The sequence below is a fragment of the Mytilus galloprovincialis genome, chromosome 6 (assembly GCF_965363235.1).
Source record: "Mytilus galloprovincialis chromosome 6, xbMytGall1.hap1.1, whole genome shotgun sequence".
Taxonomy (NCBI): Eukaryota; Metazoa; Mollusca; class Bivalvia; order Mytilida; family Mytilidae; genus Mytilus; species Mytilus galloprovincialis.
Genome location: NC_134843.1, coordinates 93,449,636 through 93,737,993, shown reverse-complemented (window position 1 = coordinate 93,737,993; position 288,358 = coordinate 93,449,636). Strand labels below are relative to the sequence as shown.

General features: G+C 32.6%; 4 protein-coding genes and 4 long non-coding RNA genes across 21 annotated transcripts; 6 read left to right on the top strand and 2 right to left on the bottom strand.

Annotated features, from left to right (window-relative positions):
* Positions 1 to 28,046: 28,046 nt before the first annotated feature.
* Positions 28,047 to 32,142, top strand: LOC143081075 (uncharacterized). Its single transcript, XM_076257309.1, has 2 exons — positions 28,047 to 28,260; positions 31,339 to 32,142. The coding sequence occupies exons 1-2, from the start codon at positions 28,047 to 28,049 to the stop codon at positions 31,776 to 31,778; spliced, it is 654 nt and encodes a 217-aa protein (XP_076113424.1). The 3' UTR covers positions 31,779 to 32,142.
* A 1,911-nt stretch (positions 32,143 to 34,053) lies between these two features.
* On the top strand, positions 34,054 to 41,993 carry LOC143080757 (uncharacterized). The gene is made up of 2 exons (XR_012979792.1): positions 34,054 to 34,385; positions 41,543 to 41,993. It is a non-coding gene; the product is annotated as an uncharacterized LOC143080757 (long non-coding RNA).
* A 1,240-nt stretch (positions 41,994 to 43,233) lies between these two features.
* LOC143080756 (uncharacterized) lies at positions 43,234 to 49,171 on the bottom strand. The gene is made up of 2 exons (XR_012979791.1): positions 47,774 to 49,171; positions 43,234 to 46,471 (listed from the first exon to the last, which is right to left on the bottom strand). It is a non-coding gene; the product is annotated as an uncharacterized LOC143080756 (long non-coding RNA).
* An 8,374-nt stretch (positions 49,172 to 57,545) lies between these two features.
* LOC143080755 (protein O-linked-mannose beta-1,4-N-acetylglucosaminyltransferase 2-like) lies at positions 57,546 to 67,041 on the top strand. Of its 5 annotated transcripts, none has more exons than XM_076256770.1 (3): positions 57,546 to 57,619; positions 61,508 to 61,622; positions 65,140 to 67,041. In XM_076256770.1, exon 3 carries the CDS (start codon positions 65,150 to 65,152, stop codon positions 66,914 to 66,916), a length of 1,767 nt encoding a protein of 588 aa, XP_076112885.1. In that variant the 5' UTR covers positions 57,546 to 57,619; positions 61,508 to 61,622; positions 65,140 to 65,149; the 3' UTR covers positions 66,917 to 67,041. The 5 variants fall into 5 exon arrangements, with proteins under 5 accessions (XP_076112885.1, XP_076112887.1, XP_076112890.1 ...); XM_076256772.1 differs by having other exon boundaries at positions 57,548 to 57,598; XM_076256773.1 differs by having other exon boundaries at positions 57,606 to 57,728.
* A 3,852-nt stretch (positions 67,042 to 70,893) lies between these two features.
* On the top strand, positions 70,894 to 84,622 carry LOC143080754 (uncharacterized). Of its 2 annotated transcripts, XR_012979790.1 has the most exons (4): positions 70,894 to 70,953; positions 74,254 to 74,295; positions 81,082 to 81,239; positions 82,818 to 84,622. It is a non-coding gene; the product is annotated as an uncharacterized LOC143080754 (long non-coding RNA). The 2 variants fall into 2 exon arrangements; XR_012979789.1 differs by lacking the exon at positions 74,254 to 74,295 and having other exon boundaries at positions 70,906 to 70,953.
* Positions 84,623 to 92,455: 7,833 nt separating this feature from the next.
* LOC143080753 (uncharacterized) lies at positions 92,456 to 115,276 on the bottom strand. The gene is made up of 3 exons (XR_012979788.1): positions 114,656 to 115,276; positions 111,388 to 111,586; positions 92,456 to 92,581 (listed from the first exon to the last, which is right to left on the bottom strand). It is a non-coding gene; the product is annotated as an uncharacterized LOC143080753 (long non-coding RNA).
* LOC143080752 (dynein axonemal heavy chain 5-like) lies at positions 92,463 to 251,012 on the top strand. Of its 9 annotated transcripts, none has more exons than XM_076256760.1 (65): positions 92,463 to 92,596; positions 144,030 to 144,164; positions 145,301 to 145,391; positions 149,210 to 149,251; positions 150,529 to 150,689; positions 151,407 to 151,614; positions 151,865 to 152,205; positions 152,524 to 152,637; positions 152,990 to 153,097; positions 153,705 to 154,014; positions 154,226 to 154,362; positions 155,956 to 156,184; positions 156,505 to 156,683; positions 157,078 to 157,284; positions 158,806 to 159,123; positions 160,005 to 160,152; positions 160,487 to 160,747; positions 161,146 to 161,555; positions 162,029 to 162,230; positions 162,581 to 162,816; positions 163,380 to 163,598; positions 164,762 to 165,063; positions 165,472 to 165,712; positions 166,044 to 166,243; positions 167,268 to 167,421; positions 167,982 to 168,145; positions 168,399 to 168,606; positions 169,415 to 169,576; positions 170,064 to 170,288; positions 170,661 to 170,833; positions 212,550 to 212,728; positions 213,977 to 214,164; positions 214,701 to 214,895; positions 215,412 to 215,955; positions 216,295 to 216,536; positions 216,972 to 217,112; positions 221,214 to 221,460; positions 221,639 to 221,916; positions 222,355 to 222,570; positions 222,854 to 223,084; positions 223,253 to 223,416; positions 227,463 to 227,591; positions 228,566 to 228,635; positions 229,103 to 229,356; positions 229,881 to 230,034; positions 230,898 to 231,062; positions 233,050 to 233,276; positions 234,121 to 234,688; positions 235,397 to 235,612; positions 236,185 to 236,322; positions 237,011 to 237,138; positions 239,270 to 239,438; positions 240,228 to 240,383; positions 240,733 to 241,071; positions 241,367 to 241,471; positions 241,892 to 242,145; positions 242,677 to 242,867; positions 243,291 to 243,412; positions 244,059 to 244,380; positions 244,940 to 245,166; positions 245,791 to 246,063; positions 247,050 to 247,312; positions 247,650 to 248,019; positions 249,179 to 249,331; positions 249,596 to 251,012. In XM_076256760.1, exons 1-65 carry the CDS (start codon positions 92,474 to 92,476, stop codon positions 249,980 to 249,982), a joined length of 14,013 nt encoding a protein of 4,670 aa, XP_076112875.1. In that variant the 5' UTR covers positions 92,463 to 92,473; the 3' UTR covers positions 249,983 to 251,012. The 9 variants fall into 9 exon arrangements, with proteins under 9 accessions (XP_076112875.1, XP_076112876.1, XP_076112877.1 ...); XM_076256761.1 differs by lacking the exon at positions 227,463 to 227,591 and adding an exon at positions 226,895 to 227,017; XM_076256764.1 differs by lacking the exon at positions 92,463 to 92,596 and adding an exon at positions 115,297 to 116,088.
* Positions 251,013 to 262,653: 11,641 nt separating this feature from the next.
* On the top strand, positions 262,654 to 282,475 carry LOC143080751 (uncharacterized). Its single transcript, XM_076256759.1, has 2 exons — positions 262,654 to 262,744; positions 279,077 to 282,475. The coding sequence occupies exon 2, from the start codon at positions 279,099 to 279,101 to the stop codon at positions 282,348 to 282,350; it is 3,252 nt and encodes a 1,083-aa protein (XP_076112874.1). The 5' UTR covers positions 262,654 to 262,744; positions 279,077 to 279,098; the 3' UTR covers positions 282,351 to 282,475.
* Positions 282,476 to 288,358: the final 5,883 nt, after the last annotated feature.

Below are 288,358 nucleotides of genomic sequence, written 5' to 3'. Positions count from 1 at the left end.
TTCGTTTTATGTGTTTTTTTAGCTTTTGCTTTTGCTATTTGATAAGGGATTTTTCGATTTTAATTTACCTTAGAGGTCGTTATTTTTGTTTGAGTGTTTTAACTGAAAACAAAAACTCAATTATACTATAGTATAAAACAAACTCATCAACGATACCAGATACAATTTGGCATCTCGTCCACACAATACTGATAAGTGACTTCAACCAAAAAGTTTACAAGGGCTTAATCGAATCGGAAGTTGAAGCGTATAAAAACCGAAAAAATAATGATTATTAAGGCTATGCCAATCTAAACATAGGAATAGGAAAAAAACTTGGTGTTTAAGATAATTCAACATTTTATAAATGTAAATTTGCAGAAAAAAATAACATATCAATGACATTTTATGTCAAAACAAGAGCTGTCTACTGGGTTAGATTGCAGCATATCGATTTCTTTATGTAAACATCATTTTTGTTTCGTGATAACTTTGGCGGCACATCTTTCCTTTTATATGGATCTGTGAGCAGTTATCAGTTAATAATTACATAAGATGTATGTTTCATTATAATACGTTATTCTGATTGGCTAACTGCATATCACGTGTTATTCCTTAAGCAATTGCATCACACAATAAAACTTCTCATTCAATAAAGTGCACAGGTGAATTATATATAAAAAAAGATAAAATTCGTATTTTCATGATCCTAGCTAAAAAATGTAATTATAAGTATTGAATGCTTCTTTTTGTAACTTCATAGGGTTGTAAAAGCGTTGACCGTGCGCACAATTTTGAAATGAAACGCTTTGTTCCGCGCTTCATACAAAATGTACTTCGGTCAACTCTTTTACACCCCAATAAAGTTTCAAAAAGAATCATTCAATTCTTAATTAATATACTATGGATCTGTAAATATAAATTCGTTATAAATATACTATGGTCCTGTTGAAATATCAGTTCTGAATATACACTGATGAAAAGTGAAAACAATATATATACTTTACTAATATAAACTAATGTAATCGCTTTATCCATAAACCAAATGCCATTATTGTAAGTTTAGAAATAACGAAACGAACGGATGAAATAAGTTTAATTCAAACATTCATTGTGTATTTGGTTGAATTTATCTTAAAGCTTTTTGCAAAAATGGTTCTTAATTGACATTAAACAAAAAAATACAATGGGCGTTAACCAACTTTTTCAATCAACCTTGGTTAATGTTACTAGTTTTCATTTTCATTAAGATTAAAGAGTGTCATCGATTCCAAATCGATGAATAATTCCAACATTTAAAGCATGGATAATTGCAGAATTTCAAACCAAATTGTATACAGTAAGGCCGTATATATATATATATATATATATATTGCACATTATGACGTAAGACGTTAAGAATATCATTTCTCTGGGACTAATTTATTTTTCATATTGACTTTTAACTTAGTTTTTAAGTATACGTTACAGATAAAATGAATATTTAACCTCTTTATTGTTCAAGTTTGCAAATAAAATGAGGATAAGTGAACCTGTGAAGTGTTTATTTAAGCAATTATAAGGATAACCATTGGACATGAAGGTAAGCTCAAATATATATCTCGTCAGCGTATATGAATATATGAATTAATTTAGTACACTCGGCGTACTCGTTTGGTTTTAGTTTTTTCTTAATCGATTTATGACTTTTGAACACCGGTATACTTCTGTTGCCTTTATTAATTTTCATCAGATCGTTCAAATCTAATTATTTAAAAGCCAAGGATGTTTAAAACCTAAGCTGTGTAAGAACGACAATGCTGTAAAAGACAGGATCGAATAAGGGAGCATTTTATATTGTTTAAGGAAATACCTATAGGAATCTGTGTTCTCTTCTTCGAAAAATAAATGTGGATGATAAAAAGATGAACTATTCATTATGTACATATTTCTTTCCATGCATTAATCAGAACACGGTAAGGCTATTTGGTTTTTATTATTTCCATTAAAACAACTATGAATTGCTTAAACAAAATAGTCTCCACCAAAATGCAAAAACTACTGTAAACCGGGAAATGTTCGCGCCGTCTTTATTTTGCGATTTCTTAACCTAATCTAATTTTGCGCCTTTTGAAATTCGTGATATCTCCGTGCACTAAATAAATATTTCCATAAATGCTTTCCTTCTTACTAATTTATATGCTTACTGAAAACTACCAGTATACCGATTGACCTCGGATAAAACCAGGTGTCGGTATAATTGAAATCTATTGGTTATAGCCGTAAAATTAATAAAAGGGTATCATTTCAAGAAAATAAGGAAGATTCATGTAGCAAGTCTACTTTAATTTATCGTAAATCAAGTGATGAAATCACTCAGAAATCTTTTGATTTCGGTTCATTGATATTAAAGGAGATTAAAAGTTGTTCCATGTCTGCTAGTTAAACCACATACACAATAATCATTAAAGAAGACCTAGTCAAGAGTGAATGAAATGCTGTCAGGATTAATGCTAATTAAGTGATCTTTAATCTGATTAATCTGTGTAGCAGATACAAAGAGGTATTAATTCTAAATCTGATTAACAGGTGTCATTTATATATTTATATATTTGTGACAATTGTTGTTTACAAAACAGGATCCGTATTGTCAGCTTGCCTGAGATGTTTTCCATGTTTTGAAAGATTAATTTGAGTAGAAACCAGGATTTCCATCATTGCTTTTCATATATAGAAATATAGTTATGATTTCATGAATTGATCTGTCGTATTTAAACTCGGTGTTATACATTGGTCCTATACATATCCGATTCATATACGTACAATGTACATTAATGGTCTTCATCTTATGAACCGAGTTTTCTTTAAATGTTTGCGATCGTTTTATTTTCGCGTTTCAATTGTTATAGCGAAAATGGGGAAAATAAAACTGCTGAGGAAATTTACCAGTTTAAAGTAATCAAGGTTTCTTTAAATAAAGTCTTATCTAACTTGGTTTTTGTACCCAATGTTGACACTAATGGACGAGAATCTAAGACAAACGCGATGATGTCAACTTAATAGTTCTCAACTTCCCATTTCCTATCATTAATTTACAATCTGCTCGTTTGCCGTTCGTACATCTCAGTTAATATGTACACTCGTGCATGTTCTCCCTAAACATACTTCGGTAGCAGATGCCATCTCATTACACAAAAAAATGCTCCAACAGATTTGATTTGATTTTTGCTGTTTTAAAGCCCCTTTTCAGCACCGCATTTAGTATATTTCGTGAGGGTCAGTTTTAATTGATGGAGGAAGCCGGAGAGACCGGAGAAAACCACCGACCAATCCTAGTCAATTAAGATTGGGAGTCGAGTGTACCCGCACGAGCGGGGTTCGAACTCACATCCTTAGTGTTGACTGGCTAGTGATTACAGTAGTAACTACTTAGACCACCACTCGGCCACCGAGGCCCCTGCTCCAACAGAAGAAAAGCGAATACAATCGTCTAATAAGTTTTACGGTCACTATCAATAATAGGTTGAACGATACCTTGATAAAAGACGGAAGAACTAAAACTCATCAAATGGAACACTTTTGAATTATTGAATAATGCCACATCAATCTTATGGCTTATACAAAAAATTAGTTTAACATTCATTGAAGTAATTTTTTTTCTCTGAAAGAAATATTCGTCGAAAAATCTTTCCATTTTCTTGATATGGTATTTATGAATAAGCGAGGAAGGCGATGAAATGAAACTTGTAAACTGTTAATATTAACATTGAGATGCAGCGAGATGGAGATTGTATAAAACATCAAATATTTGCTAAAAGCCCTTAGTACAGGTTATGTACAGAATAACAAATCAAATGTCTTAGTCATGTTTAATCGAATAACGCTAGCACAAAATCTTGATATACAGTAGAGACGGCTTTCCATTGATTAGACCGGGTGTGTTATCTAGTTTCGTGCTTTCGTTGCAACTAAAATTTACCGATTAAGATTTCCATCATTGTGGACTGACGTTTGACTGATTCATAATTTGACTCATTATCTTATCAACTTTAAAATCAAGTCTGCAGGTAGGTATGATTATTTTGTGCAGCCAACTCGAACAAGATAGGTTAAGCCGACGCTTACATAAAAATAGAATAACTAAAAAAATACGAAATCACAGGATAGTGGGGAGACAATAGATACCTGACAATAACAACTTTCAAATATATCAACCAACAACAAGAATGGAAAACAACTATAATAATTCCGACTTAGAACAGGCATCTCCTGAGGAAGATTGGATGTCTTACCAAGTTGTATAGCTAGCTATATATTCCACGTTTACGTGTACGATAGTTGTATATAGGTCCGTTATATTGACAAACTTTTGTGAACAACCCAAACGACAAACTGTTGTTTAACGTGACATTAATTAATAATCGTAAAATCACAAAAATACTGAACTGAGGAAAATTAAAGTCCTTAATCAAAGACAAAAATCAAAACCTTAAACACATCAAACGAATGGTCTACAACTTTCATATTCCTGACTTGGTACAGGCATTTACTTATCTATGTAGAAAGTTGTGTATTAAACCTGGAATACAGAAGTCAATATAGTGTGAACGGACACAACAAAAGTAAATGAACAACATCAATATATATGTACTTTAATTAAAATTATCTAGCTTCTTTACTCATTTAACTTTTTATAAGTATCTGAAACACCTCCTATTCGTATAAAAACAAGGAAAGGGCGGTATCATCACAATATTATTGCAGCTATTTAGATTTTGAAGGAACAGTATTTTCTGTCATTAAAACATGTTGAACGAATCAGGTTCGCTCAATACGTGACTTAAAACTCAATGAATACAATTTTGAGCGTTCTAAAAAGCTATTGACTGCTTCGCTGTACCCTAATTTAAGGTTAAATGTGTGCATGTGGTTGTAAATTTAGAATTGGAAATGTGGTATTTTTAGATATTGATTTAAATAAAATGGATTTACTTTAAGAGTGTGCATTATATACGCCTGCTTTTAAAATTTTGATTACCTTTTGAAAATTAAAACATTAAAACATAGTCACGATTCTGGAGGTGTGCCTCTCGGGTGGTGTGTCTAGATTGTCAGAAGTTATAAAATTCAGAAAATGCATTTTTGTAAACATTGTATAGGAAAATTGTTAAGCAAATCAAATCGTGCATACTGCAGATTGACAAAGCAAAAAAACACGTTTTGATAATAATGGGTTCACAACTTTCAAATTCTAATATACATTTTTTCATATTTTCCGTGAAATAACTAGGAAATAGCATATTTCAATAAATAGATAATTATTTTAAAAAATTTGTCAAACTATTTTCTTAATTTTTAATTACTTTCATGTCATGTTTTGTATAATGTATAATAAATTGATATTTCAATATTGAATTTCAAAGTGCAATATATGCATAATAAAAAAAACGAACATGAATTAATGACAGTTGCTTAGAACTGTAATGCACATAATTAATTTTCCTGCATTTGAAATCTTATCCTTAGACGAAAAAATTATGTTATTCTTTATCTCATAGTAAATAGCTGTAGCTTTTTTCATAAAGCAACCAATCAGAATATATACGTGATAGGTTATCATTTCAAGATGGCGACTGAAACTAATAGCTCCGCACCGTGATGCTAAGCAAAAAGACACAGGTTGAATAGTAAAATAATCAAACAATCAAAGTAGCAATTATTAACATAATATATTAAAAGATTACCAGGCATATAATTCAAACGATATATCGTATGTATGATGCACAGAACATTGATTGAATATAATTTGCATTACAATAATAGGTGAATACGCTTTGTATGTTCAAAATTACCACAAAAATTGAACGCAGTGATTTTACATAGTTATAATTAACCAACAGTATAAGGCTTGAAGGTTATTTTGTAATAAATTTTTCCAAAAAGGTGGATTTGAAATGCCTTTCCATTTCGTGAAGATGGATTACGAAAAACACTTTAAAGAAATTTAAATTACATGAATGATCTTCCAAATATTGTTAAATATTGTGTGTGAGTGTTTTTTGTTTGAAAACGAAAAAATTGATAAAACATTTTAATTTAAAAACAAATCTCACTAAAGAGACCTGATCAACAAATCTAGCATTAATAACAGCAAAATGCAAAATAATACGCAAAATAAGATTAAAGCAATATATTCCCGTAGAAAACCATAGTGCTTTTAATAATTAGAAATTTTATCAAAAGCAAATTTACAGAAAAATAACAGATCACTGATGCTTTATGTTAACAAAAACTATTGACGTCACCGTAGATATCTTTAAATTTACATAACCATTTCGTGATGATATACAGCGGCAATTTTCTCTGAGGGACTTAAAGAATATAAACTAATGTTATTGCATTCTCTATATACAAAATATCATTATTGTAAATTTAGAAATAAATGAAAACAACGGATGCCGCTATGTTAATTCAAACATTCATTGTGTATTTGATTGAATTTATTTTAATGCTTTTTTGCAGAAACAATTTTAATTGAGCTAACACAAACAGTACAATACAACGTTAACTTTATATTGTCGGTCAAACTTCGTTGATGCAACAAATTTTCCGTTTTCATTAGTGTTAAAAGGGTGTCATCGATTACAGACTGATGAATAATTTCAACCTTAAAAGCATTTTTAATTGCAGATTTTCTAAACCTATTGTATACAATAAGTTTTTATATATAGGTATATGGTTATCAAAAAATAGAATGTCGTCAAGGAAACCGTTACGTATAAAGGTGTTATACCACCAAATCATGGTAAGTCACATCCGGTTATATTCGAAAATTGGTCGAAAAAAAATAATCCCTTGAATTTGACAGCTGCAGGTAATTAATCCTTCATGTTATTGCAGTAAAAAATTTCTGTGTCATGAACATATGTCTTGGGTATTTCAAAGCACTATTATTTTTTTTAAATAGGGTTTCTATAGAATAATTCGGAAATTTGAGGTTACATGGTTACTGAAGCTTGTACACACGTTAAATATGTTTAGAAATTTGATTGGGTAACTTCCAGTGATGGTTATTTTCTTATATACAATGAAATCTTATGTGAAATGTTTTCTATAGTACTGAACAGGATAACACTTTACTCATGCCAAGTATTTCTTTATTTGAAACAAAGGTAACGTCTGCATAATTATTTTTTGTGAAAATTTAACAAAGACTAATAGGGGAAAATCAATGGTGGTATTACACTTTTAACAACAATTATCACCATTCCTCTCCGAATTGATTTGCCATATTGAATTTTAAATGTATTCTATACATAAAAAAAAAAATGTTTAACGAACTTTTTGTTTTAGTTTGCAAATAATTTTGTAATAAAAAAATGAGGATATGAGTACACGGGAAGTGTTTATGCTAGCTGTTTTGGGGATATATATCAGCAATGAAGAAGGTAAGCTATTTATCTATCTGTCACCAGTTAAAATACTTCAAAAAGCTACGTAAATTATCAACAAATTATTATGAATGGAGAGATACATGGCTTATCATAAAATACATGTATTTTACAATGCCTTAAGAAAATAAAACATTAATTATTAGTGTATTATTATCAGGTATATTTTAGTTCATATATCTCCAATGGGAACAAACTGTGCACCTCTCCATGCCGACCTCTTTTTATTTTCATTTGTGTCGGAGCTCCTTCATACACAAGTCAAAAACAAGAAGATCAAAGAAACCAGGTTATTCACTTCACATTCAGATACATTGATGATGTTCTTTCCATTAACAATCCAAACTTTTCTGATCGGGTTTCATTAATATATCCTCCAGAACTACAAGTTAAAGAAACACTTGACACTATTTCCTCCGCCTCATTTTTAGACTTGTACCTCGAATTTGACATATACAGTAATCTAAGTACAAGAATCCTGGACAAAAGAGACGATTCTAATTTTGAATTATCAATTCCCCAACCAAAGAAGCAATATACCAACTTCACCTGTATGAGGGATAACAATTTCCCAACTTATTCGGTCTTCAAGACCTTGCAGCCATTACTCAGACTTTTTTAAACGTAACCAGTGTCTGAGCAGAGATGAACTAGAGTTATGCCAATAGCATCTGGTCCTGTTTCTTTAAAAAATTCATCGGACCAAGCCAAGACCTTGTCTTGAAGTAATCAATCTGAAGGTGTTTATCATCTAAATGACATGTTATAGTTTTCTTTTATATGTCTTTGTGAATATTACTTTTACTGTTGAGTGTATTTTTGTGATATTCATTTGACGTGGCTCGGTTCTTGTTCATCCCTTTATTGGGCTATTATGCCATGGTAAACTGTTGTATTTTTGTCTTTCATTTTTGCTAATGTGCTTTGTCTATATGTCCTTTTGTGTTTCTTTGTTACATATGTTTGTTTTTATAGTGATTAAGATAAGTGTTCAGTAATGTTTGGATTTTACTTTTCACTAGCGGGTCATAAAAATATGATATCAAACAAGGAAATACTCCGTGATGCAATATCATTTGTTTTCAGTGATAAGTTTTGTGAACGTGTATTTGCATTTGTACTCATATACGAAGCCGAATTCTTACAAAACCGTCTTGAAGACAAATGTTTTTTGGAAAATTTCAGACATATTGATGATATTGTGTCACTCAATGTACCACATGTCAGTGAGTTTTCCAATATATATCCGAGGAAACATGTAAGGATACTATCGAACCTATGAAAAAAATGAAAGCCTATTTCATACTTTCATTTTTTTTTTTTTCAATAGTGACGAAAATTGACGACTACATACTAGCATCTAGATAGAATACTAGAACAAACGTAATTTTTCAACTTCCAAATTGTTAATTTTCCATTTGATATCAATTACATAATATAACCCTCTGCTGATCTTATGGCTTTTGAAAGAGGGACGAAAGATACCAAAGGGACAGTCAAACTCATAAATCTAAAACAAACTGACAACGCCATGGCTAAAAATAAAAAAGACAAACAGAAAAACAATAGTACACACGACACAACATAGAAAACTAAAGAATAAACAAAACGAACCCCACCAAAAACTAGGGGTGATCTCAGGTGCTCCGGAAGGGTAAGCAGATCCTGCTCCACATGTGGCACCCGTCGTGTTGCTTAAGTGATTACAAATCCGGTAAATAGTCTAATTCGGTAGGTCATATTCATGAAAGGGAAGGGGATTGTAGTTACGACGTAAGGAACATATCCGATATCATTTGTGAAACGGTTATTCCATAACGGTCAACCAACTCGTGATGGCGTCCGTAAAATTTACGAAGGGATGATTTCAACTTCACCATTTGGAACTCTTGGTTTAATAGCTTCCTTGTGAGCAGCAAACCTCTATCAAGAAAATCATGATAGGAAATGCAAGCACGGGAATATCGTATCAATTGGGAGATATATACCCCGTATGCAGGTGCTGCTGGAATGTTGCTACTTAGAAATGGAAAGTTCACAATTGGAAAGCTGAAATCATCTCTTTTGTCGTAAAGTTTTGTTTTCAACCGACCCTCATTGTCAATTTCTAGATGTAAGTCAAGATATGAAGCCGACTTAACTGTATCTGTAGTATCCTTTATCTCTAGTTCGATTGGATAGATGCGTTCCACATAGTCACCAAATTTTGAATTGTTTAGTGAAAGAACATCATCTATATAGCGGAAAGTAGAGTTAAAGGATATTGCTAACTTCTTATCTTTCTTCCTAAGAAGTTCCTGCATGAAGTCAGCCTCATAATAATAAAGAAACAAGTCGGCGAGTAGAGGGGCACAGTTTGTTCCCATTGGAATGCCGACAGTCTGTTGAAAAACACGTCCTCCGAACGTAACAAATATGTTGTCAATCAAGAAATCAAGCATCTTGATAATATCAGTTTCAGAGAATTTTTTGTTTGAATCAGAGTGATTCTTTACAAAGTAGGATTTATCCCTTCCTAAGACAAGATACTTGTATCTACGTTGGCCATTCTTTTTTATGAAGCAAAGTAATATCAACTCTTTCAATTTGTCTTTTAGTTTGGAATGTGGAATACTTGTGTACAGGGTAGAAAAGTCAAATGTTTTAATACTGTTACAAGATGAAAGAGAGTTAGATTGTATGTACTCTAAAAGATCTTTTGAATTTTCAAGTATCCACATCTGATTCACGCCACCTCTAGAATAGGCAGTTTCACAATAACTTTGAAGCCCGTCTTTGATTGCTGATAAAATAGATGTTAATAATTTAGAAAGAGGTTTCGTGGAGCACTTGGAAGACCCAGCAATATACCGTTGTTTGTAAGGACACTTATGTAGTTTAGGTATCCAATACAGTGATGGAAGATCCAGTTCTTCATCTTTGGTTGAAATTCCAAAGGAACATAGAACAGACCTATGATTATCCAGGATTTCCTCTTTGGTAAGTGTCGTGAGGGTATATGTTGAGTTACCAAGTGAATTGTCAATACCTAATTCGTTTATCAAGCAGTTGATGTAGTGACTTTTACACACAAAAACGATGTTATTTGGGGCTTTATCTGCAGGGACAACAACATATTTGTCATGGAGGTCGGATAGGTGTTTTGCAACATTTGGGTCTTTAAAGATTGACGTAGCATGGGCATTGATGGACCCATTCAGTTTCTTAATTCTGATTTGTATCAACGACCTCACTGCCTTAATCCATTCGGAAAGAGTGTCTACGTCTTCCTTCTCGCGCTTAGCCCATTGCCTGGCATAATCCTCGACTGAATCCATCAAAATTTTAAAGTTGTATTTCCAATTGATGGATTTAGGCTCACGATATTTGGGACCTTTCGATAACACATTTCGTAGAGAAGTGTTATTAACAATGTTAAGGTCACCGGTAATAACGTGGCCAGCAGGATTATATGTGAATTTGGAACTAGCACAAGTGCAATCAGGAGGTTTAGACTTGAAGTCGTCAATATCGAGATCCTGCAAAACGCGTTTGTAATTGAAAATTTTAGTTGCAATAGGTTTGGTATAGGTATAAGAAATTATTGGTACAGACTGGTCTTTGAAATAAGGAGGTATTTTCGATTGCACTAATTTATGATGAAGGATATTGCCTAGGTTGACACCATCGAGACCTTTGTTGGCAAATGAAAGATTAAGAAAAGATCTTTTCTCTTTTTCATCTTTTCCAATGCGAACTGGCTTGAAAAGTCTGTGACTTGCAATATCCGAAATTATAGCTTCAAGTTTGTATTGGTTTGAATGAGGGTTTGTAACAGTGGATTCCAAACATAAATTGAACAGAGAATGAAGTTTCGAAAGGGGTAATGAATAAAGTTTCGTGCGAATGTGATGAATACCTAACGGCTTTTGTATGAATGGCAGCAAGTCATTAATAGAGACATCATGCAGAGAAGGTGATGTATAATGACGATGACCATGACTGCGTCTACGTCGAGGAGTCGAGTTGAAAATATTCATCACATTCACCGAGTTACACGAAGGACTAGATCCTGCTGCATTTGTTTGCAGTTTTCCTAAGTCAGGAACATGTTTTTCGGTGTTTGCATTTTTGATGTGGTTCATGAGTGGTTCTCAAAACAAAAAAATAAAGTAGACTCTTTATAGATTGCTGTTCGGTGTAAGCCAATGCTCGGTGTTGAAGGCCGTACTTTAACCTATGATAGTTTACCTTTTACAAAATGTGATTCATACCATATATTCTTATGTCTCTATGTACTGTTAAGTAATTACTAAAGAAGCACTATATGATTAACATCAACTTAGTTTGGAACAAGGTATTAAAAAGAGTTTGTATTGTCTTCTTTCTGTGAGTAAGGAATAAGTGTTAAAAGTTCTGCTAATTTTTCCCGGTTCCATATGGTATATTTTACAGTATATCAGTTGTTTGATGATCATTGCTCATTAAGTATTATATTAAAGACTAATGTAACCTCAAAGCTGTTGAGTGTAACTGCTGCGGATATTTTTAATGAGAATTTTGAATAAAAAGAATACGTTTTATTTTACTAATTCACTGAATTAAATCAAGGAATCTTTAAAAAAAATCTTTAATTATTTCAATGATTTTGTAAACTCTCTAGTCAAAATCAGGGATTTCATAAAATCACTTATCAGTGCAATGAGTATACAAAAAAATCAAACAATTTCAGGGATTTTACAAAATCAATGATTTTTACAAATTTACTGTAACATATATTGATCTCAACATGGCATTTTTCATATCTGTCTCCTTATCAGCCCGTGAGCCAACAGTCTCGACGGATAATTTTGGTAATTGGCTGTTAAGGGGTCTGATATAAAAACTACATGTTATTTTTCTTTTTATTATATACTTCAACAGAAGACATATGAACAAGAACTTTTTTTAAACTTTGAAATATTTCTTGTATTATTTGTTTTCCTGTTTCGTATTTTTTTTTTTATTGTATCCTACCCATTTTAGTATTACACTACAATTGTACGTTACAGAAATGCATGCGATAATAACCAGAAGCTATTGCTTGAAACGTAAAGCAGTTAATAACGAAACTTATATCACATAGCTAAGACAATTCCTCAAATTTAATGGAAAAACATTTGAACAAATTAGTTCTATCAAGGGGTGCAAATATACCATTATTTTCTATAATTTTATGATACGGGTAAGTAACTTACTAGATATTTACAATAATATTTCTCTCCATTAATAACTTTTTTAATTAGTTATACCTAAAAAAACCATTATTGACAGTTTTTTCAATGTTTCACTTACTTTATTAACGTGCTATATGTTAATTTTCTTTCAGAGATAACAGCGTGTCCAAACTTGTTCACTAAACATACTTATTACTTCAATAAATGCTACCATGTGTCAACAACCAAAATAAAAGGAGATGAGTACGCATCATATTGCTCATTAAAGAACAGTCGGAGAGCCTCTTTGCATAATAGGGCAATGCAAGACTTTCTTAGTGACATGGCAAAGTAAGTATCAACAGGCAGCTGATTACATTTTCAATACACATATTATTTACTTCTTGGAACTTTTTAGATCAGGTAACACAATAGAGGCTTCTTGTCAGTTGTTGCATACCAGTAATGGCAAAAAGTGGATTAGTAAGATAAACAAATAAATATTTGTCCCCATGTCGTTTCTTGGTCCAATTATTGTGATAATTTCAAAAATTACAATAATTTTCAAAATAAAATAAAGAGAACAACTAATTGCTGCTGAAGCTATATCGATCTATGAAAGAGAATTTTGCGAACAATGTTCCTCTGTATAAGTGATAAAGAACTATTCTACTTGTAACACACCATTAAAATTAAAAACAAAAACAAAAAAACAATGCAAATTCATCCTCAAAATTAAATGAGTATGATTAAATTATTATATATAAAGTTCATCAAATTACCACAAAAATGTATGTAAAAGAGCGACGAAAGATACCAAAGGGACAGTCAAAGGTTACGTTATTGACTTATCCTGTCAGACAAACTTATCATAAGTACCAGGCTATATTTTGTTTTCGCCAGTCGCGTTTTTTGTCTGCTTGAGAATCACCAGTGGCACTCGTACCGTACCTTTCCTTTAAAAAAGCTTAAAAAAGCTTAAATTCCTTATAATTGGACCAAAGACGGCTAAGAAATCTACACCTGGTGTAGGAAAACCATAGTTTTTCAAATACTTCAATTAGTTTGATATATTATGGAAATAATTGTATAAATCATGATACAAGCATAACGTTTGGTAATAATGTTTTTATATATCAGCACAGTAAAAAAAAAAACAGAAAATGAGCATATCAAAGATATTTCGTTTCAACACAAAAGTGTTGACTACTGGGCTGGTAATACCCTAGGTGTTTCACATAATAATTCAACAATTTGATTCCAGTTAATTTGCAAAAGATAACCATATTTTCAGTTTTTTACAAAACTTGTACCATTCCCTGTGATCATTTTGCCACTCGATATTAGAAAGAATCACATCTAGATTGTAGCAGTTTGTAATTCAGTTTGCACTCAACATTTCATTTCATTAGTGGTACATCCTATTTAGTGTCCTAGTAATTGACTATTAGTTTCAAATCAATGAACATTGGTCAAAAGTATCAAATATATATGTTTATGTCGACCAATCAATGACACAAAACAACGTATAAACAACACATAAAAGATAATAGCAAATCAAATCGTGGGATGTATAAATAAAGGCAACAGTAGTATACCGCTGTTCGAAACTCATAAATCGATTGAGAAAAAAACAAATCCGGGTAACAAACTAAAACTGAAGGAAACGTGTAAAATATAAGAGGAGAACAACGACACAACAGAAACACAATATTAAAATGTAACACACACAGAAACTAAGTATGATATAACAATGGTAATTTTTCTGACTTGGTACAGGACATTATAAGAAAAAAAATGGTGGGTTGAACCTGGTTTTGTGGCAAACCTCCCGCTTTTATGGCAATGTTTATTTGTTCGGAACCAACACAATCATATTACACACTTGTTTACATTTTTTTTTCGGGGGAAGGGGCATTGCATAAAAGGGACAACCTGATACAACATATGTTGTGCATTGCATAAAAGGGACAACCCGATACAACATATGTTGTATTACTTGTTTTTAGTTATTAACAGCGTTGTTGTGTAACCCGGATTTGTTTTTTTTTCTCTCAATCGATTTATGAATTTCGAACAGCGGTATGTTGTATGTGTCACAAATCTTATGCATGCTTATATGACAACAACATTTTCTTTTATGATTTCGACCGGGTTCATTTCATACATCAATGCCTTTACTGTCTATAGAAATATAGAACATTATCATCTCCATAAGTTTTGTCATACTGATCACAGGCACAAATTTATTCCATTTGAAGACTCGGTCTATTTGTATAGGGAACCCAACTTCACACACTATGTGTAAATTATATTCCTTAAGAAAAAAATAACCTGTCTATCCTGACCTTTTCATTAACTGTCGTTTCTTCAAGTGATTCGGATGATGATAAAAAAAAACTTATCTAATCAGCTGTTGACCATGATCTCTTGAAATTGGATGACATTGTCTAGAAAATAGCATATATTCTTCAATCCTGATAAAAATGAGAAATCGTAATTTTCGCAAATATTGGAATAAATATCAAAGAAATACTACTTTAATAACATAAACACTTTACTTATGGTTATATTCAGATGTAACGCCATGTGGAATGTCCATTACTAAATTGTAACATAATACATTTAATTGTGGTTAAAAATGGTCATTTTTATAAATTTCCTGTGTACAAAACTTTGAATTTTTCGACAAAAATAAGGATTTTCTTATCCCAGGAGTAATTTTTCGGTCGACGAAACGTGCGTCTGGCGTATTGAATTATAACCCTGGTACCTTTGATAACTATTTAAACATCTTAATGTGACCTTGAAACTTAAATCTCGATTTATTCGACCAATTTTTAAAAGTTATATTTAGAATAAGGAGGATATTTTTTTGAATTTGCAAAGTACATTTGTAAGTAAGGAACATAAATTCATAGTAGAGGTTGCACACGTTGTCGTGCTTAAAATGGCCCCTCTCCAAGATATCTTTTGAACTTTTTGGAATTGTCTTTTTGGTATTGTATCTGATTGAGGCTATCAAATCCATTGAATAGTTCTATTGCTCTCAATTGCCTTCCAGAACGCTTGAATAGGGGAAAATTTATACTTTCCAAGATGAAACCTACTAGTTTTAAACATAATCAGGAACTTAAAAAGATTCCAAAAGATACTTAATGGTGTGACATAAACAAAGATAAGCAAGACTCGTTATAATAATCTTTGTCCTTTTTTAAGGTAGATGCGGTGTCTAAATTATAATCCATAAAGAAAAAGAAAAAGAAAAAATAAGGTCACCGGACCCGTTTTCTCGCTAGATTATAAAATAGGTAAATTCCTAACACATTCTATTGTAAAAATACCTTAATCTGAATTATCTGCCCTTGCATTTGAGTTGCCTCCCTTTATGTGGCAAAGTTGAAAAGAATCTACCCTATCTACCTTAATTTTCCCCACATTGAAATTCTGGGAAGTAATTTTCATTTTTCAAATATCATATAATGTAATGTTCATGTAGATGCTTTATTGTAATATGTATTGTAATGAGATGTAATGACTTCATATGAATGTTTAACTTGTGACCTTTCCATCGACTAAAGCAAATAAACAGAAGTTTAAACTATATACAATTGAAGCTTTTTATAGTCGTCAAGAAAATTGATGAAAAATTGTATTGGCGAATTATGTGACATAACAATCATAACTTATTGTTATTGGTACTATCAATGACAAAGGAGTTGATTAAATCAGTTTTATATCCGTTACCTGAAATTTCAAATTTCACTTTATAGTGCAGAACGTCTGAGCAACTAAAGATTGCGTATGATAATTTTGTTAAGAACGTATGAATAAATGACAATAAACCCGGAAGTTTTCTTAGAAAGAACAGGTATAATCAATAGTTGATTATATTATGCATATTAATCATGCAACCACAAATATTTAACACCATGGATCTTTTTCAATTGTAAATCTTAAAAAATATTGACCCATTTGATCAGTATATACTACAAACTGCTCAGAGTCTGAATTGACCAGTTTTTGTGCTCAACCAGTAAAATCGAGCATACATTTTACTCGACTGTACTTAACTGTACTTAAGTGTACTCGACTTGGTCTCGACTTAACATAATTAGTCTGATTCAGTACTTGATGATCTTTGTGTAGTCTGAAATGGTCTTGACCAAGGTTCGACCTGTCTCGACTAGTCTCGACTTAGTCTCGACCTGTCTTGACCTTCAATTTTAGTTCTAACTAAATTAAATATTAATCTTACAAAATTCAAGTTTATTAGGTGTTTGATTTATTGCTGTGAAATAAAAGAATTTAATTTTCAAATAGGTAAAAATAAAAAATATTTTATAAATTCAGATAGGCATCTTTAATTTTTTTTATAACTTTTTCAAATCAATTTGGATTTTCATCAAACTACGCTGCTATCTTAGATGTGTATTAAGCTTACTGAATCCCATGTCATTCAGTTTTTTGTTGGATTGCTGTAAAAATTAAGAATTAAAGTAATCTTTGTAAAGAAAAAAGCTATGATTTGCAATTCGGACAAAATAGAGATAGTACACTTTGATTTTTTTTAATAACTTTTTCAAATCAACTTGGATTTTCGTCAAACTATATAGCTACCTTGGTGATGTATTAATCTTACTGAATCCCAGGTTGTTATGAAGTTTGGTGTATTGCTGTCACATTCAAGAATCAAATTATTCTTGGTAAAAAAAAGCTAGAATTTGCAGTTCGAACAAAATAGAGATAGTACACTTTCATGACTTTAATTTTTTTCTTAACTTTTTCAAATCAACTTGGATTTTCATCAAACTATGCAGCTTTCTTAGATATATATTAAGCTTACTGAGTCCTATGTTAATTAGATATTTGTTGTATTGCTGTAAGATTTAAAAATTAAAGAAATCTTGGTAAAAAAAGGCTAGGATTTGCAATTTGGACAAAATAGAGATAGTACACTTTAAATTTTTTAAGAACTTTTTCAAATCAACTTGGAATTTCATCATACTATGCAGCTATCTTAGATATATATTAAGCTTACTGAATCCAGGATTATTTTGTTTTTTGTTGTATTTCTGTCAAATTTAAGAATTAAATTAATCTAGGGAAAAAAACTAGAATTTGCAGTTCGAACAAAATAGAGATAGTACACTTTAATGTTTTTTAATAACTTTTTCAAATCAATTTGGATTTTCTTCAAACTATATAGCTACCTTGATGATGTATTAATCTTACTGAATCCCAGGTTGTTATGACGTTTGGTGTATTGCTGTCAATTTAAGAATTAATTTTATCTAGGTAAAAAAAGCTAGGATTTACAGTTTTGACAAAATAGAGAAAGTACACTAATTTTTTTATAACTTTTTTAAATCATCTTAGATTTTTCATCAAACTCTACAACTATCTTTGCAATATATTTATCTTACTGAATCATAGGTTGCTATATAGTAAGGTGTATTTCTGTCAAATTCAAGAATTTAATCAATCTAGGTCAAAAAGCTACGATATTAGAAATATATCTTTCCTCATAATTTGGGAAAAAGTATATATAAAATAGTTATATAATTCCTTTAATGTTTTTTTCCTTTTGATATATATTATATAAATATATCAAAAAGGGATTTAAATAAATTCTTAAATTTGACAGAAATACATCAAACTAAATAACAACCTATAATTCAGTAAGATCGATATATTGCAAAGATAGTTGTAGAGTTTGATGAAATTCTAAGTTAATTTGAAAAAGTTGTGTAAAAAATTAAAGTGTGATATCTCTATTTTGCCTATTAAAGATGCCTATCTGAATTTATATAATAATTCTTATTTTTACCTATTCATTTCACAGCAATAAATGAAACTACCTAATAAGCTTGAATTTTGTAAGATCAATATTTGATTTAGTTAGATGGACTGATTTACCCCAGTCAAAACTAAATTTGAAGGTCAGGACTACTCGAGAATGTCAAGACTAGTCAAGACAGGTCGAGCCATGGTCAATACCATTTCAGACTACACAAAGATCACCAAGTACTGAATCAGACTAATTAGGTAAAGTCGAGACCAAGTCGAGTACACTTAAGTACAGTCGAGGCAATGTCGAGACTTGTCGAGTAAAATGTGTGCTGATCTTACTGGTCGAGCACAAAAACTGGTCAATTCAGACTCTGAACAGTTTGTAGTGATATACGAACGGAACTTAAGTTCGAATTATCCTACTGTAAGATTTTGTTCTTTTGTATTGAACGTTATCTATTGACTTAAAACATGGATGGAACAATGCCATTGACAAAAAGTCTGGTAGATGCAAAAAAATCTAAAAAAAAAGTTGCATGGTATGAAAATGTTTAGAATACATATAATACTGTTTTGTTCCCTATAGGTTAAATGATTATACAATTTAATGCTTATAATTCCTTGGCAACAGTAGTTGAAAGATGCTTAAATTTCATAAATCCATGTGGATGAAATTTCGTGGACTTCATAAGGAGTCAAATAGAAAAAATACCCAACTGCAAGTAAAATCCAAATCGGAAATTCCCTAACGCAATTGCCAAATAAAGGCCCAAACACATAAAACGAATAGATAACAAACCCGGTGTATCAACAGGGTAAACGCCGCATCATTTTCTATATTAATAAATCGTCTACTTTTGTTCAATTTTTTTCTAGATTCGATATGTATATCAAAAGTCGATTAAATCGGCAACAGCAATTTTAATGAAATACTTTGACCATTTACTAGTGACTGGAAAGGTAAATGTATAATCATCATATTTAAAATTAAGTCGTTTTGCTACCAAAGCTGTCATTTTTGCAACATCAAAATGCATATGCTATTCTCATTCACTCAAACAATAGTGTCTATAAACGATTTATAATGGATGCAGTAATAACATGAAAAGGCATTTATTTGAACTCTTCTATGAGTGATTAATTATATTCGAAACAAAAGATTTTTTTCAATCGAATTTATATTTAAAAAAAAAATGTGTTTCACTGTAAAATGAACTCACCAGATCCATATCGACAATTTAATGTGTTTTAATAACCATGTTTGTCATATCTAAATAGAAATCGTTTTCTAGGACACCTACATGAATTGATGAATTGATCTGATTCGGAACTTTTTCGAAAGTGGATTGAAGTGTCAATGATAGCTTCCAAGATAATTTCTTTTTGAAAATAAACTTCAAGATGATATACGAAATTCCAATATTACGTACCGAATTGAATATCTATGATAAATTGGTTGTCATATTCCTTTTCTGGAAATATTTCTTAGTTTTAATCAATAGTCTTAAACTGGAAGAGTGCATGTTGTTTTTTATTTCATTAGTATAGAAAAAATAACAATGTTTTTTTAACAGAATCAAGGTCAATGAACAATATCATGTCAATATAAAAAAAAGTATGAGGCTTAGTAACTTCAAAATACCGTGGGAAAATAAATTCAAAACGTTACAATATATAATGGACTTTTAATTATTCATAATTCGAAGTAAAACACAACCACAATGGTCTACATCAAAACGAGGTACAGAAACTCAAACTGATCTTAAATGCGGAGAGACATTTTTAAATCAACTGATATTTTAAATTCTGAAGTCCTTTGTTAGTTAAGGAAGATTTTTTCTATGTTTGCTTCTATGTTTCGTTTTCTCTATTGGTATTGTTAACCGTTCTGGTTAGTAAATAATTGTTATTATGCGACATGACAGCTGTAATTTGTATCAGAAACTTGACTTTACCATTTTTAAAACGGGTACATTTTTAAGAGGCAATAAAACTTTGTGAGGATTTTAATTTTACCTAACTTCTTATGAGTAAAGGGAAGCTTGTCATTTAAAGAATCATCACGAAGAGAAACTGATATATAGTGACGATAATCATGACAACGTATTCGAACGAGAGTTGAGAATAATCGACGGACTGTAAAGGGGGGACAAAAAGATGAAGCACCATCTTGGTTAGTAGAGCCGTTGAGTGTTGAAGTTTCAATTTTATAAATAAAGTACTACGTCTTATTATTTCATTGCAGAACGATAAAGCATCATAAAGGCAAAAACAATGGTCGGTGTGCTGTTTTACTTAAAAGTCATCTGAGCTTTTCGTGTTTTACCTGATGAAGTCTAAAACTAAAAAGGATATACAAATTTAACCGCTTCAGACTTGCAAGGGTCTGTTAAATTAGCATACACTTATAACTACTTTGATACTCAAAATGTATGACTATTATTTATTATCTCTTATAGGGAAGATTTTACGATAGGTGTTCTATGGATAGGCGATCCGCCAGATTTCAGTTGGGCAGACGGTAAAACTTTTGATCACTGGGAAAACTTTCAGTCAGGCGTTTCTCCTAGTAAATCTGATGATAATGTTTATGTTGATTACACTACTGGAAAATGGAATTTCGATATGGGATCTCATGGGCATATTGCAGCGTGTGATTATACGATTGGTGAACAGACTGACAGACACTATGCTCTAGTTGGTGGGAATATAATGTGTGGACGGTTAGAAGTGTTCCATGATGGATTCTGGGGAACAATATATGACCCAACCCCAGATATAAAACTTGGATATTTCCTATGTAATCATTTAGGATACGAGTAAGTATTGAAAACAAAATAGGGCGAGATAATTATAATGTATTTTACTTAGATTTACACGTTTTTGAGAAAAGGACAACAAAGAACACAAATGTTATGGATTCATACAATGATAACCTCGGATAAACGTTGGTTTAATTTTGTATGTAACTGTTGGTAATGACCGCATAACGTATTGAAGAAATTTTACATCCTTTATCTTAAAATTTTTGCTTTAGATCGTAACATCATGAACGTTAATCAAGCAAATCGCATACGTAGCATTAAGCTGCTAATTTGTTATTTTCTTTGTCTGTGTAAGATTGATGACGGTTGCCATTTGTGAAGCAGGATCTGCTTACCCTTCCGTAGTACCTGAGATCACCCCCAGTTTTTGATGGGGTTCGTGATGCTAAATGTTTAGTTTTCTGTTGTGTCTTGTGTACTTTTATTTGTCTGTTTATCTTTTTCTTATTACCCATAAGGTTGTCAGTTTTTTTCTATTTATGAGTTTGCCTTTCTTTTATGGTATTACACATACTTTTATAAGTGAATCAAAACCAAAACATATAAGTAAACGTATTAAAGATAATGGTATATATGGAAACAATGTTTATGCATTATGATTATGTCCCTGTGGTTACATCGTAAGCTGCTTTTATACATATCACTACATTCTATTAGAAATAGATTATAGTTGTACATACGTTTTTAGATTATAATTGTACATACGTTTTTAATATTATGGTATGATATAAACTTGAGTTCATTTTTAAGCGATGAGAAACAAAATACCATATTCTATTTACTAATTTTAAACAATTGCTTCGGAACTATGGTTATAGTAATAAAAGTGAAATCATGAAAATACCGAACTCCAAGCAAAATTTATACGTCCCTTACCAAATATCAAAATGAAAGAATCAAACAAATGGTAAACAACTGCCATATACTTGACTTGGTGCAGGTATTTTCTCATGAAGAAAATGGTAGATAACACTTGTTTTACAGCTTGCCATATATGGACGTTTTTCAATAAAAGCGTAACTTTCAGACCTAAAAAAAATGGAAAATCAACTTGTCTAAAATTTAATTTCAAGAGTTATTTTGAATACCTCTATTATAGACCTGTTTGTAAACAAAAAGTGCAATCTTAAATATTCTTTAAAATGATATTATTTTAATAATTTGTGTACTGTTTCGTAGGGGACTTTTGTCCCCTACGAAACTTCTTCTAAACACACATATTTTTTGCAATTTTAAATGATTCCTATAGACATTCCAGTTTGTTTACTTTAAATACTAGAAAAATCTCATTTTTTTTTAATTGGAAAACCATTTTTATCGTTAAAGATTAGACAGTACTTCACATATGAAGGTACAACTCATGTTACGTAGTGGAAATTTTGATGCGTTACGTAGTGGACAAAACCGTTTCGTAGTGGACAAACAGTTTTGTAGTTGACATCAACCCTATTATATGTTAATAAAAACTTAATAAAAATTACATGAAACTAACCCTTGTTATTTGTTTTGCACGAATATAATTGAAAAAAGATTTAAAAAAGACTGCATGGTAGTGGTAGTGTCCACTACGAAACGTTTTTCTCCCATACTTGTTTCGTAGGGGACCGTTTCGTAGGGGACATATTCGCATGTTTTATTTTTTCTCCCACAATCCCTATATTGCAATAATAACAAGACTGATTGTATTCATCAAAGCATTTATTAAGCTGTACACTGATATTTTTTTCATAATTTTAAAACCATATACTGAAGGAGATTTAACCCGTTTCGTAGTGGACATTAACAAAAATACGGTATCACTCTGGTCCATTTGATGTGCTCAATTTTTCTCACCAACAATTTAATTGCCGTTTTAAAAGCATCACTTCTTTTGTAAGACCCTAATGTTTATATTTCTTGCAAACAAAAATTACATTGATTTTATAAAACTGTTTATTGGCAAATTTTAATGACTTCGTTTCGTAGTGGACATTTTGTGAGGGACACACCTTCTGAAATAAAAAATCCTATATTGAAAGCTGTTTATTAAAATATATTGGCTCTGAACATACTTTTGAATTATTAAAGAACTTATGTAAAGTAAAAATAACATTTATTTCTTCATTTTTCTACGATATTTTAGAGTATGAATGTTGAACAGGCGGTCTAGGGACATGCCATTTTGGTTGTTGTGGACCATTCAGGGGTCAATATCTTATCAATCCCTCTAAAAACAAACTGTTTCTTTGCTTAAAAATATTAAATCTAATTCAATGTACTGACTGCACAAAAAATTACTTGCAAGGATCAAACATTTTTTTAAAAGTGGCTGGGACAAGAAAATACGTTTTTATTGAAAAACGCCCATATCTAAATTGTATGACAGACACATACAAATCTATTATAATAGTTATCAAAAGTACCCGGATTATAATTTTATACGCCAGACGCGCGTTTCGTCTACATAAGACTCATCAGTGACGCTCAGATAAAAATAGTTAAAAAGCCAAACAAATACAAAGTTGAAGAGCATTGAAGACCCAAAATTCCAAAAATTTGTGCCAAATACGGCTAAGGTAATCTACTCCTGGGGTAAGAAAATCCTTAGTTTTTCGAAAAATTCACATTTTTGTAAACAGAAAATTTATAAAAATGACCATATAATTGATATTCATGTCAACACCGAAGTGCTGACTACTGGGCTGGTGATACCCTCGGGGACGAAACGTCCACCAGCAGTGGCATCGACCAAGTGGTGTAAATAGTTATCAAAAGTACCAGGATTATAATTTTATACGCCAGACGCACGTTTCGTCTACATAAGACTCATCAGTGACGCTCAGATAAAAATTGAGAATGGAAATAAGGAATGTGTCAAAGAGTCAACAACCCGACCATAGAGCAAACAACAGGACAGGCCACCAATGAGTCTTCAATGCGGCGAGAAACTTCCGCACCCGGAGGCGTCCTTCAGATGGCCCCTAAACAATATGTATACTAGTTCAGTGATAATGAATGTCATACTAAACTCCGAATTATACACAATAAACTAAAACTAAAAATCATACAAGACTAACAAAGGCCAGAGGCTTTTGACTTGGGACAGGCGCAAAAACAAACCTAGCAGACATAAAAGGTACAAATATGAAAAAGTGGTACTCCAGACAACATTGTGTAGAAGAAGCCGTGTCAGTTGGCTCTTTAATTTCTAGTTCTATATATTAATGAAACCCACTAAGAAAAGATTAAATTGTTAATGGAAAGAACATTATATAGATATAGATAAAATTGAGAATGGAAATGGGGAATGTGCCAAAGAGACAACAACCCGACCATAGAAAAAAAACAACAGCAGAAGGTCACCAACAGGTCTTCAGTGTAGCGAGAAAAATTCCCGCACCCGGAGGCGTCCTTCAGCTGGCCCCTAAACAAATATATACTAGTTCAGTGATAATGAACGCCATACTAATTTCCAAATTGTACACAAGAAACTAAAATTAAAATAATACAAGACTAACAAAGGCCAGAGGCTCCTGACTTGGGACAGGCGTAAAAATGCGGCGGGGTTAAACATGTTTGTGAGATCTCAACCCTCCCCCTATACCTCTAGCCAATGTAGAAAAGTAAACGCATAACAATACACACATTAAAATTCAGTCCAAGAGAAGTCCGAGTCTGATGTCAGAAGATGTAACCAAAGAAAATAAACAAAATGACAATAATACATAAATAACAACAGACTACTAGCAGTTAACTGACATGCCAGCTCCAGACTTCAATTAAACTGACTGAAAGATTATGATTTCATCATATGAACATCAGGCACAATCCTTCCCGTTAGGGGTTTAGTATCATACCATCATAACATATATGAGAAGAACATAACGCGTGTCTTGCCAACAACTGGTTTTTGAATAAATGTGTTTAGTTCCGATGCAAAGACCCTATAAGTGAATCAATATTAACGCCAAAATATGCAATCTTTAATGACCTGACAACAGTATCGTAACTATATCCCTTCTTAATAAGTCTATTCAAAGGTTTTGTTAGTTTTTGAGGTGAATACTGACAACTTTGTGCCTTATAAAGAATATTTCCATAAAAAATTGGATGTGAAATACCTGAACGTATAAGAAGTCTGCATGTTGAGCTATATTTACGAATGATGTCCTTATACCGATGATAAAATTTAGGAAATGTTTTGACTAGTTTGTGATATCGAAAACCCTGGTGTAATAATTTTTCAGTAATACATAAATTTCTCTCGTTAAAATCTAAAACATTGTTACATACACGAGCGAATCGTACAAGTTGAGATATATAAACACCGTAAGATGGTGACAAGGGAACGTCACCATCTAAAAATGGATAATTAACGATAGGAAATGAAAAATCATCTCTTTTATCATAAATTTTAGTATTCAGCTTTCCGTTAGTGATATAGATATCAAGATCGAGGAAAGGACAGTGGTCATTGTTAGTATTAGCTTTATTTAAAGTAAGTTCAGCAGGATAAATTTCTTTAATATACATACCGAAGTCGTCATTATTGAGATCCAAAATATCATCGAAATATCTAAAAGTATTATTAAATTTGTTTATCAGATGTTGTTTCGATGGGTCTTTGCTTATTTTTGTCATAAATTGTAACTCATAGCAATACAAAAACAGGTCCGCAATAAGTGGTGCACAGTTAGTCCCCATTGGAATTCCGATAATCTGACTATATACGGAATTCCAAAAGCGAACAAAAATGTTATCTAGTAAAAATTCAAGGGCAAATATATATAAAAGTCTGAATAATAGTTAACGATCTGTCCAACGAGGGCACTGGATCGTTGCGAGTAACGATACATCTACACAATAAATGAATTATATAAACGGCTTAAAAGAGTACAAAACAACACCAATAACAAAAATAAGGAAACCATAAACGTAATTATTTATAAATATTTCGGATAACAGATATCCTTCCTCAGTAAGATTCTGGTGTAAAATGAATTATGTCAACATGATTTGATTAAATTATTACACTCTTGAATTCATACAATAAAACAATTAGAAAAAAAACATCATAGTTTAGACGCTTGTATATTTCTGAAAAATGTATAAACATGACATAGGTTATATAACTATTTACAACAGAGAGTACAAAGATATGCTTCAAATAAAAATGGTAATGTGCGATATGAACTGGCACAATTGTAAAATTTAAAAGGTGACAACAGTTAAGATAATACAAGAACGATTGCGTCAATATACATGTGTATCTGAATGTGAAATTAAATTAACTTGCTTCTCTGTGCTTCTTGTTTTTGACTTATATGTAAAAAAAAAAAGAGATCGATAAGGAAAGGTGCACAGTTCGTTCCACTATGATTATCGATAATTTGTCTACTTCTAATTAAACAATTATATTGTTAATAAGAAAATCCGGCATACTGAACACTTGTTTCCCTGTGCAGCATGTTTTACCTTTTTGATTCACTATTGATAAAAAGTAATAAATTTATAGCGTATGATACCATTTCTGAATCGAAAATTAAAAAGCATCGTGAATTATTTCTTCTAAACTATTTTTTCTAATTTGTTTTTAATTCACAAACGGTTGAAAATCAAAAGTTTTGATAGAATTAGATTGATTTTAGACAAAGATCAAGATTCAAAATATCCAGTGTGCACCTCATAGAAAGCCTGTTCCTGTAATGAAAAAGTTAGATATGCTAGATTCACATACTGGAACTAGGGTGTAATAATTAAAGCAGATATTTTTCTCCTTGACAATATCGATGTGGATTTCGGTAATATTTTTTCGGCATGTTAAAGGTATTCATATGGACACCAATTGTGCCCTTTTGAAAGCAAACGTGTTCCTGTTTTGTTATGAATCAATCTTTCTGGCTAAACTTAGCTCAGTCATTGTAAATCCACCGTTTTCTACATAAGAAAATGCCTGTACCAAGTCAGGAATATGACTGCTCATATGCATTCGTTTGATGTGTATGAACTTTAAACTTTGCCATTTGATAACAGACTTTCTGTTTTAAATTTTCTCGAATGTCAGTATTTTTTGTTACTCTACTTTTCAAATTGGAATATTTTATAACCTACCTTTACCTTCTGTCTGTTTCGCGTTAAATAACCAAGCAGACCCTTTTTATAATGATTAATACATCAAGGATCTATCTTTTCTATGATAGAAATATAATAATTCATAATTATTGTTTATTTCCAGATTTGGATGTTTCGAAGAATATTCTCAAGTTAAACTCTTTAAAAAAAGACTACAAAAGCGACATGTTTTCTTTGTATCTATGCTCTTTCTTTTAACTTGGCACTTAATGAGCGTTGCCTCCCAATGTACGTAATTGACATCTAGTAGTGTCTTGAATCAAAAAGTCCGTTGCGGAACCCAATTAGTGCGGAAACGTGAAATCATACTACATGTATAATAAAAGCTGCAATACATATGGAGCCATTTCAAGAATATAGACACTCTTGTAAACACAGGATATGTTTTGTTTTACTACACAATCTTTGGAACCAATGTTCACAATAAGACAATAGGCTTTCTTATAAATGCAGCAGGAACAGTCTAGTATAGAATAAATCAAATACATAATAAAATGTGGCTGGAACATGCACTTTGCTTAAACCACATGCTAACTAAAACCTGGATGAAGTAATAAGGGGAGGCAAATCTAGTACAAAGCGTTTTAGATTTTGCACAATGAGAGTTGCCTCCCATTGTACTCGTAGATTTCATACGATAGAGCGATGGCTATGTTACTAATTTCAAAAACGGAATTTAACATTTGGAAAGTTTAAATCATTATGTTTGGCAATCAGGAAAGTGCAAGTTTATTATGAGTCGTCTCATTTATTTTATTTTGTGTTTGATTTTAAGGTTTGTTGCTTTCGACTCATCATGTGTATCCAAGGTGGGCACCGGTTTAATATGGTCAATTGATGCTGTGTGTGATTCTAATGCTACAACAATTGATGACTGTTTTCCAGGTCAAACAACATGGGATACTTCAGTAACAGACCACACACATGATGTGTATGTCAGGTGTAAAGGTAAAAGGACTAACTGATAAATATTTATCAACTAATAATTTTTAAGTTTCCGAGGCGCTTTTCTCGATTCAACTTTATCAGAATCTATTTAACCCTGAATTATGAAAGCATTTCTGCATAAGTATCTAAAACGTGGAGTAATATATGATCACATAGACCTAAAATAGCTTAATTCACCTAAGGTTAACTCTTTCGAACCTAAGATTCCTTTTGATATTTGAATGTTTAAAAAGAAAATTAAAGAAAAGGATAGTATAAATTATGTTAGTACTATTTGATTGAGGACGCCATCGGGATATCATAAAGAGAGGCAGAAGTTTCCAAAGGATATTCGAACTCAAAAGTCAAACTGACAATCCCACGGTTTACTTAAAACTTGTATTTCACATAATTATTAATTCGAAGGTTGAAGCATAATAATGATGAATTTTAAGTTTATAATTCCACACTTTGCAAAACAAATGTTAAGTTGACTAAAACGGTATTCTTCTGTAATAAGGCAACCAAACTCATGATCGGCATAATAAAAATCTTGTTATATTTTCTATTTCTAGTATGTAGTTTTTCAAACTTATTAAACATTGTACTTGAAAGTACAACATTAATTTCTTCAGATGTAAGATAAGATAAGATAAACGAACACTACTTCTTTTAGATTTTATACTTTCAAATTGTAACATATATCTTATATCTTGACAACCTTTCAGTACTTATTAGTATAAAATAGTTAGCAGCGATCGAATGTTTTATGACTTTTAAAACTTGAGTTTCAATTCAGTATCTAACAATCACGGCTTCAATTTGGTTATTTTTGGAGTAATTGAAATTTTCTAAAGTTATTGATGTACAGAGAACCTGAAAACAAGACATTCATTTGACACATTGATTTTCACCAGCATCGTTTTTAATTCATCCTATTTAATTTTCCTGCAATATTGTTGGTTTAATATTTTCCATTGCTTATTTTTACAATAGAATTGCTAATATTGTAAATATTAAAATATTTCTAAAGTGGTGAAGAGCAGACACATTATAAAGCTATTAGTAGTTGTCTGTTTAAAAATTTCACAAAGAAATTGAATAAAAGAATAAATGCAAATAACACATTATATATAACGAAATCCTCAAACATAAATATTTAAAAACCAAAGATGGATAAGTAACTGAATACGTAGTTAAAAAAAAATTACAAAAATACTGAACTCCAAGGAAAACTCAAAACGGAAAGTCCCTAATCAAATAGCAAAATCAAAAGCTCAAACACATCAAACGAAAGGATAACAACTGCCACACTCCCGACCCCGCACAGGCATTCTACATGCAGAAAATGGTGGACCAGCGGTATGACCAAATAGAACATAAAAGAATAACCAACTTCAACTACGATAAGTTTTGTCTTCTCAGTTTAAATATTGCATGATTTCATTCTAGTCATTTCATTTATACTATTTTTAATGTTGAAAAGAATTTCTTGTATTTCGGGAATTTTTATTAAAATGATAACATATACGTTAGATAACATACAGCAGCACAGTGGCGGATATGTTTCTTATTGTAAGTTTCATTTAGGATAGCATAGTCTTCAAGTTTTTAAAAATAACATTAATGTCAATTAATTTTTTATTTTGAATGTTTTTAAATAGATTGTAATCGTATATTAGGTTTAGTTAATATAGTAAATGTGCTTCAAGGCAGTAACTCATTTTTAAAATTCATGAACTGAAAGTGAGCATTACTATAATCCTTTTTACGAAGAGTATGTTTTACATTCGTCTTAAGAATTCCTACATTTCCTACATTTCCATTGATCGAATACAATTTACTTTATTATATCTTAATTTATCAACAGAGAATTTTTAAAAGTATGTTAAAAATCATGAAAGTACCGAAGCACAGACCACTGGGCCAATGATTTTTACCAGGACGATCATTCACGGTATCGACTCAGTGCTAGGAAAATAAAAAGAACACGGGAGAAAGTTGGTTTTCTTGACTCACATCATCACACATACTCAAACCCAAAACTGCAAAAGCCAATGATGTAAAACTCGGATAAATGAATAATTGTGATGCGATATTTTTAAATTAACTATAATTTAAAGCACAAATGTATAATGTAATCAGTATGCGTAAAAGTATTTTTAAATGACCTTTATTCGATACCTTGGACACTCAAAGTTTCGAATTACAAATATAACACGTTGGAGAGATTAAAGAGGAACTAAACATAACAGACACTATTACAGGAGGGCTCGGTGGCCAAGTGGTCTAAGTAGTTCTACTACTGTAATCACTAGCCAGTTAACACTGAGGTTGTGATTTTGAACCCGCTCCTGTTTGTGCACTCGAATCCAATCTTAATTAATAAGGATTGTCAGTTTTCCTATCGAAGGTCGATGGTTTTCTCCGACTTCTTCCACCAATAAAAACGGGCAAACACGCAAAATCCACTGCTTAAAAGTGGCGTTAAAACGCTAACAATCAATAATCAACCACTATGTTAAATTCAAACTGTCTTCCCAGATATTCCAACCTTACCTCAACAAAATAACAAATTGACGGGTTCTCAGATTTTTATTAAAATAATATCATGGGAGGAAGAAACGACAATTGATGATTGCTGTAAGAATCATAGTTTTAATTCGTAATTATAAATTGACGACTTGACAGATTTTGGCAAAAATTGTTAAAGGAATTGTCCAAAAAATGAATGAAAGGAACAAAGGTTTACAAATAAGTCTGAGATTGGGTAATTGTCATTCTGATATATATAGTTCTAATGTTTGTACAGATAATGTCCTTCGTTAAACAAATTTACGAAAAAGATAATAGAAAAGAAAACAACAAAAAACATTGTAGCATGTAAAAACATAAAGCACTGGCGAAAAGTTTATTTCATGGAAATAATTTTAATAGATTGGTGAACACTATTATAGTTCAATGTTATGACTCTTTGATATTCTGATAGATTAACATTTATTTATTGAACCTTACGAGTAAAACTTTTTTAATTACCAGAAAAATGTAAATAATTAAATTACAGTTAAATATATTTTAACAAATTTGTGTTTCTTACAGAAAAAGTAATAACAACAAGAAAACCAACTACAACCGTCACAACAAAAGCAACAACAAGTGGTTCCACAACCGAAACAACAAAAGCAACAACAAGTGGTTCAACAACCGAAGAAACAACAAGTGGCTCCACAACAGAAGAATCAACAAGTGGATCCACAACAGAAGAATCAACAAGTGGCTCCACAACAGAAGAAACAACAAGTGGTTCCACAACAGAAGAATCAACAAGTGGCTCCACAACAGAAGAATCAACAAGTGTCTCCACAACAGAAGAAAGGAAAACATCTACAGAATCTATGTTATATCCTTCAACAACAGAGTACTGCTTGACGAATTGTAATGTTATACACACTGTTACAGAAACAGTAACCATGACACAAAACATTACTGTAACGGCGACTGCAACGGTCAACATTACTATAACTACATCAGGCAAGTAATAACAAAAGACTGCAATGTTTTATAAAATTTCAAATTAACACTTGTGTGCCTACATTATTTCAATAGTTGTACACATGGTCATGTAATTCTTAAACTTTTTCTGACATCTTTACACAAAATGTTTTGAATCTGTACTGATTTATATGTGTTTTGATTTAATTTCAACACCGTATTAAGGGCGATGAATAATAATGTTTTATCGATCGATACTACCATTATATTTATTTCTAATAATTATAGATTATCGTTGATCTTCTCAACGAGATTGATTTTCTCGCTTAAACCGGTACGGCGAAAGAGAGAAAAGCAATCGAGTTGCAATGACCAATGATAATCTGTTTATCGCTATTTTACATATGACGACGTTGTCAATTTCATTAGCAACGCCACGTGCACCCTTAGTGTCTAGCAATAATTTTCATATCACTCGACTCGCTGACAAAGGAAGATCACAGTCAGCAAGATCAAAGGAAAATTTTGTAAAAAAGCGATAAAGTAAATCATATCGTACTATTCAGTTATGAAAAAAATATATGGTCTCACATTTACATTCATTCGGTACTATGTGCCTTTATGTTTGCACAAAGTCATGCTTTTCTTGGTCTACATAATTCCTTTTTAACATTTAATCCGTTGGATATGCAAGTATTCATACTTTGTTATGCATAAACATAATATATGATTAGTTGAAATAGCTACGAGTACCTTTAAATTGGTTTTGTAAATCTTGTTTTTTCTGTTGTTTTCTTGTGTTATGGTTAAGATAATAAATCATCCAGTTTATTTATTCAATTTAAGTTTGGATCAACGAAATTTACACGATATTTGGTTTATAGTGTGATTCAGAAGAAACACCGACATAGCTATATAATACAATTAATTATCTAATTACTACTACAATTTGACATTAATTAGTATTGTAATTTTCACTGTTATTAATAAATGTTAGATAAGTCATACAAATCTAATCTTGAATTTCATCCAAGTTCTTTCTGAATTTTTGGAACTCGTTTTAAAATTCAAATGTGACGTCACTTTGTACTTTGTGCGTGCGTTGTACTGGCTTTGGTTAACACGGCTGTGTATTTTTGTAATGTATCCGTTTTTATTCTGCAGCTAGTCACCACATCAGTTTAATCATGTATATATATTATATAGTCATTTAAAATTTACTGTTTGCAAAAGTATTAATTATTCTAAATGATAAGGATTTTCTTGTCCTAGGCGGATAAACCTGGCCGTATTGGTCACAACGTTTTGGAACTTTTGGTCCTCAGTAACCTTCAACTTTGTACTTGTTTGGCTCTCAAACTTTTTTTCATCTAAGCGTCGCTGGTTAGTCTTGTGTGGACGTGGCGCGCGTCTGGCGTTATAAGTTTTAACCTGGTACCTTTTGTTGGCTATTATCGTTTGTTTCTCTTTCTTATATTTTATCCCATTTATTTGTATTGTAGTATTGTCATGTAATGTTGTCATTTTAATGTTATAATTAACATTGCCATTAAAGTGGGAGGTTTGGAATGCCACAAAATCAGGTTCAACCCACAATTTTTTTCTTAAAATGCCCTGTACCAAGTCAGGAAAAATGGCCATTGTTATATTATAGTTCGTTTATGTGTGTGCTACATTTGAATGTTGTGTTTCTGTTGTGTCGTAGTTTTCTTATATTTGAAACGTTTCCCTCAGTTTTAGTTTGTAGCCCGAATTTGTTTTTTTCTCTATCGATTTATGAATTTCGAACAGCGGTATACTACTGTTGCCTTTATTAATACGTCTTTTGGTTTTAAGTAAGTTGCTTCTGTGCTTTTTTCCAATGAATGAATTAATCCTTTTTTTTTAAATTTGTTCTTGTGTTGTGCTGTTACACCGCTGTCTAATGTCTTATTTAAGACGTGCAACCATGTTTAGATTTTGTCAGCGCGTATACCATTTATTTTACAATACATAAACACAATCATAGGGTCCGACGCATTCTTAAAGGCAGGCGTACAAATTAGGAAAACATAGAACGTATAGCTTTACTTGGTACAGACACACATGTTTCTCTTTTCTCCGTTTCTACGCGCATACAAAAATATATAATATATTAATATTATTTGTTCGTACGTAAAATATTCTGTTTTTTGTCATCCAGAGATGAGTAATGTCTATATCTCGTATGATGAATTAAGTATTAATTCCGATTAATCTCATCACTCAACAATTGTGTTAGCAGAAATTAATTTAAAGAAGATGATAAACATAGGTTCAATGTACATACGGGGCTTTGGCCTTGATGTACTGTGTTGATATATGTTCGTAACACCGGTACACTGTACACACACGACCTTCACATGTTCACGTTTGTATATATTTAAAAACATTAAGTTCGTCGCACTTATGGTTAGCGATAGAAGACAGGATGTTAAACTATTTGTGGAGTTTCTTAAATTTCGGATTTTAAGATTGAATATAATAATTTTCATTCAACTTTCCACCTTTGTTTTTTGGAACTATGTTTCGTGGTTTTTTTGGGGGGAATTGGAAAGACTTATGTTATTTCGCTGATTAGCGACTATTTTGTGTATTTCAAACATCAGCGTGACATAATGATTTAGATTTTTATGGTAAGAATTAAAATAACTATAATATCGAACTAAAAAGAAAATTTGAATCGAAAATTCCCTAATCCAAAGGCAACAGTTATCGTTCAAATACATCAAGCGAATGGAAAAACAAATGTTCTATTACGCTAATGGCAATCATGGTAAAAATATATGTATATTTGTAAAATATAATATGACAGTGGCAATCTTGACACTGGCCAAATTGTTCCTCTTTAAAAATTCGAACTATGAAATTGTTGGAAATCATAATTCTTAATTGTGAACAATGTATGTAATTGTAAGAAACAGGAGTTTATTTGTGTTAAAAAATATGTTAACAGTAGAGACATGTTTTTTATGTCGTTTGAATTTTTTTTTAATAAAAATTGAGTTAGAACTGCCCTGGAGCACTGTTGTCACCTTGACAGTATTTCTAATAGACTGAATAACTGTAAAGATAAAAAGGATAATTTATAACATAATGTTACATGTCATATATTCATGCTCGTTGTAAGGTGATTATACAAACTTTACGTTTTATCTTACTATAGTGAAATCTAAGGGAGCTACCATTTAATTTTTATAGGGCTAGGATGACATTCTGTCCTGCCTTTTATTTATTATTAAAATCACAAAAATACTGAAATCCGAGGAAAATTCAAAACGGAAAGTACCTAATCAAATTGCAAAGTCAAATGATAAAACGCATCAAACGAATGGACACCAACTGCCATATTCCTGACTTGTTACAGGCATTTTCAAATGTAGAAAATTGTGGATTGAACCTGGTTTTATAGCGCTAAACCATTCATTTGTACGTCAGCCGCATCATATTCCATAATATATATTACTTATATATGTATTTTAAATCAAAACATAAATGATTGAAATATTTGAAGTCCTGTGTCTGAATGGCAAGGTTCATAACAACTCTTGTGAAGAGTCGCATGTTTGGCGTCAGAATGTAAACGTCACACAGGAAGAGATATAAAATAATTTTGTCGTTTAAAATATTTTCAAAATTATAATAGAACAATAACATAATGGCATTATAATAGAACAATAACATAATTTAATTGCATTGTAATAGAAAAATAACATTAAGGCGGGATGTTAAAAATTACAAAGCCATTTCATATGTACTTAAAAACACAAAACGTCACACGTACAAAACACAACAGCAAAAAGATGATAAAACAACACATTGACCGAGCCACGTCAAATGGATATCACAGAAAACAGATCAAACGCTAAAACGTAATATTAATAGTAGAACAAAGACAAATGTTCTAAGTCAGGGATAGACCATTGTCTATTCCATATACTTATATATGACACATATATTAGTATGTTGCGTTCGGAATAACATTGTACTCAATTCGGAGTTGAAACCAATCAGAAAGTTTGAGAGCTACTGCACTTAACAATTCTATGTTTGTGAGATAATGAAGAAAGTGATTTTGTTGTTTTCGCATTATTCAGGAACATTATTTGGTTACAAAACCATTGCACCTAAAATATTTAACTATAAACAAGCATTGCAGGACCTTGACTTTGAACAATACATAAAAAAAACCCTCCAACATGTGACTATTCCCATTCGCCTTATAATTACAGCCCCTCTGGTCATGTTATAACTGGGGATCTAAACATAATTCAACATGAAAATCTCCGAAAGGTGATTTCTCATGGTCCTAAGTTTAGAGAACTCCACCACATCAATTGGAACCATAAATTCAAAATAATTATGGATTCCATTGAGGACTACGCCAGAGCATGGGCTAAGCGAGAAGAAGTTGAACTGGACAGTTGATCAGAATGGGTTAAAACTATCAGGTCTCTGATAATACGTCGCATTCACAAGTCTGTTTTCAGAGACAAAGAGGCCATGAAATGTCTATCATCTCTTCATGATAAGTATGTTGTTGTTCCTGCGGATCAAGTTTCAAATAATATTGTCTTTGTATGTAAATCGTATTACTACGAATGTCTAGTAAAAAGATTTGGTATAAAGGAGCAATCAGGTAATCCCACATACAAAGACATATCATTTGACAAGGATGAGATTTTAGCAAATCATACGTCCTTCATGGCTTCAATACACATTACATTGAACACCAAATCGGAGGACTTACCTTGTTTGTATTGGATACCAAAGCTTCATAAAATTCCGTACAAACAACGGTATATTGCTGGCTCATCTCCATGTTCCACTAAAGAATTGTCCATTAGATTGACTAAAAATCTGTCCGCAGTGAAAGAGGGTCTTCAGAAATACTGTGAAACTGTTTACTCGCGTAATGGTATTAACCATATGTGGATTATTAAAAAATCTAACGAACTTCTAGACAATTTTAAATCTCGGTCTTTTTCTGAAATTAGTTCTATCAAAACTTTTGATTTTTCAACCCTTTACACCAACATTCCCCATGTGAAATTGAAAAATCGCCTTAAAGAAATACTCCACAATGCCTTTCAACATAAAAATGGTAGCATACGCTATAAATTTATTACTTTAAGATTTCATAAGGCATATTTCATTAATAGTGACAAACAAAAAGGTAAAACATGATACACAGAAGAACAAGTGGTCAGTATAGACTTATATCTCGAATTTGACTTACACAGTCATCTCAGTACCAGAATCTATGACAAACGAGACGATTTTAATTTAGAAATTATAAATTTCCCCTACCTTAGTAGCAATATACCAACTTCACCTGCATATGGGATATATATTTCCCAACTTGTTCGATATTCAAGAGCTTGCATCTCCTACTAAGACTTTGTAAAACGTCATCAGTGTCTGAGTAGAAAGTTGATGAACCAGGGGTATGTCAAAGTACGGCTCATCCTTTTTCTAAAAAAGTTCATCGGAAGGTACCAAGACCTTGTTGATAAATATTCCGTATCAACTTCACAAATAATACACGATGGTCTTGATGTATAGATTCTGCGTACTGATGTTGTTTATCATCTTAACAATGTGTTTTATAGTTCTTTCATTTGTCTTTGTTCTATTATTAATATTACTTTTACTGTTGAATGGTTTTATGTGATATCCGTTTGACGTGGCTCGGTACTTATACATCTCGTCAATGTGTTTGTATTGTCTTTCATTTTTTTGGTGGCGTGTTTTGTATATGCGACGTTTTGTATTTTTTTGGTTCTTATAACGTTACTCTGTACTTTAAAAGATCCCGTCAGTATGATATTGTTCTATTTTATGTCATTATGATATATTTCTAATTATGAATTACAAAATACGTTGAACCATAAACGCCAAAATCAGTCAATCGCGTAGTGGAATTAACTGTTTGTGAATTCTTATAAATTCTATATAAAACTTTTGGACTATTTTCAATCTCGGTCTATTTCTGAAATTTATTCTTACATACTTTTGATTTTTTAACCCTATATGGTAACATTGTCTATGTAAATTTTAAAATTGTTTGTATGCACATTGAACGACAAATCTATGTGACGTATAAAATTTTCTGAAGTCAGATACACAAATCAATGAATGTGTTTGTAGATAGATGTTTTTGTGTTCTGTTAAATTGTTCCTTTTAAAATTGTTATACGATGATGACTGATGTACCCATATTTTGACTATTTTATTTATTGTGTCTGTTTAGTTAACGCATCAATGTAAATATAACGGAATTTGATGAGACTGTTATCAAAGTGAGAGGGTTAACTCTATAAAACCAGGTTTAATCCACCATTTCTACATTTGAAAATGCCTGTACCAAGCCAGGAATATGACAGTTCTTGTCCATTCGTTTTTGATGCGTTTTGTTATTTGATTTTGCCATGTGATTATGGACTTTCCGAATTGATTTTCCTCTAAGTTCAGTACTTTTAGGATTCAACATTAACGCTACCATTTTTACTGCACCAAATGCGCATTTCGACAATTAATGTCTACTCAGATATGCTTGAGGTCAAAACATATATGCAATCCGCAATTGATTCAAAGTTGAAGAGTAGGTTTAACCCAAAATAAAATATAGAGTATAGCAAAAGATGGGCAAGGAGTCGGCACTTCTCATGAAGCAGATATATGCCTTGATTTAGAATAATTTCAATAATTTTGTAACAAAGGCTACTTAAGTAAACAATACTGTAATTTTGAAAACATATTACGCAAGTACCACAATGAGTAGGTAATGGTTCTTAAAATTTCCAATCGTCCTTCAGACCAGTTTATCTTTTCACAATATGAATGTATTTCTTCATCAAAATGCTATTTAAAAACATGTCGATTGAAAACATTATTTAATAAAAAAAAAATTTAAAAAACAAATACAAATTCTAATACGATCGCAAACACGTTATCAAATTAATCATAATATAATTGACAGAAAGTTTAATCTAGTCCATCAAAGCAATTACACGTTAACATCCGGCACGATTACGTAATTATAAAAAATGTAATAACATTTTAGTACAATAATAGCATTTGAATTTTCCAAATGATTTTCATTTCCCGGAACAGATTATCTTGTAAGTGTATAGTTTGGTGTACAAAATTTAAACCTGGTATCTATGATAGATGATTTAGGTCGAAATTATGAGCAAATTACATAAGAGTCATTTCCTTATAGTCATATAAACCGCAAATTAAAAAAAAGGATGGAGATGTTTTCTTTAACTAAATGAATAGTTTTTTTTATTATAAAACTTATGTACATATACTTTTTTAAAGGAAATTCTTTAATTTGTTCCCATTTAGAAGAAGGTTAGACATTTTTAATTGCTTGCTTCAAGGAAGCCATTCGCCAAAATATTTTCCGAAAGCAAGTGACCTAAGAGTGACCCTGCTCGTAAAATTCCGGTGATCGCAATACGCATGGATATGTCATTGAAATAAACTATTATCTGATTGTACATATTAAACACGTGATCGATATCCATGCTTCTATGTTGGTTGTTTACCTTAAGGTGACAATCGGTAAACTACGGCTTCAAAATATGGCAATTAATTAGCTGCCATATTTGTTAAATCATAATAGACGGAGACATAAAAAAAAATGCGTCAGAAATGATAAAATCGTGCAAAGAAAGTTTATGATATATACATGCATTGGTTTAAGAGGTGGATAAATATTATTTTTCATCAGTTACTCGTTTCATATGACTTTAACTGTAGATAGTTTTATATCTAATAGGATTAAAAGTGGTAAATAGCTTATTAGAAAGAAAATATTCAATTCGTAAACCATTTTGTAAACCATACGTTAATTTGTAAACTATTCTTAAATCATAGCAGCGTTAGGATAACTACTAATAATAGATAACTACTAATAATTGATAACTACTAATAATAGATAACTACTAATAATGGATAACTACTAATAATAATTGTCAAACATTGCTTGTAAATATTTAAAAGTGAAAACAACTCATTGAAAAATTTCATGCCCCGAAGCCCTTTTCTAGATAGGCCTTACTCAGGAACTCTCGAAGCCAAATATTTGAAAGCTAAGGATGTGTTAGAACCAAAACAATTGTAAAGCTATATGGACAAAAAGGACCCAAAAATAAAATGGCCAATTCCATTTAGGGTCCACTTTGTCCAATGAAATTTAAAATTAAGTTTGTTTATCATTTCAAAACTTAAAAACGGACAATTTCAGCAAGGTTTGTTATAAATAATGTCAGTACCAAAATATTTCTTTACTTATAGTACCCTCGGATAATTATATTCCACCAGCAAGGGTACCTATACATCAAAATAATAGATGATAACCAATCACTTATCAATCAATCACATACTAATTTGATATAAGTTTTAACACATTGAGAGAGTAAAAAGAAAAATTACAAAAAATACTGAAATTCCATGGAAATTCAAAACGGAAAGTCCCTAATCAAATGGCCAAATCAAATGCTCAAACACATCAAACGAATGGATAACAACTGGCATGTTCCTGACTTGGTATATGCATGTTCATATGAACAAAATCGTGAATTGAACCTGGTTTTATAGCTAGCAATCCCCTCACTTGTATGACAGTCGCGTCAAAATCCATTATATTTAAAACGATGCATGAACAAAACAAACAGACATAATAGGTACAAATGTCAAATACACAGCAGTCAACATTGTGTTAAAATCTTAATCACTACAAATACAAACAAATATGTTACATAGAAGCACAACATTGCATATAGACCAGCAAATCAGCAAAAATTAATGACAAGAATACACAAATTTGCTATAGTACAATAACACAATGACGGGATATATAAGTACATAGCCAAGCCATATAGGTAACAAAGAAACTTAAAAAAGCCTATAGACAAAGCACAAAGCAAAAATGAAAGACAAAGAACAATAGTTTTACAATAGCACAATAACGGGATGTATAAGCACAAAGCCATACCACATGCATCGAAGTAACACTAAAAGGCATACAGACAAAGCATCTCAGCAAAAACGAAAGACAAGAATACGAGAATATCACAAACAATAATGATAGGACGTACAAGTACCACAAGCATCTTAACCACGACAAAAATAAACAAATATTTAACAAAGAAGCACAAGAAGCCATAGATCAAACCTAACAACCTCACCCATTGCTTTCGCATTTTTGAATTTTATTGATGTATGTAAATATACTTTGAGAAAAATCTTAATCTAAACATTCTATATCATTTAATTTTATTCTGAAGGCTTTAACAGATCTCAATAATAGTTCAATCCTCTTTGTTTCAGGGACTATTGTACATACCAATAATAGTTCAGTCCTCTTTGTTGCAGAGAATATTTTACATACCAATAATAGTTCAGTCCTCTTTGTTTCAGGGACTTTTGTACATACCAGTAATAGTTCAGTCCTCTTTGTTTCAGGGACTATTGTACATACCAATGATAGTTAAGTCTTCTTTGTTTTAGGGACTATTGTACATACAAATAATAGTTCAGTCCTCTTTGTTTCAGGGACTATTGTACATACCAATAATAGTTCAGTCCTCTTTGTTTCAGGGACTATTGTACATACCAATAATAGTTCAGTCCTCTTTGTTTCAGGGACTATTGTACATACCAATAATAGTTCAGTCCTCTTCGTTTCATGGACTATTGTACATACCAATAATAGTTCAGTCCTCTTCGTTTCAGGGACTATTGTACATACCTAATAATAGTTCAGTCCTCTTTGTTTCAGGGACTATGGTACATACCCCTTCATCATATAACAGTACTCCTCTTGCATCTATTAAATACAACAAAAGAACTAGTGCGATGTATTCCACAACGACAGTATTCGACATGAGACCATCAGCCGTGGCAATCGGCAGCGCTGGTGTTTTTATACTATTAGCTATTCTTGGCTTTGTTATTGGAACTGACTGCGTTCATGTGGTCAAGTTTATAATGAACATACGATTAAACATGACACATTTACTTCGTAGAAAAAGTGGCAAATTCAAAACAATGAGGTCAAAAGAAACCACTGAAATGTCTGTTTATACAGTCTACGCTGAGGATTTAGTGAAGAGTAATACTACTACAACAACTTCAATAGTTAAATCTAAAGGTTCGACTGCTGATTTTTTATCAGTATCTGATTAGCAATACTATGTAGATATATTGTAATAAAAATCGTCTATATTTTCTTTCTCTAGTATGTAGTATAATGAATTGCATCAAGTATGTGTATACGTTGGTGGATAATTTTGTTAAAGTTTATGGACTTTCCTTTTTTTTTAATTTACCTTGGAGTTTGGTATTTCTGTTTTCAAAAAAAAGTCAAATCACAAAAAATACTGAACTCAGAGGAAAATCAATTCGGAAAGTCCATAATCGCATGGCAATATCAAATAACAAAACGAATCAATGTTCTTTTAATGATGATTACTAGTCCTTGTATATTTCAGGAAGATTGGCTAGTGATATCGTTCCCTTCGTGAATTGCCAAGTGATATTATTTTATCACCTGAACCAATTTACTCGTGCTATCTTCTGAAACAAGGCTAGCAGGAATTTGTAAAAATGAGATATTTCTTGAAAAAATATTACATAAAAGTGGAATGCTTAATTTAGACAACACCATTGAATATTTATTGTGGTGATTTCAAAATGGTTCCTATACAATTTTTACTTAAATTCAAATTGCTTTCAGTAAAGGGCCGGTTATCTGCTTTAAAATTTATTAGCTTTTAAAAACTGTTATCATTATCTAGCATTGCTTCAATTCGGGTCCAGGTAATCTGTCAGTCCATGAAGGTATCGTCAGCGCTTATAACTCAGTCCCTCAGTTATGACAGGGTTTTAAACATACCATTTCTTAATTTATGTGTTGATTTATTTAGAATGTTTAGATGGATATCAATAAAAAAAAATTCAGATGGATATCAATAAAAAAAAAAGACTATGCAGATGGCTCTCATATAAAACTGAATTACTGACAACTAAGGGGATGATATCACCAGGAACTAAACAATTTTGACTGAGGTGATTGGAACATTAATCATTCTTCATTTAGCAACATTTATCACTGTAAGGCTTTCTGTTCAGCTTCAGACAGTGTTGCACAGTTCAAACACGAAGAATTAAGTTTCGTTTTTAACATATCCCAGATAGCATTACTGGCATCTCTCTGAACATGGATTGTACCGTCGGACAAATGTCCATATTACCATATATGTTCATTAAATTCAACCTTTGAGATAATCTATTAATTTTCTTTTTATAGGGTACAACTTGGTGAAAATTGAGTTTGAATATATATGTAAATCAAGCTGAATAAGGCTAACTAGTACGGTACATATGTGTTTACTGAAGACTTAATTTTACAAAGCCGTTAACTTTAGAACAGTTTGTGTATAATTGATATTGAAAAAAAAAATAAACAAATGTTAGCATATTAATTTAATAAAAGCTTTATCATACAAACGTATCTGAAATCTGTAATGTATTACATGGTAGCATGTATATGTAGTTCATTAGCGAGATTGGTAAAAAAAGATTTCAACTCATACATCGTTTTACATAATCGTTAAAAAAGTGCATCTAATAATTGAGATTGCTGTCGTATGGAAAACTATTCCAGGGTAGATATCTTTGTAATATATCTGTATAAGCTGAATATGCATTTTTTTCTTAATCAAACTGTTCACTTACTTCAAGTTGTGGAAGTTTGCGACACAACGGTGAACCTTTTGAAGAACAGAACTTTGAGACGTTAATTTCATTTATAAAATAAGTAAAAATTGAAAATAGAAATTGGAACTGTGTCAAAGAGACAACACAACGGTCAAACAGCTGAAAACAGCCCATTCATATATATTATATATATGTACATTCCTTTCTTAAACAATTGTATATATTTTGAAAGCACACGAATAATATGTATTCCTTTATGTCGTTATCATATTATCAAAGATTGCAAGCTGCAAGAAAATTCAAATTGTAAAAAAATCGCTGCGTATCGGGACAAATGGTTCCATTTACTACAATATAACTTTTTTGTAACTCCAGATGTCTTTGTCAACGAGTTTTAGTTAGTCTAAATAAAACCATGACTGAGTATTTTCTGACACGCCAATTTCATGTCTGAAGTAAGTCTTTACAATGTTTACATTTGGCAAGCTTTTGTGTAGCAAGTAACTGTTTAAGAGTTAACAACTTACACAAGAGTGTTAGGTACATATTTATGTGGGTGTTAGCAATATGTTGCATATACGTAATATTATAGATATGATGTTTGTTTGTCGTCAAACATCAGATCATTTACCTTACAATAAAGTCACTGCTGTTATTGGTATAGTTGTGATTTGACTATATAGAAAACTGAACCGAATGGTCACTTGTGATGATATCGCATTCGCCAGTTTGTATATATTTCGACTTTTTCTACCGTTTGGACAAACTGGTGCATATTTCATTGTTTGTCATCTCAGTTAATCTCGCATTTAAGTTAGGAGATTTGCCTCTTCCGACAGTACTTCGGTTCGGTTCGATCTCTTATATCGTCAGATAAACTGTTTTGTGAATCTCATGTAGTAGGTTTATTACCATTCTCTAATTCTTCTAATTTTAAATTTGCAATATCTGTTTTGGAATGCGATTTTTTCGACCAGTCAGATAACGCGTAAACTAGTTTGTCCCAAAACCATCTATCATCTGTTTTGACGTATGTCAATGTCTGCATACACCTTTTAAGTTCGGGCTCTATGTCATTAGCCGGAATGTCCTCCAGCAAAACAATGATCAAATGCCGTTTCTTTTCAAGCAGACTTTGGTGTAAAGCTGTTCTGAATTCCATACGACACCATTCACTTTTAAGAAAATGTTTGGAAACAATGATGACTGTATGTCGACTATTTTCGACACTATAAATTATGTTGTCAGATATCGCTGCTCCAACCATAAAATCTCTATGATGCAAACAGAGACTAAATCGCTGTGGATTGTCAGGGTTTTCTAGACGCTTTGATAGAGTATGAACAACCCAGGTAGTATCTGCCTCGCTGTATGCAATAAAGGCATCGTACTGTTTGTCGATGTCGACTCCCTTCTGACGGCATGGTAACAAAATGTTGAACCTTGTATATGTCAGAATGACAATTTCTTTTCTGTACCGAATTCCTAGAATTGTAGCTACGGTGAAAACAATGATGAAAACACTAAGAACTATAACAGGACCTTCTAAAAAAGATGTTTTTCTTATTTCGCAGCCAATTTGTTCCAACGATAAATCTATAATCTTTTCTCCGCGTACAGCTTTTGGTGTTTCACATGTAAGGTTTGAAAGATAGTGGTATTTTGGTGGAACTAGGTAAAATTTTAATTTCATGAATTCCACGAACTCTTTCATTTCACAAATACAGTCAAATGGATTATCTCTTATGTCAACAGTTAACAAATCGTATTGCATCAATGGACCAATGTCTTTTACAGATACTGTTTTTATTTGGTTGTGTCGCAAGTCTATAGTTCCATTACTTGAATCCTCCGATTGACTTGCATGATTCGCTATATCTCCAATGTCTGTTATTTTGTTATGGGTTAAATCGACGTATTTAAGATGTTGATAAGGTACACGCCATTCCCTGAAATTTGATGGAATATCAACGAGACCTCCAAATGAGAAGTTAAAAACTTGAATACTTTCATAAGCTGAGGATTGAAATATTTTGAGTAACGTCCATCTCGCCATATCTGGTGCATAACTTTTTTCATAATACAAAAGATTTTTATAAATACATGATATAGAATTTTTCATATGATGTATCCGATGGCTTATCGCCGACTTACTGATAACTCCTTCTGGTGGGTGCTCTGTTATGTTTTCTATTTTTAGAAATACGTTAGTTACATTTCTTAGTATTATCTCAGTTGCATTTGTTGGTCCACATCGGTGTGTCTTTGATTCTTCTATATTTCTTAAGCTGTCAATAAAGTCCTGCTGTTCAAAAATAACTAGGCAGTTAATTAAGGCATACTTTTCCGTGTGATCTGGAATAAGATCGATCGAGTGATCTGTTGCCTCGGAGAAATAATCTAATAGCTTGCATCCAAATACGGTCAGGGAACGTAACAGTCTTGCTCTGGCAAATTGTGGTAGTGAAATTTCTCCACCATCTTCACAAGTTATTAAAAGGGTAAAACGCACATTTTCGTTAAATTTTATAGTATTATTACTAAAGTTACGAAATGTTTTAAATCTCAAAGTATCATTTTTGCCGACAAAGCACGATATAGACACATTAAATGAACTGGTCTGTTCCAATTCAGACGAACAAATATGGCGCCAGGTAAATGGAACAAAATGTAAAATAGCTGTATCATTTGCATTAGTGATATTCAATGTGATCGAACTAGATGCAGTTCCATTTCTTGGAAAGTTTTTAAAGTCTGGATTTTTGACATTCGGAAAAGTTTGTGATAATGCAGTTGTCATTGTTTCATTTGACTCCATATCAAATGTCATTTCATTGATCGATTTTGAAAAATTTCCAAATGTGTTTTTATTGTCACCTGTTGCTTGCCCAAAACACTGATGTCCATTGAAGAAAACTAAAATCAGGATTTGATACATCAGTTCTTTGGATTCTTTTCCTTCAAGAAGTCTTCAAATTATTACTTTTAGCTACAACGAAAGACGAAATATGAAATTTAAAGTAAACAGTGTAATTAATGATTCATTAAAACAAAACACATAAATTTGTACAACTGTTTACATTATAACTTCCTCATATCATTATTCAAGCACGTTAAATTATAAATTGTAAATATTAGGAGCGTATAGGCATGGAAGGTCATGAATATTCCCCAACCTAAAAAATGTTAATTCTCGACAAAACTTTTCAGACTAGTGGCAGACTTTTCATCATTGAAAAAACCAAAAAGACCAAATAGTTCTTATTGTTATACTGTGCTTTAATTTTCTTGTATTCACATTCAATCATAAGGTCACGTTCATTATAAATGTTGCTTCGTTCTTGAAAAAAGGTGAAATAAGCCAAACACATTTTATACACTGTGTTCTGGGATAACACCAGTTTATACACTGTGTTCTGGGATAACACCAGTTTATACACTGTGTTCTGGGATAACAGCAGTTTATACACTGTGTTCTGGGATAACAGCAGTTTATACACTGTGTTCTGGGATAACACCAGTTTCGTGTTAACCTTATGTCTTTGCTCGTGAACTGTAACTTGAAGTGTCCGAGAGTATCATTCACCAGGTATATTCCGTCTATATGACTAGTGGCAGACTTTAGTTTACTAGGTTTTCTATATCCAGTATGAAAATGTTGTTTTTTTCTGTTGTTTAGGGGAGAGAACTGTTCTTCAAAAAGATTTTGAAAACAATTAAAGAAAGTGCAATACGTTTCCCCAACTAAATAGACACACGAAAATGTGGTATGAGTGCCAATGAGACAACTCTACATCCAAGTCACAATTGTAAAAGAAAACCGTTATATGTCAAAGTGCGGTCGTCAACACAGAGCCTTGGCTTACATCGAACTGAGAATACTTTTTTAATTTATTCAGTGTTCTGGAACCATGATTGGTCATCACAAAACAAGAGTTTTATTGGGTCTTTGAGTCTAGTGTTTAAGCTTCTTGATTGTGTATTTAGGAATACATTAGTATTGTTCTGTCTGTCCCATCGGTTGATATATTTAGTGTTTGTCTCGCTCATTTTAGATTTCTTTATTTTGGTAGTGATTTTGAACTTTTGACCTCCAAACACATTGGCGTCCTCATGACTGTGTCTTTGGAGTTGTGTTCATCGCTATTGGAAGTTTATGTTTTTACAAACAGGAGTACAATATAGAAAAATAACAAATCCTGAATGATTTGATTGTTTTTTTAATACCTGTACAATATTTTAACAAACGTATGACGAACATTTCATACAAAATGAAAATAAGAAAACTTACCTCTAGTAGTTAAATACACCTGCTAAAACACACCTTGATTGTATCATAACAATTCTATCTAATACGGATGTTGAATACCTAACCTTAACCAGAAGGACAACGAAGTTGACTTCATTAATTTTCTTCCATATTTGCAATGAACTCATTAGTTTTAAAACTACGTTGTGTACTTACAATCGTCACGGATACCTACATCATTTTTCATTTATATTTAAACAAGAAACATAAATTCCCCTTCATAATCCCTGGATTGTTTGTTGTTACAAATTATGTAAATAAAATAAGCATCATATTACATAAATTGCACAATAAGTGCAGTAGTGAAAAGATGTTTGTTTGATACGGATTACTCTGTATTAAAGCGAAGCGAACAAGAGCATTACAATGGACGCATTTCTTCTGAACACATAAATAATACTTAGGCACGGAAGGCATGTAGTTTTTTATTGAGACAAACAATCTGTTGTTTTCATTTTAATTTTCCATTTCATTCAGGAACAATTTTCTACACCCGAATAGATTACCTTAGCTGTATATGGCAAAATTTTTCGTAATTTTGGGAACTCAATGCTCTACAACTTCGAACTTATTTGGCTTTAAACAATTTTTATTCGCGCGTCAGTGATGACTCTTTTGTATACGAAAAGTGCGTTTTGCGTAGAAAATATAAGGCCTGAAATCTATCATAAGTTTTTGTTGTTGTGGGGTTCCCAGGTGACGAAGAACAAACAAACAAAATGTTCATACCCAGATTAAAAAGAGATTCTGTATCTAAGATTTACTTACAAATGTCTGCTAACACCTGTTACTTTCCGTTCTGGTAAATATTACATCAGACAATGACATTTCAACCTTCAAATTTAAAAAATGGTCACGTTCCCATCCCATTTTACGTGGAGAGAAGGTATACCAAGGTAAACGTATGCATTTTCTCATTTAACAATGATTTATTGTACCCAAACTCAGTTTTATGTGTTTATGATAGACAGGAATCAAAAACTGTCGTTTCATGATGTTGGCAAAGCTCAAGTCCGCATTTCAGCTCGCAAACGTGGTTGTATAGTTAAATTTACTCAGAAACTCGTAACAAACAAAACAGAAGTCGAAAAAAACGATTACCCATGTTTAACTTTGAACTCCAGTGACTGGCAAACTGATGTGGCTTAAGGACAATTGCATTACTTCTTAAGAAAATGTTATATCTGTGTACTCTTTAAACATTTAAATTAAATATCAGAACAATATCATCAAAAATGCTGAAAAATTAGCTGACAAAATGTTTATTACTTAAAATTGAGTAAGTTCGGTGACCGGTTTTATGTCAATATAGGTGAAAAAAAAAAGAACGAAAGAAAAATTAAACTTCTCAAAATAAAACAATATAAAAAATTTACTTAATAAATCAAACGGGTAGTGGCCAAGGGAGGAAATAGTAAATTGAAAAGCAATATGTAAAGTTTTAGCTCAAGTTTACTAAATGTTCACAGAATACAGCGCTAAAAATTTTATTTGCATATTTTTTTCACTGCCATCTTATTGTGTAAATTTAAAACTAGAAATGAAAAAAAAAGTAAAATAAAAAAGTACTGAACTTCGAGGAAAATTCAAAACTGAAAGTCCCTCATCAAATGGCATATTCCTGACTTGGTACAGACATTTTCAAATGTAGAAAATGGTGGATTTAACCTGGTTTTACAGCGCTAAACCTCTTACTTTTATGACAGTCGCATCAAATTCCGTTATTTTTAAAACGATGCGTGAACAAAACAGACATAATCGGTAAAATAGTCAAAATATGGTTACAGCAGTCATCACTGTGATACAATCTCAAGACAAACAAACATTTACAAAATACACAAAAAGCATCTATCAAATTTGGGATTATTATACTCACTAGTATAATAGACCCATCTCAAATTAAACTAGAGGCTCTAAAGAGCCTGTGTCGCTCACCTTGGTCTATGTGCATATGAAACAAAGGACACAGATGGATTCACGACAAAATTGTGTTTTGGTGAACATTCTTGCTGCTTAAAATTATCTCTATCTATAATGATCTTGGCCCAATAGTTACAGAGGAAAATAATTTGTAAATTTTGTTTTTAAATTTACAAAATTCATGAAAATTGTTAAAAATTGACTTTAAAGGGCAATAACTCCTCAAGATGTCAATTGACCATTTTGGTCATTTGAATTATTTGTAGGTCTTACTTTGCAGTACATTATTGCTGTTTACAGATTTTCTTTATCTATAATAATATTGAAGATTATAACCAAAAGCTGCAAAATTTTCTAAAAATTACCAATTCAGGGGTAGCAACTCAACAACGGGTTGTCAGTTTTGTCTGATAATTTCAGGGCAGATAGATCTTAACTAAAGGGACCATTTTATCCTGTCAAATTTGCTCTAAATTCTTTGGTTTTAGAGATATAAAACAAAAACGGCAATTTACCCCTATATATTATTTTTAGGTATGTCGGCCATCTTGGTTCATAAGAGGGGTCATCGGACACATTTTTTAAATGAGATACCCTGAAAATGATTGTGGACAAGTTTGGTTAAATTTGTCTCACTAGTTTCAGAGGAGAAGATTTTTGTAAAAGATTACCAAAATTTACGAAAAATTGTTAAAAATTGACTATAAAGGGTAATAACTCCTTGAGGAGTCAATTGACCATTTTGGTCATGTTGACTTATGTGTAGACCTTACTTTACTGAACATTATTTATGTTAACAGTTAATCTCTATCTATAATAATATTCAAGAAAATAACACAAAACTGCAAAATATCCTTTAAATTACCGATTCAGGGAAAGCAACCCAACTATGGGTTGTCCGATCTGTCTGAAAATTTAAGGGTAGATAGATCTTAACCTAATGCTTTAGTTTTAGAGATATAAGCCAAAAACTGCATTTTATCCCTATTTTCTATTTTTAGCCATGTCGGCCATGTTGGTTGGCTGGCCGGATCATCGGACACATTTTTAAAACTACAATGATGATTGTGGCCATGTTTGATTAAATTTGGCCTATTAGTTTCAGAGGAGAAGATTTTTGAAAAAGTTAACGACGGACGCCAAGTGATTAGAAAAGCTCACTTGGCCCTTTTGGGCCAGGTGAGCAAAAAACACATTCCTTGTTTCGCGTGTTGGGTGTCAGAAGATGCAAACGTCACAAAAAAGAAATTTTGTCGTCCAATGTCAATTTAAAACAATTATAATTTCACATGAAGAATGGTGGTATGCAGTGGTATAAAATCAAAAGTAATGTTAGAATTAATTACAGAAACAGACCGAGATTAAAAATTATCCAGCAGTTCTTTAGCATTTTTAAGAATCCATATGGTTAATGCTACTACGCGAATGAAATAGATTTGTCGTTTGTCGTTCAAAGTATTGTCAAATTTATAATAAAACAATAACATAATGACATATAATAGATCAATAACATAATGCCGGGATCTTTTAAAAGTACAGAGTCACGTTAAAAGAAACAAGGAAACACAAAAAGTCGCATATACAAAACACCAGCAAAAATGAAAGATATTACAAACACATTGACGGGATGTATAAGTACCGAGCCACGTCAAATGAATATCACATAAAACAGACCAAACAGTAAAAGTAATATTAATAATTGAACAAAGATAAATAAAAGAACAATATAACACGCAGTAAATATTATAAACAACGTCAATACGCAGAATATATACATAAAGACCATCATGTATTATTTGTGAAGTCGATATGGAATATTTGTCAACAAGGTCTTGGTACCTTCCAATGAACTTTTTTAGAAAAAGAACGAGACGTTCTTTGTCATACCCCTTGTTCATAAACTTTCAGCTCAGACATTGATGACGTTTTACAAAGTCTGAGTAGGAGCTTCAAGCTCTTGAATATCGAATATGTTGGGAAATGTATATCCCATATGCCGGTGAAGTTGGTATATTGTTACTATTGTACATCACATAATGAAGTGAAGGATTTCAGAGAAGAACAGACTTATAATATTAAGTGTAAAACAAACGGAGATTAATGCAAAACTCAGATTTCAGCAAAGGAGACCTATAAAAATTAAAAACACTTGCATCTATTTGAATACCGCCTTCTACCGTTTCATTAACACTTTATACACACGATTTAAAAGAGTAAACAAATGGAGAATAATCTGAATTCAATCAAAGGATTTTTGCAAGGGTTATAAAGCTATAAAACATTAGAAAAGTATATTTAAACATAACATTTTTTATATAACCACTGTCATACAAGTGGGAAGTTTTGCTAGCTAAAACACACCAGGTTTTATCCACCATTTTCGACATAAGGAAATGTATGTATCAATTAAGGATAAATAAATTTCAAAGATCTTTTAGTACACTTTATACAAGTATTCCACATTCCAAACTAAAAGATAAATTGAAAGAGTTGGTATTGCTTTGTTTCATAAAAAAGAATGGCTAACGAAGATACAAGTATCTTGTCTTGGGAAGGGATAAATCCTACTTTGTGAAGGACCACTCTGATTCAAACAAAAAATTCTCTGAAACTGACATTATGAAGATGCTTAATTTCTTGATTTACAACATATTTGTTACGTTCGGAGGACGTGTTTTTCAATAGATGATCGGAATTCCGATGGGAACGAATTGTGCCCCTCTTCTTGTCGACTTGTTTCTTTATTATTATGAGGCTGACTTCATACAAGAACTTCTTAGGAAGAAAGATAAGAAGTTAGCAATATCCTTTAACTCTACTTTCCGCTATATATATGATGTTCTTTCGTTAAATAATTCAAAATTTAGTAACTATGTCGAACGCATCTATCCCATTGAACTAGAGATAAAGGATACAACAGATACAGTTAAGTCGGTCTCATATCTTCACTTACATCTAGAAATTGACAATGAGGGTCGATTGAAAACAAAACTTTACGACAAAAGAGATGATTTCAGCTTTCTAATTGTGAACTTTCCATTTCTAAGTAGCAACATTCCAGCAGCACCTGCATACGGTGTATATATCTCCCAATTCATACCCGTGCTTGCATTTCCTATCATGATTTTCTTAAAGGTTGTTACTCACAAGGAGGCTATTAAATCAAGAATTTCATGTCGTGGCGCTGCAAAGATGTGTCATGGGTTCGTTGTGACCAGGGCTTAAAAGACTTGAAAATATTAAAAATCATCACAACTTTTATATTTTCAAGCCAATTTAATTGTTTTATTTAATATATTTTTAGCTCACCTGGCCCAAAGGACCAAGTGAGCTTTTCTCATCACTTGGCGTCCGGCGTCGTCCGTCGTCGTTACCTTTTACAAAAATCTTCTCCTCTGAAACTAATGGGCCAAATTTAACCAAACTTAGCCACAATCATCATTGGTGTATCTAGTTTAAAAAATGTGTCCGGTGAGCCGGCCAACCAACCAAGATGGCCGCCATGGTTAAAAAAAGAATATAGGGGTAAAATGTAGATTTTGGCTTATGTCTCTGAAACCAAAGCATTTAGAGAAAAATTGTTTATCAGGTGTAGATCTATGTGCCCTGAAATTTTCAGATGAATCGGACAACCCATTGTTAGGTTGCTGCCCCTGAATTGGTAATTTTAAGTGCCGGTTTTGGTTATTATCTTGAATATTATTGGATTTCGAAGTGCATTTTGTTTCGTCCCTGCAGAATAGGATAATTATTCAATCGCTCTTTAGGAATATTCATGTAAAATATTTTGACAACTTATCGATGGAAATTTCAAATAAAAAGAAAGATAAGAAAACTTACCTAACCTATTCTTAAACACATGTTAATACACACCTTGCTTGTATAATAATAATACACCTGTTTAAACACACCTTGATTGTATAATAACAATTAGATGTTATAGTATTACATAACTTTAATAACTATGTCACTGTGAAGGAATGTTCATTACTCGAGATGGCTTGTAAAACTAAGATTTGTTGGCAGTACTGGTCACAGCTTTTTTTTTATTCTCATTAGTTTTAATATTTACACACAGATAGATTCAAAGATATATATCTATCTGTGTGTAAATATTTATTCAAAGATATATATTGTTCAACTAGATAGGTTCAAAGATCAATTCAAAGATATATATTGTTCAACAAGATAGGTTCAAAGATAAATTCAAAGATATATATTGTTCAACAAGATAGGTTCAAAGATAAGTTCAACAAGATAGGTTCAAAGATAAATTCAAAGATATATATTGTTCAACAAGATAGGTTCGAATATAAATTCAAAGATATATATTGTTCAAAAAGATAGGTTCAAAGATAAATTCAAAGATATATATTGTTTAACTAGATAGGTTCAAAGATAAATTCAAAGATATATATTGTTCAACTAGATAGGTTCAAAGATAAATTCAAAGATATATATTGTTTAACTAGATAGGTTCAAAGATAAATTCAAAGATATATATTGTTCAACTAGATAGGTTCAAAGATAAATTCAAAGATATATATTGTTCAACTAGATAGGTTCAAAGATAAATTCAAAGATATATATTGTTTAACTAGATAGGTTCAAAGATATATATTGTTTAACTAGATAGGTTCAAAGATATATATTGTTCAACTAGATAGGTTCAAAGATAAATTCAAGGATATATATTGTTCAACTAGATAGGTTCAAAGATATATATTGTTCAACAAGATAGGTTCAAAGATAAATTCAAAGATATATATTGTTCAACAAGATAGGTTCAAAGATAAATTCAAAGATATATATTGTTCAACAAGATAGGTTCAAAGATAAATTCAAAGATATATATTGTTCAACAAGATAGGTTCAAAGATAAATTCAAAGATATATATTGTTCAACAAGATAGGTTCAAAGATAAGTTCAACAAGATAGGTTCAAAGATAAATTCAAAGATATATATTGTTCAACAAGATAGGTTCAAAGATAAGTTCAACAAGATAGGTTCAAAGATAAATTCAAAGATATATATTGTTCAACAAGATAGGTTCAAAGATAAATTCAAAGATATATATTGTTTAACAAGATAGGTTCAAATATAAATTTATATATTGTTCAAGAAGATAGGTTCAAAGATAAATTCAAAGATATATATTGTTCAACAAGATAGGTTCAAAGATAAATTCAAAGATATATATTGTTTAACTAGATAGGTTCAAAGATAAATTCAAAGATATATATTGTTCAACTAGATAAGTTCAAAGATAAATTAAAAGATATATATTGTTTAACTAGATAGGTTCAAAGATATATATTGTTTAACTAGATAGGTTCAAAGATATATATTGTTCAACTAGATAGGTTCAAAGATAAATTCAAAGATATATATTGTTCAACTAGATAGGTTCAAAGATAAATTCAAAGATATATATTGTTTAACTAGATAGGTTCAAGGATATATATTGTTTAACTAGATAGGTTCAAAGATATATATTGTTCAACTAGATAGGTTCAAAGATGAATTCAAAGATATATATTGTTCAACTAGATAGGTTCAAAGATAAATTCAAAGATATATATTGTTCAACTAGATAGGTTCAAAGATAAATTCAAAGATATATATTGTTTAACTATAGATAGATTCATAGATAACTCCTTGTTTGAATAGATCATTTTTGTGGCTACCTGTGGCTACCTGTGGCTACCTGTGGCAACCTATATGGGCGTTTTTACCAATAAAAACGTGATTTCTTGTCACAGCCACTTTAAAAAAAAATGTGTTTGATCTTTACAAGTAATTTTTTGTGCAGTCAGTACATTGAATTAGATTTAACATTTTTAAGCAAAGAAACAGTCTATTTTTAGAGGGATTGATAAGATATTGATTCCTGAATGCCGGGTCCAAAACAACCAAAATGGCATGTCCCTAGACCGCCTGTTCAACATTCAGACTCTAAAATATCGTAAAAAATGTAGAAATAAATGTTATTTTTACTTAATATAAGTTCTTTAATAATTCAAAAGTATGTTTATAGCCAACATATTTTAATAAACAGCTTTCAACATAGGATTTTTAGTTTCAGAAGGTGTGTCCCTGACAAAATGTCCACTACGAAACGAAGTTTTTAAAATTTGCTGATAAACAGTTTGATAAAATCCATGTAATTATGTTTGCAACAGATATAAACAGTAGAGTCTTACAAAAGAAGTGACGCTTTTGTAACGGCAGTTAAACTGTTGGTAAGAAAAATTGAGCACATCAAGTGGACCAGAGTGATACCGTATGTTTTTATACACTACAAAACGGGTAAAATCTCCTTCAGTATCTGGTTTTAAAATTATGAAAAAAATATCAGTGTACAGCTTAATACATGCTTTGATGAATACAATCAGTCTTGTTATTATTGTAATATAGGGATTGTGGGGAAGAAATAAAACATGTGAATATGTCCCCTACGAAACAATTTTAAGTATGAGAGAACTTGAAACGTTTCGTAGTGGACACTACCACTACCATGCAGTCTATTTTTATTCTTTTTTCAATTATATTCGTGCAAAACAAGGGTTAGTTTCATGTAATTTTTAGTATGTTTTTATTAACATAGAATAGGGTTGATGTCAACTACGAAACTTTTTGTCCACTACGAAACGGTATTGTCAACTACCGTAAACGCATCAAAATGTCCACTACGTAATATGAGTTGTACCTTCATATGTGAAGTACTATCTAATCTTTACCAATAAAAAATGGTTCTCCAATTCAGAAAAAAATGAGATCTTTAAGTAAACAAACTGGAATGTCTATAAGAGACATTTAAAATTGCAATAAGATGTGTGTTTAAAAGCAGTTTCGTAGTGGACAAATGTCCCCTACGAAACAGTACACAAATTATAAAAATAATATCATTTTAAAGAGTATTTAAGATTGCACTTTTTGTTTACAAACAGTTCTATAATAGAGGTATTCAAAATAACTCTTGAAATTTTTAGGTCTGAAAGTCACGCTTTTATTGAAAAACGCCCATATATAACTATATATAGAGAGATAGATGGATGATCCTGGGATACAGCGATCAACTATATTAAGTTAGCTGTTGGCCCCTGAGATACAGCGATCCACAAAATGTACTTTATCACTTAAATATAGACCAACTGTAGCCGTAGTTTATCACACGCAGAGAAGTTGCCAAACAAAACAACAACAAATGCTTTTATAAATCTAACGTCTAACTGACTCAGTCTGTAATTATTGGCAGCAAACGGTTAATCATCAATGTAGACAATTTTTTGCAAACTGGAACCTCACGAGTATAAACATGTGTCGTCGTGTCATAGGTTTTGTTTGTCATATTTATATAATTCGATTGGCGTGACACGCGTATATTGTAACGTGTTTTCGGTTTCTATATTTGGAACACCAACAACACTACAACTTGACAAATTCAAAACATATTCAAGGTCGCGTTAAAAGAGTCAAACGTTAGAACAAATTTAAAAAAAAACTAACCTGTCACATGCGACTGTCATGTGTTATTGGTCGTTATTATTACAAACCAGCGAGTTAAAATTAGCAGGGTTTTTATCATGAATTCTATAGATATGAAATGCTTGTTAAAAACAATCAAAATGTTACAATTTCAACATATAAAACATCAACCAAAAACTATTTACTAGTTAGTTTTAGTATTGAAAGGAATTCAATAATTTTTGTTTATGATTCAAGCAATAACCAGAACCATGACTTCGGAAAATACAATTTCAATCTTGGCATCTGGGGTTGAGCACGGAATTTATAGTCTGGTTATATCTAGACCCAAATCTACTTTGGGACAGGGGAGGTAATCAAATAAACAAGCAGACAGCTGACAGATCAAATTTTTTAAGTATCTGAAATAATATACGTGGTATTAGTTGATCTTTTTCAAATACATGGACCCTTTTTCTTCCCATTGCTTTTACTTTTGTCAGAACGTCCAGTGCCTTTGGATTTTCACTACCAAGATGAAAGCCACAGTAAAGAACTGCTTATATGATAATGGAACACATTTAATATGTTATCTGTACAATAATTTAATAGCATATATATATAGTAATTAATAAATATCAGAGGCGGATTTAGGGAGGGGCGCCCCCCTCCTTTTGAGAAAAAAATTTGGTTGATTATATAGGGAATCACTGAAGCATGGCGGGAGCGGGTCCCCTCTTAGGCAGCCAGTGCGCCCCCACTTATGAAAATTTCTAGATCCACCACTGAATATTGTACACAGCTTTAATCGTTTTTTTTTTTAATTTTCAGTTCACTGAATATTATGATATTTTGCGGTCTCACTAATTAGCGACAAGAAGAATAATATTAGGGACAAAAAGCGACAAGAATTTTTTTTTTTTATTAAAATTACTTATTCCAAATAAATATTAAAAGAATATGCAAAAGAAAAACAATTATAATGACAGGAAAGTTAATATTGATAGAAGAAAAAAATGAAACTTAGATCTAATTCAGTTGCTACATTTATTTACATGATATTTTATTATGTATAACAGCAAGTATTACCTTTACCCTGTTGTATTATGGTATTAATTTTACTTGTGTTTTAGAACAATAATATATTTGTCTTTTAATTTGTTTTTAAAACTATCTTTGTACAATATATATAATAAACTTGCAAAATGCATTATTTGTGCATGATTGCCCAGAAAATACATACCATACACAAATTGTGAAATACAAAGAACTAAAATCAAACAAAAGGAAAACACAATTAAAATGTGAATATTTTTTATCATTTTATTTAGTGTATTGCCTCATTTAACGATATTCATCATGTTTATAAATATTGATTGAAGATTAAAGGAAATTGATGACAATCTTGAGTTTTCAACAGGTGTTCACTATTTAACAATGATTGTATATTCTGGCGCGTACCAAGTTGAAGGTGTTAATTGGATGTTATTGTAGCAATAAAACAAGGGACGCGCCTCGTTAGTCTCATTTGATGTTTTACATTGTGTATTACCTTAGGGTGAAGCCACAGCTAACATTGGTCCTATCAGGAAAAATTAATTGTGAAGTTAGAAAGGAAATAATATTTCATGTTTTTGTTTCAATAAATCCTGTAAAGGAAAGGTGAAAAAACTTTGTTTTTATTTTCATTTTATAGCGTGTGCATTTCCTTTGCTCTTACAAATGTTTAATTTCTTCATCTATGAATATAATAATAAAAACTACACAATCCCTTCCTCGCAAATGTTTAATTTCTTCACCTATGAATATAATAATAAAAACTACACAATCCCTTCCTCGCAAATGTTTAATTTCTTCACCTATCAATATAATAATAAAAACTACACAATCCCTTCCTCGCAAATGTTTAATTTCTTCACCTATCAATGTAATAATAAAAACTACACAATCCCTTCCTCGCAAATGTTTAATTTCTTCACCTATCAATGTAATAATAAAAACTACACAATCCCTTCCTCGCAAATGTTTAATTTCTTCACCTATCAATGTAATAATAAAAACTACACAATCCCTTCCTCGCAAATGTTTAATTTCTTCACCTATCAATGTAATAATAAAAACTACACAATCCCTTCCTCACAAATGTTTAATTTCTTCACCTATCAATATAATAATAAAAACTACACAATCCCTTCCTCGCAAATGTTTAATTTCTTCACCTATCAATGTAATAATAAAAACTACACAATCCCTTCCTCGCAAATGTTTAATTTCTTCACCTATCAATGTAATAATAAAAACTACACAATCCCTTCCTCACAAATGTTTAATTTCTTCACCTATCAATATAATAATAAAAACTACACAATCCCTTCCTCGCAAATGTTTAATTTCTTCACCTATCAATGTAATAATAAAAACTACACAATCCCTTCCTCGCAAATGTTTAATTTCTTCACCTATCAATGTAATAATAAAAACTACACAATCCCTTCCTCGCAAATGTTTAATTTCTTCACCTATCAATGTAATAATAAAAACTACACAATCCCTTCCTCGCAAATGTTTAATTTTTTCACCTATCAATGTAATAATAAAAACTACACAATCCCTTCCTCGCAAATGTTTAATTTCTTCACCTATCAATGTAATAATAAAAACTACACAATCCCTTCCTAGCAAATGTTTAATTTCTTCACCTATCAATATAATAATAAAACTTATAAATTTATTTCTGCCCAAATATTAAAAATGACTAAATGCATATTTTTTTTTATCTAATAAAAAAAAAATGTTTTCTTGTCGCTAAATAGCTTCTTGTCGCTTCTTGTTGCAAAAAATATTCTTCTTGTTGCTTCTTGACTCTCTTTGTCGCTTCTTGATGCTTCTTGTCGCTAATTAGTGAGACCCATATTTTGTTTAAATTTGTTTAAATTTGTATATTGTATCTGTATATAGTCCAGTCAATCTATCATAAATTTGACCCTAACCTTAAAGTTATTGCAACAGAAGATTTTAAAGTTTTAATCTTTAGTATTAAACCCCAAATATACACAGAAAAAAGTCCCATACAATCTTATTTGAGGAAGACTAAAAAAAATCACCATTCAAAATTCATATGGAGATTTGCATTGAAAAGGGAGATAACTCTGCAAAAAAGGCAGAAATATCAATAAAAATTGATACAAAATTATAACTTTACCGCTTCTATTCATCAGAATGTAATGATTCTTGATTTTTAAGCCATCTTTAGAGTATAACAAACAATTCTAAAGGTGTTTTCCTATCTTTTATCATGCTATAATCTAGATTTCGTAATTCATTAGTTGACCATTTATTGAATTTTCAACATATCGAGGTAAAGAATCTCAAATTTAATAAAAATAATTAAGCATGTATTCTTTTTGTAGTTTAAAGTTTCTTTTGAGATTCTGAAAAAATATAATATACGGTACAGATATAAACAATACCAAATTTTAACATTATTTTTTCAAATGGTCACAAAGCTACATATTTGCAATTTCTTTAATGAAAAATGCACACAAAAAAATAAAACTACACATAACACTTCCGTTTTGTACATTTCAGTAGCAAGTAAGTAAGTAAGTAATTTTTATTGGTTTGAAATCCAAAATTACAGGATCGATACCAAGACAATACAAAACATAAATATATATATATATGAGGAGGTGGTACCTCAAAGTTATTAAGTACTTAATAAAGCATTTCTAGAAATGTACATGTCGCTTATAAATTTAACAATAATTCTAATTATATCAGTCTCACCACACATATACAGAAATTTAAATCTTGCTTCATTAGTCATTTAAAAAAGATGGAACTATTTCACTAATTTTGTAAAACAATTGGTCTCTATTTATATTTAGTTTTGTACATAGGTAGCAGAAGATTATATAATTTAGTCAAATACAAACTTATAACCCCATCAAAGTATCATACTTTACATAAATTTTAAGAAAATCAACCAAAAACTAACCCAAAAAAGACTCATTTTTGCGTATTTATCTCCCCTTCCAATGTTAATTTCCATAGGAAATTAAAAATGCTGATTTTGAGTTTTCCTCAAGTTATATTTTATGGGACTTTTTTCTATGTATATTAAGGGCTTAATGCTATAGATTAGAACTAAAACATTTTCTGTTGCAATTTGTTTGGGGTTAAATCTTACTTTGACTGGACTAATAAGTATGGTGGGTCTTGTGGATACCAGTACTGGCTTTTATACAACAGTATTGTAATGTAAGGTCACAGTCACCAAGTTGATTATATAAATGGAAAAGCAAGAGATTGGTTTTGCTTTTTTCAGAGAATGGGTGGGTGTACAGAGAAAATTGGCAAAGTCAGAAAGGATATCACTAGCTTGGAGTCTTAAAGGAATGAGCCAAACAAATAGGTTTTCATATATTTAAGATCAGAATCAGGTAAAAAAAAATCATACTTGATAATTGTTATAAAATGAACTATCTCCCATTTCATGTTTTTTTTTAGTGATATGAAACTAGTTTCCTGTAGTTTTAATGTTAAATCAAAATTATTGAACCAATCAAGGATTTGTAAAGTTAAATATAAATCTGACTATACAAGTCCTTGAACCAATGCTATTAAACTAAGTCCTGTATGCACACATACAAATGTATAACCTATCATCGCTAATAGTTCACTCTGGAATTGTTGATTGCTGCTTACCGAGCATACAAGCCAGTCAAGGTTGTTAAAAACTTCCATTTGTTGTTGTTGTTGTATTGCTGCTTATAAACTTGTGATATTGTTACAGAAGTTTAAGAGAACATGACATTGATATAAAAAACAATCAATGACTTTAATATCCTTAAAAAAGGCTTGTTATTTTGTCTTTTGAATAGAGTTGTCTCATTGGCAATCATACCACATCTTCTTTTTATGCCCCATTTATGGGCATTGTTTTCTGGTCTGGGCATCTTTTAGTTCGTCCGTTTGTCTGTCCCGCTTCAGGTTAAAGTTTTTGGTTGAGGAAGTTTTTGGATGAAGTTGAAGTACAATCAACTTGAAACATGTTCCCCATGATAAGATCTTTCTAATTTCAATGCCAAATTAGAGATTTTATCTCATTTTCACGGTCAACAGAACATAGAAAATGATAGTGCGGATGGGGCATCCGTGTACTAGGGACACATTCTTGTTTATATTGTCATAAAAATTTTGATTTTTTTTTTTAACAAACTTAAATATATTTCTACTAATATTAAATCATATCAAGGATTTTTATACTGTAAAATTTTCGTGGAGGATTTAATTTCGTTTATGTCGTGGAAGGAATATATCCAGGAAATTAAAACCTCCACGAAAACTTAACCTACATGTTATATTATATCACTTCTATTTACTGAAAACCACGAAATTAAATCCCAATGAAATCTTATGTAGAGACAAAACCAGGAAATTTTAACCCCACGAAAATTAATGTTTCCACAGAAGTTACAAATACTTGCTCATATCAATCTTATTTGTATGTAACTTATCCAGAAAATGTTATTTCATAAATTTATAATTCCATGTGATATGACATGTATGAGAAATCAATGGTTAAGAACTTAAGAAATATTACAGTATTATACCTCCTTTTTAGCTCACCTGGCCCGAAGGGCCAAGTGAGCTTTTCCCATCACTTTGCGTCCGGCGTCCGTCGTCCGGCGTCGTCGTCCGTCGTCGTTAACTTTTACAAAAATCTTCTCCTCTGAAACTACTGGGCCAAATTAAACCAAACTTGGCCACAATCATCATTGGGGTATCTAGTTCAAAAAATGTGTGGCGTGACCCGGCCAACCAACCAAGATGGCCGCCATGGCTAAAAATAGAACATAGGGGTAAAATGCAGTTTTTGGCTTATAACTCAAAAACCTAAACATTTAGAGCAAATCTGACATGGGTAAAATTGTTTATCAGGTCAAGATCTATCTGCCCTGTAATTTTCAGATGAATCGGACAACCCGTTGTTGGGTTGCTGCCCCTGAATTGGTAATTTTAAGGAAATTTTTCTGTTTTTGGTTATTATCTTGAATATTATTATAGATAGAGATTAACTGTAAACAGCAATAATGTTCAGCAAAGTAAGATTTACAAATAAGTCAACATGACCGAAAAGGTCAGTTGACCCCTTTAGGAGTTATTGCCCTTTATAGTCAATTTTTAACCATTTTTCGTAAATCTTAGTAATCTTTTACAAAAATCTTCTTCTCTGAAACTACTGGGCCAAATTAAACCAAACTTGGCCACAATCACAATTTGGGTATCTAGTTTAAAAAATGTGTGGCGTGACCCGGCCAACCAACCAAGATGGCCGCCACAGCTAAAAATAGAACATAGAGGTAAAATTCAGTTTTTGGCTTATAACTCAAAAACCAAAGCATTTAGAGCAAATCTGACATGAAGTAAAATTGATTATCAGGTCAAGATCTATCTGCCCTGATATTTACAGATGAATCAGACAACCTGTTAGCGGGTTGCTGCCACTGAATTGGTAATTTTAAGGAAATTTTTCTGTTTTTGGTTATTTATCTTGAATATTATTATAGATAGAGATAAACTGTAAACAGCAATAATGTTCAGCAAAGTAAGATTTACAAATAAGTCAACATGACTGAAATGGTCAGTTGACCCCTTTAGGAGTTATTGCCCTTTATAGTCAATTTTTAACCATTTTTCGTAAATCTTAGTAATCTATTACAAAAATCTTCTCCTCTGAAACCACTGGGCCAAATTAAACCAAACTTGGCCACAATCATCATTGGGGTTTCTAGTTTAAAAAATGTGTGGCGTGACCCTGTCAACCAACCAAGATGGCCGCCACGGCTAAAAATAGAACATAGGGGTAAAATTCAGTTTTTGGCTTATAACTCAAAAACCAAAGCATTTAGAGCAAATCTGATATCAGTAAAAATGATAGTCAGGTCAAGATCTATCTGCCCTGAAATTTTCAGATGAATCGGACGACCTGTTGTTGGGTTGCTGCCCCTGAATTGGTAATTTTAAGGAAATTTTGCTGTTTTTGGTTATTATCTTGAATATTATTATAGATAGAGATAAACTGTAAACAGCAATAATGTTCAGCAAAGTAAGATTTACAAATAAGTCAACATGACTGAAATGGTCAGTTGACCCCTTTAGGAGTTATTGCCCTTTATAGTCCATTTTGAACCATTTTTCGTAAATCTTAGTTAACTTTTACAAAAATCTTCTCCTCTGAAACTACTGGGCCAAGTTCATTATAGATAGAGATAATTGTAAGCAGCAAGAATGTTCAGTAAAGTAAGATTTACAAACACATCACCATCACCAAAACACAATTTTGTCATGAATCCATCTGTGTCCTTTGTTTAATATTCACATAGACCAAGGTGAGCGACACAGATGCTATAATAAAAGTCTGTACACACATTTCAATCAATTCAGAAGTACAGTAAACCAACTATTTTGTTGTATGTCTTGCTATTTAGAGTTGTCATATAATGAAAATATCTTTAAGACCATACTTGAAACTGTACATGTGTGTAATCCTGTTTGATTGTTTTCTGTCTTTATGTCAAAAATAAACAAATTACAAAAAAAACACTTTTTTTTGCAAGTGATTTATTTTCATGAATTATATATAAATGTGAGAAGAAAACTAATGCGAATTATATTATTGCAAATTTTCAAACTGTGATTTTCTTTTATATGGTGGTACTGAACATGCATGAAATATTTGCCACTGGATGTAAAGCAGCCAACAATCAATCAATCTCATATACATATGAAAGCATAAACAAATACATTGTTACATAGTTGACTAGAAAGGGCTTAACACAAAGAAAAATTATCTGCAAAACTATCTTTTCAAATATTGCATTGTTCGACTATGAAGATTGTTGTCACGCATGTTAATCCTCACTATGTTTAATTGCTTGATATTTCTGTTTGCAGGATCTACACAATGAGTCTACATATGATAACACATGCTGTTATGTTTGCTGTCATTGCAACATTAGTAAAGAAATACTTCCAAATTCTTTATCAGCTGGATGATTTACAGGATAGATGTCTGTATGCAGAATGGGAGCATTCAAACAAAGCAGATTTAAATACACACAATACTCAAGATGAATCTCAAAGCAACATGAAATTCCATTCTTTTGAAACTTGTCAATCAAATTTTAAAACTCATGTTTGCCATTTTAAAAATCTATGTTATCAGCCAAAAGAAAATTTGTTTGTTTTTTTCTATAACGAGGATGAAATGAAATATAGTTCTTTGAACAGAAATAACATTCCATCACTTTCAACTCCAGCAGACTTCACAGGTCACGAACTACCACTTACATTTCTTAGTGAAAACTTTTCATCACAATTTAGTGTCAGATGGATAAATAAAACTAGTTACATTTTCAATCGTTTTAAGTCCGACAATCTCATGCATGTTATTCATGATGACTTACTGCCTTTACATTTCACAATGAAACATTTTGAAAATTTGAAATCAAAGACGGCTGCGTTGGATAAATTTGATGCACAGATTGTATTCATGGATGTCTGGCCTCCGGGAGATTACAGAGCATTGTATGAACTTTTTACAGGTTCTCAACCTCAGTATAAAATAGATCTACAAGAAATTGAACAACAGGATGGTCAAGAAGTAGAAGATGGGAGAGAACTTGTATGTTTCTCAAGTGCAATAGTCGGTCTTTTAACAGATACTTTATGGTATAATTACGGGTTCGTTGAGCCACAAGGCCCTATATTAGACTCCACAGTTAATGCTCATCAAATTAAATCTACTAGTCACTTTATTTTACATCATCTGGATTCAAAGGCTCAACATTTAACAGATTTTATAGTTTTAATATCCAGGAAAGAAAATCGTAGAATTATGAATGAAAATGATCTAGTCCAAACAATTTTACAAAAATTTTCAATGAAAGTTGTTACAATAAGTAGTGAAACACATTCATTAACAGATATGATATCCCTTGTTTCTGATGCTAAAGGTGTTATAGGAATGCATGGGTCATTGTTAATTCTGGCAATGTTTTTAAAACCAGGGTCTTTCTTAATAGAACTATTTCCCTATGCTGTGTCACCTGATCAATATACACCATACAAGACATTAGCCAACATCAAAGGTATGGATATAAATTATGTTTCTTGGGAAAATACAAATCAGAAATCTACAGTTGGTCATGTTGATTATCCACCAGAGCATGGGGGTCTGATGCATTTACAGTCAGAAGTTCAGAAGGAAATTATTAACCAGAAGAAAGTACCCAAACATTTATGTTGTGATGATCCTTCTTGGCTTTATCATATTTATCAGGACACTTTTGTAGATATCAGTGCAATTTTGAATTTAATCAAACCAGCCATGAATAATGGAAAGAATAAAAATATTAGACATTCTGAAAATCTTGAAACACCATCTGAAATTAAAAATGTCAACTGTCAAGTTATAAAGGAGAAAACTTGTTCACTTAACATATCATGGGAAATACCATGGAACATTCATTTCTTAACTTTTGAGAAACTCAACTATGAAATAATTCTTGAGGAGAGTGCTGCAGAAGCTTCTGTTAAATATGTAACAGACAAATTAAAATTAGATATACATGACAGAATAGACTGTGAAAAGGATTACATTGTTTGGGGAAAAGCTGTAGTAGATGGTATGTCACATGACAAATATACAAGTAAAGATTGTCATATGTAATGTGCAATGTAAATTCCATGGATACATTTTATTTTCTTACCTAGTCTTGTCATTGCTTGTTTTATACGTTTTGTTTATTTATCTTTTTGTGAATATTGTCACAATAATGTTATAAAAGATTACAATGTGTTATTGTTATAATTTATTAAATATTTCATCCTGCACCAATCCAAGGTGTCTGTTTAATGTTAATATTTCTTTTTCCTTTACCTAAAAAAATGGTTCAAGTTGGAGAAAACCTGGATTGAATGATTAGAATGGATCTTTGAATTTAATTGTTTTCAAGTATAATTAAAAAAAAAACATTGCAATAACAACAACAAAATACAATGACATTTAACTTTGGAATTTACAAAATCCAAGGGTATTAATTAAGCTGAAATAGATGAATTGTCTCCCTTTTAGAATTAAAATCTGATGTTTGTAACTGTAATGAGAACTAGTTCTATAATATACATACATTGAATAGAAGCAGCTTTTGCTAAAATTTGGTGTTATTCATTAATGTAAACAATATTTTATTATGAAAAATACAAGTATAATTATAAACACATTCACAATAAGGATTCAGAAACAAGCAACAATTGCTTATACATTATATAAATCTGTCTCCTCGATAAATTATATACATTATACACAAATGTATTTAATGTTTTTATGTTATTCATTGACTAGATATTAGCAAAGGTTCTAAAAATTCAAAAAAATAGGTGTTTTTATTGTTAATCCAGACAATTAGTTCAAGATGCAATAATTCTGATTTATTTGATTGATTGCATTTTGTTAGGATAAACTCTATTGGTGAATATTTCATACACAGCTACTTTTGCATAGGTACTATTTCTGTACTAAAAATCTGTAGTACTGGAAATCTACTTTTAATATTCAGTACTATTTTGTTACTTTAAAATTATTGTAATATTTAGGTACCTGTATTTTACAGTACTTTATTTGTACTTGAAATTTAGGCACTACAGATTTTTAGTTACTACTGTTACATTTTCAGCATTTTGAATAAGTTTTTCTATTTCAAATCTCTTAAAAGTTATGATTTTCATGGAATATTGCTATCATAGTTGGTATTATTTCTGTACCAAAATATTTAGTACAAATCATGTACTGTAAAATACAAGTACCTAAATATTACAATAATTTTAAAGTAAAGAAATAGTACTAAATATTAAAAGTAAATTTCCAGTACAACATATTTTTAGTACAGAAATAGTACCTATGAAAAAGTAGCTGTGTACATATTAAGGACAATAACAAATAAAGAGTTAATCCAATAAGCAAAATGGGTTAAACTGGACAAGTAAATTACACATCTGGCACTGGAATAGAGGGTATGTTGTTGCAAGAGGTCTTACATGCACAGAGCATGGCATGTTGAATCCAGCATTTGCCATAAATAAATTAATGTCATAATATAATAACCATACATGGGTATGCTGATTTTTGTCATCAAGTCTCTGGAGGTATCTCCCTCCCCCCATTTTTTGTAATGAAAAGTCTATTCTTAGGCCACTGCAGGTGACATTTCCTGGCTCACTTGAAGACCAAAGAATACATCATAAAGCAAAGTAGAGGGTCTATAAATGTAGACATTGCAAGGTTTGTGTGATACCAACTGGGTCAGAGATTTCTTATATTTGGACAAAAAGTCATGGGATGTAATAACAAATGTATGATGAAAAGTCATGTGATGCTATGCTATCAGATTTAAGACTTCAATCTGTCTCTAAGTAAGGGGATATACATGGATTTTATAAGTGTTGGGCTTGGAGGTAAATCTTAATGTTTCTGGGCATCTATTGAGACTTGACAATTAGAATGTTCAAAACTGTCAAAATAAAAAAGTTTCTAGCTGTCTCTGTGTTGCTAACTGAACATTATGTTTAAACTCTAAACTGGGAAACAGAAATACTATAGTATTAGACCTGAGGTAATGGAGGTTTGGACATTTATGGCTCTGATGGTTGTATGATGCCAGTGTGACTTGCCTCAAAGATGTGTGATACAAGTAAAACAAAGTAAAGGTGATTAGTTTCTGTTCTTTGCTTGGCCTAACTAAACATTATGAAACCTATATAAACAATACTACCACAAAACCCAAGATCAAGTACAAATTTGGGTAGCGTCACTTTTATTGTTCTTGAGTTGTGTGTGTCTCTCCATAATGTTGTATGCAAGCAGGGTCATTATCTTTGTCCATTGGGCATTCTCCATTTATTTATTTTTAGATTTAATAGGAGCATTTTTAAATATAAAAGCAGGGATGTTGTGTTGAAATATCCAAAGAGCTAAAGATGTGTACAGTGCTAGCCATGTGTTGATAAACGACAAGGAGATGCGGGTTATACATAACAACAATTAGTAAAACATCTAGGGGCAACATAGTCTTCATGTGTTAAACTATAAAATGTCCTTACTTTTATTCAGTTACTTGCTCAATATTCAATGGCAAATATGTCATGCCTGGTTGAGGACGAGAACGAAATAATGATTAATATCACACCGGTTCTACATAGTAGGTCAACAGAGATGAAGGTCGCAAAAGTTTGACATTCGATTATAGGCAGTCGGGATTTTTGACATCGCTTCTCCCCTAAGAGTTTACTAAATTTTAAACTCCCTATACCAACAGAACGTAGCTGTGGTTCATCCAAGCATACAGGCGCCCGATTTACCAAGTCGGTTTTACTGCTGGAAGGGTGTTATAGGTTGGTATTTTTTCAATAACAAAATCCACGTTCCGGGTCTTGAACTATTACACTCATTTTAAGTGAATTAGTAGTAGATTGGGCCTGAAAAAGCTCAATAGATATAAGATGTGTTGTGAGAGCCAATGAGACAACTCTCCATCTAAGTCACAATTTGTAAAAGTCAACCATTATAGGTGAAAGTACGGTCTTCACCACGGAGTCATGGCTCAAACCAATCAGCAAGCTATAGAGGGCCCCAAAAAAGACTAGTGTCAAACCATTCAAACGGGGAAAACCAAGGTATAATCTATATAAAAAAACGAGAAACGTTTATGAACCACATCAACAAATGATAACTACTGAACATCAGATTCCTGACATAGGACAGGTGCAAATAAATGCAACGGGTTTAAACGTTTTAATAGATACCAACCTTCACCCTTATTTGAAACAATAGTGTTAAATCACAATATAGAAAGACACACTATAAAATATCAATTAAAATAGCTTAATTACACAAGTCAGAGACATTATATGTCTCTGCACAAGTGTATATTCACTGATACAATTGATTTTTGACACAATTTAAATGAAAATCATTAAAATAAAGCTGAATGAATAAAGGTAACAGTAGCATACCACTGTGAGATGTTAAACACATTCAGAAAACACGCCTCCCTACAATATTTCCTTGATCTTCCTACATGCCTTTTCCCCAAAGATTGCCAAATTTTGAACTTCCAATACCGACCATTTATGCATCCCGGCGCTGATCCCCCATTTGTCCAAATACTTCCGTTTCTCGTCAGTTCGTCACTTACTAGTTCACTTAAACGCAAAAAAGATCAAGTATGTCTGTCATTGTTATTCCCTGTTTAAGTAAGACACATTAACACATTCTCGTCATGATGTACATGTTATATTTGCCACTGTACGTTTCACACCAATCCAGCATCATCAAATGTGTAAAGGTTGATCTGGAGCAACCCGTGCACATATTGTCAATCTCTGTCAAATGAACAAGTCCTATTCTTTCGGTTTTTTTTTTTTTTTTTTTTTGGTTTTTTTTTTGCGTCTAAATTCAAAACTATTGTACATACGCATTATACATCAGATTAAAATTGTATAAGATAAGTACATTATAAACAAATATGAAATTTTGCACCCTCTAGAAAAAAAAAAAAACTCCGACGGCTTGCATGTTCATAGGACTGCTCCTGAACCCTTTCTTGTTCGTGGCTGGATATTATACAAGTTAACGTCATAGACGTTACCATTCGACACGACCCCACAACTTTAAAAGTAATGAAGTAGAACGAACAATCTTTCGTAGGGGTAAGTATCATTTTCTTTATTTCAATGCTCGATCGTGCTAGACAAGGTGCTACTGGCAATGTATGCGATGGCCAAATATTCATGAAAATATTTGCCAGTGGACGTTAAGCAAAAACAATTAATAGAACCATTGTTTTTTTGACTATTCACCTCACTTGTTGTTTTATGTCGTCTGCTATGTCTGCTATGGGTTATGCTTAGTCGTCCATCTGTCCATCCGTCCAGTTTTTGTTTCCGCACTCTTACTTAAGTTTTTCTAATTGAAATGTAACGAAACTCATACACAATGCCAAGAACTACAACACACAGAAAAGGAATTCATTTTAACAAATGCAATATATCACATTTACCCTTCTAGAGTAATGCTTCTTTTTAAATTGAAAAACTGCCATATTTTTTTCATTTTCCACACTCTAATTTAAGTCTGTCTCTTCTAAATTCAAGTTTATGAAACTCAAACACAATGCTGTGAACCACTTTGTCTCTCCTAAATTCAAGTTCATGAAACTCATACACAATGCTATGAACCACTTTGTCTCTTTATGAAACTCCTACACAATGCTATGAACCACTTTGTCTCTCCTTAATTCAAGTTCATGAAACTCATACACAATGCTATGAACCACTTTGTCTCTCCTAAATTCAAGTTTATGAAACTCCTACACAATGCTATGAACCACTTTGTCTCTCCTAAATTCAAGTTCATGAAACTCCTACACAATGCTAAGAACCACTTTGTCTCTCCTAAATTCAAGTTCATGAAACTCATACACAGTGCTATGAACCACTTTGTCTCTCCTAAATTCAAGTTTATGAAACTCATACACAATGCTATGAACCACTTTGTCTCTCCTAAATTCAAGTTCATGAAACTCATACACAATGCTATGAACCACTTTGTCTCTCCTAAATTCAAGTTTATGAAACTCCTACACAATGCTTAGAACCATAACACGCAGGCAGAGCACGAGTTTTGGCAGTAAAGCCGATAACTTGTAGTTAAGGTACATTGACTGAATGATTTGCATACATTCCATGTTCATTAAAAAGTATGATAATGTTTTGATAACGGGTGATTTAAACTTCAATATGCTTGATGACAATAAAAGCTCAACTTTAAATGATTCTTGTGATATTTTCTGTATGAAGAACATTATCAATAAAGCAACATGTTATAATAGAAATTCGAAACCAACTCTTCTTGATGTAATTTTAACTAATCAAGAAAGTAAATGTGGTAAAAGATGTAATTTTGGATGTGGCTTAAGTGATGTTCACAACCTGATTGGGGTTCAAATAAAATGTGAACGACCTAATATTAAACCAAAATACAGAAAATGTAGAAGTTTTAAAATTTTTGATGTAAATGATTTTTTATCTGATTTGAATGAGTTGAATTGGGATGTTGACCCACATAGTAACATAAATACTGAGTATGAAAACTTCAATAAGAAGTTTATTGAAACAGCTAATAAACATGCACCCTTTAAAGAAAGCAAAATACTATCTAAACAGATACCATACATGAACAGTTAAAATCTGCAATTTATAAAAAGAAAATGCTGTACAACAAATTTCAAAAAATGAATAACAGCAAGACATGGGATACATACAAAACACAAAGAAATTTTGTCAATAAACTTAAAAAAACAATCCATAAATAGATACTTCATAGAACGCTGCACGGGTGGTCCTAAGTCGAAAGATTTCTGGCCAACAGTAAAGCCATTCCTTACAAACAAAGGATGCACCAGCCAAAAAGAAACCATACTGCAGGAAAACAATAAAATCATCACGAACCAACAAGAAATATCTGAAATTTTTAATGACTTTTTTGTTAATGTTGCAAAAAACATTGGTGACAACAACATACAGGTGAATAACAAACACCCAAGTATAGAAGCTATAAGTAATAAATACTCAAACAGGTCAACATCAAATAAACTTATTTTTCAGCCTATAAATGAGGAATTTGTTTCTAAAAGAATTGGTAAAATAAATGTTAAAAAGGCTACTGGTATAGATGGTATATCACCAAAAATTTTACACGCTGCTAAACCTGTAGTGATTAAACCTATCACACAGCTTGTAAATTTATTATTATCCACTTCCATTTTTCCAGACTCATTAAAAATTGCCCAAGTGGCACCTGTTCACAAAAAAAACCAGTGTTTTTGAAAAGGGTAATTATAGACCAGTTAGTGTTTTACCTGCTATATCTATAATTTTTGAAACAGCCATAGAAAATCAACTTACTAAATACTTTGATGATATTTTCGACCATTTTCTTGCGGCTTTTCGAGCTGGTTATGGCTGCCAGTCAACATAACTCAAAATTTTGGAAGATTGGAAAAAGGCACTGGATAACAATAAATATTTAGCGGCTATATTAATGGACCTAAGTAAAGCCTGTGACTGTCTCCCACATGATTTGCTTCTTTTGAAATTGGAAAAATATGGCCTTAGTCCATCTGCTCTGGAATTACTCAAAAGCTATCTGACTGCAAGAAAACAGTGTGTTAAAATAGGCCAGAGTATCAGTCAAATGCAAGATATATATAAAGGTGTTCCTCAGGGATCTATACTAGGCCCTGTATTATTTAATGTTTTCATAAATGATATTTTTCTTTTTGTCAAACACTGTGATTTATACAACTATGCTGATGATAACACCCTCTAAAAAGCAGGTACTACTTTGGAATCAGTAATTAAACCCTTAGAGGAAGATAGTAATTCCCTAATCTCATAGTTCTCTTTCAACAAAATGCAGGCAAACCCTGAAAAATTCCAGGCAATTTCCATAGGTAAAAAAACACACACTCAAAATATTATTTTCAATCTAAATGGATTCAACATAAAATGTGACGACGAAATGAAACTTCTCGGTTTAACAATAGACTTTAAACTGGATTTCAACACTCACATCTCAAATATTTGCAAAAAAGCAGCACGACAACTAAACGTTCCAAAAAGAATTGGCACTCATCTCACCAGACTTTCCAAACTCACAATATACCACTCATTTATCATGTCAAACCTCAGCTACTGTCCTCTTACATGGCACTTCTGCAGTGAACAAAACACAAAGAAAATAGAAAAAATACAAGAAAGAGCACTCAGATTTATCTATGACGACTACACAAATTCTTACAATACACTTCTTGAACAGTCTTAGCTACCAGCACTAAAAATCAGAAGATTGAGAACCATGGCATTAGAGACATATAAAATAATTAATAAATCAAATCCAGAATTCCTACATAATTTAATAAATATTAAAGAAAATTTATATAACTTCAGGTACAAAGGCATAGCAGATATACCACGGCCAAAAACATCAAGGTATGGTAAGAAAAGCTTAAGTTATGAGGCAGCAAAACTCTGCCGGAACTCCTTGCCAAATGAGGTAAGGAGGTTATCAACTTTTGGCCGGTTCAAAAATGTTATCTCCACCTGGTGTTTTTCAGAAAAATGTACATGCAGTTCTTGTAAATAATGTACTTACTTGCTGCCTCATAACTTAATCTCGAAGCCTGCTGGTTTTTTTTATGTTTTATCTTTTTGCAGTTATTTTTATTTTTTATTTAGCCATTTATTTCTTTTGCTTATGCATTACCTTTGCTATAGCTGCATGCAGTCTTTTGTTTGTGCTTATAGTGTTTAAGTTTGCATGTACTACTCTGACATAAATACTTATCGGCCTAGCCAAGATCAGATGTGCATTTCATATTGGGTCTATGTTATAAGCTTTTAAAGACAAGAAGATAAACTTTACATAAGTAATACATCTTTGAACTGAAGAAGAGAACGTAGGGCTTCACAATGAATATCAAATATCATGTATAGGTGTTACCGTTTTGAAAAAAAAAACACTAAAATACACGCTGAAAATGGGCAAAATTTCACGTTATGTTGTTTCATTTAAAATTTCGCTGTTTTTATCAATTGATAGTTAATAAGTGAACTTAATTTGAACTACATTATTGGTTCACTGTTATAGACAATTTATTCATCTTTCTTTTACTGGTTGTTGCAACAAAAAATCTTCAGTGGTTACTGTTAGACTCAGATCTACGTCCGGGCTCTAATCGACGTCCGTTCCTCAAATCGACGTCCAAATCTGACGTCACATTCTCAAATCGACGTCCAATATTTTGATACTCTAATCTACGTCCAATGTGACGGCACTACTTGCCAAAACTACACCCGATTGATTGTTGTCGTCTTAAATCAATGTCCAATATCAATAAATAATAAATTATTGGTCACAGATAAGGCTTTTAGTTTATTCGTTTGAATTGTTTTACACTGTCATTTCGGGGCCTTTTATAGCTAACTATGCGGTATGGGCTTTGCGCATTGTTGAAGGCCGTATGGTGACCTATAGTTGTAGAGAGGTATCTCATTGGCAGTCATATACTACATCTTCTTTTTTATATCAATTGTTTACACTTATACATGTACATAATTTATTTTTCAATCCGAAATAGGTATCATGCATATTAAAGTTTTTCTTGATATAAAGTTAATCCAATTGATCCACATCAAGGAGCGTGTGTCATTCCTATTCATAATAATTAGGCAATTAGTAATGCAACCCAACGACTAAGAAAACCAAACGACATGTAGGAGCTTTATTCAGTCTTCATCAATAGACAAAATAAAGAAGCACACCCAAGTGTTTTGAGAGTATTATAATTCGGGTTTTTATTTTAACAAATTTCTGAGTTTTACACCTGGAGTGAAACGTAAACACAAGATAATTGGCATTATGTTTTTATGTTATACTTTTACATCACTGTTCTAGGTTAAGTGCTCACACACATGTGTAACCCCTGACAAATTCTGTATGGGCTTGCAGTACATTGGTTTCCCTGGTTTATGTCTGTCATATTTGTTTTTCGGAATTGTTTTTAATAAATAAGACCGTTAATTTTCTTATTTGAATTGTTTACATTATTTATGTCGTGGCCTTTTATAGCCTTTGCGGTATGGTTTTTTATCATTTCGAAAGCCGTATGGTTTATAATTGCTCACATCCATTTTTTTAAACAGTGTGGCTGTTGCCATTGATTGACACATTAAATTCATCCATTGACTGGGACAATTTACGTGAACGTTTGTCTGTAACGACCACTGTTCACGACGTACCTACGATAGACATAAACTGTGGGGTCACCAAAGGTTTCTTAATTAATCAGGAATAACCTTTATGTTTTGATTTATATAATTGATATAAATCAAAACATCGCGTTCTTTCTGATTAATTTTTCGAATTACTTTATTAAGGTGTTGAGAACCTTTGGTGACCCCATAGTTTAAGTGTCTTTAAAAAGTACATAGTGAGAAGTGGTCGTTAAATACAAACGTTCACCTAAATTGTCCCAGTCAATGGATGAATTTAATGTGTCAATCAATGGCCACAGCCACACTGTTTTGAATTTAGTATAATAATTAAAAAAAAACCCACACATTTCTTATTTATTCCGTATTTTACTTATAACTGGACTTAGTTTTTCTGCTAGATCTTATTTGTCTCACTCTCACATACTATGATATTTTTAAAGGTCTAAATGTTTCAGCTGCTTTCGGTTCAGTTTAGTTTTGTATTCTGTGTCCAAAACGGACGTTGATTATAGAAGCTCAAAATCGGACGTCGATTAGACAGGCATAAAATTAGCCGTCGATTTGGAATGTTATTTTATTGTGACGTCACATTTGGATGTCGATTTGAGGAACGGACGTCGATTAGAGACCGGACGTCGATCTGAGTCTTACAGAAAAGTTATGATAAAAAGTTGCAAACTATGCACTTGTTATGAAATTTTGTACTTTTGTTTTTAGCTTGCTCAGTGTAGTGATAAAAGAGAAAAATAAATCAAATTTATGCTATTATGTGTTTTGTTTTCTCTTCTAGTATATACATTATCAAAAACTACCTCATTTATCAAAATTGCAGTACCCTAGCTGGAGATATATGCCATCAAAGTTGGATATACAAATATTCCTGTTCTTTTGTAGATATGAAAACATTATAAACATTTTTTTCTACCATCTATTAATAGAGGGAAAAATTCAAAAATATGTCAGAATGTCTTGTCCGTAGACACATGTCTTGTCCGTAGACATGTCTTTTTATCGATATTGCTTGGCTTTATGGGTCTTAATTAGTCCTATGTGTTGTTTAAACTTAGAAATATCTTATTTTTAATAAATAAATGGTAATTTAAGTGTTCTCAATTTTTGTAAAATTACTTTACAGGAGTGGGTTTTAAAAAGTGTCAGATTATCAGTCATAAAAAGCATACCTTATTTTACTTCAATATTGTTTATTCCAGTTGCTGCATACCTTAAAAGATTAACTAAATCAAATGAAGAAAAAGTATTTCTCTCTCTCTAACTTTATCTTTTGCATTTCAGTATTAACAGCAGATGAGGAAGTGTCTACGGACAAGACACTTGTACATAACAAGTATTAAATTCAATTATTTGTCTGCTATGGAACTTACATTTTATTTATAGGTGATGAAAGTTATCTATTCAAATTAAAACTCAGTATTTTCAACATAAATATAGTCACAATTAATTCTTACAGATTTTTTTTTAACTGAAATTGTCTTGTCCGTAGACATTACCACAATATATTTGTATCCAATTTCCTTGAGTTCAGCCTAATTTGATAGGTAAAATGTATGTTATTTTTTCAAGAGAACACATTCAACTATGTCAAAATTGAGTTTTAATAATAGTTTGATTGTTTTAAACAGTCAGATATATGGATTTCAGTTAAAAGAATGTGTCTTCATTTTGGCTTAATCAATAAATTATTGAGATATATAAAGAATTATGGGTACATTTTTATATTTTCCAAAATTAAAAAATACCGCTTAAAACTTAATTAGTAACTTTTAATCTTAACTTTAACAATCATCTTTGAAAGCATTTAATTGAATATCAATAAAATGTCTTGTCCGTAGACATTATCAAAATGTATTTGTTTCCATTTTCCTCGAAGTTAAGCATCATTTGATAGATAAACCTGATAAAATGTATGTTTTTTTTCAAGATAACACTTTCAGCTATATCAAAATTAGGTTTTAATAATGCATTTCATTAAATATGAATACAACGTCTTGTCCGTAGACAAAACATATAAATTGTATTGCTAACTTTGATTGCTTATTGTAAGAATATGCATCAAGTTATTTTAATGTTCTATACACCAAAAGAAAGGGTTCTTTTGGAAGTTTTGTTATTTATAGATAATTTTAGATACAGTTTTATCAGATAAGATTAATGATCAAAGAAAGCTACTGTTGTTTGAAATAACTGTGAGTCAAACATGTTCTTGTTATTTTTTTTTTTTCAATTAAAATGTTTGATATTCAATAGTTCTAAACATATTTTGTTGTCTTTGTCATTGACCAAAAATCTGTCACTGGTGACTATGTCTTGAAGGCAACCATTAAAGAAAATTATACAGTTTTTAAACACCATTTATTTAATAAAAATATTAAATATTTCTTTCAAAAACTGCATGTAATTATATAAATGCTTCCAGTGTTAGCCTAACGATGGCAATTTTTCATAATTTAAACCATTTTTGAACCAAAATATCAAAAGAGTTTTTCCCTGAGGTGATACACATTTTTGACTTCATGCATGTGAAGCACAAAATGCACATCTGATTGTGGCTAGGCCGTATGTGCTACTATATATGTGCTGATATTAGACATTTGTTTTAATATATCTTGCTTAGCTTTTATTCTGCATGTGCTATTTATGCATTAATATATATATACTAGAACACACCCGTGATATCGCGGGTCTGTGACTGAATTAAAGAATATAACTATGCGTGAGCCTTATTTTAGTATTGGTAGTGTCATCTGATAAAGTCATGCCGATTATAAGATGCACAGTTTTCTCTGCTTTCAACATCTTTCTGTTTGAACCCGTCGACCTGGAACTTATCAATTATTGGTACTATTATTTATTTGGAAAACAAAATGGCCTGGAAAGGAGTATTTTTTAATCAACAGCATTGTCCTTTATGAGTTATAAATAAAGTTGAATTCTTTGATTCGCTGTTTGACGCCATTCCGGCTAACAAATTGAAAACTGTACATGCTGTACCTATACGCCTTATTTTAAGTCCAGATTTTTATTATTCGTATTGTCATCTTAGAAAGTCATACTGATTAAAATACTACAATCGGGAACAATGTGACAATGATTGAATTTAGTTATAAATAAAGTTGAATTCTTTGATTCGCTGTTTTACGTCATGCCCGCTAACAAATTGAAACTTATTTTTAGTCCAGATTTTTAGTATTCGTATTGTTATCTTAGAAAGTCTTACGGATTAAAATACTACAATAGGTAACACTTTGACAATTTAGTAGTGTCAACCCTGTGATTATGACCCGTTTATATAGCATATTAATCCTGAATACACCGTTTGGTGGTGCGCCTGTCAGATGCGGAACGTACAGATAAGGTAATAGGTAACAGGTGATTATACTAATTTGGTATCGGTATCGGACTCGACCCGGAACTTCCTAATTATTGGCGATATTAATTACGTGGAAAACAAAAGGGCCTGGAGTGGTGTAATTTTTAATCTACACCTTTGTACTATATTAGTTGTATATAAAGTTGAATTCTTTGATTCGTCGTTTTTACGTGATGACGGCTGACAAATTGGACCTCGTAATTTTAGTATTATAGATTCTGTATGTTTGTGTTGTATGTGTATCTGATGTTATTACATGTATGTTTTGTTTATTAATATCAGTCGGTTAAAGAGCTCTTAAGAGCTCATGTTCTTTGTTATTATGTATATATGAAACCCGACTTTAGATAAAGATTACTTTACTTTACTTTACTTTAAGTAGGTATTGTAATTTCAATATGTGTATTATACTATAGGGTCATTGCATGAATATTGAGGAAGATTGTACCGAGTAGAATTTTATATTGCACGAGCTTGCGAGTGCAATATATGTTCTACGAGGGACAATCTTCCCCAATATTCATGCAAGAATCCTTTTATTTTATAGCAATATAATTTCTGATTCATGTTTTGAACGTGCTAGTCCACAAGGTGTACGACTCGCAGGAAGATGGATCGCCATGTCTTGTTGCATTAGTCGAACTCCGAGCCAAGCAGTCTAAGCTTTTATCCCTAAAACATTGTTTCCCTAAAAGATGCATGGTTGTTTATAGATAAAAGAAGATGTGGTATGAGTGCCAATGAAACATCTCTCTATTCAAGTCACAATTTGTAAAAGTAAACCATTACAAGTCAAAGTATGCTCTTCAACACGAGTCGAGAAATAAATAATTCTGGACGTAGAGAACTGTCAAGTCACTGAAGTCTAAGTGGTATCATTTTCCTTAGAACGCCTGACAAAATAACTACACAGGTGGTCATTCTAAGACAAACTAATTAAGTTGTACAAAAAGCAAATTCATAGTCTGGATAGTGGTATAAAGTTACTGCCCCTCCCTTGACATAGGTCAGCACACTTTAGTAAGGCCGTGATGACAGCCTGTGTATTTTTTTTAAAAATTAAATGTCTTATTTGACCACTGAGCAGACTTTTTAGACCTTTTGGATTATAGCTCTTCATCTTTTATATAAGCTTTGGATTTCAAATATTTTGGCCACGAGCATCACTGAAGAGACATGTATTGTCGAAATGCGCATCTGGTGCAAGAAAATTGATACCGTTAATTTTATTACCATCACTGGGTCGATGCCTCTGCTGGTGGACTATTAGTCCCCGAGAGTATCACCAACCCAATAGCCAGTACTTCGGTACTGGCATGAAAATACGGATTTTTTTTGTATTATTAAAATTTGCTGTTACAAAATGATAGAAATTATTATAAATTAAGGAATGGATCTCCCTCATGCAAAGCTCTGATTCCTTTCACGTAATTGGCTATACTTTTTGGACCTTTTGGATTAAAGCTCTTCATCTTTTATATAAGCTTTGGATTTCAAAAATGTTGGCCACGAGCATCACTGAAGAGACATGTATTGTCGAAATGCGCATCTGATGCAAGAAAATTGATACCGTTAATTTTATTGTACAGAGACTATTTATTGTTTGGTTTTAGATTTAAGACTTGGCTGGCCAGATTGAATCAATAGAAATGAACGTGCTTAAGGTTCCTAGCGATGAAACTGCTTTGAGGCAAGAGGTTGAAACATTCATTGATGAAAATGGAAAAATTGATATGCAAGCAATGAAAGACAAAGGCTATTTGGAGGACCAGTAAGTCGACAGCATTTCCAATAATTTTCTCCCTATATTACTTAAATTCAAAGCCGTTTAGTTAAATCTCAAATCTATATATGGTGGGTTCCAAATATATGGCTGATTCTTAATCTATGGTAAGTGTGACGTCATGCGGCATCTCAAATCCATGGCTGATGTTTTACAATCCTAATCTATGACAAGTTTTGTAATTTCCTAATTTGTGTTGTTTCTAAATCTATGGCAAATTTGGGCAAATTGAAAAAAATGCAATACATATACCACCAATAACTTCCTAAAGATGAAGAAATGTACGACACATTTATTTAACCTCAATACCGACTTAAAGATTGAAATGATGTGCTCCATAAAAAAACATTTTCTAATCTGTTGATGGTACCTGTTTAAACAATTCATTAAAACAATAGTTAGTCCCTTAAAAATCAAAAAAGGCATATTTTATAACAAAAATAATAACTAAAAATGAAAAGTTTGAATTTTCAAATGATATATAAAAAAAAATTAAAAAAAGATGACCATCATATGGTATGATTGTCGATGAGACAACTCTCCACACGAGACCAAATAACACAGATATTTATTTCATCGTTAATACATCTTTTTTATTTGATGACAATTGAAATCAAATTGGTATTCGGCAATTCTATCTTTCAATTTGACTTTAATTTTGCCAGCTGTAGCCAGTAATAACATTAATGGTACCAATTTTCCTGCACCAGATGCGCATTTCGACAATACACGTCTCTTCAGTGATGCTCGTGGCCAAACTATTTGAAATCCAAAGCTTATATAAAAAATGAATCTAGCTATAATCCAAAAGTGCAAAAAGTATAGCCAAATCCGTGAAAGGAATCAGAGCTTTGCATGAGGGAGATACATTCCTTAATTTATACTAATTTCTAAAATTTTGTAACAGCAAATTTAATAACACAAACAATCCGTATTTTCATGCCAGTACCGAAGTACTGGCTACTGGGCTGATAAAATAAAATATTTACTAACTCCTTTCTAAAATTCTGGTACTGAAAGCAACTGTGCCCTTATTCATGGCAGGCTTCGACCGTCAAAGCACATTTGGTCCCTCTTCCGGATAATAGGTCACATCATCCTTTAAACCATGTATCGAGGGAAATCTATGGGTTCCCGCTATCGTTTGCGGCAGCGATGAAGTAATGTGGCGTTATTCAATTGTGACGTTATATGTTACTCTTTCCCCGATCTGCCATAGATTTGGAGAAAACAAAATTCTGCCATAGATTTGATTTGTTTGACGTCTGTGACGTCCCATTTGCCATAGATTATGAATCTGCCCTAGATTAGGAATCTGCCATATATTTGGAATCCGCCATAAATTTGAGTCCTACAAATATACTATAATTTAATATCGGAATGAAAATATGGCACTTAGAAACTATTCCAGGCCATCAATTGTGAACATGCCTGCCCAGAGTCTGGATTCTCACAATTAAAGACTATCTCATATGCTTACGTCTACTTCATCTGAGCTCGGCTGTATAATTGTCTCATTGGCAATCATACCAAATCTTCAAACTTTCATATTTTCATCTTTTTCAGGATATATGACATAATGAATGCATATTTCATTGCAACAGCCAGGGTTTTAGCAGCTTACAGAAGAGATAGAAAGGCACAGGACACTATGCTAAAGATGTTACAGGACAAAATTCAACTCCATGAAGAAAAAATCATTTGTGCTGATAAATACATGTCATATTTATGTGACGTAAAATATACCCAAAAAATCAATAATAATCTATACACTAAAGTAGAAGAAAATATGTCAAGATGCAGCGATAAAAAGGATGTCCATGACGGAAATATGACTGACGAGGAGAAAAACATTCGTCACTCGCCAAGTGCTCCAGATTTATCCCCTTCAAAGTATTTTAACAGTTTTTCGGTCGAACCAACTGTAAGGGAGATTAAATCGTCCCACAACATATTCCCAGAAACTTTAGGAAACACCAGTCCAGATGAAAAAGAGGAAAGCATCGACATTGACCGGCGTATACCAACTCCTTATCCCAGTGCCCGCAAATATGACCGCTTCCCTCAACCAAATAGAAACTCTTCTTATACAACTGCGCTGGTTACCAAACAAGACACAACACGACAGTCGAAACAAATACCACAGTGTAGAAAAACGGTTAAACCCTGCCGTAATACTGGACAATTGAAAAAAGTCATTAATCAGTATGAAGACATTTTAGGGTTATCAACTAATTTGAAAACCGATGGTGTTTCTGATGAGATCAATTTTGTAGATGACAGGTCGGGAGATACGCTGTCAAACGTTGGTGTTAATCTAGAGAGTGGTTGTGTAGATGATAGGTCAGAAGATACACTGTCAAACAGTGGTGGTGGTGTTACTCTAGAAAGTGGTTTTGTAGATGATAGGTCAGAAGACATTGTGATCATCGATGCTGATACTCTGGAGAGTGGTCATTTAGATGACAGATCAGAAGACACTTTGCCCAACAATAATGTTACTCTTGAAAGCGGTCTTACCACGCCAGGGATTACTATGTCCATTACAAGTGATGCGTCATCATCAGTTAGTAGTTGTTGTCAGGATTATTTCAAAGTTAATGTAGACGAGACCATCAAAATGTCCACTCATACATCAAGGAACGAGGCTGAATCTCGCACCAGTTTTCAGACTGTGTCGCAATCAACTGTAAACCGTCAAAGTAACCAATCACAAACAACCACTGTGTCGAAATCGTCTAGTTTGTCTAGCGCTGTGGCCAGTTTAAAATCATCATCCGTGTCTGTTCAGGTAACAAGTAACAGCTCCAAGACTCACACTCGCATCGATTCTCAAACTCTGTCACAATCAACCTTAAACTTTCAGAGTAACCAATCACAAACAACTACTGTGACAAAACCAACAGTCGACAGTCAAAGTAACCAATCACAAACAGCTACTCAGTCGGGATCGCCTTGTTTTTCTAACATGCTTACTAAATTAAAGTCTTCTTCAATGTGTTATACATCAACACCCTCTATGTTTACAGCTGATAAATCGTTACAGAGATCGTTTTCTTCAGAGAGCCATAAGATGAGTCATTTTTCGATAGAATGTGTCCGGATACACCAATCTATACCAGGTGATGAGAGTAGCCAATCAGATGTATCCATATACTGCGCAAATGATGAACTACCAATCAATAGCCATAGCGACATTTCTCAAACTTCAAACGTAGAATCAAGTGCTTCAGAGAACAGTGATGAGTCTTCAGATTCATTAGTATAGATACAGATGAGTCCATATTTGATAAACTGATAATTTTATTGTTATTATGTAATATGTTAATTTATGTTTTAATATATATATATATATATCCTGATACTAGAATGTTATAGTCGTCATAAATGTTTATAACCGTACAATTTGAAGTGCTTAACCACGCCAGTAAGAAACAACAATTTTTGGAGGGCTTTTTTTACTTCACGATGTTCAGGTCTGTTTAAGTTGTTTCCTTGTTGGTATTTCAATGACCAGACTACCCCGTTTACAAAATCTCCATTCTCTTTTCATCTAGATAACTTTGATGCAACAGATTTAGATGTCTTCGTTCGAATGGAGGACCCAATTTGTAATCTATAGATCATCAATTGGTCGTAGTCGACTCGTTGTACTGTTTAATGCTTAACTTATCAATTTGGGGGATTTGTATTTACTAGTACTTAAATAAGTACTCTGTGAATATGCATAATGAACCAACACGTCATAAAGTGTTTGTAAGTGAGTTTGTAGTGGCGAATCCAGAACTTTTCATAAGGGGGTGACCTACTGACTGACCTAAAGGGGAGGGGGAGTGACCGCTCCAGTAATGCTTCAGTGATTCCCTATATAACCAACCAAATATTCCCCACGAAAGGGGGCCCAGGTTCCCTTGTCCCACCCCCTGAATCCGCCTATGGTTTGTGATATGACATTGACATCACTTGTATGCTTCAATGAAGACTAAAAACATCTTTGGGATAGTATATTAAATCCATTGAATGTTGGATGTGTACTAGTTGATATATTTTTCTTAGATACATTTTGTTTTACATAAGTTAGGTGGTTAGTGTTCTAGTTTGATTTGTATTACATTTAGGAGATAACTCACGGTTGGTCGCAAATTAAGTTTACTGTCGACGTTATCCAATCAAAATGAACGTTACAAACAATGTTGCATTAAAATGTTGTTCATTGCAGAATCTATTATGGCTTACTGTGTGGTATTGGTTTTGTTCATTGTTGAAGCCGTACGTACAGTGTAGTTGTTAACTTCTATGTCATTTGGTACCTGGTGGAGGTTTGTCTAGTAATTGGGAATCATACCGTGTACATTTTATTTTTTATATTAAATTTTCCTTTATCAAATGTTCTTTGCCGTTTATTATTAGTAATTGTCCTTCTAGCATTCGTAGCAAGGTTCAACAAATCTTGTTCTCTATTTCATATTTCAAAGGTCATCAGTTTTAGTAATGTCCATTTCTAAGGACTTGGGTAAAATAAGTTTACATGATGCCGACTGTAATGAGTTTGCCTAAAAGACTTTGAAACAGCCTAAATTTCAATCATTATAGGCATTTAAAAGCATTTCAGTGTGTACTCTATTGTTAATACTATTTAACGTCTGGTCGAGTCGTAAAATATTTGTTTTATCTGCGCAATACAAGAGAGTAATTCGGTTACGTTTAAACAAGTTATTGAATCAAACAGTCAACAATATTTAGTACTATATGGATTCATTGTGATGGACATCATCAATGAAAAATGTACTTACAAGGGGAAAGTGATGGCAGAGGATATGAAAGGAAAAATCAAGAGAAACCAACAAACAACGAATAATGACAAAAAAAAAAAAAAGAAACCGTCCACAAAACACAATACCAAGAAAATAGACTGAGCAATACAAACCCCACAAAACACCATACTAAAAAATAGACTGAATAAAAAGAACCCTACATATTTCTCCCAATTGATACGATATTCCCGTGCTTGCATTTCCTATCATGATTTTCTTGATAGAGGGTTGCTGCTCACAGGGAAGCTATTAAACCAAGAGTTCCAAATGTTGAAGTTGAAATCATCCCTTCGTAAATTTTACGGACGCCATCACGAGTTGGTTGACCGTTATGGAATAACCGTTTCACAAATGATATCGGATATTTTCCTTACGTCGTAACTACAATCCCCTTCCCTTTCATGAATGTGACCTACCGAATTAGACTATTTACCGGATTTGTTATCACATAAACAACACGACGGGTGCCACATGTGGAGCAGGATCTGCTTACCCTTCCGGAGTACCTGAGATCACTCCTAGTTTTTTGGTGGGGTTCGTGTTGTTTATTCTTTAGTTTTCTATGTTGTGTCGTGTGTGCTGTTGTTTGTTTGTCTTTTTCATTTTTAGCCATGGCGTTGTCAGTTGTTTTAGATTGATGAGTTTGACTGTCCCTTTGGTATCTTTCGTCCCTCTTCTACAAAACATGATACCAAGAAAGGTAGTCCGAGATACACGAACCCTACAAAACACAATGCCAAGAAAATTAGACTGAGCACAAGACAGACACTAGATGAGTTGCTAACTTATTGGCATTCACCTCCATAGTGACTTAATCAGGTAAATCGAATCTGCTATTGACCCATAAAGTCAAACTTAGGAAAACTTGATAGTTCTTCTGACTTTTTAGAAATTCGTTCTCAGGATTTTAACACATTTATTGTACAAGTTAAAGTGCTTGAGTTATAACAACCTATTGAGTTACTTAAATGCCTCCATTTTATGAAGATTACAGTCTATTTAGGAGTACTAATGAACATAAGTCTTACCTTTACTATGACGAGACATGTCTGTAAGAGCAGAAATATGTCTTAAATATATTGTACAGAAAAGCAGCTGGAATTTATTTGAAATATTGACCACATTAGTTGATTTTCATTTTTGTTCATGAAAAAATACATTTTAAGAAAAATGCGGAATTCTGTGACTTTTTAGATTATTACTTTTCTGGAAATAAGCACAGCAAACGAACAAAAAAAGCCTAAAATGTCGTGTGGCTATTACTTTTTCAGTACATGCAAATCGGCTGTTTTTCTGGGCTATTAACAGTTGTCTAGCTTAGTGGCTGCATATCCGAAGGCCAATGCAAAAGCCACAAAAAGTTTATTATTGTGATCATTTCATATGTTCACTCTCTAAACTTAAATCAAGAACATATGTGTATTAAACATCTACGAAGAAAGTAATCGAACCAGAAGAAAGAACGACAAAAAGACAAAGAACAAACGGACAAAATAGTGTATAAAACACAATACATAAAATAGGAGCGGTATATATTCTGAACTGTATCTCGGTTCAGAGATTTTCAAGAAATACCTTGGTGACATTTCAAGATATTAAAATATCAGGCTTTGAAATTTGCAGATACTCCTACATGTCCTAAGATTTATTTCTGAGAAATTGGACAGTCTTTTGTTTGTTACCGGTAACTATAAGCATCTAGACGATTCAAAGTTCTATTGCAGTGGATCAAAAGAGCTTGGGTCTCGGTTTGTTTGAACCACCGCCTTTTCTTCTGAATAGATATGTTTTAGGTAAGGCGCCGCAGACAGGTTACGGGGTGATTATCATTAAACGTTATAGCGTTTCTATGCCGAGGTCATTGTCAAAATCCTATACAAGAAAACAGGTGTTGTGATTTCAACAATTATAATTTATCATTACTCGTGCATCTGTACACTTCGTATTTTCTTTTATGGTCTGAGTGTTGGATGATTGTCTGATATTTCATCTGTTAGCTTCATCGACTTATTCCTCCAGTCCTCTTTCCTCCTCTCCTCTTTATCACACCAAATCAATCAAATCAAATAATTTTATTGGTGTAAATTCCTATACAGAAATGATACCAGCTGACATTTACAAAATACAAATACAAAAATAAACAAACAAACAAAAAAACATATTTTCTCCGGCAATGATATAAGAGATACATATTTTATATTTACATTGCGTGCAGGTGTTATTCATACAATATTATTTTAGTTGAAGCTATTACAATAAGCTTAAATACTATAAAAGCTCTTAACAACAGTATGTTTGCTTTAAATGAATGTTCAAATCATACATATCGCTTATTCCAGCTACACATACAGTACTAATGTCCGTATCATTACTTTTCAAAATGAAACAAAACTTATCTTGTTCACACATATAAACAAACGATGGAACTATATCATTTAAATAACATAAGAGTACATTTCCATTAAATTCTAACGCTTTACATTGAATGAGGAAATGGAACTCATCTTCAATTCCATCCTTGCAAATTGAACAAATTCTCTGTTCTAAAGGTGTTTTAGTATATCTACCAACTTCTATTGGTAATTTTCTATTACTAATTCTGATGTTTACCATTTTTGAAATAACACTTTTGTTAAGGTCCAGTAGAAGATATTTTTCAAATTCAAAATTATTTTAAACTTTGCGATATGTTCTTAGTTTATTATCATGACTATCTTTAATAGAGTCACAAAAAAAGAGCTTGTTTCCAGTATTTCATGAATTCCTCTTCTAATTTCTTTTGAAATGACATAGTATTTTGATTTTCCCAGACATGCTGAAAACCAAGTTTACCTATTAACACTTTTAATTTACTACAAAAAAACATTAGGGAAGTTTAAGTTTTCATTTCACGTCAGAGACATATAATACAATATGTATATGTCTCCTGATCACACCAACGTCCAAATGCAACTTGTCCATGTTTTCATACATTTGGTTAATAATAGCTCAGCATTATTACTTAGACTGTCTTCCTCTTTCATGTCAGAGTGTTTAAATATAAGAAATAGTGATCTTATATGATACATCATTTTGTAACTTTTCATAATAGCATGATATGGTATCATGGAATTTTTCATTCTACCATGTCAATTATTATAGTTATATGTAATGCCATAGGTCTTAACCATTTATTGTTAATGAGTTTGTGCCAATAAAAATATTTGTATTGTACAACGGATTGTTAAATTACATGTCATGAACATCATCGTGAACCGGGTACTATTATAGACTCATTATAGTGGAACCGTTTAATATCAGCAAAAGAGTAAACTGAGAGACCATGAGTTTATCCTTAGTATCCATTGGAACCAGGTTGTTAGGAGTATATTTAACTTGTTTAACGTAAACATGTCATTAGTCCAAATAATTATGACATCTTGAAAGGCTATTTTATTTGTTGTTTTTGGCGCCTTACTGCTAACAATATGAACATGGCATCGACAAAATTTCAATTGAAAACTTTAATTTTTATTTGCAGAGACATTAACGATCCATTATTTAACATAAAAAAAAGTCATTATAAATACCAAGGATGAGGGGGGGCAAGGGGGGTCCCAATAACAGCAAAACAGCAAATTGATTTGGCTCATAACAGATAACAAGGAATTAAAATGGACAAAAACAGATAACAGTAAATGAAATATTAAAATAAGTCGGGACCTTGACAAATCCATTATTTCTTATTACGGGTATAATCCTTTGTAATGAATTCCATTTTCTATGAACATGTTTTTTTTAAATCATGTATCTAGAATGTGTTTACTACTCAATATATTTTTATACGCTCGTTTACAGGACGTATTATGGAATACTGTTGTCCGTCTGTCGTCAACATGTCGAATATTAACTCCAACACTCTTTAACCAATTTGCATAAAACTTTTGGAAATTGTTTATATCTATTGACGTGAGCTCCCCTTCATATTTCATAATTTTCAGATTTTAAGTTTCGGAGTAATGGGGTTTTATTCAATAAAAACGGTGTTTTTTTTTTAGTTTTCTGATAATATCTCAAAAATCCTTTCACAAATTTGCAAGGAATTTTGGTAAATTGTTACTATCTATTGACATGAGCTCCCTTTCAATTTTTATAAATTTCAGATTTTTAACGCGTCGCCAGTAAACTTAATTTGCGACCATCAAATGCCCCAATTGATGCCGTCGGAGCTTAAAATACAATATTGTTATCTCCATTCTAATGAAACTGACAAAAAAAACAACGTTAAAACATGTATTTAAAATCTGTCATATGCCGTCTGCGCTTGCGCGTACGTCCCATAGCATCAATTGATGCCATGTAAGAAAGTGACGTTATCCAATCAAAATGAACGTTACAAACGTTGTTGCATTAGAATGTTGCATAAGCGCCCTTTCTATTTTCATTAATTTTACATTTTATGTTAATGAGTTAAGGGGTATATTATTCATTAAAAAGGGTGGTATTTTCAAGTTTTCTGTCAATAACTCAAATTTTTTTCAGCAGTTCGCATGAAACTTTGGTGTATTGTTTATATATATTGACTGAAGCTCCCTTTCAATTTCTATGAATATCTGATATGACATAAAGAAGTTATCGAATATTTCAAAAAGGGCGACGGGCGTATCATGCGCTCATGGCGTAGCTGTTTATTTTTTATAGAATACTTTTTTTCAGCATCTATTTTTATACAGTTATAGAAACTCACACATGCTTGTAATTTAAATAGTGTGTAATAAAATTGAGAATGGAAATGAGGAATATGTCAAAGAGACAAAAATGATATCTAGTAAAAATTCAAGGGCTGTTATGGTATTCAATTCACATAGTTCTTGTGTTTGTTGCTACTAAAAAATTACCTAAAATAGTTTGAATATATATATTCGCATTCTGACTTTTTTTAAATGCCCATTTAATGAGGTGTGTGAATTTTTCTTAATAAAACTATGAGGCAAAGTGGTCAGCATGCAATTTATCAAGTACCTCAAACCAATTTTGACACTCCAAAAGTAATTTATTCCATTATTTTCAAAGACTCAATTTGAACAATTTTTTATCAGGCTATTGATTGGACCAAGTGTACTAGTAAGTAGAATACATAGTTTAGTAGGGGAGCAATGGCTTGAAGACGAAACAAATCTTTATTTGTAATGAGCTATGTGCTGCTTCGGGACCCAGTACATGGTTGGAACTTTCATTGTACAATGTGTTTGGTTCTGCTTTGAAAAGAATCACAGAGCTGAGTCAATGTACCATATTATATAAAAGGTTAACTGGTTGTAAGGACCTAGTCCTTAATTGAGATTCTTGTCAGATAATCCTGGACACGTTTTCCTTTTTGTCATATTAATAATCGTTCTGATTTAATATGTTGGTACGGGGAACTAGGAACATTATCCTTATACAAAAAAAATAAGATAATTCTAAATACATGTTCCAAAAAAATGGAATTTATTACAAAGGATAATCATAAGATATAGTGGAATTGTCCTGGACCTCACTTCTGTAATGGGTATATGTTAATGGAATCCTTCTCCTAATACGGGACCAACACATTACTATTGGTAGACCCTAATGTCCAATGATCTTCAATTTCCACCGAATATTGGCTGTCATTCCAATTTTCAATAACAGTTAACAGCAAATACATTATCACAATAACAGATAACAAAAAAACTAAAAGCCCAATAACAGCTAACAATGAATAAGACAATAACAGCTAACAGCAAATATATTTTCAGAATAACAGATAACAAAGAATTAAATTTCCCCATAACAGCATAACAGTTAAACCCCTTGCCCCCCCTCAAGGATTTGTCTTCCTATACAAATCCTTGTAAATACAATAATATGCGAAAGTCTCTGGTTTGATGTCTTATTAGAGAATGTGGTGTTATCCTTTCCTGTATCTTAATTTTCGCTTTTTAGAATAAGGTCTTACTGATTTAAAATTATTTTTCTAATCAAAAACATTTTTTTGGTATCGCAAATATACTGCATCAATTTTCAAATACAAAATTTGAGGGAAAAATAATTATGGGCGAAATGATTTTATTCAGGTGATTTCGGGTTAATTTTGATCCTTTCCTATGGTTTTACATCTAAATTTTTGTTCATCGAAAGCATAATTTTCAAAATCCACACAAGCGGGCACCTGCGAAATCAAAAATCGCTGTCACTTGTGCTCTTGTTTGTAAAGGGCGCCCTCAAGGTACACATGGTTACCTGTAAACAAGATGGCGTCCAATGAAGCGATTCGACACGATTCGATTGAGAAGTAATGTTTATATTGGTCTCATGTGTTAACTTATTTCCATGAAAGTGACCAGTTATTGAAACGACTGAAATTAGTATAAGACAATTTCATTTGGTGGACAAAAAGTGAAAAAAATGTCGGATAAACCAAAGTCTCCGGTTGTAGGAGGTGGGAGAACGATGGAACCCGTCACCGGTCAGAAGAGTAAATCACGTTTAGCCCAGCTTGCACCAGTTGAAAACCTGAAAGAAAAACAAGTAAGATAATCAGTACAATAAATCAATCCATGTTCATTAATATGGCCAAGTAAAACACTGTTGGTTTCTGTTGCACATTATTTAAAATGACTGTTCAAAGACAAAGTAAAGAAAATGAAATGGTCCATCTTTCTTAAAGTGGTTTCATAGGATGTTACTGTAAAAAGAAATACAAGCAACATTTTTAATAATTCTAAAGTTTCTTTTAAACGAACAAATATACAGTAGTACACGTATATACAATATAGATACATCTACACAACGCTTGGCTACTATACTAGATAGATTCATGTTTCTGCTGATATACCCAATTTCTTTATAATCTTAGTCATGTTAGTTGTCCTTTCAATATTAAAAGCAATATTTACCAGGTTTCATACTAATTACCCAACCCAAGCATGCCAATTGAAGTGAAGTCTTTCCTTTTCTCTGGATATTTAACATGTTTAAATTTGGTAAAGCTTAAATAAAATGAGTCAAAAAAGTTTAAATTGTAACTTCTTGCAATTGAATTTCTAAACAAATGGTCAAAACTGATATAGAACATTTTAGATTTAGAAATTTGACATTGTAGATATTATTCATATGTATATATTTAACCATTTAACAGGTTATCAGGATTCAAGGTGTTATATCGGAAAAGATTTACTTAACTTCGCATGTTTACAAAATGAATATAAACAATCTACATGTAAAATTAAATTTGAATGTTATAGTGAACTCCATAGTAGATTTTAAAAGAAGTTTCCTTTGAGCATGTTGGTGTTTTCCCATGTGATATATTGCAGTTTTCTTGAATTTTAATTCATGGAGATCACTTGAATCTGACTTGATACACAATTCAATGCACCACATGTATCATATGACATGTATATAATTAGTATAAGGAAATAGTTTATTATTATACTGTTACAGTTTTTAAAGGGATCACACAGTGTATTTTGTGAGGTTAAATTATCTTAGTTCCTTTTAAGTTTTACAGTTGTAATATAACAGTGTTATTGAGTGTACAAAATTTATAGGTTTGTTCTGTTTATAATTTTGTTTGTTTTGTACATGTATACAATTTTGCTTCAAGTTTGCCTTTTTTTGAATTCATGAACTTGTGTCTCATTTTATATGGCAGAACATGGTGAAAAGTTTGGCAAATTGCACTTTATTAGCTTTGATCTGATAAGAAATGACAATTCTCTTTCATGGTTTTAAATTCCATAATCCTTTATTTAAAGGTGAGATTTATAACACCAATAAAAGTATAACATATACACTGATTGAAAGTTGATCATATTCACTGTATATAAACTGATTGAGTTCTTATATAGGGCCATATTGATCTCAAGATAGAAAAATAATTATCTTTCCAAATAGCTATCTATCTTCCCAAATAATGTTTTTTGCTGAGTCCTTGGACTCAATTAAAATTGATCATGAAGAATCCATGGAACTGTATAAACATTATACATCAACATAATCAAGGCCTTAAACTTATTTTTCAAGATATTTCCCCCTTGCATTAATAACTGTCAACTGAAAGATTTTAAGGAGATAATACATATCTTTCTTCATTGCATGATTGTTTTGTTGTCGAGCCTGCAACTTTTGTGCAGAAAGCTTGACATAGGGATAGTGATCCGGCTACGGCAGTGGCGGCGTTAGCTCACTTCTTAAAAGCTTTATATTTTAGAAGGTGGAAGACCTGGATGCTTCATACTTTGTATATAGATGCTTCATGTTATGAAGTTTCTGTCAGTTACATGTCCAATGTCCTTGACCTCATTTTCATGGTTCAGTGACCACTTGAAAAAAAAGTTCAAATTTTTTGTAATGTTGAATTCTCTTTTATTATAAGTAATAGGATAACTATATTTGATATGTGCGTACCTTGCAAGGTCCTCATGTCTGTCAGACAGTTTTCACTTGACCTCGACCTCATTTTATGGATCAGTGAACAAGGTTAAGTTTTGGTGGTCAAGTCCATATCTCAAATACTATAAGCAATAGGGCTAGTATATTCGGTGTATGGAAGGACTGTGAGGTGTACATGTCCAACTGGCAGGTGTCATCTGACCTTGACCTCATTTTCATGGTTCAGTGGTTATAGTTAAACTTTTGTGTTTTGGTCTGTTTTTCTCATACTATATTTGTTGTATGGAATGATTGTAAGGTGCACATGTCTAGCGGGCAGATGTCATGTGACCTTGACCTCATTTTCATGGTTCAGTTGTCAAAGTTAAATTTTTGAGTTTTGGTCATTTTATCTAATACTATATGCCATAGGTCAACAATATTTGGTGTATGGAAATATTTTATGATCTTTATGTCAGTCACGCAGGTTTTATTTGACCGGGACCTCATTTTCACGGTTCATTGCACAGTGTTAAGTTTTTGTGTTTTGGTCTATTTTTCTTAAACTATAAGTAATGGGTCAACTATATATGTTGTATAGAAGCATTGTTAGATGTACATGTCTGCCTGGCATGGTTCATCTGACCTTGACCTCATTTTCAAGGTTCATTGGTCTTTGTTTAGTTATCTTGGTAAATGTTAAAGGTTTATGTGACACTTGTAATAAAGCTTAGCTTTGTACTTAGGACTATCAACATAATATCAATGATTAGTATAGATGGCGAGACATTTCAGCATGTGCACTCTTGTTATAATTCTATGAGTTTGGAGATATATATATATATATAAATATATAATGTCACAATCTCATAAAAACATGTAAAAAAACTGTTGTTGAACTTACATTTAGTTTCATATAAGACACACATATTTTTGGAGGTTACCAGACCATTTTGTGTTCCTAAACCATAAATAGTTATGTTTGAATTGTGAATTTAAGAATGATTTATAACTTAAAAACTTAAGTTTGCCTATATTTTAACATTCAGTCAGTTTGAAGTGAAGAAATATAAAAAAGTCTTTTTAATTTTTTCTTTCAAATTTTGTATGGCTGTTAAAGGTGCAAGTAAATTTACTTTAGTTTAATTTGATACCCAACAGTCACTATTCATAAAAATACTTTCATTACTACCCAATTTAAATGCAAATATATAGCCATCAATTTATCTAATGAGGAATTTGAGAAGACACATAAATTATTCAAATTAGGTTAAATTTAGATAATGCATAATAGCAATTAACACACAAATGTAATCTACATTCTTTGATATATTTACATATATGAAATATGAGTTTTTGTGCAAATGATACAAGGTGATTACCTACACTTTGTCAGACCAAAGATTTTAATTTGGTTTTAACTCTGTTGAAGCAGGATATGATGAATATATCTGAACCATCTTACGTGTAATCTTTATAGCTAAGGCTGTCCTACATGTATAATATTGACATAAGCAGGACATTTGTATTTATATATTGCTTTATATACCTGTATGGTTATGCACTGAAAACATTCTTTTTGATGTTTGTCTTATATACTTGAAGTTTGCCTATGTCTAGTTGGGTTTAAGTTCAAAATTTTGTACGTGAAGCGTTAGGATTTTGCTTTGATGTCTTATTGTCAATGAACATGATGAAGGATATATGAAAATATTAATCAGAAAAGATATCCTTAGCCCATGTCACTATTATCTGGAATAACCCAAGTCAAGTGGTTATAAATGACTGCTTTTGGACTACAATGTTGATATAATAATGCTGTGATTAAGGGGTCAGCTATAATATTAAAGAAGCTTCAATTTAAAAAAAAAAAATGAATTGTCACATGATTTAGGATTCAAATGTCTTAAATGAAAATATTGGCTAAATATGTTAGAAAATTTGTCAGTCCATATGTATATTTTTATAAGTCCTATTTCTGATTTTATTGTAAAATCCACTCACTTGTGACAGATAGGTAAACAGTAAAGGAAAACACAGACGTTACATATTTTGAGACATTTTAAAGACTAATTGGTCAGATGATGCTAACATACACTTGCTTAGAAATCTGAGAAATTTGTCACTCAGTAACAGAAATATTAGTGTTCCAGCTAGGATTTCAAAAGGGCAGAGAGCCAATCATGATACAGGCACTTTAGCACGATGATTGATATATCAAAAAGGACATGTCAAACATTGTCTGATGTAAACTGCAGGGGTTTCTGGTAGAAGTTTTGAGGGGGTTTAGTCACTTTTATGCGAGATGAAAATCAACCTTATTCAATAGAATAAAAGATTCCATAACTTGATAAGCAAATCCATGAGCCTATTGCCATACTTTGAAGGGACAAAAATAAAGTAATAATCTTTAAACATTACATTTTTACGATAAAATAATCACTATTCATCCCCTCTTTCCCTAATGTACTTGAATTTATTTGTGGATTTGTTAATAATCTAATGATAATAAGAGTAACTTGTGTTATGACATCCTTCATCTGAGAAATAGTGTTGGACAAAGGCAGAACAAATAAAGGGTCCATGAAATTGAAGAAAATGTTATGTTTATTCTAAACCAAGAAAGTAGAAGTATTTTTAGTTTGTTTAGCTTTGAAAATATGTTTGATCAGTTCATTTTCATTCTTAACACAATTCTATGACATTTAAACAAATTAAAGTGTTTGATATAGCTTGTTTCTTCAGAAAATATTAAGGATAACCAAAACAGTAAGATATTTCTAGGTTTTCTCATTAATTATCAATGGGTTACCTTTGACTTTATAATAAAATAATGGTTTATTTAAAATATTCATGAGTTGCAATAGAAATAAGCTACTTATTATAAAGAAAATGTGTATACATGAGATATACATTTGTTGTATACATCTGTTATTCAAATGTTTTCCTCTTTCAGTGAAACATCATTAATGGTAATGTTTTCAAATAATTCATTCAGCACATACCAAAAAAAATTAGGGCAGGGAAACAATAGCACAGTATTCACAAACACTTTGGGTCAGGACATACAATGTCATTTGCATTCACAATTACTTTGAGTCAGTTGAACAATATCATATACATGTAGCATTCACAAACACATCGGGTCAGGTGAAAAGTATCATATAGCATATGCATTCACAAACTCATTGGATGACATGGCACTAAAATGTATACTACATGTATATCACACATGTATACTACATGTATATCACACATGCACAATTTCAACTACGAAGAAAAACACAAACATTTTTGTTCAATACCAGTGTAATTTTTGTTCTTTAGAACCATAAGATGACCCCCCCCCCCTTTTAATGTCAGTATAACTTTGACAGAGGACTCATTTAATTTGTAACATGACGTAAAAGGTGTTAGTTTGAAATCACAGTATACAGGTATATACCTAACCTTGGAGAAAACAAGATGTCTTTTCTTAGTGTAACATGTCTTAAATTGAGTAGGTAATCAGAATGGTTTGATAATGTCTATAATGGTATTTACTTAAGTCAATATTTTACATTGTATACTTTGGAGATATACATAATAGTGTTGTGAAAACAAACTTTTGGGATTTAAAGTCCTATAAACAGTTACTAGTGTACTTTATTAAGGTAGAAGTACAATTATTTGGTTTATAAGCTTCTAATTAGTAGATACTTATTCTTCATAGAGATTTAAAACTGTCCTACTGTGATTGTGACTTACTACATTCAAGTTTATTGTATAAAAGAGAGGGTCATTAAAGTCAATGTTAGAGACGACAGCAATTAAAACATAAAACACACTTACTTAAGACTCAGTTATTTAGAGAAGAAAAATGTTAGAAAACAAAGAAGGCAGATTTGTTATGATTGCCAACTAAACTTTTATTCATAACAAATATATGTAAACAATTACAGGTCACTGTATTATTCCTTCAACAATGAGCAAACCCATATCGGACTTAATTACCAGACCTAAAGAAAACTGTAAGGATGATTGGAAGATAAAAAGTTAGGTACAGGTGATTCATAAAGAGAAAACCACTGCCTGATTTGTATTTTTACAGTAAAACTAAACAAATTTTGCGGACAGCAACCCATCACTAGATTACAGGTTCCTTGATCTTGTGAAAGTACATGAAGAATGGGGCAGGGTTTAAAATGTTTATAAGTGCTTGTCACTGCTCAACCCTCCCCAAAGAGTATATAAGTTTGTATAGATGTTACATTAAACCAGTTACCTTAAAACAAGATAAAGTGTTGGAGATCAGAGCACATTGATTCCTTCACTTATTGGTCCTCTTTCACTGGAAACTTTTATTACAGACAGACAGGATTTCTCAGAAGGGAACACTTGAAATATTGTATAAATGTATATGTAGATTTCTCAGAAGGGAACACTTGAAATATTGTATAAATGTATATACTAGTATGTAGATTTGAAAAATGACATACTGTAAATTTGATTTTCTAAGATTTGAAAGTTCTTGGTAAGCAAACAGTTTTGCACAAATTTTCCGTTTACTTTGAGTGTTTTTATTCATTACACAACACGGTTCAAAATGTACATAAGTTTAAAAACTATATATTTTTTGTGAAATATATGTTTTTGAATTTCAAAATCAATCTTTTCTGTTAGTAACCAATCTTTTTCTAAGTGTATCTGATTACTGCGAAGTTTTAAAGATTTTCTCAAATGTTAGAACATGTTTTAAGGTAAAATAACGGAAATTTATAAATGTCATTAAGATAATAAAGTTGGCAGTAAAGTTGATCTCATTACCTACAATACACAGGTTAATGTAGAGGTTTTAAATTCTATATCAAGGTATATATGTAAATGGATTATTTATACATACAAAACTTTTATGCAGAAAGAACTTTGTTTAAGCAACTAGAATATTCTTGTAAAAGAAAAGGGTCAAATATTTGTTTGTTTACTTTAAACAGATATTATTCAGAATTTATATATTCTCACGATAAGGGGCAGAATTAATTTTCAGGGTTTACGTGTTGGCTTTTGTTGTAATAAAAGACGAGTTAACCACTCAGGAATATCTATACCATTAAACAGTTGTTTTGTCAACAAACGTAGGCTGGTCTAGTTTTTAAAAGGATTTTAGTTCAAAATTTATTGAACAATTTGTATTTTGTAATTTTAGTATTTGACTGTTATTTGGTAACCAAAACAATCTCCTTGTGTTGATAGTTTTATTATAACTATATATATTGCTCTTAAGATTTTTATACGCTTCAGCTCAGTAGCACGAGGAACAAATAGGAATCCTCTTCTCTATGTCCACTCATTCATTGGAATTAAAGTATAGCTTGTCCAAATATTTTAGATTTTAATACAATGAATTGTACAATAATCATTAATGAGCCACACATTAAGTCAAATTTAGTGAAGTAGACATAACATCTATTTCAAACATTTAAAAAAAGGCAACAAAAAAAAAAAGGGGGAAGGGGTGTAAGAGATTAAATTAATCTTGGAAGTAATCAAATCTTTTCCTTGTTTAGTTATTTTAATAAGTGGGAGAAAATAAGCACATACATTTACAAGAAAATTTAAACTGAAAAATATTTCTTCATTCAATTTTTTATCAGTAATACATGGACTAGCTATTATTTCAATAAACGCTTTCCAAAAAATGATTACAAGATGAATCAAAACATATTTTTTTATATTACATCATCACATTACATATATCCACAGAAAAAAAGTTCATATTTTACATTGGAATAATTTCATTAGCTTTCATCTTGACCTAAATGATCACCTGCAGGGATCTCCATGGCCTGTTTAACGATGGAGCCCCGCCATCGTTCAAATGTCTTGCGCCATCGTCAAATGACTCGCGCCATCGTTAAATTGTCTTGCGCCATCGTTAAATTGTCTTCCGCCATCGTTCAAAACTTCATCGTTTTTTGTAGCCCGACGCCATTTTTTTTTATCAATTATAATCAAATGCATGTAATTGCATAACCCTTAGGCTTTTTATGTTATAATCCAATACAGTTCTAACGCCTGAGGGATATCCGGATTAAGATCGCTAATTACTTGTACCTGGAGCTCGTACCTGAGCTTGTACAGGTAGATCAACAAACCAAACAGGAGAATACTATCTGAGGATAGACGATCCATTTGTCGAAGTAATCAACTAAGTTTCAGCAAATGATTATGATCATTTAGATTAAATAAATAAATTAATAAATTAATCCAGTTACAAAGAAAACAGTTTAACAAGTCGAACACGTGCTTTATTTTGACTTACGCAATCAGCATCCCCTTTTTTTAAGAAGTACAAAATAAGACGCAAAACAGTAAATATTATTTCATCGTAAATAAATCGAGTACTGCTGTAACGATAATTTAGAATTACTTTAAGTTTAAAAGTAAAAACTTAAATATTTCCTGTAAAGAAATATCGTATCTAAATTCCGAATTCGTTTCGTATATTACAATCAAATTGATACATCCGCGTTTCCGGTTTCTATTCAGACTCGAAAGATGCATGTTGCAGAGCATCAATTTTTCCAGATAGTCATTAAAAACCTTTTCATTTGTCGACGTTTGCTTTACAAATCTCTTTAACCTTTTACATAACCCGTACGCATTGTTTTGTTGTTGCTGCAAATCAGCCATACCGGTAATGGGCTCTGAATTTGACAGTGTCCACGAAAAATAAGCTCCACATTAGATGATTTTTAACCCCCATAACAATTACCAAAAATAAAAGAAATCTGCATGGGGACCTTCATGACAGCTTTTGGTCATTCTCGACTAAGGGGGGGGGGGGGGCATGATGACTTGGCATTTGAATGGTTAAAAACGGCAATAAATGAAAATATTGATACTTCTAATTCTATAATGAAAATTCAAATAAATATAATTTAAATAAGCAATGAATTAGCATTTTCACCATTCCTTGTATGGAGGGATAAAATACTTCCGATCGCGCTACACTGTACAGCGTAGACAAGGTTTGTAATGGTGAAAGTTCCTCCATGGTTCAATTTTCATCCATGGAGATCCCTGCACCTGTTAAAGCCTGAATTTTGTTTTTCTCTCACTTAATATGTTTTTTTAAGCATTTTTAATATTTTTTTCTAATTGATAGCAGTATAAGTGAAACATTTAAAAATCAAAGAAAAAAAATAAACTGTTTTATATGAACAGTCAATGTTTAAAAACCATTATAACAAAAGTATTGCAATTCATTTATTTGATGTCAATATCTCCATAATTGTTACAGATTTCAGTCAGACTTAGGTTTCCCTTTACATTTAACTTTGTAGTACCAAGTTATTTTCTTACAGCATTAAAATGAAATTTGTAATTACTACAGTTTAAATTCATCTCTATAATTTTATTTTTGTAGTAAATAAACCATATTGCAAAACTATAATTATATGTTTAAATAAAGTCTATAGTTTCATTTAAGTTACAGAAAAAAATATTAACAAAAATGCTCCATTATGTATTTGAATTGTAATTTCAAAATAAAATAGATCAAACTATATATTTTTCAAATGATTCAATTGCATCATGTGATAGATAAAAAAAAATATTGTACAAATCATTTATTGACTATTAGGCTTATAAAAATGAGTTATTCCCCTTTGTATATAAAATACAAAGTAAAACATTTTTCTGACTACCACAAGTTTGACTTTTTTTAATTCCAGGATTGTCTGACATGCTGCTAGGACCCTGCGACAATTGAAAATGACAAACATTATTTTATTGTTTAAATTCTATACTTGTGACTTATTTAACAAAACTGAAACAATGGGACTGGCCCATTAAACTTTTTACATCCTGCTAACAAGTATCTCCCTTGAATCTGTATGGCGTTCAAAAAATATTTTCACACATATTTTTTTTTCAAGTATGATCTATGGTAAAATAACTTGATATATTATTTTAATTGATAACCTAGGATTCAGCTGAATATACCAGTATAAGAAAGATGAGAGCATTAGCTAAGACAGCAATGCTTCAACAAAAGGATGTACAGGTATCATATGTTGTTTGGATGAACATGCTTTGGTCAATAGTAATAAGTCATAATGCTCGTAATTAATAATGTATATAACCTTAACTATTACATATGAATGTAAGTGTTTGGTGTAATAATGATATAAAGATAATGATATGATGATTGTAATGAATAATGAACTATAACATATGTTGTGCACAGAGTTTGAAATTAAATTTCTCGTCAACTTGGTCACAGAAGTTATAAAAGCTTTAAAATAAGTTGTACATTGTACATACTTTGTCTATATATGTCAAAATTTATATTTATTATACCCCCGCTTTAAAAAAGGGGGGGGTATACTGTTTTACCTCTGTCTGTCAGTCCGTCCGTCCGTCCATCAGTCCGTCCGTCAGTCAGTCCGTCCCATGAAACTTTCGTCACATTTTTCTCAGGAACTACACATCCACCCTTTCTGTAATTTGGTATCAACATTTATATATGTCAGCCATACCGTGTGATGCGTTTTCAGATTCATCACTTGACAACTTCCTGTTTACCTAACACTTGTCTGATTTTACACATGATAGCCAAGTTGAAAATTTTCGTCAAATTTTTCTCAGGAACTACAATACAAGGATTTCTGAAATTTGGTTTCAGGATTTATATAAGTCAGCTATACCGTGTGATGCGTTTTCAGATTCATCACTCGACAACTTCCTGTTTACCGAACACTTGTATGATTTTACACATGATAGCCAAGTTGAAAATTTTCGTCACATTTTTCTCAGGAACTGCAATACAAGGATTTCTGAAATTTGGTTTCAGGATTTATATAAGTCAGCTATACCGTGTGATGCGTTTTCAGATTCATCACTCGACAACTTCCTGTTTACCGAACACTTGTATGATTTTACACATGATAACCAAGTTAAAAATTTTCGTCACATTTTTCTCAGGAACTACAATACAAGGATTTCTGAAATTTGGTTTCAGGATTTTTATAATTCAGCTATACCGTGTGATGCGTTTTCAGATTCATCACTCGACAACTTCCTGTTTACCGAACACTTGCATATTTTTACACTATTAATATTATCCACTTGCGGCGGGGGTATCATCAGTGAGCAGTAGCTCGCAGTTTCACTTGTTATAACCTAGTTTTAAATTTCAAGCTGTTGAGAACATTTTTTTCAAACCCTGATACAGGTAACTGAAAGGTAATAGAGTGATTTGAAAAATGATGAAATTACATAGAATAGAAGCATGTTTGACAACTAATGGTATGTCTGGTGTTGTATTGCAAGTAATACTTAAATATGATAAATTATAGCATGTAAAAAAACTGAGAATGTCATGATATAATAACAATAATTTATAGATTTTATGCTGTTGGAAATGATCATGATTTGGAGCACTGTGATGTTAAGGTAGAAAGTAATCATCAAGTGTCAAAAAACTCAATTTAGGCAAAGGGGTGCCAGTAGGTGTTACACTTGTCTATTCTATCTGTCTTTCCCATCAGTGTATCATTCATTGCATACGTTCCCAAAATTGGTTTCTGTTGTCTAACTTTGCCTCAACAAAATCATGGGCAAATGCTATTTAACTTATACACAATGGCTTTTACCACAAAACACAGATCAAGTTCGAAATTGGGTGGCATCACTTTTACTGTTCATTAAGTTATGCCCCTTTACAAACATAAATAATTCTTTATCTTTTTTCCCGTTTTCTAACTTTTAGTATGCCTCAATCAAATGTTATAAAACTTACAACAATGCTAATTACAACAAAACACAGATCAAGTTCCAAATAATATGTAAAGCTGAGACTACATCTCTCAGTCTCTGAAATAGTTGTGAATACATAAGAGATTAATATACTTCTGGGCAGATCAAAACCTCTATAGACAAAAAAGAGCAATTCAAAGGATTAATATATAGTTTCTGTAGATACTGAGTAAAACTTGGATAAATCAAGAAGAACTCAGAGGCTTCAGGCACCAACAATGACCATTGTTGATATTGAGGCAGAGGTGCCATGTAAGACACTGGCTCCTGTGTCTAAGCCACTAATTTGATTGTAACTGAACTGAAGTGTGTATAATATGACAGTAAACATTTATAAAATTATGCAATTGTATATATGGCTTTATGACTAGTCATATGTTATGGTTTAAAATTTGTCCTTTACTAGCCTGAAATGATTTAAGATAAATATTTTATTGTTATGTAATAGTGTCATAATCAAGTAGAATTATAGATTTATAATTTATCATATTTAAAGCACTAAACTTTATAACTTACTTATGGATTTAAGACTTGTTTCCATTTTCCGACACTTCTAAAAGACCATATACAATGTACATAAATCACTGATACAAGCTGTTTTAATTATCAGTTATTGTTATATTGTCGGCCAGAATAAATGAGCTTTTCACTGTCATTTGGTAGATTTATAATACTTTTTGATATTTCAATCATGTCGTCTCCTTTGATCATTGTCCTCTGTAAGAATATAAGAATTTTTCTTTGGTTTTATGCTACAGTTCAAATGATGAATAATTTTAGATTATTTTGATACAGATTTGGTAAAATTTTTACAGTATAATGAATGAAATATTGTTGTGATAGCATTGACTATGTTAAAAAAAAGTTACTAAGTCTCAGGTTTGTGCATTGTGTCATTAAAGAAAAATGTTCACTTTTGGCAAAATAATTGGCCTTAAGTGCCAACTTTTCCAAAAAATATCTCAAAAGGCCACATATTTGTTCAAAATGTATCTGTTTTAAGCGCTTCAAGTTCCTAAAAACCCTTAATGTTACTATTTTTTAGAAGTCATTGCTAAATGCAGCATTATTCTACATTAGTAAGTGTTGTTATAATGCATGACATTCCATAACAGCAGTTTTAATAAAAAGGAAAAAATCTAAATAAAGAAATAAATCTGAATGTCTAATTATTTGTGTGTGTCTTTAAACTTTGATTTTGTAACATTGTGTGGAAAATATATATTAACCATAATGCATCAGTGGTACAATGTATGTATAAAAGCAGTAAAAAGTAAAAAGTAAGGAATATATTCTCTAAAGGATTACGGACTGTGCAAGGGCTGTATAGCCAGTCACGGTTAAAAACTCCCATCTGACAATTAACTATTTTCTGTTGTATACTCTGTTACTTATTACTTTATTTTATATATTATTTTAAAAGTTATTGCATGTTTTAGTAAAAATAATAGATGCAAATTTAAGGCTCTGTGTTGAAGACTGTACCTTGACCTATAATGGTTTACTTATATAATTGTAAATTGGATGGAGAGTTGTCTCATTGGCACTCATACCACATCTGGTCCAAGGACACAGTTATCGTCCTTAGGTTTTCGTTGTCTACGAATATAGTCCCTAGTGTAAACAGTGTATAACTTACATGTTTTATTTGATACACTTTCCCAATTTATTTCATGAAATATTGAGTAGGGGATGTAATTACATGTTAAAAAAAATTGGTTGCTGAATCTTTATGTTAAGTAGTGATTTGGTCCAGGTCAAATTTTAGCTGTCAAACTGAATTTTACACCCCCTTAACACAGAATTGTCAATATTTTGAGTTAGAGCTGGTAGAAGTTTCTATAATTTTGATATTATTTGTCTCACTGGTAGTACACTTCTATACACTGTAAAAATCTTTTTGAGAAAGAACAGGTGCGATTTTGTTAATTTGAATTTATTGTCTAAAAGAAATGCATGAAATAACTGTGTTCTCGGGCCATCTTCCTATATCTATAAAGAGTTGTATACAAAAATCAAATGGAGTTAACTCCCATTGACTGTATAATCCAAATTGAAAATATCTTTTTCAAGCATAAGAGTTTCAAGTGAGGAAAAATGTTTGCTGTGTATTGAAAGTATATTAGGCTGAGGGGAATTATAATGCTTGAAATTAGTTGAATAAAAACAATTTTTTAGTCTTTTCTGTCATTCTTTCGAAAAAAAGGGAATAACAGATGTGATAAACATCAGGATTTTTTTTTAAAGTTGTACATGTATCCCTATTCTGACTGTTTTTTTTTTTTTTTTAATTTCTTCTGAAAAACTGGAATACCTGTCTAGTGACTTTCAAAGTCCTTATATGACAATGATACAAGTAGTTCTGGTAGTCCTGATTTAAAAGAGAACAGCAACTTTTTTGTGTGTTAGGACTACACAAATTCTAAACTATTGAACATTATTTAAACAACTTCAACAATGTTTAAGGTGAAATTTTACTGTGCAATATAATTTTATAATAAACTGTTAATGGAGTTAATGTTTTAGAAATAATTTATAAGCTAAACTTCAAACAAAAAACAAAAAATTCCAGTTGCTGTACTGAACCTCTTATATATTAGTCTTTAATATTTGAAAATGCCTTTCATGAATATAAAAATATCCAGTCCATATCTGATTTGATTCTGACAGTTGCTGAATTGTGCAGAATATATCCAACCTTCCATTCGAGACAGTGATTTAAAGACTCTGACCTGTTTTGTTTTTTTTGTGCATTTATATTATGAGTTTCGGAGTGATTATAGAAATATACGTATACAGGGCTCATGAAATTATTGTTTAATGCAAGGAATCCATAGCATATTAAAAACCTTTACTCAACAAACTTTTCCCACATTTTACAAAGTTCATATTTTCTATTAGAGTTATTTAGAGTACTTTGGTCCACATTAAGTCATTGAATGTTATTTATGATATAATCAAATATGGGGTTGCTCTACTTCAAAGACAATTTCTGTCTCAATTGTAATGAGTATTGTATACTTGAATTTGACAATAAAAAAAATCACAGAAGTTTTATAACATTGATTTTGACTTAAACCTGTCAAAAAAAAAAAAAAAAAAAATAGTAGTAGTCTTCACACAAATCAGCCTGACAGTAGCTAAGTCTTCTTGACACAAACAAGCAATTACACTGCTTTATCTATTAGTCTGAAACGAACAAGGCAGCAATATGAATATATATATTCATTTAAACCAGCCCAAAGATATCTCATTCTGACAAAAATCTGCTTTAAAATAACTAACTCTGATATATAGTGATATCATATACAATAGCTAAATCTGAAACAAACTCGCTGTTAGGCAGCTTAATATAAACAATTAGTTGAGAGATATCTTAACCTGACAAAAACTAGCTGAGCAAGTAAACCCGACACAAACCAGCTGAGCAATTAAACCTGACATAAATCAGCTGAGCAATTTAACCTGACACAAACCAGCTGAGCCATTAAACTGACACAAACCAGCTGAGCAATTAAACTGACACAAACCAGCTGAGCCATTAAACCTGACACAAACCAGCTGAGCAATTAAACTTGTCACAAACTAGCTGAGTAAATACACCTGACACAAACCAGCTGAGCCATTAAACCCGACACAAACCAGCTGAGCAATTAAACCCTAACACAAACCAGCTGAGTAAATAAACCTGACAAAAACCAGCCAAAAGATAGCCTTACCTGACACAAACGAGCTGAACTATAGTTTAACTTGAGACAAACTAGCTAATTGATAACCAAATATGACATTGTTTGCCTTAGACAAACCAACTCAAAGAATTCTCTAATTTGACACTGACCAGCTCAGAGATAACTAATCTGACACAAGTCAGCTGAACGATTACTAGAGCTGCTTAAAGATAAATGAACCTGACACAAACCAGACCAAAGACAACTAAATCTGACACATACCATCCTAAAGAAAACAAGATATATGTATGACAATTTTTATCTTACACAAACCAGTTCGTAAATAAGTAAGTATGACACAAATCAGTGAAACGATAATTGAATTTGACACAAACCAGCTCAATGATAACTAAATCTGACACAAACCAGCTCAAAGATAATTTAATCTTACACAAACCAGCTCAAAGATAACTAAATCTGACACAAACCAGCTCAAAGATAAATAAATCTGACACAAACCAGCTCATAGATAAATAGATCTGACACAAAACAGCTCAAATATAACTAAATCTGACATACCAGCTCAAAGATAACTAAATATGACACAAATCATCTGAAGGATACCTAAATATGACACAAATCATCTGAAGGATACCTAAATATGACACAAATCAGTGAAAAGATAATTGAATTTGACACAAATCAGCTGAAAGATAACTAAAACTGACATAAACCAACTCAAAGATAACTAAATCTGACACAAATCAGCTCAAAGATAACTAAATCTGACACACACCAACTGAAAGATAACAAAATACATGTATGACAATGTTATTCTGACACAAACCAGTACAAAAATAGATAAATCTGATAAGTATAGTCTGACAAGACAATGTAGTTACATATGGCACTGTTATAACTTATATATAAAAAAGAAGATGTGGTATGATTGCCAATGAGACAACTCTTAGTCTTAATCAGTCCAAAGAACTATAAAACTTTTTGGCACATTATATTAAAAGAACAAAGATAGAGGAATCTGTAAATGTTAGACTGACACAAACATGAGTCCATCAATAATTCAATGATATTTAAAACATAAAGCTCTATTTCTCATGAAATAATTTATATAACAATAGACAGCAATTAATGGCATGATGGAAATAGCAGAACAATTTATTCCTCATTCAAATACCTTACTTGTCAAGTTAATGACATTTCATTGTAACTTCTATCTACAACATACATGATTAGTTTTCAATGTTTGTCTCTCCCTAGCAACAGAGGTTTCCTAAACAACCGAGTACACCCATCCTTGTAGGGATTAACTTATCAATTGGTTATTTATGACTTTTACAAGTTACTGCTGGGACAACACAAAAGAAAATTGTATCACATTTGAAAAAGATTAGTGATAAAAATAAGACTGGTTACTACCTGACTTACTTCTGGTGGTGTAAACTTCAAGTAATTTCAAATGTTATTGCTTTTTGACATGGACAAGGATTTATAGCAGTCAAGAGTTACACATTACTGTACGCAGTATGACTACTAATTACTTTTTTTCAGATAGAAAATTTTTGAAGTTTTTTATGCTTGTTTGTTGTTCCTCAAGAGGCAGAAAACAAATAATAGATAAATTAAAATGAAGTATATGTATACCATAAAAAATCAGACATTTATTCGATTTCACTTGTATCATACACATATGCTTTATTACCAAAACAGCCTCAATCATTATATTAAGTACAAACTTGCTAACTTTGATTATTTCTTTGCTTGGTTTCATGGCCTTGTCCAATTATACACTGTATTCAATGTTTTTTTAAGATGTTAAAAAAAGAAAATTTACAAACTTCAACACCTATATTTTTATCGTCTAGATTAAAATTCTAGTACATGTATTGATATAATTTTTATTACAATAATCAATTATGAGTTAGAGATAAACATTGGGGATACATCAGAATAATATAAATATGCATTGGGAGAACATTCTTTGGTTATTTTGTCTCCTTGAAATTAAAAATCAAAAAGTATTAGCTAGATGTTCTCATGATCAAGATATAAGTCTGTCAGACATCCCTATTTATTTGTTACTCCCTGCTTCTAAGAAGGGTGGATATAATAACCCACACATATGCCTGTCCAACGTACTGCCCATCCATGACACATTCGGTTTACAGATTATAATGTAAGATTAAGGTACATTGCACAACTTGACCAAATATTTTGAATATTTAACATATGGACCATAAAATACAGGTTAATTGCAATTATAAAGGGTTTGACATTAACTTTCCAATAGTTATTCTCTCAGTAACACTGTTACTTTAATTTCCAATTCAAATTGATAATACAGTATAGATTTTAATACAGTTTTATTCTACCATGAATCAGGGTTGGCAAAGTATTACCCACCCGGGCTGGGCAATACTCCCAGAAATGGGTAATAGTGGGCATTACTGGGCAATATGATTTTGTAAGCTTATTTTAACACAAAATAGTAAAGACTTGTTATAGTTTCATAGTATAACAGCTAAATATATACTTTTTATACAGATAACCATTGACAGTCATTTCCAGAAAATTCAATTTCATTCTCTTCTCTATTAATTTTATATGTAGGCAGAATACAAGATTTGCTATTTTAAAGATACCTTTTAATTACCAAGTACTGTTTCAATAATCCAAACTTTGAAAAATGCATTTTATTGCAGTGTTTAAGTGAATTCTTAATTTTAATTGTTATACATTCATATTGCTAAATAAACACCCTACAGGGTCATGCCATTAACACTTATAAAATTGAAAGGACTGATTATTGTTACATAAACAAATCTGTGTTCTAATCTGAATAATTACTTATTAATTAGTGACAGTACATATACATTATTTAAATGTGATGTTTCTTTAATACATGTAATTGTTAATTCTTAATAGGAGCTATATTCATTTGAAAAAAATGATTTACTTGCTTTCTATTTACAGTTTGCCAATCTAGACAAAATCTAAACAAACAAAATAGGGTATAAATATCTTATTAAATGTATTGCATTTGTGTTTATCACTGAATCCTCTTTAAAATTCAGAAAAATATTTTATATTACCCAGTATTGCCCAGTATTACCCACTAAAACCAAGTAAAACCCGGGTTTTCCCAGTATTTCCCACTGGGCTGGGCAATACTCATAAAACCCAGGTTTTTGCCAACCCTGCCATGAATCAAAAGGTCAAAGTTGATTTTGATGGTTTTGACATTTACTGGTCAAGAGTTATGCCCCTTAATTGGTTTCTGGTTAGAAATGGATAACTTTTACTTTCATTTATATTATTTGGACCTACATAGATATGTGCCTTAATGTAAACCTAGCATAGTTATATAACCTTTATTGACATTGCATGCATAAATAGAAATGCTGCAGGATTTATGCACTAGACCATTGTATAACTGTAATAATTAAAACAATAATTTACCTGATTTTTCTTTCTTTTGGTTAGCTGTTTTCAACAGTCAGTTGTTATCTATTATTGAGAAAATACTTGGTCATAGTTTCATCATCCATTATTGAGTAAATCCTTGGTCATAATTTCAGCTAATACCCATTTATATATACAACTATAGCACATTATCATAGTGTTATTCCTTTCAACATTAGCCACAGCATCCAAAAAGCTAGAAAAAAAACATTGACAAAATTTACCTACTACACTTTCCACACATCTATCAGTATAAATAAAGGTAACTTTTGGACATTCGTAGCTTAATTTTAACCCTTTCAATAGAATATCTTGTCACTAGGGTTTAGGTATTCCCAAAACATGTTCAACTATGCATGGTGCATAATAAGGTGTTTGTCTAAAGGCATTAAGGCCCGAATTAAGCCCAAGAAAATAAAATGGTTCACAACTATTTCAAATTTGCATATAATGTTTAGAGATGCATAGGGTCTGAAAGAAATATAAATGAAAAACAAAGATTTTTATCTTATGTCATCACAATTATGTCGTAGTATGGACCATTTTCACAAAAACGATGACAAATACAGAATTTATGCAGTTTTACTCGTCATTTCCATTATGAAAACATTGTTCGCAGCCAAGAAACAAAAAAATAATTTAAGAGAAGCTTTATTATAACTATAGAAATAATCTCCCCAAATATAAAGTTGTTTCTTGGGTGCACACATACTTATCCAATCTACATCATACTTGAAATTAATGATAATAAACCAGGAAAATCAAGAAACTTTACAAAACATGCAAATTTTGTCATGGTTTGTTGTCATGGTTACTGGATCAATGTGAAATGTGTTTTAATTTCCTGAATACCTTTTACCTCAGTCTAGTTTGGACAAATTTAAGAATTTGTATTATAACTTTTCAATTTAAAATTTTTAATATTTGGGCCCGGTGCTTTGCTTTTGCGCCAAAAAAATCTTTCACTTGCGTCACAAACCATATTTCATTTGCGCCAAAAACAAAACCTTTCATTTGCGCCTATAATACAGGTAAATAAAGGTAGATAGCATTCATTTTTGTCGAGCCTGCAACTTTTGTTGCAGAAACCTCGACATAGGGATAGTGATCCGGCGGCGGCGGCGTTAGCTTACTTCTTAAAAGCTTTATATTTTAGAAGGTGGAAGACCTGGATGCTTCATACTTTGTATATATATGCCCCATGTTACAAAGTTTCTGTCAGTCACATGTCCAATGTCATTGACCTCATTTTCATAGTTCACTGACCACTTGAAAAAAAAACTCAGAATTTTTGTAATGTTGAATTCTCTCTTATTATAAGTATAAGGATAACTATATTTGGTATGTGCGTACCTTGCAAGGTTCTCATGCTCGTCAGACAGTTTTCACCTGACCTCGACCTCATTTCATGGATCAGTGGACAAGGTTAAGTTTTGGTGGTCAAGTCCATATCTCAGATACTATAAGCAATAGGGCTAGTATATTCTGTGTATGGAAGGACTGTAAGGTGTACATGTCCAACTGGCAGGTGTCATCTGACCTTGACCTCATTTTCATGGTTCAGTGGTTATAGTTAAGTTTTTGTGTTTTGGTCTGTTTTTCTCATACTTTATGCAATAAGTCTACTATATTTGTTGTATGGAATGATTGTAAGGTGTACATGTCTAGCGGGCAGATGTCATATGACCTTGACCTCATTTTCATGGTTCAGTGGTCAAAGTTAAGTTTTTGAGTTTTGGTCTTTTTATCTAATATTATATGCCAAAGGTCAACTATATTTGGTGTATGGAAATATTTTATAATCTATAGTAAGTCCCGCAGGTTTTATTTGACCATGACCTCAATTTCACGGTTCATTACACAGTGTTAAGTTTTTGTGTTTTGGTCTGTTTTTTTAAACTATAAGTAATAGGTCAACTATATTTGTTGTATGGAAGCATTGTTAGCGGTACATGTCTACCTGGTGTGGTTCATCTGACCTTGACCTCATTTTCATGATTCATTGGTCTTTGTTTAGCTATCTTGGTTAATGTTAAGTGTATGTGGCAGTTGTAATAAAGCTTTATACTTAGGACTATCAACATAATGTCAATGATTAGTTAAGAAGGCGAGACATTTCAGTGTGTGCACTCTTGTTTTTCTTTAAAAAATAAATACAGGTTTTTTGGCATAAAACATATTTCTCAGAATTCAGGCATCTTAAAATCATACACAAGGTATATTAAAACTTCGTTAAAACACAGTTCTGTTACTTTGAACATATTTAAAAACTAGTAAAATTGCAAAACAGTTGTATGCATTATACACTATAGTAAATTTATAATTCTGTCCATATCAGTTGTTATTCTGGCTTTGCAAGTTTTATGGAACACCTAAACGATTTTTAATATGATGCATTTGATAAGCTATATAGCGTTTGTGTGATCATAAAAAAATACAGACTTATTTCCTCTATTGGACTCTGAACTGACAATGTCCATCTATACACCTCAAGCATACACACATTTAATAATTTTAAACCTCAGTTTTGTATTAGAAATTAGTATGAACAATCAACCAGGAGAAATACTGTAAAAACAAATCTTATTCAAAATGCAGCAAAGAATATTCAACTGTTCGGTTATATTTTATTTGAATTTCCTGTGAAATGGCACAAATAAAGTTTTTTTATTTGGCGCAAATGAAAGATTGGATTTTTTAAAAATTGGCGCAAATGCAATGCGCCCTTTGGGCCAAATAAGGGCCTTATTGCCCTACTTTATTTGTAACCAAGCTATGCAGTTTTCTCATTTGAATTGTTTTACCAATTTTTCATTTGGGGGCCTTTTATATCTTACTATCCAATATGCATAATCATTGTTGAAGCTGTAAGCTTAAGGTTACGTATAGTTTCTAACTTCTCTGTCATTTGGTATCTTGTGGAGAGATGTCTCATTGGCAATCATACCATGTCTTCATGTTTTTAAATTGCATCATTGGTAATTAATCATTCCAACATACACTAATAATATATATATCTCTGTGTCAATGGGTTAACTTTGGTATTAAGAAGACATTAAAAAAAAGTGTTTTTGATAAATTTAAGCTGTCAAACGCTCTGTTTTCTCTGTAGATGTGCTTAAGATTTTTTTAACTAGGGAAGTCTAAATCTTATAGATTGAACCAGATTTAACAAATATCTGAAGTGAAATTGCTCTCTTAACAAAGACAAAATTTCCACTTTTTTCATTAAATTTAAATCTTATATAAAGTTTCTTTAACTTACCTAATCATTTCAAGAATGTCCATAATTTCCATCATTGATTGGTAACAACATCAAATAATAATTCCTACAGACGGCTGGTTATTAATTTAATTTGCATCTGACACAATCAATTAAAATAATTAATACAATTAACATTTAAATCCCAGAGTTTCCTGTATATACTTTGCTAGACCAAGAGTCAAGGTTAAATGTTTGAGTAATTGTAGATCCTCGACTGATAGCTGATCAAGGACCAGTTGTCCAGAATATTTCAGTTATTACTATTACATGATTAGGACCTGCTTAGTTCTTTAAATTTAGTGATCCTCTTTCACAGGCCAGTTGCTTTATTTGTAAAGATTATTTCGCTCCATAAGACATCCAATTTATTAGACAATATAAATTTTTATCCAACATTTGTTTATTCTCATAAATACGGTTTAAAATTGTCTCAGACATTGCAAAACATATAATTTAAAAATCATTCATGTTAAGTATAGGTGGAAATGTCGTGTTATAAAGGAATTTACGCAATGGTTTTCAATTTTAACACTAATTGAATTCACAGTGACAAATTATTGGATAAAAACATGTCGTAAAAAGGTGAAAAGAAGCAATAATACTTTTAAAAATTACAGCTATTTATGACTATCGAACTGTTATTGGACTTTCTTCTTTAGAAGACCAACTACTGTGAAAGACCAAAAACTCATTTGATTTTGATTCAATTGAATTCATGTATTGGCGCTTCATTTGTTGTTACTATAGCAATAAAGGATTAGAATCGTACATGTATATAATGAAGAAAAGATAATGTTGATTTTAAAAAATCTTGTTTAGTCCTGCATCTATTGGATACAGTTTAAACTTAGTTTAAACGAACAGATTATAAAATCGTTAAATTAACGACTTAAAGATGACAGTTTGATGAATCTGTTAACACGAAATTTAGAAAGATAAAACAGTTAATTATTGTTGTGGATGGAGGCAGAAAATTAAATTACAATGTGTCTGCATTTTATCTACACCAATTTAAATGTTACATTTTGACAGTTTTTGATGGATAATAGCTGACCTTTGACATTGTCATCAGCAATTGATTTTTACCTATGGTATATACTCCGATTTTGTCTAAAAAGACATACCCAGTTTGTTAGGAATCAGAAGAGATAAATGATCTCCTAAATTTAAGTGTATTTCAGAGGATTAATCGGAACAAAAATGAGATGAATTGTATTGAACATTAACTTCCAATTTACATTCCAGTGATTTGGAGTTATGATTTTGAATAATCAATCATAAATGAATGATAATTTCTAACAATTTGCTTACATTTAAATGTTGAAATTTGAAACGATTTAGAAACATTGATAGAAATGGAGGATAAGTCGAAGAGGAAAGTGAGTGTTACTGGCAGACGACAGAGTATTTTGATTGTTGACAAGAACTTCAAGGTAATATTTTATATAAGGAAGTTTTGTCATCATTTGAATGTTTCTTTATACCTTGTTACCTGATGTTAAAACATTATATAATTATAAAAATTAAATGCAAAAGCAAGAGCTTTCATTCACTTTTGACATACTGAGTCTGTGTAATGCCACATCTCTGGAGCCACATATGGTCTGTGTAATGCTACATTTCTGGAGCCACATATGGTCTGTGTAATGCTACATTTCTGGAGCCACATGTGGTCTGTGTAGTGCTACATTTCTGGAGACACATATGGTCTGTGTAATGCTACATTTCTGGAGACACATATGGTCTGTGTAATGCTACATTTCTGGAGCCACATGTTATTTCTGTACCACATATAGTTGGGTAAAGACTACATTTCCTGTTCCATATATGATCTTTGTAAGGCAACACTTTTTCTGTGCCACATGTGGTCTGTGTAATGCTACATTTCTTGTGCCATGTGTGGTCATTGTAATGCCACATTTTCTGTTCCACATGTGTTCTATATATTGCTACATTTCCTATGCCACATGTGTTCCATCATCTATGTATTGGTACATTTCATGTGCCACATGTGTTCTGTATTGCATTATTTTCTGTGTTCACTGTATTGCTACATATTATATCTGCTGTATGGTGTAGACACTGTTTGTCATGGTGAAAGTTCCTCCATCATTCAATTTTCATCCATGGAGATCCCTGTGTAACCTGTGTAATGCTACATTTCCTGTGGCACATGTGTTCTCTGTATTGCTATGGCTACATTATATGTGCCACATGTTTTTTCTGTATTGCTTCATTTCTTATGTCACTGTGTTCTCTATATTTTGCTACATTTTTGGTACCACATGAGGTCTATTACTACATTTTCTGTGACACATGTGGCCTATGTAATGCTGCATTTCCCATGCCACTTGTGTTCTGTGTATTGCTACATTTCCCATGCCACTTGTGTTCTGTGTATTGCAACATTTCCTATGCCACATATGTTCTATGTATTGCTACATTTCCTATGCCACATATGTTCTATGTATTGCTACATATATTCTGAGACATATGTGACCTGTGTAATGCTACATTTCCTGTGCCACATGTGATTTCTGTATTTCTATAGCTACATTATATGTGCCACATATGTTTCTGTATTGCTAAATTTGCTATGCCACATGTGTTCTATTTGTTGCTACATTTCCTGTGCCACATGTGTTCTCTTTTGGTATATTTCCTGTGCCACATGTGTTTTCTGTATGCTATATTTCCTGTGCCACATGTGTTCTTTTACTACAACACTTTTTGTATCAAATGATGTCTGTAATGCTACATTTTCTTTACCACATGTGTTTTGTGTCATGTTACATTATCTGTGCCACTTGTGGTTTGTGTAATGCTACATTTCCTATATTACCTGTACCAATGGGATCCCGATTATGCTACATTTTCTGTTCCACATGTGGTCTGTGTTATTCTACATATTTGGGACAACATGTGGTCTGTGATATGCTATATTTCCTATTCCACATGTGGTATACATGTAGAGTTTGAAATTTTTGCTCAATACACAAAATCCATTATAATGATTGGTTAATATTGAGTCTGAGTATGATAACCATGCCACAAATAGAGAAGCCAAAACTGCACATAGTGTTTCTTACACCTCAATGTAGTCTTTGCAATACTATAATTTCTGCACCTTATGTGGTGTGTGAAATACATTTACCATAGTTCCTGCTACATATGTAGTCTATAAAATTACAATTCCTGTACCATGTTTGGTCTATGTAAACTGCAATTCTTATGCCATAATTGTTCTATGCTAAATGCAATTTCTAGTTTGTTCTTCAATGCATTTTCCACAGATTTCCACTCTAACTAGTGCTCCATGGGTCCCTTAGTGGACTTGATTTGTTTTGAGATTTTTTATCACTGTTGGAAGCCTCACGGTTACTTTGAGACGAAGAACAGCAATTAAAAAACTGTCTTTTGTCTTTATCATGTGTTTGTAGTAAATATATCAATTTTAAATATTTTTTTTTTTTAAGACTTAACAAAAACTGAAAATATTTATTGAACTTTATAAATGTTGGGAGACATTCCTCGATTAGGTAGGTTCTTGGGCGGATAAGTGGTCTCTGCAGCTATCACTTGTATAAACTTTCCTCAGGTCACACAAGATAGAAACATGAAATAGTATACATTATTGTTAAGGGCCCTTCCAGCTACATTATGTTCTTGTTGTGTTGAATACCCCTGGATGTCCTTGAGTTGTTTTCTGTTCTTTGGTTGAGTGGTTGTCTCTTTGACACATTCCTCTTTTCCATTCTCTATTATATCACTAGTCTGTCAACACTGGGATTGGGATTCTGAATACTACTCAAGGCAGGTATGTTCCACGTCTACCTTAAATGACCTAGCTGCTGAAGGTCTGAGGTTTGTTTTCTCCAGGTACTCAGGGTTCATGTGCCAATAAAAAGTGACTACTAAAGATCTAGCAACAGACTTGCTGAACGTGGTGTTGAACACTAACAATCAATCAATCAATCAATCCATTTAAAGGGAACAAGGTTTGCCTCTTATACTACTTCCACAGTTTAAGAACAACGGTATACTACTGTTGCCTTTACTAGGTAGAACCTTTAGTTACTGTGGATTCATTTATTTTCTTGGGTACCAATTTTCGTGGATTGAGAAAATCTTACATGTTTGTGGATATTTAATTTCATGGTTTTCCCAAAACCTGCATATAAAACTATAGAAAATTTGTGATTTGTTGACCATTTAATTTCGTGGCTCACCTACATCCACGAAATCCACGATAAGTGGTATCCAACAATAATAATAAATCCACAGTATACTGTAAAATAGTTCCGCATATATACCACATCTGCATGGGACTATTATAATAATAAAATTAGTATAATACTAATAGTCCCAGACCACATATACATGTGGAAAGGATATATGTTTTCTTTAATACTGTACAAAATTACCAATTGTTTTGAACTTATCCTTTTTTTTTGGATTTAGGGTTAGGGTGGGGGTGGGGTTGAGGATTATAAAGTCTAAATTTATAACAGACAGTGTTTCATACCAATAGAATCGCAGCATTCAGCAAAATGAAAACAAAAAGGGAGAAGTATACCAGTATACCAACAATCAAGCAATCGACCTTTTCCTCCTTTTACGTACACCTTTTGTTTTAAAGGAAGTTTAAATAAATTTCAGCATCCCTTATTTTGTAACACTCCTCTACCTATTGGGTACGAATAATCCTCTGTGAGGTTGTGCACATTGTTCATTGTTAAAAAATTAATGTGTTAGATATAATCTCCCCTTGCCATTATCCAGCATACAATCTTTAATAATATTGATACTAAAATACAATGACTTGGTTGTTTTCTTATAAAACATCTATTGTACAAAATCTTATTAAATTAAAAAATTGGAGTGAAAATTAAATAATGTGTTCTTATATTTCTCTTTCAATCATATGAAATGAAATTTTTCACTTAAAGAAACATGCTTGATTCATTTCTTTGTGAATGAGTTTTAAATATTTCAATTTCACTGTTGTTTTCGAGATCTCAGTTTTAAAAAAAGAAAAAAAGTAAAAAATGGATACTTGGGAATCATCGTATCATTCACATAAATCTCAAGTAAGTCGATGTTGATTTAAATTTTATTCAAAGTCATGAAGAGTTTTTGATTTAAATTTCCAACTTGTCTAACATGAATTTTATTTTATTTATTAGATGATAAATCTTATTTTGATATGAAAAAGTATTGAGAAATGTCAGGAGTCAAAGTAATAAACTCATAGCCATGAAACACTGTAACATAATTACATGTCCACTGAATAATTTGTTTCAACATGTTTGTCTATTTCATTTGCTTCCTGAAAAAAACAGAAATTGAAAACTTGTTTAGAGTTATTATTCTTATATTTCATGCAAGGAGGTATTTGGGTCATAGAAAAACATAATTTATGTTGTGTTCATTATTAAAATCCATTTAAATTGTTTTCACTTCTATGAGTTACAATTAAGTGAAAAAAGGGAGACAATCATTAGAACTTGCATAAGGAAAAATTACACAATTGTCCTTCCTTCAATTCAATTCAGTCAAAAGAGTCATGCATCTCCTGATTCAACCTCTCATCCATTTGTCACAATATCCTGAATAACCATTAAATATTTGGCCATATACAAATCAACTAGCTATATGTTTGTATCATGCCAAAACAGTCATGGGACAATAAGACATCCTTTTGGCTCTCAATAATGACGACTTCAGTATGTATATTAATGAAATTTATCCTGTTGAACTTACTTTAAATAAAGCTAATACTAACAATGACCACTGCCCTTTTCTCGATCTTGATATCTACACCAGTAATGGAAAGCTGAATACTAAAATTTATGATAAAAGGGATGATTTTTCATTTCCTATCGTTAATTATCCGTTTTTAGATGGTGACGTTCCCTTGTCACCATCTTACGGTGTTTATATATCTCAACTTGTACGATTCGCTCGTGTATGTAACAATGTTTTAGATTTTAACGAGAGAAATTTATGTATTACTGAAAAATTATTACACCAGGGTTTTCGATATCACAAACTAGTCAAAACATTTACTAAATTTTATCATCGGTATAAAGACATCATTCGTAAATATAGCTCAACATGCAGACTTCTAATACGTTCAGGTATTTCACATCCAATTTTTTATGGAAATATTCTTTATAAAGCACAAAGGTGTCAGTATTCACCTCAGAAACTTACAAAACCTTTGAATAGACTTATTAAGAAGGGATATAATTACGATACTGTTGTCAAGTCATTAAAGATTGCATATTTTGGCGTTAATATTGAGTCACTGATAAGGTCTTTGCATCGGAACTAAACACATTTATTCTAAAAACAGTTGTTGGCATGACACGGGTTATGTTCTTCTCATATATGTTATGATGGTATGATACTAAACCCCTAACGGGAAGGATTGTGCCTGATGTTCATATGATGAAATCATAATCTTTCAGTCAGTTTAATTGAAGTCTGGAGCTGGCATGTCAGTTAACTGCTAGTAGTCTGTTGTTATTTATGTATTATTGTCATTTTGTTTATTTTCTTTGGTTACATCTTCTGACATCAGACTCGGACTTCTCTTGAACTGAATTTTAATGTGCGTATTGTTATGCGTTTACTTTTCTACATTGGTTAGAGGTATAGGGGGAGGGTTGAGATCTCACAAACATGTTTAACCCCGCCGCATTTTTGCGCCTGTCCCAAGTCAGGAGCCTCTGGCCTTTGTTAGTCTTGTATTATTTTAATTTTAGTTTCTTGTGTACAATTTGGAAATTAGTATGACATTCATTATCACTGGACTAGTATATATTTGTTTGGGGGCCAGCTGAGGGACGCCTCCGGGTGCGGGAGTTTCTCGCTACATTGAAGACCTGTTGGTGACCCTCTGCTGTTGTTTTTTATTTGGTCGGGTTGTTGTCTCTTTGACACATTCCCCATTTCCATTCTCAATTTTATTAGTGGTTATAAGGGCCTTGGTGGACGCTTGGTCTAGTAGTTACCACTGTAATCACTAGCCAGTCAGCACTGAGGTTGTGAGTTCAAACCCTACTTATGTGAATGCACTCGACTCCAACCTTAATTGACTCTGGTTGTCGGTTTTCCTATCGAAGGTCGCGGTATTCTCCAGGAACTCAGGCTTCTTTCACCAATAAAACTGGACGCCACAAAATAGCCAAAAGCCATGCTTATAAAGGAGTTAAAACACAGAAAATCAAATCAACTTAGTGGTTTAAGTAAAACAGATGGCAGATCTACTGAGTTTTATTTTAGTTATAGAGGTGTTGTGGTGAAGAATTTCCTAGAAATAACATGACAGGAATAGTTAAAGTTTTGTATTCTGAAGTATCTGTGTGGTATAGGTTCAATTGTTAGTTTAACTATCATTGAAAGATGGTGTCTTTCTTATTTTCGTTCTTTCTATTTTTTGGGCATACTTAATATATTTATGAAATATTTGCAGCTGGATGCCAAGCAACCATTATGATTAATCAGTCATTCATTTGTTTAAATAGAACAAGTTTTATTTCAAGACAGGTCATTTTTATAAGAGAGCACAATTTCTAACTTCTAAAAAAAGTATGCAAATTTTGTATCACTGTGTGACTTGGGAACAGTAATAGTAATAATATTGGGTTTATCTCCCTTACCACAGATGACTGTCATGTATATTATAACTGTTTCTGTTGACATGTTGCTAAGGAACCAGTGTTTATATTTGTGTATATTTATGACAAAGATAACATCATAATTTCTCCTGTTGATTTTTAAAGGGAATAAAATTAAATGTTTTTATTTGAATTTCTGTTGAGGTTGGCTGATTTAGAAAATTGTTACCGTAGTCCCTTTAATGTGTAATTTGAAACTACTAAAATATTAATTTGTTCTGGTATATATAGTTAAAAAAACTAATGAAATTGAAATATTTGAAAAAGTATCTATTTTAGTTTGGGAATATTATGAATATAGAAATAGTAGATATAGGAAGATGTGGTGGGAGTGCCAATGAGACAACTCTCCATACAAATAACAATTTAAAAAGTAAACCATTATAGGTTAAAGTACGGCCTTCAACATGGAGCCTTGGCTCACACAGAACAACAAGCTATAAAGGGCCCCAAAATTACTAGTGTAAAACCATTCAAACGGGAAAACCAACGGTCTAATCTATATAAACAAAACGAGAAACGAGAAACACGTACATATTACATAAACAAACGACAACTACTGTACATCAGATTCCTGACTTAGGACAGGTGCAAACATTTGCAGCGGGATTAAACGTTTTAATGGATCCAAACCTTCTCCCTTTTTCTGAAACAATAGCATAACATCACAACAAAGAAAAACATACGTGATTGTTTTAAATAGTTAATTGAATAGGATTAAAAAGATTGATTGAAATCTTGCTGAATTATAGATTTTGTGTCACATTAATGAAATGAGTTATGAGGTATTAAAATATCATTAATTAAGCAACCCAACAACAACAAAAACATAAAAGATATTTTAAGGTATACAGTCATCAAGAATAGACATGTCTCTATCATTGGGGTTTGGGGAGGGTTTACAGTAAAAAGAATAATGAGTAAAAACTGCAGAGTAAAGGGACAAAAATATAAAGAATAGAGAAAAATATGTAAAAAAAAACAAGGAAAAGAGAATTATTGGGTGCTAAAATATAAAGAAAAAGTAAAGCAGAGTTAAAATGAATAAAGAATATAGAAAATGATCTAAAAGTTTAAGAATAAATAAATGGAACAATCCTGAATTAGAATATGAAAGATTGGAAACTTATAAATTAGAAAGAAAAATAAGAATAAGAATATTCTCCCTGCTAAAGGATTATAAATTATGAGCACATGATTGATGAACTGAAAGTAGAAGAGTTTCTTTTTGTCAATATATGATGAAGATTCAAAAGTATATAAAATTGTAAGACAGGAGAAGATATATGTCCTACACATAAATGAGACACATTTTTTTTTCCACCACTCGAGTCAATAAGAATTCAAACATTGAAAGAACATTTTTCACAAAATTATCTATAATACTAAAATTACGAGGTCCAATTTGTCAGCCGTCATCACGTAAAAACGACGAATCAAAGAATTCAACTTTATATATAACTCATATAGTACAAAGGTGTAGATTAAAAATTACACCACTCCAGGCCCTTTTGTTTTCCACGTAATTAATATTGCCAATAATTAAGAAGTTCCGGGTCGAGTCCGATACCGATACCAGTAGTATATTCACCTGTTACCGATTACCTTATCTGTACGTTCAGCATCTGACAGGCGCACCACCAAACGGTGTATTCAGGATTAATATGCTATATAGTATTACACGGGTCATAATCACAGGGTTGACACTACTTAATTGTCAAATTGTTACCTATTATAGTATTTTAATAAGTTAGACTTTCTAAGATAACAATACGAATACTAAAAATCTGGACTAAAATAAGGCGTATAGGTACAGTTTTCAATTTGTTAGCGGGCATGACGTAAAACAGCGAATCAAAGAATTCAATATTTATAACTAATATAGGACAATGCTGTTGATTAAAAAATACTCCATTCCAGGACTTTTTGTTTTCCAAATAATTAATATTATCAATAATTGATAAGTTCCAGTTCGACGGGTTCAAACAGAAAGATTTGAAAGCAGAGAAAACTGTGTATCTTATAATCAGCATGACTTTATCAGATGACAATACTAATACTAAAATAAGGCTTGCGCATAGTTAGATACTTTAATTCAGTCACGGACCCGCGATTTACGGGTGTGTTCTAGTAGCATTAAAAATTCAGATTGCATTAATCCTTATATTGGAAAAATTGAAAGGGAAACTACCAGGTTTTGCATAAAAAAAACCCTGTTTTTCACATTTGAAACATAATTTGATATAACCTGCTGAAGGACGCTGAAGGACGCTGAATGGGCCAGCTGAAGGACGCCTCCGGGTGCGGGAATTTTTCGCGGGTTCGACGACTTACAGAAAAGAGCGACGATTTACAGAAAAGAACCGAAAAGGACCAAAAAGGACCAAAAAGAACAGAAAAGGACCGAAAAGAACCGAAAAGGAGATCAACGTTTTTTGTAATCGAAGAAAATTAGCAAATTGCAAATTATTTAAGTCTATTAAAAATGTAAGGATAATTATTTTTGACAAAAGTTTATCATTAGGTTTTTAAACCTTATACTGCGACAGGACTACATATAATAACTAACTGTACATGTGAAAAATTATAGGTAGGGTCGGATGCCTAACTTATGGAATAGAAAACATAGAACAGAAAAGAACATATAAGATATTTATTCATTACTGTCAAACAATCGTTCTACGTTAATTGTATTTATAAGCTAAGTGTCATTATTTTGTCCAATCTCGGTCGCTAATTCATTTCGAACATTACAACAGTTCCTTATATATATTTTTTTGGAATGTGTATATATATTCCATTCATCAGTGAATATATAATAACACGGACATTCGTACAATCGGACAAAAAGCAAAATAAAACAAAATATCGTGACGGAAAACTTTACAGTAGTTATCAAATAAATACGAATATTTCGTTTTTTTTTTTTTTGTGTTTGTGTATGTGTATTACATGAGGGAGGTTATGCCCTAATTTTTTATCGTGATTCGTCAAAATATCCTTATCGTGATTCGTCCGATGTCTTAAATAATTATCGTTACCGTTAATTTTGGGAAAAAATAGCGTGATTCGTCAAATTCAGCTGATTTTTTTATCGTCTAAAAGAAAGTGTACATCTTATCGTCATTCACTAAAAATTATCGTTTACGTCTTTGGTTAGAATTTTTACCGTTATACGTCATTAAGGTACCCCCATTCCTACCCTGATCTTACATGTTAAATGAAAACACATTAATTGTTACTTTGAAACGTTAAACCTGTCAAGGATTTGAATTCTTCAAGGAAAAGTCCCGCTATCTCCATGCACAAGTTTCTCTATAGATACATATACTAGCACAGGCCAACATTTATTTTATCACCATCTGACATCGTTTAGCTAATGTACATATCTGTTTTAAATGGTTTATAAGATAAAATTATTAGAAATCAACAGGCCATTAACTTTTTCACACCCTTTAATCTATACCTATAAAAGAGTAAACAGTTATCAACTATACCGAAAGCGGGTGCGCTATTCATTTATCTATATTTCCTGAAAGACGAAATGAAATGACCGTGATGTGCACAACATTTATAATATGTAGATAATGATGTATTTTTTTTTATTGATTTATCTCCTTTTATTCACATGTAGCCCAACGTTTTATACCGTAAATTGAATTAAGAAATTGAAACGAACCAGGAACATCTTAAAGTTTGCCATGGTTTACATGTAGCAGGAATTGAAATTTTCTTCAAATGTTTTTTACAATTCTATTTTCTAAAGCAAGGAAATGACACTTTGATTTTTTTTTTAAATATTTAAATGCCTTAATCTGATACAGGGAAATCTAACTTTTTTTGTAAGTCTACATAATGATATCCCTATAAATGTTCAAAATAAATTTGAACTATACATTCCTTTATTACGAGGGGGAAAAATTGGTGTATATATATTAAATAATAATTTATATGTATGCTCTTTTCGGTTCTTTTCGGTCCTTTTCGGTTCTTTTTGGTCCTTTTCGGTTCTTTTCGGTTCTTTTCTGTAAATCGTCGCTCTTTTCTGTAAATCGTTGGACCGATTTTTCGCTACATTGAAGACCTGTTGGTGACCTTCTGCTGTTGTTTTTTTCTATGGTCGGGTTGTTGTCTCTTTGGCACATTCCACATTTCCATTCTCAATTTTATTTCCTGAAATTGTAATAATTAAACTTTAAATTTCCTGAAATGGTACTTCATATTTCTGTCCATTATTGAACAATTTCAATATAACATGCAAACTTACTTTTCTGAATCTACAGTAAATTGATAGAGCAAAATCAACAATCAATTGATTCAGTCTGTTAAATGGAAAATGTTTGATTGCCATCATTTCACATAAATCAGACTTTGGATAATAATGGTAAAAGGAAATCAGTGTTGGACACACACACTAGATGTAGTATTGTCTTTATCAGCCCTCCGCCATAAATCAGACATTGGATAATAATGGTAAAAGGAAATCAGTGTTGGACACACACACTAGCTGTAGTATTGTCTTTATCAGCCCTCCGCCATAAACGTAAATTGACACATTATTGATGTATAATTTATCCTTGTTTACTGATAGAAATAATTACTGTGGTGGCTATACATTTTCTTCTTTATATGGCAACACAATTTTTAATGTTGAAAAAAACAAATTCGGTCAAATCAGAATAGAGAAAACTTACAGATAATATCTGAGAATATGGTTGTGATGATGTTTATAAATATGAGACAAATTTATTTTTTAAATAAAATTCTGAATATAAATATTCAAAGAAAGATCTGAAGTGTTTTGGCGTCTATTAACAACTTCCAAAATCAGCTGTTTAAATCATAGTACGTCTGTCATCTCTAATAGAATATTACTCAATGAAATTTTGGCATAGATTATGGAACCTCATACATTTTTCATTTGATTTGGCAGTTGTGAACATAAATAATCTTATTAATTGAACTATTTTGGGATTTAAAGCTTATTAATCTTGCAGATCATCAAAACATAGTTGTTTAAATAAAGTTTTTGTGAACTCCTGTATATCTATAAACTGTAACCTATAGGTCTATTTGTATCTGAATACCAATTTTGTCCACAATTATAAACATTCTGCTTCATGCATAGCAGTATTTATAACAGATTTTCTTTTCCTTTGATTTTTATCATAAATAAAAGAAGAATGTGTCTCACAGCACACAAAATGTTGGTTCTAAGCATTTTGTATATAGTCTCATAAAATTTGCATGAGGCAAACTTGCAAACTTTCCAAAGTAAGAATGCAGAAACAAAAAAATAGCAATTTTCTAAGTTCATATAAAGGGTCATAACTCTAGAAACCTAGAACTCTGCTAATATTCCTGAAATTCCCGAAAAAGGGTTATTTGGCCCTTTATTTTACTTTTATACTTAGGGTAAAGGAGTTAATGTAAGACCTAGTATTGTATAAGTTTTAAGATGGTTGTTTTCCTTATGGATTAGGTACAAAACTTCATGTCTTTATGCTGTTATAGTTGTATAATTGTTATACGTTTATTCTTTTCAAATCCCACAAAAACTGGTAGGTCAAACAAATATCAGGGTAATGAGCAATCCTATACAATGTATATTATTGAAAAAATATAATCTTGCGAATAAAAAGGTCCAATCAATCTGAAATTACAGAAATAATTTGAATTTCTTACAACAGTTTTTATCATCATTTTTCTGAATATATACATCTCTAAGGATTCATTTTATTTCTACTCATATGTTTAATCTTTTGTGACTTTCATCTTTATACAGACACCATGTTTAATAGTGGTTTAGGATATTATGAAATAAACATTTAATGTAGTTCATAGCCTAGAGTTGTAATAACCATATAAATCCAATATAAAACAAGGCGTTAGTGCAATATTGTGTCTCAAAGATGTCATATAACTTTACTAAAAACTCCCAGGAAACCATGTCTGGAGTTCTGAGAATGTCGGATTCATTATACATTTATGGGTAACGGTATTAGCACAGATTATAAGTACAGTCTGTCTTTTGATGGGGAAATTGTCCAGAACGAGTACCATAATTTCGACCATAAATGGACCATCAATATTCATAAATAATCCTAATTAAATAAAAGATGATGGGTCTGTACACAAACCGAGGATCAAGTCAGTAAATTGAAGTTGTGGTTTAAGAGGACTCCCGACAAGTTGTTTGATTAAGAATTAAGTTAACGTCTTTATGTAAATGAGACATTCTTACTGATGGAATCTTCATATTGAAGTGGAAAATATCATTTACGATGCCACTCAGGTGAAATTGATGACACCTTTGCACTTTTGTTGTCAAGTGGATTAAGCTAAAAATTAGGAGAAATGGGAGCAAAAATATTAAGTTGAGGCCATATCGAATTTTGCATAATGTTATAGAATTAGAGAAATTGCTAACTTCAGCATTCAATGTTGGATTGTGATACAGAGCTGATTTGAAGTGATGGATAGTTGATTGGGAACTTGTGAGAGAATTGCCAAAAGACAGGGAACATATAATTGTGATCAATAACATTAATGTCGTCATAGATTATCTAAATATTTGAATTTTATTCAATAACTTTTGAAAAAAAGAGTAAAAAGTATTAAAATGAAGAGAAGTGCACCCAAATTTCGTAGACTTGTTTTCACCAGAGGAAATCCTATATTTAAGTCTACAATTTTTAGAATACAGGTAAGTTACCATGTTAACGGAATCTGCAAACAGAAAGGAAATGTAACTGCTTACTGAATTGAAAACTACAATAGTTACAAACTTAAAAAGATGCGGTAGGATCATGTCAGTGAGAAAACTATCTACCAAATCTACCAAATACAAGGACAATAGTTAAATAACAGTTAGGCCAATTAAAATTAATTGCTAGATTTTCATCCCCGCCCGCCCCTCTGAAATCGTCCCGCCCCAATTTTTTTTATTTAACAAAAATACGATTTCCGGATTTTGGTCATGTCCGTTACCAGGAACCATCGATAATTTCGTTTCATTCGAAACTTCCTGTTTCAAATTTCTTTTTTGTATTTCTTCGCCGGAGTAATCCCATCGAAAATGATTAAGTCGAAATATTCTGCTGCTCTATGATGACAACATCATCTACCGAGAATAGAGATTGATAACGAGAAGGGCATGAAATATTCGAGTTATGAGTAAAACGCCTTGTCCTTGAACGCAAATTGCGGTAGTCACCGGTGGTCACAAGTGAATCGAAAATCGTTTTTTTTTCTTTATTTATACAATGACTTTGTGTCAAGAAATTTGGACTGTGAATGATATCCAAAGCGCAAGAATCGTAGAACAAATTGGTACAAAAAACATGACTGGATTAATGATTTATGACCGTATATTGGGGAAAAAATGTCGACAAACACGCATTTTAATTATAACAAGCCCTTCTATTCACCCATGGCTTTTGTTTTTGTTGACAAACAGCAAACACCCTCTGTTACTGTCCCTACCATCAATTTAGTCATTAAGCCACAACTAATTTTTTGGTTAAGTTCATGTTTTACATCATATTTTCTTTCAACACTGAGTTTACATTTTATTCTGTACTCGTAATACTTGTGTTGCATACAATTGTACCAAAACATTTAATTGATTTTATGACGACCACAAACCATTGCGTAAAAAGCAAAATAAATGTGGTGTAGGAGGTATACTAGTAGTCTAACTGAAGACTGAAGAGAGCATTTCTCTTCTTTTTGATGTCTACTATAAATAGGTTTCTAAAGCGGCAATTGCATGTATAACAGTGGTTGCCAATCAGGGATTTTTATTTAAGAGTTTGAAAAATAGTGTATGATTCCTTATACAGCATGTATATACATTATACAAGCTTGTTTCCCACTAGCATATACCCCGCGGTATGAAAAACTCATGACGAGGGTTTCATATGAAATAAAATTTAAAAAATAAAATCCTCCCACCCGCCCCATTTTTTTAAAAAATTTGGATGAAAATCTACTAATTAAGTTTAGTTGGCCTTAAAAGTCACAAACATTTATGAAATTGTAATATTATGTAAGTATACATTAGATCCTTGGCTCTTTGTTTATTTTTAGCCTATAAATAATTTAAGGCAAAGGTCTTATTAAATGCAAAATAAATAGATTAAAGATATTTTGGTTAAAAACGCCATGTGGGTATAATTATACAGGTAAATTATTTATCTGTATAAAATTAAAAAAAATAATTATATTATGTGGATGGGTGCTTCTGAAAATAAGATTTTTTGTCTTTTATAATATATTGATGAAATTTGCATTATTTTGACTAGTTACTTAGTGCCAGATTTACTAAAAGTTTTGCAGAGGTAAGATCGTTTGTGATCTTATTATAGATCAAGGAGAAAGAAGCAGGACAGTTTAATGTATTGTTAATATCTCTCATTTCCTATTGCTTTTCCTGGTCCCAACAGAATCCAGTTCCATTTATATCTGACTATTTCCTGCTTTGCCACTAATTAACGTACCTATAACTTTTGTTCCCAGTGTTATGTAAAATATAATGGCTTTATCATATCACACTTTACCATTAAATGTTTATGGTTTTATCAAGCGTAACCATAAAGATGGAGTAATTTAGTCAGATTTTACCCGTTTTGTCATTTGTATTCAATAATTCATTGTTCCACGTTGATGTCTTGATGTTTGTTGGGATGACAATGATAGTAATATCAATTTCAACTTAAAATCCTTAACATGATGAATGTTTTGTCATTCGCTTTAATTTAGCATCATTTATTGATATACGAGAAATTTATATGACGGAATTATGAAATTGGATAAATTTGAAATATCAGTTGTATGATATTTTTTAAAAGATCATTTTATCAGGAAAGTTTTCAATAATGAATCGTTTTCTAAAGAGAGCGGTTGGTCGTGTTCGAGCTAGGATACGAACACAGCATGTTGTTGGAATGATTGTAAGTACTCACTTATTGTACTAGAGACTTAAATGATTTTTAAATTCTTTGAAGAGTTAGTTGTTGTTTAGATAACAAATAAAACTTCAGAACTGTCAATCAAAACAGATGCCTTACTTATTGGCAAGAAAATGGAAAAAATTGTACAGTTTTTACCAAATGGTCCATTTTCCAAGACAATTGATATTCTTAGTATTACAATTCATTGAAATTCAGAGGGTCAAGTTTTGAGCAGGGGAGGGGGATTAAAGGGGGAAAAAATAAAAACTTTTTTAAAACAAGTTTAGTTTACATTTTAATGTTGTGCTTCTGTTGTGTCGTAATTCTCTTATATTTAATGCACTTCCCCCTGTTTTAGTTCGTAACCCAGATTTGTTTTTTCTCTATTGATTTATGAATTTTGAACAGCATATACTACTGTTGCCTTTATCAAGTATCACATCTGGAATAAAAAAATGTTCAACTCAAAGGTCATGATGGACAATTTTTAAATTTGGTTTTTTGGTAAAATATGTTGATACATATTTTGATAGTATTAGATTGTTAAGAACACCTATACCATTTGGTTTATTTTTTTCATATAGATATGCAATAAATTCATGAATATTTATGATTTTCAGTGTATAGTAAAGTTTTATTTTATATTAAACATTTTGAACCCTTCTCTAAATCAAAGTTAACCCACAGTAATTGGTCCATTAGTTGAGCATTTTATATTACAAGATGAAAACTCAGCAACAAACATTTAAAAACTGAAAGTACATCTGGAGCAATATATTCAAAAGGGGCAAAGTTTTTTAAGAAGGAAAGTCAAGATTTTCTGTGCTGATAAACTATAATTTTTTGCAAAATATATCAATATTATTGACAGCATAAATTAAAATGTATGTCGATTGTATGTAGTGATCCTAGATACACTACTGGGCAGATTACTGATACCATCAAACAAGCATTTTTATGCCCCACTTACGAGAGTAGAGGGGCATTATGTTTTCTGGTCTGTTGCTCCGTCCGTTCGTCTGTGTGTCCGTTCAGGTTAAAGTTTTTGGTCAAGGTAGTTTTTGATGAAGCTGAAGTCCAATCAACTTGAAACTTAGTACACTTGTTGCTTATGATATGATCTTTCTAATTTTAATGCCAAATTAGACTTTTGACCCAAATTTCACAGTCCACTAAACATAGAAAATGAAAGTGGGAGTTTCAGGTTAAAGTTTTTGGTCAGGTAGTTTTTGATGAAATTGAAGTCCAATCAACTTGAAACTTAGTACATATGTTCCCTAAAGTATAATCTTTCTAATTTTAATGCCAAATTAGATTTTTACCCAATTTCACGGTCCATGGAACATGGAAAAGGATAGTGCAAGTGGGGCATCCATGTACTTTTTGGACACATTCTTGTTTTTCAATATCATAATGTTAAAAATGATTCCTAATTTGGCAGTTTTGAAACTAGCTTCTGATTTGTTCTTTCCAAAAATTCACCAAAAACATGTGAATACATGCAAAGGGGGTCCTATTTAACCACAAAATCTAACATAATATTCAAAACAATCAGCCTAATACAGATGTCAATATTTTTCTTGTGGAAGTTGTACCCTAAGTTGTTTGAAAAAAATTGTATATATTGATAGTTTGTTTCAAATTAAAAGGGAGAACCATGTCATAAATTAAAGTCAATATATATTTAATTTGTTCCTTTATATGGAAGTTAAGTTTGTAAGATTTCAGAAGCAACCTTTGTTTTCTTTTTTTTTTATCACTGTGACCACCCTGAAATAATCTGGTATTGGCAACCTGTGTCTCTGTATTGTAAGGAGGCTAGCATCCTTTTGTTAAAAATGGATAAATAATTAGTTGTCTTTTCAGAATTCAAATGTACATTTTAATGTTAAATTGACATTTGATATAAAAAATGAGAGTTAAATTTGATATTTGCACAAAAGTTTTCAGGTGTAAGGAAAGTATGATAGATTTATTTTGAAATATGGCCATTTATAGATATAACCCTATATCATTTTCATGTGTAGACATGCATGTTTGGTAAAACTTTTCATGTAAACGATTTTTTTCTTTCAATAGTTTAATAAAAAGGTTTCATGTATCATAGCACATGATTTTATTACAGAAATAAATTTATTTTGATTTATATAGAAAAAAATCCTAATGACATTTAACACCCATATTAAAAAAAAATCGGTATGCCATTATGCCCTAGCTTGGCCTAATAAATCTATTCAGCAGTTTTGTTAATACCCTTTTGGGAAGTTCAAACAAATCCCCCCACCCCACCCCTTGAAAACCAAAAAATATTATTTAGAACTTCTGTATTAAAGTTGAGATTCAGTTTGACCTTTAAAGATTAATTTCATTGCATTATGACCCAAATATTAATTTATAACCCCTTCAGAAACATCATGAGTATGGGCTTGGTGTCCCCTGTTTCAGCCTTCATAAAATAGATATTCACATTAGGACTATTTTTTTTATTCTCATTTAGTAATTGAATAACAAAAGTACACAATTAAATTAGTTTAAAATAATGAGCATAACAATATTGGTAAACAACAATACATTTTATAATACAAAAATACTAAATAAAGACAAAAAGTAAAACTGATATGAGTTACTAAGAGTAAGCTTGGAGTACTTTATCAGCTAACAAAGAATGTAGATCTTTTATATGCTTACACCCAGAGTCATAAATATAGACCTTCATGTCTATAATGTGTTTGAACAATTAGAAATACAGTGAGCCAAAAGCCCAATTATTCCCTATCTGTTTTATGCTACTAACTTTCTAGCTTCAATTGTATTCAAGGTTTATAGATTTATTTAATCAGTCATAAAAAATTTACAACCGTAACTTAGGTCAGATTACTATGTAGAAAGAACTTTTTTCTGAAGAATCAATTTTCACTTTGTTATGAATGATTTGTTACTAAAGATAGACAAGGTTTCTTTATTATTGATTCACTCGAAATCATATTTTGTTGAAAGTATCATTTTTAGTAAACTGAACTTATTTTAGTTAGTTGTTATTGGGTTATGTCCCATTGTAACTGCACCAAATATTTCCAGTAGCATTTGGCTACATGGCAACCTTCTTATTGTATTATATGAATGTTAAGTGTAGGTTTGACACAGGAATTTATTTATTGACTTTATGGTAGTTTGTATTTTGTCTATGCCTGCATATTAAAGCTGCCCACCAACAGGGGTATAGGGCATTATGTTTTCCAGTCTGTCTGTCTTTTTGTCCATGCTCTTATCCAATATCAAGGATATAAAGTACTAAATGGTGGCCCCATTGCCGGCAATGCTATTTTTAGCAATTATCTCCTTAAAAGGCGCTTTTAATAAACTAATTATGGAAAAACTGCTGTTGTCTAATTGAAGCTCGATATCTATTTGCGATTTTACCGCACTCAAATATATATGGTCCCATGGCTTTTCTTGGTGAATTTTGGGGTTTTTCACGATACCTGACGATTTCGCAGAAAAATTTCCCTAATTTTGAGCAACATAAAAAAAATATTTCCGGCCCTTCATACTATACATTTAAGGACAAATTTGTGCTTGCATGAAACTTCATTCATAATACTTTCCAGAAGAAAAATATATAAAAGATATAACAACCAATCACAGAGAGCCATCTATTTTTATCTCTATGTCATGTTCCCTACATAAAATGGCTGCGCCCATGTAATTTTATTTGGTACATTGTAACCTATACGGTAATAAAAAAAAATTGAAATTTGATTTTTTTTGCCGCATTAGTTACTTGAACATTGCTTGACTTCATTCTACTATGCAAAATATCTCATTGAAAACTGTACAATACACAAGAATTAATTTCTGGAGCCTACCCCTGTTTAAAAATTGGTAAAAAATTACACTGATTTTTATAGACATTACGGTACTGCTTGTTGCAGGTGTAATATTTTGTCTCTTTGTTAGTATTGCCTTTTCGAAGTAATCATGTGCTTCTGATATTGATCAACAGAAAATTTAATTTGAGTGACGCTGTGCCGAAAACCAAATTAAAAATTCGGACCAGTTCAATATGAAATAAGTTCACTATTTTGAAACGGACTATAGCTTTATAAATCAGATACATGTGCACACTTTAGCTTCTTTTCGTAAAAAACAGCTTCTGGTGGTCTATATTAGCTATACAAGTAGTCTGGTAAATGTTTTGAATGATGCGAAATCGTTTAGCGTATGCATATACCCTTGGAGCCGTTTTTACCAAAAAAGGGGGAGGGTTAAATCCGAAGATTTCTGTGTCATGTGATGTGACAAGGACTAACAAGTATCGCCAAAAGTTAGGCCTATATATGGCTATCAAGCCTGTAAGACATATTTTGGATAAAAACAGAAAAGACACACAAAGGCGATGTAATCCTGTACTTACCCATATTTTGAATGCAAATAAGAAACAGACTATAGCATGAAAACGGAATTATTCACACATATCACAACACTAGTAAAGCGTTTTTGATGTCTTAATCTTTCTTTAAATACAATTTTTGACATATTTTGAGACCATTATAGGATATAAAGTACTAAATGGTGGCCCCATTGCCGGCAATGCTATTTTTAGCAATTATCTCCTTAAAAGGCGCTTTTAATAAACTAATTATGGAAAAACTGCTGTTGTCTAATTGAAGCTCGATATCTATTTGCGATTTTACCGCACTCAAATATATATGGTCCCATGGCTTTTCTTGGTGAATTTTGGGGTTTTTCACGATACCTGACGATTTCGCAGAAAAATTTCCCTAATTTTGAGCAACATAAAAAAAATATTTCCGGCCCTTCATACTATACATTTAAGGACAAATTTGTGCTTGCATGAAACTTCATTCATAATACTTTCCAGAAGAAAAATATATAAAAGATATAACAACCAATCACAGAGAGCCATCTATTTTTATCTCTATGTCATGTTCCCTACATAAAATGGCTGCGCCCATGTAATTTTATTTGGTACATTGTAACCTCAAGATAGAGTCTTGGTCAAGGTAGTCTTATACCAAAAAAAATGTGGTCACATCATCTGGAAAATTAATACACATGTTCTGTATCATATGCACTTTTAAAGATAGAAAAAGGGGGGTGGCGTGGGGGTAGGGGTGTGATATGGCTGTGTCTGTTCTGTCAGAATGTGGATGTAAAGTCTGATGCCTAGTATATAGAGTGACATATAAAAGTAACCCTTGCAAAAACTCTCTGCATGCCACAAAACCAGGTTCAACCTACCATTTTTATTAACCAGATTTTTGTGACAAAAATGTCGGTTATTGATTTGGGGATGTACGGCGGGCGGGCGGGCGGCGGGGCGGGCGGTCGGGCTGTCGGGTGGGCGGCAATCAAATGTTGTCCGTGCATTAACTCATGAACCGTTCAACCAAAGCTTTTAAAATTTTAATATGTTATTACTGACAACTATACGAAGGTCAAGTTCAATAATGGCGATTTTGACTTTTACCGTTCAGGAGTTATTGTTCTTGAAAGATTGAAAAATGGAGTTTCCAGTCGTGTCCATGCATTTAAGCATGAACTGTTCTACCAAAGCTTCCCAAATTTTAATATGTTGTTACTGATGACAGAATGGAGGTCAAGTTCAATAATGACGATTTTGACTTTTACCGTTCAGGAGTTATGGTTCTTGAAAGATTGAAAAATGGAGTTTCCAGTCGTGTCCGTGCATTTATGCATGAACTGTTCTACCAAAGCTTCCGAAATTTTAATATGCTGTTACTGATGACAAAATGGAGGTCAAGTTCAATAATGACGATTTTGACTTTTAACGTTCAGGAGTTATGGTTCTTGAAAGATTGAAAAATGGTGTTTCCCGTCGTGTCCTTGCATTTTCTCATGAACCACTCAACCAAAGCTTTTGAAATTTTAATATGTTGTTACTGATGACAAAATAGAGGTCAATTTCAATAATGACGATTTTGACATTTACCGTTCAGGAGTTATGGTTCTTGAAAGATCGTAAAATGGCGTTTCCATTCACGTTGTTGCATTTACTCATGAACCATTCAATCTAAGCTTTTCAAATTTTAATATGTTGAGTTTGATGACAAAATGGAGGTCAAATTTGATATTGACGATTTTCACTTTCACCATTCATCAGTAATGGTTCTTGTGATATTGCCAGGACACAAATAAATGTTAATAAATCCGGTTTGCTGTCGTTGTGACAGCCTCTTGTCTTAAAATGCCCTGTACTACATCAGGGAAATGGACATTGTTATATTATAGTTTGTTTCTGTGTGTGTGTTACATTTTAATGTTGTGTCGTAGTTCTCTTATATTTGATGCGTTTCAGCGGTATACAACTGTTGCCTTTATTTGAGGGGTCATTTTAAGGTTTGCTGATGCAAGGTTAAACTTCCTACCCTTATTTAACAAAGCCTGATTTCCAGTGGCAGTCCAAATTTCATGCCCTTCATTTTTGGTTAGCCTACTTTGTAGAGCCTGCTTTATTGATTGATAAGTACCAATTATCAGGTCTGCATATTGATAGTGTAGAATATCAGCTGCCTGGGTCACAACATGAAGTTTTTCATTGAGTTAGCACTGTGAGCGAATGAGTTCAAAAAGGCTTCATAGATTCTTCATAATGTGTTGAGCAGCTGACATTTTACAATATCAATAAGCAGACAACCAAATTAATGATTTATCAGGTTTTATTTGCAAATTTTGTATGATATAAACAAGTAAATTCTTTCAAATTTTTTTTTTTTTCACCAGCAAACTGGAAGATGGCTTGATATATAAGTTTGAGTCAAACATGTAAACGGCGATTCATTCATTATGACGTCAGTGATAAGTCTGGGTATTTATGTTGGATCAACATATATAATGATACGCAATTTTATTAAGAGCTGAGCAGAGTGATACAGATAGAGGAACAACCCATAGTCATTAATATTATTAATTCATATATTTTAACTAATTTGATTCGTTCAGGGATATAGAAGGTAGATAGAAAACAGCAGATAGCAAAAGTGATATTACATGGTTATTTTTAGAATATCTAAAAACCAATATACTTTGTGAGGTCAAGTATACTTTTGATCGATTATTCATGATAAGAAGAAAATCTTCAAATAAGATGAACACTCAAAAATTAAATACCTAACAATTTGTTGCTATTGTTTATGATACAATGGAATATCTATTAAATTCCAACAAAATAAAATGATAGAAAAAAGAAAATATATTGCAATCATGATTTTGATACAAATATGGTAAGAAATTAAAAATATAACAGTTATAGCTTGTGTATGAGTTCAATACAGGATATATTAACCCAAAGAAATATAACAACCTCAGACTTCGTCCTCAGTAAATATACTTCTTTCAGGTCAATATATCCTTATAGCCACCTTTCCCAAAGGCTATAATGGTACATGTATAATATTCATGAAATAGTTGCCACTAGGCGTTAAGCAAGCAATAATCAATTAATAATTTTATTTATTGACACAGTTCTGTATAGTTCTTGATAAATAAATTCAATCATATTGTGAACTTCTCACTATAATATGATAACTGTGTATAATTATAGGCATTGTACTTTGAAGTTTTGCCTGACAAAGATTAAGCTGCGACCTGATTGCATGTTAAAGTATCATTTGATTATCTTTGATAAACAATAGCAGAAATGATTACTGTCTCCAAAGATGAAATTACAACTATCAAAACGACCTCCCTGATGACTATAAATAATAATTACACTATAATTTTGAGATATTGCATATTAATTGCTATGGAAACTATTTAATCATGGTATAATTTTGTAGATTTTATTTGCAAACTTGAATTATTGTCATAAAGTTATTCCTAGTTTATTTATTGTCATCTATATTTGAGTTGCATTGGGATCCTGGTAGTGTTAATACTTTTGTTTGCTGTAGTCAGATGTAACAGAAACTTGTAATCAAAATTTTGGAATTGATAAATATTTTTAAATATCATTACTGGATATTATATTTGTGCTCTTTTTATGAGGCAAATTTAAAAAAAGAAAAGTTCATTAACAGTTTCAAAAAAGTTAATTGAAAAAGTTTTGATCATAATGTGGATTTAAAAAAGTGCAACAATAATTCCATTTGGATAAGATGTCGACCAATAAGGTGACATTCTTGCAGAGTTACAAATATGTACGGCACTATCACAAGACCTTGGAAAGACTTGTAAGTACTAAATATAGTTCTTAAGCAGTGACAGATCCTTTTTTAGAATTATTTATTTTCAAGATTTATTGAGACCTCGGTGGCCAAGTGGTCTGAGTTGTCAAACAACTGTATCACTAGCCTGTTAACACGGAGGTTGTTAGTTAGAATCCCACATGTAGTATGATTGGCACTCGACTCTGTAATGGACTAGGATTGTAATTTTTCCTGCCAAAGGTTAGTGGTTCTCTCCATGCACTCTGGCTTCCTCAACCAATAAAAACTGACCGCAGCAAAATAACACAGACGTGCTGAAAGTGGTTTTAATCACCAATCAATCGATCTAAGATTTATAGAAATAAAATTCACTGCTTAAATCTTCTTCATTTGACTCTAGAGGAAAGTTGTCTCATTGGCAGTGAGTTGGTCAGTGCCAACTTAATATTGTAGGTCATACATACCTGCCAACTTTTCAAAATGCCCATGGGTGTTTTACGTGCAAAATGGCTCTTAAACTACAAAACCTTCGATTGGGCCTTTAAATATATTTGATGTTGTTTTCTGGCTTCTTCTTACTTTCACAAGCCTATAGCCATTGTAAAAATCATTGTTTTGATTAAAATTGTGGACAAAATTGCTCTTTCAAAATTTGGGAGCCCCATAGGGGAAATCCCCCACAAATAGTGACAGTTGGCAGATATGATGAGTCATATGGGTAAATATGTCCCTGGACTACATGTTATAAATAACTAACTGTATTTTATAGGTGCCAATATGACCAGGTCTGTTTGTTTTCATTTTAAATGCAAAACTAGATTAGTGTTACAGGCTTAAGATTGCAGGTGCGTACATACCTTATAAAAAATAGGGCCAAGTAAAACGATTTAGATAGTTATTAATAATTATATGTTACAACATAGATTATTATAATCTTATTAAGAATCACACGATTAACATGTAAATAGAGGTATTAATTTTAAAGAATTAACATAATTCTGTTTATTCTTGGATTGCATCTATTTGCAATGCAAAAAGGCAATTGTGTGAATTAGTGAAAAATGAGTTACTTCCCCTTTTACAATCTTTTGGTAATTTTCTGAAATAACTTTGTTACATATATACACGATCAGTGGTTTAATTGGTAGTTAAGAAAAGTTCTTGCTTTGTGAGGCATGTAAACATATTATAATTATGATATGATAAAGGAGTGAAAAGTTCAACATTACATATATTACTTTACATGTTTCTGTCTTGTGCTAAATTTTATTAGCATTCTACGACATGTGTTAAATGAGAGCTTACCAGAAAAACTAGACTGGAAGAGTGAAAAATTTTATAGCAAACATGCAAAAGGGGGGGGGGGAGGGGGTGCTGCTGCTCCAGTAATCATATGCTTTAGTGATTCTTTATATAATTAACCAAATTTTTCCAAAAAAAGGTGGCCCATGCATCCAAGGGCCACCCTAGTCCCTAGATCCGACTGAACATTTAAATGTTACTTTTTCTCCGTAAAATTCATACTAAATTTGTTTTAACTTTTCACAACCAATTAAGCTGTTCAGTTGACATATCATTTTTATTATATTTTTCACAGATAACTACATTTTAGCAAAGTGTAAAAAAAATAAAATTTGTGATTACTCTCAAATTAAAAGTAAATAGAAAAAATAACTTGAAATAAAACTTGATTGTTGAGAATTATGTTGGATAAAATTATATAAGTAAATTTAAGAATAGATCAAATTAATCAGCTTGTTAGAAAAGCCACCCATATCTTTCACTGTATAATTTAATTTTATTATGGTATGGTTTAATCAGTTTTTTAAATCGCTGATTGACCAAGCGTGGATAGATCAATGAGTGCCAATTGTACTTAGATAAGTAAAAAGGAAATACTTAAAACAACAAATTCTTTTAATTATTGATCTGTTAGAACAAGTTAGATTTAAAATAATGAAAGGTTTTTATGAAATTGATATAACCGAGACCCTTATCTAAAGTCCTTCCATCATTTTGTATTGGATAGACCGTAATACAAACAATACACATAGATACCGGGAAAGTTATTTGTATACTCAATTGACGCAAAACTTTCTGTTCAATGAATATGTGTACAAGGGCTTTGTGTAGACTTGGAACAAATTATTTGCATTATATATCAGCGGTGGAGTGCTAGTTTGTTTAATGCTTCGTTTAAAAAAGGATTAAAAAAAAATATTGTTGACAATATTCATTGTTTGGGATAATAAAATAACTATTTATCCTCTATTGGATGAGTTTTATTATTGAGCACTTTTTATAATGACATAATTTAGTGCATTTTTGTGAGCCTATAAACCTGTATAGGATTTTAATTCTAATTTTAAAATGGCATCTATGGCAGGAAAAGCTAATAGGGAATCACAACTTGTAAGTATAGATAATGTGTTTAATGCATTGAAAAAAATGTTTGGTCTCAGAACTGACATTTTTGTCAGAAAAAGTTTGACTTTTTAATTTTTTTTCTGTAAGAAGTGTAAAAAAAGGGGGGTAGGTTTTCTTGCTTTTGCTTTTAATACATTACAGCTGAATATCTAAAGCTATCAGCTATTATTACTATGAAAAAGAAGATGTGGTATACTTGCCAATGAGACAACTCTCCACAAGAGACCAAATAACACAAAAATTAACAACTATAGGTCACCATATGGCCCTCAACAATGAGCAAAGCCTATACCACATAGTCAGCTTTAAAAGGCGCCGAAATGACAATGTAAAACAATTTAAACGAGAAGACTAACATCTTAATTTATGTATGTTTTGGTAATTCTCAGTCAGTCTGTTCCATTGCTAATTCTCTTCTTGTTTGTTTTCAATTGTTATGACATTTTTCCAAGATATAAATATTTAAAAAATTTCAGGGTTCTCAAAAAAAATCTTGAGAGGCCAGTATTTAAGATATAAGTATAATAAATTGACCTAAATATATATAAAAATATAAAAAAAATTGTGAGCAGTTAAACCAATACTATTGTAAATTTAATTATTACGGATATAGATTTAAAACTCTATTGATATGAATTTTAATTATAATTGAAACCTGAAGTTATTGACAGGGTTAGGTATATTGATATAATTTTAAATTAAAGTTGAAACCTTGTGATTGTCATGGTATAGAAGTAGATTTTACATACATGGTATGAACAATTGGTTTACTACATGGTATGAACAATTGGTTTACCATGGAGATAAGTCTTTGGTGTTGATGAAATTCATTTCTCCGGAATATATTCACAGATCAAACACTTAAAATATGGAGATTATACGCTGTCTTTTTCCTAAGAAATTGATTTGAGAGTTTTCTCATTAGAATTGAAGCTATTTACCTTTGTTCCTGTAGATATTGAGTGATTTTTGTCGAGCCTGCAACTTTTGTTGCAGAAAGCTCGACATAGGGATAGTGATCCGGCGGCGGCGGCGGCTACGGCGGCTACGGCGGCGGTGTTAGCTCACTTCTTAAAAGCTTTATATTTTAGAAGGTGGAAGACCTGGATGCTTCATACTTTGTATATAGATGCTTCATGTTACGAAGTTTCCATCAGTCACATGTCCAATGTCCTTGACCTCATTTTCATGGTTCAGTGACCACTTGAAAAAAAAGTTCAGAATTTTTGTAATGTTGAATTCTCTCTTATTATAAGTAATAGGATAACTATATTTGGTATGTGCGTACCTTGCAAGGTCCTCATGCCCGTCAGACAGTTTTCACTTGACCTCGACCTCATTTCATGGATCAGTGAACAAGGTTAAGTTTTGGTGGTCAAGTCCATATCTCAGATACTATAAGCAATAGGGCTAGTATATTCGGTGTATGGAAGGACTGGAAGGTGTACATGTCCAACTGGCAGGTGTCATCTGACCTTGACCTCATTTTCATGGTTCAGTGGTTATAGTTAAGTTTTTGTGTTTTGGTCTGTTTTTCTCATACTTTATGCAATAGGTCTACTATATTTGTTGTATGGAATGATTGTAAGGTGTACATGTCTAGCGGGCAGATGTCATCTGACCTTGACCTCATTTTCATGGTTCAGTGGTCAAAGTTAAGTTTTTAAGTTTTGGTCTTTTTATGTAATTTTATATGCCAAAGGTCAGCTATATTTGGTGTATGGAAATATATTATGATCTATATGTCAGTCCCGCAGATTTATTTGACCATGACCTCAATTGCACGGTTCATTGCACAGTGTTAAGTTTTTGTGTTTTGGTCTATTTTTCTTAAACTATAATAAGTAATAGGTCAACTATATTTGTTGTATGGAAGCTTTGTTAGCTGTACATGTCTGCCTGGCATGGTTCATCTGACCTTGACCTCATTTTCATGGTTCATTGGTCTTTGTTTAGCTACTTGGTTAATGTTAAGTTTATGTGACAGTTGTAATAAAGCTTTATACTTAGGACTATCGACATAATATCAATGATTAGTAAAGAAGGCGAGACATTTCAGTTAATTAATATTAATATTTAAATTTTGTCTTTATGTACAATTTTCTTTTTTTTATTGCAGCAAAAGCTAAAAGAAGAGAGAGAATCTAAGAGAGCTCGCCTAGATGAACGTCATTACTACATCCTTACCACTGTGGCTGATGGCCTTGGGTTGGAGGTCACAGAGGTGGAGGATGCCATCTTGGAAGGAGTTCAGGTATGCAGTAGTTCTTATTACCAGTAGTCTATAAGGAAAACATGAAGAATAGACAATTAATTTGACAAATCACCGTCTTAAGGTGTCTAGTTCACACTATTTTACCCCTAAAATGTAGTTGGAAGAGAGAAACTATGAAATTTTCTTCAGTCTTTAACACAAATAATTTATACTCTGACTACAACTTTGTCTTAAATCTGCTTTGTTTTATTTATGTAATAGAATTATTCCAAGAGAAATTACATTAGTTTCTGGTTTTGAAAACAGCTGATTTCATATTCTGTTTTGTTTCATTAAGAGGAATATCTTTTCACATACTTCGTCAAATACATAACCAAAACTAACATCTGATGATCTATCTATTCTATTGGTCTTAACTTTTTGGCTTTTTCAATAGGCATTTCTTATATGACAAAAAAACTAATAGATTGTATATGAAATCTTATATCAACTGTGGACTTGATTACTCTTTACTGGCCTGAACTCCATGGCTGATACAGTGGTCTTCACTTGATTTGGGATGTGATACTGTATATTCATTTTAATTTGTTGAATTCCAATTTTATTGTGTTTTGGGGGTACAGGTTAACCACAAATTGTTGAACGAATTACGAAGTATCTAAAGGCTTTGTATGCAGAGATCAGCAAAACCACAAAATTAAATATCCACAAAAATGCTTATTTTCTCAATATCTGTCAATTTGATAATGACATTATTTGTGTAAGAAGTCCTTTTCCTAATAAATGAGGCAAAAGTCATCGTTGCAGTTGTTTGTATCATAAAAAGAACATAAATTAATTTTTTTAACTCATTAATCATGAATGATTAGTTTTTTGCTAAATAAAAATAATGGTAATATCTCTAGGACGAGAAAAATCACTTCGGTATTGTTTGTACCATAAGCAGACTCTGTATACCATTACTCAAATTGTGAGGAAAATAACCACAAAGTGTTGCAACTGGATAAATCTTTAACGTTCTAAATATCACAGGGTGAAAATTGTATACAGATAATTGATTGTAAGGATAATTTGTAATGTACTTGGGATGTTGGAAAGGGTTGTATTTGTTAGAACAATGGTTGTCATTTTGGTGTTGATGAGTATTGATAAATATAACACCTTAATAATTTCAGATTGATATGATGGACCAGTTTCTGAATGGAAACAAAGATCTAGGACAGCTGTTGTTTTATTACCAAGAACCTGAAGAACCTAAAGAACCATGTATGTATATGATCAAATATAATGAAAGTGAAAGGGTGACTGTTGGTTCCCACTGGCTATCCCATAAGTTTTGTTACATTTCTTTTGTTCCAAGAATGTGGAATCCCCAATTATATATTCCCAATCTCTTCTGCCAAAGTTCTTGAAAACTCTATTATCTGTTTAGGGGTTTAAGAAGTTTATTTTACTTCTGGAATGAAATGGGCTGAGAAATATCATGGGACATAATGTATGAGCAAAACACTCCCTATAATACTTTAGATTTATTGTTCATTTATGGTTAGGCTCTCAGGGTTTTTCAAAGATAGGTCTAGATTTGAGGTTTTAAGCTACCTTGTAGTGTTAGAATTATTTATAGGAAAAGTTAAGGTTTTATGTTAGGGTCAATTTAGTATAGCTATATAGTGTTGGGACCCCTAAAGTAAAAAAATACCAAAATTCCAAATGAGTAAAACAAAGCAAGAAATGTATTCAGTTGTCTATCTTGTTAGATCATGTGTTGATATAAAGATGACTTTTTGAGGGATAACTTTCTCTTTCTATAACATTCACATCTTTACTGGGCTTGGAATGATCTCAAAACGACAATTCCAAAAATCCAAAAAGATATCTGTGATTGCACAATCACACAGTAAGAGTATTAATGTTTGAATATGCTTAGAATAGTTTGAACTAAAAGTCATAAAGAGACATTTAATTTGTGTAATAGGAAATTTAAATAGTATTTGAATAAAAAGATCAGTGAAGAAATTAATCTCTAGTCTACTTCAATGAACACCATGTATTCAAATATTACACATGGTTACATGTTTGTTTACATGTAAACAAAAGTATACTGATAACATAAAGAAATACTACACATACCCTGTGGGTGTATAACTGTTACTTTGATTTTAATTTCTTCATTGTGAAAAATAATCAGATTATCCTAACCTGTTTTGACAATTACAATGGTGTCAAGAAGTTAAGAATATTTCTTAGTTTAAAATTCTCAAAAACCATACTGTTACTTTCAGGTCTCTACTTTCTTTTTTCACTTTGGATTTTTTTTTTGTATGAAGCATGTAATGCCTCAAACATTTAAAGTCAGAATTCAGAATACAGTTGTGTTTAATTTTTGATGATCAGTATATATGACTTTTAAATAAAATACATAGGAAATGTTTTTGCTATTCTGACATTAGTCATTGTCCTTAAATGCCTAGTCATGATTGGTTTTATAACAAAAATACATCTTCAAAAGTTCAGGTTTTGTTTCAAGTATTGTGGCATTCAAAGAATTTTATAATGTGTTCTTTTAGATGTATGATTAAATGAAAATGAGGAATTTTATTGAAGTTATAAGAATGATTCTTTGATGTTTTTTTATCAGCAGTAGATATTGATGTATGAATAGAGTCATTATGGTGCTAGTTTAAATTTACTTATGACTAGAATATTTTATAAACATTTCCATTATTAGATAAAAATATTAATATTCCGATTATAACATCTATCAAACTGTCATTCTATTCTTTGTTTGTTCTGATTTGAATCGTAAGTCTAGATGGGACAATAATGTTTATTTAGGTCTAAAACTTTGGTCATTTCATTTTTGACAGAAAATATTAGTCTCCTTATGAAATCAGATTTTTCTTATATCAATCAATGGATTTTCAATATTTCTTATCACTTCTTTTTTTTACTTATTTAACAATGTTGCTGTCAAACAATTCTTTTCAAAATTTTCAAAATGTTCATTTTGACACAATGAAAATGTCAATTAAAAGAAAGAGGGCTTTTTTTTGCAAAATTATCATCTTTAGGTCAAATAACTTGTCATGAAAAAATGACATCTTCAATGAATATAATCTGGAGAGAATAGTGAAAAGTGTTTTTTAAAAATGTACATTTCTGATAGCGAACTGTCAAGTTTTTGTTGTAAATATAATGTTGTTTTATTATTTGTATTCCCCAGTTTTCATTCGTTTTAAGGTTAAATTAAACAATAAAGTTAAGTACCTATCACAATAGACCAAATTGACATCACAGAATAAAAGTCATAATAATTGATTTCACATAAATATTGACAGTAGGGAATCGTAATTAAAACACAACCAATAAAGTCATCTGTCGTTAAAACAGGTATTGTCATTAGGAGGAAATCGTAGTTTATGACTTGCTGAGAATATGGGATCACTTCTTCTTTTTCTATGGCAACTCATGTAAAAGCATGATTGAATATAGTATGGTCTAGCTGAGAATAAGGGATCACTCCTTGGTACCACTACCTGGTTTCTATGGCAACTCATCTAAAAGCATGATTGACTTTAGTATTCCTAATTCAAAGATAAAAGTTTAATTTTTACAAATAATAAAAAAACAAACATATACAAGTTTGGTTAATTGTGTGTTGGTGATTAGCACAACTTTCTACACATTAGGCTACAACATGGCAGCCAATTTTATATATGTTTAGGAAGAGGAAGAAACCCTGTCTGATTGGTGAAATGTTACTCAATATAGTGCAAAATATTGCCACTTATACAAAATCCTGTGATATACCACAGCCCTTAGTGATTTCATTGAAAAATTAGAAATAAAAATCTTTTTTTCTCAAAAATCACGAAATAAAAATATTAATTTTCTCAATTATTAAGGATGATTATTAAAATTCTGTAAGATCAATTTTCACATTTCATATTTTCTTTCTCATTTTTAAAACAAATATATAATAGTTTTATCAATATTAAATCTGTGTATTTTTGTGAATAAGAATATTAGTATAAGTAAAAAGTCCTAACATCTTTGGTACACTGACCCTTTTGTGATTCTAATAGATGACACGAATTAAACTTCATGTACCGGTATAGATTGAAGATAAAATTTATGTATATATAGCTCACTTTTGTTTATTTTATATTAACATCCATGCAGTGCGGTTAAATTTTATTTGATTTTTCATAATACCTTAGTTCTTTTACCTGACTTTCAACGATTTAAACTATTTATGTAAGTAAATATGGCCTAAACAATAAATTCTTCAGTTGAGTTTAGTATCAATGAGACGTGTAAATTCTTGTTTCGTTCAAATTTTTCTCCTCAGGTTACCTGTTTGAAAGTGTTGAAAAGATCAGACATAACGGTATTATTGAATTATACAATTGATATCATGTTCAACTGAAGTGTGTCCAAAAGTTTATCATTTCATTTTTTGTCGCAAAGAGATATTGGTATCTAAGGCAGTTGATACATGTTACTCAACAAGTTTATGTAACAATACATTAACGAAGGTTATTAAACAAAAAAAATCATTTGAAATTGACAGTTTGTTACACTTGTATTATGCGTGATCATTTCTTATAGATCAGATAAGTAACAGTATGAATATAAGCCTTGCAATCATTATGTAATTTGTATACATTAGTTAGGCTTTAAGTAATGTGATTTCATTTATAGACATTAGTTAGGCTTAGCAATAAGATTTCACAAGGATTTCAATCTCATTTAGAATATAAACTTGTTCTTTGGTCTTCAAATTTTACTGTTTGGTTATCTAAGATTACAGTCAAATCATCATATTTTCTTTATACCAAAAAAAATGATACATAAATTTTAAATTGTATAAATATTTCTGATGCGATGAGAAACAATACATTTTTTTAAAAATCTTTATTATCCTGTCTTTTGCATAGAATTTAAGCTTTTTCCCTAATTTTCTCTGTCAAAAACTCTGTAAAAACTCTAACCAGCTCATTACAAGGTCTCCATACACAAATCTTGGTCAAGATTACTATTTTTTACCAAACTTATAACAAGTTTTGTCAAACTTTTTTCAGCGAACACAGCACATTTTGACACCGGACAGCATAAGTTTTCATGTAAGATTATAATGGTGAAGTTATTTATTTAATTTTCACATTGTGTGCAATGATGTTTTGTTTTCACACTTCAGATTTCACACCCAAAGTGTGATCCCTCTATCATTTTAACAGTCAGTTTTTTATTAACTTTAAAAGAGATGTAAATGAGTTTTTTTATGTTGCAACATAAAAGTACATATAATTTAGAAAATGTAGTTTCTTTCAAAAGGTATAACTTTTAAATAACAAAAGTTAAAATTGAAACTTCATATTTTAAATTAATTGATTTTTTTTGTCATGCACATATATTAAGTGCAGAATATTGAAGCATTATGAGTAACATTCATTTTTTGTCATGATTCATCTGTGTGCAGTATATAAAATCTTAACCAAACATATCATCATAAATATAAATATTGCACTCAAAAATGAGCTGTTTGAAACACTTTTCTGGAGAAAACTTCAGCAGGAAAGCTCAGAGTCAAAATCTTTTTTATAAATTTTTATAATTTTTATAAAACCAAAAAAGGTAATTAGAAAATAAATTGATATATTTACGGTCAACTTTGTCTGATGGAGTTGATTATACCATTTACCTTAGGCTATGTATAATATTTGTGAAAAAAGTGATGTGGTTTTCATGTTACTTAGAATTATGAGTTCTTAATTATCACATATTCTATATAATAAAGTAGCCAGAACATTTGCATGCCTATCCCTAGCTGTGGAACTTTTAAAAAAATTAATAAGAGCTACAGAATTAGAATAACTAGAGCTTGACTGATTGATGTTTCATAGGTTTCATCAGTAGTTGTAGCTGTCTTTTACTGTTTTCATTTTTGGTGTTCATCACATTTTTGGTCATCTTTATATTCACATTTTTGGTCATCTTTATATTCTTATTTTTGGTCATCTTTATATTCACATTTTTGGTCATCTTTATATTCACATATTGTTAAGGGAATTTCAAGCATGTAGAAAGTACTGTAAATTCTGAAATTACTGTGAGGTATATTAATGTGAATATCTTGACTATAATAACAGTCATTCTGATATCTGGTACATGTTCATATATCGGTATGTTGATTTTACTGAAATTGCTTTTAATAAATCTCACATTCTGTCTATTCTTTATAAAATCACAACTGTAAGTACACACAATAACTTCTGAATTTACCATAGTTGTTCTTCAAAGAAGACCATACTGTGACCTTAAGAAGTGCATTATATACAGTTTTATTTTCTATAGAATTATTACTAAGTAGATCTTTTTACTTTACTTTTGACTATTTCAGTGGAACAGATCCGTGTGGGTCCACCACAGCCAAAGTTTACAAGATCTACCAAACCTAAAGTGTTTGTTACAAATGGACGAGATACACCTCTCCGTGGAATTGCTCTTGTGTTTACCAAGGTCGAACCAGGGGCACAAATAACAGAACAAAATATCTCTAAGGTAAAATCATATGATCATTGCAGAATTTTATAGCACTATGTCAAATATGTTCAATAGAAATGTTCAAGTTTACTTTGTCAACAGAAATTCTATCATCTGACGGAAGCCTCTTAACTTGACAAATATACAAGAAATGTGGAAAAAAAGGAAAGAACCTTTACAAAGTCTAATAAATTTTGTGAAAATATAAAGATGGTGTTCAAAGGATTTAAATCTTTGACTTTTAAGTTAACTTGCCAATTTCTACAAGTACTATGTAAACTTTTTAAATGGAGTAAAATTTGAAAAATTTATAAACCTTAAAAGATATATGAAGATGTGGAATGAGTGCCAATGAGACAACTCTCCATTCAAGTCACAGTTTATAAAAGTAAACCATTGAAGGTCAAGGTACGGTCTTCAACATTAAGCCTTGGCTCACACCAAACCTCAAGCTCTAATGTAGAAGAATGATTGAAAACCCTATAATCAATATAAAGAAAAACGAGATATGCAATGAAATTAGTAATTTATACATAAAAGAAAAACTGATTTTTCACAATAATGTGAATAGCCTGATCATATTTTTTATTAACTTTAACATTAAGCAGAAATTGCTAAAAAAAAACCAACCAATAGTCCTAAACATATGAATTCTTTAATAATATTTTATATCAACAGTAGAAAATTTTGTTAAGCATATTTAAACTGATCCATATATTGAATTATTATTTACAGGAGATCAATTTCACCAAGTTGGATACCAGCAGTCAAGGAAAAAATGGTAGCGGTCTTCTACATGCTGTAGAAAGTCTTCTCTCCAGTATCTTTATCCCAGCTCTGAAGAGTCTGGATGGAGGGTGGGGTAAACTGGACAGTCCCTCAGGCATACAGATCAGGACAGACTTCCTCAACACATTGGACTCATTTGTATCTGTTCTTGTGGGTAAGTGTGTTCATACCTTAGGATTTCTTAAAAATGCATCAGCACAAAAAGTCAACATCACTATGAAAAAGGAAAAATTGTTCATCTTATTTGCTGTATCAGATCTTAAGGTTAAAGAAAAAGTTGTTAATTGAGTGCTAATCCAAAGTGTGATCTAAAAATTTTATAATATCAACTGCATAAGTTATCCTATTTTCAACCTTTAGTATCGTTAGATGATGTCTAAAGTATTGATATTATTATTTAATAGGTGCACAAGAAAGTCTTGAAGAGAAAGTGACATTGAAACCATGTGAAACATACGAATTGTCAAAAATCAACACACCTGCTGATTACCAGGCAGTAGCTAACAGTTCTGAGGCTCTAGAGGGTATAGAGCAATGCATGGGAGTATGGCTGAAACAACTGGAACAAGTCCTAGCCGAGAGTGAACAGATGAGGAAGGAGGCTGATGATATTGGACCTAGGGCTGAATTGGACCACTGGAAGAAAAGGATGTCCAAGTTTAATTATTTATTGGACCAGATTAAGGGTTCCGATGTGAAAGCTGTCCTTGGGGTTCTCCATGCTGCTAAATCAAAACTTGTAGCTGTAAGTTTATTAAACTTCTTTAATATGTAAAGGATATCAGTTTAAAAGCCATTCCATCTATTATGAAGAAGAAAAAAAATTATATGTGTTGACAGCCATTCAAACGATAGCAAAACACACTGGAGAAAAATATGTATGACCAACCATTCCTGAATTATCAAATACTATTAATCTTTTGATGTTTAATGTCTAACATTATTTTTTCTGAATATTTGATGACAATGTCTTATATTGTATATGCAAAAAAAGCAATAAAATTTGAGAAATTTTTGTTTAAATCCTATAAAAAAGTAATTTCATTGTTTTAATATATTGCAGAGATGGCAGGAATTAGACAGACGAGTGACTGACTTGGCCAATGAAGCTCGTGACAACGTGAAGTTTCTGTACACGTTGGAGAAATTCTGTGACCCACTTTACAACAGTGATCCAGTAAGTTTATTTACACCTCAAGTAATTTCTTAGTTAAACTTTTGAATTTTTTTTTTAGAGTATTCCAAGAGAGTGAACAATATATGCTGCTGTTGCAATGCTCTTCTTCTAGACTTTTTAAGACCTAGTTTGTATTTAGCAATCAACATGAAAAGAAAGAAAAAAATCCAAACTTTGTCCTTCTCCTGTCATGTCTTTTGGTTTCATAGAATGTATAAAGGTTTTAATGTCTAAATTCCTGTAAATTATAAACCAGAAGAAAATTGATTGTATAATGCTTCTTTTTATTTTTATTTTGATAATTTGGTTCTTTTATAATTAGGCCCTTTCCATAAATATTTTCCTATTTTAGGTTGGCATGTTAGACGCTATCCCAGGGTTGATCAACGCTATCAGAATGATCCACTCTATATCCAGATACTACAATACATCAGAGCGTATGACATCACTTTTTGTCAAGGTAAGTTTTGCAGTATGCCGTTGAACTTACATGCATTTTAAACCTATGTGGAGTGACTATAATTCTACAAAACTAAAGAAAGAAAAAGTAAAAACACAAAAATACCAACTTGAAAAAAAAAATCAAAATGGAAAGTCCCTAATCAAATGGTAAAATTAAAAGCTCAAACACATCAAACAAATGGATAAAAACTGTCATATTCCTGACTTAGTACAGGCATTTTCTTATGTAGAAAATGGTGAATTAAACCTGGTTTTATAGCTAGATAAATCTCTCACTAATAAGCAAAAGGTTTGAATGATCATGATTTTAAAAAAAAGACACCAGTACACAAAATCGAAATGAAGGAAAGACTCTACTCAATTTAATTTCATACATAAAAAGCCAGACTTGAAGTCTTCTAAGCATTTTGTGCTTATTTTGTTTTTCTAGGTTATATGAGGGTTGAGCTCTCACAGTTATTGTGATGGAAGAGCTGTTTAAATCTGACTACAAGAAATGGGTTTTCTTGATTGTTGAAGGAAGTCAATGAGACTCTGAAGGAAAATTGTCTCATTTTCAATCATAACAGATAATAGATTTTCTTATTTTGATATTTCTCTTTCAGATCACGAATCAGATGATAACAGCGTGTAAGTCGTACATCTCCTGTGGTGGATACGAGACTGTGTGGACACAGAAACAAGAGGATGTCGTCAGGAAACTGAACGATTGCATCAAACTTAACGAAGAATATCAACGATGCTTTCATAAAACTAAGGAAAAGTTGGAGAAGATGCCAAATGAACGTCCATTTGAATTTTCAGAGATGTACATCTTTGGAAAGTTTGATACGTTTACAAGAAGATTGAAAAAGATCATTGAAATGTTTGAGACTATTTCTCTGTACTCTCATCTGTCGGAATCCAAGATTGAAGGTTGGTATTTTTATACTCTCAGTAGTTTATTGAAGAATTTATAATAAAAAAAAATTAATAGGCAAAAGAAAATTACTAACAAATGAAAAAAAACAGTTTGGAAGATTAGATTATTTTTTAAATTTTGATTCTTAAAAAGTAAATGCATATTATCTATTGGTTTTGACTTTGAACTAGAACTAGATGTACCGGTATATTTTTTTGTTTACAGAGATTGACAAAATGGCCAACAGATTTAGTGTGATCACTACTGCAATGAGAAAGAAAACCTATGATTTTTTGGATCAGAGAAAACAGGAATTTGATACTGATTTTGATGAGTTCAAAAGAATGGTTGCTGAACTACATGTGAGTATCTTTGCACATTTAAAAGATCTGAGATCGGAATATTAAAAACATTCTAACATACAAAATAAATGTTTAATATCTCAATTGGTACACCATTTATATTTAGTTTGAAATTCTTAGATATGTTTCTTGTCTTCAGACACGTATAATTCAACATTTGTATTAGAATTTTGTATGAACCATTTAAAGTGTTGCACAGATATAACTATGAGTTAGTCAGATCTTTATAGTGAAAATATTTTTTTACAAAACATATTAAGGCCAGGATTTTTTAATTTGTTGGTTTACGGATCCGCCGACCCGATTTTGCCGATTTCCAGAATAAAAATAAAATTGACTTTTCATGCTTTTTTATTCCCGCCAACCCTAACAAATACATTATCCCTGAAAAATAATTAAAATCTTCTTTTTTTATGAAATAAAATGCATTAATCACTAACAAAATTGATAACACTTTCTGTTGTGAAAAAATAAAACTTCCAGTTTACGTTTCTAAAAATAGACAAATCAATTATAATTGACCTTGAAATGTCGTTTGCACAAGTAATTTTGCGGAACGAAATCTGTGTTTATAACCAGTTACACAGTAAGTTCGTTTCCCTTATTTGTCATCAGTCCGTAAGATGCATAATATCATAGAAATAGACTTGTCCAAATGTGGAAAGGTGGAAGGCACAAAGTTAAAGTTCTGAATATCAATAAATCATTTAGAATTTTCTTGTTTCATAGATAATAAAAAATATATCGTCAATTTGGATAAAAAATGGGAATGCATGACACCAGATTAACCCGATATTCTCGTTTTTCCAGTGGACAAGTCTATTACGTTTTTGACACGTTTGTTGAAACTTATTTTTGTACGACGTTTTTTACATTTTTTTCTATATCAGTTTTGGTGCTTGAAGATCATTACTAACCAAGCTTTCTGGAATTGATTAAGAGCTACACGAATTTGTTTTTCTTGTTTGTGAAATGACGATTTAATTTCGTCTTTGTCCGTGCACACACCCCTTTTTTACGGGAAATTATTAGACAATGTCACATGCGATATTTATGACAGCTGAGCAAGAATATTTCATCGAACTAAAATTTAAGAAATGATGACAAAATAGCATAACAAACATATAATTAGAAAGGTGAAATATATATTTATTTTGCATATTTTTCTGTCTTGAAAAATATTTTTTTTTCTTTTTTTTTCCGACCGACCGACCCGACTTTTTCATTGGGAAAATCCGTAAACCAACAAAATAAAAAACCGTGGCCTAAAGATTAAGGACTCTTGTTTCCAGATGGAATTTTATGCAACTGTCATACAATTGTGAGGTTTTGCTAGCTATAAAATAATGGTTAATCCACCATTTTCTACATGAGAAAATACCTGTAATAAGTCAGTAATATTTTATTATAATAAAAATTGGAGATATGATTGTACACCTTGTATAGTGAGTTAATGATAAAACTTTCCCTGAGGTGTTGTGGGAGTGTGTATTATTTTATCATTGAATGCTATTTCAGATCAAGCCCTTTCTAAACAAAAGGGTCTGTTTCACTTGTGAAATCAAATAGTCAATTCCAAACTTGATATTTTAGGCAAACCTACAGTCTTTCATGGATACTAAATTTGAGAGGATTAGTAGCACTCCTAGAGCAATAGTCTTACTGAGGAAGTTTGAGAAGTTAGATTTACCAAATCTTGGAATTAATGAGAAATTCCATCGCATCCTCAGTCATTATGGAAGGGATATTGAGATGGTGTCTAAAATCTACCAGAAAAATAAGAATGATCCTCCGGTCGCTAGAGATCTACCACCAATTGCAGGTCGGTTATTTATTCTGGTATTTGTCATCAGAAATATTCAGCTTTTTTGGCAATGTTAAGGAAGTTGATGAACATTTAGTTTCCCTTCATATTTTAAAATGTAAATAATAAAAAATAAAAGAAATCATTTGATTAAAGATTTATGTTTTAAAAGTTTTTAGTTGTAATATTTTACATAGTTTAATAAACAAGAATTGCACTGTTTTAGGTGCATTTTTGCAAAATATAAACTAATCAACTGTTAACAAATATTTAACAGTTTTGTTAATTATAAAGGAATGTACTTTTTAAATCAAAATTTGAATAAATCTCTTGTTTAGGTAAAATATCCTGGGCCCGCCAGTTGTTCCGTCGTATTCAAGAGCCAATGGAGATATTCCAACAGCAACCCAGACTCTTGGAGGGAAATGATGCCAAGAAGATTATCAAAAACTACAACAAGTTGGCCAAGTGTCTGTTAGAATTTGAAGTCCTCTATCATAGAGGTTGGCTAAGACAGGTTAGTATAGAATTAGAGTCACATGTCAGTTTGTTAAGTGTCTTCTTTTAGTTAATTATTGGGTTCTATTTTTAGTGTGAATTTTGTGAGTATAGCTGAACCAAAAATTTTAGAATCAACCGTTAGCACATTTTCTATAGGCTTGTATGTAGTTTGATAGATTTTCAAAATGAAGTTTCCAGAATCTACAAAAATTGTACCAACAAAAATAAATGAATCCTGTGTTTAAACAAAAAATAGACACTGTAGAAAAGATATCAGAGCAATTTGATCATATGTGACTTTTAAATATGAATTTAGTTCTGCTAGAAAATAAGAAAAAGTTTTGCCAATCAAAATGTCTTGAAAGTTTGTCTAAAAACAATTTGCTATTAAGTTGTTCTTACTGTTGTAGATTGAAGCAGCTCGTTCAGGACTTCAGTCATCAGTGTTGGTCAGACATCCAGAATCAAACGAACTCTATGTGAACTTTGACCCTCAGATTTTGACTATGATCAGAGAGACAGAATGTATGGCGAGGTTAGGGTTAGAGATTCCACAACTTGCCAGGACCATGAGAGCTAAACAGACAGAATACAAAGACCACTACAATGCTCTCCAGGTAAATAGAATAAAATTGAGAATGGAAATAGGGAATATTTCAAAGAAACAACAACCCGACTATGGGTCTTCAACTCAGCGAGAAAATCTGACACCTGGAGGTGGCCCTCAGCTAGGCCTAAAACAAAAAATGGGTACTAGTTAGGTAAAAATGGACATCATACTAAACTGAAAAACATATAAATGAACTAAAACTAAAAAATACTAGAACACACCCGCGAAATCGCAGGCATTCAGAACGTAGTTTAAAGTATGTAAAGTGTTGTTGGAAGAATTTTGTAAAATATTGAATGACTGGAGAATTTCAGCAAAATTATCATAAGTCATAGGTTATTTGGGACAGGAAAATGTTTTTTTTTTTATCCCTCCACCTTTATTTCCAAATTTCCTAATTTTTGGTTTTCTATCAATTACAATATGAACATACATTTAGTATGTTATGAGCATTTAAGTAAGGAGCCTGTAATTCAGTGGTTGTCGTTTGTTTATGTGTTACACATTTGTTTTTCGTTCATGTTTTGTACATAAATAAGGCCGCTAGTTTTCTCGTTTGCGTTGTTTTATATTGTCATTTCGGGTCCTTTTGAAGCTGAGTATGCGGTATGGGCTTTGCTCTTTGTTGAAGGCCGTACGGTGACCTATAGTTGTTAATTTCTGTGTCATTTTGGTCTCTTGTGGAGAGTTGTCTCAACATGGCAATCATACCACATCTTTTTTTTTTGTGATCAATGAATTTTGTAAAAGATTTAATGACTGGAGAATTTCAGAAAAGGTATCAAAAGTTCACATGAATAATTTCAGTGCTTATCAGTATATTATGAACATTCATTACTATATAAATAAAGTGTATTTACTTTCAATTCTAAGTTTACTAATCAATCCATGCTGGTCATTGATATAGTGTACAGACCCCCTCTATTTGATAAACTCTGTGACCGCCGTGGATAGCTAACATGAAAATGATAGCAGATAAAATTCTGAAAATACACTTTATTCGTAGTATATGTATGTTCAAAGTATACAGAAAAACGCAAACCGGAAGTTTAATCTGACTTAAAATTTCGTCCAATGACGGGACAATATCCGGATGCCTTTTTTCTCGTTTTTCTCCCAAAATAACTCAATCTGAATAATCATGTGAATGGATGACAAATGCGACTATGCACTGTACCTATAGGACACAGAGGCGTTTTGATTAATTTGTTGTGGAAAGAAGAGAAGCGACACACAAAATCAGGTCTTCTCTTTTAATAGTATAGATACAAGACTAACATGTTTGCTTCTAAGGACAGTTTCTACTTAACTGATTTTGTACAGAATAATATTTAGATGCTGGTCTTTATTCATATATTTAAAGGATCAGTTTTGCATTTGGGCTGTTTAAAAAAAGTACACAATGTGAAAAAAGGGGGGGGGGGGGGCTCAATTTTCATGAACATGATTTCAGATGTTTGAAAATGAAACATATAAATACTAATATTATACAAACACTGTCTAACAAAGAATTTCTGTTATGTTTTAGATGATGCTTCAAGAAACACAGAGAGTGAAGGGTAAAATACCAACAGCTTTTGAAGCTTTAATGGGTCCACACATCAGTAAAGTGGACACTGCTTTAGAGCCTGGCTTAATTAAACTAAGCTGGACTTCTCTTAACATCCAGGAGTACATGGACAGGGTCTATAAAACGTTAGCGGATCTAGAACTTCTGATGGACAGAGCACATGATGTGAATGAGTTCCGTATCGAGTCTGTTCTGAAAGAAATGGCAGGAACTACACTGTGTCAGTTACCAGAAGATGAGCCATGGACTGTGGAAAAATTCTTAGAAAATACACAGGTAAATTGAATGGATCATCTAAAAGCAATATGCCTCTTAAAAGTCTAGAACAGGAATAATAATTTGAAAAAGATGTCTTCAATGAGCGAAATAGTTTTATACGTATATAAATAAAACTTAATAGATTTATACATATATCTATAAAACTTAATAGATTTATACATATATAAATAAAGCTTAATAGATTTATTCATATATAAATAAAACTTAATAGATTTATACATATATCAATAAAACTTAATAGATTTATACATATATCAATAAAACTTAATAGATTTATTCATATATGTAAATAAAACTTAATAGATTTATACATACAAGAGTGCACACGCTGAAATGTCTCACCTTCTTTACTAATCATTGAACCATGAAAATGAGGTTAAGGTCAGATGAACCATGCCAGGCAGGCAAGTACAGCTAACAATTCTTCCATACGAAAGATATAGTTGACCTATTGCTTAAAGTTTAAGAAAAACAGACCAAAATACAAAAACTGAGTAATGAACTGGGAAAATGAGATCAAGGTCAAATAAAGCATTTTCATGGTTCATTGATTAATGTTTAGTTTTCTTGGTTAAAGTATATGTGACAGATGTAATAACAAAGCTTTATATTTCGGACTATCAACATAATATCAATGATTAGTAAAGAAGGCCAGACATTTCGGAGTGTGCGCTCTTGTTATTAATTAAATGCTAATAATGTGACTTGGGAGAGTATTGCAATAATTAGAACTTGCATTCTGATATACATACCTATATGTAGATTTATCCTGAAATCACTATAATTAATCACCCATTTCTTTGATTTATGATAATTTCCTTACCATTTTGACAGTAAACTAGACTGAATTTTCTAATGATTTGTTGTACTTCAAACAGATGTTGTGTGCTAAAGGAGCCCAGGCCCTACAGACCAAGTCAATGGTGGTTGAAGAAGCTTCTAATGAGTTAATTAATATGTTATGTACTATGGAAATAGAGGAGGAGGAGGAAGAAAAAGAAAGAGAAGATGAAGACGAAGGAATAGGTAAGGGGAGATAACTGTTGTTTGTTGTCAGTTTACATTATTTGTTCTATCAATTTGTGTGTGTGTTTTTCTGTTCATTGTTTATTCTCATATTTCAAATTTTTAAAGAACAAAAACAATATTCATTAAATAACAATAAAGGATGTCAGGAAATTTTCAAACATAAAAATGGTCTGAACTCAAATGTAGAAAAAACACTGAAAATTTCTGAAATTTTTTGTCTTTCTATTTTGAAACAATAATTTAAAAACAAACATTTTCCTTAACAAAACAATTGGGATTGAGCATTAAATGAATGTATTTTTTCATTATATCAATGGTACTAACATTTCAGAACATGACAGAAGCCGAGATGGCAGCCCAACCGGTTCAGCCATGGGTCGTTCCAACAGCAGGAAGTCACGCCCTGTCTCATCCAAAGCTAATGCCATAGCCAAGAAGAAGAGAGAAATGAGAGAGAATTTAGAGGAGGCTGCAGGAGATTTACTGGCTCACTTTGAACATCGAAACCAAGACGCTCTCATGAAAGTAACAAGGAACACACTGGAGTCTCTGAAGAAGAGGATCTCTTCCAGTTCTATGTTACATTATATGGGTAATTGTTTTATTCTTCCAGTCCAATTGTCTTCTCCTTGTGTAAGGTTTGCTAATTCCTGAACTATCAATCTATCAATGTACTTTTATGTCAGATTTTAATTTTCACAGTTTGTAGAAGAATGATTTCATTTGCATTTTTGTGCTCTGGATTTTTCTCATAATATTTTTAAGGAAAGAATATCATATGGTTACATATCATGATTTATGGCTTGATTTACAAAAGAAATACTCAAAGGTTAATACCGTTATAATACATAATAAATTTTGTGCAGTGTTAACCTGATTTATTTTCTGGACTTTCATATGAAGTTTTTATTAGTTTTTTCAGACAAATTACATCTCCCCCACCATTTTAATTTTTTTTTTTTATTTTAAACTGAACACCTTATATTACAGATTCTGGTAGTTATGGAGACAAGAAAGACAAAAAAGAAACCAAGCCATTCTTTAAGGCATATGCTGTATTAGCTATCCCTAATGTAGTTATGTCACCTGCACTGGACGAGGTCCAACAAGCCGTGAACAAAGCTGCTCAACTTGTGGTCAGTGTTAGCAAAGGAATCAGTAAGTGGCACAAAGGTCTTCAGCCACAGGACACAATGATGTCCAACATGGAGCGTAGACCAAGTATGGCCAGTGTGAATCCTGTCGATGAAGTGGACCATGGTAAGAAGGACGATGAGACAGCAGTCCAGACTTACACTATCCACAAACAGCCCAAGAATTATTACAAGGCTGTTTCAGAGAACAAAGAAGTGTCCAAACTCCAGTCTCAGTTGTCAACGGCCATCAACTCCACTAAGAAGGTAAAATGCTGTTTGAGAAGCAAGTAATTGGCAAAAGGTCCTTTATAATCTATTGTCCTCAGTGAATGAAGGAATCATGCATCTTCCAATATGATTTCATTAATATTTTAAATTGTTGTTTAATTCATTTTTCTTAAATTGATGAAAAAAACGGTATTTTGAGAGTACTAATTTCATTGTTTTTACTACTTTTGCATACATTATCAAATTAAAAGATGTGGTATGATTGTCAGTGACACAACTATCCATAAACCAGATGATGTAGATTTACTGACTACCCTGTATGTATTTTGTAATTGATTGAGCCACAAAAAGAATTTATAAAGATGAACAAAAATATTGTTTCATGGTAAATGAATCTTATAGCAGAACTACATTCTGTAAGTGTTTTTATTTTCAATTGTTCAAATGTTGGTACATTAAAAAAGATTGCATTTGTAGACTTGTCCTGAACTTAATCTTTTTTGTTACAGGAGGTGACAACAGCTTTGGATCATTTCTCAGAATTCCATCACGTGTGGATGGTTGACAGAGATGAAGACTTAGAGAACTTCAATAAAGAGAATCCCAAGTTGTCTGAATATGAAGCTAAGATCAAACATTATGAAGAAATGGAAATCCAGATCAATGCACTTCCTGAGTACTATGATGTTGGACCTATTGGAATGTACACAGGTAAAACATTGACATTTAATGATTTTTTTGGGAAAAATTTAACATTGAAGTTAAACTGAAAACTTATGAATGGCATACAAAAAAAAATCCTTACAAAAGGTCTTGTTCAAACAGTTATATTGTGAAACTTTGCTGATATATTATTTTCTTGAAATACATTAATTTTACCTAAGTAAAAGAGCGATAACTCATGTGCGCAGCATGTTCAATTATTGAAAACTTAGAAATACTGGTTGTTGACTGTTTTGACCCTAAGAATATATATAAAAAATATAACAGAGCTAACAGATATGATATGAGATGTGAATTTTATACAACCACCTTTAAAAAAAATGGAATTATTTTTACAGAGAGATTAAAACTTGGTTTGACTATTGAAACTAAACAATGGAGAGTTCACTTTGGCAAGGCTTGTAATCAGAAATACAGTTCTGAGATGGAGGAGATGTTTGAATTTATAGAAGACCTGAACAAGAGGTTGTCACGACCTCTAAAAGATCTGGATGACATCAGATATGCCATGGGTTCACTGAAGGATATCAGAGAGAGTGAGATCAGAATTGATATGGGAATTACTCCAATTGAGGTAGGAACTGATATACTATTTAATTGTCCATTTCATTTGAGATGTTAGGCCCGTAGCTAGGAATTTCCAAGGGGGGGTTCGTTGGACTCATGAACTCGACTTTAACAGTCACAATTTGAACAAAACGTTGACTTTAACAGTGCTTATTTGATTTCAAGGGGGAGTTCGTCCGAACCCCCCTGGCTACGGGTATGGATGTAGAATGTCAGTTTTTAAGTCCTTTTTTTTAAATTTTGAAGTAAAATTATTTAATAAAACTGTTCAAATGGGTAATGGGTAGCAAATGATATGTAAATGTTGATGTCCTACTGTTCTGCTAGACTTCTGTCTGTCTGTACAAAAATTGTAAATGCTTTCTTGCCTGTAGTTTTCAGCAGTTTTTTTTTACTAAGTTTAAAAAAAAAATCTCAGTATCTAGGATGAGTTGATTTAACATTGCTGGTGTTTTATATAATATGTCACAAACATGTTCTATCAGAGTGTAATGATTACAATGCAATGGAAATGAGGGTATTTTGTTTAATCTTTTTGAAGTATGATCTTATTGGTAAATATCTTTGTAGGAATCCTATGCTATGTTAAACAAACATGAATTACCTGTAAACAAAGAAGAGATGGAGAGATGTGACACACTGAGATATTCCTGGGAGAAATTACAGGCCCAGGCTGCTGAGGTGCAGACGACACTCCTAGAAGTACAACCATTGTTCAAAACAGAACTCATTGAGAATGTTAAAACATTCATTGGCGATTGTGATGACTTCTGTGGCGGTTATGATACGGTAAGTCAACATGTTTAAATATAGGTTTGAATTAACTGTTAATGGACACAATTTTGGGATGTTTTCATTATTGAAAATAGGACAGAATGACTTTTATGATGAGATAAGAACTAACATTTCAAATTTTGATAACATTATTATTGGTAGCATTTCCAGAAATTCTAATCCAGTATTTGATTTCTTGATTTTGCCAATGTCTATAGATATAGGAAGATGTGGTGTGAGTGCCAATGAGACAACTCTCCATACAAATAACAATTTAAAAAGTAAACCATTATAGGTTAAAGTACGGCCTTCAACACGGAGCCTTGGCTCACACCGAACAACAAGCTATAAAGGGCCCCAAAATTACTAGTGTAAAACCATTCAAACGGGAAAACCAACGGTCTAATCTATATAAACAAAACGAGAAACGAGAAACACGTATATATTACATAAACAAACGACAACTACTGTACATCTGCATACAAGTGTGAAGAACATTTGTACTTCATTGAAAGTCTTAACTAGGTGGTTAACCTATACCAGTCTTAACTAGGTGGTTAACCTACACCAATGTAATTAAAGAAAATCAATGAATAATAATAAATCAACAGAAACACAAAATTTAGAAAAATAATATATGGTTTGGCTCAAAGAAAAATAATATATGGTTTGGCTCAAAGAAAAATAATATATAGTTTGGCTCAAAGAAAAATAATATATAGTTTGGCTCAAAGAAAAATAATATATGGCTTGGCTCAAAGAAAAATAATATATGGTTTGGCTCAAAGAAAAATAATATATAGTTTGGCTCAAAGAAAAATAATATATGGCTTGGCTCAAAGAAAAATAATATATGGTTTGGCTCAAAGAAAAATAATATATGGTTTTGCTCAAAGAAAAATAATATATGGTTTGGCTCAAAGAAAAATAATATATGGTTTGGCTCACAGAAAAATAATATATGGTTTGGCTCAAAGAAAAATAATTGTCAAAGTATGACATGTGTACCTATAAACTAGAGTTTAAAAATTTATGAATTGTCATTGTCAAAATTTCTATCTTTTTAGACGTTTTTAATAAATCACAATGTTTTTGTGAAGGATTTTTAAAACTTTTTTTTTAAGAATAATTTCGTTCATCATGTACACATTTGTTTACATGTAAATATATGTTTGTAGGCTGGACCTATGGTACCTGGTGTAGCACCAAGAGAGGCCTCGGACAGACTTGTCATTTTCCAGAACAATTTTGACATTTTGTATAAGAAATACATCACCTACACTGGTGGTGAAGAACTGTTCGGTCTGCAGGTGACAGAGTATCCTAAATTACTCAATATTAAAAAGGAATTAAATCTACTGCAAAAGTTATATGGCTTGTACAACAATGTGTTGGAGACTGTACATGGATATTATGATATCCTTTGGGTAGATGTTAACATCGATAAAATCAACAACGAACTGCTAGAATTCCAAAACAAGTACGTTATAAATACAGCCTTTAGTTGTAAAACTTGTTTCTGTATCTGATATTATTTTTTTTATTTTTTTTTTTAAATATTTGTAAGATTTAAAATTTTTAATCGATAGTTTCAATTTCTTATTTGCAAATTTTTCCGTATAATTTCAATTTCTCACATGTCACACATTTAAGAATAACATTAGCTAAACTTTATAAGTTTTAAAGAAATGTACTCTCTCACGTTTGTAATTCCTAATAGATGGAAATGAGTTTTTAATTTAAAATTTTAAAAGTGAAAATGATAAAGCAAAGTTTTAGCATAGGTTTAACTATCGAACAATATTTTTTATTTGGTAGCCAAAGAATAATAGATCTGATATGAACTAATTCCTGACTGTTAAAATCATGAATGTATTATGGTTTATAGGTGTAGAAAGCTCCCTAAAGCCCTAAAAGACTGGCCAGCTTTTGATGATCTAAAGAACACCATTGATGATTTCAACAACATGGTTCCGTTGTTAGAACTGATGACAAACAAGGCTATGAAGCCTCGTCATTGGGCCAGAATGGCAGAGGTCACAGGTCATGTCTTTGATGTAGAAAGTGAGACATTCCAGTTGAGAAATATTCTAGAAGCTCCTCTGTTACAGTTTAAGGAAGATATTGAGGTATTTATATTCAAAATTGATGGGGAGGGGTAAATGAAAATTAGTGTTTCTTATTTAGACTTATTTGTAGCAAATGAAATACTAAGAGACATAATTTTTTAAATGTTTTATATACAAGAATTGTTCACTTTATTGATTTAAGGAGATGTGATATTATTGCCAATGAATCCAGTATCCACCAGAGACCAAGGAAGAAGGATGTAATATGTTTAAATTTCATAAAAGATAAATAATGTGAAAGAACTGCACATAATTCAGTGTTTTGTGAACAGTTACTTCATTTAGTTTGACATAAATGATAAAGTTTAAAAAAACAGTTATTTATTAATAGGACATCTGTATCTCAGCTGTCAAAGAAAAAGATATTGAAGCCAAACTTAAACAAGTGATAGCTGATTGGAACAACCAGGAATTCAGATTTGGTAACTTTAAGAATCGTGGAGAGCTACTTCTCCGTGGGGACACCACACAGGAAATCCTCACCAACATGGAAGATTCTCTTATGGTTCTCAGCTCCCTAATGAGTAACAGGTACAAATATCATATAGTAAAATTGTTAAAAATCTCTTTTTTTATAATTCTAACTGCATAATTGCTATTTAACTGTTAACATCAATTTAAAATTTTGATACTGACTGTGCAAGGGCTAAAAAGCCAGTCAAGGTCGTAAAACACTTCCATCATCAATTTGGAATTCTAAAAAGAAAGTTGGGAAGTAAGTTAGTCCAACTTTGAAATAAATAAATACCTGGAAAGAAAAAGATTTATTTAAAAGGTGAAAAAACAGTGACAACTATTTGTCTCACTAGAAAGTTAAAATACTGAATTTTAATACATTTAAAATATGCGTTTTCTATGCATAAGAAATTTACAATTGTTATTTTGTTTATTAGTTGTACTGTTAAATTAATGAGAAGGTCTGATGTTATCTTGAGGTATTAAGCATGTTGTTGTAATCCTACAAGGACCACTTTATTTTCATTTGAATGAATTTCTAAAAATTCAATTATTATATTTGACCATTTTATTTATCATTCACCATCTATATATGTCTTTGTTATGAGTTTTGACTTTTGTTTTAAAAAATGAGTGTAAGTTCTTTAATTATAAATTGGCCATACCCATTTGGTTAAGATAAAGCACACACAACTCTTCACACTACATTTGTTTAATTATTTCCCAAAGGTTATTTTTTCAACACTCAACTATATTACACATCACATAGTTACCTCGACAAATTCACAAAAAATATTATGAGAAAAAATACTTGTTAGTCAATAACATTTCAATTGATTGTTGTGAAAAGAGCCCTAGGTTCTTGAATGTTTTTTTTTTTTTAAATAACCAGTCATATGCAGAGATTGCAATCATATTGCTTTTATCATTGCTTTTTTTTTAAATTTTGATTTAGAAGAATAACATATAAATTATATCTTTCAAAGCAATATAAAATCACAAAATTTTAACTCCATTCATACATAGCTGTTATCAAAGTCAACAGTTAACTTTTCCTTCAAAATCTGAATCTAACCTGTTTTTTGTATGACATTTGTAGATATAACGTACCATTTAAGAAGCAGATCCAGACGTGGGTACAGAACCTGACGAACTCCTCAGAAATCATTGAGAACTGGATGACTGTACAGAATCTATGGGTTTATCTAGAGGCTGTCTTTGTTGGTGGAGATATCGCCAAACAGTTACCAAAGGTCAGTAAATTAGGACAAATGTATTCCCCAGCATGTTTAAATGAACAATATATATATATTCAGGCTATTAAATTTCACTAGGAATGGTTAGGATAAACTTTTCAAATTTCATTTAATCAGAACGATTTCCCTATCAGTACTTTGTTTGTCAAATAAGAAAAAGCTCACAAATCACCATTAAAAAAGGCTTATATATCTAGACAAAATCAATACTATAAACTCATCACAGATACCAGGATTCCAATTTTATATTTATGCCAGACGCCCGTTAAGTCTACAAAAGACTCATCAGTGATGGTCCAATCAAAAAATGTTTAAAAGGCCAAATAAAGTACAAAGTAGGAAGAGCATTGAGGACCAAAAATTTCTGAAAGTTTTTCAAATATAGCGATGGTAATCTATTCCTTAGGAAGAAAAGCCTAAGTATTTTCAAAAATTTAAAGTTTTGTTTACAGTTAATGTACAATTATGATCATATCTGAATGATAACTCATGTCAACTATATCACTATACTGTAACTTAGGAAAAATATGTGACTAACTGTATAACTATGATTACAGGAAGCCAAAAGATTCAGCAACATAGATAAGTCATGGATTAAGATAATGACGAGAGCCCATGAGACACCTAATGTTGTACAGTGCTGTGTTGGAGATGAGACACTGATGCAATTACTTCCCCATTTACTGGAGCAGCTTGAACTTTGTCAGAAATCTCTCACTGGGTAAATTTAAATTCGGATCCATTTAAAGTGGAAGTTATTGAAACATTCTATGAAAGCTTTAATCATAAATGATTCTTGTTTTCATGCAGTTACAAAAAAAAGCATCTTTTTGCTGTGTATAAAATCAAGGAATGATACTTAATTACAAAAGAGAAAAAAGGGCCTCATTATAAAGATGTCTTATGAAAACTGAAATTAAAACTAAAATCATTACAAAAGACATTGTTATTAATGTATCAATATTCCATTTCAGATACCTAGAAAAGAAGAGATTGTTGTTCCCTCGATTCTTCTTTGTGTCAGACCCGGCTTTGTTAGAGATTCTGGGTCAGGCCAGCGATCCACACACAATCCAGGCCCATTTGTTGTCAGTCTTTGATAACATCAAGACAGTCAAGTTCCACGAGAAACATTATGATATGATTCTCTCCATCCACTCATCAGAGGGAGAAACTATTGATGTAAGTATAATTTAAAATTATTTCTCCCTTTTCTGAGGTGTAGAAAATGATATGATTCTCTCCATCCACTCATCAGAGGGAGAAACTATTGATGTAAGTAGAAATAATAATTTATTCTCCCTTTTCCCTATGGTGTAGATCCATTGCAGTACTTCTTTACTTGCTATGATATCTACTAACATTCAGTTGGTATGTTACAAAGGTGATTAAGAATTGATCCCAGAAAATAAAGATAACAAATACATTAGTTCACTGTACCCAAAATTATGCATATTATTGAAATACTTATATTTGCGTATGGTTATAAAATTTATTTTAATTTTGCATTTTAGTCTCAAAATATCCTGGATTTCCAGATTAATAGCAATGGCACAATAAGCAAACCAAAATTTGTCCAAAATTATGAAAAGTACAAAATAAGAAATATAATTAGAAGGTCTCAGTTTTGATGGAAAACAATGTCTGGATTTTATGAAAATCTGTATCTATTACTTTATAAATTTGTGTACTTTAACAGGCTGCTTAGAAAAAGCAATGGTCTCTATCCTGAATGGATTCTTAACTTTCCTATATAGTAAAATAACATTTGTATTTCTGAGACTTGAGTTTTCCATATACTGTGGTTTCATTTATTTTTTTGTGGGTACCAATTTTCGTGGATATTTAATTTCTGGGTTTTGCCGAGGTCTGCATACAAGCCTATAGAAAATTTGTCATTTGTTGAACATTTAATTTGGTGGTTTACCTGGACCTGATATCCAACGAATAACAATGAATCCACAGTAATAGATAAATATTTGTGTTTCAGCTGGAGAAATCTGTGAAAGCCGAGGGTAACGTAGAGGTTTGGCTGATGGCCTTGATGACAATGGCCCATAAATCCCTCCATGGGGTCATTAGAACTGCTGCCATGGCAACACAAGATACAAACTTCCAGCTGCTGGAGTTTTTAAACATGTTCCCTGCACAGGTTTGTTCATTTATTTCCTTCTACTGGGTACCAGTCAATCGTGCTGTATATTTGATTGTGCTGCATAGGGATACTTCGTGAAAAATATTTTGCAAAACCAGAAATTAAAACCAATATTGATATCATTATGATTGCCAACTAAACCCCTCAAAATTAACTGATATTAAATATGATTATTGCAATAGATTTGGATGTCATCTTCATGTTTTGTTAAATATTAGAATTTCAGCCTTGGAAGATGATTTAATCAATTCAGCTCAACTGAAAAATTACAGTCAAAAGTTCATATTACATGTTCTAATGTAAAAGTAGATATTGACATTTAATATATAATACATCTGTAATATTAAAATTAAATATTTGCACCAAGGAAATTACATCTGCTAGGCATAAAATAATGTACATTTTTTAGATTAATAAATATAAATTAATTTGATTTGTCTTGCAATAAGTGTCACATTTACATTGATATGTATTTATTGTGTAGGTTGGTATACTGGGTCTGCAGTTTATCTGGACCAGAGATGCCACCGAGGCCTTGACCAATGCCCGACATGATCGTAAGGTGATGCAACAGACAAATCAAGCCTTCCTGGAGTTGTTGAACACCCTTATTGACCAGACGACCAAAGAACTGACACCGTTTGAGAGAATAAAGTTTGAAACTTCTATTACCATCCACATTCATCAGAAAGATATATTTGATGATTTGGTAGGTTGTCATAGTCAAATTATTTAAAAAGTCATCTGAAGTAAAAAAAAAAAAAAGTATCAGATACATAAAAAGGATTACTTTGAATAAAAAAAAAACCAGTACAATAAACCACATCAGCCAGCAACAGATTACTCCTAAAAATCCAGAAACATGTACAAATAAAGTAAAACATCAAGAAACCCCATATATAGAACAGGGATACAGTCTTCATTAATTGACAGGTTTCAATACAATATGTATGGCCCCAGAACAAGGAAAGTAATTAAAAAAAATAAGTGATCAGTCGTCAACACAAAATTTCTCAATCTAACAAAATAACACTAAGTTTTGACAAAAGACAACCACTAACATTATTATTTTGATTTTCAGTGCAAAGCTCATGTGAAGACACCAACAGATTTTGAATGGCAGAAGCAGTCCAGATTCTATTTCGTAGAGGATCAGGACAAAACTCAAATCTCCATTACTGATGTTGATTTTATCTATCAGAATGAATTCCTTGGCTGTACAGAAAGATTGGTCATCACACCACTAACCGACAGGTATAATATAGTATATACACTTCACATTAGTTTCAAGTTTTGAACTTTCAATTGTTTTTATCCAGAAGTAAATTGAATATATTGCATTAAATACTTTTTAAAAAAGGGTAATAATTTGGATTTGAATAGAAGGAGATAGAATATATATAATTCAGTTTTGTGGGATACAGAATTTTAGTTTTAGAACCATTGCAAAAAAAGTTTATTGGGGCTTCCAAAACGGTCATATATTCCGGACATTTGATTAATGTCCGGTAAAAGTCCGGCTGGGCAAAGCATGAAACGGTCATATAAATTTTAGTTTTCAAGGCTTTTTCGGTCATTTTAACATAAGTCACGATCTTTTTGACCCAACCTTTTGCCTTAATAAGATCTACACATTTCCGGTCATAAAAGTGACATGATGATTAATTACTATCAAAACAACCCCTACTTCAATACTTTCTAATTTTAATCAAGGCTAATTAGTTGTTGGACAGGTGATATCTACCTGTTCAGTTGACAGGTAAACTATGTTCAGTACCGGTGTCATATGGTATTTTGAACCCCCTAAAAAGTGAACCCGGGGTCAAAATACCATGCGGTAAAATGACCCCGGGGTCATTATACCGCATGGTATTTTGACCCCGGGGTCATTTTTCACATATGGTATTTTGAACCCCCCTGCGGTATATTGAACCCCCCTGTTTTTGATAAATAGTATTGCAGATAATCTAATTTACAATTTATTGGCTATCATTTTTTTTAATTTGTGGTTTGAAGTAGGGGGTTCAATATACCGCAGGGGGGTCAAAATACCATGGCTAAGTAAAATTTTCAAAATATCTTTTCCAGCATGTTTAACACATACAAACCACTTATTGGAGTATTATAACTATGTTAACCCTTACCATGCGGTGCCCGTCTTTTGACGGGCGGACCCTAATAACCGTTATTTGGCTCCAATGGCGTTCCATACTTTTAGAAGTCCACTTTATGAGACTTATTTTGAAAGTTATGTGTGTCCCGTCAACCTGAGGCTATCCATATTCACGTTTCTCATGTATAAGTAGCATTTTGAGCACAAATACGGACTTGGAAAATTGAAATTGCCTAAAACTCGGTTTTCTGGAGGGGTAGGCTTCACATCTGTATCTTACACAAGAAGTTCAGAGGCATAAAACTGGCAAAGATAGTGCAAACTCACGGCCATATAACTACTGATCATTATTATTATTGAAATACGCATAGGAAACAACTACTTCCGGTTTTGGGTCCATTCGAAGTCCAAAATCGGTAAAAATCGTGAAATTCGGTATTTTGGGTCCAAATGACCTTCTGTAGACTGATGAATCAAGATCAGATTCACTCCGATCTAACAACTGTTGGGGTCAATTTGTTCACTAGGGTCCACTCTACACGCAGGCTACAGCTGGATACCTTAACCAGCAACCCTGGGTCTTCTGGGTCAAGAGAAGGGGTGAAAAATCGGCAAAATTGACGCTTTTTGCATCTAATGACCCTCTTTGGGGCAAATTCCCGCCAAAAAAATTCCGCCTCCTCACCCCGACCACCCCACCCCGTGATCACCTATATTAGATTTAAAGAATTCAATATGCTACAGCAACAGGGCTAAGCTCATTTGCATATGATTTGCATATTTTTGCAAATAAACGAAAATTAGACATTTTCTAAAAACAATTCCGCATGGTAAGGGTTAAGGACCTTGGAAAAAGAAACCAATTTTTTTCCAGTTTTAGCTCAAACTTTGATGTTTTTTCTTCTTATAATGGGTCAGAACGGGTCAGTAAGGCCTCCAGATACAATGATTAGTTCAAAAACGCTTAAAAAAATATATTTTTTTTTAAAGTTTGTTAACCCTTACCATGCGGTGCCCGTCTTTTGACGGGCGGACCCTAATAACCGTTATTTGGCTCCAATGGCGTTCCATACTTTTAGAAGTCCACTTTATGAGACTTATTTTGAAAGTTATGTGTGTCCCGTCAACCTGAGGCTATCCATATTCACGTTTCTCATGTATAAGTAGCATTTTGAGCACAAATACGGACTTGGAAAATTGAAATTGCCTAAAACTCGGTTTTCTGGAGGGGTAGGCTTCACATCTGTATCTTACACAAGAAGTTCAGAGGCATAAAACTGGCAAAGATAGTGCAAACTCACGGCCATATAACTACTGATCATTATTATTATTGAAATACGCATAGGAAACAACTACTTCCGGTTTTGGGTCCATTCGAAGTCCAAAATCGGTAAAAATCGTGAAATTCGGTATTTTGGGTCCAAATGACCTTCTGTAGACTGATGAATCAAGATCAGATTCACTCCGATCTAACAACTGTTGGGGTCAATTTGTTCACTAGGGTCCACTCTACACGCAGGCTACAGCTGGATACCTTAACCAGCAACCCTGGGTCTTCTGGGTCAAGAGAAGGGGTGAAAAATCGGCAAAATTGACGCTTTTTGCATCTAATGACCCTCTTTGGGGCAAATTCCCGCCAAAAAAATTCCGCCTCCTCACCCCGACCACCCCACCCCGTGATCACCTATATTAGATTTAAAGAATTCAATATGCTACAGCAACAGGGCTAAGCTCATTTGCATATGATTTGCATATTTTTGCAAATAAACGAAAATTAGACATTTTCTAAAAACAATTCCGCATGGTAAGGGTTAAGGACCTTGGAAAAAGAAACCAATTTTTTTCCAGTTTTAGCTCAAACTTTGATGTTTTTTCTTCTTATAATGGGTCAGAACGGGTCAGTAAGGCCTCCAGATACAATGATTAGTTCAAAAACGCTTAAAAAAATATATTTTTTTTTAAAGTTTGTTAACCCTTACCATGCGGTGCCCGTCTTTTGACGGGCGGACCCTAATAACCGTTATTTGGCTCCAATGGCGTTCCATACTTTTAGAAGTCCACTTTATGAGACTTATTTTGAAAGTTATGTGTGTCCCGTCAACCTGAGGCTATCCATATTCACGTTTCTCATGTATAAGTAGCATTTTGAGCACAAATACGGACTTGGAAAATTGAAATTGCCTAAAACTCGGTTTTCTGGAGGGGTAGGCTTCACATCTGTATCTTACACAAGAAGTTCAGAGGCATAAAACTGGCAAAGATAGTGCAAACTCACGGCCATATAACTACTGATCATTATTATTATTGAAATACGCATAGGAAACAACTACTTCCGGTTTTGGGTCCATTCGAAGTCCAAAATCGGTAAAAATCGTGAAATTCGGTATTTTGGGTCCAAATGACCTTCTGTAGACTGATGAATCAAGATCAGATTCACTCCGATCTAACAACTGTTGGGGTCAATTTGTTCACTAGGGTCCACTCTACACGCAGGCTACAGCTGGATACCTTAACCAGCAACCCTGGGTCTTCTGGGTCAAGAGAAGGGGTGAAAAATCGGCAAAATTGACGCTTTTTGCATCTAATGACCCTCTTTGGGGCAAATTCCCGCCAAAAAAATTCCGCCTCCTCACCCCGACCACCCCACCCCGTGATCACCTATATTAGATTTAAAGAATTCAATATGCTACAGCAACAGGGCTAAGCTCATTTGCATATGATTTGCATATTTTTGCAAATAAACGAAAATTAGACATTTTCTAAAAACAATTCCGCATGGTAAGGGTTAAGGACCTTGGAAAAAGAAACCAATTTTTTTCCAGTTTTAGCTCAAACTTTGATGTTTTTTCTTCTTATAATGGGTCAGAACGGGTCAGTAAGGCCTCCAGATACAATGATTAGTTCAAAAACGCTTAAAAAAATATATTTTTTTTTAAAGTTTGTTAACCCTTACCATGCGGTGCCCGTCTTTTGACGGGCGGACCCTAATAACCGTTATTTGGCTCCAATGGCGTTCCATACTTTTAGAAGTCCACTTTATGAGACTTATTTTGAAAGTTATGTGTGTCCCGTCAACCTGAGGCTATCCATATTCACGTTTCTCATGTATAAGTAGCATTTTGAGCACAAATACGGACTTGGAAAATTGAAATTGCCTAAAACTCGGTTTTCTGGAGGGGTAGGCTTCACATCTGTATCTTACACAAGAAGTTCAGAGGCATAAAACTGGCAAAGATAGTGCAAACTCACGGCCATATAACTACTGATCATTATTATTATTGAAATACGCATAGGAAACAACTACTTCCGGTTTTGGGTCCATTCGAAGTCCAAAATCGGTAAAAATCGTGAAATTCGGTATTTTGGGTCCAAATGACCTTCTGTAGACTGATGAATCAAGATCAGATTCACTCCGATCTAACAACTGTTGGGGTCAATTTGTTCACTAGGGTCCACTCTACACGCAGGCTACAGCTGGATACCTTAACCAGCAACCCTGGGTCTTCTGGGTCAAGAGAAGGGGTGAAAAATCGGCAAAATTGACGCTTTTTGCATCTAATGACCCTCTTTGGGGCAAATTCCCGCCAAAAAAATTCCGCCTCCTCACCCCGACCACCCCACCCCGTGATCACCTATATTAGATTTAAAGAATTCAATATGCTACAGCAACAGGGCTAAGCTCATTTGCATATGATTTGCATATTTTTGCAAATAAACGAAAATTAGACATTTTCTAAAAACAATTCCGCATGGTAAGGGTTAAGGACCTTGGAAAAAGAAACCAATTTTTTTCCAGTTTTAGCTCAAACTTTGATGTTTTTTCTTCTTATAATGGGTCAGAACGGGTCAGTAAGGCCTCCAGATACAATGATTAGTTCAAAAACGCTTAAAAAAATATATTTTTTTTTAAAGTTTGTTAACCCTTACCATGCGGTGCCCGTCTTTTGACGGGCGGACCCTAATAACCGTTATTTGGCTCCAATGGCGTTCCATACTTTTAGAAGTCCACTTTATGAGACTTATTTTGAAAGTTATGTGTGTCCCGTCAACCTGAGGCTATCCATATTCACGTTTCTCATGTATAAGTAGCATTTTGAGCACAAATACGGACTTGGAAAATTGAAATTGCCTAAAACTCGGTTTTCTGGAGGGGTAGGCTTCACATCTGTATCTTACACAAGAAGTTCAGAGGCATAAAACTGGCAAAGATAGTGCAAACTCACGGCCATATAACTACTGATCATTATTATTATTGAAATACGCATAGGAAACAACTACTTCCGGTTTTGGGTCCATTCGAAGTCCAAAATCGGTAAAAATCGTGAAATTCGGTATTTTGGGTCCAAATGACCTTCTGTAGACTGATGAATCAAGATCAGATTCACTCCGATCTAACAACTGTTGGGGTCAATTTGTTCACTAGGGTCCACTCTACACGCAGGCTACAGCTGGATACCTTAACCAGCAACCCTGGGTCTTCTGGGTCAAGAGAAGGGGTGAAAAATCGGCAAAATTGACGCTTTTTGCATCTAATGACCCTCTTTGGGGCAAATTCCCGCCAAAAAAATTCCGCCTCCTCACCCCGACCACCCCACCCCGTGATCACCTATATTAGATTTAAAGAATTCAATATGCTACAGCAACAGGGCTAAGCTCATTTGCATATGATTTGCATATTTTTGCAAATAAACGAAAATTAGACATTTTCTAAAAACAATTCCGCATGGTAAGGGTTAAGGACCTTGGAAAAAGAAACCAATTTTTTTCCAGTTTTAGCTCAAACTTTGATGTTTTTTCTTCTTATAATGGGTCAGAACGGGTCAGTAAGGCCTCCAGATACAATGATTAGTTCAAAAACGCTTAAAAAAATATATTTTTTTTTAAAGTTTGTTAACCCTTACCATGCGGTGCCCGTCTTTTGACGGGCGGACCCTAATAACCGTTATTTGGCTCCAATGGCGTTCCATACTTTTAGAAGTCCACTTTATGAGACTTATTTTGAAAGTTATGTGTGTCCCGTCAACCTGAGGCTATCCATATTCACGTTTCTCATGTATAAGTAGCATTTTGAGCACAAATACGGACTTGGAAAATTGAAATTGCCTAAAACTCGGTTTTCTGGAGGGGTAGGCTTCACATCTGTATCTTACACAAGAAGTTCAGAGGCATAAAACTGGCAAAGATAGTGCAAACTCACGGCCATATAACTACTGATCATTATTATTATTGAAATACGCATAGGAAACAACTACTTCCGGTTTTGGGTCCATTCGAAGTCCAAAATCGGTAAAAATCGTGAAATTCGGTATTTTGGGTCCAAATGACCTTCTGTAGACTGATGAATCAAGATCAGATTCACTCCGATCTAACAACTGTTGGGGTCAATTTGTTCACTAGGGTCCACTCTACACGCAGGCTACAGCTGGATACCTTAACCAGCAACCCTGGGTCTTCTGGGTCAAGAGAAGGGGTGAAAAATCGGCAAAATTGACGCTTTTTGCATCTAATGACCCTCTTTGGGGCAAATTCCCGCCAAAAAAATTCCGCCTCCTCACCCCGACCACCCCACCCCGTGATCACCTATATTAGATTTAAAGAATTCAATATGCTACAGCAACAGGGCTAAGCTCATTTGCATATGATTTGCATATTTTTGCAAATAAACGAAAATTAGACATTTTCTAAAAACAATTCCGCATGGTAAGGGTTAAGGACCTTGGAAAAAGAAACCAATTTTTTTCCAGTTTTAGCTCAAACTTTGATGTTTTTTCTTCTTATAATGGGTCAGAACGGGTCAGTAAGGCCTCCAGATACAATGATTAGTTCAAAAACGCTTAAAAAAATATATTTTTTTTTAAAGTTTGTTAACCCTTACCATGCGGTGCCCGTCTTTTGACGGGCGGACCCTAATAACCGTTATTTGGCTCCAATGGCGTTCCATACTTTTAGAAGTCCACTTTATGAGACTTATTTTGAAAGTTATGTGTGTCCCGTCAACCTGAGGCTATCCATATTCACGTTTCTCATGTATAAGTAGCATTTTGAGCACAAATACGGACTTGGAAAATTGAAATTGCCTAAAACTCGGTTTTCTGGAGGGGTAGGCTTCACATCTGTATCTTACACAAGAAGTTCAGAGGCATAAAACTGGCAAAGATAGTGCAAACTCACGGCCATATAACTACTGATCATTATTATTATTGAAATACGCATAGGAAACAACTACTTCCGGTTTTGGGTCCATTCGAAGTCCAAAATCGGTAAAAATCGTGAAATTCGGTATTTTGGGTCCAAATGACCTTCTGTAGACTGATGAATCAAGATCAGATTCACTCCGATCTAACAACTGTTGGGGTCAATTTGTTCACTAGGGTCCACTCTACACGCAGGCTACAGCTGGATACCTTAACCAGCAACCCTGGGTCTTCTGGGTCAAGAGAAGGGGTGAAAAATCGGCAAAATTGACGCTTTTTGCATCTAATGACCCTCTTTGGGGCAAATTCCCGCCAAAAAAATTCCGCCTCCTCACCCCGACCACCCCACCCCGTGATCACCTATATTAGATTTAAAGAATTCAATATGCTACAGCAACAGGGCTAAGCTCATTTGCATATGATTTGCATATTTTTGCAAATAAACGAAAATTAGACATTTTCTAAAAACAATTCCGCATGGTAAGGGTTAAGGACCTTGGAAAAAGAAACCAATTTTTTTCCAGTTTTAGCTCAAACTTTGATGTTTTTTCTTCTTATAATGGGTCAGAACGGGTCAGTAAGGCCTCCAGATACAATGATTAGTTCAAAAACGCTTAAAAAAATATATTTTTTTTTAAAGTTTGTTAACCCTTACCATGCGGTGCCCGTCTTTTGACGGGCGGACCCTAATAACCGTTATTTGGCTCCAATGGCGTTCCATACTTTTAGAAGTCCACTTTATGAGACTTATTTTGAAAGTTATGTGTGTCCCGTCAACCTGAGGCTATCCATATTCACGTTTCTCATGTATAAGTAGCATTTTGAGCACAAATACGGACTTGGAAAATTGAAATTGCCTAAAACTCGGTTTTCTGGAGGGGTAGGCTTCACATCTGTATCTTACACAAGAAGTTCAGAGGCATAAAACTGGCAAAGATAGTGCAAACTCACGGCCATATAACTACTGATCATTATTATTATTGAAATACGCATAGGAAACAACTACTTCCGGTTTTGGGTCCATTCGAAGTCCAAAATCGGTAAAAATCGTGAAATTCGGTATTTTGGGTCCAAATGACCTTCTGTAGACTGATGAATCAAGATCAGATTCACTCCGATCTAACAACTGTTGGGGTCAATTTGTTCACTAGGGTCCACTCTACACGCAGGCTACAGCTGGATACCTTAACCAGCAACCCTGGGTCTTCTGGGTCAAGAGAAGGGGTGAAAAATCGGCAAAATTGACGCTTTTTGCATCTAATGACCCTCTTTGGGGCAAATTCCCGCCAAAAAAATTCCGCCTCCTCACCCCGACCACCCCACCCCGTGATCACCTATATTAGATTTAAAGAATTCAATATGCTACAGCAACAGGGCTAAGCTCATTTGCATATGATTTGCATATTTTTGCAAATAAACGAAAATTAGACATTTTCTAAAAACAATTCCGCATGGTAAGGGTTAAGGACCTTGGAAAAAGAAACCAATTTTTTTCCAGTTTTAGCTCAAACTTTGATGTTTTTTCTTCTTATAATGGGTCAGAACGGGTCAGTAAGGCCTCCAGATACAATGATTAGTTCAAAAACGCTTAAAAAAATATATTTTTTTTTAAAGTTTGTTAACCCTTACCATGCGGTGCCCGTCTTTTGACGGGCGGACCCTAATAACCGTTATTTGGCTCCAATGGCGTTCCATACTTTTAGAAGTCCACTTTATGAGACTTATTTTGAAAGTTATGTGTGTCCCGTCAACCTGAGGCTATCCATATTCACGTTTCTCATGTATAAGTAGCATTTTGAGCACAAATACGGACTTGGAAAATTGAAATTGCCTAAAACTCGGTTTTCTGGAGGGGTAGGCTTCACATCTGTATCTTACACAAGAAGTTCAGAGGCATAAAACTGGCAAAGATAGTGCAAACTCACGGCCATATAACTACTGATCATTATTATTATTGAAATACGCATAGGAAACAACTACTTCCGGTTTTGGGTCCATTCGAAGTCCAAAATCGGTAAAAATCGTGAAATTCGGTATTTTGGGTCCAAATGACCTTCTGTAGACTGATGAATCAAGATCAGATTCACTCCGATCTAACAACTGTTGGGGTCAATTTGTTCACTAGGGTCCACTCTACACGCAGGCTACAGCTGGATACCTTAACCAGCAACCCTGGGTCTTCTGGGTCAAGAGAAGGGGTGAAAAATCGGCAAAATTGACGCTTTTTGCATCTAATGACCCTCTTTGGGGCAAATTCCCGCCAAAAAAATTCCGCCTCCTCACCCCGACCACCCCACCCCGTGATCACCTATATTAGATTTAAAGAATTCAATATGCTACAGCAACAGGGCTAAGCTCATTTGCATATGATTTGCATATTTTTGCAAATAAACGAAAATTAGACATTTTCTAAAAACAATTCCGCATGGTAAGGGTTAAGGACCTTGGAAAAAGAAACCAATTTTTTTCCAGTTTTAGCTCAAACTTTGATGTTTTTTCTTCTTATAATGGGTCAGAACGGGTCAGTAAGGCCTCCAGATACAATGATTAGTTCAAAAACGCTTAAAAAAATATATTTTTTTTAAAAGTTTGTTAACCCTTACCATGCGGTGCCCGTCTTTTGACGGGCGGACCCTAATAACCGTTATTTGGCTCCAATGGCGTTCCATACTTTTAGAAGTCCACTTTATGAGACTTATTTTGAAAGTTATGTGTGTCCCGTCAACCTGAGGCTATCCATATTCACGTTTCTCATGTATAAGTAGCATTTTGAGCACAAATACGGACTTGGAAAATTGAAATTGCCTAAAACTCGGTTTTCTGGAGGGGTAGGCTTCACATCTGTATCTTACACAAGAAGTTCAGAGGCATAAAACTGGCAAAGATAGTGCAAACTCACGGCCATATAACTACTGATCATTATTATTATTGAAATACGCATAGGAAACAACTACTTCCGGTTTTGGGTCCATTCGAAGTCCAAAATCGGTAAAAATCGTGAAATTCGGTATTTTGGGTCCAAATGACCTTCTGTAGACTGATGAATCAAGATCAGATTCACTCCGATCTAACAACTGTTGGGGTCAATTTGTTCACTAGGGTCCACTCTACACGCAGGCTACAGCTGGATACCTTAACCAGCAACCCTGGGTCTTCTGGGTCAAGAGAAGGGGTGAAAAATCGGCAAAATTGACGCTTTTTGCATCTAATGACCCTCTTTGGGGCAAATTCCCGCCAAAAAAATTCCGCCTCCTCACCCCGACCACCCCACCCCGTGATCACCTATATTAGATTTAAAGAATTCAATATGCTACAGCAACAGGGCTAAGCTCATTTGCATATGATTTGCATATTTTTGCAAATAAACGAAAATTAGACATTTTCTAAAAACAATTCCGCATGGTAAGGGTTAAGGACCTTGGAAAAAGAAACCAATTTTTTTCCAGTTTTAGCTCAAACTTTGATGTTTTTTCTTCTTATAATGGGTCAGAACGGGTCAGTAAGGCCTCCAGATACAATGATTAGTTCAAAAACGCTTAAAAAAATATATTTTTTTTTAAAGTTTGTTAACCCTTACCATGCGGTGCCCGTCTTTTGACGGGCGGACCCTAATAACCGTTATTTGGCTCCAATGGCGTTCCATACTTTTAGAAGTCCACTTTATGAGACTTATTTTGAAAGTTATGTGTGTCCCGTCAACCTGAGGCTATCCATATTCACGTTTCTCATGTATAAGTAGCATTTTGAGCACAAATACGGACTTGGAAAATTGAAATTGCCTAAAACTCGGTTTTCTGGAGGGGTAGGCTTCACATCTGTATCTTACACAAGAAGTTCAGAGGCATAAAACTGGCAAAGATAGTGCAAACTCACGGCCATATAACTACTGATCATTATTATTATTGAAATACGCATAGGAAACAACTACTTCCGGTTTTGGGTCCATTCGAAGTCCAAAATCGGTAAAAATCGTGAAATTCGGTATTTTGGGTCCAAATGACCTTCTGTAGACTGATGAATCAAGATCAGATTCACTCCGATCTAACAACTGTTGGGGTCAATTTGTTCACTAGGGTCCACTCTACACGCAGGCTACAGCTGGATACCTTAACCAGCAACCCTGGGTCTTCTGGGTCAAGAGAAGGGGTGAAAAATCGGCAAAATTGACGCTTTTTGCATCTAATGACCCTCTTTGGGGCAAATTCCCGCCAAAAAAATTCCGCCTCCTCACCCCGACCACCCCACCCCGTGATCACCTATATTAGATTTAAAGAATTCAATATGCTACAGCAACAGGGCTAAGCTCATTTGCATATGATTTGCATATTTTTGCAAATAAACGAAAATTAGACATTTTCTAAAAACAATTCCGCATGGTAAGGGTTAAGGACCTTGGAAAAAGAAACCAATTTTTTTCCAGTTTTAGCTCAAACTTTGATGTTTTTTCTTCTTATAATGGGTCAGAACGGGTCAGTAAGGCCTCCAGATACAATGATTAGTTCAAAAACGCTTAAAAAAATATATTTTTTTTTAAAGTTTGTTAACCCTTACCATGCGGTGCCCGTCTTTTGACGGGCGGACCCTAATAACCGTTATTTGGCTCCAATGGCGTTCCATACTTTTAGAAGTCCACTTTATGAGACTTATTTTGAAAGTTATGTGTGTCCCGTCAACCTGAGGCTATCCATATTCACGTTTCTCATGTATAAGTAGCATTTTGAGCACAAATACGGACTTGGAAAATTGAAATTGCCTAAAACTCGGTTTTCTGGAGGGGTAGGCTTCACATCTGTATCTTACACAAGAAGTTCAGAGGCATAAAACTGGCAAAGATAGTGCAAACTCACGGCCATATAACTACTGATCATTATTATTATTGAAATACGCATAGGAAACAACTACTTCCGGTTTTGGGTCCATTCGAAGTCCAAAATCGGTAAAAATCGTGAAATTCGGTATTTTGGGTCCAAATGACCTTCTGTAGACTGATGAATCAAGATCAGATTCACTCCGATCTAACAACTGTTGGGGTCAATTTGTTCACTAGGGTCCACTCTACACGCAGGCTACAGCTGGATACCTTAACCAGCAACCCTGGGTCTTCTGGGTCAAGAGAAGGGGTGAAAAATCGGCAAAATTGACGCTTTTTGCATCTAATGACCCTCTTTGGGGCAAATTCCCGCCAAAAAAATTCCGCCTCCTCACCCCGACCACCCCACCCCGTGATCACCTATATTAGATTTAAAGAATTCAATATGCTACAGCAACAGGGCTAAGCTCATTTGCATATGATTTGCATATTTTTGCAAATAAACGAAAATTAGACATTTTCTAAAAACAATTCCGCATGGTAAGGGTTAAGGACCTTGGAAAAAGAAACCAATTTTTTTCCAGTTTTAGCTCAAACTTTGATGTTTTTTCTTCTTATAATGGGTCAGAACGGGTCAGTAAGGCCTCCAGATACAATGATTAGTTCAAAAACGCTTAAAAAAATATATTTTTTTTTAAAGTTTGTTAACCCTTACCATGCGGTGCCCGTCTTTTGACGGGCGGACCCTAATAACCGTTATTTGGCTCCAATGGCGTTCCATACTTTTAGAAGTCCACTTTATGAGACTTATTTTGAAAGTTATGTGTGTCCCGTCAACCTGAGGCTATCCATATTCACGTTTCTCATGTATAAGTAGCATTTTGAGCACAAATACGGACTTGGAAAATTGAAATTGCCTAAAACTCGGTTTTCTGGAGGGGTAGGCTTCACATCTGTATCTTACACAAGAAGTTCAGAGGCATAAAACTGGCAAAGATAGTGCAAACTCACGGCCATATAACTACTGATCATTATTATTATTGAAATACGCATAGGAAACAACTACTTCCGGTTTTGGGTCCATTCGAAGTCCAAAATCGGTAAAAATCGTGAAATTCGGTATTTTGGGTCCAAATGACCTTCTGTAGACTGATGAATCAAGATCAGATTCACTCCGATCTAACAACTGTTGGGGTCAATTTGTTCACTAGGGTCCACTCTACACGCAGGCTACAGCTGGATACCTTAACCAGCAACCCTGGGTCTTCTGGGTCAAGAGAAGGGGTGAAAAATCGGCAAAATTGACGCTTTTTGCATCTAATGACCCTCTTTGGGGCAAATTCCCGCCAAAAAAATTCCGCCTCCTCACCCCGACCACCCCACCCCGTGATCACCTATATTAGATTTAAAGAATTCAATATGCTACAGCAACAGGGCTAAGCTCATTTGCATATGATTTGCATATTTTTGCAAATAAACGAAAATTAGACATTTTCTAAAAACAATTCCGCATGGTAAGGGTTAAGGACCTTGGAAAAAGAAACCAATTTTTTTCCAGTTTTAGCTCAAACTTTGATGTTTTTTCTTCTTATAATGGGTCAGAACGGGTCAGTAAGGCCTCCAGATACAATGATTAGTTCAAAAACGCTTAAAAAAATATATTTTTTTTTAAAGTTTGTTAACCCTTACCATGCGGTGCCCGTCTTTTGACGGGCGGACCCTAATAACCGTTATTTGGCTCCAATGGCGTTCCATACTTTTAGAAGTCCACTTTATGAGACTTATTTTGAAAGTTATGTGTGTCCCGTCAACCTGAGGCTATCCATATTCACGTTTCTCATGTATAAGTAGCATTTTGAGCACAAATACGGACTTGGAAAATTGAAATTGCCTAAAACTCGGTTTTCTGGAGGGGTAGGCTTCACATCTGTATCTTACACAAGAAGTTCAGAGGCATAAAACTGGCAAAGATAGTGCAAACTCACGGCCATATAACTACTGATCATTATTATTATTGAAATACGCATAGGAAACAACTACTTCCGGTTTTGGGTCCATTCGAAGTCCAAAATCGGTAAAAATCGTGAAATTCGGTATTTTGGGTCCAAATGACCTTCTGTAGACTGATGAATCAAGATCAGATTCACTCCGATCTAACAACTGTTGGGGTCAATTTGTTCACTAGGGTCCACTCTACACGCAGGCTACAGCTGGATACCTTAACCAGCAACCCTGGGTCTTCTGGGTCAAGAGAAGGGGTGAAAAATCGGCAAAATTGACGCTTTTTGCATCTAATGACCCTCTTTGGGGCAAATTCCCGCCAAAAAAATTCCGCCTCCTCACCCCGACCACCCCACCCCGTGATCACCTATATTAGATTTAAAGAATTCAATATGCTACAGCAACAGGGCTAAGCTCATTTGCATATGATTTGCATATTTTTGCAAATAAACGAAAATTAGACATTTTCTAAAAACAATTCCGCATGGTAAGGGTTAAGGACCTTGGAAAAAGAAACCAATTTTTTTCCAGTTTTAGCTCAAACTTTGATGTTTTTTCTTCTTATAATGGGTCAGAACGGGTCAGTAAGGCCTCCAGATACAATGATTAGTTCAAAAACGCTTAAAAAAATATATTTTTTTTTAAAGTTTGTTAACCCTTACCATGCGGTGCCCGTCTTTTGACGGGCGGACCCTAATAACCGTTATTTGGCTCCAATGGCGTTCCATACTTTTAGAAGTCCACTTTATGAGACTTATTTTGAAAGTTATGTGTGTCCCGTCAACCTGAGGCTATCCATATTCACGTTTCTCATGTATAAGTAGCATTTTGAGCACAAATACGGACTTGGAAAATTGAAATTGCCTAAAACTCGGTTTTCTGGAGGGGTAGGCTTCACATCTGTATCTTACACAAGAAGTTCAGAGGCATAAAACTGGCAAAGATAGTGCAAACTCACGGCCATATAACTACTGATCATTATTATTATTGAAATACGCATAGGAAACAACTACTTCCGGTTTTGGGTCCATTCGAAGTCCAAAATCGGTAAAAATCGTGAAATTCGGTATTTTGGGTCCAAATGACCTTCTGTAGACTGATGAATCAAGATCAGATTCACTCCGATCTAACAACTGTTGGGGTCAATTTGTTCACTAGGGTCCACTCTACACGCAGGCTACAGCTGGATACCTTAACCAGCAACCCTGGGTCTTCTGGGTCAAGAGAAGGGGTGAAAAATCGGCAAAATTGACGCTTTTTGCATCTAATGACCCTCTTTGGGGCAAATTCCCGCCAAAAAAATTCCGCCTCCTCACCCCGACCACCCCACCCCGTGATCACCTATATTAGATTTAAAGAATTCAATATGCTACAGCAACAGGGCTAAGCTCATTTGCATATGATTTGCATATTTTTGCAAATAAACGAAAATTAGACATTTTCTAAAAACAATTCCGCATGGTAAGGGTTAAGGACCTTGGAAAAAGAAACCAATTTTTTTCCAGTTTTAGCTCAAACTTTGATGTTTTTTCTTCTTATAATGGGTCAGAACGGGTCAGTAAGGCCTCCAGATACAATGATTAGTTCAAAAACGCTTAAAAAAATATATTTTTTTTTAAAGTTTGTTAACCCTTACCATGCGGTGCCCGTCTTTTGACGGGCGGACCCTAATAACCGTTATTTGGCTCCAATGGCGTTCCATACTTTTAGAAGTCCACTTTATGAGACTTATTTTGAAAGTTATGTGTGTCCCGTCAACCTGAGGCTATCCATATTCACGTTTCTCATGTATAAGTAGCATTTTGAGCACAAATACGGACTTGGAAAATTGAAATTGCCTAAAACTCGGTTTTCTGGAGGGGTAGGCTTCACATCTGTATCTTACACAAGAAGTTCAGAGGCATAAAACTGGCAAAGATAGTGCAAACTCACGGCCATATAACTACTGATCATTATTATTATTGAAATACGCATAGGAAACAACTACTTCCGGTTTTGGGTCCATTCGAAGTCCAAAATCGGTAAAAATCGTGAAATTCGGTATTTTGGGTCCAAATGACCTTCTGTAGACTGATGAATCAAGATCAGATTCACTCCGATCTAACAACTGTTGGGGTCAATTTGTTCACTAGGGTCCACTCTACACGCAGGCTACAGCTGGATACCTTAACCAGCAACCCTGGGTCTTCTGGGTCAAGAGAAGGGGTGAAAAATCGGCAAAATTGACGCTTTTTGCATCTAATGACCCTCTTTGGGGCAAATTCCCGCCAAAAAAATTCCGCCTCCTCACCCCGACCACCCCACCCCGTGATCACCTATATTAGATTTAAAGAATTCAATATGCTACAGCAACAGGGCTAAGCTCATTTGCATATGATTTGCATATTTTTGCAAATAAACGAAAATTAGACATTTTCTAAAAACAATTCCGCATGGTAAGGGTTAAGGACCTTGGAAAAAGAAACCAATTTTTTTCCAGTTTTAGCTCAAACTTTGATGTTTTTTCTTCTTATAATGGGTCAGAACGGGTCAGTAAGGCCTCCAGATACAATGATTAGTTCAAAAACGCTTAAAAAAATATATTTTTTTTTAAAGTTTGTTAACCCTTACCATGCGGTGCCCGTCTTTTGACGGGCGGACCCTAATAACCGTTATTTGGCTCCAATGGCGTTCCATACTTTTAGAAGTCCACTTTATGAGACTTATTTTGAAAGTTATGTGTGTCCCGTCAACCTGAGGCTATCCATATTCACGTTTCTCATGTATAAGTAGCATTTTGAGCACAAATACGGACTTGGAAAATTGAAATTGCCTAAAACTCGGTTTTCTGGAGGGGTAGGCTTCACATCTGTATCTTACACAAGAAGTTCAGAGGCATAAAACTGGCAAAGATAGTGCAAACTCACGGCCATATAACTACTGATCATTATTATTATTGAAATACGCATAGGAAACAACTACTTCCGGTTTTGGGTCCATTCGAAGTCCAAAATCGGTAAAAATCGTGAAATTCGGTATTTTGGGTCCAAATGACCTTCTGTAGACTGATGAATCAAGATCAGATTCACTCCGATCTAACAACTGTTGGGGTCAATTTGTTCACTAGGGTCCACTCTACACGCAGGCTACAGCTGGATACCTTAACCAGCAACCCTGGGTCTTCTGGGTCAAGAGAAGGGGTGAAAAATCGGCAAAATTGACGCTTTTTGCATCTAATGACCCTCTTTGGGGCAAATTCCCGCCAAAAAAATTCCGCCTCCTCACCCCGACCACCCCACCCCGTGATCACCTATATTAGATTTAAAGAATTCAATATGCTACAGCAACAGGGCTAAGCTCATTTGCATATGATTTGCATATTTTTGCAAATAAACGAAAATTAGACATTTTCTAAAAACAATTCCGCATGGTAAGGGTTAAGGACCTTGGAAAAAGAAACCAATTTTTTTCCAGTTTTAGCTCAAACTTTGATGTTTTTTCTTCTTATAATGGGTCAGAACGGGTCAGTAAGGCCTCCAGATACAATGATTAGTTCAAAAACGCTTAAAAAAATATATTTTTTTTTAAAGTTTGTTAACCCTTACCATGCGGTGCCCGTCTTTTGACGGGCGGACCCTAATAACCGTTATTTGGCTCCAATGGCGTTCCATACTTTTAGAAGTCCACTTTATGAGACTTATTTTGAAAGTTATGTGTGTCCCGTCAACCTGAGGCTATCCATATTCACGTTTCTCATGTATAAGTAGCATTTTGAGCACAAATACGGACTTGGAAAATTGAAATTGCCTAAAACTCGGTTTTCTGGAGGGGTAGGCTTCACATCTGTATCTTACACAAGAAGTTCAGAGGCATAAAACTGGCAAAGATAGTGCAAACTCACGGCCATATAACTACTGATCATTATTATTATTGAAATACGCATAGGAAACAACTACTTCCGGTTTTGGGTCCATTCGAAGTCCAAAATCGGTAAAAATCGTGAAATTCGGTATTTTGGGTCCAAATGACCTTCTGTAGACTGATGAATCAAGATCAGATTCACTCCGATCTAACAACTGTTGGGGTCAATTTGTTCACTAGGGTCCACTCTACACGCAGGCTACAGCTGGATACCTTAACCAGCAACCCTGGGTCTTCTGGGTCAAGAGAAGGGGTGAAAAATCGGCAAAATTGACGCTTTTTGCATCTAATGACCCTCTTTGGGGCAAATTCCCGCCAAAAAAATTCCGCCTCCTCACCCCGACCACCCCACCCCGTGATCACCTATATTAGATTTAAAGAATTCAATATGCTACAGCAACAGGGCTAAGCTCATTTGCATATGATTTGCATATTTTTGCAAATAAACGAAAATTAGACATTTTCTAAAAACAATTCCGCATGGTAAGGGTTAAGGACCTTGGAAAAAGAAACCAATTTTTTTCCAGTTTTAGCTCAAACTTTGATGTTTTTTCTTCTTATAATGGGTCAGAACGGGTCAGTAAGGCCTCCAGATACAATGATTAGTTCAAAAACGCTTAAAAAAATATATTTTTTTTTAAAGTTTGTTAACCCTTACCATGCGGTGCCCGTCTTTTGACGGGCGGACCCTAATAACCGTTATTTGGCTCCAATGGCGTTCCATACTTTTAGAAGTCCACTTTATGAGACTTATTTTGAAAGTTATGTGTGTCCCGTCAACCTGAGGCTATCCATATTCACGTTTCTCATGTATAAGTAGCATTTTGAGCACAAATACGGACTTGGAAAATTGAAATTGCCTAAAACTCGGTTTTCTGGAGGGGTAGGCTTCACATCTGTATCTTACACAAGAAGTTCAGAGGCATAAAACTGGCAAAGATAGTGCAAACTCACGGCCATATAACTACTGATCATTATTATTATTGAAATACGCATAGGAAACAACTACTTCCGGTTTTGGGTCCATTCGAAGTCCAAAATCGGTAAAAATCGTGAAATTCGGTATTTTGGGTCCAAATGACCTTCTGTAGACTGATGAATCAAGATCAGATTCACTCCGATCTAACAACTGTTGGGGTCAATTTGTTCACTAGGGTCCACTCTACACGCAGGCTACAGCTGGATACCTTAACCAGCAACCCTGGGTCTTCTGGGTCAAGAGAAGGGGTGAAAAATCGGCAAAATTGACGCTTTTTGCATCTAATGACCCTCTTTGGGGCAAATTCCCGCCAAAAAAATTCCGCCTCCTCACCCCGACCACCCCACCCCGTGATCACCTATATTAGATTTAAAGAATTCAATATGCTACAGCAACAGGGCTAAGCTCATTTGCATATGATTTGCATATTTTTGCAAATAAACGAAAATTAGACATTTTCTAAAAACAATTCCGCATGGTAAGGGTTAAGGACCTTGGAAAAAGAAACCAATTTTTTTCCAGTTTTAGCTCAAACTTTGATGTTTTTTCTTCTTATAATGGGTCAGAACGGGTCAGTAAGGCCTCCAGATACAATGATTAGTTCAAAAACGCTTAAAAAAATATATTTTTTTTTAAAGTTTGTTAACCCTTACCATGCGGTGCCCGTCTTTTGACGGGCGGACCCTAATAACCGTTATTTGGCTCCAATGGCGTTCCATACTTTTAGAAGTCCACTTTATGAGACTTATTTTGAAAGTTATGTGTGTCCCGTCAACCTGAGGCTATCCATATTCACGTTTCTCATGTATAAGTAGCATTTTGAGCACAAATACGGACTTGGAAAATTGAAATTGCCTAAAACTCGGTTTTCTGGAGGGGTAGGCTTCACATCTGTATCTTACACAAGAAGTTCAGAGGCATAAAACTGGCAAAGATAGTGCAAACTCACGGCCATATAACTACTGATCATTATTATTATTGAAATACGCATAGGAAACAACTACTTCCGGTTTTGGGTCCATTCGAAGTCCAAAATCGGTAAAAATCGTGAAATTCGGTATTTTGGGTCCAAATGACCTTCTGTAGACTGATGAATCAAGATCAGATTCACTCCGATCTAACAACTGTTGGGGTCAATTTGTTCACTAGGGTCCACTCTACACGCAGGCTACAGCTGGATACCTTAACCAGCAACCCTGGGTCTTCTGGGTCAAGAGAAGGGGTGAAAAATCGGCAAAATTGACGCTTTTTGCATCTAATGACCCTCTTTGGGGCAAATTCCCGCCAAAAAAATTCCGCCTCCTCACCCCGACCACCCCACCCCGTGATCACCTATATTAGATTTAAAGAATTCAATATGCTACAGCAACAGGGCTAAGCTCATTTGCATATGATTTGCATATTTTTGCAAATAAACGAAAATTAGACATTTTCTAAAAACAATTCCGCATGGTAAGGGTTAAGGACCTTGGAAAAAGAAACCAATTTTTTTCCAGTTTTAGCTCAAACTTTGATGTTTTTTCTTCTTATAATGGGTCAGAACGGGTCAGTAAGGCCTCCAGATACAATGATTAGTTCAAAAACGCTTAAAAAAATATATTTTTTTTTAAAGTTTGTTAACCCTTACCATGCGGTGCCCGTCTTTTGACGGGCGGACCCTAATAACCGTTATTTGGCTCCAATGGCGTTCCATACTTTTAGAAGTCCACTTTATGAGACTTATTTTGAAAGTTATGTGTGTCCCGTCAACCTGAGGCTATCCATATTCACGTTTCTCATGTATAAGTAGCATTTTGAGCACAAATACGGACTTGGAAAATTGAAATTGCCTAAAACTCGGTTTTCTGGAGGGGTAGGCTTCACATCTGTATCTTACACAAGAAGTTCAGAGGCATAAAACTGGCAAAGATAGTGCAAACTCACGGCCATATAACTACTGATCATTATTATTATTGAAATACGCATAGGAAACAACTACTTCCGGTTTTGGGTCCATTCGAAGTCCAAAATCGGTAAAAATCGTGAAATTCGGTATTTTGGGTCCAAATGACCTTCTGTAGACTGATGAATCAAGATCAGATTCACTCCGATCTAACAACTGTTGGGGTCAATTTGTTCACTAGGGTCCACTCTACACGCAGGCTACAGCTGGATACCTTAACCAGCAACCCTGGGTCTTCTGGGTCAAGAGAAGGGGTGAAAAATCGGCAAAATTGACGCTTTTTGCATCTAATGACCCTCTTTGGGGCAAATTCCCGCCAAAAAAATTCCGCCTCCTCACCCCGACCACCCCACCCCGTGATCACCTATATTAGATTTAAAGAATTCAATATGCTACAGCAACAGGGCTAAGCTCATTTGCATATGATTTGCATATTTTTGCAAATAAACGAAAATTAGACATTTTCTAAAAACAATTCCGCATGGTAAGGGTTAAGGACCTTGGAAAAAGAAACCAATTTTTTTCCAGTTTTAGCTCAAACTTTGATGTTTTTTCTTCTTATAATGGGTCAGAACGGGTCAGTAAGGCCTCCAGATACAATGATTAGTTCAAAAACGCTTAAAAAAATATATTTTTTTTTAAAGTTTGTTAACCCTTACCATGCGGTGCCCGTCTTTTGACGGGCGGACCCTAATAACCGTTATTTGGCTCCAATGGCGTTCCATACTTTTAGAAGTCCACTTTATGAGACTTATTTTGAAAGTTATGTGTGTCCCGTCAACCTGAGGCTATCCATATTCACGTTTCTCATGTATAAGTAGCATTTTGAGCACAAATACGGACTTGGAAAATTGAAATTGCCTAAAACTCGGTTTTCTGGAGGGGTAGGCTTCACATCTGTATCTTACACAAGAAGTTCAGAGGCATAAAACTGGCAAAGATAGTGCAAACTCACGGCCATATAACTACTGATCATTATTATTATTGAAATACGCATAGGAAACAACTACTTCCGGTTTTGGGTCCATTCGAAGTCCAAAATCGGTAAAAATCGTGAAATTCGGTATTTTGGGTCCAAATGACCTTCTGTAGACTGATGAATCAAGATCAGATTCACTCCGATCTAACAACTGTTGGGGTCAATTTGTTCACTAGGGTCCACTCTACACGCAGGCTACAGCTGGATACCTTAACCAGCAACCCTGGGTCTTCTGGGTCAAGAGAAGGGGTGAAAAATCGGCAAAATTGACGCTTTTTGCATCTAATGACCCTCTTTGGGGCAAATTCCCGCCAAAAAAATTCCGCCTCCTCACCCCGACCACCCCACCCCGTGATCACCTATATTAGATTTAAAGAATTCAATATGCTACAGCAACAGGGCTAAGCTCATTTGCATATGATTTGCATATTTTTGCAAATAAACGAAAATTAGACATTTTCTAAAAACAATTCCGCATGGTAAGGGTTAAGGACCTTGGAAAAAGAAACCAATTTTTTTCCAGTTTTAGCTCAAACTTTGATGTTTTTTCTTCTTATAATGGGTCAGAACGGGTCAGTAAGGCCTCCAGATACAATGATTAGTTCAAAAACGCTTAAAAAAATATATTTTTTTTTAAAGTTTGTTAACCCTTACCATGCGGTGCCCGTCTTTTGACGGGCGGACCCTAATAACCGTTATTTGGCTCCAATGGCGTTCCATACTTTTAGAAGTCCACTTTATGAGACTTATTTTGAAAGTTATGTGTGTCCCGTCAACCTGAGGCTATCCATATTCACGTTTCTCATGTATAAGTAGCATTTTGAGCACAAATACGGACTTGGAAAATTGAAATTGCCTAAAACTCGGTTTTCTGGAGGGGTAGGCTTCACATCTGTATCTTACACAAGAAGTTCAGAGGCATAAAACTGGCAAAGATAGTGCAAACTCACGGCCATATAACTACTGATCATTATTATTATTGAAATACGCATAGGAAACAACTACTTCCGGTTTTGGGTCCATTCGAAGTCCAAAATCGGTAAAAATCGTGAAATTCGGTATTTTGGGTCCAAATGACCTTCTGTAGACTGATGAATCAAGATCAGATTCACTCCGATCTAACAACTGTTGGGGTCAATTTGTTCACTAGGGTCCACTCTACACGCAGGCTACAGCTGGATACCTTAACCAGCAACCCTGGGTCTTCTGGGTCAAGAGAAGGGGTGAAAAATCGGCAAAATTGACGCTTTTTGCATCTAATGACCCTCTTTGGGGCAAATTCCCGCCAAAAAAATTCCGCCTCCTCACCCCGACCACCCCACCCCGTGATCACCTATATTAGATTTAAAGAATTCAATATGCTACAGCAACAGGGCTAAGCTCATTTGCATATGATTTGCATATTTTTGCAAATAAACGAAAATTAGACATTTTCTAAAAACAATTCCGCATGGTAAGGGTTAAGGACCTTGGAAAAAGAAACCAATTTTTTTCCAGTTTTAGCTCAAACTTTGATGTTTTTTCTTCTTATAATGGGTCAGAACGGGTCAGTAAGGCCTCCAGATACAATGATTAGTTCAAAAACGCTTAAAAAAATATATTTTTTTTTAAAGTTTGTTAACCCTTACCATGCGGTGCCCGTCTTTTGACGGGCGGACCCTAATAACCGTTATTTGGCTCCAATGGCGTTCCATACTTTTAGAAGTCCACTTTATGAGACTTATTTTGAAAGTTATGTGTGTCCCGTCAACCTGAGGCTATCCATATTCACGTTTCTCATGTATAAGTAGCATTTTGAGCACAAATACGGACTTGGAAAATTGAAATTGCCTAAAACTCGGTTTTCTGGAGGGGTAGGCTTCACATCTGTATCTTACACAAGAAGTTCAGAGGCATAAAACTGGCAAAGATAGTGCAAACTCACGGCCATATAACTACTGATCATTATTATTATTGAAATACGCATAGGAAACAACTACTTCCGGTTTTGGGTCCATTCGAAGTCCAAAATCGGTAAAAATCGTGAAATTCGGTATTTTGGGTCCAAATGACCTTCTGTAGACTGATGAATCAAGATCAGATTCACTCCGATCTAACAACTGTTGGGGTCAATTTGTTCACTAGGGTCCACTCTACACGCAGGCTACAGCTGGATACCTTAACCAGCAACCCTGGGTCTTCTGGGTCAAGAGAAGGGGTGAAAAATCGGCAAAATTGACGCTTTTTGCATCTAATGACCCTCTTTGGGGCAAATTCCCGCCAAAAAAATTCCGCCTCCTCACCCCGACCACCCCACCCCGTGATCACCTATATTAGATTTAAAGAATTCAATATGCTACAGCAACAGGGCTAAGCTCATTTGCATATGATTTGCATATTTTTGCAAATAAACGAAAATTAGACATTTTCTAAAAACAATTCCGCATGGTAAGGGTTAAGGACCTTGGAAAAAGAAACCAATTTTTTTCCAGTTTTAGCTCAAACTTTGATGTTTTTTCTTCTTATAATGGGTCAGAACGGGTCAGTAAGGCCTCCAGATACAATGATTAGTTCAAAAACGCTTAAAAAAATATATTTTTTTTTAAAGTTTGTTAACCCTTACCATGCGGTGCCCGTCTTTTGACGGGCGGACCCTAATAACCGTTATTTGGCTCCAATGGCGTTCCATACTTTTAGAAGTCCACTTTATGAGACTTATTTTGAAAGTTATGTGTGTCCCGTCAACCTGAGGCTATCCATATTCACGTTTCTCATGTATAAGTAGCATTTTGAGCACAAATACGGACTTGGAAAATTGAAATTGCCTAAAACTCGGTTTTCTGGAGGGGTAGGCTTCACATCTGTATCTTACACAAGAAGTTCAGAGGCATAAAACTGGCAAAGATAGTGCAAACTCACGGCCATATAACTACTGATCATTATTATTATTGAAATACGCATAGGAAACAACTACTTCCGGTTTTGGGTCCATTCGAAGTCCAAAATCGGTAAAAATCGTGAAATTCGGTATTTTGGGTCCAAATGACCTTCTGTAGACTGATGAATCAAGATCAGATTCACTCCGATCTAACAACTGTTGGGGTCAATTTGTTCACTAGGGTCCACTCTACACGCAGGCTACAGCTGGATACCTTAACCAGCAACCCTGGGTCTTCTGGGTCAAGAGAAGGGGTGAAAAATCGGCAAAATTGACGCTTTTTGCATCTAATGACCCTCTTTGGGGCAAATTCCCGCCAAAAAAATTCCGCCTCCTCACCCCGACCACCCCACCCCGTGATCACCTATATTAGATTTAAAGAATTCAATATGCTACAGCAACAGGGCTAAGCTCATTTGCATATGATTTGCATATTTTTGCAAATAAACGAAAATTAGACATTTTCTAAAAACAATTCCGCATGGTAAGGGTTAAGGACCTTGGAAAAAGAAACCAATTTTTTTCCAGTTTTAGCTCAAACTTTGATGTTTTTTCTTCTTATAATGGGTCAGAACGGGTCAGTAAGGCCTCCAGATACAATGATTAGTTCAAAAACGCTTAAAAAAATATATTTTTTTTTAAAGTTTGTTAACCCTTACCATGCGGTGCCCGTCTTTTGACGGGCGGACCCTAATAACCGTTATTTGGCTCCAATGGCGTTCCATACTTTTAGAAGTCCACTTTATGAGACTTATTTTGAAAGTTATGTGTGTCCCGTCAACCTGAGGCTATCCATATTCACGTTTCTCATGTATAAGTAGCATTTTGAGCACAAATACGGACTTGGAAAATTGAAATTGCCTAAAACTCGGTTTTCTGGAGGGGTAGGCTTCACATCTGTATCTTACACAAGAAGTTCAGAGGCATAAAACTGGCAAAGATAGTGCAAACTCACGGCCATATAACTACTGATCATTATTATTATTGAAATACGCATAGGAAACAACTACTTCCGGTTTTGGGTCCATTCGAAGTCCAAAATCGGTAAAAATCGTGAAATTCGGTATTTTGGGTCCAAATGACCTTCTGTAGACTGATGAATCAAGATCAGATTCACTCCGATCTAACAACTGTTGGGGTCAATTTGTTCACTAGGGTCCACTCTACACGCAGGCTACAGCTGGATACCTTAACCAGCAACCCTGGGTCTTCTGGGTCAAGAGAAGGGGTGAAAAATCGGCAAAATTGACGCTTTTTGCATCTAATGACCCTCTTTGGGGCAAATTCCCGCCAAAAAAATTCCGCCTCCTCACCCCGACCACCCCACCCCGTGATCACCTATATTAGATTTAAAGAATTCAATATGCTACAGCAACAGGGCTAAGCTCATTTGCATATGATTTGCATATTTTTGCAAATAAACGAAAATTAGACATTTTCTAAAAACAATTCCGCATGGTAAGGGTTAAGGACCTTGGAAAAAGAAACCAATTTTTTTCCAGTTTTAGCTCAAACTTTGATGTTTTTTCTTCTTATAATGGGTCAGAACGGGTCAGTAAGGCCTCCAGATACAATGATTAGTTCAAAAACGCTTAAAAAAATATATTTTTTTTTAAAGTTTGTTAACCCTTACCATGCGGTGCCCGTCTTTTGACGGGCGGACCCTAATAACCGTTATTTGGCTCCAATGGCGTTCCATACTTTTAGAAGTCCACTTTATGAGACTTATTTTGAAAGTTATGTGTGTCCCGTCAACCTGAGGCTATCCATATTCACGTTTCTCATGTATAAGTAGCATTTTGAGCACAAATACGGACTTGGAAAATTGAAATTGCCTAAAACTCGGTTTTCTGGAGGGGTAGGCTTCACATCTGTATCTTACACAAGAAGTTCAGAGGCATAAAACTGGCAAAGATAGTGCAAACTCACGGCCATATAACTACTGATCATTATTATTATTGAAATACGCATAGGAAACAACTACTTCCGGTTTTGGGTCCATTCGAAGTCCAAAATCGGTAAAAATCGTGAAATTCGGTATTTTGGGTCCAAATGACCTTCTGTAGACTGATGAATCAAGATCAGATTCACTCCGATCTAACAACTGTTGGGGTCAATTTGTTCACTAGGGTCCACTCTACACGCAGGCTACAGCTGGATACCTTAACCAGCAACCCTGGGTCTTCTGGGTCAAGAGAAGGGGTGAAAAATCGGCAAAATTGACGCTTTTTGCATCTAATGACCCTCTTTGGGGCAAATTCCCGCCAAAAAAATTCCGCCTCCTCACCCCGACCACCCCACCCCGTGATCACCTATATTAGATTTAAAGAATTCAATATGCTACAGCAACAGGGCTAAGCTCATTTGCATATGATTTGCATATTTTTGCAAATAAACGAAAATTAGACATTTTCTAAAAACAATTCCGCATGGTAAGGGTTAAGGACCTTGGAAAAAGAAACCAATTTTTTTCCAGTTTTAGCTCAAACTTTGATGTTTTTTCTTCTTATAATGGGTCAGAACGGGTCAGTAAGGCCTCCAGATACAATGATTAGTTCAAAAACGCTTAAAAAAATATATTTTTTTTTAAAGTTTGTTAACCCTTACCATGCGGTGCCCGTCTTTTGACGGGCGGACCCTAATAACCGTTATTTGGCTCCAATGGCGTTCCATACTTTTAGAAGTCCACTTTATGAGACTTATTTTGAAAGTTATGTGTGTCCCGTCAACCTGAGGCTATCCATATTCACGTTTCTCATGTATAAGTAGCATTTTGAGCACAAATACGGACTTGGAAAATTGAAATTGCCTAAAACTCGGTTTTCTGGAGGGGTAGGCTTCACATCTGTATCTTACACAAGAAGTTCAGAGGCATAAAACTGGCAAAGATAGTGCAAACTCACGGCCATATAACTACTGATCATTATTATTATTGAAATACGCATAGGAAACAACTACTTCCGGTTTTGGGTCCATTCGAAGTCCAAAATCGGTAAAAATCGTGAAATTCGGTATTTTGGGTCCAAATGACCTTCTGTAGACTGATGAATCAAGATCAGATTCACTCCGATCTAACAACTGTTGGGGTCAATTTGTTCACTAGGGTCCACTCTACACGCAGGCTACAGCTGGATACCTTAACCAGCAACCCTGGGTCTTCTGGGTCAAGAGAAGGGGTGAAAAATCGGCAAAATTGACGCTTTTTGCATCTAATGACCCTCTTTGGGGCAAATTCCCGCCAAAAAAATTCCGCCTCCTCACCCCGACCACCCCACCCCGTGATCACCTATATTAGATTTAAAGAATTCAATATGCTACAGCAACAGGGCTAAGCTCATTTGCATATGATTTGCATATTTTTGCAAATAAACGAAAATTAGACATTTTCTAAAAACAATTCCGCATGGTAAGGGTTAAGGACCTTGGAAAAAGAAACCAATTTTTTTCCAGTTTTAGCTCAAACTTTGATGTTTTTTCTTCTTATAATGGGTCAGAACGGGTCAGTAAGGCCTCCAGATACAATGATTAGTTCAAAAACGCTTAAAAAAATATATTTTTTTTTAAAGTTTGTTAACCCTTACCATGCGGTGCCCGTCTTTTGACGGGCGGACCCTAATAACCGTTATTTGGCTCCAATGGCGTTCCATACTTTTAGAAGTCCACTTTATGAGACTTATTTTGAAAGTTATGTGTGTCCCGTCAACCTGAGGCTATCCATATTCACGTTTCTCATGTATAAGTAGCATTTTGAGCACAAATACGGACTTGGAAAATTGAAATTGCCTAAAACTCGGTTTTCTGGAGGGGTAGGCTTCACATCTGTATCTTACACAAGAAGTTCAGAGGCATAAAACTGGCAAAGATAGTGCAAACTCACGGCCATATAACTACTGATCATTATTATTATTGAAATACGCATAGGAAACAACTACTTCCGGTTTTGGGTCCATTCGAAGTCCAAAATCGGTAAAAATCGTGAAATTCGGTATTTTGGGTCCAAATGACCTTCTGTAGACTGATGAATCAAGATCAGATTCACTCCGATCTAACAACTGTTGGGGTCAATTTGTTCACTAGGGTCCACTCTACACGCAGGCTACAGCTGGATACCTTAACCAGCAACCCTGGGTCTTCTGGGTCAAGAGAAGGGGTGAAAAATCGGCAAAATTGACGCTTTTTGCATCTAATGACCCTCTTTGGGGCAAATTCCCGCCAAAAAAATTCCGCCTCCTCACCCCGACCACCCCACCCCGTGATCACCTATATTAGATTTAAAGAATTCAATATGCTACAGCAACAGGGCTAAGCTCATTTGCATATGATTTGCATATTTTTGCAAATAAACGAAAATTAGACATTTTCTAAAAACAATTCCGCATGGTAAGGGTTAAGGACCTTGGAAAAAGAAACCAATTTTTTTCCAGTTTTAGCTCAAACTTTGATGTTTTTTCTTCTTATAATGGGTCAGAACGGGTCAGTAAGGCCTCCAGATACAATGATTAGTTCAAAAACGCTTAAAAAAATATATTTTTTTTTAAAGTTTGTTAACCCTTACCATGCGGTGCCCGTCTTTTGACGGGCGGACCCTAATAACCGTTATTTGGCTCCAATGGCGTTCCATACTTTTAGAAGTCCACTTTATGAGACTTATTTTGAAAGTTATGTGTGTCCCGTCAACCTGAGGCTATCCATATTCACGTTTCTCATGTATAAGTAGCATTTTGAGCACAAATACGGACTTGGAAAATTGAAATTGCCTAAAACTCGGTTTTCTGGAGGGGTAGGCTTCACATCTGTATCTTACACAAGAAGTTCAGAGGCATAAAACTGGCAAAGATAGTGCAAACTCACGGCCATATAACTACTGATCATTATTATTATTGAAATACGCATAGGAAACAACTACTTCCGGTTTTGGGTCCATTCGAAGTCCAAAATCGGTAAAAATCGTGAAATTCGGTATTTTGGGTCCAAATGACCTTCTGTAGACTGATGAATCAAGATCAGATTCACTCCGATCTAACAACTGTTGGGGTCAATTTGTTCACTAGGGTCCACTCTACACGCAGGCTACAGCTGGATACCTTAACCAGCAACCCTGGGTCTTCTGGGTCAAGAGAAGGGGTGAAAAATCGGCAAAATTGACGCTTTTTGCATCTAATGACCCTCTTTGGGGCAAATTCCCGCCAAAAAAATTCCGCCTCCTCACCCCGACCACCCCACCCCGTGATCACCTATATTAGATTTAAAGAATTCAATATGCTACAGCAACAGGGCTAAGCTCATTTGCATATGATTTGCATATTTTTGCAAATAAACGAAAATTAGACATTTTCTAAAAACAATTCCGCATGGTAAGGGTTAAGGACCTTGGAAAAAGAAACCAATTTTTTTCCAGTTTTAGCTCAAACTTTGATGTTTTTTCTTCTTATAATGGGTCAGAACGGGTCAGTAAGGCCTCCAGATACAATGATTAGTTCAAAAACGCTTAAAAAAATATATTTTTTTTTAAAGTTTGTTAACCCTTACCATGCGGTGCCCGTCTTTTGACGGGCGGACCCTAATAACCGTTATTTGGCTCCAATGGCGTTCCATACTTTTAGAAGTCCACTTTATGAGACTTATTTTGAAAGTTATGTGTGTCCCGTCAACCTGAGGCTATCCATATTCACGTTTCTCATGTATAAGTAGCATTTTGAGCACAAATACGGACTTGGAAAATTGAAATTGCCTAAAACTCGGTTTTCTGGAGGGGTAGGCTTCACATCTGTATCTTACACAAGAAGTTCAGAGGCATAAAACTGGCAAAGATAGTGCAAACTCACGGCCATATAACTACTGATCATTATTATTATTGAAATACGCATAGGAAACAACTACTTCCGGTTTTGGGTCCATTCGAAGTCCAAAATCGGTAAAAATCGTGAAATTCGGTATTTTGGGTCCAAATGACCTTCTGTAGACTGATGAATCAAGATCAGATTCACTCCGATCTAACAACTGTTGGGGTCAATTTGTTCACTAGGGTCCACTCTACACGCAGGCTACAGCTGGATACCTTAACCAGCAACCCTGGGTCTTCTGGGTCAAGAGAAGGGGTGAAAAATCGGCAAAATTGACGCTTTTTGCATCTAATGACCCTCTTTGGGGCAAATTCCCGCCAAAAAAATTCCGCCTCCTCACCCCGACCACCCCACCCCGTGATCACCTATATTAGATTTAAAGAATTCAATATGCTACAGCAACAGGGCTAAGCTCATTTGCATATGATTTGCATATTTTTGCAAATAAACGAAAATTAGACATTTTCTAAAAACAATTCCGCATGGTAAGGGTTAAGGACCTTGGAAAAAGAAACCAATTTTTTTCCAGTTTTAGCTCAAACTTTGATGTTTTTTCTTCTTATAATGGGTCAGAACGGGTCAGTAAGGCCTCCAGATACAATGATTAGTTCAAAAACGCTTAAAAAAATATATTTTTTTTTAAAGTTTGTTAACCCTTACCATGCGGTGCCCGTCTTTTGACGGGCGGACCCTAATAACCGTTATTTGGCTCCAATGGCGTTCCATACTTTTAGAAGTCCACTTTATGAGACTTATTTTGAAAGTTATGTGTGTCCCGTCAACCTGAGGCTATCCATATTCACGTTTCTCATGTATAAGTAGCATTTTGAGCACAAATACGGACTTGGAAAATTGAAATTGCCTAAAACTCGGTTTTCTGGAGGGGTAGGCTTCACATCTGTATCTTACACAAGAAGTTCAGAGGCATAAAACTGGCAAAGATAGTGCAAACTCACGGCCATATAACTACTGATCATTATTATTATTGAAATACGCATAGGAAACAACTACTTCCGGTTTTGGGTCCATTCGAAGTCCAAAATCGGTAAAAATCGTGAAATTCGGTATTTTGGGTCCAAATGACCTTCTGTAGACTGATGAATCAAGATCAGATTCACTCCGATCTAACAACTGTTGGGGTCAATTTGTTCACTAGGGTCCACTCTACACGCAGGCTACAGCTGGATACCTTAACCAGCAACCCTGGGTCTTCTGGGTCAAGAGAAGGGGTGAAAAATCGGCAAAATTGACGCTTTTTGCATCTAATGACCCTCTTTGGGGCAAATTCCCGCCAAAAAAATTCCGCCTCCTCACCCCGACCACCCCACCCCGTGATCACCTATATTAGATTTAAAGAATTCAATATGCTACAGCAACAGGGCTAAGCTCATTTGCATATGATTTGCATATTTTTGCAAATAAACGAAAATTAGACATTTTCTAAAAACAATTCCGCATGGTAAGGGTTAAGGACCTTGGAAAAAGAAACCAATTTTTTTCCAGTTTTAGCTCAAACTTTGATGTTTTTTCTTCTTATAATGGGTCAGAACGGGTCAGTAAGGCCTCCAGATACAATGATTAGTTCAAAAACGCTTAAAAAAATATATTTTTTTTTAAAGTTTGTTAACCCTTACCATGCGGTGCCCGTCTTTTGACGGGCGGACCCTAATAACCGTTATTTGGCTCCAATGGCGTTCCATACTTTTAGAAGTCCACTTTATGAGACTTATTTTGAAAGTTATGTGTGTCCCGTCAACCTGAGGCTATCCATATTCACGTTTCTCATGTATAAGTAGCATTTTGAGCACAAATACGGACTTGGAAAATTGAAATTGCCTAAAACTCGGTTTTCTGGAGGGGTAGGCTTCACATCTGTATCTTACACAAGAAGTTCAGAGGCATAAAACTGGCAAAGATAGTGCAAACTCACGGCCATATAACTACTGATCATTATTATTATTGAAATACGCATAGGAAACAACTACTTCCGGTTTTGGGTCCATTCGAAGTCCAAAATCGGTAAAAATCGTGAAATTCGGTATTTTGGGTCCAAATGACCTTCTGTAGACTGATGAATCAAGATCAGATTCACTCCGATCTAACAACTGTTGGGGTCAATTTGTTCACTAGGGTCCACTCTACACGCAGGCTACAGCTGGATACCTTAACCAGCAACCCTGGGTCTTCTGGGTCAAGAGAAGGGGTGAAAAATCGGCAAAATTGACGCTTTTTGCATCTAATGACCCTCTTTGGGGCAAATTCCCGCCAAAAAAATTCCGCCTCCTCACCCCGACCACCCCACCCCGTGATCACCTATATTAGATTTAAAGAATTCAATATGCTACAGCAACAGGGCTAAGCTCATTTGCATATGATTTGCATATTTTTGCAAATAAACGAAAATTAGACATTTTCTAAAAACAATTCCGCATGGTAAGGGTTAAGGACCTTGGAAAAAGAAACCAATTTTTTTCCAGTTTTAGCTCAAACTTTGATGTTTTTTCTTCTTATAATGGGTCAGAACGGGTCAGTAAGGCCTCCAGATACAATGATTAGTTCAAAAACGCTTAAAAAAATATATTTTTTTTTAAAGTTTGTTAACCCTTACCATGCGGTGCCCGTCTTTTGACGGGCGGACCCTAATAACCGTTATTTGGCTCCAATGGCGTTCCATACTTTTAGAAGTCCACTTTATGAGACTTATTTTGAAAGTTATGTGTGTCCCGTCAACCTGAGGCTATCCATATTCACGTTTCTCATGTATAAGTAGCATTTTGAGCACAAATACGGACTTGGAAAATTGAAATTGCCTAAAACTCGGTTTTCTGGAGGGGTAGGCTTCACATCTGTATCTTACACAAGAAGTTCAGAGGCATAAAACTGGCAAAGATAGTGCAAACTCACGGCCATATAACTACTGATCATTATTATTATTGAAATACGCATAGGAAACAACTACTTCCGGTTTTGGGTCCATTCGAAGTCCAAAATCGGTAAAAATCGTGAAATTCGGTATTTTGGGTCCAAATGACCTTCTGTAGACTGATGAATCAAGATCAGATTCACTCCGATCTAACAACTGTTGGGGTCAATTTGTTCACTAGGGTCCACTCTACACGCAGGCTACAGCTGGATACCTTAACCAGCAACCCTGGGTCTTCTGGGTCAAGAGAAGGGGTGAAAAATCGGCAAAATTGACGCTTTTTGCATCTAATGACCCTCTTTGGGGCAAATTCCCGCCAAAAAAATTCCGCCTCCTCACCCCGACCACCCCACCCCGTGATCACCTATATTAGATTTAAAGAATTCAATATGCTACAGCAACAGGGCTAAGCTCATTTGCATATGATTTGCATATTTTTGCAAATAAACGAAAATTAGACATTTTCTAAAAACAATTCCGCATGGTAAGGGTTAAGGACCTTGGAAAAAGAAACCAATTTTTTTCCAGTTTTAGCTCAAACTTTGATGTTTTTTCTTCTTATAATGGGTCAGAACGGGTCAGTAAGGCCTCCAGATACAATGATTAGTTCAAAAACGCTTAAAAAAATATATTTTTTTTTAAAGTTTGTTAACCCTTACCATGCGGTGCCCGTCTTTTGACGGGCGGACCCTAATAACCGTTATTTGGCTCCAATGGCGTTCCATACTTTTAGAAGTCCACTTTATGAGACTTATTTTGAAAGTTATGTGTGTCCCGTCAACCTGAGGCTATCCATATTCACGTTTCTCATGTATAAGTAGCATTTTGAGCACAAATACGGACTTGGAAAATTGAAATTGCCTAAAACTCGGTTTTCTGGAGGGGTAGGCTTCACATCTGTATCTTACACAAGAAGTTCAGAGGCATAAAACTGGCAAAGATAGTGCAAACTCACGGCCATATAACTACTGATCATTATTATTATTGAAATACGCATAGGAAACAACTACTTCCGGTTTTGGGTCCATTCGAAGTCCAAAATCGGTAAAAATCGTGAAATTCGGTATTTTGGGTCCAAATGACCTTCTGTAGACTGATGAATCAAGATCAGATTCACTCCGATCTAACAACTGTTGGGGTCAATTTGTTCACTAGGGTCCACTCTACACGCAGGCTACAGCTGGATACCTTAACCAGCAACCCTGGGTCTTCTGGGTCAAGAGAAGGGGTGAAAAATCGGCAAAATTGACGCTTTTTGCATCTAATGACCCTCTTTGGGGCAAATTCCCGCCAAAAAAATTCCGCCTCCTCACCCCGACCACCCCACCCCGTGATCACCTATATTAGATTTAAAGAATTCAATATGCTACAGCAACAGGGCTAAGCTCATTTGCATATGATTTGCATATTTTTGCAAATAAACGAAAATTAGACATTTTCTAAAAACAATTCCGCATGGTAAGGGTTAAGGACCTTGGAAAAAGAAACCAATTTTTTTCCAGTTTTAGCTCAAACTTTGATGTTTTTTCTTCTTATAATGGGTCAGAACGGGTCAGTAAGGCCTCCAGATACAATGATTAGTTCAAAAACGCTTAAAAAAATATATTTTTTTTTAAAGTTTGTTAACCCTTACCATGCGGTGCCCGTCTTTTGACGGGCGGACCCTAATAACCGTTATTTGGCTCCAATGGCGTTCCATACTTTTAGAAGTCCACTTTATGAGACTTATTTTGAAAGTTATGTGTGTCCCGTCAACCTGAGGCTATCCATATTCACGTTTCTCATGTATAAGTAGCATTTTGAGCACAAATACGGACTTGGAAAATTGAAATTGCCTAAAACTCGGTTTTCTGGAGGGGTAGGCTTCACATCTGTATCTTACACAAGAAGTTCAGAGGCATAAAACTGGCAAAGATAGTGCAAACTCACGGCCATATAACTACTGATCATTATTATTATTGAAATACGCATAGGAAACAACTACTTCCGGTTTTGGGTCCATTCGAAGTCCAAAATCGGTAAAAATCGTGAAATTCGGTATTTTGGGTCCAAATGACCTTCTGTAGACTGATGAATCAAGATCAGATTCACTCCGATCTAACAACTGTTGGGGTCAATTTGTTCACTAGGGTCCACTCTACACGCAGGCTACAGCTGGATACCTTAACCAGCAACCCTGGGTCTTCTGGGTCAAGAGAAGGGGTGAAAAATCGGCAAAATTGACGCTTTTTGCATCTAATGACCCTCTTTGGGGCAAATTCCCGCCAAAAAAATTCCGCCTCCTCACCCCGACCACCCCACCCCGTGATCACCTATATTAGATTTAAAGAATTCAATATGCTACAGCAACAGGGCTAAGCTCATTTGCATATGATTTGCATATTTTTGCAAATAAACGAAAATTAGACATTTTCTAAAAACAATTCCGCATGGTAAGGGTTAAGGACCTTGGAAAAAGAAACCAATTTTTTTCCAGTTTTAGCTCAAACTTTGATGTTTTTTCTTCTTATAATGGGTCAGAACGGGTCAGTAAGGCCTCCAGATACAATGATTAGTTCAAAAACGCTTAAAAAAATATATTTTTTTTTAAAGTTTGTTAACCCTTACCATGCGGTGCCCGTCTTTTGACGGGCGGACCCTAATAACCGTTATTTGGCTCCAATGGCGTTCCATACTTTTAGAAGTCCACTTTATGAGACTTATTTTGAAAGTTATGTGTGTCCCGTCAACCTGAGGCTATCCATATTCACGTTTCTCATGTATAAGTAGCATTTTGAGCACAAATACGGACTTGGAAAATTGAAATTGCCTAAAACTCGGTTTTCTGGAGGGGTAGGCTTCACATCTGTATCTTACACAAGAAGTTCAGAGGCATAAAACTGGCAAAGATAGTGCAAACTCACGGCCATATAACTACTGATCATTATTATTATTGAAATACGCATAGGAAACAACTACTTCCGGTTTTGGGTCCATTCGAAGTCCAAAATCGGTAAAAATCGTGAAATTCGGTATTTTGGGTCCAAATGACCTTCTGTAGACTGATGAATCAAGATCAGATTCACTCCGATCTAACAACTGTTGGGGTCAATTTGTTCACTAGGGTCCACTCTACACGCAGGCTACAGCTGGATACCTTAACCAGCAACCCTGGGTCTTCTGGGTCAAGAGAAGGGGTGAAAAATCGGCAAAATTGACGCTTTTTGCATCTAATGACCCTCTTTGGGGCAAATTCCCGCCAAAAAAATTCCGCCTCCTCACCCCGACCACCCCACCCCGTGATCACCTATATTAGATTTAAAGAATTCAATATGCTACAGCAACAGGGCTAAGCTCATTTGCATATGATTTGCATATTTTTGCAAATAAACGAAAATTAGACATTTTCTAAAAACAATTCCGCATGGTAAGGGTTAAGGAGTAAGAATAGCTTGAATTTTTGAAATTCAAGGTCTATAGTAAGGGGTTCAATATACCACAGGGGGTTCAAAATACCATGGCTAAGTAAAATTTTCAAAATATATTTTCCAGTATATTAAATACATACAAACTACTTATTGGAGTATTATAACTATGTTAAGGAGTTAGAATAGCTTGAATTTTTGAAATTCAAGGTCTATAGTAGGGGGTTCAATATACCGCAGTGGGGTCAAAATACCATGGCTAAGTAAAATTTTCAAAATATCTTTTCCAGTTTATTAAATACATACAAACTACTTATTGGAGTAATACAACTATGTTAAGGATTTAGAATAGCTTGAATTTTTGAAATTCAAGGTCTATAGTAGGGGGTTCAATATACCGTAGGGGGGTCAAAATACCATGGCGAAGCAAAATTTTCAAAATATCTTTTCCAGTATATTAAATACATACAAACTACTTATTGGAGTATTATAACTATGTTATGAAGTTAGAATAGCTTGAGTTTATGAAATTCAAGGTCTATAGTAGGGGGTTCAATATACCGCAGGGGTGTCAAAATACCATGGCTAAGTAAAATTTTCAAAATATCTTTTCCAGTATATCAAATATATAAAAACTACTTATTGGAGTATTATAACTATGTTATGGAGTTAGAATAGCTTGAATTTTTGAAATTCAAGGTCTATAGTAGGGGGTTCAATATACCGCAGGGGTGTCAAAATACCATGGCTAGTAAACTTTTCAAAATATCTTTTTCAGTATATTAAATATATACAAACTACTTACTGGAGTATTGTGACTTTGTTAAGGAGTTAGAATAGCTTGATTTTTTTTAATTCAAGGTCTATACAAGGGGGTTCAATATACCACAGGGGAGTCAAAATACCATGGCTAAGTAAAATTTTCAAAATATCTTTTCCAGTATATTAAATACATACAAACTACTAATTGGAGTATTATAACTATGTTAAGGAGTTAGAATAGCTTGAATGTTTGAAAATCAAGGTCTATAGAAGGGGGTTCAATATACCGCAGGGGGGTCAAAATACCATGGCTAAGTAAAATGTTCAAAATATCTTTTCCAGTATATTAAATATATACAAACTACTTATTGGAGTAATATAACTATGTTAAGGATTTAGAATAGGTTGAATTTTTGAAATTCAAGGTCTATAGTAGGGGGTTCAATATACCGCAGGGGGGTCAAAATACCATGGCTAAGTAAAATTTTCAAAATATCTTTTCCAGTATATTAAATACATACAAACTACTAATTGGAGTATTATAACTATGTTAAGGAGTTAGAATAGCTTGAATGTTTGAAAATCAAGGTCTATAGTAGGGGTTCGATATACCACAGGGGGGTCAAAATACCATGGTTGAGTAAAATTTTCAAAATATCTTTTCCAGTGTATTAAATACATACAAACTACTTATTGGAGTATTACAACTACGATGTTTGTTAAGGAGTTAGAATAGCTTGAATTTTTGAAAATCAAGGTCTATAGAAGGGGGTTCAATATACAGCAGGGGGGTCAAAATACCATGGCTAAGTAAAATTTTCAAAATATCTTTTTCTAGTATATTAAATACATACAAACTACTTAAAATTTCAAAAATTCAAGCTTTTTTAACTCCTTAATATAGTAATAATACTCCAATAAGTAGTTTGTATGTATTGAACATGATGGAAAAGATGTTTTGAACATTTTACTTTGCCATGGTATTTTGACCCCCTCCTACCATAGACCTTAATTTTTTTTAAATTCTACCAATTCTAACTTTTAACATTGTTATAATATCCAATAAGTAGTTTGTATGTATTTAATATACTGGAAAAGATATTTTGAAAATTTTACTTTGCCATTGTATTTTGACCCCCCTGCGGTATATTGAACCCCTTACTCTAGGCCTTTAATTTCAGAAATTCTGGCAATTCTAACTCTTTTATGTAGTAAGATTACATCAATAAGTAGTTTGTATGTATTAAACTTGTTGGAAAAGATATTTTGAAAATTTTACTTTGCCATGGTATTTTGACCACCATGCAGTATATTGTACCCCCTACTCTAGACCTTTAATTTCCAAAAATCAGGCAATTCTTACTCTTTTATGTAGTAAGAATACACCAATAAGTAGTTTGTATGTATTTAACTTGCTGGAAAAGATATTTTGAAAATCTAACTTTGCCATGGTATTTTGACCCCCCCCCCCCTTGTGGTATATTGAACCCCCTACTCTAGACCTATAATTTCCAAAAATCTGGCAATTCTAACTCTTTTATGTAGTTAGATTTCACCAATAAGTAGTTTGTATGTATTTAACTTGCTGGAAAAGATAATTTTAAAATTTTTCTTTGCCATGGTATTTTGACCCCCTGCGATATATTGAACCCCTTACTCTAGACAATTTTAAAAAATTCTGGCAATTTTAACTCTTATATGTAGTTAATATACACCAACAAGTAGTATGTATGTATTAAACTTGATGGAAAATATATTTTGAAAATTTTACTTTGCCATGGTATTTTGACCCCCTGCGGTATATTGAACCCCTTACTCTAGACCTCTAATTAAAAAAATTCTGGCAATTTTAACTCTTATATATAGTTAATATACACCAACAAGTAGTTTGTATGTATTAAACTTGATGGAAAAGATATTTTGAAAATTTTACTTTGCCATGGTATATTGAACCCCTTACTCTAGACCTTTAATTAAAAAAATTCTGGCAATTCTAACTCTTTTATGTAGTTAGAATACACCAATAAGTAGTTTGTATGTATTAAACTTGTTGGAAAAGATATTTTTAAAATTTTACTTTGCCATGGTATTTTGACCACCATGCAGTATATTGTACCCCCTACTCTAGACCTTTAATTTCCAAAAATCTGGCAATTCTTACTCTTTTATGTAGTTAGAATACACCAATAAGTAGTTTGTATGTATTTAACTTGCTGGAAAAGATAATTTTAAAATTTTACTTTGCCATGGTATTTTGACCCCCTGCGATATATTGAACCCCTTACTCTAGACAATTCAAAAAATTCTGGCAATTTTAACTCTTATATGTAGTTAATATACACCAACAAGTAGTATGTATGTATTAAACTTGATGGAAAAGATATTTTGAAAATTTTACTTTGCCATGGTATTTTGACCCCCTGCGGTATATTGAACCCCTTACTCTAGACCTTTAATTAAAAAAGATCTGGCAATTCTAACTTTTTTATATAGTTAGAATACACAAATAAGCAGTTTGTATGTATTAAACTTGCTGGAAAAGTTATCTTGAAAGTTTTACTTTGCCATGGTATTTTGACCCCCCTGCAGTATATTGAACCCCCTACTCTAGGCCTTTAATTTCAGAAATTCTGGCAATTCGAACTCTTTTATGTAGTTAGAATACACAAATAAGTAGTTTGTATGTATTTAACTTGCTGGAAAAGATATTTTGAAAATTTTACTTTGCCATGGTATTTTGACCCCCCTGCGGTATACTGAACCCCCTACTCTAGGCCTTTAATTTCCAAAAATCTGGCAATTCTAACTCTTTTATGTAGTTAGAATTCACCAATCAGTAGTTTGTATGTATTTAACTTGCTGGAAAAGATATTTTTTAAATTTTACTTTGCCATGGTATTTTGACCCCCTCCCCCTTTTTTTACCATGGAAAATCAAAACTACCCTTATATATATATATGTACATATGTTATAATTACAAATAATTAAAGCATTCAAGCTACATATATGGTCTAGTTATAATGTGTCAATAAGTATTTTGAATGACATTTTGTTGGTAAAGACTTCAGAGCACTTATACCAAGCAAAGATATTTCTTTTAATTAAGCATGGAAAATGTACCTCCCCTTCTTGTATGAATGATTTTGTAATCTATGATAAGCTTTAGAATAATGTAAAATGTTTTAATATTCATCTAGGATGGAAAAAAACAGGGGGGTTCAATTTACCATGGGGGTTCAATTTTCCATACAGGGGGGGTTCAATTTACCATAGCGGTATATTGACCCCGGGGTCAATTTACCATGGGGTTCAAAATACCATATGACACCGGACATCGTATAAATTGATCGGTCTATTCACAATTATTTTCTTACATTTCAGCGGTTTGTAGCTCATTGATTTAGTCCAAAACATTAAAATTATAAGAAATTAGTTTATCTACATGATTTGATAAAAAAAAATTTAAAAGGTTTAAATGAAAAATCGTCAGAACTATGTCGAATGAACTAGAACACGTGTGCGCATGTGCAAAGGTGAGAAATTTAATTATGCATCCTTTATTTCTTCAAAATGCTAAAATTATCATTGATACCTGTATCTTAACGTTCATTTCAAGCATTTTGTTGAAGAAATAACGTAGAAAGAGCTTCTTCAATCAGTCATGCTTTGCAAACGTACACGGATTTTTCGTATCCGTTTACGGTCCATGTTTTACCATTGTCAAGTCAACATCCGGTTTTAGAAAAACGTGATTTTCAAAACGAAAATGAAGTTTTTGACATGTCATTTTGCACAAATAAAGAGTCTATGGCAGATATGAGCACGCTGAAGTGCACACTTTGAATGATGCACTTCCAATTTAACAGTTTACATCCAAACATCCAAAACAAAGTAAAGTTTAAAATCGTTTTTTAATCTAATGTCATTATCATTGGAATGGCCATCTGATTACGATAATTGTGACTTAGTCTTAAGGGATTAAAATCGGGATCAGATATGAAATGTCCGGCTGGAAGCCTTGAACTGGAGCATAGATTTCAACAGACTAGAACTGTTTTCAATTTTTTTTATTAGCCAAACATATTGCTTGCTTTCATATTGCACATTACCTGGTCTCAGACCTTGACTATATCTATTAGAGAAGTACCTGCTATTGGCACTATTTTTAGATTTGTCTACAGATGCATATGATTGTTATTTCAGATGTTACATCACCTTAGCCCAGGCCTTGGGTATGTCTATGGGAGGTGCTCCCGCTGGACCTGCTGGTACAGGAAAGACTGAGACTGTTAAAGACATGGGACGTTGTCTAGGAAAATATGTTGTCGTCTTCAACTGTTCAGATCAGATGGACTTCAGAGGATTAGGACGTATTTATAAAGGTAAAATTTATATTGTAAACTGCTTTTCAAAGAAAGGAAGTAACTTTTCTTTAAACTTAATCAGTTCAGAAAGGTCACACCAGAATAATCTGTGTTTCTTTCCAAAGTTTCAAAGATATATGTTGGAAATAATTTTTTTTAATTATTTTTAGGAGATGGGAAGAATATTCTCACTTTGTGTCAGGGTTTCCCCTGGGTCAATTATTTTTTTCGCCACCTCTTTCGCCAAAACAATATTTTTTTTCGCCACTTTATTATTTTTTTCGCCAAGTAACACACATATATTTTTCTTTTAAAATATTCCTTTTTTTCCAGCCCCCCCCCCCCCCCCCCTCAATAAGAAGAGGTTTTTACAACAAAACGAAACATTTTATCACTTGGAATTGATCCCTTGTGTAAGGTGTAGTCATTACATTGAAGGGTTACTCTCATGCAAAACGTTTGAATATATTTCTTTATAACGACAGTTTTCTTTTCTAAACCATCGTAAACAAGTAAAACTCTGCATGAAACATGTGTGTCACTGAAACGACTTTTAAGTACCCACTTGAATCAAATATCGATATCAAAGTTAAATGATACTGTTCAAAATCAGAGACCTTTCTTGCTTTTGAACCTTTTTCGGCATAACAACAGTTTTTTTTCTGGACTATAATTAAAAGAAGGATTGAGAGGAAGCGTCAAAATTTTGCTTCAAACACGTGCGTCGGAAAGTTGTAATAATAAATCCCTTTTGTGACATGTGACGGTCGCCATTTAACCATATCATTTTGTCATATAATACAATTAACACCTTTATTAATTAGTCCTTTGATGTCGATAGCTATAAATGCAATCAGCTGATTATTGATTTTCTGTCAAATCCCTTAACGAGTTCAAGGTGAATTCCGAGTATTGTCTGATCTGGTAAAGTCCGAGAAACACAAAATAAGTAAACAAACAAAATGGTTGAAAATAAATCGTTATATATATTTCTTTCGCCAAATTCTTTCGCCAATGACGAATTTTAATCGCCACAATTATTATTTTTTCGCAAATTGCGAAAATGGCGACCGCCAGCGGAAACCCTGCTTTGTGTTCTTGAGTCTCAAATTAGATGTTTGAAAAAAAACTGTTTTCAGTTATTATTTTTGTTAAAAGTAAACCTTCTTGAACTTTTTACTGGAGTAAAAGAGTTAAAGGATATGCTATAGTTTAATTAATGTTTTATCATAATGTTTTACTGATTTCTATTTGTGTATTTGTCAGGTTTGGCCCAGTCTGGATCCTGGGGTTGTTTTGATGAGTTTAATCGTATTGAACTCCCTGTATTGTCTGTGGCTGCCCAACAGATCGCCATTGTATTGAATTGTAAGAAAGAGAGAAAGAAGCAGTTTATCTTCACTGATGGAGACTTGGTTCTCATGAACCCAGAGTTTGGTATATTCTTAACCATGGTAAGTGTCAAGTTTATCGAGGATTATGGGATTTAAGATTGACTGAATTTTTTTTTTGTTCCAACTTTCCTTATTTTAAAAGAAAGGTTTGTTGTGTTCTATAAAAATTGCAAATTTTCAATCTCATATCGGAGGCCTCAAATACTTTTTACACATAGAAAAGAGATAGGAGTTAAAAGACCTTCATTTAAAAAAAGTGTTCAAAACTTTTCTGACCTAAAGTTTTTTAGTTGTCAACAATCCTAAATTTATAAAGTATATCTGTAGGCAATTGTGTTGAATAAGAACTCTTCTTTTAAATTAAAGGAAATATTTGGTTTACATCACTACTACACATTATTTAAAAGATATCATGTCTTAAAAATAAGGCACATGTCTGTACAATATGTCATAGTCCAAAACACTATAAAAAAGTTAGTTTCTAAGAATGGCATGTTGTATAAGGTTGTTATTTAGTTTTATTTGTCCTATGTAACAAATTATTAACCTTCAATACAATATAAATGCTTATACAAAGTTTTATTTGTTTTCGATAGAACCCTGGTTATGCTGGACGACAGGAATTGCCAGAGAATCTAAAGTTGAATTTCCGTACTGTTGCTATGATGGTGCCAGACAGACAGATTATTATCCGTGTCAAGCTGGCTAGTGTTGGTTTCATTGAAAACATTGTCTTGGCCAGAAAATTTTACACTCTGTATAAACTCTGTGAAGAACAACTGACAAAACAGGTATGTTTACTATTATTGCCTCCCTTCAGGTTTCAACTGCATAAACTTTTTCTACCTGCAAAATTTTCAAATAATATTCAGGTGTTATTAAATGAAGAATATGAAACAATTGAATTGAGAAAACTAACAGCCTTATTTTAACAAAACAAATAAAATATAATAGACATGAACCAATGACAACCACTTAACTACAGGTGCCTGACTTTGTACAGACACATTGAGAATGTGGCAGGGTTACACATGTTTCTGAGTGCATAGATTTACATATTGAAATCTTCAACAAACAATAGATGTATTAATGGGTATTCTATACAGTATTTATGAAGATAATTAGCAATGATTTAAATGTGAGTAGTAATTATTGAGATTTTTGTTCACAAATTTAGAATTTACTTTTCCTTAATATTATTTATAAAATTCTTATGTGTGCATTTCATGCAAATGAACAAAAGATGCTCAAATCATTCTTCTTTTTCACAATGAATGATAAACATATTTTTCAGTGTCTTTTTACAGGTGCATTATGATTTTGGTTTGAGAAACATCTTGTCTGTATTGAGAACTCTTGGTACCGTTAAACGAGCCAACAAAGAAGAAACAGAATCTACCTGTGTAATGAGAGTATTACGTGACATGAACTTATCCAAACTTATCGATCAGGATGAACCTCTCTTTTTGTCTCTGATCAATGATTTATTCCCTGGAATCTCACTAGACAAGGGAGGTTACCCAGAACTAGAAGCTGCCATAAACAAACAGATTGAGGAAGCTAAATTAGTGAACCATCCCTCATGGACTCTCAAATTGATTCAGTTGTTTGAGACCCAGCGTGTAAGACACGGTATGATGGCCCTTGGGCCTAGTGGAGCTGGTAAAACATGCTGTATCCACACTTTAATGAAGGCCATGACTGACTGTGGGGCTCCTCACAGGGAAATGAGAATGAATCCTAAAGCCATCACAGCACCTCAGATGTTTGGACGTCTAGATGTGGCCACTAATGATTGGACTGACGGTATCTTCTCTACATTATGGAGGAGAACTAACAAAGCTAAGAAAGGTTAGTAAACAGATCTAATAAGTCATAGTTTTTATATTTCATTTGCAGTGATATTGAAATTTTAATTTATATAATATTCATAGTAAATAGATACTTTGCATCAAAATCTATGTTTTTCATTAGGATTTAAAGGAATAGTAAACAGAACTTCAAAAACTATGTAAAATTAGTTAAATTCTGCTTTTAATGTCAAGTATTCTACAGGTATCAGTGGAAACAAAATGACTTCAGACTTATATATGTGAAAATGAAAGTTATAGAAAATAATTATGAAATTGTTAAGCATGAAGATTAGGCAATGTGTGTTCGTTTTATACAGTATGATCATGATTCTTTCAGGAGAACATATTTGGCTTGTATTAGACGGTCCCGTTGATGCTATCTGGATTGAGAACTTGAACTCTGTATTGGATGACAACAAGACTCTGACCTTGGCTAATGGTGACAGAATTCCTATGGCCCCTAACTGTAAGATTATCTTTGAGCCTCACAACATAGACAATGCTTCCCCAGCTACTGTGTCCAGGAACGGTATGGTGTACATGAGTAACTCAGGACTGGACTGGAGACCAATCCTTCAGGTATATCACAATCATTAAACTGAAAAGATATTCAAATGAATTGGGAGTTAAAACACCATATCATGGGATGGGAATCAAATATCAGAGCCAAAATGACTGGTTTAGAAAATAATCTTTATGTTTTACCATTCAATCCTTAACAGGTTGCCAGTTTACTTTTTAAAATTTTTGTGATTAGATGATTTCTAAATTGAATATAAACCATGTTTTTTCTCAATAACAAAAAAAAATAAAATTGAAGGCCTTTGAATTATATTGGGATGGATAGAAATGGAAATCCAGGAATTAATTCTGTTTTACTATCCATTTATTTTGATTGTCGTGAACCAATTTATTGTGATATAGAAATGTACCATTTTTTGAAGATTTAATTTTAAAGATATAATGATATGCACCGAATTCTGTCATCTGACCAAATCAAAAATTTGTTTACAGGGATGGTTGAACCTAAGACCAATAAATGAACAAAGCATCATCATGGACCTGTTTGACAGATCATTTAATCATCTGTTGAACTTTGCTACCACAACCTTTATTTTCAAAATGGATGTTTTAGAGGCTTTCATCATCGTACAGGTAGGTGTAGTTAATGTAATATCAAAATGGCAGCAAATAGTTGTCATCTGCTAAAGTTTTCAATGAATGAAATTGAAAAATTTAATCAATTAAGATGTACTATAAGCATGCTATAAACTAAGATTAAGTATAATTGTAGTAAGGTTTTTTAAATGGAAATTCCGCGATTTTTTACTTATCATCTAATTATGTTCATCTTAACATAAAAAACACATTTGCAAAGTTTTAAATTTATATTCCTTCTAATAACGGAGAAAATCAAGTATTTGTAACTTTTTTGGTTGAATTCTCGAGTGGGTCGTGACGTATTAGCCCGATTTATTGAATTCTGGGAAAAAATAAAATCTGTTTAACTCTTATAGCTTATCGACAATATACGTGATTAAAAGCGCACAGCTGACGAATGGTCGAAGTTATTAACCACAATATAAGAATGAACGAAAATGAATATGCATATACCGTTTTGTATTGATTGAATTAAACTCCTATAAAATTATCTCTAGTAAATGTTTTTGAATAAATTTAATTAATTATTGATGAGATTTTTTTCATAAAATATTTATTGAACATTTTTACTGATATTGAACTGAAAATATTTCAGTTCTATTTACCGTTATTGTTTTGATAATCATTTCAATGCAACTAATGTGTGAGCAGAGTGTGTATATTATTTTGTAAAGGTCACTGTATATTTCTCGGCTTGAGGTCAATTCGTTTACCTTGTAGCTATTTAGCCGCAGGTGTGAGTTCAAGCGTACACAGGTATAAATGTTGTTATTTGGAAAGGATAAACAGAAAGGATTTAGAAAGAGTATGCTGTCACGATGTTAATACACTAAGATTTAATACACGATGAGAATAAAGATACAATAATTAAATTGTGTAAATTAATTGAAAATAAAATTCAGATTCGTAATTCCGAAAGTGTATAAAAATAAAAGGAAACAATTTTTGATTACTTTCTTAGCGGCAATTGGCGTTAAGATTCAAATATGAAGCAAAAAATAGTAGTTTTAATCTTTTATAAAAACTAAATGCAATATTACCCAATTTGATATACCATTGTACATCTGTTTGATATCATTGACTTTACCGGAATTTCTTAACTTGTATTCAAATCTGGCTGCATGTGTTTAAATGCTAATAAAACTATTGCAATTTTAAAGTTTTTAATTGACAAAAAAATACAACATACAACATGCATGATTTTTTTTTAGTTTCTTTTTAACATTTTATTCTTACATAATTAAATTCATTTGACAATCATTTACACGAACTTTTTGTGAAAAGAATTATCAATTATCTAAGCTAAGGCATTATTTCTTTTGAGGATTTTTGAGGATTTTTTTAAAAATTCTATGATAATATTTGTGCAATGTTGAACATGATAGCCGTCATTAATCCAAATAAGTAATACAGTAGTTGTAATAAAAGTTATATTTTAGTCATGCATAACTGATATTGACGAATTTATAATAGTTCGTCCATACATCGTTGTTCTTGAAACAATCATTATTAGTATACATGTAAGTTTCCTGACGTATAAGAGCCATTGAGGATGAGCTCCAGAGAAATCAGACTAGTGGCGTTTCGTTCGTTTGTTTGTTGGGAAAGGAGAGGAAATGCAACCGCTTGTACAGATAAAAGACAGAATTACCATACAAGCATTTATAGTCAACACAATCAGAAAGAGTTCCCATCGTTAGACGGGGAATATGAAGGCTTCCAAGAATGAACAAGTGACATGTCTAACTCTGAACAGTTAGAAAACAGACTATCGACATCGACCGCTTGTTCTTAATATTTGAAACTGTATGCATATTTATACGTATACGTTTATGATATATATAGTGATGAGTTCTTGCGTCTGACAAAAACTAAATTCCTTCATGGTTATATCTTGCCATACGTTTATATTGGTTTGTAAGGTGATTACTCACAATCGTTATTTGAAAATCCTGTTTGTGAGATGTAGATTCATTTCAATACAGAAATTTCGTCTATATATTTCACAAGTGTATAACACGGAGAAGCTCTGAAGGTCCATTACTCCCATTTTGTTTGGGTGTGAACCATCGATGTTTACAGCAATATCACAGAATAAGATGATGATGGTAGAAAGAACTATGGGCGTCATATGGCAAATATTACATGCATATCGGACAATGAGTTGTCAATCTGTATGAAAAGATTTCCAATACAACCATATTATTGAGAAGGAATGTTTACATGCTATACTCTCGTATACTAGTATTACAGGGTTCTTGTGGCGTTCACCTTAGACACACATCTTTTTAACGATGTTTAAAAAAAAGACAGAACCAATTTAATGTCATATTTCCCTATTTTTTAAATATAACTAAAAGTCTTTTATCTGACAAGAATACCCCTATTTAGCGAACAAGTAATTTATTCTTTTTTCTGTTATTGAATACCAAGAAAGAAAATGAATCTCGAAATTAATTTGAAACTTTGATACTCAAAAGTTTCCCAGCAAAATATTCACATTCCCTGGGGATAATTAGTGTTCGTCCAGTGGCATATATAACAATTGTGATGACGAATTACTTCCTTTGTTCGAGAACAATCTTATTGAAATATAAATCTGTGATTTTACTAGGTCCACAGCTTCAATGAACCAAAGCAAAAGTTATACATCGACCTGTATTTAAATCAAATTGGTTCTCTTCTTCTTCTGGTATACAATAGTCTATCGACATTTGATGATTACATACTGTTGGCATACATGGACTAGTCTATTTACAACACTTTTACCCCTATTTATTCAAAATATATGTTTTTTTCTTATGTTCAATGTATACATGTATATATTTTAAATTGCGGCAAGTGCGTACATTTTTTTAAATCAATATTTCTGGTCTGTTCCAATCTGTCCTTCACCATTGACAATGACTATATATTACATTTTCCCAAATTCACCCTTGGAAAAAATATTTAAATAGATTTTAATTTCATCAAATCTTATTTTTTGGGTATTATTTATATGTTTATGAATTATATTCTTTACACCAGAAATGTTATTTATAAACAAGCGTATGAGTTTAGTAATGACAAGTAAGACAGAGTTGTATATTATTCATCTGATAGTTCAAAATGGAAAGTTATAAGTTATAAGTTATCAGCCGTGTACACTGATCAATACCTGCAGAAGTGAAACGATGCATGAACTTGCAAGCCCGACAGGAAATCGCTTGAATACCTGGACGTGTCACCTCACACCCCTCACAATACCTTTGGAAGTAATACCTTTAGCCATGCTGGTGATCAGATGAGGGAAGATCAAAATATATTTGTTTATTACTTTAAAAAATTATGAACAAATTAGATTTTCGAAAACAATTTTCACGGAACACTTATTTATGATTTCAACTTTGACTTTTCACCTAATTCCAATATCAACAGTTTAAAAACAACAGACCATGGTAATTTAAAAAAAAGTAAGAATATTTTTCGTATCAAGTTAGTTAGTCGGATAAAACAACCGTACGATTGACAAGATATCGACACGCAATTACGACTACATCGGTTACTGTAGTTTTGTTTCTTTGTGGTTTATAGACATATCGTTTTTATTTATCGGGAAAGAAGACAAAATGGCGGATCGCAGAGAATTGATACTCTAAATTTAAAATCGATGGTGATCGCTTATCTAGCGGAATAAAACTTTAATATCTATGAATTTGAGCATTTTTATACAGAATGAACATAATATCAATTTTTGATTTTTTTGCGAAGTTTCCCTTTAATAATAGACTAATTGTGGTATAAAATATAATTGAGAATAAAAAGGGGTAAAATGTCGAAGAGACAACAATTCAATTTTGGTATAAAATAAAATTGAGAATAATAAGAGGGAATGTGTCTAAGAGACAACCACCCCACCAAAGAGCAGAAAACGGCCAAAGGCCACAAATGGGTCTTGAACACAATGTTCAAGTAGCTTCTTTTGATAAATTTTAATATTTTTTGTGAAACAGTAGGTTCTAGTTCAAGGGCCTCTGCTCTCTTAATGAACATTTTTACTAAGGAGATAAACGAATTACTTCACATTACCTCATCCATCCATTCATATGATTTTAGGCCACAAAGCTGTTACAAGGACTGATTCCAAGTAAAGACGACAGGGATGCAGGAGCATTGAACGCTAAGCATGCCGAGCGTTTGTATGTGTTTACATGTATGTGGTGCATTGGATCCTTCCTTGAATGGGATGACAGAAATAAGATGGAGGAGTTTCTACGTAATCATGACGATTTCACATTAGACTTGCCAGTTATTTCCCCTGATTCTGATGATACCATGTTTGACTTCATGGTAGATAGTGATGGTAGGTGTCAAATGTATTCTGACAAATTCATTTAATTTTTTAACAAATGGTCAAATAGAGCACTTTGTAAATAAAAATTTCAGCTACGTTCTGAAAATTTATGCGTTTGCATCTGCAAATCTTAAATGTGCAGGTTAAAATTGAACTGATTTTACCTTTTGTGAATTTTTACTTGCAGGTACTTGGAGTCACTGGAACAAACATGTTAAGGAGTATATCTACCCCTCAGACTCAACACCAGAATACAGTTCTATTCTGGTTCCCATGGTGGACAATGTCAGAACTGAATACCTTGTTGATCTGATTGCTAAACAAGGAAAGGCTGTGTTACTGATTGGTGAACAGGGAACAGCCAAGACTGTCATGATTAATGGATACATGGCCAAATACAATCCAGAATACCATATGGAGAAAGCTCTTAATTTCTCTTCTGCTACTACCCCATATATGTTCCAGGTGAGTAAAATATTACCAAGAATTCTAATTGGTGAAATCTATAAATTTCTCTTCCGCTACTACCCCATATATGTTTCAGGTGAGTCAAATATTACCCAGAATACCATATGGAGAAAGCTCTCATTTTCTCTTCTGCTACTTCCCCATAAATGTTTCAGGTGAGTCAAATATTATCCAGAATACCATATAGAGAAAGCTCTCAATTTCTCTTTTGCTACTACCCCATATATGTTTCAGGTGAGCCAAATATTAACGAGAATTCTAATTGTCAAAATCTATAAATTTCTCCTCTGCTTCTTTCCCATACATTTCTCTCATAAGTCCAGTGTTATGCTAGATTCTATGCATCATCAGAGAATTATGTTGAAAGAAATCTGTATGTATATAGATGTACAATTTTATAAAATGTTTTAAATATTCTTCTGCAATCCTTTTTAGAGAACCATTGAAAGTTATGTAGAGAAGAGAGTGGGTACAACCTATGGACCTCCAGCTGGTAAGAAGATGACGGTGTTTATTGACGACATTAACATGCCAGTAATCAACGAATGGGGAGATCAAGTTGGTAACGAGGTGGTACGACAGTTGATGGAAATGAATGGTTTCTACAATCTGGACAAACCCGGAGACTTTACAAACATTGCTGATGTACAGGTAGGGGATTTATTATTACCTGTGTCTTGTAAATTAAGGAAATTGAAATTCATAATTTAGTTGCTTGAAAAAATGAGATCGAAAGAAACAAAAAGTTATCATACTTTGAAAAAATCAATGATAAACCAAAATTACTTATTTATTGTGTTAATAAAGGTAAAATGGGTTTTAAAATGGTATTTTATTAAAAAGTGAAAACAAGAATCCTTGTCTTAATTTATTCTTCCAACTTTCCTGAGAAGTGTAAATTTGAATTGCATTACATATTTACAAATTGTTTCAGTTCTTAGCCGCCATGATTCAGCCAGGAGGAGGACGAAATGATATTCCTCAGCGTCTAAAGAGACAATTTGTGATCTTTAATTGTACCCTGCCTTCTAATACCTCCATGGATAAGATCTTCACAGTCATTGGCTGCGGACATTTCTGTCAGGAGAGAGGATTCAAAGAAATAGTCCGTGATTTAGCTGCAAAACTGGTACCTATAACTAGAAGACTTTGGCAGCTCACAAAGGTACTATTTCTTTTTTTAACAATTTTAGTTTCTTCTTGCTAAAGTACATTCTTTCCTATTTTATAACTATAATAGGACAAAAATTTGAAAGTATTGAAAGGATTGATACATTGCTCTGCCTTTTCTCATCAACTTTTAAAGTAAAATTGTTGCCTTGTTTAATTTTAGATCAAGATGTTGCCAACTCCAGCCAAGTTCCATTACATTTTCAACTTACGTGATTTGTCCCGTATTTGGCAAGGAATGATAAACACCACTTCAGATGTTGTGAATGATGAAAAGAATATGATGTGGTTATGGAAACATGAATGCTGTCGTGTAATAGCAGACAGGTAACATACAAAAAAAACTGTGGTCAAAATCACATTAACCGTAACATTATGATGGAAAATATTTTCCTTCTTTTTACAGTTCATAACATTTAGATTTGTGTACTATACATAACTGAATTAAAGGAGATGTAGGGGTATATGTCAACGAGTCAACAAATCTAGTATTTTTTAATTTGTGTATGTTGTGAAAGTGTATGAGTGTCCTCTGAAATTTAAAGAAGGATGGTAAAATCAATCTTCAATACTTATGAATGATAAGAGATCATAACAATTAAGGTTTTGTCCTGGTAGAACTTGTATAAATGATGCAGGTGTTAAAAACATTTAAAAGTTGAAAAAAAGCAAACAGAACAAAATTATTCAAACATGCACATACATACTTGTATACACTGTTTTTACAATAATACAGAACAAGTTTGAAAATTTGAACACCTGTAACAACTAAAAAGGAACAGACAAATATGTCCATGTGTTTATCCTTTCTTAACATGTAAATTTGATTTTTCTGATCCAGTTCAACCCTTTGAAGTCAAACTAGTTGTTTTCCAGAGTATAAGCAAAATCTGGGTTCTTTGGTTTATCTATTTAACATTCTATAAATCTGCTTCTACAATGAATATTAAATCCTGTTTTGTTCACTTATTTGTATCTATACTGTAACATAAACAAAAGTACTGATATATTTTAAAATTACTTCAATAATTTCTTTCCCAAACAACCTGTAGATTATATCAAGCAGATTTATAGAAAAAAAGTAATCTAAAGCTTGTGATTTATCATTTAAGTCCATACCAATATTTTGTTATGGATTTTGTATTGACTTTCATATTGTTAACAGTCTTTAGCCAAGAAACAGTGATCTCATATTTATTGATTTTTTATGTTTGGTGTTAACTATATTAAATATTAATAAAAAAAACATAGAAAAATAACATTTGTACAAGGCTTTACTTATTGTACAAAAAAATCAGATAATATCATAAAGTGTTCTGCATTTATTCCCAAGCTTTAGGTTTATTCAATTACATATATTGACTCAAGGTGATTGGTTGCACAACTGAATTGCATGTTTAACTTAATCAGAATGAACTTCTTGCATGTGGTTTATGGTTAGACTTATATACTCATGTATAATTGGAATTTGATGTATTTTAAAAGATAATGTGATCATTTATAGGAAATAGCTCACGCCTCAGTAGCTAGAATTTCTCAATCTTTTGAGAAATTCTATGTTGGATCTTTCTTCAAATTGTTAACTTTATAATATAAAAATGAAATTAATCAACAATTTCAATTGCCATTTGATTAAAAGTCTATTATTATTTAAACTGGCAGAACACATTTTGTTTAATAAAAACATGGTAAAAAGTTTTATTTTATAAATGATCATGTAATTTGTTGTTTTGTTTCATGCTTTACAAATCTTTTGATTACAACAGTAAAAAGATTTGGAGAAAGCAAGAAACAGCCTAGTTGTTATTTGCTCAATTTATACTAGAAAAAATGATTAAGGACCACTTCATTTTGAATACAGTATCAATTGTCTTCAGTGAAAAATTGATGTTGCGATTCAACTGTATTGTTTTCAGTAACAAACAGTTTTTTTTTTCAAAATCCACCCTTTGATAAATGAATCAATTTTAACCCAGCACATTTTTCTGCAAAGTCTCATTTTAGGGACAAAAATCAAATTTCAGAAATCTGTATTTTTTAGAAAGTTACACCATTTCGAAAATAGACTTTGTAGACTTTTTGACATTCTCAATTTTTTTATCTATTTTAATATTGATACTCCTCAAGACTAATACTTTTTGTTCTGTTGTGATTGGAAATTCTCTTAGTGACACTGTACAAATAATGTATAAAACTTGTCATGTGAATTAATGGTGATATTTGTTTTCAGCTTATGAAAAATATAGACTATAGATTTAGCTTAATATAATCATGCTTTAATAGTTTTTGGCATCTATAATTTCCTCTTGTAATGTTTACCAGACAGTAAAAAGTTAAAATTTTATTGTCGAGCCTGCAACTTTTGTTGCAGAAAGCTCGACATAGGGATAGTGATCCGGCGGCGGCGGCGGCTACGGCGGCGGCGTTAGCTAACTTCTTAAAAGCTTTATATTTTAGAAGATGGAAGACCTGGATGCTTCATACTTTGTATATAGATGCCTCATGTTACGAAGTTTCCGTCAGTCACATGTCCAATGTCCTTGACCTCATTTTCATGGTTCAGTGACCACTTGAAAAAAAAGTTCAAATTTTTTGTAATGTTGAATTCTCTCTTATTATAAGTAATAGGATAACTATATTTGATATGTGCGTACCTTGCAAGGTCCTCATGTCTGTCAGACAGTTTTCACTTGACCTCGACCTCATTTCATGGATCAGTGAACAAGGTTAAGTTTTGGTGGTCAAGTCCATATCTCAGATACTATAAGCAATAGGGCTAGTATATTCGGTGTATGGAAGGACTGTAAGGTGTACATGTCTAACTGGCAGGTGTCATCTGACCTTGACCTCATTTTCATGGTTCAGTGGTTATAGTTCAATTTTTGTGTTTTGGTCTGTTGTTCTCATACTATATGCAATAGGTCTACTATATTTGTTGTATGGAATGATTGTAAGGTGTACATGTCTAGCGGGCAGATGTCATGTGACCTTGACCTCATTTTCATGGTTCAGTGGTCAAAGTTAAGTTTTTGAGTTTTGGTCTTTTTATCTAATACTATATGCCATAGGTCAACTATATTTGGTGTATGGAAATATTTAATGATCTTTATGTCAGTCGCGCAGGTTTTATTTGACCGTGACCTCATTTTCACGGTTCATTGCACAGTGTTAAGTTTTTGTGTTTTGGTCTATTTTTCCAAACTATAAGTAATAGGTCAACTATATATGTTGTATAGAAGCATTGTTAGCTGTACATGTCTGCCTGGCATGGTTCATCTGACCTTGACCTCATTTTCAAGGTTCATTGGTCTTTGTTTAGTTATCTTGGTTAATGTTAAGTTTATGGTACAGTTGTTTTAAAGCTTAGCTTTTTACTTAGGACTATCAACATAATATCAATGATTAGTATAGAAGGCGAGACATTTCAGCGTGTGCACTCTTGTTTTCAAATTTTTGATGATGTTTAATAGTTTCATTGTCAGCTTAGAGTCAAGGCTAATAAAACTTTTGACTGGCATTGTGGATTCACAACTCCTTGAATGATTTTGTTTAAGGATGTCATGACTGCAGGATGGTTAATAAATGACAAAACCACACTTGTGGCTACTCCCAAAACATCAAGATTAAAAAAAGATTTGAATAAATCAACTTTAAACAAGATTGGAAAGCAAAATAAGATTTGAAGATTTTAGTTTGCCAACAAAGTTTTATGAATTGTTCATTACAAGGGGAGATAATTTGCTGTTTGTTTTGTAGTGTCTAGCAATGTGTAATCATATATTTAACCATGCATGTCTTCTGCTAGGTTCACTATTGTGGAGGATTACAACTGGTTTACAAAAACAATATCCCGAGTAATTAACGAGGAATTATCCGAGGAACATGCACACTGGACAGAACCCACTCATTATTATGTTGATTTCCTGAGGTTTGTGAACGTTGCTATAGCAACGACCTTGAATGTACCCTTCCTATTTTTGTTTGCACATCTTATGCTTTTTTTTTGTCCTTTTTAGTCAGGTCTTTGTTACAAAAAAATATTTTCTTATAGTAAGATTTGGTTTCACTTGAAGCATAAATTATGTATAATAGGAGGTAGGTCAGATTCAAAGACCTGGCTAAAATTTATTATGCCTTTTAATATTTCAAGGTTCATAGTCACGAAAAAGGGGAAGACATTTGAAGGTCATAATTTAAAAGATATCAGACAAAATAATTATTTAGATATGATTTGTTAAAAAAAAAAATCTTTTGCAAATAAGTCTTTCTTTAACAAAAAGCTTTTTCACTATGAGCCTTGATCATTTTTAACATTTTTTACTGCATTATCTTTTTTCTTTGATTTATTTGTAAATTGACTTTGAAACGAACAGGTTTACTTCCAAAGATGATATGGTGTGGTTTGAAAAGACCATACTGAGAGTCACCAGTGAAGAATTCGGTGAAGAATCTGACTACTATGAGTATTGTAAACCAACTATGTATTTAGGAGATTTTATGAGGTACAATAAGGATATGTACTATTTTAAAAATTGATAAATAATTCCAAAAATAAATCAATTAGACATGAAAAAATGTCTTATTCCTTACTCAATATTTGACTGATGTTAAAGTATGGCTAACTCAGAACTTCAAGTCTAATTTGTTTGGAGTTCTTGTAGTTCAGGTAATCTTTAAAGGACTAGATGCTTATTTAACAGAGCAATTGAAAAATTGCATTTCTTATGCGTTGGTAGCTTTTAGTAAGAAAACATGCAGTCTGTGCAGTCCTTTTTTATCTTGAAAAAAAAATGAAAATATAAGAGCATAGATTTATAAGTTAAATTATAATTTACCAATTTATTTTTTATTTTGATATCATTTTCTAGATGTGTTTAATTTTAGTTGTAGTAAAAAGCCTACCAAGTGTCAATTTATGCTTATTTTAAAGTATCTTTATGATAGATGTGTGATTTGTATTCATTATTTATAAAATATGATATTATGTATAATTTACAAAATAATTTCACCATTTCTCTGTGTTGTCACACTATTGTAAAACAAAATATCTAGTTTCTTTTAATTCGTTTGATAATCACAATTCCTATGTTGTCTTTTCCCAGTCACAAACTTACATTAACATTTATATTTTATTTGCCATCATTTATTTTTCATTCCCTTCGGTTTGATTCTTGAATATGAATAATTTTTTTTTATTATCTCTATCATACAAACTTCAACAAAATATTTTTTTAAGAAATGGTAATTTTAGATTTTAAAGTCATAGTGATTTTTTTCTTCATAAAAATAATATAATATCATAATTTTTTATTTTTATTAATGATAATATGGTATTCTGTGAAATAATACTTAAAATATTAATTAATTTATATTATCATCAAATGAAAAAAAAATATTTGTTTACATTCAAAAAATAATTTATAAAAAAGAAAAGATCTTTGATGAAATATGTAATTGTATATGTATTAAAACACAGGGACGCACCAGAACCAACAGGTGATGAACCAGATGATTGTGATTTTGAAATGCCAAAGGTCTATGAACCAGTAAGTAGTCAACTGGTTTACAATAAATTAAAAAAACATATTTTAGATTCATTTATTTTTTTTTCGTGGGTCCCAATTTTGTGAAATAAGGAAAATAATATTTACATTGATATTTAAGTTCATGCTTCTGCAGAAGCTAATATAAAACTTGTACATCAATGACGATTTGATTTTAGTGAACCAGGAATTCCATGAAAATGTGCCCATCAAACAAAAAATAATGAATCCACAGTATAAGAAATAACAGAAGAATTTTAGATTTTTTATAAACTACCATTTTGTCAGTAAATTCATGAAAAAAAATTAAAATATTTTAACACCACAACAGTACTAGAGTAACTTTTACAGTCAGGCTATGAATTATCACCTTGCACTGTTAATTGTGTTTTTTGCCATTAGATACTTTTTATTTGTCTTAACTTTTACCGATTGGTAATTAAACTTTCCTAATCTTTTTCTATCTTCAGATTGAGTCCTTTGAAGTTCTAGAAGAGCGGTTACATGGTTTCCTACAGCAGTACAATGAAGGCATCAGAGGATCTGGTATGGACCTTGTCTTCTTTAAGGATGCAATGATACATTTGGTGAAGATTTCTCGTATCATCAGAACACCTCGTGGTAATGCCTTACTGGTCGGTGTAGGTGGATCTGGTAAACAGTCTTTAACACGGTTGGCTTCATTCATCGCAGGTTACAAGACGTTCCAGGTCACACTTTCAAGGTTTGTATAAATAAATATATAGAAAAAAGAAGCATATTATTTCACAGACTTTATATACATAAATGGAAATAAGAAAATGTGGTAAAATTGCCAATGAGACAACTCTCCACCAGATGATAGAGTAGCCAGCACACTATAGTCAAACAATAGAATAATAACCCACTGACTATAAAACAGAGAATTAGTTATAATATTTTAAACATAGATTTGCAAATATATTTGCTTTATTTGCCATAAAATCCACACTTTCTATTAAATGCAATGAAACATTTTACAGTAATGCTTTGACCAACGTTTCCCTTTTATATTTACAAAATGGCACATCACTTTTATTCCGTACTTTCACTGTTTTTGAATTGTATCATTTTGAAAATTTCATGTAGCATTTTGAAAATTTCATAAAAATACATAGGCCTATAGAACGGGTTATAGAACGGGTTATCAACCTTCAAACCTTGCAACAATTTCTGAATCTACAGTTTTCATTGTACATGGATTATTCTTATCTTTCTTTGTAATTTCAGATCATACAACGTCTCTAACTTCCTTGATGACTTGAAGTTCCTGTACAGGACATCAGGACAACAGGGAAAAGGTATCACTTTCCTGTTTACTGATCAGGAAATTAAAGAGGAAGGGTTCCTGGAATATCTCAACAACGTGCTGTCCTCTGGTGTGGTAAGTTAATGGAATAGATTGCTTGGTTATTGTTTAATGTCACTTTCAACACTATTATGTTATTTAAATAGATGTGGTCATCAACAATATAAGTGGAAAATGTGGCATGATAACATGAAACAAACAAAAAGAATAGTAATTTAAAAAAAATCATAATTCGTAATTGTTTTCATATGTTTTGTATCATCATTTCATCAAACTTTGAAAAAAAATGAAATGATCTTATGAAGTTTGGATGTCGGAAATAACACAACTAATTGATAATTTACAGAAATCTTCTTTTAATGAGCCAAAGGTAATTTTACTTCTACAGAACAGAGTAAGTTAATTATCACTGTACAAAAACCAGCATTCAATTGTAATTGACAGTCATTAAAACAATTAATAGACAAAAACCAGCATTCATCCTTTAATTGTAATTGATAGTCATTAAAACAATTAATAGACAAAAACCAGCATTCATCCTTCAATTTTAATTGATAGTCATTAAAACAATTAATAGACAAAAACCAGCATTCATCCTTCAATTGTAATTGATAGTCATTAAAACCAGCATTCATCCTTCAATTGTAATTGATAGTCATTAAAACAATTAATAGACAAAAACCAGCATTCATCCTTCAATTGTAATTGATAGTCATTAAAACCAGCATTCATCCTTCAATTGTAATTGATAGTCATTAAAACAATTAATAGACAAACATTTTGGAGTATATATCAGAGAGATGCCATAACACAGTGACACAAAAAAAGTCTTCTTTTAAATATTTTTGTTTATAGAAACGGATATATTTTTTATACACTCTGAAATGTTACACGTTTAAAATTAGGATTGATATTTTATGTAAATTCTTAAATTGTAGGTTGCTAACTTGTTTGCTAGAGATGAAATGGATGAAATTCTTGGTGAATTGATCCCAGTGATGAAGAAAGAGTTTCCCCGACGACCTCCGTCCAATGAGAACTTGTATGAGTACTATATGTCACGAGTCCGTAACAACCTCCATGTTGTACTATGTTTCTCACCTGTAAGTTCACACACAAACATATTTATTGCCTGTCACTTTTTTCTAGATGTGTTTTATTTCTGGAATAACTATAAATTATCTAAAGAAATACAATTTATTTGTACAAGGCTTAGAAACAGGAAGAATGCAAAACTTTGCAGAGCATTTCTATCCTTTTTAGAGCAAAGTAAAAATATAATTCATTTTTTAAAATAATTAATGTTTATTCTCTTTATACTGCAACTCTTACAACAGTTCCAAATGAAATATTTTAAGTAAAAGCCATGAATTTTGTGACATTGAAGTGGCTGATGTAAAATTTCTGTGAATCTGTATTCTTTATTGACCTCTTTTAAAGAAAATCGTGGAAATGCATTTTCAACGTCATAAACAAAGCTTTTTATGCTCAGTATATGTTTATCATGAAATGAATGTATATACTGGAAATGCAATTTTACTCCGCAAATAGCCGCAGTTGCAGTATAAAAGAAGTTTAAAGTCACTTTTTTTTCCATAGATGTGTTTTTTAGATGTGTTTAATATATATTGTCCTTAAATTCAGTGTGATAAATGTCTCTGTTTTGGTTTTAAAATCACAGATTCCTAATTGATTAGTGAACATATTCTGATGTTATTGAAAGTAAATACAAGAACTTTACTTATAATTACCAGTATATAAAATTTAACTACTTTTTACAGTTTCTGATTAGTATTTAAAAAAAGCTGTTGTATTAATATACAATTTAGTTTGTCGTTAGACTGTTTTGGTTTATTTTCAACATAGAACATTTCACTTTTACTTCATAAGATCTTTCAAATCTTGTTTTTTATGATATATGACTTTAGTAACAAAGAGCTGAGTTTCTCCAACATTTTATGAAAATTTCAAGTGTGACTGAAAATTTATTGATTTTACTTCATGTCCACACAAAAAGAAAAAGCTCCTACAGATTTTGCATAGTATTTCATAATAGACCATTTAGTTTTGGTTGTCATTGGTAACTGTTTATTGAGCAGATTGCTACTGATGCTGTAAGTCTGGTAGTTAGGTCATAATCTATATTATTATTGAATGCAAGCATGTCAAGGGCAGTCATTAAAGTGCATTTATGATACAGATTTAATAAAGCACTATAATGTAGATAGTTGATTTTGCAGGATTTTATCCTTCTTGTATCATTATGATTAGCTAAAGTAAATTGAATTACACAATAAACATGTTTATTTTTGTTCATACCGCAGAACAAGTTAAAAGAATATGTGTTATGTATAATGCATTATATTTTGAAACTACTAATTATCCTGAAAACTCAAGACAAGTGTAAATTTATATTTTAGGGTCTGTCGGACGAAGATGTCTGTTCGTCGCTTTATTTTTTTATTGCTAACAATTTCATAATCAGAAGAATATAAAATGTTAGTGAAGCAAATAAAAGTATTGATAAATTACAGACTAAAACCAGCCATATGTGGACTGATAAAATACATTAAGATTTGTTTTAAATATATTTGAGCACCATTCTAACTTTTTAGGGTAGATCACCAAGGCTTTCACACATTGGTTGAGAGTTGTAGAAACAAGATAATTACAAAACAAATGAACACACCACATATGTTTAGAATAGATACATGTATATGTAAGGCACATTAATGATCAGTGTACTTACATGTGTATATATCAATTTATATACATGTAAACAAAATAAGCATGCCATAGTATACATGTAGATATATATTGAGAAAGCATGGGTGTTATGTGATATTTATGATTTGTTTTAAAGGAAGATACTAATGATCAGAATATGAGAATCTTCAGAAATAACTTATTACTATTTTGATTCAACTGCTTTTCAAGTGGTGACACCATGAAAACTTTATTCTTTCACAAGTTTTCTGTAATGATTGTTTACATTACAATATGAGCCGTAAAGAGCTAAAGTTTTGAGACTGTAAATTTTAAGCCCTAATTTACGAATTTCTATTTACTTTCGATTATTATTTTACACAGGTTGGAGAGAAATTCCGAGCCCGATCTTTGAAGTTCCCTGGACTGATATCTGGTTGTACTATGGACTGGTTCCAAAGGTGGCCTAGGGATGCTTTGATAGCTGTAGCTGATCATTTCCTATCTAAGTTTGATATTGAGTGTACAGCAGAAATCAAGAAACAGGTTATCCATACCATGGGTATCATACACGATGGTGTGGCAGAAAGTTGTATTGATTATTTCCAAAGGTAATTTTACAGGTTTCACTGAACTATTTAGTGTTCATGACTACTATGTATTGGTCCATATCAATTATCATATACTCAGTATTGAAGCATGATAGTTTTTACACTATTTTTGTGATGAAAGTAAACATATATGCATAAACAAGAAAACAGAATACAAAGAAGAAGAAAACAGTATCAAAGATAGCTTTTCCTTATGAATATATCGTTAAAGACAGCATTGTCATGTTGAGGAATTCTCTTGGCATCTTCAATCTGACCACCATTATAACCAGGAGCACAAAGGATATCAATGTGAACCCAGTATGTTTTTATGGCTGAAGAAATTACCCTGACTTTCAAGTCCTCAACTATTAACCAAAATTGCATGAACAAATTCCAGGAGTCTCGGTTTAATGCCATCAATTAAATAAAATGCATACCCTGTGGTAGGCTTTAAAATCAGCATGAGAAATATAATTTCTTCGTAGTTTTGATTTATTATAATTGGTGGGGTATCAGTTTTGATTTATTAAAATTGGTGGGGTATCAGTTTTATTATAATTGGTGGGGTATCAGTTTTATTATAATTGGTGGGGTATCAGTTTTATTATAATTGGTTGGGTATCAGTTTTATTATAATTGGTGGGGTATCAGTTTTCAATTACTTTTAAGGAATAGGTAAACCACAAACAATTTAAATGAAGCACCATTTTTCTTTAGGATTGTCATGCAGAGTCTGACAAAACCACAGCATCCACATATACCAGAAAGTTTTCCTCATTCCACAAAAATAAATAAATCCACAATAAGATATACTTTATATGATGACATAGTGTTTATATGTATTCATGCTTTACTTTACTAGGTACCGACGTTCAACCCATGTGACACCCAAATCATACTTGTCTTTCATCAATGGTTACAAAACTATCTATGCTGATAAGAAGAAAGAAATTGGAGATCTAGCTCAAAGAATGAACACTGGGTTAGAAAAACTGATTGAAGCTTCTCAACAAGTGTCTGTTCTAGCAGAGGAACTTGCTGAAAAAGAAAAAGAACTGGCTGTTGCATCAGAAAAGGCTGATCAAGTACTAAAGGAAGTGACCACAAAAGCTCAGGCAGCTGAAAAGGTCAAAGAACAAGTTCAAAAGGTCAAAGATAAGGCACAGGCCATTGTAGATGTCATTGAAAAGGACAAAGCTATTGCCTATGCCAAATTAGAACTGGCTCGTCCAGCTCTAGAGGAGGCAGAGGCTGCCCTGAACACCATCAAACCAGCTGATATTGCCACTGTGAGGAAACTTGGCAAACCTCCACATTTAATTATGAGAATTATGGATGCTGTGTTACTGTTATTCCAAAAGAGGCTGAATACTGTAGAGGCAGACCCAGAAAGACCATGTGTAAAACCATCATGGGGTGAATCACTTAAGGTGGGTATAAAGGAAAAACTTAGTGAAAATCACTAAAAAAATAAATGTTTTAAAATGAGTTTTGTTGACTTTCTCATATTAACTTTTTATGAAAGCCACAGATCCATACCATGCTTACTAAAGGAAGCTTGTACTTAGAATAAATGTTAACATTTTTGTTTTTGTTACCCATCTGCTTTGTAACACATGTACATTATGATTTATCATAATTGCACAAAGGCACGTCCAACATTAAAAAAATATGTTTAAGGGGAGACATGTCACTAGTCTTTGTATGAATGATACATATTCTTTCTTTGTATAAAAATAAAATTGAGAATGGAAATGGGGAATGTGTCAAAGAGACAACAACCCGACCAAAGAGCGGATAACAGCTGAAGGGCAACAACGGTTCTTCAATGGAGCAAGAAAATCCAGCAACTAGAGGGGTGCTTTGGCTGGCCCCTAAACAAAAATGTATACTAGTTCAGTGATATTGAACTTGGGTATAATGGAATCTTTCATGTTCTATCTTTATATGAATAATTTAATTTTGGATGTAACACGTCTTATAAAATAAATAAAATAAAAAATGTGGTGCACACTGTTAAATAACCCGCTACATGCGTTATTCAGTGTGCACCAATTTTTTATGTTATTTCTTCATAGACAGAAAAAAATATTACAGTCATTCCTTAAATGTTATTTATTCTGATTTTCTTTATTCAGATTTTGGCTGGTACAAATTTCCTGTCTATTTTGATTGCCTTCCCTAAAGACTCCATCAATGATGAGACAGTCGAACTGTTAGACCCATACTTATCCATGGAGGACTACAACTTTGACAATGCAAAGAAGGTCTGTGGTAATGTGGCTGGTCTCTGCTCATGGACCAAAGCTATGGTGGCTTTCTTCTCCATCAACAAAGAGGTCTTGCCATTGAAGGTCAGTATGGACAATACAGATGTTAATTTACAGTATTATCAACTTATAGCCAGCAAACAAAGGGCTTCCATCGTTATTTTTACTATCCTACTCATATTTAAATAATTGTGTTTCTTATCCACTTTCAGAGAAAATTCAAAATATCTATTTACAAATGATGTTGAATAAAGTATACAAATGTTCAAAGTGAAAATAGAAGACAATATGTAGATAAACAGAATGTTGGAAAACAATTAAATGCATAAAATATTCAGTGCTTGATAATTTTTTCTTCAGTAAATTCAGAAATTATTGCGATGCTTTTATTATTGCGAAAAATGCCACAGGGTTATAATCACAATAATTTAAACTCTCATTTTGATTTTTTTTGTATGAATTAAACCGGATTTTGTCAATATCGAAAAAATGAAATCGCATTTTAGTCTAAACTGACAATATTGCAATAATAAATGCACGCAATAACTTATAGATTTACATCAGTTGACAACAGTGTTATTATGTAGGGGAGATAACTTATCTATTGAATCTGAATAAATATTAAGAGAAATAAAAACTTTTTTTTTAATTGACAGGCTAACTTAGCTGTACAAGAAGCCAGACTGAACATTGCCATGGGTGATTTACAGACGGCACAGGCTCAATTAGATGAGAAAGAGGCTGAATTGGCTAAAGTCAGGGCTTTGTATGACCAAGCTATGGCAGAAAAACAGGTACTGACCATTTTCAACCTATAGACCAATGTATGTTCAGTATATTAGAACTGAAAAGTTCAATATCTGAGCTTTGTTTTACAGACAAATGATCACATTAGACTTCAACAATGAGCTTTTCAAAAAACATTATATGTTGAAGTTGACACAGGCTCTTCATTATACTTCAGAAGTTACATAAGTATACAACTTATGTAAGCAGAGTTGTCTTCCTTTTAGAGCCTGATAAAACCATTCTAATTATTACGCATATATCATATAAAAAATCCTATATTACTACATAAGACTTGACCATATGCTCAAATGTGCAACTGTAGTATAAAGAGCAATGGAACATTACATAAAGTTATGCAAAAATGCTAAATAATTATTATCTGTCATGTTAAGAGGGAAGTAATTAACATAATTTATTCATTTAATTTTGGAAACAAACATCAATGATTTAACCTTGTAAAATGAATAAGATTGTGAAGAAACTACATTTTCTTTTGTTCTTTGGAAAGTTATGAAATGTATAGAATGGCATATTATGGACAGGTGGGAAATATGGCAAGAGAAAACACAATTAAAACTTAATCACATCAAACAAAGTCAATTACAATTTTATCTTTTTTTTTTTTTTGAAAGTGCTTGATCGTGACTAATGTATTTTCACCAATATAAATTTTAATTTTATTTTGTTTAACAGAGGTTGATAGATGATGCTGAGACGTGTAGGAGAAAGATGAATGCTGCTTCTACTCTTATCAGTGGTCTGGGTGGTGAGAGAGAAAGATGGACGGAACAAAGTAAAGAATTCAGAGCTCAAATTGGCAGGTAGGTCAATCAAGTAGAGGATTTATTAATATATATTTATGTTGAATGAAAAAAAGTCGTTGGTATAGTGATTGATACATGTACCATCAAATTTATTTCAGTAAAAAAATTCATAATTTTTTGTCAGAACTAAGCACCAAGAATAGCTCTTTTATCACAATGAATATTCAATGTGAAAAAATCCATTTAGTAAATTAAAAAAGATATAATCTCCACTTTTTCTAAATTTTCAATTACAAAAAACTAATGTTGACTGAGAATTTTGCTCATAAATGAAATAAGTGCTTTATGAGCTCTGATACTGATGGAGTATCCTTACAAACTGGACCATGCGCTCATATATCAGTTGTTCAATTGAAATATAATCTAAATATCAATTATGAATTATGATTTTTTCTTTTGAATAAAACCGGATTCTTTTTGTTTTTTGAAGCAAACTCAGTATCTAGTAAAAACCTTCAGCATATATATTGGAAAGTAACATTATTTGTAAATCTTTAGTTACTGAAAAATTGAATTGCTTTAGGACACAACTTTCTCCAATAGAACAATCAGGAGAGGAAGTCACAGATTAAAATAACTTCTCCATTTCTTTATTTATATAATTTTTTTTTTTAAATATTTAACGTTTATTTCTATAATAATTTTCGTATATATTGCTTTGAATCTGATAAGATTATCTAATGCTGGGTCAAGGTAAGTTGGAAGCATTGAAACAAAAAAGATATTTTTTATATTTGAATAATATAAATGTTGTTGAAATTTAAAATATTTTTTCTATTTTTTTCTATTTAGATTTAACAGGTTACACAAACAAACAAAAACACTACTAAGTGTGTCAGCAATTTTTAAACAAATAGTTTTGTATGGCACTTTGTCATTTTTTTTTTAGTTATTTAGAGAAATCAAAGGATATTTAATAAACCAGAGGTTGAAATACTCAGTGTAAAATAACTGCATTTAATTCCATGACAGACATACCACATATGTTAGCCCTTCATTTAGATTTGACTCGAAGGAACTTTTACATGTGACTCAGAAAATAATGTACCTGTATTGTAGCTTGACCATTTTTTTTATTATTATGATACATTTGTACAGCATTCTCCTTGAAGAAACTAGAAAAATAGCTCATCATATGATATATATTTAAACATATTCGAAATTGTTTTTGTCATGTAAGAAGCATGTAAGAATGTGAAGTTATTAAATTGACTTGAGGAAATGTAAGGGAAAAAAAATGTTTTATTAATTAGACATCAGAAATATTAAGGAATATAGGTTCAATATTTATGAGACAGTTAGCAAAAAAAACATAGTTATCTCAAGGTCAACCTACAGTTTCCCAAAGATCTGAAAACTGTTACTCTTCACACATAAGTTGGTAAACATTTCAACTTCTAAAACAACTCATTTATTAAAAGGACCCGGCTTATAATTTTTTGACAAAAATCTCAAACACCTAAAGAAAAACACTTACAAAATTCCTGACTTTTGAACAGGCACTTATGAATACAGTTTAGAATGAGCAGAATTCTAGCTTATAAGACAAGGGAGTATGTAATGTACAAAAACAGAATGTAAATCTATTAATAAATTATGATTTTCTATTTAAATATGTTGTTTACTGTCACTGGAAGTCTTCAGAATAATTTTTTATCAGATATTTTATTTTTTATTTTGAAATTCAATCACACACATGATTTAGATTACAATCATTCACATTAAATCACCAAATTTTAATACTATATCTAAGAATATTTGAAATGGACTATTGAAAAAAAAAAATTACAAATCACTACAGCACTAGATAGTTTTTTTTTTCTTTTTACAATTTCTTACAACAAAATGTATTTGATATGATTCATTTTTTAACCAGACTTTTTTTAAGGCATAACTGCAAGTTTTATTAGGTTGTCTTTCTTTAATAAAATGAATATAATAGGTATTTTTAATGTATATTTTTTTTCTGTGTATGTATATCAATTTAAAACTAAATTCTAAGAATTTTCACATATTTTCTTGTTATAAATTTGTGTTTTCTTTACTGATGTGGTATAAATAGACAAGCACTTATCAGACCATCTTTAATAAACTATTATTTAAAAAAGTGGTTTTATTTTATTTTTAGATTGGTTGGTGACATTCTGATCAGTACCGCTTTCCTGTCTTATTCTGGACCTTTTAACCAGGACTTCAGAAGTGTACTGAATAAAAACTGGTTCAAGGAACTGAAGACTAGGAAAATACCACATACACCTAATCTTAACGTGATAGATATGTTGACAGACCCAACAACGGTTAGTATATATAAGATGTTAATGTTGGTAATATTTGTTTTTGGCTAAGTTTCGTTAATTATAATCCTGCTTTAAAAAGTGGGGTTATACTGTTTTACCTCTGTCTAGCTGACTGTCACACAAATATTTTTCAACTCATCTTTCTCAGGAACTACATAAGGATTTCTGAAATATGGTTTCTAGGTTTATATAAGTCAGCTATACCTTGTGATGCCTTTTTCATCACTCAACAACTACCTTGGAGGGCTGGGGTATCATCAGTGCGCAGTAGCTCATAGTTTAACTTGTTTCCACATGTTTATGACTACACTTTGACTGACATCTAACATTTTTGTAACAATAAGTCCATAATCAACCTGTTCATTTATTAATAAAACTTAAATAATTTTAAAAGAGTTGAAGAATTAGACTATTGTAAATTCAGAAATTATTGCATGCATTTATTATTGTGATTTTGTCATTTTAGACTAAATTGCAGTTTTTATCTTTGCAATATTGAGAAAAAATCCTGTTTAATACATAAAAAAAAATATCCAAAATGTGAATTTCAATTATTGTCTCATTTTTCGCAATAATAAAAACATTCAATGATTTCTGAATTTACAGTATTTTTGAAATTTCAGTCCAGATAAGGTCTACTATCGTAGCTTTATCCTTTATCTTATATATCAAAAATGTGAAAAAGGAATACTATAAACAAATCAAGTGAATTTACATACTTTTATGATTTCATGTACACAGTAAACAATTTATTCTTTATATTTATTTTTCTCTTATATACAAATGTAGATAGCAGAGTGGAATTTGGAAGGATTACCTAATGATGATTTGTCAACACAGAATGGTATCATTGTTGTAAAAGCAGCAAGATACCCATTATTGATAGATCCTCAGGGACAGGGTAAAAACTGGATCAAAAACAGAGAAGCAAAGAAAGAATTACAGGTAAGTGTATTACTCGATTACATAAAAAAATATTATATAAAAAAAAAAAAAAAAATGTTGCATTGTAAATGGTTTTACAACATATAATTCAAGTATTCTTAATAAGAAGCTGTGGTATGATTGGCAATGGGGCAACTCTCCACAATAGACCAAATAACACAGAAATTAACACTTTAGGTCACTGTTGCGTGGATTTTAAACTAATAAATTTTGTATTCTTATTCTTGTTCTTGTCCTTCAACAAGCGATCAAGAAGAGTTGATTTTGTTTTTATTTCTGTTACATGTATGTTATTTACTGATAACAATATCTCTTTTAATTAATACAAAATATGTAAATTCTTTTTCAGATTACCTCCCTTAACCACAAATACTTCAGGAATCATTTGGAAGACAGCATGTCTCTAGGTAGACCTCTGATTATTGAAGATGTTGGAGAAGAATTAGATCCCGCTCTTGATAATGTCTTAGAAAAGAACTTTATTAAAGTAGGGTCAACATTGAAGGTTAAGGTTGGGGACAAAGAATGTGATATCATGAAAGGTTTTACACTGTACGTCACAACGAAACTTGGAAATCCAGCCTATACACCAGAAATCTCCGCTAGGACATCCATTATTGATTTCACTGTCACAATGAAAGGATTGGAAGATCAGTTACTTGGACGTGTCATCTTGGCAGAAAAAGCTGTAAGTTTAGATCAGATGTTATTTATCATGATTGTTTACATTTAGAATGAGTAGTATTTTGAAAAATATAATTTTTTTCAAGCATTTAAAAATCTTGGCAAATTTTCTTAAAGTGAGGATGAATTGTTATGTGATGCTTCTGTCTAATTATTTATCATGTCAGGTTAAGTCCTTTTCATTGCTGTCAGCAAAACTAAATATAGTTGAGCAAAAAAAGTAACAAATTTTACTTGTGGAGATGGACTCAAAGTTGTATTTTCTATTGATATTATAACTGACTTTGACTTGTTGACAGGAACTGGAGTCTGAGAGAGTTAAGTTATTGGAGGATGTCACAGCCAACAAGAGAAAGATGAAAGAGTTAGAAGATAATCTATTGTACAGATTGACCAGTGTACAGGTCAGTGGTCAAAGTCCTTATAGATAATCAATGTTTTCAAGCCAGAAAGCTAGATATAATTCTTGGAGAATTTTTGTGAATTTCACTATTTAAAACACAAAAAGGACATCTTCCTATTTTGTGAATCCTAAATGGACTGCAAACTTGAAAAATTAAAAAAAATCAATATCAGGGGGAAAAAAATGAAAAATTTGATGTCTTTACTCTATTTTGTTGCATGCCCTTGATAAAATGGTAAAATTTCTGTTTTCACATCTTGGTTATCAAGAAAGATTTGCTTTGTATAAGAAATAATATAGAGCCAACTGCCAGTAATAAGAATTGAAGTAAAAAAAAAAAGAATGAATTTTTATGTTTGAAATCTGCATTTCTGCAATTTATTAAGGCCATTTGTGAAATTTTATTTTCATTTGATTTTAGGGTTCATTGGTTGACGATGAAGATTTGATTAATGTGTTGAGAGATACAAAAATAACAGCACAAGATGTCAGCCAGAAACTTCAAACAGCTGCAGAGACTGAAATAAAAATCACAACGGCTAGAGAAGAGTTCAGACCATGTGCATCACGTGGTAGTATCCTATACTTCTTGATTGTGGAGATGAGTCTTGTAAACTGCATGTACCAGACAGCTCTCAAACAGTTCTTACATCTCTTTGATTTGTCCATGTCCAGGTAAGAGTACTAATTAACTCATAGTAAAGTCCTTACATCTTTTTGACTTGTCCATGTTGGGGTAAAAAGTTCTAAGGAATCCATGGTAAATATGAAAAAAGAAGATGTGGTATGATTGCCAATGAGACAACTGTCCACAAGAGACCAAAATGACAGGATTTAACAACTATAGATCACAGTACTGCCTTCAACAATGAGCAAAGCCCAAACCGCATAGTCAGCTATAAAAGGCCCCGAAAATGAAGGGGTATATATTACAAAGTGTGAAGTGTTGTTTAAGGGAATAGTATACAGTTGTATAAACTCTGGTGACTTTTTCCTGTTGACTTATTTTGACAATAATCAATTTTAATATTTACTAATCAAATGTATGTGAAAAATGTACTTTCATGACTACTTTTCACATCATTTCATTTTACTTTGGTCTCTTCCAGGAGAAATACTAGAAATTTCAGACTTTCAATATTCAAGTATATATAACTTTTAGACAAAAAATAGACTTTATTTAAATGTAATTATTTTTTTGTACAGGTCCCAGAAATCACCAATCACACAGAAGAGAATAACAAATATTATTGAGTTTATGACATTTGAAGTGTTCAAGTATTCTGTTAGAGGACTGTATGAGTGTGACAAGATGACCTTCACCTTGTTGTTGGCCTTGAAGATTGACCTTGCTTTGGGAAAGATCAAACATGATGAGTTTATGACCTTGATCAAGGGTAAATTAAAATTTTATATTTTAAAATAACTAAACTATTTTCACTGGAGATAAAATGTTGTGCAAGCACATTCAAGAAACGACTTGATTTTTCACAGCCTTTGTGTGAAATGTGAAATATTCAATTTCTGTGAAACATTCTCAGTTAATAATCATATACTGTAAATTCAGAAATTATTGCATGCATTTATTATTGCAATTTTGTCATTTAGACTAAAATATGATTTTAATTTTTGCAATATTCAGAAAAATCCTGTTTAATTCATATTAAAAATTTCAAAATGCGAGTTTAAATTATTGTGATTATAACCTTGTCGCATTTTTCACAATAATAAAAACATCGCAATAATTTCTGAATTGACAGTATAAGTTAATGAATCAATGAATGACTAAGTGGTCTAATTATGTGTGTTTATGATTTTAGGTGGTGCCTCCTTGGATTTGAATGTAGTACAGCCCAAACCACATAAATGGATTGTAGACTTGACCTGGTTAAACTTGGTAGAGCTCAGCAATTTACATCAGTTTTCTGGTATTACTGAACAGGTAGGCTTTGTTTTATATGAGTTTAAGGAGATGTTGGTATTTGGCACTGAGACAGCAATCCTACTACAAAAAAACGCAAAAGCAACAATAGTCAGCATGCTACAATTGACAAATATCTAACAAAGGCAAAGCACTAAATTTCCCCGAATATTAATAATAAGGGAATAAAATTAACATATAGAATAGAGCATGGAAATGGGTAATGTATCAAAGGGACTAAACCCCAAACAAAGAGCATAAACAAGGCCACCAATTGGTCTTCAACTTCTATTCTCTGATGTGACATGCTATAATGTAATTTTGATTCATCTACTTTCTGTTTGTACCTTAAATTTAAAGTGGGGTGTGTCATGAAGTTTTGTTTTCTCAGATTTAAATTTTCTGTAGAGGTAAATTGCAAATATTATTTCAGTAGGTTGGAATATATCCACAGATTCAAGTGTTTTGTTTAATTCCAAGTATAAAAAAAGTTAGATATATTAAACAATGATAGATAAAATGTATGAGAATGAAGTTAACTACTCAATCTTTGTTTTAAAGTTATTATTGACAAATGTTTAATCAAAGTTGAAAGAAAAATTGTATGATATTGCACAGTTTATCTTGTTGATCAAGCTAATAGTTAATATGTATATTTTTATGATAGGTAACGAGAAATGAGAAACAATGGAAACAGTGGTTTGATAAAGAGGCTCCCGAGGATGAGATCATTCCTGATGGCTACAACAACTCACTGGATGTTTTCAGACGTCTGTTGTTAGTACGGAGTTGGTGCCCCGATCGTGTCATGGCCCAGGCCAGAAAGTATATTGCTGATACTCTTGGTGATAAGTATGCTGAGGGCGTCATTTTAGATTTGGAGAAGATGTGGTATGAGAGTTCACCTAGAACTGCGTTGGTCTGTTTGTTATCTATGGGATCAGACCCTACCAATAATATTGAGGCATTGGCAAAGAAACATAAACTAGGTCAGTTGGTTTTATTTCTTGGATCAATAAGTGTACTAAGACATTGCTATTTAACTAGGGTTTATTTTATAATTTTGTGACATGAACAGTTTATGTTGATAAAAGGAGATATGGCGTAACGCAATGAGACAGACCTGACAGCAATATAAAAACAAAAATTGGTATATTTTGGCAGAGGTTGCTGATTTTTTATTTATTTTTATACAACAAAGTACTGTTTGTGTCATTGAAACAATTGTTTTCTTGCACACATTAAATTTTTTTAAAGTGAAATTACCAAGTTGAATTGAAGTATTGATATTCGCTATTTGTCATACCACAGAAGTTTAAATACTAAAAAAAAATTATTTTATTTTTCCAAAGTGAATTCTATGATGAAAAATACAAATAGAACTGGAAGTGGAAGACATTAATTGAACTTAATCATTAAAGGGTTAAATTTGCAGTTCTTTTTTGTGACTTTTGAGTAAATATAATATTTTTAATTTTGCTTGTAATGTGTGAAATCTGAAATGAAGGCAATAAATATTCATGTTTTTATCTGAAATATTCTTTGCAGACTACCATTACATATCTATGGGTCAAGGTCAAGAGGTACATGCACGTCGTCTGATGCAACAGATGATAGCAAATGGAGGCTGGTTATTGCTGCAGAATTGTCATTTGTCATTAGACTATATCTACGAAATCTTCGACCAGATTGTAGAAACAGAACATATGCATGAAGATTTCCGTCTTTGGGTGACAACAGAAGTCCATCCTAAGTTCCCAATCAATTTCTTACAGGTAATAATAAACAAAAAGGCTAACAGATTATTCTATATGAAAAATGTTTTTAAAACCAAAATATATTCAAATCTAAGAATTTAAATAAATATAATTGAATATTAATTTGTAACCATATGGATTATAATCTTTTATATTCAAAGGCATACAACTTCAATTTCTTTATTAGAATTTTGATACACTTCCTATGAACATTTTCATACTTTATATGCATAAGAAGTTAAAATGTAAATTGGCCTAGAAATTGAAATATAAATTTTAGGCTCAAAGCAAAAGTTGAAAAATTCACAAAAATAAATGTTATCTTCCTTTTTTGTCATAAATTTCATGTTTTTTAAAGGTTTATTTCCTTTATCTCACAATTTTCTAGTTGTGCAAGTTTGTTGCTACCAGTGTTCAATTGATTTATGATAAGAAAGTTTTTGTTTTATTCATGAATGTTTTAAAAGAAATAGAAGTTTGAAAACATTATGGAAGGATACTCATTCTCTACTTAAAATTTAATTTCTGAAATTGAAAGCACACATTGATTGAAGGTATCTATGAAACGATTTGAACAGTTGAAGAAGGAAAATATCTTGGGGTTAAATCTGCTGATTTTAAACTTGCATGTTTGTATTTCAGATATCAATCAAATTCACCAATGAACCTCCACAAGGTGTGAAAGCTGGATTAAAACGAACCTATGCAGCTGTTACTCAGGATTTCCTTGATATTTCTAACATGCCACAATGGAAACCAATGTTGTATGGAGTCTCCTTCATGCATACCATAGTCCAGGAACGTAGGAAGTTTGGACCTCTTGGTTGGAACATCCCCTATGAGTTCAATGCATCAGATTTCAATGCTAGCGTACAGTTTGTACAGAATCATTTGGATGATATGGATATCAAAAAGGTCAGTATAGTATTTTATGTTAAAAACACAGATACCGTATTTGGTCGTGTATAGTCCACACTTTTTTAACCCCAAATATGTAGTTGGTACAAGGGGTGCTTGTCTAAATGTAAACTTTAATTTGAAACTGCTTTGTCAGTTTTCTATGTGAATCAAATCTTAGGACACAGCTGAGTAAACCAGAGAGTATGGTAATTTCCAGAAGAATATAGTTTTGACAGGTTTCAGCCATGTTTCATTAAGGAGGCTCGCGGGTACAAAAATTTCGGCAAAAAATTAAACATTTGTTTTTTCATTACAAATTTTATTTATTACACTATTAGTTTTAACTTTATGATATGGTACAAAAATCAACCAAAAAATCGATTTTGTTTGGCCCCAGATGACTTTTAAAATGTTTTCATCATTTATAAAGCTCCAAAATTATCTCCCTTTGTTGCAAAAATGCCATTTTTGGCATTAAAATTGAAATATCTTCTTTAAACTCATTGGTGACCTGTAATTTTTATTATTGTTTTCAAATAAGCTTTACATAAACTAAATAATTGTAAAATTTTAGCGATTTCTGTAATTTAGTTCTTTTTTTATTTCGATATTACCTTTATTTCTCCTATTAGGTCAACAGAAAAAAAGGATATTAACAAAAATGTATGCTTCTTTTGGAGGCAGATTGTGAGCTTAAATGAACGGTGACCCCATTTTTTTATTTCGTTTTTCTATTAAGTATATGATAAAGTTCATTTATGAAAAAATATAGAGAAATCCTATATTAGGAAAAAAAAATGATTTAGACCCGCAAGCCCCCTTCAAAACAAAATTTTAACATTTCCCTATTCTCAGTTTGTAGGCTTAAAGACTCTTTTAATTGTAGTCCTTTTGATAGTTACATAGTATAGGGATTAATAAGCAAACAAAAACAGGTTTAAATAGTTGATAAATATGTTGTATGATAATAATATACTATTTTTTTTAAATTATTATTTTAGGGAGTAATCTGGAGTTGTGTACGATACATGTTTGGTGAAATCCAATATGGTGGTCGTGTAACTGATGACTTTGACAAACGACTTCTGAACACCTTCTGTAAAGTTTGGTTTGGAGAGAACATGTTTAGTCCATCTTTTGTCTTCTACAAGGGATATAACATACCTAAATGTAATAAGATAGCTGAATGGCATGAATACATTAACGCGCTAGCCCCATCAGATACACCAGAGGTCTTTGGTCTTCATCCTAATGCTGATATTACGTAAGTTTATACATACATGAAATCAGATTTTAGATCAATTTATACTTGACATTTTGTTTTAGGTGGAAAATAGTCAAAACACAATGGAGAACTAATTTTTTTCATTTGAATTATTATTTTTTCTATTCTCTAGTAAAATAAAATTTTATTATGAAAACATAATAATATATAAACAGAAGAATTTTTATAAATGTTGATGTTAGAGACTGTGTTATAGGTACAATGTATGTATTTCATTAAAGTTAACTGACCTTAGCTATATACTGCTCATTCTGCTGCTTACATTCATTTACTAAAAATTTAAAAAATAAATGATGTTGGTTTTTTTGTTTGACAGATACCAGAGTAAGACAGCTAAAGGTATCTTGGACACCATCTTAGAGATCCAACCTAAAGACAGTAGTTCTGGTGGTGGTGAGACACGTGAGGCTATCGTCAACAGACTTTGTGATGACATGTTAGAGAAACTTCCCAATGATTATATTCCACATGAAGTCAAGGCACGTCTTGTCAAGATGGGAATCTTACAGCCAATGAATATCTTCCTTCGTCAAGAAATAGACAGAATGCAGAAAGTTATCTCTCTTGTCCGTAACACACTTCACGATTTGAAACTAGCCATTGATGGAACCATTATCATGAGTGAGAATCTGAGAGATGCTTTAGATTCTATGTATGATGCTAGGATACCAAAAGCTTGGGCAAAGGTGAGAAAATTATATCATTTCTAAAAATAGGATACCCAAAGCCTGGGCAAAGGTGAGACAATTAATTTATTTGTAAAAATAGGATACCAAAAGCCTGGGCAAGATGAGAAAATTATATCATTTGTAAAAATAGGATACCAAAAGCCTGGGCAAAGGGGAGAAAATTAATTTACTTGTAAAAATAGGATACCAAAAGCCTGGGCAAAGGTGAGAAAATTAATTTACTTGTAAAAATAGGATACCAAAAGCCTGGGCAAAGGTGAAAAAATTAATTTACTTTGTAAAAATAGGATACCAAAAGCCTGGGCAAAGGTGAGAAAATTATATTAAAATAGAATACCAAAAGCCTGGGCAAAGATGAGAAAATTATATTAAAATAGGATACCAAAAGCCTGGGCAAAGGTGAGAAAATTATATGAAAATAGGATACCAAAAGCCTGGGCAAAGGTGAGAAAATTAATTTACTTGTAAAAATAGGATACCAAAAGCCTGGGCAAAGGTGAGACAATTATATCATTTGTAAAAATAGGATACCAAAAGCCTGGGCAAAGGTGAGAAAATTAATTTACTTGTAAAAATAGGATACCAAAAGCCTGGGCAAAGGTGAGAAAATTAATTTACTTGTAAAAATAGGATACCAAAAGCCTGGGCAAAGGTGAGAAAATTATATTAAAATAGGATACCAAAAGCCTGGGCAAAGATGAGAAAATTATATGAAAATAGGATACCAAAAGCCTGGGCAAAGGTGAGAAAATTAATTTACTTGTAAAAATAGGATACCAAAAGCCTGGGCAAAGGTGAGACAATTATATCATTTGTAAAAGTAGGATACCAAAAGCCTGGGCAAAGGTGAGACAATTATATCATTTGTAAAAGTAGGATACCAAAAGCCTGGGCAAAGGTGAGACAATTATATCATTTGTAAAAACTGGATACCTTAAACCTGCAATAAAAAAATAAAAAAGTATGAAAAAACTACCATGGAAATTGGGGTATCACTTTTTTTGAAAGGTTTTACATTTATTGAAATTGTGATTGAATATTGCAATATTTCCAACTATCCTACATTTTAAAAATGTTGAACATGTTTTATGAGACTGATTGTTTACTTTTATGTATTGAAATATTTGTAATACAATCTATTACTTTCTATTTTTAGATATCTTGGGATTCTAGTACTCTAGGATTTTGGTTTACAGAAATGATAGACCGTAACACACAGTTCCATTCCTGGTGTTTTGACGGTCGTCCCAACTGTTTCTGGATGACTGGTTTCTTCAATGCACAAGGTTTCCTCACAGCTATGAGACAGGTTAGTTCATCTTTTTCGTTTCTTTTAATCTTGTAAATAATCTACCAACTTCATTAGTAAAAGTTTAATAACAAATTTTGGAAATAAAATTGAGAATGGAAATGAGACAACAACCCAACCAAAGAGCAGACAACAACCGAAGGCCACCATTGCATTGTTACAATTTGGCTGTTACTTTATTGATGCAAAAAAGTGATGTAAACTCATTTATTATCCAGTAAGTAAGATCAGTCAGTGATTCCTATTTATTATTACTTTTTACAGGAAGTGACTCGTGCACATAAAGGATGGGCTTTGGATACTGTTATCATCCACAATGATGTCACACGCAACATGAAAGACGATATCAATACACCACCAAATGAAGGTGTATTTGTGTATGGATTGTATCTAGAGGGAGCAGGATGGGATCGAAGAGGATGTAAATTAATTGAACCCAAACCAAAGATTCTCTTTGAGTCGATGCCGGTCATTCATATTTATGCCATTAACAGTACCGGTGGAGGAGACAGTAGAATGTACCAATGTCCGATCTACAAGAAGCCAAGACGTACTGATCTGACTTACATTGCAACCGTAGTTTTAAAGACCACACAAAACCCTGATCACTGGGTTCTACGTGGGGTTGCTTTACTCTGTGACATTAAGTAGACTATGGAACTACAAAATAGACATTTTTTTATCATATATTTATATTTCTATACTCTCTGTAGATTGCTATCATAATGTATTTCATATTGGTTTTTAAATTGATTGATTGTTTGAAAGATTATTTTGAAATGATAAGATATTTCCAATTTAAAGAAGAGTATATTGATATGTGCTGCTTGTGTACAACTTCACTGAATGAAATTGTTTGTGATAATAATATCATATTATGTCGAAATTCAAAAATACATCAATATCTATTCTGATTTTTTAAATTACTTAAAAATGATCAGATTGAAAAGTATCCTTATTGTGTTATGATTAACTTTATAGTTGAATTTTAGGGTTGAAGGTGACAAAATGTCAAGTGGCTGATAGAGTTAGAACACTTTTCAAAGGGAAGTAATCACCAGGTGTGGAAATACATATTAAATCAAATATTTTTGCCTTGCTTATATTAGTATTGACTGTGATAGATGCTATTTTTAGATATCCGTCCTTTATATATTGAAAATTTCTATTTATATACATGTATCTTTCTTACGAGAGATTTGTCCTTAATCTGTCTGTTTGAAGTATTTGTTCAATATTCTGATTACATGATCGAAGAAGGTATTTTTACATTTATGTTTACTCAGAATTTATTTCTCTATTTTTTGAGAAATACTTTATATATTTTTTTTTCTACAAATGTGATAAATTATTACGATACTCTTCATATACCATTTAAATATATTGATGAAAGAAATTTTACTTTTTGATTTTTTTTAAAAATATTATTTGAAACACCATTGTCCAGTTGAAAGATTTATACACAAAAAAAATATATAAAGATTTTCTTTTTGAATATGTAGTTCTCCTTGAAATGATAGGGTTGTGATATGAAAACTTTATTCATTATTTCTTCATTTATAAATACCCAGGTGATTTTTGCTTGTGGTAAACATTTTTTTCCTCTTACATTATGCTGTTATTCTATTTATCTTTAGTTGTTCATAGTAACAAGTTGTTAGAGAATAAAATATTAAATTTATTGTATAGTTACTTTATTTGTAGTCCACACAGATGATTACAACCAACCTGTCCAAACCATTCATTTGATCACATAAGGCAAAAACAAAAAAGTGATTGATTGATGGTGTTTAATGGCACTTTCAGCACTATTTGATTTATAATAGCAGTCACTCTGTATTGATGGAGGAAGCCCAGAGATAACCACCCTCCATCAGCACTATTTACTTTATAATAGCAGTCACTCTGTATTGATGGAGGAAGCCCAGAGATAACCACCCTCCATCAGTAAGAAAACTGACAGCAATATATTTATGTAAATTAAGATTGGAGTTGAACACGAGTGCTGGGTTTGAACTCACAACCTCTGTGTTAAAAGGCTTGCGCTATAGTAGATGAACTACTTACACAGACGACTTGGCCAGGAAGACCCAACTAAAACAAAATACAAATAATTGGACACAAACATAAAACAAACATGTAAAATATCTTGTCCTAGCAATGAACCTCTTCAGTCTTTACATCTTTTACAGGCTTATGTCAGTCAGGGTTTTCATGTTATTTAGGCTATATTAAAGGATGAGGTACATTTTGGGGCTTAATTGTCCCTGTTAATTCTCAAAAAGACTTTACATTATTAATCACACTTATAAGCATCAAAGAAAAGGCTTTACAGAAAATGGAAATATTAGCCAAGTCTTGATGACACAGACTGATGTTTTTTTTTTTAAATAACACCATAAGTAAGATTCTATGTCCCACAGGTTGAAATGTTTCTTTGGAGACTTTTTCATCAATTATAGCCCAGTTACCTTTACATAGTCATAAATACAAACAATCTATGTGAATCTATCAAGATCACTGATCACATGGTACAACTTAAAGTAAGGCTAAAATATGGTTTTATTATTCCTATTGAGCCCCATGATCTTGAAATGTCCATGAACCTGAAATCTACACTTATTGCATTTTTTTTTTAAAGTATCTTTTGGAGAACATTTGACGACAAGTATATCAAATACAGTTTTTCAAAATGATAGTAACTGATCTTTGGATTTTGTCCCTTATTGGAATCTGAAACCAAAATAGGCTTGACTTTGGTCCTGGGTATATTTATCAGATCTTACCGTGTGAGACAAAATCTCTTGGCAATCAGTGGAGTAGAATATTAGGTAGCATATTCATATGAAACACATACTGTGGATTCAGTATTATTTGTTGGATACCAATTTTTGTGGGTACAGGTGAACCACGTATTCACATGGTCAACGAATAACAAATTTTCTATAGGTTTGGTAGGAAGATATTTTCTATAGGTTTGGTATGAAGAGATTTTCTATAGGTTTGGTATGAAGAGATTTTCTATAGGTTTGGTATGAAGAGATTTTCTATATGTTTGGTAGGAAGAGATTTTCTATAGGTTTGGTAGGAAGAGATTCTCTATACGTTTGGTAGAAAGAGATTCTCTATAGGTTTGGTATGAAGAGATTTTCTATAGGTTTGGTATGAAGAGATTTTCTATATGTTTGGTATGAAGAGATTTTCTATAGGTTTGGTATGAAGAGATTTTCTATAGGTTTGGTAGGAAGAGATTTTCTATAGGTTTGGTAGGAAGAGATTTTCTATATGTTTGGTATGAAGAGATTTTCTATAGGTTTGGTGTGAAGAGATTTTCTTTAGGTTTGGTAGGAAGAGATTTTCTATAGGTTTGGTGTGAAGAGATTTTCTTTAGGTTTGGTGTAAAGAGATTTACTTTAGGTTTGGTATGAAGAGATTTTCTATAGGTTTGGTATGAAGAGATTTTCTATGGGTTTGGTAGGAAGAGATTTTCTATAGGTTTGGTAGGAAGAGATTTTTTATAGGTTTGGTAGGAAGAGATTTTCTATAGGTTTGGTATGAAGAGATTTTCTATAGGTTTGGTATGAAGAGATTTTCTATAGGTTTGGTATGAAGAGATTTTCTATAGGTTTGGTGTAAAGAGATTTTCTATAGGTTTGGTGTAAAAAGATATTTTCTATAGGTTTGGTATGAAGAGATTTTCTATAGGTTTGGTATGAAGAGATTTTCTATATGTTTGGTATGAAGAGATTTTCTATAGGTTTGGTGTGAAGAGATTTTCTATAGGTTTGGTATGAAGAGATTTTCTATATGTTTGGTATGAAGAGATTTTCTATAGGTTTGGTGTAAAAAGATTTTCTATAGGTTTGGTAGGAAGAGATTTTCTATAGGTTTTGTGTAAAGAGATTTTCTATAGGTTTGGTAGGAAGAGATTTTCTATAGGTTTGATATGAAGAGATTTTCTATAGGTTTGGTAGGAAGAGATTTTCTATAGGTTTGGTATGAAGAGATTTTCTATAGGTTTGGTATGAAGAGATTTTCTATAGGTTTGGTAGGAAGAGATTTTCTATAGGTTTGGTGTAAAGAGATTTTCTTTAGGTTTGGTATGAAGAGATTTTCTATAGGTTTGGTATGAAGAGATTTTCTATAGGTTTGGTGTAAAGAGATTTTCTTTAGGTTTGGTATGAAGAGATTTTCTATAGGTTTGGTATGAAGAGATTTTCTATAGGTTTGGTGTAAAGAGATTTTCTATAGGTTTGGTAGGAAGAGATTTTCTATAGGTTTGGTAGGAAGAGATTTTCTATAGGTTTGGTGTAAAGAGATTTTCTATAGGTTTGGTATGAAGAGATTTTATATAGGTTTGGTATGAAGAGATTTTCTATAGGTTTGGTATGAAGAGATTTTCTATAGGTTTGGTAGAAAGAGATTTTCTATAGGTTTGGTATGAAGAGATTTTCTATAGGTTTGGTATGAAGAGATTTTCTATAGGTTTGGTGTAAAGAGATTTTCTATAGGTTTGGTATGAAGAGATTTTCTATAGGTTTGGTATGAAGAGATTTTCTATAGGTTTGGTGTAAAGAGATTTTCTATAGGTTTGGTAGGAAGAGATTTTCTATAGGTTTGGTAGAAAGAGATTCTCTATAGGTTTGGTATGAAGAGATTTTCTATAGGTTTGGTATGAAGAGATTTTCTATAGGTTTGGTGTAAAGACATTTTCTATAAGTTTGGTATGAAGAGATTTTCAAAACCACAAAATAAAATGTCCACAAAATCGCAAGTTTTCCTCAATCCACTAAAACTGATACCCAAGAAAAAAAATAATGAACTTGAAGTACAAACCATAGAATAAGATTTAAATCAATACAGACAAAACACTTGCAATAGAGTAAACACAGCAGCATTATCATTTAAAACACATACAAGCCATAAAAAGTAGAAGATATCAATATAGACAAAACACTTGTAATAGAGAAAACAAAGCAGCATATGCATTTAAAACACATACAAGCCATAAAAAGTAGAAGATATCAATATAGACAAAACACTTGCAATAGAGAAAACAAAGCAGCATTATCATTTAAAACAAATACAAGCCATAAAAAGTAGAAGATATCAATATAGACAAAACACTTGCAATAGAGAAAACAAAGCAGCATTATCATTTAAAACACATACAAGCCATAAAAATCAGAAGATATCAATATAGACAAAACACTTGTAATAGAGAAAACAAAGCAGCATATGCATTTAAAACACATACAAGCCATAAAAAGTAGAAGATATCAATATAGACAAAACACTTGCAATATAGAAAGCAAATCAGTATAATCATTTAAAACACATACAAGCCATAAAAATCAGAAGATATCAATATAGACAAAACACTTGCAATATAGAAAGCAAATCAGTATAATCATATAAAACACATACAAGCCATAAAAATCAGAAGATATCAATATAGACAAAACACTTGCAATATAGAAAGCAAATCAGTATAATCATTTAAAACACATACAAGCCATAAAAATCAGAAGATATCAATATAGACAAAACACTTGCAATATAGAAAGCAAATCAGTATAATCATATAAAACACATGCAAGCCATAAAAATCAGAAGATATCAATATAGACAAAACACTTGCAATATAGAAAGCAAATCAGTATAATCATTTAAAACACATACAAGCCATGAAAATCAGAAGATATCAATATAGACAAAACACTTGCAATATAGAAAGCAAATCAGTATAATCATTTAAAACACATACAAGCCATAAAAATCAGAAGATATCAATATAGACAAAACACTTGCAATATAGAAAGCAAATCAGTATAATCATATAAAACACATACAAGCCATAAAAATCAGAAGATATCAATATAGACAAAACACTTGCAATAGAGAAAACAAAGCAGTATAATCATATAAAACACATGCAAGCCATAAAAATCAGAAGATATCAATATAGACAAAACACTTGCAATATAGAAAGCAAATCAGTATAATCATTTAAAACACATACAAGCCATGAAAATCAGAAGATATCAATATAGACAAAACACTTGCAATATAGAAAGCAAATCAGTATAATCATATAAAACACATGCAAGCCATAAAAATCAGAAGATATCAATATAGACAAAACACTTGCAATATAGAAAGCAAATCAGTATAATCATTTAAAACACATACAAGCCATGAAAATCAGAAGATATCAATGTAGACAAAACACTTGCAATATAGAAAGCAAATCAGTATAATCATTTAAAACACATACAAGCCATAAAAATCAAAAGATATCAATATAGACAAAACACTTGCAATATAGAAAGCAAATCAGTATAATCATTTAAAACACATACAAGCCATAAAAATCAGAAGATATCAATATAGACAAAACACTTGCAATATAGAAAGCAAATCAGTATAATCATATAAAACACATACAAGCCATAAAAATCAGAAGATATCAATATAGACAAAACACTTGCAATATAGAAAGCAAATCAGTATAATCATTTAAAACACATACAAGCCATAAAAATCAGAAGATATCAATATAGACAAAACACTTGCAATATAGAAAGCAAATCAGTATAATCATTTAAAACACATACAAGCCATAAAAATCAGAAGATATCAATATAGACAAAACACTTGCAATATAGAAAGCAAATCAGTATAATCATATAAAACACATGCAAGCCATAAAAATCAGAAGATATCAATATAGAAAAAACACTTGCAATATAGAAAGCAAATCAGTATAATCATTTAAAACACATACAAGCCATGAAAATCAGAAGATATCAATATAGACAAAACACTTGCAATATAGAAAGCAAATCAGTATAATCATTTAAAACACATACAAGCCATAAAAATCAGAAGATATCAATATAGACAAAACACTTGCAATATAGAAAGCAAATCAGTATAATCATATAAAACACATACAAGCCATAAAAATCAGAAGATATCAATATAGACAAAACACTTGCAATATAGAAAGCAAATCAGTATAATCATTTAAAACACATACAAGCCATAAAAATCAGAAGATATCAATATAGACAAAACACTTGCAATATAGAAAGCAAATCAGTATAATCATATAAAACACATGCAAGCCATAAAAATCAGAAGATATCAATATAGACAAAACACTTGCAATATAGAAAGCAAATCAGTATAATCATATAAAACACATGCAAGCCATAAAAATCAGAAGATATCAATATAGACAAAACACTTGCAATATAGAAAGCAAATCAGTATAATCATATAAAACACATACAAGCCATGAAAATCAGAAGATATCAATATAGACAAAACACTTGCAATATAGAAAGCAAATCAGTATAATCATTTAAAACACATACAAGCCATGAAAATCAGAAGATATCAATATAGACAAAACACTTGCAATATAGAAAGCAAATCAGTATAATCATTTAAAACACATACAAGCCATAAAAATCAGAAGATATCAATATAGACAAAACACTTGCAATATAGAAAGCAAATCAGTATAATCATATAAAACACATACAAGCCATGAAAATCAGAAGATATCAATATAGACAAAACACTTGCAATATAGAAAGCAAATCAGTATAATCATATAAAACACATACAAGCCATGAAAATCAGAAGATATCAATATAGACAAAACACTTGCAATATAGAAAGCAAATCAGTATAATCATTTAAAACACATACAAGCCATGAAAATCAGAAGATATCAATATAGACAAAACACTTGCAATATAGAAAGCAAATCAGCATAATCATTTAAAACACATACAAGCCATAAAAATCAGAAGATATCAATATAGACAAAACACTTGCAATATAGAAAGCAAATCAGTATAATCATTTAAAACACATACAAGCCATGAAAATCAGAAGATATCAATATAGACAAAACACTTGCAATATAGAAAGCAAATCAGTATAATCATTTAAAACACATACAAGCCATAAAAATCAGAAGATATCAATATAGACAAAACACTTGCAATATAGAAAGCAAATCAGTTTAATCATTTAAAACACATACAAGCCATAAAAATCAGAAGATATCAATATAGACAAAACACTTGCAATATAGAAAGCAAATCAGTATAATCATATAAAACACATGCAAGCCATAAAAATCAGAAGATATCAATATAGACAAAACACTTGCAATATAGAAAGCAAATCAGTATAATCATATAAAACACATACAAGCCATGAAAATCAGAAGATATCAATATAGACAAAACACTTGCAATATAGAAAGCAAATCAGTATAATCATTTAAAACACATACAAGCCATGAAAATCAGAAGATATCAATATAGACAAAACACTTGCAATATAGAAAGCAAATCAGTATAATCATTTAAAACACATACAAGCCATAAAAATCAGAAGATATCAATATAGACAAAACACTTGCAATATAGAAAGCAAATCAGTATAATCATATAAAACACATACAAGCCATGAAAATCAGAAGATATCAATATAGACAAAACACTTGCAATATAGAAAGCAAATCAGTATAATCATATAAAACACATACAAGCCATGAAAATCAGAAGATATCAATATAGACAAAACACTTGCAATATAGAAAGCAAATCAGTATAATCATTTAAAACACATACAAGCCATGAAAATCAGAAGATATCAATATAGACAAAACACTTGCAATATAGAAAGCAAATCAGCATAATCATATAAAACACATACAAGCAATACAAAGCAGACGTTGTCAATACAAACAAAACACATGCAATACAGAACACAGAGCAACATTATCAAATAAAACACATACAAGCAAAACTGTAAAAGAAGATATCAATACCAACAAAGCACATGCAACATAGAAAGCAAATCATAGGTATTATAACTATTATTTAAATACATGAAATATCATTTCAAAAGTTTCCTGGAATCTATTATATTTCAATTAATGGTGATTGGCCCATTCAAAGAGCTATTTGATGCCGGTAACACTTATCCAAACGATGGTGTTCTTCATCTTAAGCTTTGGAATTTCGTCATTTGTATGATAGTGAAATAGTTTTCATCGATTGGCTGGACCATGGTCTAAATTGTGAGGCAATAGTTAAAGATGTTGTATCAGATACACTTATTTTATCAGCGAAATTGATGTAGATTTGCATCTAGCACAGAGTCTGTATTAGCGGCATATGGCTGCTGCAAATGTGCTAGAGATCTGCATTCATGCTGCAAACCATTTTTCGTGCAAATGTGCATGTATAGTAAGGTAAGGTTAATAATAGTTTATCAAAACGTTTTTCAAACCTTCATGCAGGTAGAATTTGTGAGGGGAGGAATTTCACTTCTATAAAGAATTCGTACTTACAAAATTAATAATGTCTTTGAAAACTAAACTTTTAATTTCCAAACTTAACACATATATAACATGACTCAAACACCATCAACATTTTTAATTTTTAAACATTTACCTTCCATGAAGTTACAAATAGCCGTGCTCAGTCTTGTTTTTGTAAGTCTTGCAATGGAATTTTGGCAAACACATAGAATTGTAAACTGATATTTCTATAATCTAATCTAGCTGCGAACATCCCTGATATTCTAGTCTTACTGCAAACATATTTTTTCTGCAAATTTGCCGCAAGCTTGCAGCAAAAATCTGGCTGCAAAAATCTGCAAAGATTATTCAAAGGGTTCCTGTAAGCTTTTTTGTTTATAGCAAACCTGTAACAATGCAGCAAACGTTTCAGTTCTGTAAGGGAGCTATAAAATACACTTCAAAAACTAATTTTTGGTGAAAGTTTTTTTTACTTAAGTTACTCCTGCCTGGGAACAGTATATCTAATAATAGTTAATATATATGTTCCTGGTTATTCTAGCTGGTTCATTCTCATTTATCCAACTTTTTAAAATTTTAGGTTGTAAAGGTAAAAAAAAAAGTTGGATAGATGAGATCAAAGGTAATCAAGAACAAAGGGTTTTTCAATTATAGTTTGGGTTGAATGACAGGTGAAAAATAAGACTGAAAATTATACCCGGATTAAATTTTCTGTAGTATTATTTAGCATAGCATGTTAAAATGTGCAACTGACATTAAGTTAATGTAATTTTAATCATTTGAAAGTATATTTAAGTTTTTTAACCGTTAATTAAAATGTGAACTGGATAGAAAAATATCAGTTGCACTTTTATTCATGAAGAGATTTGTCAATGAGATGGAGCTTTTTTTGTGTTATAGATCCTCTTCATTCGTATTTTTTTCTGTTTTTCTGACCAAATGATCCAAATGGGACAAAATATAAGTTGAATACGTTTTACTACACAAAGACTGAACAGAACAAAATTCAAACAAAATATATCAATACTATTAAACATTCTATAGGTACCACGTATAGTCGCATTCACATCCTCTCTTATGATTATTCCGTTTGTGTTAATTTTGGAGAAAAACGAAAATAAAGGCGTCCGGATATAAAATTACAAGTTTATTTATAAATAACAAACAGTTCCGTACCATTTCGCTAGCTTCCCTTGGCCAGAGGTCAATAACATTTCTGCAGCAGTACCTAAAGGAGGGACGAAAGATACCAAAGGGACAGTCAAACTCATAAATCTAAAACAAACTGACAACGCCATGGCTAAAAATGAAAAAGACAAACAGAAAAACAATAGTACACATGACACAACATAGAAAACTAAAGAATAAACAACACGAACCCCACCAAAAACTAGGGGTGATCTCAGGTGCTCCGGAAGGGTAAGCAGATCCTGCTCCACATGTGGCACCCGCCGTGTTGCTTATGTGATTACATATCCGGTAAATAGTCTAATTCGGTAGGTCACATTCATGAAAGGGAAGGGGATTGTAGTTACGACGTAAGGAACACCGATATCATTTGTGAAACGGTTATTCCATAACGGTCAACCAACTCGTGATGGCGTCCGTAAAATTTACGAAGGGATGATTTCAACTTCACCATTTGGAACTCTTGGTTTAATAGCTTCCTTGTGAGCAGTAACCCTCTATCAAGAAAATCATGATAGGAAATGCAAGCACGGGAATATCGTATCAATTGGGAGATATATACCCCGTATGCAGGTGCTGCTGGAATGTTGCTACTTAGAAATGGAAAGTTCACAATTGGAAAGCTGAAATCATCTCTTTTGTCGTAAAGTTTTGTTTTGAAAAACACGTCCTCCGAACGTTACAAATATGTTGTCATGTTGTTGTTATAAGACTCTCTACATTGTAAGTTTATTTCTAGTAATGAATGTTCATAATATACAGATAAACGCTTACATTATTGAAATTAATAGAAAAAAAAATGTGCTTTTTGGGGAAAAAAAGCAGGAGCAGGGCTAGAAAAACAATGGTCCTGTCCCAAAGTACCTATAACTTTTGATACCTTTTCTGAAATTCCCCAGTCATAAAATCTTTTACAAAAATTCATCAGGGGACCGTCACTAAGTATATTAAATAGAGAGGATCTATATGATATATCAATGACCACCGTGGATTGATTAGTGAACAAAGAATTGATAGTAAAAAGCAAATACACTTTATTTTCGCAGATTAAACGATTTCGCGGGTGTGTTTTAGTAGATATATGTAAATATATAAACAAAATCAAAAGCATCTGATTTGTGGGTTTCTTCTGTATAATTGATGAAACATTTATTTATTATTTAATATAAACTAATTTTTATTTAAAAATAAAATGTAACAAGTTTACTATCGCCTATTTTTTATATAATATTTTTTAGATAATATAAAAACATACAGGAACAAATTTACTGTCAAATTTTATAAAGACACCATATTATTACAAAACAAACAACCTAATAATTAATAAAAATAAAAAGTTGGCTAAATGAGAATGCCTTATTTTAAAAAGTTGGATAAATGAGAAGACACCTTCTAGCTATACCTTTTTATACTGACTTTTTGTAGGATATCTGGACTAAATTAGAGTTTTCGATTTTATGGTTGTCACGTTGCTGTCTTACATAGTTTATCTTTTCATTTATTTTACAATAGGTCTTACTTTGCATGGTTTCGTTATTGGTTTTAATTTCACAATATTTTAGTCAAATCGTTGCCTTGTATAGCTACAATGTGATATGGGTTTTGCTCATTATTGAAGGCCATACGACGGTGACTGATATAGTGTTGTTTACACACTGGCAGATCCAGAAATTTTCCTAAGTGGGACCCATTGACTGCCTAAGAGGGGGCCCGCTCCAGTCACGCTTCAGTGATTCCCTATATAAGCAACCAATTTTTTTCCAAAAAGGGGGTGGGGGCTGGGGAGTGGGCCCCCTGCCCCCCTAAATCCGCCTCTGTTACACCACCATCTATCTGGATATCTAGTGGAAATATTTGTCTCACTGGACGATCATTTTAACATCACATTGTTGTTATAAACGCACTAACAAAGAAAAGAAAAAATTACCTGTGACACATAATTAACTTAACTACAAAAAGTTAAACAAACAAAACAGAAAATACGGATGAGATCAAACAGAGATAAACGTATTTGAATTCATCTGGTTAAAATGTTGCCAAACTACATAATTGTAACCGGTCAAAAGACTTTTGAATAAGCATTGTTAGGAAATGCAAATATAAAGACTTTTAAAATACTGTATCAGTGATATTGTTTGCCTTAAATTAGTGGAGAATAAAGGCTTTTTCCCCTGGAGAAAAATCCCAATTTGAAAAAAAATGGCTTAAAATTATTCCCCAGAAGACAACTTTTTTTTTCCAAACAGTGCAGTCTCAGAAGTAATTGGGCATGAATACAAACTGAAAAACACTCATTTAAACAATTTTCTCGCCTAAAATGACTATACGTGCACATTTGAGGCTCTATTTAAGTATCATCACTGACAAAATGGGTCTTATTTTAAAGCAGGGTTTGACTCTTGAAAATGGGTCTGTAAATTGAAGTTTCAGTCAAATTTATGGTTTATTTTAAATTTCCTAATTTGATGAAAATGACGCATATTTTCCTAATAAAAAAGGGTAGAAGTAGTTATGAAAAAAGCCAACAATATCACTGTGTATCGTGTGAAATGTGAATGAAATAAGTTGCCACAGGATGTAGTAAGCCGCAATCAGTCTGCACAACAGCTGCACAATCAACGTAAGGTTTAAAATGATATATAAAATGATGAAAAACAAATGATTTTGATATTATCATACCATAGGCATAGACAAATATGTCTCAGATTATATGAATTCATAACAAAGACGGTCAAAAGGTTATAAGCACGGGACTACCAAAACTTGTTTTATTGAATTTACAAATTGATTGGCGCCATATTTCGATCTGCCGGCAATGCAAGGTGCTGAACTTTGTTGATGTTAATTTTAGTATCCGATAGAATGTAAACAAGGTAAAAAAAAAATCAAGTGACCAAATACCTTTGTAAATTAGAACAGTGAAAACTTTAATTAATAGATTAGGTCAGTGCTCTACCAGTGGCATGTTAAAAAAGGGGGTGGTGTCATTTTTTAGCGGCTCATGCATTTATCAAAACAAATAACAAAGAACAATAGTAAAAAATAAAAAAAAACTAAATAAAACAGAAATATATCATGTGTTATTAGACCTTGTTCCTTCAGATAATTTATCTACTTATCCTCGTGTATTTATATTGTCAAATTGTATTTTCGGCCCTCGAGTTTCGACCCAACATATTTTTCCGAATTTCTCTTTTATATGTTTGAACCAGAGGCGGATTTAGTGGGGCCCGGTCCCACCCTTTTTGGGAAAAAATTTGTTTGCTTATATATAGGAAATCACCACTGGTGGCTCCAGAAATTTTCCTAAGTGGGGCCCCATAGGGGGACCTGGGGGGCCTGCCCCCCCTTTTGTGTGAAAAATTTAGTTGATTATATAGGGAATCATTGAAGCATGATTGGAGCGGGCCCCCCTTAGGAAAGTTCTGGATCCGCCACTGGGCCCATTGACTGCCTTAGGGGGGGAGGGGGCTGGGGGGGGGACGGGGGGGGGGGGGGGGGGGGGGGCGCCTGCTCCAGTCATGCTTCAGTGATTCCCTATAAGATAAGATAAGATAAATTTTATTTTCCAAATTAGGTCCCCAGGAGGGGGGCATATACACATAACATATATAATTGATACAACATACAGTATTTTACATATTAACAATGTAAAATAAACTATTGAAATAGTCATACAGGTATTACATACCTGCCAAGTTTTGAAAGTGCCCATGGGGGTTTTAGTGCGCGACAACAATTTCAAAGGTTACAATTCTTTGCGCCGACTATTTTGCATGTGCTGTTTTGTGGTCTAGAAAAAGTGTCATATTTGTAAGATGAGCTTACATGCCTTTTTCTAAAGTTTATTTGCATGATTCTAGTTATTATATATCAGTAGAAAAGATGAACATGTAGCTGCAAGACCAGGAATTAATTTCATGTGTAAGGATGTTAAATAATTGTTGACTTTTCCAATTTAAAATTATGCACAAAGAAAGACCTTTATCAGGTTGGGAACAACACCTAGGGGTATCCCCTCAATGTAAGGACATTAAAAACCACTTTTTAATGTAAAAATTAGCACATTTTCTGAGTGATATTCATATTATTTAAAGTAACTTTTCCCAAAGAATTATACATCTTATGATCTATCTGGTATAATATGGTCAACACATGTCCAAGTATTATGGTATGTTCATGGCCTAATATATCATGTATATCTTCTTTATTTTTCAAAATAATTGGACCCTACATTTAGAACAGTAGTTCTAAATATAATGTCAGAATTTCCCATTTAAATTAAGTTAAATAAAAATCTACATTTTTCATTCTTATTTTTCACAGAAGTAAAATGACCCCTTGACTAAGGGAAGTCCCTCATTTAAGGGATTCCTCATGTGGGTTTTTTTGTTTTGTCCATGTGAAAAACGAAAAATAGTACATTAAATGATTTGGTATTTTAATTGAATCATGTGAATACATATCATTTGTTACAGCAAGTGAAATATCAATAAATTAGTGAATAAACTACTATTTATTATCTTTATGGTAGTACTGCATCATTGAAGTTTGTCAATCAACCATGCTTTTATTGTTATTCTGTGTAAGAACCTCCTTGCAGGTGAAAAACCATTTGCCATGTTTACGATTTTAAAAAAACAGAGGAAATCAACACAAGTTCAAAATCTAGGATGTTAGAATTATCTTGAGAGAAAACGTTTTTGATTGGCTGATTAATTTGATCATGAGAAACATAGAATTTGATTGGCTGAACACGAATGTCTTCCTTGGACACAGTTCAAAATCGGGAACCATCATATTTTTCGTGTAGATTTTCACAAAATCGTGTTTTAGAGGGTTTTTCACGATCACGATCGTGCAATCGTGACAAAGGGTCAAAATCGTGTAATACACGCCTAAATCGTGAAAGTTGGCAGGTATGGTATTATTTGTTAAATAAAAAAGTATTTGAGAGTTGCTACTCCAGAGATGTGGCAAACCCCATTTATTTATTTACTTGATTTTATAATATTTTGCTGAAAATGTAAAAATTTAAAATAAATGATTGTTTAGCTGCAACAGACACCAAGGGACGATGCTCTAGGATTGTGATCTTAAAAGCTCTAACAATCCTCTTCGTATCTGATGCAGAAAAACAAACACAAATGGAAAAAGTTCATGTATATTCACGTAAATAGGTATTGAGAATAGTGTAGGTTTCCCTACTGCAACAGACACCAAGGGGCGGTACTCAAGGAGCTGTGGTGTTTACACAGTCCTCCTCGTGTCTGAAGCAGACAAGAAAGCCACATAATTAACAATTTTTCGAAATAAATTTACATGAAGCAGTAAGAATAGACTTATCTTCTGTGTTCATAAGCCATATCAGTTTATCTCTTGTGTTAAGAGTTAAAAAATTGGGGCAACTTTTAGTTATCTCTTGAAATAGATGATTGCGGTCATCATTAAATTTAACACATTGGAATAAAAAATGATATTCATCCTCCACATCTCCGGAGTTACAACGAGTACAAGTTCTATCATTTAGGAGAGTACCCTGATACCTTCCAGACTCAATTCTTAAGTGGTGTGATGAAATTCTGAGCTTTGTTAAGCTTCGTCTCTGTTAAAAATTCCCAATAATGGAAAGATATTTTTCTCTTCCAAAGACTGATTTGAATGTAACATAAGTTCTAAGTTTACCATCTGAATGCTTTACCAATTCAGTGTTCCACAAGTCTATAAAATATGATTTTAAATTTTTTTTCATATTAGCTTTGAAGCTATTAATTTTTGGTAATGGTGAAGATAGATGATTGATGTCTGGGATCATTTCAAGAATTGACTTCATAGAGCCATACCAATATGTTTTTTTTGAATGAGAAAGATTCTTTGATGTTACATAAGCATCTTTAAGAAGAGAAAATTGGGAATCAAGATTTTCCAAGCGATATCAGTAATTTAACATGGATTTAACCATATAGTATAGTGGGAATCGTCCTAGCTAGGATAAAATTCCAAAATTCATGGATTTTTTATGAACACCTAAAACAAGTTTACAAATTTTTATATGTAGTCGCTCACATTTTAAACTGGAATAGATTTTTTCAAAGGGTAAAGTTCCATTTCTGAATCTTGCTGATAATGGATTAAAAGTTCACCATATTTCAGACCCATATACATGTAGGAGTATTGGTTTTATGGTATGATCAAATACATATAAGCTGGTACTTATGCTTGGATTAAGTAATAATAAATTCTTGTACAATTTATAATAAGCCTTCAAGGACTTTTTATACAGTTCATTTTGAGCATATGAAAATGACCCTGATGCACTAAAGTGCAAACCAAGATATTTATAATTATTAACACTATCAACATATTTTTCATAAGTAAATTTTTCACAAATGCAACCAAATTTTTTCTCAAAAAGGGGCTTCCCCCTAAATCCGTCTCTGATCACTGAAGTGTGACTGGGGTGGCTCCTCTTATGCAGTCTGTGGGCCCCCACTAATTAAAATTTCTGGAGCTGCCACTGTGAACATAGGCATGCCTAATATTTTGAGAGTCACTAGTAATAGTATACTTGTGCATAAAATCACTTTCTCTGAAATATATTTCGATCTTTAAATTATTTTTTATTATAATTCATTGGATCGATGGCCTCTTTGTTGACAAAAACAAGCGTCTTGTGTTTTTGTAATATAATTTTGATATCTTTTTTGGACAATTTGTACACATTTCAAAATGAGGCACATGGGAAGCCTTGTATGATCTTGTATATATTCATGTTTTTGTTGAATACTTTAGTTAATGCATTGTGAAGTGAGGTTTGTGAGTATTGTCAGTAATTTACACTGACAGACTGTTTTTTCTGTGAATAAAAATAAACTGATATTTTATTTTTCGGTAAAAAGCTGTAAGGAGCATGCATATTTTCGTATGCAAATTACCTGTAAGTATTACAACTTACCATATGACAGTCATGTGACTTAATGACCTTGAAGTTAACTTTGCATGCAAAAAGACCTTAGCCATATTTTTAAAGAAATTGATAATTTTAGATGGTTTCTTTGGGAAGGAAGGTAAAAGTGGTATTAGTGGAAAAGTACGAAAATGTGATATCAAATATAAAATCATAAATACTTAATTATTATAACTTTATTTGGAAAACCTTCACCACACGTAAAGTCGTATCATTTGCTATTGTTACTAAGTATAGCAGCCGAATATGACATCATGCGGGCATGAGCTGCATACGGGAAGTGAAAGAAGAATTAGGTCGAAAACGTAAGAAGGTGGAAAACACAATAAGAGACGACACAATATTTGTAAAATACAAAAAAAAATAAAAAAATCTCAAAAGTGAGTGTGGCTTTGACCTCTCTAGTCATACCAACCAACTCTGGCTTGTAAAATAGACCCATTTACACTTGTATGCAAATTTTCCGCCATCACGTAGAATCACACAGGTTCCCTTAAACTATGACATAACAATTCAAAAAATTTGATGTCACAATAAAAAAGTGATTTTTGCTTGACATCAAAAGGTTATTCGGAGGCGATCTAAGGTCATTTGGAGACAAAATTCAGCTAAATACCAAAAGTGTAAATATGTTTATAACAACAGGGCAATATGAATATAAGAAAAATGAGAATCATGGTCTTTTGTGGGAAGAATTATATGGGCTATTTCAAAAAAAAATGATGCCTTTCCTTTAAACCTTTGTCAGTCTCTTGTATGATACTATATCTGTAATGTTTTTAGGTCAGATAATGTATTATGATTAGTTGGTCCTAACTACCAAAGATAATAGCAGTATGTGCTCTGTTTAAAAAATATTGTCTAAAATTGTACCTCAAAATGTCAGGAGTGTAACGCTTTTAGTGTGACATTTAGAAGAAAGCATGTGCATTCATTGATGATATAGAATAAATAAGGGCAGATACAATACCAAACAATATCTTTCATCCAACTATTATATCTTGACTATGATTTCTTGTTTAATTCTTCCATATATTTACATTTTTATGAGCCTCATAAGGTAAGTCAAATAAGTTTGTGTTAAAAAAAAAATGTTAGTAAAAGTCAATATGCTGCCAGAAAATGTCTTTGTAGGTGAAATAACATGTTTCTGTACATCTTGCACGGTTTATTCTTTTAGGTAAGTATCATAGCTTGGCACAGGTGCATCCAGTTGACCCTGAAGTTCTACTACTGGAATATTATGGTTACAATAAGAGGACTACCCAGGTCTGTCAGGAGTGTAACAACTGGGTTAAGATGTATTTTTTTAAGAAACAATGTTGTTATAGTTGTTGTTTTTTCTTGAATTTCAGTGAACATTACCTGTTACAGTTTATCAGTAACAAACATGCCATTATTACGGCCTTCATTGCTGTTGTATGCTCAATACTTCAATGTCAGGAGTGTAACACAAAAAAATGCCTTATTTCAATCTTATTAGCAAAGGTAAGTTATTGGAAGAAAAACAAGCTGACAATTATTATAAAATGACATTACTACACCTCAGCTTAACACAGAATACAAGTCTACATCATTACTTTTGAAATTTTTGAACTAAAATTGCAATTGAACTAGCTTGTTTAAATGTGTTACAGTCCTGACATACAAGTATTGAGCATAAACAAGCAATAAAGGCCATAATAATGGCATGTTTGTTACTGAAAATATGCAACAGATGGTGTTCACACTCAAATTCCAGAAAGGAAAACCAATAATAACAACATTGTTTCTATAAAAAATAACATGAATGTTACACTTAAACATTTTAAAGCGTTACACTCCTGACATTTTTGGGTACATTTTTGGACAATTTTTAATATACAGAGCACATACTGCTACCAACTTTGGTAGAACGAACAAACTTATCATAATACATTATCTGACATAAAAACAGCATATATATAGTATCAAACAAGAGACTGAACAAGGTTTAAAGGAAAGCCATCTTTTTTTTTAAATAGACAATTAGCAAAATTTGTAAATATGTAAGGAGTATATAATTTTTTTTAACCTGTTCTTAATTTGCACTAAAATAATATGTGAAATATAAAGACTCTACATGATTTCAGGTCAGTTTCAGGTTAAAATATGGAAGCAATAAATTATGGTCAGGAGTGTAACATTTTTTACACTCCTGACAAGTTTCTGATGTTGCTTATCTATAACAAAATTCAACATGATTCTTTATTAAAATAATTGTAACATCTTTACAATGTTATGAGAAAGCTGATCTGTCTTGTAAAAGTGATTTTTCTGCACACTATTCACCAAAGATTCTTAAAAATTAAAGTGTAATTCTCATTAAACATATTAAAAGTTTGCTCTTTGCTCAGAAATTAAAAAAATATGTAACAGGGTTCGACACTAACGCTAGCCCGCTAGCCCGAGACTAGTAACTTTTGTGTCGGGCTAGTAAATGTCCGTGGCGCGGTAGCCCGAGGGGCTAGTAAATTTATTTGTCATTGAACATCAATCTGTTGTACTTTCGGCAAAGTACAGTCCAAACGCCGGTCATATCTGACAACTTTGTGGAATATTGTCTACACTGGTTCCACGACCTCTTTATTATACAGATACAGATACTGGAGGGTAAAATTTCTACCGTAAACCAGTCGCCATATACAGTCAACTCGGCCTAAGATTACTCGGCCCTTAAAGTAAGAATGCACCAGGTTTCAAGATAACCCGTTTTGAAATAAACAATAATTATACTGCATATACATTTTGGTTTTATTATATTTTATCATTAATCACAACAGAGATCCTGATAAATCGTGTGCATAGTTTAGCCTTATCTATTACATAGTCGTCGCGTAATTAGTTTAAATTGGAAATGTCCTTTCGTTCTAAAAATAGAGCGTTGAAAGGTTCCCTGTTGAAATTTCCCTTTACTCCAAAGGTACACGTAGTGATGAAAACTTTTCGAACTTCTCTGTCTTTATCGAATTAGCGTTTGTCATGTCGTCATAATTCATTTCGTATTGCTCGGGACTTATCATACAGTTGCAATGTACTGAAACGAAAGTAAATTTCCGATAATATTAAATGTGATTAGCTTCTTTTTGAGAGCTGAGGGGGTGATGATGATAACAAGACTAAGCCATTAGTATCATAAAGCGTCCATTGCACGTACCGGGATGTATGCATGTCATAATGCATTAGCGAGAACAGGGTTAAAACTCGTCATGAGACAAATTAGTCCGAGATTACTCTGTCAGACGTCCAACGGCTGTTTTGCCAGACAAGCTGGGGCCGTGGGACGTCAGAGCTCGTCCCACGGCCCCAGCTTGTCAAGCAAAACAGCCGTTGGACGTCAGAGTATTCTCGGACTAGAAACAAATCAGTTGGAACATGAAGACTCAGCATCAGAAACCAAAAGTAAAATAGGGGACAAGTTAACTTATTTATGTAAATAAAATTAATCAAAAACATTGTTTTTTTTAAATTTGATTATTTTAGTTGATGAGTTTTTTATAAGCAAAAAAAGTGTCCCATTGAATTGTCTTCTGATATTTCACAATTCATCTGTGAAATTTCGTTCTGGGACAGAATATCACATTTTTAAACTATAGAATAGACTTTTTAGTGTCCCCCTTAGTGAAAAATTGTCCCAAGTGCTTGGACATAATTTCATGGATGTTTTATAAAAATATGTCACAAGGGACAATTTTTCATAGTGTAGCTATTTTTTTCTGTCCCTAAAAAAGGGAAATAATTTAGCAATCATTGAAATGTTTTACTCAATTCATTAACAGTAAAAATGCAAGTTTTGACAAACAAATTCCTGCCGTTATGTTTCTTTGGTGTTCATTTTTAAATTATTTTTTTTTTTTTTTATGAAGATAACAAGTATGAAATAGTTATTTTTCAGACTGAAAACATCTTCTTAAAAGGCCTCAGAATGCAGGATTTTGCATCTAAATTTCAAAAAATTTATGGGGGGGCATGCCCCCAGACCCCCCTAGCAAGTTCGCAGGCCTACGGCCTGCTCACTCGTGGGCCGTTGGCCCACTCACCGGGCTACCTGACACAGAACAGGGCTAGTCGAATAAAATTTTTACTAGCCCTGGGGGCTAGTGCCTACAAAAGTTAGTGTCAACCCCTGAATTTATGTAATCAAATATCTAATAAATTTATTTATTTGTGAGATTGTAAATTTAAAATAGATATCATTACTGATTTTCTAAACATTCCATTAAAAAACAGTCTTACAGTTACTGAAAAAATATGTCAGGAGTGTAACAAAAGGATAAAAAACACATGTTTGTATTTTTTAAATGAAGAAAACTTAGAATTGACTGAAGCAATTGTTGTGAAATTTTCAGAGGATGTAATTAGATCATATATGTTTGCTTCCTTATACTTTTTATATTAAATTAAAGCTTTTGCAAAGAGATATAAAAACTTTTGAAATAAGATATTAAAGAATACACTAAAAATTGGTGAAATTTAAATATTTAAAAAAAAAAACTGTTTATAATTAAAAAAAAATTGCAGGAAAATCATTTAGTACCTTTATTGCAACAAACAAAAAAATTACATTGATATTTATATTCTTATTTATGTTTGTCAGTTGATATTATTATTATGTTGTTTCCTTTGAAAAGTGGATGAATTCTTATGAGTAAAATGTTGTTAAAATTTTTGTTTTTATTATTTTGCATTAACCCTTGGTAGTTTTGTAAACTTGAATGTCTCTGGATTAAAGAAAAATGATAGAAAAAAGATTAGCAATGACTTAATTTTTTACCATGTTTGTCACACTTTGGCATCATTTTTTTTTAAATAGCCCATATATGGAATAAATGAAGCATGACTGAAACTAGTCCAAATAATTATGACTTTAATATGATGTCATGGCTATTTTTACTTTTTACTATGACGTCTTCCTGCGACTGCGTAAAAGAAAAAAATATAATAGCCTTTCAAAATGTCATAATTATTTGGACTAGACTGAAACAGGCCCCCTCTTATGGCAGTCACTTGACACCCCCTTAATATAAAAAGTTCTGGATCTGATACTGATTAAAACAATGAAAAAGTTAAACCCATAACATTGAGTCTGCTATTAGAGGCACCTACGTGATAAAATGTGATAAATACAAAAAAATATGAAAACACCAAAATATTTTACATTTAAACTTATACTGCATTACATGTAACAGTATTGGTTCATACCAATTTTAAACAAACTAAGTTCTCTAGAAGGTCTCATGATTTTTTGGAAACTTTAGTTTTCACCACAAGAACTGGTGGTGGAGATTTATTTCCTTGAGGGTATCACAAGCCCAGTAGTCAGCACTTTATTGTGCTGACATGAATTATCATTGATATTGTTATATTTATAAATTAACTGTTTACAAAATTTTGAATTTTTTGAAATACTAAGGCTTTTCTACCTCAGGCCTGAGGCATAGATTAGCTTAGCTGCATTTGGAAACACTTTTAGGAATTTATGATCTCAATGCTCTTCAACTTTGTACTTATTTGGGTTTTTTAAACTTTTTTGGATTCAAGGGTCACTGATGAGTCTATTGTAGACGAAACGCATGTCTGGAGTATATATAAAATTTAGTCCTGGAATCTACGATGAGTTTATTTGACCATGTTGACCACAACATAACAATTTCAAGTTAATTTACAATTTACCCAGTATGTATTTGCTAAGTATGTTTAAATGAACATATGTTCCCATAGTTCAGGACTTTATTAATTTTAGGCTGAAAAATACAGGCAATGTTTTGATGTTTATGCAGTGTTTTATATTTAAAAAAAAAATTCCCTACCTTGCTACTTAGCTTTTTTTCAGCATTCAGAGCTCCAGATAAACTGCGTTTTTGCGTGATCACGCAATACAAATAATAAAAAACCCAATGCAATTGCCCATTGTAGGGTTCAATAACCCAACTAATTCAAAGAAAAACCCAATTATATGCCAAAACCATGAGTTCTCCACCCTTTTATTGGCTACTGTTTGTGTTATTTACCCTTCCGTTTACAGTGGTCACGTAAATCTTTTTTTATAATATTTATAATTGGAAATTTCCTTTCGTTCTAAAAATAGATCCCTGGATCAAGCAGCTGAAATGAGTCCCTGTTGGAGTTTTCCATTGCTCAATATGTACACTTGTTTTTGAAAACATTTCGATCTTCTCGGCGTTTATCCAATTAGCGTGTGTCATGCAGTCATATTTTTTTCGCATCGCTCTGGATTTATCATAACATACATTGAATTAAAACAAAAGTGAACATGGTGAATGTCCGGTAAAAATATTGAATAGAAGCATGTTTTCTGCTTTTTAGCTCACCTGGCCCAAAGGGCCAAGTGAGCTTTTCTCAGCACTTGGCATCCGGCGTCCGTCGTCCGTCGTCTGTCGTCCGTCGTCGTCCGGCGTCGTTAACTTTTACAAAAATCTTCTCCTCTGAAACTACTGGGCCAAATTTAACCAAACTTGGCCACAATCATCATTGGGGTATCTAGTTTAAAAAATGTGTCTGGTGACCCGGTCAACCAACCAAGATGGCCGCCATGGCTAAAAATAGAACATAGGGGTAAAATGCAGTTTTTGGCTTATAACTCAAAAACCAAAGCATTTAGAGCAAATCTGACAGGGATAAAATTGTTCATCAGGTCAAGATCTATCTGCCCTGAAATTTTCAGATGAATCGGACAACCCGTTGTTGGGTTGCTGCCCCTGAATTGGTAATTTTAAGGAAATTTTACTGTTTTTAGTTATTATCTTGAATATTATTATAGATAGAGATAAACTGTAAACAGCAATAATGTTCAGCAAAGTAAGATTTACAAATAAGTCAACCTGACCCAAATGGTCAGTTGACCCCTTTAGGAGTTATTGCCCTTTATAGTCAATTTTTAACCATTTTTCGTAAATTTTAGTTATCTTTTAGAAAAATCTTCTCCTCTGAAACTACTGGGCCAAATTAAACCAAACTTGGCCACAATCATCATTGGGGTATCTAGTTTAAAAAATGTGTGGCGTGACCCGGCCAACCAACCAAGATGGCCGCCATGGCTAAAAATAGAACATAGGGGTAAAATGCAGTTTGGCTTATAACTCAAAAACCAAAGCATTTAGAGCAAATCTGCTAGAAGTAAAATTGTTCATCAGGTCACGATCTATCTGCCCTGAAATTTTCAGATGAATCGGACAACCCGTTGTTGGGTTGCTGCCCCTGAAATGGTAATTTTAAGAAAATTTTGCTGTTTTTGGTTATTATCTTGAATATTATTATAGATAGAGATAAACTGTAAACAGCAATAATGTTCAGCAAAGTAAGATCTACAAATAAGTCAACATGACCAAAATGGTCAGTTGACCACTTTAGGAGTTATTGCCCTTTATAGTCAATTTTTAACCATTTTTAGCTCACCTGGCCCGAAGGGCCAAGTGAGCTTTTCTCATCACTTGGCGTCCGGCGTCCGTCGTCGTCGTCGTCCGTCGTCGTCCTGCGTCCGGCGTTAACTTTTACAAAAATCTTCTCCTCTGAAACTACTGGGCCAAATTTAACCAAACTTGGCCACAATCATCATTGGGGTATCTAGTTTAAAAATTGTGTCCGGTGACCCCGCCAACTAACCAAGATGGCCGCCATGGCTATAAATAGAACATAGGGGTAAAATGCAGTTTTTGGCTTATAACTCAAAACCCAAAGCATTTAGGGCAAATCTGACATGGGGTAATATTGTTAATCAGGTTAAGATCTATCTGCCCTGAAATTTTCAGATGAATCTGACATTCCGTTGTTAGGTTGCTGCCCCTGAATTGGTAATTTTAAGGAAATTTTGTTGTTTTTGGTTATTATCTTGAATATTATTTCAGATAGAGATAAACTGTAAAAAGCAATAATGTTCAGCAAAGTAAGATCTACAAATAAGTCAACATGACCAAAATGATCAGTTGACCACTTTAGGAGTTATTGCCCTTTATAGTCAATTTTTAACCATTTTTCGTAAATCTTAGTAATCTTTTAGAAAAATCTTCTCCTCTGAAACTGCTGGGCCAAATTATTTGAAACTTGGCCACAATCATCATTGGGGTATCTAGTTTAAAAATTGTGTCCGGTGACCCTGCCAACTAACCAAGATGACCGCCATGGCTATAAATAGAACATAGGGGTAAAATGCAGTTTTTTGCTTATAACTCAAAAACCAAAGCATTTAGAGCAAATCTGACATTGGGTAAAATTGTTAATCAGGTGAAGATCTATCTGCCCTGAAATTTTCAGATGAATTGGACAACCTGTTTTTGGGTTGCGGCCCCTGAATTGGTAATTTTAAGGAAATTTTGCTGTTTTTGGTTATTATATTGAATATTATTATAGATATAGGTAAACTGTAAACAGCAATAATGTTCAGCAAGGTCAGATTTACAAATAAGTCAACATGACCAAAATGGTCAGTTGACCTCTTTAGGAGTTATTGCCCTTTAAAGTCAATTTTTAACCATTTTTCGTAAATTTTATATATCTTTTACTAAAATCTTCTTCTCTGAAACTGCTGTGCCAAATTGATCCAAACTTGGCCACAATCATCTTTGGGGTTTCTTGTTTAAAAAATGTGTCCGGTGACCTGGCCATCAAACCAAGATGGCCGCCACGGCTAAAAATAGAACATAGGGGTAAAATGCAGTTTTTGGCTTATAACTCAAAAACCAAATAATTTAGAGAAAATCTGACATGAAGTAAAATTGTTAATCAGGTCAAGATCTATCTGCCCTGAAATTTTCAGATGAATTGGACAACCTGTTTTTGGGTTGCGGCCCCTGAATTGGTAATTTTAAGGAAATTTTGCTGTTTTATATTGAATATTATTATAGATATAGGTAAACTGTAAACAGCAATAATGTTCAGCAAAGTAAGATCTACAAATAAGTCAACATGAACGAAATCGTCAATTGACCCCTGTAGGAGTTATTGACCTTTGTAGTCAATTTTCAATCTGCTTCCTTTGTTTAATATTCACATAGACCAAGGTGAGCGACACAGGCTCTTTAGAGCCTCTAGTTCATAAATCTTAGTAATCTTTTAGAAAAATCTTCTCCTCTGAAACTACAGGGCCAAATTTAACCAAACTTAGCCATAATCATCATTGGGGTATCTAGTTAACAAAATGTGTCCAGTGACATGGCCAACAAACCAAGATGGCCACCATGGCTAAAAATAGAACATGGGGGTAAAATGCAGTTTTTGGCTTATAACTCAAAAACCAAAGCATTAAGAGCAAATCTGACAGGAAGTAAAATTGTTGATCAGGTCACGATCTATCTGCCCATGAATTTTCAGATGAATTTGATAATCGGTTGTTAGGTTGCTGCCCCTGAATTGGTTATTTTGAGGAAATTTTGCTGTTTTTTTGTTATTATCTTGAATATTATTATAGATAGAGATAAACTGTAAACAGCAATAATGTACAGCAAAGTTAGAACTAAAAATAAGTCAGTATGACCAAAATAGTCAATTGACCCCCTAAGGAGTTATTGCCCTTCATAGTCAATTTTTAACAATTTAAGATTTTCAATAACATTTTCCACAGAAAGTACTGTTATAGATAGAGATAATTGTAAGCAGCAAGAATGTTTAGTGAAGTAAGATCTACAAACACATCACCATCACCAAAACACAATTTTGTCATGAATCCATCTTTGTCCATTATTTAATATTCACATAAACCAAGGTGAGCGACACAGGCTCTTTAGAGCCTCTAGTTTTGAAAAGCTGAGGGAAAGTAATGATGATAACAAGACTCAGCCGGTGTTTTAAGGAAGCGTCCATCGAACGCACGGGCATGTGTGGGTACCTTAACGAGAACATTGCTAATAAACACAGGGTTTCATCAAAAATCAAATCAGTTGGAAAAAGTGAAAGGCCAAATCAAGTATGACATGCTAAAGCATCAAAAACCAAAAGTTCTAATAAAAGACAACTAAACCCAGATTTATGTAAATTGAATAAAACAAAAATATTCAAGTATAATTAGAGTTTATATACTATTTTTTTTTCATTTTATGGTTATTCAATGAATACACACACAGGCACTGGTCTCAGAATTTATTATATAAAGGTATAAGACTAGTGCCTGTGAATACACATATCCGTTTTTGTGAGAAAATACAAAACTGGCAGAAGGTTTGAAACGGGACACAAATTAAACCTACAATTGCTCCTCAGTGAATAAACCAAATAAAATAGCTAGCAAATAACCCTAACCCTAAACCAAATAAAACAGCTGAACAAAGAAAGAAACATATATATAGTATCAGATGGAAAAAAATCTGGGGTTGATATTGCCTATAGATAAATATTCAATATTGTGTTGATAAAAAAAACCAATACATTAAGTAAATTGGTGGTGAAAAACTAAATTTGGTATTAACTTGAGGGGTGAATTGAAATTGATAATGCAATTAAAAAACTTTATCACCCAATTTTATAAGAAAATGGTGGGTAAAAACCCCAATTTGAGAATTCTTATCTGGAGCTCTGCAGCATGTAATAATGTTCAGTAAACACACATAATTTTTTATTTGGTCTCATATGGCAGCTTCATTTGAGGTAATTAGAAGTGTGGCTTAAAAGTCAGAACAGAAAATATAATAACTTTTATCTTATTCTATACTTTTTCTTCTAGTCATTAGTTTCTATGTTACGTCTTGTGTGCTATTATTTTGTCTGTTGGTCTTTTTCTTTTTTAGCCATGGTGTTGTCAGTTTATTTTCGACTCATGAGTTGAACTGTCTCTCTTGTATCTTTGGCCTATCTTTTTCTTCATAAGTGTGTACACATAACCATTCATTCAACTGGCAAACCATAAAGTAGCCTTAAAATACTGGTCAGTCTGTTGCTTGAATGATGTTAGATAATTGTCGAGCCTGCAACTTTTGTTGCAGAAAGCTCGACATAGGGATAGTGATCCGGTGGCGGCGGCTACATGGGCGGCTATGGCGGCGGCGTTAGCTCACTTCTTAAAAGCTTTATATTTTAAAAGGTGGAAGACCTGGATGCTTCATACTTTGTATATAGATGCTTCATGTTACGAAGTTTCAGTCAGTCACATGTCCAATGTCCTTGACCTCATTTTCATGGTTCAGTGACCACTTGAAAAAAAAGTTCAATTTTTTTGTAATGTTGAATTCTCTTTTATTATAAGCAATAGGATAACTATATTTGATATGTGCGTACCTTGCAAGGTCCTCGTGTCTGTCAGACAGTTTTCACTTGACCTCGACCTCATTTCATGGATCAGTGAACAAGGTTAAGTTTTGGTGGTCAAGTCCATATCCCAGATACTATAAGCAATAGGGCTAGTATATTCGGTGTATGGAAGGACTGTAAGGTGTACATGTCCAACTGGCAGGTGTTATCTGACCTTGACCTCATTTTCATGGTTCAGTGGTTATAGTTAAATTTTTGTGTTTTGGTCTGTTTTTCTCATACCATATGCAATAGGTCTACTATATTTGTTGTATGGAATGATTGTTAAGTGTACATGTCTAGCGGGCAGATGTCATGTGACCTTGACCTCATTTTTATGGTTCAGTGGTCAAAGTTAAGTTTTTGAGTTTTGGTCTTTTTATCTAATGCTATATGCCATAGGTCAACTATATTTGGTGTATGGAAATATTTTATGATCTTTATGTCAGTCGAGCAGGTTTTATTTAACCGTGACCTCATTTTCACGGTTCATTGCACAGTGTTAAGTTTTTGTGTTTTGGTCTATTTTTCTTAAACTATAAGTAATGTGTCAACTATATATGTTGTATAGAAGCATTGTTAGCTGTACCTGTCTGCCTGGCATGGTTCATCTGACCTGGACCTCTTTTTCAAGGTTCATTGGTCTTTGTTTAGTTATCTTGGTTAATGTTAAGTTTATGTGACAGTTGTAATAAAGCTTAGCTTTATACTTAGGACTATCAACATAATATCAATGATTAGTATAGAAGGCGAGACATTTCAGCGTGTGCACTCTTGTTTTAAAGCTGTTATGGAAACAAAGGATCAAATTCTTCAATCATTTCTTCCATATTGTTTATGTCCAATTTCAGATGATGCAGTTCTGTGTGAAATACATTGCAATTAAAGTCATTATAAGTTGCTAGTTCCATACTAATATAGTTCATCATTTGATAGTTATTGTATAGCTACTTTCTGCATAATTTTTTTACTTGTTTATTTTCAGAGTTGTTTGAAGACGTAGAGAAATGGACTGTGGAGATAATATAGACCAAAAAGTAAGGGAAAAGAGTCTTATGGAAAAGCAGTTCCAGACGGAAATAATTAACAGAAAATGTAGTTCAAGTTTGGATGAGTTGACTAAATATGAACGGACCGATATTTGTGGAGAAGGTAGAGAATTTGACCAACAAGAGGCAAGTGACACAGATTCTGAAGATGAAACTTGTAATTACGGTGATGGAGTTGATTCAGTAACATTTGAAGCCATTAAACACATCATTCTTGATTCAATTTTAGCTACAAGAAAAATGAAGAGTAGGTCTAACGATGCAGAAGGATACTTATCAGCATTATTGGGAATCTGCACTAAAGAACAACGAAAAGAGCTGATGAAAGTTAAAGATGATTATCATCACGATCATGTACCTTTGTCATTAGCTTGTAAGATGGGAAATCTAGAAGTAGTTAGGTTTTTAGTGGAATATTGTGAAGCAGATGTGGAAGGCTATGAGAGTAATAGGAGGCCATTGCTTTGGGCAGTAGCCAATCAGAATGAAGATATTGTCAGGTATTTACTGGAACACAATGCTGATGCTGGAAAGAACATAGGAGCAAACTTTAATTTATTGATGTTTTCTATGAAAATCTTTACACAACCACCATTTCAAACATTTGGTTATGAAGTTGATGGTTATGATGATGACGATGAGGACTCAAGTGAAGATGAAGAGGAAAAGGAAAAAGACAAAGATGAAAACAAACATGGAGGAGATGAACATGAAATTAAGGTGGATGAAAATTCAAATGAAATTAAATATGATGAAAATGTAAATGAAGTAAAACCTAAAGGAAAACTTGAAGATAAACAACCTAGAGATGACATGGATAAGGAAAAACATAAGGATGACCAAGATGAGGAAAAAGAAGAAGACAGAAGAGATGAAAAACCTGAAGAAAAGGACAAAGAATGTGAACAAATTCCAGTGCCATTTTTACCAAAACTTAAAATTGTTAAGATGTTGATAGATAAAGGAGCAGTAGAGAAATGTTCGGATGTTCAACTTTTTGACATATTTACAACTATGACAACATTAGAGAATAGAGATGTCATTAATTTAGGTGCACCAGAAGATCTTTACAAGGCTGTTCTACCATTGCTGTTAAGAAGAGTTCCGAATTTGGCAAATATAAGGAATGCTCAGGGTATTTCTTTGTTAGGTTACGAGATGTTACATAAGGAGGTTCTTACAAAGTGTCCTGTATCAAACTATATGAAGAAATATTTTAAGAAAGGAAATGGAACTGATATCAATAGTGCAAATGTACTTAAAAATTATACAATACCTAAATCAGATAAACAACAAGAAACTATAGAAACCAATGTTGATACCATATTAAAATATTGCACTATTGATTCAACAACAAATGAAGTTATTTTGAGTGAGGATACAACGGTGGAGTATCAGTACATACATCCAGTGGTCTATTTAGCTTGTGCTGGTAAGAGACTCATCTCAGCTTGTTTAAATAAATCACAAATTCCATTCCAAGCCAAATTTGATGCTTTAGAAGCATCTGGGGCATACTTTGCTGCAAGGGAATATTTTAAGGATGCCATGAATTGTTGGGAGGTTGCTGACCTAATGAAGGAAGAAAAATTCAATCAAAATGGAAATGGAGGAAAATATCCAGTTATCTCACACTGGGAGAAAGATGTTATTTGTAAAGACATGAATCGTGTTGCTGTTAACTTACTCAACCCAATGGAAGGTATGCCTCATGTACACATGGACTTAGTATATGCTGATATGTCAGAAACTGCTTTGGGTGTTGCTATACAGGTTACTGCCAGCCATGAAAAATGGGTCAAGTGTGGGTCAGTGCCGAAATTATCTGTCAGTCCACCGGAAACTTCCTTCAAATTTCATCTAAATAACCTCTGTCATCAAAAGGAAACTGCAAAATTAGAAGCAGAAAGTAAGTCAGATGGAAAAACAGTCAAAACAGGAGACAAAGAATCTGCTGCAGGAGACAAACAATTTGAGTCACAAGACAAAATATCTGTTACGGACAGGAAAGCATCTGATACAAAGGATGATAAATCTGGTACTAATGTTGAAGATGAGGTCACTGATGATGATGAGGAAGACGAGGAAGATGAAGAATGGGAAACAGATGAAGACGATGAGGATGATGATGATGAAGTATCTACAACATCTGAAGAAGAACGTGACACACGCATAGCTTTACTGTTGAAGTCTGGCTTAATTCACGAGAGACTAATGGGTTATGGTAGTTTTGAGACATTGAAGTCAATACAAGCACTAGCTAATGAATATGAAAGTGAAGACTTTATTCAGGAGTGGGTAACTTTAGTGGTCTACAGCTTTCCATACTTTATTAAACATATTTCACAAGAGGAACGCTTTATGATGAGGGACATATTAAAAACAGATACACTAAAGAAATTTATTAAAGATTTAACAAATTTGTTTTTTACAATATTAGTTGACGAAGAATATGATATGCTATCGTATGACTTGATGATGGCAGTTTTTAAATGTTTCTTCTTGAACTGCCTAGCTACACCAAAGAAACAAAGATATTTCAGTGATATGGCTCCACTGTTGTTGACAATCAAAGTTTTAAGCAGATATGAGAAGTCAGAGGAAGAGAAATGTAGATTTTTGGGCTTCATGAAGAGAGTAATTAAGGATGACCTTAGAAACTGCTATGGCCAAAGTCTGCTTCATTATGCTTCACCAGTTATACCTGAAAATAGCAGAGAAGGAAAGATAGGTGAAGATTTGGAGGATGTAGTCATAGGATCAGAGGAATTAGTGGAGATTTTGTTATCTCTGGGATCTGACCCAAACTCTGTTGACGATTTTGGAATGACACCACTTCATATATGTTACCGTGTTATTTCTGTTGAAACAAGTAAATTAAAGAGTAGTAGATTAGATGATCGGTATGCAATTATCAACTCCCTTATAAAGTCAGGGGCTCATCCAGATTGTTTGGATGCTAGAGATAAAACACCAATCTTCTATTCTGAATCATCCTCTACCCAAATGTGTCCTGTTGGAAACCGATCTCTACAGTGCCTTGCTTCTGCTGTCATTTTGGACAATTGTATACCATATAAAGGACGTCTGCCATCAGACTTGTTCCCATTTCTAGACTTACACAGGAAAAAAGGCAAGTCTAAATCCAAATCGAAATTTCTACAGGAGCTTAAACGTCCAACTCCATCAAGAAATTACTGGGTTATATAACTACTACAGGTCAATGCTTTTTTGACACATGGCAGCTGAAATTTATCTCCATACATATTTGATGATTCAATGTTTTGCTCATTGTAGCAAGCATTATGGCAAGACGTTTTACTATTTACTCTAACTTCAAGATATTTCATATAATATATAAGATATCTCATATAATATATAAGATATCTCATATAATATATGAGATATCTCATATAATATATAAGATATCTTATATAATCCAGTTTTTACAAGATATCTTATAAACTTTATAAGAAATCTTAAAAATTATATGAGATATCTTATAAACTATATGAGATATCTTATATACTTTATAAGATATATTATATATACTTTATAAGATATCTTATATAGTATATAAGATATCTCATATAATTTATAAGATATCTCATATAATTTTATTTATAAGATATATCTTATATATTATATGAGATATCTTGTATGTTTTATAAGATATCTTATATAAAAATTATTTATTAGATATCTCCTAAAGTTATAATATATCTTATAAAAACTTGATTATATAAGATATCTTATATATTATATGAGATATCTTATAAATTGTATGAGATATCTTATAAACTTATCTTATAAAGTTTATAAGATATCTTATTTAATTTATAAGATATCTTATATAATTTTCTTTTTAAGATATTTAATATACTTTATAAGATATCTTTTAAAGTTTATAAGATTTCTTCTGAAGTTTATAAGATATCTTATAAAGTATATAAGATATCTTATAAATATTTTTTTTATATAAGGTATCTTATAAACTTTATAAGATATCTCATATAGTTTATAAGATATCTTATATAAGATATCTTATAAACTATTTGAGATATCTTATAAATATTATTAGGGTATCTTGAAGTTAGAATAAATAGTAAAACGGCTTGCCATAAAGCACAGTATTCTTAAAAGACATCAATACATTTTAACAACTATCATGACTATAGTAAATTTTGTGAAAATTCTATACAATCATGATGATGTCATATAATTAAATGCATAAATGTGCATGTAGAAGTACCTCAAGGCAAAAAATCATAAAGGGGAGTAACTCTTGAAAATCTTCATCTTTTGTTGTGCATTAATAGAAAAAAGACATATACAGGATAAAAAGTGTCAAATCAAATATTTTTTTTTTAAATGTTCAAATATGTGACCCGCCATGACATTTGCAGGCTTATGGAGGTAGAACGTCATTGTTAGAAAAATTATAAACATGATAAATATCGAGATTCAATGAAATACGTTTGTATTTGTGAAGAAGAGAAAAACACTTTCCTTGGCTTCTTTTTTGCTGACGCAGGACTATACATCATATATAAGTTTTGAAGAAGTTTTACTTTATCGTTTTAAGTGAAAAATATTTGTATCTACATTTTAGATAGATACAAAAAAAAAATCAAATTTCTGCTCTATAGATTCCCTTTCATAAATGAAATATGAAATATATCCCTAACAAATGCACCGTATAAAATGCATAGAAGAGAACACCTACTTATAAACTGTTAAGCGTCGCATACTAAGTATAGAGACATGCATAATAAATCTAAATTGAAAAAAGGAATTCTTAAAGCTTACTTTGACAAATTTTAAATTAACTTCATTTCAACAAGTTTAAATTACATGTTCTAAAATAGAGCTACAAAAAAAAAATGCTCTGCTTTATAAATTTTCTTTCATAAATGGAGTCTGAAATATATCTATAATAAATGCACCGTATCAAATGCATATATGAGAACACCTTCTTATAAACTGTTACGCGTCGCATACTTTGTTTAGAGACATGCATGATAAATCTAAATTAAAAGACGAATTTAAAAAAAAGGAATTCTTAAAGCTTACTTTGACAAATTTTAAACTAACTTCATTTCAACAAGTTTAAATTACATGTTCTAAAATAGAGCTAAGAATTGTTTGTATTGTAGTAAATTTAAGTCTTTGAAATTTTATTCAAATACGCTATTGAACATTACTAAGAGCCAATAAATACAATAATTTTGTATTTTATAAATTAATGCCTTCAATAAATAAAAGCCGTCATAGAACAGTCTCATTTTCATACCGATATTCGAAATGACTCGTTTCATTGCTATTACAACAAATATGTCATAATAACATGATAGAGAGTTTTGTTTCGGAATATTCTAGATAAATATACAAAAAGCAAATTTTAGACACTGTACCCTCCTAAGCCTGGAAGTGGCTAGTCACGTTCTACCTCCATAAGCCTGGATATGTCGTGGCTGGTCACATATTTGCATTGATTATGTTGATAACAATTTTTATGATACAAGTTTTAAAGTGTCAATAATAAAATTACTACATTTTTGCTATGAAGTCAAAATTATGTTATAATTTGAACAATTAAATTGTATATTTATATCAATTATTGAAATGGTAATGAATAATCAAACAATTATCTATTTATTGTTAATATTGATCATGTTGATAACGACTTATTTGAACTCATTTTTAGCTCACCAGGGCATGTGAGCTTATGCCATCACTTGGTGTCTGTCATTGTCTGTTATCTGTTGTCTGTTTCAAAAACTATTTAAAAAATCTTCTCCACTGAAACTACTGGGCCTTATACTTCTTAAGTTTAACTAAATGTTCCTTTAGGAATCTAGTTTATGAAATGTATTAGAATTTTTCATCCATAAATAAACATGGCCGCCATGGCTAAAAAATAACACATAGAGGTCAAATACAGTTTTTGGCTTATATCTTAGAAATTAAAGCATTGATTTAGAGCAAATCTGATATGGTGTAAAATAGTTCAATTTGTCAATCTATCAGCTCTGAAATTTTCAGACAAACCTAACAACCCATTGTTGGGTTGCTGCCACTAAATTGGTTATTTTAAGAAAATTTTGCAGTTTTTATGCTCCATTTATGGGCATTATGTTTTCTGGTCTGTGCGTCCGTCCGTCCCTAGTCCTGCTTCAGATTAAATTTTTTGGTCAAGGTAGTTTTTGATGAAGTTGAAGTCTAATCAACTTGAAACTTAGTAAACATGTTCCCTATGATATGATCTTAATGCCAAATAAGAGATTTCCCCCATTTTCACTGTCCATTGAACATAGAAAATGATAGTGCGGATTGGGCATCCATGTACTTGCGACACATTCTTGTTTGTTATTATCTTGAATATTATTGAAGATTAAATAAGCTATAAACAACAAAAATGTTCAGCAAAGTAAGATCTTCAAAAACGTTTTTCGATGACCAAAATTGTCAATTGACCCCTTACAGAGTTATTGCCCTTTTAAGGACAATTTTTCAAAAGTTGTTTATGTTTTTTAACTTTAAAAATATTCTCTAATGAATCTAGTATAATTTTTTTATTTTATTTCCTTTTATGTCAAGAAACATAGACTATGGCTAAAATGGAACATATGGGTAAAATGCATTTAATGCTTTGAAGAAAATAGATACAATGAACCTTTAAATGGCATTTTTAAGCCACTCATTAATATATATTAAAAAACAAGAATAAATCATTGATGAAAGATTTAAGCAAAAAATATAACAGGTGAGCGATTCAGGCTCTTGGGAGCCTCTTGTTTTGAGTTTTGTAAGCACCTGAACAGGACCTGATGATCATATTCATTTTTCATCAGACTCGGAATACAAAATCACATGAACAGATGACCTCTATTATGATTTCAAGGTTGAAACACAACCATATCTCTGTAACAACATATTAGACTACTCTGCTTCACAGCCTTGATCAGGCTTCATGAAACTTAAGTATAAATAATCACAATAAAGAAAGGATGACACATTAGGTCTACATTTTAAAAATTCAAACTAAGGTCATGAATTAAAAGACAAAATATATAGTGACCATGTTTTAAAACTAGTGCTTATGTATTAATCAGCTGCAAACTAATTGTACAGTTTTGTTAGAGTTGAATTTGTTAAATATGTTGGTTGTTTTGTTACAAAGTTTAAAGACTTTTCTCTTTATGTTGGTTGATATTCCTGCCTTAAAATTTAATGAATATTTATTGATTTAAAAAAAGCTGTCTTGCATTAAATGGCATTTTTACATCTACATGTAGCTCTACAGTTTTCTGCTTTAAAAAAATATATTTCCTATAGAAAAGTAAGAGTTGACATTTTTCATAATTTTATTTTGAAAAGTAAGAAATTTGAATTTTTTCTATTAAAGGAATTTTACAAACCTCCTGCAGAGGTAAACCAAATTTAAATAAAAAGTTGATCCTGTGGCGTTTAAAAAAAGAATATATCAGGTACAGTAATTAGGGGTACAGGGTTAGCAAACTTTTTACCCAATCTTATTATTAAAATCTAATTTTTATATTCAAGTTTAAGTAGTGAATAACTTATTTTTTTCCAACTAAATCCTGAATACCTGGTATTTGAGACAAACACATTTTTTTGTGTATAAAAAAGGGGAGATAATTCATCAATGAAAAATATTGATATTATTGGAGAGAAAATAAAACAAACTGCTATGAATATTGTGTTGAATTAACTACCTCACCTGCAACAATCTACATGCGAATAAAATATATATAATAATCATTTATGTTATTGTTAAATTGATTTTTTGTTCTCAGTTGTATAGAATTTCTTGAAATAGACGAAAGAAATTCTACAATATTTTCTATCTGTATGAAATATCATGAATTTAAAACTTTGAAAATCTTAATTTGTTAATAATTAAATGTTATATTAAATGGTTGGCAAAAAAAAATAAACTTGTAATTTCAAGCCTGACATCTTAGAATTTGACATTTTGAAGTTGGCTATAACAGTTGCAGTAGATTTCAGAAGTTACAGACAAGTGCTGTGCATGCTTCATACCTTGAATGCAGATGCCTTATGTTATCAGGTTAAGTCTGTCATATGACCATTGCCCTTGACCTCATTTTCATGATTCAGGAACTGATGGAACCATGTTATTTATTTAGTATATGGGATCTTTGCAAGGACTATATTTCCGTTTGACTAGGTTCACCGTACTATGAACTCATTTCATGGATCTGTTATCGGGGATATTTTTTGTGGTCTGGTTAATTTTTCAGGCACTATAAGTAACAGATCAACTAAATTTCATGTATGAAATAATTGTAAGGGTGTACATGTTTGGTATGTTTCATAGTTCATTTGTCAATGTTAAGTTTTAGAAGTTTGGTCTATTTCTCAGATACTATAAACTATAAGACTATATTTGATTTATGGAATTATTGTAAAGGTGTACATATAAAAAAGAACATGTGGTATGATTGCCAATGAGACAACTGTCCACAAGAGACCAAAATAACACAGAAATTAACAACTATAGGTCACTACGGCCTTCAACAATGAGCAAAGCCCATACCACATAGTCTGCTACATGTTTGGTAGGATTCATCAGACCTTGGCTTGATCTCATTTTCATGGTTTTATCCAATATTAAATGTTCATTGTTACTTGATATTGTAAAGCAAAGTTCAAACTATATTTGGTGTTTGGAATGATTACTTGGTGTACATGTTGTCCGGCAGGGTATATCTGACCATGACATCATTTTAATGATTCATTGATCAATGAAAGCTGTATATGTTGTCTAGCAGGGTTCATTTAACCTTGACCTAATTAACATGGATCATTTAAAATATTAAGTATATGTGAAATTTATACTGTAAAACCTACAGAAAAAAAAGAAGAAATTTGTATGTGCATTTATCAATGCAAATGTTTTACAATGGACAATTCTTACTTAATCTTATGTGATGGGATTACTTCCCTTCATTAGAAGAAGCGTAGTCAGCTGTAAGGTCATGCTCTCCTGTTTATACTTCATTAATCATCTCTAAATAGTTTGCCACAGGAGAGAGCGTGAACACAAATCAATCTCAATTACCAGTACTTGATGAAAAGAACTGACAAATGTTTCTGGAGATAAAAGGCACAATAGAGCACCAGTCTTAAAGCTTCTTATTTGTTTGTAAATACCGTCCAGTTCTAAGTTA

Coding starts and splice junctions, on each gene's coding strand:
- LOC143080751 (XM_076256759.1), top strand. CDS start 279,099: ATGGACTGTGGAGATAATATAGACCAAAAAGTAAGGGAAAAGAGTCTT.
- LOC143080752 (XM_076256760.1), top strand. CDS start 92,474: ATGTCGGATAAACCAAAGTCTCCGGTTGTAGGAGGTGGGAGAACGATG. Junction 223,417..227,462: donor TGTCGTGTAATAGCAGACAG/GTAACATACAAA, acceptor TGAAACGAACAG/GTTTACTTCCAAAGATGATA. Junction 249,332..249,595: donor TCCTCACAGCTATGAGACAG/GTTAGTTCATCT, acceptor TACTTTTTACAG/GAAGTGACTCGTGCACATAA.
- LOC143080755 (XM_076256770.1), top strand. CDS start 65,150: ATGAGTCTACATATGATAACACATGCTGTTATGTTTGCTGTCATTGCA.
- LOC143081075 (XM_076257309.1), top strand. CDS start 28,047: ATGAGTCGTCTCATTTATTTTATTTTGTGTTTGATTTTAAGGTTTGTT. Junction 28,261..31,338: donor TGTGTATGTCAGGTGTAAAG/GTAAAAGGACTA, acceptor TGTTTCTTACAG/AAAAAGTAATAACAACAAGA.